General features: G+C 40.5%; 4 protein-coding genes, 1 long non-coding RNA gene and 2 pseudogenes across 14 annotated transcripts; 2 read left to right on the top strand and 5 right to left on the bottom strand.

Annotated features, from left to right (window-relative positions):
- Positions 1-24,605: 24,605 nt before the first annotated feature.
- LOC118676035 lies at positions 24,606-27,785 on the bottom strand (annotated as a pseudogene).
- On the bottom strand, positions 27,714-88,581 carry EFCAB7 (EF-hand calcium binding domain 7). Of its 6 annotated transcripts, none has more exons than XR_004974019.1 (15): positions 88,436-88,575; positions 86,374-86,564; positions 82,304-82,515; positions 81,603-81,689; positions 80,840-81,035; positions 79,797-79,918; positions 62,904-63,045; positions 58,544-58,653; positions 55,854-56,011; positions 55,078-55,211; positions 46,963-47,111; positions 36,577-36,786; positions 29,212-29,319; positions 28,144-28,283; positions 27,714-27,827 (listed from the first exon to the last, which is right to left on the bottom strand). XR_004974019.1 is itself a non-coding variant. In XM_036349288.1 (14 exons), the coding sequence occupies exons 2-14, from the start codon at positions 86,558-86,560 to the stop codon at positions 28,209-28,211; spliced, it is 1,890 nt and encodes a 629-aa protein (XP_036205181.1). In that variant the 5' UTR covers position 86,561; positions 88,436-88,581; the 3' UTR covers positions 28,011-28,208. The 6 variants fall into 6 exon arrangements, 4 of the variants coding, with proteins under 4 accessions (XP_036205181.1, XP_036205180.1, XP_036205182.1 ...); XR_004974020.1 differs by having other exon boundaries at positions 27,753-27,827; positions 28,134-28,283; XM_036349288.1 differs by lacking the exon at positions 27,714-27,827 and having other exon boundaries at positions 28,011-28,283; positions 86,374-86,561; positions 88,436-88,581.
- Positions 88,582-88,817: 236 nt separating this feature from the next.
- LOC118676034 (integrin subunit beta 3 binding protein) lies at positions 88,818-151,393 on the top strand. Of its 3 annotated transcripts, none has more exons than XR_004974021.1 (9): positions 88,818-88,945; positions 101,823-101,865; positions 112,995-113,130; positions 128,460-128,526; positions 134,659-134,737; positions 136,074-136,213; positions 137,623-137,682; positions 144,817-144,867; positions 151,057-151,393. XR_004974021.1 is itself a non-coding variant. In XM_036349294.1 (9 exons), the coding sequence occupies exons 1-8, from the start codon at positions 88,941-88,943 to the stop codon at positions 144,864-144,866; spliced, it is 534 nt and encodes a 177-aa protein (XP_036205187.1). In that variant the 5' UTR covers positions 88,818-88,940; the 3' UTR covers position 144,867; positions 151,057-151,393. The 3 variants fall into 3 exon arrangements, 2 of the variants coding, with proteins under 2 accessions (XP_036205187.1, XP_036205188.1); XM_036349294.1 differs by having other exon boundaries at positions 136,074-136,167; XM_036349295.1 differs by lacking the exon at positions 151,057-151,393 and having other exon boundaries at positions 144,817-144,871.
- Positions 151,394-151,545: 152 nt separating this feature from the next.
- Positions 151,546-198,237, bottom strand: ALG6 (ALG6 alpha-1,3-glucosyltransferase). 2 transcript variants are annotated; one of them, XM_036349292.1, is made up of 16 exons: positions 198,101-198,237; positions 196,292-196,557; positions 187,396-187,480; positions 183,964-184,053; positions 181,513-181,601; positions 178,395-178,477; positions 177,518-177,582; positions 174,686-174,871; positions 173,743-173,878; positions 171,534-171,619; positions 169,164-169,248; positions 165,862-165,932; positions 163,199-163,267; positions 162,898-163,096; positions 158,467-158,559; positions 151,546-151,582 (listed from the first exon to the last, which is right to left on the bottom strand). In XM_036349292.1, exons 2-16 carry the CDS (start codon positions 196,371-196,373, stop codon positions 151,577-151,579), a joined length of 1,425 nt encoding a protein of 474 aa, XP_036205185.1. In that variant the 5' UTR covers positions 196,374-196,557; positions 198,101-198,237; the 3' UTR covers positions 151,546-151,576. The 2 variants fall into 2 exon arrangements, with proteins under 2 accessions (XP_036205185.1, XP_036205184.1); XM_036349291.1 differs by lacking the exon at positions 151,546-151,582 and having other exon boundaries at positions 158,262-158,559.
- Positions 198,238-211,646: 13,409 nt separating this feature from the next.
- On the bottom strand, positions 211,647-212,053 carry LOC118675520 (annotated as a pseudogene).
- Positions 212,054-235,789: 23,736 nt separating this feature from the next.
- On the bottom strand, positions 235,790-238,326 carry FOXD3 (forkhead box D3). The gene has a single exon (XM_036353070.1). The coding sequence runs from the start codon at positions 237,866-237,868 to the stop codon at positions 236,417-236,419; it is 1,452 nt and encodes a 483-aa protein (XP_036208963.1). The 5' UTR covers positions 237,869-238,326; the 3' UTR covers positions 235,790-236,416.
- A 137-nt stretch (positions 238,327-238,463) lies between these two features.
- On the top strand, positions 238,464-240,826 carry LOC118677725. Of its 2 annotated transcripts, none has more exons than XR_004974484.1 (3): positions 238,464-238,596; positions 239,508-239,604; positions 240,220-240,826. It is a non-coding gene; the product is annotated as an uncharacterized LOC118677725 (long non-coding RNA). The 2 variants fall into 2 exon arrangements; XR_004974485.1 differs by lacking the exon at positions 238,464-238,596 and adding an exon at positions 239,075-239,301.
- Positions 240,827-244,241: the final 3,415 nt, after the last annotated feature.

Raw genomic sequence — 244,241 nt, 5'->3', positions numbered from 1 at the left:
GTAAATAATTTTCTGGAAACCAGTTCTGAGGGATAAAAGTGCAGCCTTAACTAGATTTTGACTCCTCGTTCTTTCATTCTCTCTCCAAATATTAGGGTATCGTGTTAAAAAAATAACTCTAAAGGTCTAATTATTCTTACTACTCTCCATGTCACTTTACTTCCATTGGTTAGGGTGGGTATACTAATAAGTAAGGTTTTACTGAATATAATGTTTCTAATCCTTGCTAAAGTGCAGGGGTCAGTTTTATGCTTACAAAACTGAGATTCAAAAAAAACACAAATGGCTTGTCAAGGCCATAGAGATAAGCACATGGAGGAGGCCAACTCACGTGGGTGTGGCTCCAAAACCAGGGCTCTTACCATGATTTGCCTGCCTGTCTCGCCAGGTTTGACAACCAGGACATAAATGTACTGGGAGGCCTTGATAAATGTGGGTACAAATATAAGGTAAGGCTGAGTATATTATCATCAAAACATGCCAGTTATTCACGTAACAGAGATTTGGTGAAGAGATCAAGGAGGATTGAGGTGGCCAGAAAGGATTCATGGTCGATAGAGAGTCAGGGAAGGAGACTGGTTTATTGAGTAGGGATCTTGAGTTCAGCATCCCCCTTGATTTGGCAAGAGTGATTGTCTCCTCTGCTTGGTGAAGTAGGAAAAAACGGACTTTCTCCTGCTAATTACAGGTGTGACCTGGGTGAGTTAGTTAATACCTGTAGGCATCCATTTCTTTACCATAAGTTGATATAAAACCTATCTTAGAGAATTGCTGTGAGACTCATTGGGGGTTTGTATGTCAGTAGTTTTTGATCATGGAGACACAGTAGAATCACCCAATACACTTTATGAACTATCCATTCTTCAGCTCCAGTCCAGACAGATCCAATCATTATCAGGTGATGTAAGTAAATCTCCTGGAATGGTATCTGACACATAGAGGCCCTCAAAAAATATTAGCTCTCCAACCCCAGCTCCAAAACTAGAACTTATCGTTAATCTGTGGATTTGATTATATTTATGCCCTTGTAATGGTTAACTGGTATCTCTTGATCAAGCAGAGAGGCTGACAGACACATGAATGCTGACTCTCAGAAATCAAGTGCTGATATACATGCTCAGTAGCTGTTTTGTCAATATAGAAAAATTTTTATATTGTCACCATAGATGACTTTCCGGACAAATAACATGAAAACTAAATCCTGGACTGCTGGTAAGGATTTCCAATACTTACACAAAAATTCGCAAAGCTTATAGAGTAGTATCATCTTGTGAATTAAGCTCTATAATCAACCCATTTTATAGGCTAGAGAATTGATAAAATGGTTAATGTAATTAAAGGTATCTAACTCTACAATATGAAAATATAACATAGAATCCCTGAGTCTTAGAAATACCTACTTCACAGAGTTGTATGAGTTAAATCACTACTGAACATAGAGCTCCTAACACAGTGCTAGTAAGTACTCAATAAACGGTAACTCATTATTATAGAGTGGTGGGCTCAGTCAGATCCCATGTTCTTTCTACTAGTACATTCTTCATTGTCTTCAGAATGAGGATGGCGTTGGGGAGCACATGAGACTTGGTTGGAAAGTTTGTAAGGAGGACATTCTGAGAAAAGGGAAGTGTGTGGAAGGCCGCCTGCTCTGTTTATCAGAATTCTGACTTAGGGGAGTGTTGAAGGCGGCGCCCCTAATTATTCCTTGACCTTTCCAAACAAGCCTGTGCATGTGCAGACCCCCGGGTGTTTACTGGAATCCTATGCTTAATCCCTGGATGCCCTTGCCTAGAGGACAATGTAAACACATGTGTCCTCCCAAGTTACTCACCCTACTGATTGTACCTAAATATAAAAATTCCAATAAAAGCCTAATGAGGCAGGCAATCGAGGCAGCCTGGTCACTTCAGTCAGGCCGTCCCTTAGCCTCTCTTTCACAGTGAACTGTGTCAGAGTAATCTGTTCAGCCGTCGTTCAGGGGCTCCTGGTCAGCTCTGGCAGGATGGGGCTTTTCATTTAAGAGGAATTGTTCCATACTTCTCTCACCTCAGAAGTTGTAACAATTAATTTTAACTACATAACAAACCACTCTTAAATTTAGTGGCTTAATACAAGCACCATGTACTATTATTGCTCATGATTTTAAAAGTTAACTGGGTGGTCTGCTGATTTGGGCAAGACTGCTGATCTTGGCTGGGCTCCTGTGGCAAGTGGTCCCCATGATCCTTGTCTCCTGGTAATCATGCTTTCCTTGCTGTGTAACACATTACCACAGACTTGGTGGCTTAAAATAACACCCTCTCATTATCACAGCTCTGTAGGTCAGAAGTCTGGGTGTGTTTGGCTGGATTGAGTGCTCAGGAATCAAGGTGTCAGCTAGGGTGGGCTCTGGGAAGCATCTGCTCCCAAGCTCATCCAGTTTGTTGGCAGGACTCATTTCTGTGCAGTTGTAGGTCAGAGGTCCTTGTTTCTTTGCTGGTTGTCAACCACAGTCCACTCTCTGCTCCCAGAAGCCACCTGCATCAAGTCCTCCTTATCTTGCAATCTCTGACTCCCTCTCCTGCCATCAGTCAGAGAAAACTCTTATGTAATTTGATTAGACATACCTGGAAATCTCCCTTTGCCATGCAATGTAATGACTGTGGGAGTGAGATCTACCTGTACCCAAAGCTGATTTCAGAGATTTCCAATTTGCAGTGTTGAGAAAAGCAGCAGAATGATTCCAGTTTTCTCGTGGATAACACTAATGCAGGAAAAGAAGCCATTGGACCTGAAGAGTCCATAGAAAGAGAAATGAGAATTCTTGACAGACCAACAATAACACAGGATGACTGTGTGCTCCAGAGACATTTGGTACCAAAGGGCCAGGTATTCTTTTTCTCCAATGCTTTGGTGCTATATGAACTAACTATCCTATATAATAAAAGGGTAATATGCAAATTGACCCTAACAGCAGAACAACTAGGAATGACTGGTCACTATGACACACACTTACCACCAGGGGACAGACGCTCAATGCAGGAGCTTCCCCCTGGTGGTCAGTGCGCTCCCACAGGGGGAGCTCTGCTCAGCCACAAGCCAGACTGATGGCTGCCAGCACAGCGGTGCTGGCAGCCTCTCCCACCTCCTCAGCAGCGCTAAGGATGTCTGACTGCAGCTTAGGCCTGCTCCCCGCTGGCAAGTGGACATCCCCCAAGGGCTCCTGGGATGCCAGAGGGATGTCTGACTGCCAGCTTAGGCCTGATCCCCCGGGGAGCGGGCCTAAGCCAGCAGGTGGACATCCCCCGAGGGGTCCCAGACTGCAAGAGGGCACAGGCTGGGCTGAGGGACCCTCCCCACCCGAGTGCACAAATTTTTGTGCACCGGGCCTCTAGTACCTAATAATAGCCACAGATGGGCTATCTCAGCCAAATGAAATAGAAATCAAGATGCATTCCAGCCCTGCTCGTGTGGCTCAGTGGGTGAGCGTAACCCATGCACCAAGAGGTCACCAGTTTGATTCCAGGTTAGGGTACATGCCTAGGTTTCCAGCTCAATCCCCAGTAGGGGGTGTGCAGAAGACAGCCGATTGATGTTTCCTTCATCGATGTTTCCCCCCCTCTCTCTAAAAATCAATAAAAACTTTTTTTTAAAAAAAGATGAATTCTAGAAAAATAAATGTTATTTCCCAAACACCTAACTGTGGTCTGAGATGTATATCCGCTCATAGAAATCTCTAAGCCTCTGCCAGCAGAGCAGAAGGGAGTTTGGAAAACATTAAGTTGTTATAAAAAAAAAAAAAAAAAAAAAGTAAATTGTCTTTCGTGAACAGTTAGATTATGGTGAGATGTGTAACCCTTTCATCTGTTATCTGATTAATATTTTTTCATGTTCATACAGTGTTATCTACTTTTATTAATTAATCCTAATGAAAATCCAAGATGCAGTCAAAGAGTTATCAGAAGATACTCTAACTCAAAATTACTTACAACATGGGCTTACCTAAATAGTATAACATGAATAAAAAAACAAAATTGTATATATAGTATTATCCTACTTGAGTATTTTATTTCTTTATGAAACACACACACACACACGCTAAGGACTAGAAGGAAATATATCAACATATATAAGAACCATCACCTTTGGTTTGTGAAACGGGGTAATTTTTATTTCCTTCTTTATGCTTTACCTGGATTTTTCATGTTTTCTATAGGGTATTTGTATTGTTCTATAAAATAAAAATACATTTTTAGTACTTCTTGTAATTGGTCATTCTAATTTCATTGAGTTATTCTTTATCCTATAGATGGTATTCATTCACATATTGATCCATTCACATTCACTCTACAATTAGGTGTTGAACTTCTGCAGAGCACCAGCTCTTTAAAGGGTATAAGGCAGCTGTGGGCAAACTACGGCCCGCGGGCCAGATCCGGCCCGTTTGAAATGAATAAAACTAAAAAAAAAGACCGTACCCTTTTATGTAATGATGTTTACTTTGAATTTATATTAGTTCACACAAACACTCCATCCATGCTTTTGTTCCGGCCCTCCGGTTCAGTTTAAGAACCCATTGTGGCCCTAGAGTCAAAAAGTTTGCCCACCCCTGGTATAAGGTGAACAAGTCAAAATGGTCTTTGGTCTCACAGAGCTTGCTATAGGTTGGAGGAGATGGATACTAAATAATCTAAATATAGAGGGAGGGGGTAATATGCAAATTAGCCAGGATGCCATAACAGTCACGACCACTCAGGAGGAGGCTGTGTGTGCAGGTGGGTGGCAGGGGACTGCTGCGCAGTGAGGCAAGCCACGGATGGTGCAGGCCCGCAGAGAGCAGGGCGGAGCAGGGCCTGCAGAGAACAGGGCCTGCCAGCTGGGGCCTGCCAGCAGTCCTGCCTCTGTGCGTGAGCTGCAGAGGAAACACCTTTTCTGACCGCTCATTGGCTAAGCTTCTGGTACACCACTCGCAGTGTTCTTGGTAACTTGCATAATAAGAATCCAAGAAGGTGATCTAAGGTTTTTCCACCTCACTCCTGGAGGAAAAAAAATGAAGGTCCACTGCTGGAGGGGCTAAGAAATGTCATATCCTGCCCTAGCTGGTTTGGCTCAGTGGATAGAGCCTCAGCATGCTGACTGCAGGGTCTGGGTTCAATTCTGGTCAAGGGCATGTACCTAGGTTGCAGGCTCCTCCCTGGCCGGGGCCCAAGTCAGAGCTCATGCAGGAGCCAACCAATCGAAGTGTCCCTCTCACATTGATGTTTCTCTCTGTCTTTCCCTCTCTTCCACACTCTAAAAATCAATGGAAAAATACCCTCAGGTGAGGAAAGAAAGAAAGGAGAAAGAAAGGAAGGAAGGAAGGAAGGAAGGAAGGAAGGAAGGAAGGAAGGAAGGAAGGAAGCAAGGAAAATGTCATATCCGATGAAAGAGACATCTTGAAAATGCCTAAAGAAAGTTGTCATTTTTTCGTGGTGAAGGGACGAGTCCGTGTTGATAAAAACACCTTGGCGGCTGCGGCAGCCAGCAGTGGCAGCAGCAGCAGGGTGATGGGGATGGTGCCTTCCCCTGATCAGCCTGGTTGCCTCCTGCAGAGGGAGGCCAGACTGCAGCTTAGGCCCGCTCCCCACGGGACATCAATAGGACATCCCCTGAGGGCTCCCAGATTGGAGAGGGTGCAGGTCGGGCTGAGGGACCCCTACACCTGTGCACGAATTTCATACACTGGGCATCTAGTAAGTCATAATTGTGATAGTGCTGCAAAGAAGTATAGGCACTATAGGAATGTAAACAGGAGGGTCTATCACTGGAGGGAGTCGGGGAAAATATTGTGGGGGAAGTGATGCCTAAGCTGAGGACTAGAAGGATGAGTAGTAGTTGGCCAGGTGAGGGAACATTAAGAGGGAAGGTTTGAAATAAGAAGGAAATTTAGTGTCATCAAAGATTTAAAAGGCAGCCAGTGTAACTGAAGCATGGAAACTGAGGGTAGAGTGGAAGGCCTGGTCACATCAGGTTTTCTAGACAGTGTAAAGCATTTTGATCTTGATCATAACAGCAATGGACAACCAAAAGTTTGGTTTTTAAAAAAATATATTTTATTGATTTTTTACAGAGAGGAAGGGAGAGAGATAGAGAGTTAGAAACATCGATGAGAGAGAAACATCAATCAGCTGCCTCTTGCACACCCCCTCCTGGGGATGTGCCCACAACCAAGGTACATGCCCTTGACTAGAATGGAACCTGGGACCCTTCAGTCCGCAGGCCAATGCTCCATCCACTGAGCCAAACCGGTTAGGGCAGGTTGTTTGTTTTTTTAATTGAAGTAAAAAATATGTAATATAAAAATTACACTTCAACCATTTTAAAGATATTCAATAGCATTAAGGACATTCACATTGTTGTGCAACCATTACAACTACTCATCTTCAGAACTTTTCCATCATCCCAAACTAAAACTCTGTACCCATGAAACACTAACCCTCCATTTCTCCCTCCCTCAGCCTTTAGTAACTACCATTATACTTTCTGTCTATGAGTTTGACTATTCTATTCTCATATATGTGGAATCAAATAATATTTGTCCTTTTGTGCCTGGCTTATTTCACTTAGCATAATGTCTTCAAGTTTCATACCTGTTGTAGCATGACTAAAGGGTTTTAAGCAGAGGAATACTGTGATCATAATAGCATTTTTAAGAGGTCAGTCTGGCTACTGTGTGACTAAATGAAAGGGGAAAAGTGGATGAAGTGAGCCAGATAGGCAGGTGGAAACTGAGTGTATTGTAGTAAGTTGATGTCAATGGAGATGGGTAGAAGTGAACAAACTCAAGAAATTTTCAGAAAGTAGAATCAGTAAGACTTGCTAAATATATATATATATATATATATATATATATATATATATATATATATATATATATATAGAAAAGATGTGTTTCCTAGCGACCCAGGACTGGGACTATGGTAAAAAGTGTGGGGGTGGAGGGTAGTACGCTAGTACACTGTGGTCCATGAATTTTGTTTTAGACATGTAAAGTTTGAGGTGCCTGGCATACATCCAAGAGGTGTTAGATATAGATGTCTAGAGCTTTGAAAAAAGACCTGGGCATAAGATGAATTTATAATCCAATAGCATGTAGATAGCATTTGAAAACATGAGAGTGAATGAGATCACCTAACAGGAGAATATAGAATACAGGGGAAAATATATATAATATAAAAATTCACCCCTAGCTGGTTTGGCTCAGTAGATAAAGTTTTGGCCTGCGGACTGAAGGGTCCCAGGTTTGATTCTGGTCAAGAGCACATGCCAGGGTTGTGGGCTCCATCCCCAGTAGCAGGTGTGCAGGAAGCAGCCAGTCAATGATTCTCATCATTGATGTTTCTATCTCTCTCCCTCTTCCTTTCTCTCTGAAATCAATAAAAATGTATTTTTTAAAAATTACACTTCAACCATTTAACCATGGTCAATACCAAGTTCTGAGAAACTCCAACATTTAAAATCCAGGAACTAGCCCTAGCTGGTTTGGCTCAGTGGATAGAGTGTTGGCCTGTGGACTGAAGGATCCCGGGTTCGATTCTGGTCAAGGGCACATGCCCAGGTTGCAGGTTCAATTCCCAGAGGGAGGTGTGCAGGAGACAACCAATCAATGATTCTCATCATTGATGTTTCACCTCTCCCCCCCTCTCCCTTCCTCTCTGAAATCAATAAAAATATATTTTTTAAAAATGATAATAAAAAAAAATAAAGTCCAGGAACTAGAGTATGGAAAAGTTAGGCTTTTCTACCTTTGAAAGATAATTTGTTTAGAAACATTAATCCAGCATGAAGAGATTTAGATGTGCCATCCAGCCTTTTGTAAACCGGACTTTATTAGGTTAAATTCACAGGCAAGAAAGATTTACCTCTTAAGCAGGTTATTACTATGCCATTTATGAGTCTTCCTTCAAGCAAATTTATCGAAAATTTTATCTAGGTCAAGGAACAAGCAGTTGGCAATTCTGTGAAAGTCTTGAATGATTCTTCTGCCTACATAAACCAATGTGTATGACTGCAAGGTAGATAAAATCCTGGCCAGATCAATATACAATAGTTGATCAAATGCCATTTCCAAACAGTGTTCATTAAAGACAACTCTACCTTCACCCTTCACAAATCATCTTTTGCATTCCAACTCTAACGATTTCAAGAAATGTTTTTACCATAGGATATCAAACTTTGATGACTGCAACAAATAACAAATGGCCATGTGAAATTTGTAATGAAAAAAAACATGTACGGAATTTATCCTGGAAACACTGGACAGTGAAGTGGATGATCTAGTGGCATGAGCCGCTAACAGCAATTACATGGCTCATAAAGAAACTGATTATCAAAATGAAAAATACTGAAAAGTAATTTATTAACAACATGCAGACAAAGCCTTACAAAGCCCTTATATGCCATATAATAAAAGTATATGTCACATTATTGTTAAAAACACAACTCTAGCCCTACCTGGTTTGGCTCAATGAAAAGAGTGTTAGCCTGTGAATTGAAGGGTCCTGGGTTCGATTCCGGTCAAGGGCATGCACCTCAATTGCAGGCTCAGTCCCTGGCCCTGGCTGGGGCCTGTGCGAAGGTAACCAATGCATGTGTCTTTCTCACATTGATGTTTCCCTCTCTGTGTCTCTCTCTCCCTTCCACTCTCTCTAAAAATCAATGGAAAAATACCCTCAGGTGAGGATTAACAACAACAACAACAACAAAACAACAACCACACAACTGTATTTGTGTACACTCAACTTCCTATCTGGTGGTATAAGTGATGGTGGAAGAATACATATTGAAAAATATTAAGATCATATTCAGTGTAGACCTAGAATAGTCACCCCAATCTTTCTCCCACCCAAGGGTTCTACTAGGCCTGAAAGACAGTCTCTGAGTTAAGAGAATTCTGAAGGAATGGGGAAGTTGCAGATAATCTCCTATAAGAATTCTCAATTGCTTATAGCTGGCAAATAACTGACTGATGATTCCATATGAACCCATGCACATTAATTCTGAACAAAACTGCAAACCTCATCTTGGTTCATTTGTTAAACCTAAATCATGGGTTCTTTGTGGCTGCAGATTTAGGTCATTATGTGAAATTTTTTTTATCTATTTATAATTTGTTGAAATGACCAGTTCCTACATATGGAAGCAACATGAAACCATATAACATCTATTCTATTTGTATTCATAAGTTATCCAGGAGCTTAAAACTTTTATTTTAGTGAAAGTTAATGGATATCTGGAGTCTGTCATTCTGAAATTAAGTTTGTTCCTGTGCCAAAATAATAATAGTTTCTGAACTCATGTTTCAGTGTCAAATGATTATTCATGAAGCTATATTTTAAAAGGATTGAAATATGATAAGTTGGGTTTTTTTTCTTAGAATTCATTTTTGGAACCTACTATAAAAGATATCAGTCTAAATTAATGTATATTTGATATGCAAATATTAATATTTTAGATGGCAAAAAGATAAGATTTTTAAAAATACAGATTATGAAGGACATCTTTAAAGAGATAATGAATGTCTTCTGTTATGTTATTTCATCAATGTTCTTGATTAAGGGATCAAGATGCTATGGTGCTAGCTCCCCAAAAGATATCCATGTCCTCAACCCTGGAACCTGAGAATGGTATTTTATATGGCAAAAAGGGACTTTGCAGGTATAATTAAGGATCTTGAGAAGGGAAAGTATCCTGGATTATTCACAAGTGTCCTTGTAAGAGGGAGGCAAAGGGAGATTTAACTACAGAAAAGGAGAGGACAGTATGACCAGAGGCAGGGATTGGAGTGATACAGCCACAAACCAAGGAGTGCCAGCAGCCACCCAGAGCTGGAAGAGGTGAGAAATGCATTCTCCTCTAGAATCTCTGGAGAGAGCACAACCTGGTGACACCTTGAAATTCATTTTTGGAATCTACTGAAAAGGGTATCAGTGATACTAATTTTGGACTTCTGACCCCCAGAACTGTGGTAAAAATATATTTAAACCATCAAGTGGTTTTAAGTCACCAAGTTTGTGGAATTTTTTGTTTGTGGCAACTAATTAGGAAACTAATATGGATGCTTTAATTTTATGAAGCGGTATGAGCCAGTCAACTCATAGCCTAATTTTCTACAGATCTAAACTGTGACTTCAGCTGGTCAGCAAGAGACAGAGTAACATAAAGAAGGCTATCCTAAGGTTTTACCAATGAAAACACAGAGGAAAGTATATCAGGCTTTGCAGTAAAAAATGGAATAAAGAAAATCATGGAGGTAAATATTTCCAAATTATTATTTTGCTTACCTTATTTGAATAAGTTAATTTTTTCTTGAGTTGTCTAGGAAACAGAGTTCTTTGTTTCATTCCCTATGTAGAACTAGATGCAACACACTATGGGTGTTCTGTATACTACTCTGAGCTTCTGAATACTCCCTATCAGAAGTAGCTTAGACTGGTGTTAGCAATTTTCTTCTTCATAAGTGAACTGTCTGTTTCTTTCTCTTGACATTATTAACTCTTGAAGCTTCTGTTACATATTTTTATTTATTTTGACGATATCTTTGAAATATTTATATTCATTGCTTTCACTTACCTTCCTTTCATCCATCTATTCTTCCATTCAAACTATCTATAAAATTCTCGCCAAGTACATAGTACGAGATACTTAGGGAGGCTCAGAGTACTTACCTAAGTACTCCCTGAACCTAAGGAATTTAAAATAGGAGTATCCTAATATGTATACAAATTAATATGATATAAGAAATGAAATATAAGCCACAAAAGTATTGTTTTTTAATCCTCATGCGAAGATATTTTTCCATTGATATTTAGAAGAGTGGAAGAGAGGAAAAGACAGAAAGAAACATCAATGTGAGAGAAACACATTGATTGGTTGCCTCTTGCATGTGCCCTGACCAGGGCCTGGGCCAGGGAGGAGCCCGCAACCGAGGTACGTGCCCTTGACTGGAACTGAACCTGGGACCCTTCAGTCTGCAGGCCGATGCTCTATCCACTGAGCCAAACCAGCTAGGGCAAAAAGTATTTATCTTTAAACCTATTAGAATAAAAAGGTCTAAAATCAGTAATCTAAGTTTTTACTTAACAAACTGGAAAAAGAGCAAAAAAACTGAAGACAAGCAGGGAAAAAAGTGAAGTAATAAAGATAATAGCATAAATCAATAAAATTGAAAACAAAAATTTTAAAAATTAATAACACTAAAAGTTGGTTCTTTGAAAAGAGCAATAAAATTGATAAACCTCTAGCAAGACTGAAAAAGAAAAAATATAGACATTTTACTAATATCAGGAATAAAAAAAGATGGGGGGATAATCACAAGAGATCCCAAAAACATTTTTTTTAAAACTCTATGCACATAAACTTGATAATTTAGATAAAATGAGCCCGTTCCTCAAAAACCACAAACCACCTCTCACCCAAGATGAAATAAACTGAATGACCCCCATTACTTTTAAGGAAATTGAATTAGTACTTAAAAACCTCCACACCCAGTTGTTTTCAATGGCAAATTCAATTATCTAAAGAAGAAATAACCACAATTTCACACAATCTCTTCCAGAAAACAAGAGGAGGAAACATTGCTGACTTATTTTATGAAACCAGCACTGTCCTGATACCCAAACCAGACAAAAGCATTACAAACAAAAGAAACTAAAGACCAATATCCCTTGTATACACAGTCACAAAAATGCTCAACAATGTACTAGTCAATTGAATCCACAATAATTAAAAAATAACATATTACAACCAAGTGGGTTTTATCCTGGGAATGAAAGGCTGGTTCAATACTTGAAAAACAATCAATGTAATACACCATATTAACTGTCTGAAAAAGAAAAACCATATGATGATGCAGAAAAAATATTTAACAGAATTCAACATCCATTCCTGATAAAAACTCTCAGCAAACTAGAAATAGAAGGAAACTATAAATAAACAAACAAACACCTTCAGTTAATATATTAATGGTGAAGGATTGAATGCTTTCCTCCCTAAGACTAGTAAAAAGTTAAGGATATCCACTTTTGCCATTTATATGCAACATAATTATGGCTATCTTAGCCAGTGCAATAAGGCAAGAAAAAAGAAAAAGCATACAGATTGGAAAGAAAGAAATGAAATTGTCCCTATTTGCAGGTGACATGTTTTTCTATGTAGAAAATCCCATGGACTCTACAAATGAAAAACTCCTAGGACTAATAAATGAGTTTAACAAGAGTCTCAGGATATAAGACCAATACATAAAAATCAATCATATTTTTATATACTAACACTGTACAACTGGAAACAGAAATTTAAAAAACAATCCAATTTTTAATAGCTCATAAAATATTTAGATATAAATATAGCCCTAGCCGGCATGGCTCAGTGGATAGAGCGTCAGCCTGCGGACTGAAGAGTCCCAGGTTCAGTTCTAGCCAAGGGCACATGCCTGGGTTGTGGGCTCGATCCCCAGTGGGGGAGAGGGGAGGGGCCGGGGGATGCAGGAGGCAGCCAATCAATGATTCTCACTCATCATTGATGTTTCTATCTCTCTCCTTCTCCCTTCCTCTCTGAAATCAATAAAGAAATATGTTTTTAAAAAAATAATAGATAAATAAATCTAATGATGGGTATACATGATTTATTGGCTAAAACTATAAAATGCTGATAAAGTAGAATAAAGCATAAATAAATGGAGAGAAATACCATACTCATGGATTGGAAGCATCAACACAATAAGCATATCAAATTCATCCAAATATATTTATGAATCAAAATTCCAGCAAGAGTTTTGGTGGATATAAACAAGCTAGTTCTAAAATTTACATGAAAAGGGAAAGAGAATAGAACAGCTAGGACGATTTTGATAAAGAACAAAAAACTGGAGGAAGCACATTACCTGATTACAAAACTGACTATATATAAAGCTACAATAATCAAGACAATATAGTATTTGTTAAGGGAAAGACACGTAGATCAATGGAACACAGTCCAGAAATATATGGGACTATATGGTCAGTTGACTCTCAACAAAGGCACAAGAGCAATTTAATATAGGACCATCTTTTCAGCAAATGGTGCTGAGATAATTGACATACATATTGAAAACAAAATACTCAACCTAAACTTTATAACTCATATGAAAATTAACTCATAAATGTTAATGTAATTTGGATATAAAGGTCCAAAGTAAAATGACTATAAAATTTTTAGAAGAAATTTCTGTGACCCGAGGTTAGGCAACAAATTCTGAGACTTGACACCAAACACAGGATCCATTAAAGGAAAAATTAATAAATTGGATGTCACCAAAATTAAAAACTTGTGCTCTCCATGTAATACAGTTCAGAGAATGAAAAGGCAAGCTGCAGACTACAGATTAGTAAAAAGTATTTGCAAATCACATGTATAACAAAAGATATATCCAGAATTTATAAACCCTCAAAACTCAACAGTAAGAAAGCAAACAACCCAATTTAAAATGTTGAAGAGATACCTCACTGATGAGGGTATCTACAGAGAGTAAAGAAGCCTCTGGAAAGTTGTCCATCATTAGCCCTTAGGGAAATGCAAATTAAAACCACTATGAGATATCACTGCACATCTATTAGACTGGCTAAAATTAAAAGTACTGACATACCAAGTGCTGATAATATCAACTGGAACTCTCATTCATTGTTGGTGGAAATGCACAATGGTATAGTCACTACAAAAAAACACTTTGGCAGTTTCATCAAATATATACTTTTATACCATACTAGAGGCCCAGTGTACAGTTTCATTCACCTGTGGGGTCCCTTCACCTGGCCTGCACCCTCTCACAATCCGGGACCCCTTGGGGGGATGTCGAAGAGCTGGTTTTGGCCCAATCCCCGAAGGCCAGGCCCAGGGACCCCACCAGTGCACAAATCTGTGCACCAGGCCTCTAGTACGCATATAAGATCTTTGGTTAATCTCTTCCCTCCCTCCCCTCTTTCCTCTGAGATTCATCAATCTGTTCCACGTTTCCATGCTTGTGGTTTCCACTCCTGCGTTGAGTGCCTGCCCCCTGGTGGTCAGTGCGTGTCATAGCTACCGGTTGGTTGCCAGTTGGCTGGTCGCTTAGGCTTTTATATATATTGATGACCCAGAAATATCACCTTTGGGTATCTACTCTAGAGAAGTGAAAACTTATGTTCACTTCAGAACTTATACATGAATGTTTAGAGCAGCTCTATTAATACTGCCAAAAACTAAAAACAACCTAACAGATGAATGAATAAACATATTCTGAAACCACCATATAATGAAATACTACTAAGCAATAAAAGGAACAAATTAGCCCTAACCAGTTTGGCTCAGTGGATAGAGCGTCGGCCTGCGGACTGAAGGGTCCCAGGTTCAATTCTGGTCAGGGGCATGTACCTTGGTTGTGGGCGCATCCTCAGTGGGGGGTGTGCAGGAGGCAGCTGATCGATGTTGCTCTCTCATCGATGTTTCTAGCTCTCTATCCCTCTCCCTTCCTTTCTGTGAAGAATCAATAAAATATATAGAAAAAAATAAAAGGAGCAAATTATTGATACATACAACTTGGAGGATTCTCAAGGCACTATAGTGACTGAAAAAAATCAATCTCAAAAGGATATATATTGTACCATCCCATTTCTATGACTCTCAAAAGAGAAAACCATAGCTATGGAAAACAGATTAGTGGAAGTGTGTGTGTGTGTGGGGGGGGGGGCAGGGAGGGAGGCACAGATGCAAGAGGACAAGGATGTGACTGTAAGAGATAGTATAAGGGAGTTTTTGGTGATGGAACTGTTCTATTTCCTGACTGCAGTGGTGTTTAAATGGGTCTATACATGTGTTAATACAACCATGCCCAAAATGAGGTCGAATTTGTGATAATTTTTAATATGAAATAAAAACATGACATTAGTTGATTCTAAAATAGAGCTCAAGAAGTGAAATAGTTTCTTCTGGATTGGGGAAAAGATTAAAGGCTTCATGAAGGATGAGGCATTTAAAAATGTATGTTACAGGTACTATGTGTAATACCTGTTCACAATCTATCTTTTCTGATAGACTATCTATAATGAGAGCAGGAACAATGTCTAGCTTGCTCATCTCTGTATAGCAGTAAGTGTAGTAGTGCTCTATACATATGTATACATATACATACATATACAGTATATATACTCAGTAAGTATATGATCAATTGCCCTATTGTCTATGATATTAATAGGCAGAAATACAATACAGCAAATTCTAGAAAAGTAAAAAACATGAGAACATGCCTTAAATTTCCTTTCCCCATTTTAAAATCCCTCTTATCCCTTTAAGATCAGTTAAAGTTGTAGTTTATCCCCTGATTCTTCCAGCCCATACTAATCTTTCCAACTTGTTTAAACTTGTTCTATCAAGCTTAAGTGTAGTACTTAATAGTACTTTAAACCCTATGAATCATCTCCTTTAATAGTTATTAAAAGGTGCCTCTTTTATATTTTAAATACATCATATTGCATGACTAAAAATGAATAACTACACCTCATTCATTCCTTCAAGCTTCTAAGAGAATCTAATCTCCCTACCTTTCCCCAAATTGGGCTGGCCTTCCCTTCCACTCTGTTCCCACACCCTCATCACTCTTTTATGCTTAATGAACAGTGTTTATTAACTTAAGACTTCATAATATTTCTTAACTAGAGGCCCGGTGCACAAATTCATGCACCAGTGGGGTCCCTCAGCCTGGCCTGCAAGATTAGGCTGAAACCAGCTCTCTGACACCCTCCAAGGGGTCCCGGATTGCGAGAGGGCACAGGCCAGGCCGAGGGAACCCCACCGGTGCACAATCAGGGCCGGAGAGGGACGCAGGAGGTTGGCCAACCAGGGAGGGACTGTGGGAGGGCTCCAGGGCATGTCTGGCCTATCTCACTCAGTTTCAATCTGCCAGATCCCAGCAGCAAGCTAACCTACTGGTCGGAATGTCTGCCCCCTGGTGGTCAGTGCACATCATAGCAAGCGGTTGAGTGGCCTTAGCATATCATTAGTATATTATGTTTTGATTGGTTGAACGGCCGACCAGACAACCGGACACTTAGCATATTAGGCTTTGATTATATAGGATAGGCTGATATGTAACTCATTTCCTCCGCCCTTTCTTTTCCTGAGGACAGAGATAGATATGTCTACTACTTCTCTGTTATAACTGATGCAATATGTAACAGGGACTTATTCACTATATGTCCCTATTGACCATTCACCAGCCGACTTGTCTCCTAAAATTGTTAGTGCTCTGCTAAGAAAATTCTTTCAAAGAAATTGAAATTTCTAAATCCAGAAATTTTTGCAACAGATGTTTAGAAAAGGCACAGAGAAATGTACTTTTTAGTAATTTTTGCATATTCATATCTGAAATTGCCAGAAAGCTTACAATGTTAGTATTCTGTAAATGGCACTATTGCATTTATATTATACTAGTGGTCCAGTGCACGGATTCATGCACATTGAAAGGAAAATAATTAGAAGAAATATTTTAATATTGCTATTTGCCCTTTCTCTGTAATGGACGCTGGTCGCCATCTGTGGGGTGATCGGCGGGGCAATCAGGCCCCACTCGCACCCACCTTGGCCTGGCACTGCCCTCTCACCTGCTCCACCATCCCTCCGCAGTCCCACTCTTGTTGGGGCCCATCGGGGCCAGCAGCGCCTCCACTGCCACCCGCTGCCAGCACCACGTCACCAATGCCTACCATGTTCCTCACCATCCCCTGGTGGTCAGCACATGTAATAGCGAGTGGTTAAACTCTGGGTCAAGGGGACAATTTGCATATTAGGCTTTTATTATATAGGATGTTGACATTAGCTTCCTTTATGATTGAGCTTACGCTGGACTTGAATTTAAGTTGGTTGACCTTTGTGTTAACTTGTAAGGAATAAAATTAAGAATGTGTATAAGCCCTGGCCAGTGTGGTTCAGTTGGTTGGAGAGTCCTCCTGTACAACAAAAGGTGGCAGGTTCAATTCCCGTTCAGGGCACATACCCAGGTTGCAGTTCTATCCTGGCCATGTGCAGGAGGCAACTGATGAATGTTTCTCTCTCACATTGGTGTTTCTCTCTCTTTCTCTCTCCCTTCCTCTCTCCAAAATTAAATTTTTTTAAAGGAATGTGTATAAAATGTTAGGTATTTATTGTGTCTGAAAGAAATTGAAAATATATATATATATATTTCAATTTGGGAGGAATGGAACGTTCATATATATCTTTAATAATGTAGTATGCAAAAAGTAGAGTACCTATTTTTTTAAAAAAAAAAAAACAACTTATTTTTATTTTAATCCTCACCCAAAGATATGTTTTATTGATTTTTTCAGAGAGAGAGAAAAAAACCTTGATGTGAGAAAGAAACACCGATTTTGTCTCCTGTATTGCAACCTGTAACCAAGGTATACGTCCTGACCAGGAATCGAACCCACAACCCCTTGGTGTACCAGAGGATGCTCCAACCAACTGAGCCACCTGGCCAAGGCTAGAGTACCTATTTTTAGCACCAATTCCTAGTTCCTGGCCCCTAAATTGTCACTTCACATGAATCTCACCTACTTTCTATAAATCAGTTCTACTATTTGCCTTATTTCCCCTCAAATAATTACATAGTTCTTTTTCCCCTAGGCTGTGTAGAAAGGTAAGCTTTATAATCCTCTGTAAAGCTAGCAGGGCTATTTCTATTAGGGGCAGAAATAGAATATTAGGGACTAGCTACAATTATAATATTCATCATGCTCTGTTAACTGTGATGGTTCCTTTCTGATTAGAGAAAGTACGTTCTAACCTGGCTGAGAGTTGTATACCCTGGGACATGGAAGCTAACATCGGAATGCAGCCATCCTCCTTTCCCGAGAACGGCCTATCATTATAGGAAGATGTATAACCTGGTAGCTGACTAATCGAATGCCGGAGTCACCCACCCTTTGCAACACACAGCCCTTATTGCTGGTAATCTGGTTCCAGAGGTGCCTAGGCACCCGCCCTCTGTTGACTGTAATCTGGTCCTGGAGCGCCTAGGGGCACCCTCCTTCTACAACCCCACCAGCCCGCATTACTTGTAACCTGTAATGATTACACCGTGCCTACTTTCCCATGCCTGTAATTCTTACTTTCCCATGTAATATTTGTCCTTCTACCCAATATAAGCCACTGGTTTATGGGGAGAGGCAGAGAAGATCTTTGTGGATGATCTTTTGCTCTCCCATACTGCTGGCATATTGGAATATTAGTAAATGCTCATATATGATTCAATCCTGTTTCTGCTTAATTGGCTAAAGTAGTGACAGGCAGCCCGGACCCCTCAATTACATTTCTATATGCTCTTGTGCTTATAATTTCATGATGAAGTTATCAAAGGTTCAGATATAACAGAAGTAAAAACAACAAATCACTGAAGTAGCAACTAGTAAAAATTTATTGTTCACTCACCAAAAATGGACTTTGCACTCAAACCAAAACATGGAGTGAGGCTCAAGGGCACCCTAATATATAAAAACCCAGGGTCCGTAACGACCGACCAAAGGCTCGACAGAACACCGGAAGTCAGTCCTGCAGTCAGTGCTGGGTTGCTGTGGTGACCCAGCAGTGACTGCCGAGGGAGCTGCGGATCATTTAGGGGGGATCAGGCAGGAAGGCAGAGAGGTTAGGGGTGATCAGGCAGGCAGGCAGAGGGATTAGGGACAATCAGGCAGGCAGGCAGAGGCAGTTAGGGGTGATCAGGCAGGCAGGTGAGTGGTTAGGAGCCAGTGGTCCCAGATTGGAGATGGTGCAGGCTGGGCTGAGGGAACCCCCCCCCCCCCGCATGAATTTCATGCACCGGGCCACTAGTATTGTTATAAAGCAGTTTATATAGTGAGAAAGCAGGGACTGTTTATTCTTCATAGTGGTTGGTTATATTAGAATTTTTAGTGGCTACTTCCTATCAACTTTGGGAAACAGTTCAAGTTTTGCTTATGACTTCCAGAGGCATAAGCAAAAAATGACCCAAGTCAAGGTAGTCTTGCAAATAAGCTACATTAAGGTTTATTTGTATGGACTAAACTGGTTTTGTCTGCTCAGGGAATTTTCAAGCCTAGTCTCTGTTTTTTAATTTTAACAAAGTGAAAGTCATATCACATGATCTCACCCATATGTGGAATATAATGATCAACATAATTTGATGAACAAGAATAGATTCAGAGACAAATGGCAGGGGAGGGGGGTTAGAGAGCAACCAAAGGACTTCTATGCATGCATATTAGCATAACCAATGGACACAGATACTGGGGTGGTGGGGGCTTGCCTAGGGTGGGAATGGCTGGGGGAAGGGAGGTCAAATGGGGAAAAAGGAGACATACTAATATGTAAAACTTTAGAGAATAAAAAAAAAGAAAAAAAGAAAGTCAATGCCCTTTTAAGAGAAGAAGACTTAGCATCCACTTACAAGTTAGAAATAATTTTTATATATTCTCTAATAAGAATGTGTGTACATGCCTGTGCATGGATATATCCATAGTATACAATATATTTCAACAAAGCCATCTTAAAAGTCACTGAAAAACTTAATGCAGTGCTGAGAAATATTATCTATCTGTCTCTCCCTCTCCTCCCTCCCTCCCTAATGAATAATAAAATAATATGCTCACCCTCTGGTGGCCAAAGTCAGAAATACATTTCCACTTTCCTGGATTATATTCAAAATAGGATTAGTGTGGTGTATTAAGTTTCTGCTTCATATTTAACCTACACCAAAAATAGACCTAAAAGGCCATTGGCTTAAAAAACAAAGCCAAGCAGGTCTACTACAATATCTAAAGGTACAGAAGTATGGTAAAGGGAAATCAACTAAATCATTAAATATAGTAATTTAAGAATTGCGTGTGATAGTATTTGATACTTAACACTAATTCAGTTTTGAAATAGAACTATAGAATTTTAAAGTAGGAAGGAATTACTTATCATGTAGTCTATTCCTCTCCCATTTAAAACTGCATGTTAGATAATTAGCTTAAAAATTAAATTTTTATTTCATTTTATTTTAGTTATTTTAACTTGTTAACTAATGACATAAAAAACAGTCTGCATAAATGGGATTAAATAGTAATGAGACCTTTTTAATGTTTCTATTTTTTTAAGTTTACAAACAGCCCTAAGAATTAAGAAAAATTCATGCCGCATATAAGTTTATTTTAAATTTCTGCCCACTTTATTCAACTGTCCAACAAATATTTATTGCATGTCCATATGGTTTCTTGGGCATATGCTGGAATTATAACTGTCCCTGCTCTCAGCCTAGTGAAGAGTACAGATAAATAGTAACTACAGGATAGAATAGTGAGTGTGACAACAAAGAGTAAGCACAAAGTGTTAGGGCCATCAAAGTAGTCTTGGTGGGCACAGTAATAGGGAAAGAATTCTTGGGAAAGGTGACATTTTCTGGGACCTGAAGCAAGAAGAGGGAAGTGGGAGGGAAAAATTATTCTATAGGCAAGAAGGAAACATTCCATCTGAAGGATCTGAGATGAGAGAGAATGTGGAAATTGGGAGAAGGTACAGAAGTATGACTGGAAAGAAGTCTGAAAAGGAAAGGTCACAGGTAGGAAGGAAATCTGAAGATAGAAAGATAGCAATGTCTAACATTGGAGAGAGGGTTTTAAGATATCCACTGGATTTGCTGACAAGGAAGTTATCGGGGTCTGTGGGGGAATAGCAGTAGTTGAATTAACTGGAGAGAATGGAAAGAAAGATGGACAAGAAAGTGGGCATGGCAAATGTGGACAAGAGATATAAGGACAGAGGGAGAAAGGGAGTGAGAGGTTTCTTAAAAATAAGAAGTCTATAATGTGTAAATACAACAGGAAAAAGCCAACATAGAGGGGGCGTTGGTAGGTAAGACTCACTCTTAGGGAGCTTTAATGCAAACACTAAGGAGACAGGTAGGGATAGGACCTAAGACACGGGAGAGGTTTGGAACACCTCGATATTTTTTTGGTAATGGTGGAATGTGGTCCCAGGCTGAGCACCGGCAGGGCCCTGGGGGAGGCACAGGTTCAAAGCTAAAGATACAGAGCAGGACATAGAGGCTACCAGTGAAGAGGCAGGCAATGCAGCAACAGCAGCAGCAGCAGCAGGAAGAAGGAACCCAAAAGGTCCCCTGATCCTTCCACAGCCACATGCCAGCGACCACACAGGCACAGACAGGAACTCCGGACCCAAGAGTTCCCTGGACAGGGCATGGAAAAGCCAAAGAGATCACACAGGGCACTTGCTGCAGCTGGCCCATTTACATTTCCTTTTAGGATTTTGTAGAATTCATTGAGTATTACTTTTTTAAAAAATATTTTGTTGATTTCAGAGAGGAAGGGGGGGAGAGAGATACAAACATCAATGATGAGAGAGAATCATCATTCAGCTGCCTCCTACACGCCCCACACTGGGGACCGAGCCCACAAACTGGGCACATGCCCTGACCGGGAATCAAACAGTGACCTCCTGGGTCACTGAGTCACACTGGCTGGGCGACTATTACTTTTTATTTTATTTTATTTTATTTTTAGGATTAAAGAGTAAATTTATTTTTTAATTGTCACAAATATAGAGCTCATTTTAATATTTTCTTAAGTTTTTGGTCACATTGCAAACAGTGTCTTTTATTTCCTTTTGAAAATCTTTTTAGGAATAGTTCCCCTTCCTTAAAAAAGATATTTGCTATGCTTTATGTCTTTCAAGAATCTGTAAATAGAAAAGAACATGATAAGAAAGTTAACTAGTGATTATTAGCTATTCTAAAGCTCAAATTGCCTCTTCACCAGATGCATAGCTTAGTCAGGCAAGAAGCCCTAGAATTTCCCTGATCATAAATATATTTATAAGAAATTGACCATTATTCATTACAAATTACATATTTGTAAAGAAAATATAAATAAAGCCTAAGCTAAAGAATATTAACCAAAACAACCTTAATGCTGTGAATAGCCATGTCTTTTTGCTTGCCTCACTGAATATCTGAGAGTATGCTTTTGGAGAAAGATGAAATCCCCCTCTAATTTAAGAGCTAATAAATTTTAGTCAAAGACTAGGACATAACTTACAGAACAGGTCATTTGATGTGGCATTTAACAAGTTAGTTACTTATACTGCACAATAAAATCTTATTAACAAAATCTTAATGCTTCAATCTTTATATTTTCTATTCAGGTTACTTTGGTGCTCGTTTATAATTAATTCTCTTTAGTTTAAACCTAAGAAGTGTATTATATACTTACTAGAGGCCCAGTGCACGAAATTCGTGCACGGGGGGGGGGGGGAGGAGTTCCCTCAGCCCAGCTTGCCCCTCTCACAGTCCAGGAGCCCTCAGTGGATGTCCTACTGATGGCCACAGTCTGTCAGCAGAGGCTCAGAGCAGGCATCCTGTGTGTGTGTGCGTGTGTGTGTGTGTGTGTCTGCTGGGGGCCTTCCCCCAGCCACACCATGGAGGCTTGGAGCAGGAGCCCCTCTCTGTTGATCTCTCAGGCTCCTGGCCTCCACTGCATATTAGTTGTACTCTCCCTTGAGCTATGGCCAGGATGGGAGTGCTGCTTGCAAGCCGGGCTTTCCTCCTCCAGGATCGCCATGGCGACGGGGGAGCAGGCCCAGCTTGGAGTTGCCCGCAGGCCGGGCTTTCCTGCTCCTGAATCAAGCGCAGCTGGGGGCTGCCTACAGGCCGTACTTTTCTACTTACCGATGGCCGGATCACCACAGTGACCCAGGGCCCAACAGCACTTTCCTGCTCTCCAATAATCATAGGGTAACGGCTGGGGGCGGGGCTTAGGCGGCACGGGGGTCCCGGCTGGGGGCTCAGGTGGCACATAGGGGTCCCGGCTGGGGGCTGGGCTTATTCCCCGCTGCCCAGGGCTGCACATGGGGCCTGGATGGCAGCTCGCACTGTCCCGCCCTGCCTGTAGTATAGGATAGAGGCCTGGTGCACAGGTGGGGGCCGGCTGGTTTGCCCTGAAGGGTGTCCTGGATCAGGATGGGGGTCCCGCTTGGGTGCCTAGCCAGCCTGGATGACAGGCTGATGGCTGTTTTTAGGCTGCCCACACCCCCTTTAGGGTGGGGGTCCCCACTGGGGTGCCTGGCCAGTCTGGATGAGGGGCTGAGGGCCGTTTTCAGGCTGGCGGGTGACTGAAGCTCCCAGCTTCTCCTTTTTTTCTTTTCTTTTTTTTTTTTTATTCTGGGATTTATTTACTTTCTATGGCTGTCACTGGAGCTGAGAGCCGGCTTTAGCTCTGAGGCCAGCTCCAGCTTGAGGCCTCAGCTGCTGAAAGCAGATATCTGGGCTTTGTTTAGCTTCTATAATTGGAACTCTGTCGCCATCACTGCTGCTCTAAGCTCTGAGCCCACTGCCGGCTGAAAGCAGGTTTCTGGAGCTTGTTTAGCTTCTATAATTGCAACATAGTTGCATCCAGAGCTCAGAGCTGGGTGGTGGCAGGTGGGGAACCTTGGCTTCCTCCATCACTGGAGCAAGCAAGCCTCCTGTTCGCTTCAGCTGCCTGGCTGCTGGCCGCCATCTTGGTTGGCAGTTAATTTGCATATCCTGCTGATTAGCCAGTGGGAAGCATTCAGGGGTATGGTCAATTTGCATGTTTCTCTTTTATTAGATAGTATTGATGTCTTTTAAAGACAATATGTTTCTATTAGGAGGAAATAAAAAAGCTAAAGAACTGGAAAATGTTGATCTGTCATTTTTTGAAGAAATTGAAGATCTGAAGTATAACTACAAAGAAGAAGTGAAAAAAATATTCTTTTAGAAGAGAAGTTAAAAAAACTTTCTGAACAATTTGCAGTTGAATTAACTAGTCCTGTTGCTGCTTCTGAACAGTTTGAAGATGAAGAGGGAAGTCCTGTCAATTTCCCCACTTATTAAGGGCCAGCTATAATTACAGTTTTTATTTAACTATTTACAAGTCTCTGACCTACATGATATCCTTTCCAATACCCTCTACCTTTACCTGAATTTGAAATTTTAGTAAATAAAGTTGTATGAAATTTTTAACACATTAGAAAAATATATATTTGAAGATTTTTAAAGTAAGTTATGACTATCAAGTAGGCAATGAGCTTTAGTGAACTTCTGTACATTCATAATGTTTTAAGTTTTTAAATATGAGAATAACAATTTTAACATTTAAAATTGAGGTTTTATATTCTTACCTATTTATATATGTGTCATGGTTCTTACATTTTATATGTATTTATAACTTGTATGTGTGTGTGTGTACAATATTGTTAAATGTCAAGCAAGATTAAATTAAACTCAGCTTAAAGTATTTAATTTTGAAAGTAAATGATCCAAAATTGTTGGTTTCATTGTTGTCTTTAAATTACTACTCAGTTATAGTGGACAGAATCCAACCCTTTGTACAAGCTGGGGAGCTTATTATTACTTACATTTTTAAATCCAGAGGTTAAAATTCATTTGCTGATTCTAAATAAGACTTTGACTAGATATTTCCAACTGGAAAATTCATTTCTTCAAATGTTAGAAGACTTATTTCTCCATTAGACACTGAACAATAAATAGGAACCTTGAGATATTTTCACCTTTTACACATGGCAGAATATTCAAGATTCAAATATAACAACAATAAAGCTGGTTTTTAATTACATTTCCAGTCCATTCATGGAGTTTGAGCCTACTAAATTTCTGATGATCTATTTTTGAAAAATGATTAAATAGACAGTATCAAAAGCATAGTCATGTTTGTTCAAGTTCATGTTAATAATAACCGGTTTTGAATTCATGTAAGTATCTGGAATTGGCCAGCATAAACCAAGATGATGGCGATGGACCTTGATTAAACAGCCATCATTGCAATGCCATACTATTCCTTAAATTTTACCCTCTCTGCAACCTTCAAACCAGGACAACAGATCACTGTGCTTCAAGGGAGGTAGATTTCTTATTTGAAATGCTCCATGTGGTATAAGAAGTTGTAACAGATGCTTCTTGCTTCCTAACCCATATGGGTTTCCATTAATATTTGTTCCTATTAGCTCCAGCGTCTGTTCTAAGAGGTCTGATAGTGGCACTGCAGTAATTTCCAAAAGACCAGAATCATCAGGATGAAGCTTCAGTACCAGGGCTATTTCAAATTCATAATTAACTACAAAGGAATGCCAGCAATACTGCTTGTTGTTTTTCTCCACTGGTACCCACCCAGGAATGTGTCCCTTTTCATCAGGCATCGGATTTCCATTTAATTGTTCAATTTCCTTCGCTGGTATCCAGCACTCTGGAACAGGTTTGAAGTCCTCCTCAACATTCCAAAAAAATTCTTTTGAGGGGGGAACCAAGATGGCGGCGTAAGGTATAAACCTGTGCGTACTGCCTCCCACAACAACACTGAAATTACAACTATAAGACAAAACAGCTATCATCCAGAACCATGGGAAAGCTGGCCAAGCGGAAGTTCTACAACTAGAAGGAAAGAAATAAGCACATTGAGACTGCAGAGGCGCCAAGAACAGAGGTACGAAGGCGCGCGCGAGGTGGGCTGCACCTGGATGCGCGGTTTTTTTCAATCGGAAGGGGAGACAAGCTCTCGAACGCACTGAGCTTGTTTAAGGTGAGATTCTGAGGTCCCAGACTCCTACAGGGAGAAACTGGACTGTCTTGCAGCAGGTTGGAAAGCGAGGGTGGCTTTCTCGCAGAGCTGCTCGCAGGGACCATTGTTGCCCTGGGGGTGCGGGACTCAGGAACGCAGAGATGCGGAGTCGGAGTCGCGGAGCCATGAGGAGTTGCAGAGCCACGGACGACAAACATTGCTGTTTGCTCCGCCCTGGTGATTCTCTGAGACCCTGCCCCACTCAATTTACATCCCCGCCCAAGCTGTGCCAGTGGTGCAAGGAACCACCTGCGTTTTTGCAGCCTATCCCAACAAACTACAGCTGTGTCAGAGAGCTCCAAAACTTCCAAATTCCAAACAAAGAGGAGAAATCTGTTGATATTGCTGTAGCTCCTGCTGGGTGGACCCACACAGTGGTTGACTTGGGAGATCCAGGAACCAGGGTACCCCTGGTCAGATACCAGATTTCAACTCCTCACATCCATAAGGGACACATTCAAGAAACAGACTCAGTGAGCACCAAAGCCCCACTGAAGCAAGTCCTGCTCCATAAGGGTGACTCCAGCACAGAAGTTCTTCCACTATAGACACAACGGGTCCTCGCAGTCAGCCAAAAATGTGGAGACAAAGAAACATGTCACAAATGAAAGAAATGGAGGAAAGCAAACTAATGGAGGACATAGAGTTCAAAACCACAGTTATAAGGTTACTCAAGAATCTTCTACGAACCTCTGAGGAACTTAGTGAGACCTCCAAGGAACTTAGTGAGGCCTTCAAGTATCTTAATGAGAATGCCAAAGAAATGGAAAAGGACCAGTCAGAAATTAAACATACACTGACTGAAATTAAAAATAAAATACAGAGATCCAACAGCAGACTAGAGGACCCCAAGAATCAAGTTAAAGATTTGAAATATAAAGAAGCAAAAAGCATTCATCTGGAAAAGCAAAACGAAAAAAGAATCCAAAAATATGAAGATAGTGTAAGGAGCTTCTGAGACAACTTCAAATGTACCAACATCTGAATTATCAGGGTGCCAGAGAAGAGAGAGAATAAGATACTGAAAGCATATTAGAAGAAATTATGACAGAAAACTTCCCCTACCTGATGAAAGAAATAGATTTACAAGTCCAGGAAGCGAAGAGAACCCCAAACAAGAAGAATCCAAAGAGGACCACACCAAGACACATCATAATTAAAATGCCAAGGGCTAAAGACAAAGAAAGAATCTTAAAAGCAGCAAGAGAAAAACAGTTAGTTACCTACAAGGGAATACCCATACGACTGTCAGCTGATTGATCAACAGAAACCATGCAGGCCAGAAAGGAGTGGCAAGAAATATTCAAAGTGATGAATAGCAAGAACCTACAACCAAGATTACTTTACCCAGCAAAGCTATCATTCAGAATTGAAAGTCAGATAAAGAGCTTCACAGACAAGAAAAAGCTTAAGGAATTCACCACCACCAAACCAGGAATATATGAAATGCTAAAGGATATTCTTTAAGAAGAGGAACAAGAAGAAAAAGGTAAAGATAAAAATTATGAACAACAAAGTGACAACAAATAAATACCTATCAACTAGTGAACCTAAACATTAAGTCAGAATAAACTGGTGAATATAATAGAAGCAGGGGCATAGAAAGGCAGTGGACTGACAATTCTTGGGGGGAACGATTGAGGTGGGGGGGCAGGAAGAGATTGGACAAAAATCTTACACCTATGGATGAGGACAATGGCAGGGGGTAAGGGCATGGGGTGGGATGGGAACCAGGTGGAGGGGAGATATGGGGGGAAAAAAGAGGGACATCTGTAATAATCTGAACAATAAAGATTTATTAATTTAAAAAAATTCTTTTGAGTTTTGTTTTGAATGTGGAAAATTTTTAAATCTTTTTTCAGCTAGTTTGTTAGGTTTTCTATCTAATCGAGCCCACAGATATGGCTGACCTTTGTAGGTAGTAACGTAACAACATGTTCTATCCACTTTTTCTGTTGGAATTGCACTATATATATCTGCATCTAATAATGCCTTGTGACTTACAGTTTCAGTTGCCAAAACTTTAAATGTCTGATGCTCCCTTTTGGTGGAGGACTCCTCTTACACCTCGGTCACAAACACGCAGGGCATTTTCCGCTGCACGGAGCCCAGGCGCCTCATGGTGGGCACAACTGCGCAATGTGAGTGGAAAGCGTGCCTCGGCTCAGCGACGGGTTCCTGCAGGCAGAGGAGGCAGCAATCGTGCTCACGCCACACATTCCTCACGCCCAGCGGCTGCGGCCATGACCACCTATACTGAGCGTCCAACTATTACTTTTTAAAAGCTCACCTATAATTTTAGTTTTATTTACTATTCATATATAAAATGTGCCCAGATTTACCATTAAATAAAGCCACACATTTAAAAGTTATTTATATTTTAATAATAAAGTATATAATATAGGAGGAAATGTAAATACATACAAATTAGATTATTTATGTATATTAGTTAAATTGAATAGCATTTAGTTGATCAACAGATACCATACTAAACCTGAAATAATTCTTCTTTGTCTGATAGTCTTGTGTAGAATTATTTCCTAGAAATGGTATTTAAGATTAAGATATAAGGGAATATACACAATTATATATCCATTCTTGTCGTTCATCCAGAGGCATTACATGTTGACAAACCTGCGTATAAAAATAGAGAGCATTTACTTTCCTTTTACATATTGATGTTTTGCGCTAATTTTTCAATAGGACATTTCTAGACTCTATGTAAAAAATATCCCTGTACTTATAAAATTCTATAATATTTATCCTTAGCAGGGACTTGCAGTCTATAATCTGATGTCTAACAGAATAAGACAGACTAAATTCTACTTGAAGAGAACTGGTGTTTGTGAAGGTATATAAAGAAGGATGGTGGAAAGGGGAGTAAATATCCTTTCCTCATTACCTACAACATTTTATAAAATCCTCACTGGGATAACTGAAAAAAATCTCCTTTATCCTGTTCTAGAATGTTCTAGGATTTCACAGAGAGTATGGAGAAAGAAAGGGTAAGAATAGAAAGCTTTTCCCTGTCTCCCTTCTTTAGTCTAGTTTCAGCATCTACTGATCTGTCCCTGCCTTTGAACTCCTGGCTAAATCAGAAACCCAGAGCTCTGCTAACACTGGAACCCAGCTGTTCCTGGTTTGACTTAGCTGGTTACCTAAAACTCAGAAGCATTTTCTCTTTCAGGTTACCTTGGAAAATCTAAATAATATATGTAAAAGTATTGTGGATTATCAAAATTCCTAATACTATTAATACTGCTTTGTGTTTGTATATGATGTTCAAAAGTGCTTTCATGTACATCATTTTATCTTTACGTTAACTTTATGAAGTACCTGGAGCTGGTGATATATTAATTTTACACTTAAATAGACTGGAACAGAGGGTAAGTGATTAGAACCAAGTCTCCTATCTCCTAATATAAGATGATACTAATACAAATACCAAACTTAAAATAACTCTCCACTTCATTTTATATATACATTTATTCATAGCATTATAGCAAAAAAAATTTTTCCAATTGACAAAACAGAAAGCTTTAGTTAGAAAACAATGCATTACCATTGCAGATTTGGGTGCCACTTCTACTGCAAATATGTTGAGTCCTCTGTTGTTTATGCAGTTTTTACTTAGTTCATTGTTGATGTGAATAATCACTTTATTATCTGACTATAAAAAAGATTTGATAAGTTGTTAGTTCTGTCTTTAATAAAGCAGATAAAGAAAACGGTAATTATAAGGCATTGTGTAAGTCTTGTGATAGAGGTATTCATAGGGTTCTACAGAAACATGGAAGACATTATAGAAATACAGAAACATTAGCTGAGACTGGGGTATCAAGGAAGACCTTATGGAAGAAATGATACTTGAGATAATAGATGATGGCCTCTAGGATGGATAGGAAGAAGAAACAGCAGAATGGAGCTGAGAAGTGAGAGAAATTCAAGTCAAAGTATTCCCCTGCTATAGAACTGCAATCACTCCCTAATGGCTATCGAGGAGTAGTGTAACAGACAACCCAGATTCACTTCTCAGTCCCTCTGCTACTTACCTGTGTGGCCTTTTGTAAATTAACATCCCTGTGCTTCAGTTTCCTTGTGTGTAAATGGGGATAGTATTCACCCCATTGAGTTGTTGTGAAAAGTAACTGTTAATATATGTTAAGTGCCTCATACACTGTGAACTCTAAACTATTATGACTTCATTTTAGTGAAGGAAGTTTAATTTTCCTTGAGGGAAAAGGATGTAGAGGGTTGAGAAATGATAAGTTATAGCAGAGCAGAGGAAGTGGGGTAAGGTAGTGACTCCCTTCTACCCTTGTAATCCCAATAAAACATAGAGGGCAGAAAGGAAAACATGATGGATTTTCAGAATCACCTTCCAAGGCTTTATGACCCATTTGAAGATTGCAATTTACTAGCTGGGGACTCTAGCTTATTTAATCAAATCCAAATGCCTTCACCTCTTTTTCAAGGTAACATATGGAGTGGGGCAAAAGTAGGGTTACCATTGTTTGTATGGAAAATAATAAAATAATCCTATCTAATAATAGACAAACATGGTAACTAACCGTACCTCTGACACACTTCCCATTAGCTAATCAGGGCGATATGCAAATTAACTGCCAACCAAGATGGCGGCCCTGAAGGGGGTGTGGCCAGCCTGAAAAGAGCCCTCAGCCCCTCACCCAGGCTGGCCAGGCACCCCAGCAGGGACCTCCCACCCTGAAGGGGGTGTGGCCAGCTTTCAAACAGCCCTCAGCCCCTCACCCAGGCTAACCATGCCCCCCAGCGGGGACCCTCACCCCATGGGGGTGTGGCCAGCCTGCAAACCACCACAGGTCCCTCGCCCAGGCCACCCCATGCCCCAAGGGAACCCTCACCCTGATCCGGGACATCCTTTAGGGCAAACCAGCCAGCCCCCACCCGTGCACCAGGCCTCTATCTATACTAATAAAAGGGTAATACGCTAATTAGACTGGGAGACCTTTCAGGAGACCTTTCAGACGTTCTTCTGGACAAAGCCATGGTGGCGGGGCCGAGGTAGAGGCGGTTAGAGGCCAAGAGAGGAGGGCAGTTGTAGGTGATCAGGCTGGTGGGGGGCAGGACATTGGGGGTAAGCAGACCAGCAGGGGGGCCAGTTGGGGGCAAGCAGACCATCAGTGGGGGTCAGTTGGAGGTTATCAGGATAGCGGGGGGGGCAGTTTGGAGTGAGCAGGCCAGCAGGGGGGCAGTTGGGGGCAAGCAGGCCAGTGGGGAGGGGAGGTGGGGGCGAGCAGGCCAGCAGGGGGGGAAGTTGGGGGTATCAGGCTGGTGGGGGGGCATTTGGGGGCCAGCAGGCTGGCAGCGGGGGGCAGTTGGGGACGAGCAGGCTGGCAGGCAGAGTGGTTAGGGGCAATCAGGCAGGCAGGCATGCAGGTGAGTGGTTAGGAGCCAGCAGTCCCAGATTGCGAGAGGGATGTCTGACTGCTGGTTTAGGCCCAATCCCTGTAAACCGGCAATAGAACATCCTTTGAGGGGTCCCAGATTGGAGAGGGTGCAGGCCAGGCTGAGGAACACGTCCTCCCCCATGCACGAATTTCATGCACTGGGCCACTAGTTAATAAATAATAATACAAAAAATAAACTGTGTTTTGCATACTCACAACTGTAACCTACCTTCGTCCTACCCCATATAATCTGGATCCATTCTATCAATGTATTTATCTTCCGAATACTCTTCCAAATAAAGTTCTCTGTTTCTGCAAAGCAGATAGTCTCACGCTTTCCGCAACACTTTATATTAACCCTTTCTCACATTTCTCCTTACACTGTTTCCCCTGCGTCTAAAGACTGCCTCTCTGCAAATCTAAATCCTAGTTATCTTTTAAATCCCACACCACCTGCTCAAATCCCACATCACAGTCCCCTTTTCTCCTCATCACAAATCCTTCCCAACTTCTATAGTCCAAACATCAATTATAAGAGATAAAAATACAGTAGACTATTGCACATAGCATTAGTACAGCATTACTTAACACTTAATTATTCTCAGATCTCTTTTAAGAGTATTAATTTTGTCTTTTCAACTAGACCATAAAATCCTTGAAAGCTGAGACCATTTTACACTTTCTAGTGGCCCTTACTTGACTAGGAGAGTTGGTTACATAATGTATACTACTCACATTGACTCAATACTCAGCCAAATCTTAAACCCTTTAAGAAATTTATGGCAGAAATAAAAATAATGAAAATATCACCCAGGAACTAAAAAAAATAAACCAACAGTTCTAAGAAAAGAAAAAAAAAGAAGAAAAGAAAACCCAGCCATATTGAGCAAGGGTTTATGAAAATTTATAATTTCTAGAAAACTGTGTCTTTGACTTTAAGAATGTATGCATATTTTCTCTTGACCTGCAATATCAATATTAGCAGGGAAGATGGCCAAAGCTAGAAATAACTGGTGTGATAAAAATAGGTTATGGACAGTGGAATATTCTTAATTTGGTAAAATGATAGTCTATAGGATTTCTGATATTGCAATGTTTGTGTAAAGAGTTAAGCAAAATTCATTGTCTGTATTGCTTCAAAACACGATATCTATTATTTAAAATAATTGTGTTTGAGTGAAGACTTTTATTAACAAACTAAGTAAATTATTTTGTAGCCAAATAATTCTCTATCTGTATAAATCTCCAAACATTTGCTTTAATAATACTTTAAGAGAAAAACAATTATCTCAAGCCTTTACACTATTTTTCAAGAACCTCCACTCCAATAGAATGTTCTTTTCCACATCCTCAGAAGATGCCAGGATTCTCCTCTCTTTGCATGCTGTTTCCCAGCCCTTTCCTTCCCCCACTCCCCCTCCCTCAATATTTTATAGTTTAACCTGGCCCACACTGTTCACCCAGCCCAGGGAATTCCATGAGACCCAGTCCCACCTAATTTGTGGGCCCATCCAAACTGTTTCCAGTGGCTTTTCCATGCAAACAGCCTGTCTTGACTCATGCTCTAAACTCTCCAAAAACCTCTCAAAGAAGCAGCATCTGGCCTTGGGGTGCCACAAACCTCTTGCTAAGTGGCCCCAGGTCTGGCACTTGCAGCAACCGGCCTTGGTTGGCAGCTTGACCTCTCATGACCACCTCCAAACTCAGCACAAGTAGCAATCATCTTCACACCACTTTGTAGCTCATGCCTGATGGCCCCGGGCAGCACACAGGTGGCGGTAGACCTTGGCCTGCACTTCCCAGGAGGCCCCAGAACCACCTCCACAAGAGGAAATACTCAAGAGGAAAATTCAGTGGGTATCAGAACCCTGCAGAAGTAAGTCCTGCTCTGTGGGTTGGGCCCCTGCAGAGATGATACTTCACTCTGGTTCCAACCAGTCCTTGCAGCCAGTCAAGGGTAAATCCCTCCAATTGATGGACCAACAGCAATCAAAGCTCAACTACAACAGGAGGGTATACCCAGGGGGCACACTTGGAGTGCCCAGCTCTGGTGATCAGGGAGGGAAGCTGTGCCCTAGATACTACTGAATACCTACTACATAAAGTCATTTTACCAAGCCTGAGAGACATACCAGCTCTATCTAATATGTAGAAGCCAACATAGGGAGGCTGCTAAAATGTGGAGACAAAGAAACATGCCCCAAATAAAATAACAGAACAAAACTCTAGAAAAAGAACTAAACAAAACAGACAAGGAATCTACCAGCTGCAGAATGCAAAACACTGGTTATAAGAATTCTCAATGAACTTAGGAGAAGAGTAGATGAACTAGTGAGAACATCAACAAAGAGATAGGAAACATAAAAATGGAACTAGATAACATAAAAAAAGAACCAGTCAGAAATGAATAATACATTAACTGAAATGAAGAATACATTACAGGGGATCAACAGTGGAGTACATAAAGCAGAGGATCAAGTCAGAGATTTGGAAGATAAGAAAGCAGAAAACACCCAATCAGAACAGAAACAAAGAATCCAAAAATAATGAGGATAGTATAAGGAGCCTCTGGGACAACTTCAAGCATACCAACATTCACATCATGAGGTACCAGAAGGAGAACAGAGAGAGCAAGGAATTGAAAACCTATGTGAAAAAATAATGACAAAAAACATCCCTTGCCTGGTGAAGGAAATAGACATATAAGTCCAGGAAACACAGAGTCTCAAAGAAGAAGAACCCAAAGAGGCCCACACCAATACACATAAATCAAAATGCAAAAAGTAAAAGACAAAGAGAGAATCTTAAAAGCAGCAAGAGAAAGGCAGTTAGTTGCCCACAAGGGAGCTCCTATAAGACTGTCAGCTAATTTCTCAACACAAACTTTGCAGGCCCAAAGGGATTGGTAAGAAATATTCAGTGATGAAAAGCAAGGACCTACAACCATAATTACTCTACCCAGCAAAACTATCATTCAGAATGGAAGGACAGGTAAAAAGCTTCCCAGACAAGAAAAAGCTAAAGGAGTTCAGCTTCACTAAACCAGTATCACAAGAAATGTTAAAAGGTCTTCTTTAAGGTTGGAGCAGGGGTTAGGGGAATAGATGAAAAAGGTGAAGGAATTAAGAAATACAAATAGATAGTTACAAACAGTCATGGGGATGTAAAGTATAGCATATGAAATATAGTCAATAATATTGCAATAACTATGTATGGTATCAGATGGGTACCAGATTTATCTGGGTGAAAACTTAATAAGTGATATGGTGACTAGTTATTGGGTTGTACACCTGAAACTAATGTAGTATTGTAGGTCAACTGCAATTGAAAAATTGAAAAATATTTAAAGTAAAAAAATATATATTAATAATAAAATGCTCAAAATTATTTAAAGTTAAAAAATATTAATAACAAAATTTTGAGTACATATGTAAAATGTACATGTATTTTAATTTATATACACATACTATTATTCTAATCTATTATTGATATTGTAAAACATACATAAAAAATACCACATGATCTCACTCATTTATGGATAATAAACACCATTATAAACTGATGAACAGAAATAGATACAGAGGCAGAGCAGCATCGAACAGATTGTCAAACTACAGCAGGAAGGCCGGGGAGGGTTTGGGGGTGGGGGGTGGGGGGGTAAGAGATCAACCAAAGGACTTGTATGCATGCATATAAGCATAACCAATGGACACAAGCCACTGGGGGGTAGGGGAGGCTGAGGGAATGTCAAGGGGGGAGGGGGGAAGGAGACATATGTATTACTCTTTGTAATACTTCAAGCAATAAAAATAAATAAATAAATAAAAAGACAAAAAAAAGAAACAAAACTTTATTCAGAGGCCCTCCCCCGCCCCCCCCCCCCCCCCCCCCCGCAAAAAAAGTCAATTGAAAAGGTTGACATCAAGATGAATTGAAAAGAAAACTGCTTCTGCTTTGTCCTTGCATCCATAATACGGGTAATACTTCCAAACCAAATACACTGTTTATATATAAGATAGATTATCTGGCTTCAAGAAGCTTGCTGAATATATTTTCCAACTTTCTGTAGTTGTTGCTATTAGTGGAGCTGACTCAATGTACAAAGTCATTTACTCTGGGTTTTGCATGGAAACAAGGTCACTGTCTCCATTACTTTGCTAAAATAACATTTTTGCTGTGATAGATGGACAAACCACCATGCTTAATTTTCCTTTTAAAATTCAGACAGATCCTCTGATCTCTGTCAGTCAGTTTTCTCATTTTGTAGTCTGTGTGATGCCTTAATAAAAGAGAGCTTTTATTTAAATACTAGAGGCCTGGTGCACGAAATTCATACATGGGTAGGGTTTCTAGGCCTGGCTGGCAATCAGGGCCAATCGGGGCCTTCTGGCTGCTGGCCAGGGCCTCCCTTCCCCAGCTGCTGGCCACTGGCCAGGGCCTTCCTTCGTCCGGCACCGCCCCCTGGTGGTCAGCACACGTCATAGAGAGCAATTGGTCTCCTAGTCGAACTCCTGTGGGGACAATTTGCATGATAATTTATATATAAACTAGAGGCCCAGGGCAATAAATTGTGTGGTACCCAGACTCGCTCCGGCGCGCCATCGTGGGAGAAACCCCAGACTCCCTCCGGAGCATCCACCGGCGGGACCCTAGACCTGCTGAGCCCGCCAGGGGTACCCCAAACCAGCCGCGCGTGCTGGCGGGACCCCAGACTCCACCGCTGCCGCCGCCATTGTGGGCCTCACGAGTTCATTTGTGCCTGACTGGTCCCCATTCCTCTCTCCCCAGTGTTGAGTGTCTGAGTCGTTGGCTGCTCTGAACTGTTTGGCTCTTTCCCTTAGTAACAGCTTTTACCTTCTGCTTCAATTCATCTCCCAGCTCACACCCTTCCCCCGCATGCCGCCTCCCCCCGCCGCCAGCCGCACGCACCCCCGACCCTCCCCCCGCGGCAGAAGCACCTCTGCTAGTCACCTGGGGACCTGCGCCATGCTCCCTGCCCCTGCCTGCCTGGCACCCATCCCCCATGCCCTCTTTGCCGTGCAGCCCAGCCAACCAACCACCTGCCTTGCTGCGATAGGAGCCTGTAGGCCGCGGGACCAAGAGGTGATCCATGCATCTCCTGGTGACCAGTCTTTGGTCGTTATGGCGTTATGGCCACAGGCTTTTTATAGATATAGAAGCCTAATATGCAAGTTGTCCCTGTAGGAATTCAACCAGGAGACCGGGAGTTTGACCGCTCGCTATGACATGTGCTGACTAGCAGGGGGCGGTGCAGAGTGAAGGAAGGCCCTGGCCAGCAGCTGGAAGGCCCCAATCGGCCCTGATCACTGGCCAGGCCTAGGGACCCTACCCATGCACGAATTTCATACACCAGGCCTCTAGTTATAAATATTATTAATGTAATGGGACATTTAATTACTGTGCAAAAATAAATTAAGAAAGAAGATGGAAAATATTAGTAAACACTGCAGTCATGAGAACCATTTCATAACTGATACCTTGTTTTCAATAACAGAAGTTATCCAGGTGTCACGCTTATGAGTATGTACAATAATATTTTCATAACCATCCATTACTTTGGCATCGCCTTTGTCAAGGACAGATTTGCAAATGGCCTTCTCAAGTTGCCCACTGCATGGCTCCATATGGACAGCTTTAATTCTTGGCTTGCATTTGTCTGCATAGATATCGATGACAAACGGGCATGCCTGATATAAAAGAAAAAGCAAACCTTATTTTAGCCTTCTGACAGAATTTAAATAAATTTATTATTAATATGTTTATCATATGATTTAAGAAGATACACTACACTTCCTAGCTTGTCCTTCTGATACGCTTTTAGAAGAAAAGTTTAGTACTTTAAATTTAGTGATAAAAAAACATAAAATTCTGATTTTGGGTTAGCATATTAATGGATAATATTCACAGAAAAGGAAAGAAAACTATAACCTCTAGCAAATCAGTAACACTTCCTTGAACCATTGTACCATGCTTCCATTTGTTTTAAAGCTAACTCGTGTAATATTACTTATTTAATACCCTTTTCTAACTTTAAGGGCATAGAAATAACTCATCAAAGGGCTCTAAAGGAATTATGTTTACAAATGAAACTTAAGAGGTGGATAAAGAGTACTGAAAAGAACTAAATGTATAAAAACAAACCAACAGTTCAAAGTTAGTGTAAAAGCACCTTTAAAATCCAAGGCCTAAAAATGTTTGGTGCTTTTGGAAATGGATTTTTCTAATGTTTACCTTTCCGTCTTTACCTCAGCCCACAAGTTGCCTTTGCCTCTCCATCCAACCCAATCTTCTGCCTCCCTATATTCCAGCTACTCTGATCTTTCAGGCTCTATAACAGTGATGGCGAACTTATGACACGCGTGTCAGAGGTGACACGTGAACTCATTTTTTTGGTTGATTTTTCTTTGTTAAATGGCATTTAAATATATAAAATAAATATCAAAAATATAAATCTTTGTTTTACTATGGTTGCAAATATCAAAAAATTTCTATATGTGACACAGCACCAGAGTTAAGTTAGGGTTTTTCAAAATGCTGACACGCCGAGCTAAAAAGGTTCGCCATCACTGCTCTATAACAATTGAAGCTCATTCCTAATGTTACAGCCTTAATACAGGGTGGGACAAAGTAGGTTTATAATTGTGAGCACACAAAACAAGAGTGTATCCTTGTATTATTATTTATTAATTACTAGCGGCCAGGTGCATGAAATTTGTGCACGGGGTGGGGGGGGGCGGGGCAGATCCCTCAGTCCGACCTGCACCCTCTCCAATCTGGGAGCCCTCAGGGGAGCCCTCTCCAATCTGGGAGCCCTGATGGCTTAGGCCCACTCCCCATGGTTCTCTGCTCTCTGTTGGGGTTGGCCGCTCCACGCCCACTGCCCAGAGGCTCTCCGTGGCTGGGGCAGAACGCTTGCCTTGTCACCACAGCGGCTACCCCCCCAGGACTGGGGGACTCTGGCGGGGCTGAGGGGATTGGGCATCGCCATCTTTGTGATGGAGTGACAGTCAATTTGCATATTACCCTTTTATTAGATAGGATTGTATTATTTTCCATATGAACAACTGCAAACCTACTTTTGCTCCCCCCCACTTCCCTATATGTAATGTTCTCTCTGCTTGGAAGATCCTTTCACATCTTTTTACATGGGTACCTCCTCTTTCTTCCTCAGGTTAAAGTTTAAGAGTTACCTCTGCAGAGAGAGCTGCTCTTATTTCCCAATCTCCTTCATTTCCCTCCTGTTATTTACTTTGACCTCTAGCTTATTTTTTTCAAACCACTTTTGAAATGATTTTTTTGTATTTAATTAATTATTCTCCTTGAGGAAAGAAATTTTGACTATTTTATTCATCATTGTATTCTCAATGCCTGTTTATTAGAGGTTTATCACATATAGGCATCCAAAAAATAATTATTCAATAAGTAAGTAAATTTATACATACTGATGGTCATCTTTTTATTTGGAGGACAAAAGATAAAAGCCTGAAGTTAGTTGAGCATTGATACACATTTTTACTAAAATTAAAAATATATATCTTAATGATTATGACCTTCACCAATAACAAATTTATCTTTTTTTGTTGTTGTTAATCTTCACCACCCGAGGATATTTTTTCCATTGATTTTTAGACTGAGTGGAAGGAAAACAGGGAGGGCAGGCGGGAGGGAGGGAGAAGGAGAGAGAGAGAGAGAGAGGGAAAGAGAGAGAGAAACATTGATGTGAGAGAGACACACAACTGGTTGCCTCCCACATGTGCCTGGACCAGGGCCAGGAATTGAATCTGCAACCCAAAAGGGTACATGCCCTTGACTGGAATCAAACCTGTGACCCTTTGGTGTGTGTGCCAATGCTCTAACCCCTGGGAAACATTAGCCAGGCAAACTTACCTTTTTTAAATAAAGACAATACAATTTTAAAATCATTGAATTAGAAGGCAGAAGACCTGGTTTGTAATATGCTTTTGCCATTTACTAGCTACATGACCTGGGGAAGTCAATTTCTATAACACTCAGTTTCTTCATTGAAAAAGTGGGATTAAATAGGATATATTCTGCCAAGGGTTGTTGCAACTACCTAATATGTGATTGAGTGGTGAAAATATTTCACAATGTAGAATTCTGAAACAGTATTATTTATAATAATTACAAAAATGATTGTGAAATTTTAAAGCTTTATTTTTTTTATTACTAACCAGATTCTGGTATTATTTTGCCATTTCCAAATCTTGGTTACCTGTTTTATTCCACCAAAAAGTGTCCATATTTAAAGATTCACAGAAAATAAAAATCTTAAAAGGTCTTTGTTGAAGATATGTTCTCTAAGATTTTAAAAATAAAATCATATATGCTTTAAAAAAAAGCTGCCCTATAACTATATTATTTTTTCCTGTTCCTGGGCTTAATCTTTTATTAACCTATTCTCTTTATTCTATTAAGTTAATATAGGAAGCATATAACAAGCCAGAAGACTCAAAGTAAAAGAAGTTCTGTAGCTACTAATATACTATATTACAGATATTATGGAAATACTTTAAAAGTACTATATGAGAAATACTATAAAAGCACTTTAGAAATACTATAAAAATACATTTAATATATTACTATACTATAAACGAAAAAGGGGCTATGAAGTAAACCTGACAAACTCAGGGGCCACATGGTAGGCCTGACAAGCTCAGTGACTAAAAGTAACCAGCCACACAAGATCACAAATTCTTGACTGGGCAGGTCATAGCAGGTAATCATGTTCTAGGCCTATAGCTCCCTTACATTACCTTAAGTGAGCTCTGTCCATTGTTCTTTTTTTTGGAGGGGGCATTTTTAAATTGAGATATTATTAACATATAACATTATATTAATAACATATAATATGTTATATTAAAATATAACATAAGTATATAACATTATGTTAACATGATATTAATTTCAGGTATACAACATACTGATTTTATATATGTGTAAATTGAAAAATGATCACCACAATAAGTCTAATAAACACCCATCATGACACATAGTTCCATTTGCAATAACACTGATGGAACTTGAGGGCATTATATGAGAGAAATAAGTCAGACTGAGAAATACAAATAAAGCATGATCTCATTTATATGTGAAATATTTAAAAAAACAACAACCTCATGGATACACAAAGAACAGATTCGTAGTTGCTGGAGGTGGGGGGGTGAAGGGTGAATGTAAAAATGGGTTGAAGGTGGTCAAAAGGTATAAACCTCCAGTTAAAGAATAAATGTCTTGGGGATGTAATATACAGCATGATTACTATAGTTAACAATACTATTTTGTGTGTTTGAAAGTTGGTAAGAGAGTAGATCTTAGAAGTTTTCATCACAAGAAAAAAACTGTAACAATGTGTTCATTGTTCTTATGCATCTAGGATAGCATACTTTTGAAATGTCAGAGTAATTTTCTTTTCTAGACCCCTCAAAGACAAAAACCACAGGAACCAGAGCATGATCCACAAAACTCTTCCTTGCTATCTTGTTCCCTAAATTCCATCACTATCTACTATAAATGTTAAAGATTAACTATCCTGTTCCCACCAATGTAAAAGATGTATGTGTCTCTCTGTTTTGCTTTTTATCCAATCCTAGAGATTTCCTGGCTTTGTTTTCTTCTGCACCTTTAATCTACCACCAAAGGATTTCATGTAACCCTCCTTATGACTTTTCCTTTTATTCTAATGTATAAAATAAGCTGCAAACTGCCATTCTCCAGAGCATTTTCTTAATCTGTTAAGATTTTGCTCCTGGGAATTTTTTCAAAATTTGGCTCCAATAAACTTTTATATGATTTTTCTATAGACTGGATGTTCTTTTGCTGAAAAAAACTAAACAGATTACTTTGACTAAAGTCCTTATATAAAACAACAACAACAACAATATAAAACAAATCTATGGAGAAGTTCAAGGATTCCAACCATAGATACACAAAATGTGGCCTGTGAAATTCTGAAAAGAACACTGAGTACCATCAGATTTTAATACACATGTGGCCCCAGAATGGCCATCTGGACACTAGATAAAATCCTCTATGAAACGGCTCATTCCAATAAAGATAAATAAGCTAGAATATTAAACACTAAGGAAACTTTCCTAGGATAATGAAGGATGTGGTTAGTCCATGCTTTATCTATCTTATATAATAAAAGGCTAATATGCAAACTGTCCCCTCAGGAGTTCAGCCGACCAGGAGTTCGACCACTTGCTATGACGTGCGCTGCCCATCAGGGGGTGGCGCAGAATGAAGGAAGGCCCTGGCCAGCACCTGGCAGTCGGGGGAAGGAAGGCCCCGATAGGCCCTAAAGGTGGGCCAGGCCTAGGGAACCAATCCGTGCATGAATTTTATGCACTGGGCCTCTAGTATATAAATAACCTGGAAAACTGTGGTACATGAACTGAGCATATATGCTCTAAAAGACTCTAAGCATTTCCAAACTGATTCTATATAGTAGGTTCTCCCTTTATGCTGTATGAATATGTGCTACTACTTAACAGTGTATTTATTTTCAGAATGGGTCAAAATATTTCCCTATTGAAAAGCCACAATCATCATCACTGCCTAGGACATTCCAAATTATTGGTTCTGTGATGAAGAACACATTTAACTGGAATAATAATTCATGAATTTTGATTATGTAAGGGTTTACTCCTTACACAAAAACATTTTTGTCTTTATCATTCCCAAACCTGTAGAAAAATAAAAAAGGCCATAAAATAACTGGAAAGGTACATTCTTTAAATATCCTAAAGGGAGGTTCTCTACAGAGCCTTTAGAAGCAGAGTCCATAGAATTAACCTAGAACTCTTGAACAAGCACATGATCATTAAGTAAGCAGCTTCTGCTCAAGATCATGGGAACATAAGTTGCACCCTTTACAGATTTAATAGTGTGCATGTCTGACTGTGACCTATCATGTTCTCCTTATTGGTAATAATAACCTGCCTAAATCTAGGTTTTAAGGAAAATGTGTTTGAGTTATGAGAAGTACAAACTGTAACACCATGAAACAATACACCTAGAGTTCCATTAAGGATAATTACATCTCTTGTGCAGGTAATGTGGAAATCAGACTATTTAATGCCAACCCTGAACCAAGATTAATTTTTGTGTACACCTATTAGCTAGGCCATCCCAAGAGTATGACTCTCCAACACCCTCAATGAGTTATGTTTCCTAACACGCCCAAAGAATAAAATTTTTCTGGAAAAAGATTCCGGAATATAGTGATCCTATTCATAGTAGTTACACCACTCCAGGTAGTCATAAAAAAAATTTTCCTTCATGTTGGTTGACAAAATAATTAATATAGTCTAAGTCCCATGGGTACAAAAACCAGCTTAAATTAACTCAAGCAGTCACAGATAATAAAAAAGACTTGATTTTCTCTTGATCAAACAGGGAGGGTCTGTACGAATGCTAATAGTACATGTTGTACCTGGATTAACACTACAAGTAAAACCATCTACAATTCACTAGAAGAGCTAACTATACCCTGGTGGATGTGTCTCAGTTGGTTGCCAGTGTGTGATACCATGCACCAGGAAGTCTTCTGTTGGATTCCCCGTCAGGGTACTTGCCCAATAGGGAGTGTGCAGAAGGCAGCTGATAGATATTTCTCTCTAATTGATGTTCCTATCTCTCTCTCCCTCTCCCTTCCTCTCTCTGAAATAAAAAAAAACATATTTTTCTTTTAAAAAAGAGCTAAGTATGAAATGTTATACCAAGAAGACTCCGGAGGTCCTTGGATCTTATCTTGGCCAAACTTGGAAAATCTAGGGTCATGATTCTGGAGTGCCCTCCAGTCCCTTCTTATAATACTCCTAGTTATACATTTTTGTGTCAGAGTTTAAATGTTGTCCAGTGTCTTAAAATGCTTCTGTATAGTATTGTCCCAACAGATGACTTAAAGACAAAAGCAGGATGAAATCATGATAAATGCACAAACTGTAAATCAGATCCCCACAGATGAAACGATTAAAAAAAAAATCAACAACAGTGGTTGGGGGAATCTTTGATAACTTCTTCCACAGCATTAGCTGGATGAAAATCAAAAGGGGAGGCTGGGATAAAAAAAAAAGTTCCTACAAACATATGAAAACAAAACAAAACACAATTATTGTGTTTTCATGGTAATGAATAGTCACCAGAACTGGTTTAAACCTGTTCAACTGATCTGCAACAAGTCATCTCAATGAACACAGTTTTGTAAGCCAACTGGTGTCAGCTCCTCACTTTTGAAAGTCAAGCAGTCAGAGACAGATTCATGTCAATAAATACACTGCCAAGTGCCAAACAATCAACAGTCTCACCTGAGTAACCATGCTTCCCCCAAATCCTATAATAAAATGAGAATTCTGCTCTGTGTGGAGAGAATGCAACTAACCACATAGCTCTCCCTTACAGTAAGCAATCAATTCTGTTTTGCCTTTTTATTTCACTTACTGAGGGGCGTCTCATCATCCTTTGAATTTCCACTGAATATATATTTTTACCTTTTGAATTTCCAATGATGTGAATATATTATCCTATCTAATAATAGAGAAACATGGTAATTAACCGTAACTTCGCTACCCTTCCCATTGGCTAATCAGTGAGATATGCAAATTAATCACCAGCCAAGATGGCGGTTAACCGCCAACAAAGATGGAGGCTAATTTGCATACTGCAGGCAGGGCAGGACAGCGCCATCCTGCCTGCCCCGCTGCCATCTGAGCCTGCTATTTGTGACCCCGGTGGCAGGCGGCCCGTATGGGAACAAACCCAGGGCTGGCGGCGGAACCCCAGCGTTCGGCCACCGGCCATGCCCACAAACGGCCCTCCAGCAGGGATCCCTGGACAGGTGCTAATGCAGCGATCTGTCACTGGCCATGCCCACAAACAGCCCTCTAGCAGGGATGCCCGGCCTACAGGTGCTAATGCACCGATCTGCCACTGGCCACGCCCACAAACGGCCCTCCAGGGGATCCCTGGATGACAGGTGCTAAAGCACTGATCTGCCACTGGCCACGCCCACAAATGGCCCCCAGGGGGGGGATCCCCGGCAGACAGGTGCTAATGCACCAATCTGTCACTGGCCACGCCCACAAATGGCCTTGGGGGGATACCCGGCCGACAGGTGCTAATGCACTGATCTTCCACGCCCAAAAACAGCCCTCCAGGGGGATCCCCGGCTGACTAGTGCTAATGCACCGATCAGTCACTAACCACACCCACAAACAGCCCGCCAGTGGGGATCCCCGGCCTACAGGTGCTAATGCACTTATCTGTCACTGGCTACGCCCACAAACGGCCCTGGGGGGGATCCCCGGCTGACCGGTGCTAATGCACCAATCTGTCACTGGCCACGCCCACAAACAGCCCTCCGCTGGGATCCCAGGCTGGCAGGTGCTAATGCACTGATTTGCCAAAACGCACACCCGGGCAGCCTTTGCCCTGCACGAACTATGCAGCCCGGAGAGGGGAGTGGGGCCACTGGGAGCAGGGCGGGAACTTCCCGGGGTTGGCGTCAGGCAGCTCAGAGCAGAGTGCACACTATCCCCGCTGGTAGCTGCTTGCTCATTCACTTACTCGCTCATTCATTCACTCATTCACTCACTCATTATTCACTCACTCAGCAAACCCTCTCAGGTCCATGGCACCAGGCCAGGCACTGAAGGTGAAGCAGGATAAGACAGAGCTATGTCCTCAAGATGTTAGTAATTCAGTAGGGTGAAGCAGGCACATGAATGAGGCAGTTGTATGCACAGATGCAGTGTACTGGGTTCTGTGAGGGCTGTAACTAACGCCGACTTTGTTCTCTTGATAAATTGGGGCCTCGGGAGCCAGGCTGCCCAAGCCTGTAGGCCTGTGCCTAGGCCAGGAGTGGCCGAGGTCCCGGAACATGACAGAGGGTGCAGGTCGGGCTGAGGGGTCTGGCCCCACTCCTCATCCTCACCCCCAAGTGCACAAATTTTTGTACACCGGGCTACTAGTATAGTAAATAAATGAATAAACTTTAAGTTTAAAAAGTTTTATCTCAAAAATCCTTTTTGCCTATGATTTCAAAGGTCCGTGACATCAGTAAATGCTATAAAATATTTTAAATTACTCAACTAATTTCTCTATTAAGTGAAAACATGTACAACAGATGAAATATTATTCACAGATTAGATTCTGATTTTGTAACATGGTTAAAATGTGGGGTTCAGTGAATGTTAAAGTAGGATATAAAAGTGACTGTAACTATTTACCTCCTAGCTACACTAATAAAAGAGTAACATGCAAATTGGTGTCACTCCACTATGCCCACCAGCCAATCAGAATGACTATGCAAATTAACCCAACAAAGATGGCGGTTAATTTGCATACACAGGCATGGAGCGAAGACTGAAGGCTCCAGCCGGAGTGAAGACTGAAGACTGAAGGCTGAAGAGGCTTGGCTTCTCCGCTGCAGCTGCAGCGAAGAAGCCAAGCCTTGCTGCGGCTGCAGCAGAGAAGCCAAGCCTCGCTGCAGCCAGAGGGGAGAACCCAAGCCTTGCTGTGGCCGGACCAAAGGCCTGGGTCCCGGGTGCTGGAGGAAAACTGGTGCCGGCAGCTAGGGGAAGGAAGGCCCCTTGCACGAATCGTGCAATAGGCCTCTAGTCTATAATAATAAAAACACAATATGCTAATTAGACCAGACATCCTCCCAGACAAAGCTGGAGCTGCAAGGGAAGCCCGGGTCCCAGTTACCTGCTGGCAGCCAGTAGGAAGCCCAGGTCCTAGGTGCCAGAGCTGGCAGCCAGGGGAAGGAAGGCCTACTCTTGCATAAATTTCATGCATCAGACCTCTAGTTATTAATAACAACAAAAAAGTATAGAAAACTTTTCAGAAAACAGGTTTATGAGGGATTTTGAATAATATCAAAACTAAGAATTAAACCAAAGTCTCAACACACTCAAATTCAAAATTTGTTGGTGCTAATGTTGCCCTAAGATGATTTATATATAGAAAGAACATAAACTATTTTTAATTTTAAGAATATAAACAAAACTAGTTATCTAATTTGTGGCCTGAAACTCTTAAATTTTTTATTTTAAACCTAACACAAAAATATAGAACTTAAGAAGTAAGACTTAGCCCTAGCTGGTTTGGCTCAGTGGATAGAGCATCCACCTGCAAACTGAAGGGTCTCAGGTTTGATTCCGGCCAATGGCACATGCCCCGACTGTGGGCTCGATCCCCAATAGGGGGTGTGCAGGAGGCAGTCGATCAGCGATTCTCTCTCATTATTGATGTTTCTATCTTTTTCTCCCTCTCCCCCTCTGAAATCAATAAAAAAAAATATATTAATAAAAAAAAAGAAGTAGGGCCTAATTTTTATTATTCCTTTGGATTATTACAAGTCTTATTCAACTTCTGTACCTATCATGTTAATAAATAATAATGATAGCTAACACATACACAGTGCTTTAAATAAGTGAAGCACTGCCAAAGAAGCAACCTTTGTCAAAAAATCAGAATTCCAGTTTTCATACAGACACATTCTCCTTATTCTGAGCCTTTATTCTGTTGGGACAAAGAGTTTCCCCATGGAAATGAGACTTTAGCAACTCAAATAGCCATTACCAATTAAGAAATATAATTTTTTTATTACAATCATATGTTCAAACTCCTTTGTTCCTGAATGTTTGTAGTAACTAAATTTCAGCTCAAAATAGGAATTTTCATAAACTAGCAAAATGGGCTGTTGCACCCAGGATTCATTCATATGCTAAAGTTCAAGAATTTCAGTGCCCAATTTAGAAGTCATGTATCGGGAAAATGTTCATGGGGCAAAATATTATGTACATTAAAACCACAATAAAATTTTCAGATTGCTTTACCTCTGTTAATTCCAGAGCTTTATTGTAGCCCATTGAGAGCAGAGTTACCCAAAGGTCACGAGGATCTCCTTCACGATCATTAGCTTCCATTAGATTCAGATCCATAAAGCCCTGTCTTGTTAGTTCATTCTTCTTTGTATCAAAATTCTCTGTCAAAACAACCAAAAGTTCTTCCTTATATGATATAAATTTCATACTTTTAATAAAAAGTCTATCTTTTGGTATTCATAAATGTTTATTTTAAAGGAGACCTTATGAATCCGTGAGCCATGTTTGAAAGTGGAATGACCCAAAACATGCTTGAGCCCTGGCGGGTAACTCAGTTGGTGAGCATTGTCCCACTATGCCAAGGTTGTGGGTTCGATCTCTGATCAGGACACATACAAGAATCAACCAGTGAATGCATAAATAAGTAGGACAACAGACTGATGTTTCTCTTTCTCTCCCGTCCTCTCGAAAGAAAAGAAGGAAGGAAGGAAGGAAGGGAGGGAGGGAGGGAGGGAGGAGACAACTGTTTAAAAAAAAAATGATTGAGTCTAATTTCCCATAATTCAGCATAACCATCACAATGCATGCTTTAGTTTTTAAACAAACTCTGAAGTTATAAATAATGCAAATATATTCCAAAATTAAAGGAAAGTGTAATATTGGGTAAATTCTAACCTGCCTGCTTATGTAGAGCAGATACTATTATATATTTCAAAAAAAATTAAAATGTTTCATATATATTTGCTACTTAAAATCAGCAGAACTTGAATGGATTTGATATAATAACTCCCAAACTACTGGTGTTTCAAAAAGGGAGGTGAGGATATGCCAGATTTAAGGAGACTGCTATATGCCTAATTACTCTAATTTTAAACGAATTGTCCCCTTAAAAAACTATTAGATAATAGGAAACACTTTGGAGTTCATGAATGTCCCAGACAAATATAAGTATGTCCATTTAAATACTATTTGCAAGCAAAACTAAATCCACCTAGAAGTACCTAAATATGTGTAATTCCTGAATTTATCTATAATATAGATAACAAACAGCTACTCATTATGGATTATATTCTGTTAACTGCCCTAGCAACAAGAAAGATTCCATTTTCCAACTCTTATCTGTAATATATCCAAGGCAAATGGGTACTCCTATTTGAGATATCCCTTTTGTATGCATTATAGTAAGAAAAGCATCAGAGACATGACTGTTTAAAAGTGGATGACTGAATAATAGTTTAAAATATTTAGAGTTTGGAAAATGACTCATACCTTTTACAAGAAAAAAAATAAATGAAGATCAAATTTGATCATAGAAATGGTAGCCACTAAAATGGAGGTTGGAGCTACTTATGCAGTAAAGCAAAATGAAAAATATTAATATTTGATTATAATCCAAAGAAATTATTGCTTTCAAAAATGTATCCAGATACTGTACTATAAAGACTATTAATAACTAATCTACTTTTAAAACTTAAAATTATCAATCCTCCATTAAATTTTAAAAAATGTATTAACATCCCCAACTTTAAGACTTACTTTAAAGCTACAATAATCAAGATAGTGTGATAATGGCAAAAAATTAAACACAATAATCAGTGGACTTCAGATCTCAGAAACAGAACCATACAAATATATGCAATGTTTGACAAAGGAGCAAAGTCAGTTCAATGGAGAAAGGATAGTCTTCTCAAAAAGTGGTGCTGAACCAACTGGACATCACCATGGAAAAATATATAATTCTAGACAAGGATCTTACATCTTTCACAAAAATGAATTAAAATGGACCATAGACCCAAAAGGGTCATAGTCTCAAAACACAAGTCTATAAAACTTCAAGATAACAGGAGAAAATCTGAGTGAACTTGTGTATATCTATGAGTTTTTAGCTACCAAAATGTATGATCCAAATGTATGATCCATGAAAAAAAATGGATAAGTGGAACTTCACTAAAATTAAAATCTTCTGCCCTGTGAAGGACACTATTAAGAGAATGAAAATACAAGCCACAGATTGGGAGAAATATACTTGTAAAACATATATCTGATAAAGACTTGTATCCAGCATATACTAAGAACTCAACAATAAGGAAACAAATATCTTAATTAAAAAATGGACAAAAAATCTGAACAGACACCTCACCAAAGAAAATATGCAGATGGCAAAGAAGCATATGAAAAGATACTCGATGTTATATTTCATTAAGGAACTGCAAAATAAAACAACAATGAAATACCGCTACACACATATTAGAATAGCTAAACACAAAAAGCTGACAATACCAAATGTTGTATGGTGCAACAGGATTCATTGCTGGCGGGAATGCAAATGGTAGTCACTTTGGAAGACAATTTGACAGTTCTTTCAAAGTTAAACCAGGTTTCCTATGCCATACAGCAATACCATTTCATTGCTATACCATTCGTTAACTGAAACGATTGAAATGAGTTGAAAATTATGTACATACAAAAATCTGCGCATTGATTATTTATAACAGCTATATTCATTATTGCCAAAAACTGGAAGAAATCACGATGTCCTTTACTAGGTGAATAAGCAAACTGTGGTACTTTCAAACAACAAAATATAATTCAGCAGTAAAAAGAAATGAACTATCAAGCCTTGATAAAGGAAACTAAATGTTTATTGCGAAGTGAAAGAGGACAGTCTGAAAAGGTTATGTATTGTATGATATTCTAACAAGACAATACTCTGGAAGAGGCAAAACTATAGAGACAGTAAAAATATCAGTGGTTGCCAAAAGTTTGGAGGGAGGAATAGGTAGATAAATAGGTACAGCATAGAGGATTTTTAGGGCAATGAAATGATTTTGTATGATTCTGTAATGCCAGATACATGAAATTATATATTTGTCACAATCCAAAGAATTGTACAATATAATCCTAATATAAACTATGGATTTTAGTTAATAATGATGTATCAGTATCAATTTTAACAAATGTACCATACTAATTAATACAACATGTTTATAATAGGGAGAACTGGTTGGGGGCGGGGGTGGGGGGGGAGGGAGAGAAAGGATACATGGGATTATCTATTTAATCTTTACTATAAACCTAAAACTTCTCTAAAAATAAAATCAAGGTACATTTAAGTCTAACAAGATTTTATTAAGATGACCTTACAGATAAATAATGTTTTCTTATTATCAAAGAAAATGATAAAATTAATATTATGTGTGATTAAAAATATAAACATTTCAGAACTTAAAAAGCCTTTTTTTTTTGTAGTATTATTAATGTTAGTAAAAGAGTCATTCCCTCCAAATCACTTTTTCAGTCAACCATTCTTGGGTATTTTTTATAGCATGGTGCTTAAGGTTCTGGAGTCTGACTGCCTAGGTTTGAAATTCAGCTGTGAAATTTTTTGCTGTCTAACCATGCTCAAGTGGCTTATCCTCTTTTATTCTGATTTCTTATTTGTAAAATGAGAATAATAGCACATATCTCAGAGAGTTGATATGTAGAAGTGCTTCTACCTAGTACATGATAAGTTCTCAAAAAATGTTAACTGTCAACTCTACCAATTTAATTAAATTATTAAACAAATTATATTTATCAACAACTTTATAGTAAGAAAATCCTATTTATGAATCACTCTTATGGACTATGCTCTAGTACAGGGTGGGCAACTCCTGGCATGCATGCCAAAAATGGCATGCCAGTAACTTTTGCTGGCACGCAAAACCCTCTCTTATCTTCCATTTACAATTTTTTTCTTAATATCGACTTTTTTATTTTTCAGATAAATTCAGTGTAGGTGCATCTTAGATAAATAAATAATTTTACATAACAAGTTATCTTAAAGACCATAGACATGGATTGACGAGAGAGGGGAAGAGCAATTTCAATGCCTCTGCCTTAACTCTCCCTGCCTTCCTAGATCCGACCAGTGTTTTGGTTTCATCCACATATGCTTGTGAATCTTTGTTCTCAGTGATGAATTTTGTTAAGTCTCGTAATAGGAGTAGCCTGATGGATGAAAGTAATAGCTCGTGCATATCTCTGAAGGTTACGAAATATAAACCTGAGGTAGGAGAGAAACTAAGATGGCGGCATAGATAAACACCGGGAAATTGCTGCCTCCCACAACAACTTCAAAAAAACAACATAAAGACAAAACGGACATCATCCAGAACTACAGGAAAGCTGGCTGAGTGGAAATTCGACAACTAGAAGGAAAGAAAAGCACACTGAGAGCCAGAGGAGGTGCGGAAGTAAAGTGCAGAGGTACGGAGGCTCAAGCGCTTGTGGAAAGGGGCTGGCACCTGAGGACGCGGCTGTCTTTTTGAATCGGGAGGGAGTCACAAGCTCCCGACTGCTCTGAACTCCAGTTCCGGGAAGTCTCTGGGGACCCAGGACTCATATGGGGAGAAACTGGACTGTCTGGCAGTGGGCAGAACTCGGAACTTGAGGTCGGCTTTCCCTCAGAGGTGCTTGCAGCAATTACCGGGACACTGAGACACGCGGCCCCTTAGGGCAGGGCTGAGGACCAGCCATAGCTGCTTGCTCCGCCCTTTGATTCCCTGAGACCTCACCCCACCCAGGCTGCAGCAGAGGCTTTTGCATATGAATTCCCCAGCCCTTTGCAACCTGAAAATTACCTAGCTGCAGCTGGGCCAGACAGACCCAGAACTTCCAAGAGAAGGCCCAAGGCCCCACAGCAGCTTGCATTGCTTTACAGCTGGGCCTCATTAGGGTACCTCCAAACTCCAAAAAAGGAAGGGGAATCTGCAGTTCTCTTCGTAGCTCCTCCTGTGTAACCTCAGGCAGAGGCTAAATTAGCACCTCCTTAGATCCAAGAGCCACTGTACCCAGTGGTCAGAGGGGGACCATCCAGATTACAACTCCTCAGATCCATAAGGGACACACTCAGGGTGCAGACTCAGTGAGCACCAAAACCCCACTGAAGCAAGTCTTGCCCCAGAAGGGTGTCTTCAGCACAGAAGTTCTCCCACTGCAGACACAGCTGATTCTCACTGCCAATTGGCCTGGAGGTCAATTCCTCCCAGTGATCCTACAACAATCAAGGCATAACTACAATAAGACTGTGCATAAAGCCCACAAGGGGGTACACCAAGAGTGTCCACCTCAGGTAACTGGGGAGGCTGAGCCACTGGGCCCTACAGGACACCTAGCACACAAAACCACTCTACCAACACAGGGAAGCATAAAAAATGCAGAGACAAAGAAACAGGTCACAAATGACAGAAATGGAGGAAAGCAAACGACTGGATATAGAGTTCAAGGCCACATTTATAAGGTTTTTCAAGAATTTTATGGAAACCGCCGATAAATTTATTGAGACCCTCGATAAATCTAGTGAGACTCTCGAGGATATGAAAAAGGACCAACTAGAAATTAAGCATACACTGACTGAAATAAAGAATAATATACAGAGATCCAACAGCAGACAAGAGGATCCCAAGAATCAAGTCAAAGATTTGAAATACGAAGAAACAAAAAAGACCCAACCGAAAAAGAAAAAAGATTCCAAAAATATGAAGATAGTGTAAGGAGTCTCTGGGACAACTTCAAGCGTACCAACATCAGAATTATAGGGGTACCAGAAGAAGAGAGAGGGCAAGATATTGAAAACCTATTTGAAGAAATAATTACAGAAAACTTCCCCTACCTGGTCAAAGAAATAGACTTACAAGTCCAGGAAGCGCAGAGAACCCCAAACAAAAGGAACCCAAAGAGGACCACACCAAGACACATCATAATTAAAATGCCAAGAGCAAAAGATAAAGAGAGAATCTTAAAAGCAGCAAGAGAAAGACAGTCAGTTACCTACAAGGGAGTACCCATACGACTGTCAGCTGATTTCTCAACAGAAACCATGCAAGCCAGAAGAGAGTGGCAAGAAATATTCAAAGTGATGAATGCCAAGAACCTACAACCAAGATTACTTTATCCAGCAAAGCTATCATTCAGAAGTGAAGGTCAGATAAAGAGCTTCACAGATAAGAAAACGCTAAAGGAGTTCATCACCACCAAACCAGCATTATATGAAATGCTAAACAGTATTAAGAAGAGGAAGAAGAAAAAGGAACTCTTACCATTTGTCACAGCATGGATGGAACTGGAAAGCGGATAAATACCACATGATCTCACTCATTTGTGGAATATAATGAACAACATAAACTGATGAACAAGGACTGATCCAGAGACGGAGAGGCATTGATTGGACTGTTAGGCCTTGGAGGGAAGGTAGGGGAGGGTGGGGGTAAGGGGGAAAGATCACCCAAAGGACTTATATGCAAGCATATAGGCCTAACCAATGGACACGGACAACGGGGGGGGGGGGGGCATGAGCGGGGGGGGGCGTAGAGGGTAACGTGGGGATAAGGACACATATGTAATATCTTAATCAATAAAAAATATATTAAAATATAAAAAAAAAAACCTGAGGTAAAATCTCTGTCATCAGTGATGCAGCAGCAAAAGTCCCACTGATAATATCAAACGGAGTCATAAAGTTTTCTGTTGGACTATCAGTGTACATGTATACATTAAAACATAAATGTATTTTTCATCATCACATACTGTGTTTTTGTCGCTCGAAAGAATTTTATTATTTCTTCAAGGTTCTTCACATATGTACACCTTAAGAGATATCAAGTAGGCGTAACATGTTCTCAAAAAATTAGGGTTGGCACGCAGAAGAATTTTGAGTCAGAGATTTTGCTGGTTTTGGCACACACTCACAAAAAGGTTGCCCACCCCTGCTCTAGTATAAACAATAAAAAATTAAAAGATTATATTATTAAAGTTACAAGATAATAGCATCATTCTAAAAATAATACACAAGTATATTATCAATCTTGTTAATCAAAATTTAATATTATAAATCAATATACATTTCTTATTATTGATTATACTATATAAACTCAGTTAAAGAGATATTTCTACCTTACTTGCTGTTTAGATAAATATTTTTCAGACTTCCATCTGGCTCACTGACTTTCAAGCTTAGATCATTTTAAGAACCAGAAGAGTAGGACATAGTACTGCCCCAATGATAGATATATGTCAATTAATCTGGTATTTGTTCCTCCTCAAACTTCTTGTTCTGACTATAGCTTTTTGCTTTCCCCCCTTGACCTTTCAGTCCTTGTCTTAAATATAAAGCCCCAACCAAATCCCACACTCCTCCTAAGTGACAATTGCTTTTACCTCATTCTCAATATATTTCTTTGGTATTTTTGGTTTCCATACTTCCATGGATACAATTTTATAATTTAACTCGAATATAAAAAACCCAAAGAATTCTTAATAGGTATAAACAACTTCCTGGAAACTTAATTTTTAGTAAAACTCTAGTTTACTAGATCTTTGCTGCCCTCTCCTGGGCACAGTTTGGGGCTCTTGACCACTGCAGTCCCATTGATATCAAGAGCTAGGGCAAAGTGTTTTTGTTTGTTTGTTTAAAATTTTTTAATGTATTTTTATTGATTTCAGAGATAAAGGGAGAAGGAGAGAGAGATAGAAACATCAATGATGAGAGGATAATTGATTGGCTGCCTCCTGTACACCCCCTACTAGGGATGGAGCCGGCAACCAGGCATGTGCCGTTGACTGGACTCGAACCGAGGACCCTTCAGTCCGCAGGCCGACACTCCACCCACTGAGCCAAACTGGCTAGGGCTAGGGCAAAGTTTTTTACACTCTAAGCACCAAAGAGCACAGGTTGAAAACAAAATTACAATTAAGTGTTATAATTCATATTTTCTTTGAGTACTATACCAACTATCAGTTTAAGTAAAATAAATGTTTACATTTTTATGATCTACAAACAATTGCTATAATAATATTCCATAGAGAAGTCTGACATTTTACTTCGTAAGAATGAGAGGGGACCTATATATTTCTTTACATAATCCATTAAGAAAAAGAAAAGTGCTGCTCAGCCGGTGTGGCTCAGTGGTTGAACATCAACCCATGAACTAACAGGTCACCAATTCGATTCCGGTCAGGGCACATGCCCGGGTTGCAGTTGATTGATGTCTTTGTCTCATCGATGTTTCTATCTGTCCCTCTCCCTTCTTCTCTCTCTAAAAAATCAATAAAAACATATTGTTTAAAAAAAAAAAGAAAAGTGCTTACCTCTGCAGACAGCCCAAGCATCTTCATCACATTTCTCACCACTTGTTCTCAATTCAAAAAAATTATATTCTTCAAGACTAAGAAGACCATTTCCATCTAAGTCAATTATTTCAAATATATCTGATAAAGTTGACCTAAAATTATAAAAATAGCCAATTATTTCTTGTCTCCAAGGCAACTTGACTGAAGCTCTATAAAATAACTTTCAAAAGGAAGTAATATCAAGTTATTGAACAGTTTTTGTGAACTATAAAGCTAATGTATCCAAATGTATATTTTCACTCAGTCTAGTATTGAATGAGATAAAGAAGCTTCTAAAGCAATCATTGTATCTTAACACATAGTAGGACCTCAATTAATAGTAGTTCCCTTCTTTTTTCCTTTCTCCAATCTTTCTTCTTCCTTTCTACCAGATGATGTTGTGTGTATCTAGGGCATGGGAAAACCACCTAAGTGCTTGGATTTCATGTTTGACAGTTATCTAAATTAACAGTGCAACTAGCAGGATCTAGTTTTAAGGCAGTGCCTACTGGAGGAGAAATTGAGATGTATGACTAAAGCTGACTTGCTAAATGTATGGAACCCAGAAATAAATGGCAATCCCAGACCTGTGAATGGAAGGTCACTTCCAGAAGCCTAGTGAAAGAGTTGAATTATTGAATTAGAATCATGGGGTGGGAGTGGCAGCTGCCCAAAGGAAAGGGTGGAAGACAGGCTATTAATATATATGTGTCCAGTCTAAATGTTAAGTTCTAACCTTCAGAAACAAGACTTACCTAAATTCATTTGTAAGAAACAATTCCCCTGTTTCATCCCTACACACCAGCTGGGCTTCTTCTGTTATTGGTTTTACTTCCTTCTTCAGCCTACAGCCAGTTGTGGAAGGAATTAACCAGTAAATTCCAGGTCCTAGTTCACCAGTCCATCCAAAAACCTGTTTTGAAAAGAATAATAATTTTTAAAACGACCATAAATCTTAATGACTTTTCATCTTCCTTCTGAAAAAGAAGCATTAGAAATAAATTTTGAAATCAATATTCACCAATTCTATTTTAGTTTTATCAATCTTTTACAGACTTCAAAATCTTTTTTCAATGGTAACTGTAGTATAAGACTATTATATATAATTTGATGTAGTTCTATCTTTTTAATGCTTAAAACTGTAACAGGTAAAAAATTATATAATTTCTAAATCTTTTCCAATCATGTTCAAAAATGATTGTGAAGCAAATATCTTCAACAGAAAGCAAAAACAGAGATCTTAGAATAATTTTTCCAGGGTACAGTTCCCTAATATGATTCAAATATAAATATATAATTTGTAACTCATATTTCAATAACACAAAACAAAAATTAAATATATTTAAAAGAGTAAACTATTTATATAAATTAGTCATGTTCATAAGAATCCAATTCTATAGACGAACACACTGGAATTTTTCTATTATGTAATATGAACTATAAAACAAGATGGCAGAATCCCATGTAAATCTACCTTATATAAAATTATTTTCCATCACAGGGTATTTATAATGAGTGCCAGGATATTTGTATAGGGAAATATTTTATTCTCTTGTTCTATAAAATAAAGCAAAATGGTATCTCTCTATGGAACTTCTAGGTACTTTCTGAAGCCCAATGGCTTCCTATAAAACCTAGGGGTTGTCTCTGTCAAACATATTAATTCTAAGACTGTTCTGTCAGCTATTTGCCCTTCAGTACAGAATAGCTCTAGGGATTTCTGTCTGGTATTATGTTCAAAACCTTTCAAAACCCAGGTATATTTTAGGTCATCCTGTGTATGTATATCCCAAATAAAATTGCTCATATGTATTCAAGGATCAGCCCTATTTCTGCCCTCATATATCAGGGGAACCATAATCATCTTAAAGTGACCATGCCCGCCCTGACCGGTTTGGCCCAGTAGATAGAGCGTCAGCCTGCAGACTGAAAGGTCCCAGGTTCAATTCCGGTCAAGGGCATGTACCTTGGTTGCGGGCACATCGCCAGTTGGAGGTGTGCAGGAGGCAGCTGGTCGATGTTTCTCTCTCATTGATGTTTCTAACTCTCTATCCCTCTCCCTTCCTCTCTGTAAAAAAATCAATAAAACATATTTTAAAAAAGTGACCATGTCCTATTTTAATGCAAGAAGCAACCTAATAAAACCAAGAGTCATTTTGAAGACTAAAGATTGACCAAAGCCATCCTTTGGAAGCCATAATCTTTTCGACTGGCCAGATATAGACTGATACCCAGGAGTGAAAAACAGTTCTTGCCACTTCTTAATATATGTTATCCCATGAAACTCCACATATAACCCTGAATTGTCACTGTGGATGGCAAATGGAAAGTCTTTCATGGGCACAAAATTCTTTTTAAAGAAAATTTGTGAAACTAAAACTAAAAATGAAAAGTCCTTTGTAAATATGACATATTACAGATAACCAGAAGCCCATATAGTAAAGGGGTAAATAGAAACTCATTCAAACTTTATTACAGGCTTGCTATGTACTAACATTTTTACACATGCAATCTCATAAGAAAGTAATTTTATCCAAAGCAAAAATGGGAAAAGCTATTGTTTTAGACAATGCTTTATCTTGAACTTAACTTTGTAGTCAGTTCTGAAGAGGAGTTTAGTCAAACATTAACTTCTGTCATTTTATTTGTTTCTTGCCTATAACTATTCTTGTCTGTAAGGAAGCCTACAATAAAGACTTTTATATAACATTCCATCAGGGAAATGTTTGTCTGTCGTTGGACCTATATAAAGATTAAATATGATATTGCAGTAAGCCCTTGAATAGTATTATTCCTGCTGTTGTGTAGCAGATGTATTTTGTAGTCCTCATAAAATAAATAGCCACATTTATGTATCTGCCTCACATTTTTGGCTTCTGAGTAAATATATAATTAGAAAAGATCAGAGCAACCCTATGAGCAACATATAAAATCATTTAAAAGCATTTCTTCAGATCAATCTATTTTTGAACCCTATAATATGAGTCAAGCCTGAGGATAGTAATCTTGACATTTTTCTTTTTTGCGGTAGAATGTAAGTAAAATAAACATCTAAAGCAAGTCTTTCCCAAATCTTGAATTACTTGCATTTAGGGGGAAACTGTCTACTGGTATCAAACCTTTTTTTGAGTCTAACAAAAAATGTTCTCATGTGTGGAAATGGGTATTTAGAGAAGAGGAAAGTGAAGTACAATGTCATACAACTGTTAAGTTATGAAGCTAAGACTACCAATCAAGCCTCAATTCTTAAATCTCAGCAAATAAGAAACAGTCCTTCATAATAAAACATATGTAATATTCATAGTGTTTAAGTACTGTATATGCCTTAATTGGAAGAAATATACAACAGTTAAAAAAAAATAAAATATAGAAAAACTACTATTGTCCCCAAACTTGAATTCATACTATATTTTTAAATTAAATATTAGAAAATAAATATGTATACTTCTCTAGTTTGTAGTTCAGTAAAACACATGAGCTGTAGGTTTGCTTGATTCTCACTTTCCTTAAGAATATACAAGGCAGTATCAACTGATAACCAAGGTGATGGTTTTCCTACAAATAAAAAACCCAAAATCTTAAAATAAGCAATCACTACTTACTCTTCCCATTTAAAGAAGAAGTTAGTGGTTTCTTTTCCCACTGGATTCTTTTTTAGAAATACACATTCTACTTTTATATGAAAACATAATTGCATTTGCAATAAGGCACATACTTATATACAGTGAGCTTGTTACAAACATTCTCCACATACACAATTTCTAAAAATCATAATTTTTCTTGAATTTATCAAAGAGCTAAGGTTGCAAGGCAACCAAGAAGCCTGAAATCCAAAGAAAAACAAAACCCTTTAGGGAGAGAAGGGATGCAAGTACTGGTTACCTGCGGGAAAACATAGTTGGAGGAAGAGATGTCAGACACCATCTATGTGTTAACAACTCCAAAATTTGTATTTCCAGCTAGAACCTTACCTCTCAACATTAGACCCGTATAAACAACTGCTATTTAACATTTGCACTTGGATTTCTATATCTAAAACTGACCTTCCTCAACCCCTTTTAAAAAACTGTCCATCTATACTCTTCTCAATCCCCATTAATAGTAATTCATTCCTTTCAGTTACTCAAGCCAGAAATCTTGGAGTCATCTTTAACTTTTTTCTTTTCTCATATATCACAACCAATACCCAGGAAACCCTATGGTTCAACCTTCAAAATATCTCCAGAATTTTTACTTCTGATCCTTTGTACATTCCATTTCAAAGCATAATCACTTACCTCCTAGAATTCTGCAATAGCATCCTAGCTGGTCTCTTTGCTTTCTCCTGGGCACCCTTCAGTCTCTTTTCAATATGACAATATGACTGATCTTGATAAAATACAAGTCGTATTATGTCCTGCCTCTACTCATAATCTTCTCATGGAGTTGGGAGTTGGAAAAATGTTGCTCTCACCCAAACTTAAGGAAAAGTGAATGAACTACAAAATCATAAATTTTCTTGAGCCCATTCAGAGCTGAGGTCACAGGGCCACCAATAGCCTCAAATCCAAGGAAAGACAGACCTTTCAAAGGAGAGAGGACATGCAAGCACTGGCTTATTTGTGATAAAAAACAGGAGGATGAAATGTCAGGCACCATACAAGTGGATAAAGACAGAGGGCAGAGCAATATTCTATATAATAAAGAGGTAATATGCAAATTGACCATCACTCCAACACACAAGATGGCCGCCCCCATATGGACACAGGATGGCTGCCACAAGATGGTCGGCAGGGGAGGGCAGTTGTGGGCGATCAGGCCAGCAGAGGAGGGCAGTTAGGGGTGACCAGGTCGGCAGAGGAGGGCAGTTGGGGGGACCAGGCCTGCATGGGAGGGCAGTTGGGCAAGACAAGGCCTGCAGGGGAGAGGAGTTGGAGGGGGATCAGGCCTGCAGTGAAGGATAGTTAGGGCAACCAGGCCTGCAGGGGAGGGCAGTTGGGGGTGACCAGGCCTGCAGGGGAGGGCAGTTAGGGGCAACCAGGCCTGCAGGGGAGGGCAGTTGGGGGGGACCAGGCCTGCAGGGGAGGACAGTTGGGAGGGACAAGGCTTGCAGGGGAGGGCAGTTGTGGGGGGGACCAGGCTTGCAGGGGAGGGCAGTTGGGGGGGGACCAGGCCTGCAGGGGAGGGCAGTTGGGGGTAACCAGGCCTGCAGGGGAAGGCAGTTAGGGGTGACCGGGCCAGCAGGGGAGGACAGTTAGGGGCAACCAGGCCTGCAGGGGAGGGCAGTTAGGGGCAATTGGGCTGTCAGGGGAGAAGTTAGGCATCGATCAGGCTGGCAGGGGAGTGGTTAGGGAGTGATCAGGCTGGCAGGCAGAAGCGGTTAGGGGCAATCAGGCAGGCAGGCAGACGAGCGGTTGGGAGCCAGCAGTCCTGGATTGTGAGAGGAATGTCCAACTGCCTTGAGGGGTCCCAGATTGGAGAGGGTGCAGGCTGGGCTGAGGGACACACACACCTGTACACGAATTTCGTGCACCGGGCCTCTGGTTTGAAGAAATAAAAGTGGAAAATTTTCTAAAAATTATACAAGACAACAAGCCATAAATCCAAGATACTCATAGAGCCTAAGCAGGATAAATACAAAAAAACAAACAAGCAAAAAGAAAAAAACCCAAATCAAGCAGTATCAAGAAAAGCAAAAATACCAAGCACACATTCAAACTGTTGAAAATAAAAGAAAAAGAAAATCTTGATAGCAGCCATGGGGAAAAATCCTCCTAGAGGTTCTTCATTTCCCTCAGATTAAAGGCTACATCCTCATTATGGTAAAAACCCTCTATCGGATTTTGTCCTTGTTCCTCATAGTTTCCTTACCTAATTCTAGACACTCTAGCCCCTTGCTCTTCTTCTAAACTATGCACACTCTCACCTCCTCCACTCTTCACACATCCTTCTCAACACCCTTACACCCACAAAGCATACCCCCTCGTCTTCTGTGGAAGACAGCAAAAATGGCTTTTCCTATCTGTATCTACAGCCCTTTGCAATGTGACTTTGCAGCTCCTTCATTAAGAGGTCAAGTCTATTTCTTCACTTATAAATCTGGACTTGTCTTATGACTTGCTGTGAGCAACAAGAAGAAACATGCCATTTCTGAGCCCAGGCATTGGGAGGCCCTATGGTGCTTCTGCTTTCTCTCAAAGATCCCTGTTACACCATGAGAACAAGTCCAGACTAGTTAACTAGATGATAAGAGAATATACGAGGCCCTGGCCGGTGTGTGGCTCAGTTGGTTGGGTTTTGTTCCATGTACCAAAAGGTTGCTGGTTCAATTCCCAGTCAGGGCATATCCCCAGGTTGCAGGTAAGGAGAGTTTGGGAGGTGGCCAATCGGTTTTGCTTTTGCATCAATGTTTCTTAATCCCCCTCGCCCTGCCTCTCTCTAAAAAAAAAATATTAAAAGAAAAAAAGAAAAAGATTAAATGAGGCAGAGTCAAACTGTCCCAACTGAGAGCCCATAGACCCCATACAGAGTAGAGAGCCCAGCCAAGATCAGTAATGCCAGACAGCAGCTAGCCAGCAGCAGACAACAGGTGCATACATGAGCCCTACAGAGAAAAGCCAAGCCTAACTCAGACCCAAAGAACTATCCAGGAGACAAACTCATGAGCAAACAAATGTTTAATTATTTTAAGCTACTGAGTTTTGGGATAGTTTGTTATGTAGCAGTTGACATAGTCTTTGCTCAAATATCAGCTTCTTAATGAAGCATACACTAACCACTCCATTTCAGTGGCAACCCATATTCCCTCAGCATTCACAATGCACCCTTTTCCCTATGTTTTTCTCATAGCACTTATCACCTTCTGACATACATGTCATTTACTATTGATTATGTTTATTATTTATTATTTCCCCCACTAGAATGTAAGCTCATAAGGGCAGGCATCTTTGTCTTTTTTGTATGCTCATGTATCCTAAGCACCTAAAATGCTACTAAGTATATGGATCCTCAATAAATATTTGAGAAATAAATGAATAAGGAAATCTTTTTTGTAAGAATATGGAGAATTAACAACTACACTGAATTTGCAGGCCTATCTTGACACGTTTATTTAAAAAATGACTATTGTAATTACTATTTAAAAGTATCAACTACCAAATGTTGTAAGTATCCTACAAGATATACAGTGAATCTACATTAGGAGGAAAAAAGAATGGGAATGGGGAAGAACCCTCTAGTTAGAAAATGTTTATATGTAAACATAATAAAAGAAAACATTGAAATTTAGAACAATCAACATTATAAGGGTTTCTAGGGAATTATTAAATGACATAATAACTACATTAGACACTTGGAAATTACTAATTTTTACTTAGCATTTGTGTACAAAAAAAAGAATATTAGCATGAATGCAATAATTATTAATAAGAATTGTCTAAATCATATGACATATGGCTTTGGAATTATTAAAAAATACTTGCAGTTCATATTGTCTTAAATTACATTTCTACAGAATTTCTCTTAACATATGAATTCTAAAATTTGGTAAGTGACAAAGCTAAGGATTAATTAGCAAATGAAAGGTTAATTCTATGTCATAAGATTTTAAAATGAATTAAAATAAAACATGCTTTAAACATATACAAAAAAGCAACTTACTTGCTTCGCAAAATATGGTAACAGTCAATGTATAAACTAACTCTTTCTTTAAATGTATGTAACCACATGTTTCTTAGGCAGATTATCTTCTTCACTAAATAAAACTATCACATACTTACATAAGTATTTTCAAAGAGGGTTAAAATATGTAAAAATTTTAAACTTGCCTTCAACTTGGCTCAGATTTAATGGTTTAATTGTTAAATAAACCATGGACCTCTGAGCTATTTGCATCCTGTATTGATGACTAATGATTTCACCATTTTCTTCTAAAAAAAAGCAACCTTTTGATTGTACACATTGCCACTCCTGAAATAAAGAAAAAAAAATTTTTTTCAAACTATGTTTACTAAATGTTGCCAGCATGCATAACAAGGAGGAGAAATCTGAGGAGGATATAAAAGAACTGTAAATAGAGCATTGACTTCCAGGAATTTGCAACTGTCATTAAGAGGTAAAAAACAGACATGACACAATTCAATTATAATTGATAGTAGTATATGGTTAGAACAAAAAAATAATTATATATGCAAAATAATATTATAATTGCAGTTCCTAAAATAGTGCCTGACACATTGTAGGTGCTCAATGTCTGATATGTGTGTGTGTGTGTGTGTGTGTGTGTGTGTGTGTGTGCATGCAGTAGGGGAGAGATGGAGGGAAGGAGTTCATCAATATAAACTGAGAGAGCAACTCATGAACTGTATCTTGAAAGGTCAGCCGAACTTGGATAATGACAAGTTAGGGAAAAAAACATAATGAAGAGAAGAAGTAAAAAAATATAAAGTTCATGAGAATGAGAGAAGTATTGAAACAAAATCCTATATAATAAAAAGCTACTATGCAAATCAACCAAACATCGGAATGACAGGTCACTATGATGCACACTGACCACAAGGGGGCAGATGCTCAATGCAGGAGCTGCCACCTGGTGGTCAGTGCACTCCCACAGGGGGAGCACTGCTCAGCCAGAAGCAGGGCTCATGGTTGGCGAGCACAGTGGTAGTGGCAGGAGCCTCTCCCGCCTCCATGGCAGTGCGAAGCTGGCAGTCAGACATCCCCTGAGGGCTCCTGGACTATGAGAGGGAACAGGCTTGGCTGAGGGACCACCCCACCCCTCCTAAAGTGCATAAATTTCATGAACCGAGCCTCTAGTAATAAATAAACATGCTGCAATAATAATGATTATAGTAGGAATGAAGAAGGACTGCCCTAACCGGTTTGGCTCAGTGGATAGAGCATCGGCCTGTGGACTGAAGAGTCCCTGGTTCGATTCCAGTCAAGGGCATGTACCTTGGTTGCGGGCACATCCCCAGTTGGGGGCTGTACAGGAGGCAGCTGATCGATGTTTCTCTCTCATTGATGTTTCTGACTCTCTATCCTTCTCCCTTCCTCTCTGTAAAAAATCAATAAAATATATATTTTTTTAAAATGTCAAAAGAAAGGACTGCTAAAACTGATCTGTTGAAAGAAAAAGTGAAAGGACTTTGTATTTAAAAGATAAAGTATGTGAAAATGAAAATAATTATTTCAACTCTACATACTAAAAGAAAATTCACTTAGTTTCAGAGCTATAGCAAAATACTGATAAATATCAGTTTTCAGAAAGAACATTCTATAAAATTGGCTCTACCATCTCTTGGTTTAGCCAAATCCCTTTTCCTAACCCAAATGAATATGTATATATGGGATCTCATAACTAGAATTATACACAACTTGAAGATGGCTCCTCATGTAGAAAGTAAAGGATTCTCAATTCAAGGTATAAGAAATTGTGTCATTACCATAGATCTGTGCAAAAATGCTTTTCACTTCATCATTAGTAGACTTGCTTAGCTATAATGTAGCACATATGTCTATTCTACTCCTAATGACTTCAAAAAATATTAATGAGATTTTGAAGTTACTTTACAAAGAATGATTCTGAAAAATTATCTTTAAGGATATTTAAATAATAAACTCAAGGCTTTAATAATATTAAGATAACTAGGTGTGTATTTGCTGTATAACAACAATATAAAAATATTACTAATCCATTATAGAAAGATTTATATGGCACTTAAAAGACACAACCCTGGTCGGGTGGCTCAGTTGGTTGAAGCATTGTCCCATACACCAAAAGGTTGTGGGCTTGATTCCTGGTCAGGGCACATACCTAGGTTGCAGGTTCAATCCTGGTTAGGGCATACAGGAGGCAATCAATCGATGTTTCTCTTTTATATTGATCTCTCTCTAAAAATCAATTTAAAAAAAAACACATATCTTCAAATGAGGACTATAAATAAATAAATAAATAATGCTAACCTTGTCTCTTGAAAAAAATTTTTGCTAAGCAATATTCAAAATTTCAATTTAACTGGTTCTATAATTACCCATTGAGTTGGTATACCATTACTTACTTAACAATTTTTAAAATATTGGACATGTAGGTCATTTTAAATTTCTCATCAGCACAGACGATGCTAAAATAAATACTATTTTATCTAAATTTTTTCTTCTAATAAATAATATCCTTCAGAAGAACTTCTAGACAAAAAGTATGTATATTTTTTAAGGCTAGTGATGTGTTTCCATATTGCTTTGTTAGAGTGATGCTAATTTTATGCCACTAATTGTGTATAATGTAATAATTTTGCCTTTACCATAATGTGATCAGTATTGTTATCATTTAAAAAGTTGGGTGGTATGATTAAAAATGGCGACAGAGTCAGTGGATGCTGCATGGACATGCTCCTAGGACCAAACTGGAATTACAACTAAAATACAAGAAAACTTCCTGAATAACCCATGGAAGACTCACTGGAGAGAACCCTGTTAACTGAGAACCGAAAGTGGAGATGGCATAGAGACTGGTAGGAGGGGCAGAAGTGTGAAAGGGCTGGCCAGGCTCCCACAGACAGCAACTGCAGTTCCTGAGAGATATCTCAGCTGTGGGGGGTTGCCCCTCAGAACTCTGGGGTCTAATTCCCAAGCTGTGCTCCCAGCAGAGAGCATCAGAACTGAGAAGGGTACCCACACAACATCTGGCTATGAAAAGCAATAGGGTTGTTATCTGCCAAGGAGAGACGGCTGGAATCTAGGCACCCTCTTAAAGGGCCATTGCACAAAATTCCCTGTGGAGCTACTCACCTTGTGCTCTGGCAGAGTGGACTGGAGCTGTGTGAGCAGAAGCCAGGACCAGGGGCTTTGGGGTTAGAGCTCAGAAGGCTTCCGGTGCTGAGTCATTCCCTCATGCTGTGGAGGTCATCTTTCTCACACAGACATTTGCTATATAAGTGGTTTGCCTTGGGGGAAGACAGTTGATCCACCCTATTGGAAAACACCTTAACCCAAGGTGCAGAGTTTCTGAAGCCCAATAAAAGACTGAGAATAACTATTAGGATCCAGGCAGAAGAAATTGCCCCACCTTGTTAAAAAACAAACAAACTCTTGCCACACCTGTGGACAATTGCCTGTGGGCAATTCAAGACAAAATCCTATCAGTCTGTTAGGCAGAGACATTCTCTAGAGGCTTTGAGTCTTTGCCTGATCTAATTAGACAAAAAACAGCATTTGACATTGTCCTGCACTAAAGATTGAGAGGCATAGCAGATCAGCCTAATACATAGTCACAAGCCCAAATAGGCAGCCAAAATGAGAAGACAAAGAAACAACCCCCAATGAAAGAACAAGAAAATTCTTCAGAAGAAGAGATAAATGAAATGGAGATAAGAAATTTACCTGATATAGAGTTCAGAATAATGATGGTAAAGATGATCAACAGCATAAGAAAAGATATAGTAACTATGAAAAAAAAAATAGACTCAGGATTTGGAAACAGATTCCCCTGACTCACTGTACTAGTACATCTGAAAATAAAGTTTTTCCTGAAAGAAAGAAAAAAAGAAAAGGAAACAGAAATAAAGAATGACATAGCACAAATAAAGAACACATTGGAAGGAATACACAGCAGATTAGGGGAAGCTGAGGATCAAATCAGGGTGGAAAAAAATCACTCATTCAGAGAACCAAAAAGAAAAAGAAAAAAAACAATTAAAAATCAGGAAGACAGCTTAAGAGAGCTGTGGGACAACATGAAACATAATATTCAAATAGCAGAAGAGGCAGAAAGGGAGAAAGGGATAAAGTGTTTGAAGAAATAGTGACAGAAAACTTTCCTAACCTGGTAAAGGAAAAACTCACACAAGTTCAGGAGGCACAGAGAACCCCAAGTAAGAAGAACCCAAACAGACCCACACCCAGACACATTATATATAATTAAAATGCCAAAAATTAAAGACAAAGAGAGAATCTTAAAGGCAGAAAGAGAAAAGCAAACTGTTACCTACAAAGGAGCTCCCATAAGGCTGACACCTGATTATTCATCAGAAACTCTACAGGCCAGAAGGGAATGGCATGAAGTGCTCAAGGTTATGGAAAGCAAGGATCTGAAACCAAGATTACTATACCCAGCAAGGTAAGGTTATCATTCAATATAGACAGTCAAATAGAGAGCTTCTCAGACAAAAAAAAAAAGGGGGGGGGGGCGCTAAAGGAGTACATCACCACCAAGCCAGCATTACAAGAAATGCTAAAGGGACTGCTGTAATGAGAAGAAATATAGAGAGAAACCTAGGCATACAGAATTAAAATGGCAATAAATAAGTACCTATCAATAATAACCTTAAATGTTAATGGACTAAATGCTCCAATCTAAAGACATAGGGTAGCTGAATGGATACAAGAACATGACCCAACTATATACTGTCTATAGGAGACCTGCCTCAGAACAAAAGACACACACTGGATGAGATTGGAGGGGTGGAAAAAAATTTTCCATACAAATGGAAAAGAAAAAAAAGCTGGAGTAGCAATACTCATATCTGACAAAATAGACTTCAAAATGAAGGCCATCACAAGAGACAACAAAGGCCACTACATAATACTAAAGGGATCAATCCAACAAGAGGATATAAACTTGGTAAACATACATGGACCCACCATAGGAGCACCTAAATATATTAAAAAAAAATTCTGAAGACTTTAAAGGAGAGATCGACAACAATCATAGTAGGGGACTTTAACACCTTGCTGACTTCACTGGATAGATTTCCAGACAAAAAATTAACAAGGAAACAGTGACTCTAAAGGACACCCTGGATCAGATGGATTTAATAGACATTCATAGAACATTTCACCCAAAACTGCAGAATATACATTCTTCTCAAGTGCACATGGATCATTCACAAAGATAGGCCGCATATTAGGACACAAAACAAGTCTCTATAAGTTCAAGAAGATTGAAATCATATCAAGCATCTTCTCAGATCACAGTGGAATGAAATTAGAAATCAACTACAGTAAAAACACCCAAATCATTCAAACACTTGGAGGCTAAATAGAATGAATGGGTTACCAATGAAATCAAGAAAGAAATCAAAAACTTCCTGGAAACAAGTGAAAATGAATACACAACAACCCAAAATCTCTGGGACACGGCAAAAGCAGTCCTGGGAGGAAAGTTCATAGCACTACAGGCCTACTTCAAACAAACAAAAAAGCCCTAACTGGTTTGGCTCAGTGGATAGAGCATCGGTCTGAGGACTGAAGGATCCCAGGTTCGATTCCAGTCAAGGGCATGTACCTTGGTTCCGGGCACATCTCTAGTAGCGGGTGTGCAGGAGGCAGCTGATCGATATTTCTAACTCTCTATCCCTCTCCCTTCCTCTCTGGAAAAAAAAAATCAATAAAATATATTTCTTTAAAAAAACAATAGAAATCAACAATAAACTATTCAACCCTACAACTTTAAGAGCTAGAAAGAGAAACACACACACACACACACACAAAACAAGAAACGCCCAGAGTAAGTAGAAGGGAGGAAATAATAAAGATTATAATAGAAATAAATGACATAGAGACTAAAAAAAACACACAAAAAATCAATGAAGCCAAGAGCTGGTTCTTTGAAAGGGTAAACAAGATTGATGAACCATTGCCAGACTCATCAAGAAACAAAGAGAGAGGACCCAAATAAATAAAATCAGAAATGAAAGCAGAGAAGTAACCACTAATACCACAGAAATATAAAGAATTGTAAGAAAATACTATGAACAACTATATAACAAGCTGGATGAAATGGACAAATTCCTAGAAAAATACAATCTCCCAAAACTGAATCAGGAAGAATCAGAGAATCTGAGTAAGCCAATAACAACTAATGAAATAGTAGCAGTAATCAAAAACTCTCAGCAAACAAAAGCCCAGGTCCAAACGGCTTCACAGGGGAGTTTTACAAAACATTCAAAGAAGAACTAACACCTATACTCCTCAAACTATTCCAAAAAATCGAAGAGGAAGGAACACTTTCAAGCTCTCTTTATGAGGCCAGCATTATCCTAATTCCAAAACAAGATAAAGACACTACAAAGAACGAGAATTACAGGCCAATATCCCTGATGAACATATATGCTAAAATACTCAACAAAATATTAGCAAATTGCATCCAGCAATATATTAAAAAGATCATAAGCAATGACCAAGTGGGATTTATTCTGGGAATACAAGGCTGGTACAATATTTGCAAATCAATAAATGTGACACATCACATAAACAAACTGAAAGACAAAAATCACATGATCGTATCAATATATGCAGAAAAAGCATTCGATAAAATCCAACACCCATTTTTGATAAAAACTCTCAGCAAAGTGGGAATAGAGGGAGCATATCTCAACATGATAAAGGCCATATATGACAAACCTACAGCCAACATCATACTCAACGGGCTAAACTAAAACCATTTCCACTAAGAACAGGAACAAGACAGGATATCTTCTTTCACTCTTATTCAACAGAGTACTGGAAGTCCTAACCATAGTGATCAGACACGAAGAAATAAAAGGTATCCAAATTGGAAAGGAGGAAATAAAACTCTCATTATTCATAGATGAGATGATATTGTACATAGAAAACTCTAAAAATTCCACCAAAAACTACTAGATTTAATAAATGAATTTGGCAAGGTAGCTGGATACAAAATCAATACCCAGAAATCAATGGCTTTTTTATACATCAATAATGAATTCTCAGAAAGAGAAACTACAAAAATAATCCCATTTACCATTGCAACAAAAAAATTAAGATATTTAGGAATAAACTTAACCAAGGAGGCAAAAGACCTGTACTCGGAAAACTACAGGACATTGAAAAAGGAGATAGAAGAAGATATAAACAAGTGGAAGAATATACCGTGTTCATGGATTGGTAGGATCAACATCATTAAAATGTCCATACTACAGATTCAATGCAATCCCTATTAAAATACCAACAGCATATTTCACAGAGCTAGAATAAATATTCCAAAAATTTATGTGGAACCAAAAAAGACAGCGAATAGCTACAGCAATCTTGAGAATGAAGAACAAAGTTGGAGGAATCACAACACCAGATATCAAATTATACTACAAAGCCACCATAATCAAAACAGCCTGGCACAAGAACAGGCATATATATCAATGGAACAGAACAGAGACCCCAAGCCATTACACTCTATTAATATTTGACAAAGGAGACAAGAGCATACAATGGGGTTAAGAGAGTCTCCTCAATAAATGGTGTTGGGAAAATTGGACAGGTACATGCAAAAAAATGAAACTAGCCCACCAATTTACACCATACACAAGAATAAACTCAAAATGGATAAAAGACTTAAATGTAAGTCGGGAAAATCCATAAAAATCCTTGAAAAACCCATAGGCAGCAAAATCTCAGACAGCTCTCATAGCAACATGTTTACAGATACATCTCCTAGGGCACAGGAAACTAAAGAGAGAATAAACAAATGGGACTACATCAAAATAAAAAGCTTCTGCACAGCAAAAGAAACCATCAACAACATGAAAAGAGATCCCACTGTATGGGAGAACATATTTGGCAATGATACACCTGATAAAGGGTTAATATCCAAAATATATAAGGGACTCTTACAACTTAACAAAAGGAAGACAATGCAATTAAAAACTGGGCAAAGAACCTAAACAGACACTTCAAAGTGAACATACAGACATATGAAAAAATGCTCAAAGTCACTGATCATCAGAGAGGTGCAAATTAAAATGACAACAAGGTATCACCTCACACCTGTCAGAATGGCTACCATCAACAAATCAACAAATTTCAAGTGCTGGTGAGGATGTGGAGAAAAGGGAACCCCAGTACACTGCTGGTGGGAATGTAGACTGTTGCAGCTATTATAGAAAACAGTATGGAGTTTCCTTAAAAATTTAAAAATGGAACTCTCATTTGACCTAGTGATCCCACTTTTAGAAATATATCCTAAGAAACCTGAAATACCAATCAGAAAGAATATATGCACCCCTATGTTCATAGCAGCACAATTTACAATAGCTAAGATCTGGAAACAGCCCAATTGCCCATCATTAGATGAGTGGATAAAAAGCTATAGTACATTTATACCAATAATTCAGCAGTAAAAACAGAAGAATTTCTTACCCTTTCAGACAGCATGGAGGGACCTGGAGAATATTATGCTAAGCAAAATAAGCCAGTCAGAGAAAGACAAGTATCACATGATCTCCCTCACATGTGGAATATATGTAACAAAATAAACTGATGAACAGAGTGGATCCAGAGACGTGGAAGCATGGAACTGAGTGTGGAATCTCAGAGGTAAGACGGGGTGGGTGGGAGGGTGGGAGGTAATTAACCAAAGACCTTGTATGCATACTAGAGGCCCAGTGCACAAAATTCGTGCACTGGGGAGCGGGGGTTCCCTCAGCCCAGCCTGCACCCTCTCGCAGTCCGGGAGCCCTCGGGGGATGTCCAATTGCTGTGGAGGTGGGAGAGGCTCTCACCACTGACACTTCGTTCACCAGCTGTGAGCCTGGCTTCTGGCTGAGCGGCGCTCCCCATGGGAGCGCACTGACCACCAGGGGGCAGCTCCTGCATTAAGCATCTGCTCCCTGGTGGTCAGTGCGCATCATAGCGACCGGTCGTTCCACCGTTCAGTCGATTTGCATACTAGCCTTTTATTATATAGGATATGCATAACCCATGGACGCAGACAGTGGGGTGGTGAAGGCAGCAGGTAGGGATGGTTTGGAGGGGGTCAATGGGGAGAAAAGGGGACATATGTAATACTTTCAACAATAAAGAATTATTAAAAAAAAATTTGGGTGGTAGTGGGGGATGATTTCTTAAGCAAGGTGTGAGTACATAAAATATTCATTATAGTATTCTGTATGTTTACATGTATTATAATGATTTTTTATTAATTTATATTAATGCAACAAAATGATAATAAAATGGTATTGTAATCACTTTTGCATTAATTTTAATTTCTCTGATTACTAGCAAGGCTAAACTTTTCTCCATGTGTTTATTACTTGTGTCTCCCTTGTGTGAACTGCCTATTCATCCCCTGTTCTCATAGCTCTATTGCAGACTTGATATTTTTCTTACATATTTTAATAAATTCTTTTGGCTATTTTATTTTTTTATTTTGGCTATTTTAGATCTTAACCTCCCATTGTAAGCTTTTATGCATGCATTTTCTCTATTTCCTTTTATTTTAGTTTTGGTTATTTTTCAACTTATGTAGGTTTTACATTTTCATATTCATATTTTCTTTGGAGATTTCTTCTTTATTTTTTAATTGACAGAGAAATATTTATTCAGGTTGCAAAAATTCTTCAGAAGGGCATTACATGGAGAGAGAGAGAGAGAGAGAATGAAAAAAGAAATTCCTTGCTGTATTGAAGCAGCAGCTCTTCCCTTTTGACATTTCATAAGGCATGAATGTGATAGCAACGGAAGCCCCAGAGACTGGCTGTTAGCTCACTGCAGGTGAAGGCGCTACGAGGAGCCTGGGGGTAGGGGTTGGGGTAGGGGGGTGCTGTGTCCCTGCCTCTGTCATCCTGGGCACACTCTCGTCTACAGTGTCTCTGGTTATCCGCCTTCCCTCCCAAGGTGAACTCACTAGTGACTAGGGACTCCAGCTTCCAGTTTACTCTCTTAAAATGCATGGTTGGCACCGGGCTGCCCTCGCAGAGCTGGGCACACTGGCATCCCTTGCTGACTAACAGGGTGAGTTTATTAGAAGCAGCAGGAACGGACACTGCCCCCTTGGCCTGGGTCTGGGGAGGCAGGGAGGACTGGGGGCCAGGCCGAGCTGAGTCAGAGCCTGGCTGCTCTGAGATGCGAGAGGCTCGGTTGGGCCTGGAGATTTCTTCTTAAACTGAATTTTACCATTATTGCTGAACTATTACTCAAGGTTTCAGTCAATAGTTAATCACATGCACTGTTGTACCTTTGGGGTATAAAAGATATGTGTACTTTTAATTCTGAGAAATTAAAATGTGACTTCAGTTACTGGGATTCATCTTCATAAGTATATTGCTCATGACAGAAATAAGTCTTTATATATGATATTGCAACAACATCCTTATGAAGCAATATGGGGTAGGTATAAATTAGTCATTTTAATAAACAGAGCAATTGAGATAACCAGAGGTTTATCGGTTTAGACTTTTATAAGGAGTTTGTAGAAATAATCAGGTCTAGAGTCTAAGACGTTTGGATCAATGCTTTTACTATTACCCATCTGGAAGGGTAAGGGGTACTAATTTAGAATTACAGAATATTAAAAGTAAAAGAAGACTAAAAAGCAATCCAATGTTGACTTCTCTTTTGATTAATGAAAATCTGAAAAATAAAGTGATATCCTTGAATTACAATTCTCATTAACTGCAAAATCAGAGCTGGAACCCAAGTCTCCTTACTTCTCCCCAAACTACAAGCTATACTCAAAATTCTGTTCTTTTTCACACTTAAATATCTGCCATGATTTTGTTAAAAGCTAGAATTTAAAGAAACTTCATGTTTATGAATTATTGTAATAAAGTATAAGGCATTATCATTAGAATTGTCCATATATAAAAGCATTAAGGTGAACATAAATTATTTACTTTTCTTATTTAAAAAATAAGATTTTAATAGCTGAAAAAAATTCTTAAATTTGTATTGCAATCATGGATATAGTAACCTCCCACCCCATTTTTTAAAAAATGCTTAAATAAAACTAAAGAAGAATGCACCTTGCCAGGTATCTAAGTAGTGAACATAATTTGTGGCATCTGAGAAACTCAAAGATGGAAAAATTTTTTCCTATGGTACTTCTGGGGGCAGTGGCATGAGCTGACAGGAATAGCCTGCCGGAAGCCGGTCCATCCTTGCTGCTTGACACAGTCGCTGCAGGAGAGAAACATCTGCACAGCATATGTTTCAAGGGACCTGGCGTATATAGCATACTGTTCTTAATATGTTTGCTATCCTTAGCGCTGTGTGTTTTAACCAAGGTCACCTCTCCGAGAAAGGTTGTTTCCCCAGGCAGGGATTTTTCCTTGAAGTTAGGGAGGGGATGAAACTCCTTAACTAAGTGCCAGGCGGGTAGTTAATCACTTTAACTACAAACAATCATGCTTAAGCTACATAATCTTTACTCCCTGGAATGGAGATAAGAAACGCCCTAACCTTTGTAATAGAAATTGACAGGATTAAAATCAACTGGTATAAATACAGATGTAACAAGACAATAAACGGCAGAACCTCTCTGGAGATCCAGACCAGAACTTGGCTGGAGATCCTGGCTAGAGATCCTGGCTAGGCTGCTGATCAACTGAACACTGTCTCTGTGTCCTTCCTTCTTTGCCGACTCCATCTACGCCTTTGGGAACCCCTGGACCTGCTGGGGTTGGACCCCGGCAATAGCCTTTATAAAATTTAGCTGGGAAGCGAGTTAAACATTTTTAGTAGAGGTCTTTCCTAACTTCCAGTTCTAGAAACAGTACAGGCAGAAAGGAATTTATAAGTTTCTTTGAAAAGACAGCCAACCTGTATACTATAATCCATGGTTACTAAGACTAGAAATTTTTAGGACAACAGCTATTATAAAATAGAAGTAAGACAAATGTCACATTATTTATATCACCCAAACTTCAAGTAATAATCAGATTATTTTGAATACTAAATAGCATTACTAGGAGAATTTGTAGCTTTCCTGTTTAAAAGGAAGCATTCAAATTCTTAAGATCTGCCAGAGTTTTTTCTATCAAAATTTCCTTTAAAACAAACAGACTTTCAAACAGACAAAGCTTTTTCTCTAGGGTCTAGACTAAAATGTAATGAATTGAAAGAAAAAAAGTACTGACAAAATGCTGGCTCATTCAAATAAATCAATTGGAAAGAGTTATAGATTAAGTTAAAAGTGAGTAGTGTGAGGAAAATGGAAAAGGTTTAGTTTTTTAAAAAATTTAGAATGATAGAATAAGAAATTCCATGTATAATGTAATTTTTGACAACATAAAAAATAGCTTGTAATTCTTATACAGGGCATAAGGTGGTGCTACATTCTACTATTTCAGGTAAATTCACATAAAAGAAAAAAGAACTGTTAATTCATTTGTCATATACAAATGTTACTTATTTTCATTCACAATGTATAAGAAAATGCTGAAAAGCACAAATTGAAAATAGTAAAGTTGAAAATTCTAGCTATCAAAAAATAAATATTAGTAAAGTTACATTTTTCTTAGAACACCTTAGGAACATAATTTGTTTTGACATAAAATTCTGTATTATTATTATTAAAACTTAAGGTGAGGTAGAATTATTATGCCATCAGCACTATCATCATTACTGTTATTTTTTATAAAGATACATCTATGTCACTTATTAGGAAGCTATTTCTTTTCATTAAGACGAGTAGGTAGTTACTGAACTTTTTGTTATTAAAGAATTATAAACTGTATATACTTGAAAACAAAGATAATTTTAGATGATTTATAAAGAGAACACTTGATATGGATTACCACTAACTGACAAGTAGAATTGATAAGCATTTTAAAAATATGAGAAACTTTCGTTAACAAAATTATTACTGGGAACCTTCACAAAAATTAAATTAGACAACCATTTCTAAATACAAAAAAAAATGTTTGTATTTACATTGTTTTATATAGATAGATAAATATATAACACTAGTGGCCTGGTGCACAAAATTCGTGTGTGTGTGGGGGTTCCCCTCAGCCCAGCCTGCACCCTCTCCAGTTGGACATCCCTCTCGCAATCTGGGACCACTGGCTCCTAACCGCTCACCTGCCTGCCTGCCTGATCGCCCCGAACTGCCCTCCCCTGCTGGCCTGATCTCGCCCCCAACTGCTCTCCCTTGCCAGCCTGATCTCGCCCCCAACTGCCCTCCCCTGCTGGCCTGATCTCGCCCCTAATGGCCCTCCCCTGCTGGCCTGATTTCGTGCCCAACTGCCATCCCCTGCCGGCCTGATCGCCCCTAACTGCCTCTGCCTCAGCCCCCACCACCATGGCTTTGTCCGGAAGGAAGTTGGACGTCCGGAACATGGCCAATTGACCTGGTCTAATTAGCATATTACCCTTTTATTAGTATAGATATTTTATACAACACACATATGCATACGTACATCCATACATATATGTAAAATATATATGTAGGTATAGTCTTAATTAGGAGTCTGGATATAGGAAGTTTTGCATCTCTAGAGCTTACCACTCATCATTTTGGGTTTTCTCTAATTCTAGTCATGACTGGCAATTGAAGCTATTCCTCTCTCAAAGAAATATTCCTGACACTCCTTGCACATTGTAAATCCTAAGCAAATGGATACACTAGAGGATTAAAAAAATAATAGTGATACAGTACCTATGTTTGGCCTATAGAAACTAATACATACATAGTTCCTATAAGGGTCTTATTTTCTTCCTATAACTCAGGTCCCTTATCAATTGTGTGGATTAATGGTTTAAAATCTGGTTTATATGTACCCCATTACAACAATTTTCTAATTTCTGAAAAGACCCTTCTTCTCCCAACTCCATACTTCTCCACTCCACTTGAAATCGAGGTACCCAAACTTGTTTAAAATAGATTTAAAGTATTTGAATAAATATGTGCCGGGAGCCGGTCCATGCTTGCTGTTTCAAGGGACCTGGCATATATGGCATACTGTTCTTAATATGTTTGCTCACCTTCTTGGCACTATGTGTTTTAACCGAGGTCTCTGAGAAAGGTTGTTTCCCAGGTAGGGATTTTCCCCTGAAGTTAGGGAGGGAATAAAACCTCTTAACTAAGTGCCAGGCGGGTAATTAATCACTTTAACTACGAACAATCATGCTTAAACTACATAATCTTTACTCCCTGGAATGGAGATAAGAAACACCCTAACCTTTGGAATAGAGATTGATAGGATTGGAATCAACTGGTATAAATACAGAGACAACAACACAGAACTTAGAAAACAGAACCAAGAAGACAGAACCTACACAGAACCTAGAGACAGAAGAACTTCGCTGGAGAGAACATGGCAAAAGATCCTGGACAGAAACTGGCCTCAGAACCTAGAGACAGAACCTAGCCAGAGAACATGGCAAAAGATCCTAGACAGAACCTGGCTGGAGAACCTAGTGAGGGAACATGGCTACAGAACCTGGCTGGAGAACCTAGCAAGAGAACATGGACACAGAACCTGGCTGGAGATCCTAACCAGAACTTTGCTGGAGATCCAGACCAGAACTTGGCTGGAGATTCTGGCTAGAGGAACCTGGCTAGGCTGCTGATCAACTGAACGCTGTGTCTCCGTGTCATTCCTTCTTCGCCGACTCCGTCCACACCTTTGGGGACCCCTGGACCTGCTGGGGTTGGACCCCAGCAAATATGATTTAACAATTATTTTAGCAACTTATTCTATCAATCTCAATTAAAACAAATTATACATTATACTCATAACCAAGTACTTCTCAGAGTTGTTATGAAACTCAAGAAATATATACGATTTACAAGATTTATGAAGTAGCTTCGAAGTAAAATGCAAACAAAGAACTGAATTCTGCTGAATAACAAAAGAATCATGGATTTTTTTAAAAATTATTTTAGCTCATCTAAGAAATATGAGAGAGTAAACAACATTGGTTTAAATGTTGACAATATGCTATCTTCTTTTATTCATTAAATCCTCCTAGTATCTTTTACCTAATTCCCAATTATCATCAGCACCATTCCTTGCTCTTAATGTCTTAGATGCAAAACTTAAGTAGTCTTTTGTTATACAGTCACTGTGGCTTACATACTAATTTTGGCATTGTCTATTAGCTCTGTCCCTCCCTTAGTATGTTCAGGTACTTCCCTAACTATCATGATAGGTCTAACTACCATTACTTTGTTTTACTTTTCTTCTCTTTCACTACTTTTCTAATTGAACTTATTGGGGTGACATTGGTTAATAAAATGATATAGGTCTCAGGTGTAAATTCTATAAAACAGCAACTGTATATTGTATTGTATTGTATGTTCACCATCCCAAGTCAAGTCTTCTAACTATCATTACTTTATATCTGAATAACTCTATCAGCTTCTCAGATAGTCTTCCTAAGGTGAGGTCTCTGTACACAGTATACAATAGAATAACTTTTCTTAAATTATACTTTTATTATGTTACTCCTTTATAAAGACCTACAGATGTTTCTTAGTTCTGTAATAATATTAACAATACTATTATTTATTAAAGTGAATACTATGTCCCTGGCACTGTGCTAAATGCTTTATATATGTTAGATGATTTAATATTTCAAAAAGGACACTATGTATAATTATCCCCAATTTATAGATTAGGAAACTGAGACTCAGAAAGATTGCTGACTAATTTGCCAAAGGTCACACAGTTATTAATTGAGAAAGCTAAGATTCAAGCAGCACTTACAATAGTGCTTGGAACAGAGTGGTCACTCAATAAATATTTGTTAAATAAATTAATGAATAAATGAAATACTATGCTATATTACATTGGTATATTAATAATCTAATGAAAAATTTCATTTTTTAAAATTCAAGACCCATATTTTGTAACTAAACAAAATAGCTGGCATACACTACCTTTCTAGTAAGTAATTGTTGAATAAAATTAAATTAAAGGAATTGTTTGATATGGGCCCAATTAATAAGCGCATGATATAGAGAAAAAGTTTTACTATGGCTTTAATATAATCCACATTAATATTTATTTATCTTTCTCTTCACACTAGCTAAACTTATATTTATTTATACCTTGAATCAGGTAAACCACAATTATTTAAATAAATTAATTTTATTAACATCTAATTTAGTTTCAAAATACAAAAAGCTTCTATTAGTGGAAAATAATATTGCTGGTACACAAAATATTGTATGTGAACATGTTGGACATACACACCAAATTGCTTAGGGTGTATAGCTTCCTAAACAGTCTGAACAAAATTCCTTGGAGATAATGTTTTAAAATTTTAATATAGAACAAATGTCACTGTCTAGCAATTTAAAGATATAAGGGACTTCAGAGTTCAATTACAAATACAGAGTTGTTATTTGAAACAAAAATGTAGCTCTTGAGAACAATCAGTTCAGTTTTCTAACAGCAGTTATAGTATGTGGTCATAACCATTTTTCCCCCTTTTACAGAGGTCTCTAGGTACACATTTTTAATGTATCCTAGCAGTTTCCAGTTAATGTTTTATATTTTTGTAGCTATTATTTTCTGTTGAAAGAAAACTGGTAAAGGTTGAATCTAGAAAGGGAAAACAAAGGAAGAAGATCAATATTAACACTCTACAAATATTGACTTAGCAAAGTGACTTTGTTGTCTTTCTCTCATAGGAATTGATATTAAATGAATGATTTATGTATAAGAAACACCTATGAAAAGTATTTGTTAAAACAAAAAAATTGCTTGGTAAAGTAATTAGATAATCTGTTCATCAAATTCAAAAATTAAAGAGTGAACATCTTTAAACCGAAGACCTTTTAATAATATTCTTATTCATAATTTTCACTTTAAAATATTAGAGCTGGTTTACAGGTAGAAATGCTGCAATCCTCAGAAAAGTCTCAAAAATTTATGTCACAAATTTTACTGGTTCCCTGTAGACACCAAATAGTTATTAATAAACTTTATGTCAATTTTTTTAGAAAAACTCTTATCTATTAATTTAAAATACTATACCTTTATTGAGTTTGGCTCAGTTAACTTTGAGTTTCGGTTACTATTAGCCTCCATGGTAATTGTGAAAGAAACAGATATTTTGAACTTTCTGCTTGTTGCCAGTAAAGAACTCCTGGAATCACCTGCAACAAGTAATAGTTATTTGGTCTCCCAATATTAAAAGCTGTCAATAGAAAGTTTGTTGTTAAATACAAAGTAGCATAAGCAGTCTATGTATTAATTTTGTATTCTTTGTTCTTCCTATTGAAATAAAGTCAGAAGTTTTATATTTATCAAACTGTAAAGGTCCCTAATTTATGGGCTACTAACAAGATTCTTTATTTCAATATGTCATCTTTTAGCTTGAATTTTAGTTTTAATAAAATATAATGAGCACAGTCAAATCAAGTTCCATTATAAAATTTTACTTCAATAGATTTTTACAGCTAAGAGAGTGTAAAAATGATAGCTGACAAAAGTTGGATTCTCATTTGTTTTATCACTAATAAGTGAAGATGAAGGAAAAATTTATCTGAATATAACCCTACATTCCTGATGAAAAAATTCTTAGTTCGTAGCAGCATTATTTACAATAGCCAAGATCTGAAATCAGCCCAAGTGCCCATCAGTAGATGAGTGGATAAGAAAGCTGTGCTACATTTACACAATGGAATACCACACAGCCTTAAAAGAAGGAACTCTTACCTTTTGCAACAGCATGAGGGACCTGGATAGTATTATGCTAAGTGAAATAAGCCAGTTAGAGAAAGACAAATACCATATGATCTCACTTATATGTGGAATGCAATGAACAAAATAAACTGGCCAACAAAATAGAACCAGAGGCATGGATACATGGAACAGATTGATAGCTGTCAGGGAGGGAACTGGATGAAAGAAGGTGAAGAGATTAGCCAAAGAACGTACTATATCCATAACCCATAGACACAGACAACAGTGAGGTGATGGCCAGAGAGAAGGGGGGCCAGGGAGCAGCTAAAGAGGAGGGGAAATGGGGACATCTGTAACAGTGTCAACAATTAAGTTTTAAAAAAAGTAAATACCTTTATTTGAGAATGTTTCCTGATCAGTTTTTCTTATGATTCTAGGCGATGGTTTTGGTACTGGTGATGGGTCCCTTTCAGGGAACCCTTCAATGTGGCTTCCAAACTGTTGACGTCTCAGTTTGCTGTCAACCTCCAGTTTTTCTAGAGTAGTCTTGAGGCACTGCTCATTGGTTATCATATATAATTTACAAAACTACAGGAAATAAGAAAGTAGTCCAGTTGCTAAAACAGTCAATCATACATTTGGGAGGAGAAAGCAAATGCACATTAGTAGGCAAGGAATAGACTGATAGATGGAATATGTTTCCTATTGAACGAGGGTACTCCTTTTATTTTCTTGAGTCAGACTGACCACCCTCAAGTGACCTAGTGAAATGCAACCATGATTCATTGAGGAAGGCATACTCTGGGTGAAAATAAAATGTTACACAAAGAGAGGTGGTTTATTATTATTTTTTTACAACACATGTAGACTTGCATTTGTTCTAAGTAATTTTATGATTCTTCCACCCCAGAAAAGCATATACCTGAGGAGTCTCTGTTTTTGCATGGGTACATTGTGTGAGTGTGCATGCATTTTAACTTGGTTATATTATTTTAATGTAGTCATCAGATTACAATTGTGGGAATGGAGAGGTTAAATTTCAAGTATAATCAGTACACAATATACAAGTATGTTATTGCCAACATTTTAAAAATGTGCTCTTTTAAAAACACTTCTACAGAGTAAGCAAATTTACATCAATGTGAACTTATGTACCTTGATGTAGTCAAATTTGCCATCAGCATTTACATCGGCCAAATTTATTACAGCATTTACTTCTTCTTGAGTCATCTTCTCACCTTTCTGAAAAAACAATATTTATTTCAAAACAACATGACTATTACTTTGCTATGCATGGGGAGAGTGGAAATTCATTTTAATCTTTTCTATAAGTTTGACTACATGGTTTCCTTATAAATCTCAGAATGAGTACTATGTCAAGTAAGAATAAAACATATAAAATTTCACAATTTTATAAAATTTTGTAAATGTGTGCTGAATTTCAATATACTAAATTTGAACAATGTGTAACATAGATCCAGTAATAACTATTAAAATTACAATGATGATACTTTCTTACATTGTACCAAGAAAGAGAATCAACTCTGAATCCCATTAATACTTTGTTTCTCTTTTATTTATCACATATGAATCACTGATTTACAGAGTTCTGAGCAGGAAAAGAATTGCATGGAAACACAAGGGGATTGCAAAGTGGGCTCAATTTTACACGTTATCTTGTATTTACAAAGCACCTTTCATCCAGAAAGATCCTTAGGTACTTTATAAACAACACATACATGATTCATTTCACCTGCCAATGAAATTGTTATTTTTAATGTGGACTTTGGTTGCCAAAAGCAGATTCCAAGTTTTTGCAAAATACTCATATTACAAAACTGTTTCACAGATCTTACCTTTGTTAGAAGTTTATAAAGGTCAGTGTGTAAAATAGAGCCATCATCATTTACATCTAATTGTTTAAATGATTTTAGCAGTTCTGCTTTTGAAGTAGGTTTTTCCTTTCTTAAAATTATACAAAAATCATCAAAATTCAGTTTGGCAGTTTGAGGAGTCCAATATTTATCAATAGTCTTTTGGGATGGATTTCTTCCTGCATGCTGAAGAGCTGCCCAATAAAACAAGAATTATTTTTAAAGTAACATTTGGAATTGGTACTTAAGTACATTTTTTCTTTAAATCATTATATACTAGAGGCCCGATGCATAAAATTCGTGCAAGGGTAGGCCTTCGCAGCCCTGACTGCCTTGGCCCTCGGAGCCCCGCTTCCCTGCCCACTGGTCATTCTGGAAGGTCATTCAGCTGTCTGGTCTAATTAGCATATTAGCTCTTTATTATATAGGATTACAATATTATATAAAAGTACACAAATACAAATATATTACCTTTGATTTTGCTAATATATAGTTGTATGTGAAATAGTTTATTCTTGTACTATTATTTATTAATTGCTGTATTATTTTCTATATGAATAACCTACTTTTGCTCCAACATATATATATAAATATATATGTATAAGTATATATATATCCAACTAAAGATTATTGATTTATTAATGCCAGAATTAAATAGATTTTTCCTATTCTGACAGGTTTTTCTCAACCTACATGGTTTAATTACCTTATTTATTTCATAACAGTGCTTGGAGAAAATAAAAGATTAAAAAACAACCATCTACTTGATTGTTTTGAGGACATAAGAATAACCATAAAATCATAAATTATTACTTTTTCTGGTTCAACAAATATCTTAATGGAATAAAGAAATAATTAGTTTGAAAACAGTACTGTCACCAAGGCATGATATCTAAAATGTTCATCATTGCTAGATATTATAATTTCAAGAACATCATGCCCCAAATGTCAAATATAGGCACAAAAAATATCTAGTTACAGCTATAGCCCTACTAAAAATCAAGAATGTCAACAAACTTAAGGGAAGACAATTGTAGAGCTACAATGGTCAAACCACTTTTTATTTTTATCCAAAACATTTGAAAATAATCCTATAGCCAGGCCAGTGTGGCTCAGTGCTTGAGTGTTGACTCATGCACCCAGAGGTCACTAGTTTGATTTCAAATCAGGGCACATGCCTGGGTTGCGGTCTTGATCCCAAGGAGGGGGCATATATATTTTTCATAGATAGATAGATAGATAGATAGATAGATAGATATAGAGATATAGATATAGATATAGAGATATAGATATAGATATAGACATAGATATAGATATAGATATAAAAAATAATAGAGACATCTGTGAGCCCATTATATTGAACTTCCACTGTGCACAGGCATAACAGTGTGATTTTTTTATTTTCCAGAGACACAAGCTCCTTGGCTCCTAAGTTTTATAATTTCAATAGAAAGTGCACACCTGAAGTGTAAAATTGCTACCTGTGGTCATGATGTATAGTTCATAACATATTAGAAGTCCATAGACCAAGAGAAATGTCCCCATCCTCCAGATTATACTAGTGCATCATTTCTAGACAAAACTTTGGCACAGGAATAGAAACAAGTTCATCATCTAGAGGTGCCTTTCAGAGCTACAAAAGGTGTAGCTGTAGTAATTGACATCTTCTGTTCACCTAGAAAGCCTTTGTGGAAATTTGTAACAGTGGAGATAATATAATTTTTTTTTTATTTCCACAGGTTTATTCTGGATGTAGACAAAAATACTGATTACCATGCTGACCTAGGAATAAAGAGCAGTATTTTGCCTAGTTTATAAATGGACAATTCCTTAATTCATCTATCAAGAAGATAAAGATAAATGTTTTAGTACTCCATCGCCAGCCAACCTTTACCCTTTAAAACAAGCACGTCAAACTCGCTGCCCACAGGCCACATGCGGCCCAATACGAACATTTATGCGGGCCAGCCAATATAATGACATGTAAGAAACGTTTTAATAAAAATTTTGTAACTTAAGTTTTACAATACCCGGTTATACATAATTATTAATAACAAACTACAACATTTGCTAATGACTGATTACTATAATCATGTTGCATTCATTTCCCTTACGCACCTTATGCGCAGGCGCACCATTTCTCTCCACTAATACTAGCAGCAAATATTTTAGCAAATTTTTAGACTAATTGCCATGTCATTAGTCTTGGACTGACTTGTTTGGTGTGCGCAACAGGAAATATTTGGCTTTCAGAGAACAAGAAAAATAGGTTTATTTGCATGGCGCTTATTAATTTTGTGCAGTTATTCAGTGTCTGGTAAGGTAATGTTCAAGAAAAAATGTTAATTTTTATTAAAATGTTCTATTATTTTATGTTAACGATTACTCGTTTATTTCAGCCTTTTGTATTCAGCATGTCTCCATTGAAATAAACCTACGTTCCTATGAAAATTGAAGCTTTTGTTTTTTTGCGGCCCACGTAAACTTGGCCCGTGTTAGCCTTTGAGTTTGACATGCTTGCTTTAAAAGCTGGGGATACACTCTAGCCGGTTTGGCTCAGTGGATAGAGCTTTAGCCTGTGGACTGAAGGGTCGCAGGTTTGATTCCAGACAAGGGCACATGCCTGGGTTGTGGGCTCGATCCTCAGTAGGAGGCCTGCAGGAGGCACTCTATCAATGATTCTCTCTCTTCATTGATGTTTCTCTCTCTCTCCCCCTCTCCCTTTCTCTCTGAAATCAATAAAAATATATTTAAATAAATAAATGCTGGGACTACAAGTAGGACCTCAGTGAAGTTATTTGAAGTCAAAAGCCCATGTAAAGAAATGGTATTTCACCCTAACCGGTTTGGCTCAGTGGATAGAGCGTCAGCCTGCGGACTGGAGGGTCCTGGGTTCGATTCCAGTCAAGGGCATGTGCCTTGGTTGCTGGCACATCCCCAGTGGGGGGTGAGCAGGAGGCAGCTGATTGATGTTTCTCTCATCCATGTTTCTAACTCTCTATCCCTCTCCCTTCCTCTCTGTAAAAAATCAATAAAATATATATATTTTTAAAAATTCAGTTATCTACACTAATAATAGACAAATATGTAAATTGGCCATACTTTCACAACACCCCAAGTCAATCAGGAGTATGCAAATTAACCCAACAAGGATGGCGGGCCTGTGGGCAGCGCGCACGTGCGCAGGCACCAAGTGGCCGGGGGTGGTGGTGGGGGGGGGGCGGGCATGGTGATGATGCGGGCATTCCGCACCGCCCCAGCTGCTCCGGGCCTCTGGCAGCGTGGGAAGGCAGAAGGGCAGCTCCAGGCCGGAGCAAAGGCAGAAAGGCGGCTCCGGCTGAAGCAAAAGCGGTGCCGGCAGCCAGGGGAAGGAAGACCCATTCTTGCACAAATCTTCGTGCATTGGGCCTCTAGTCTATATATATAAAAGCTGAAGCGACTGTTAGAACCGGACAACTGGCTGGTAGCTATGACGTGAACTGACCACCAGGGTTGCTATGACACGCACTGACCACCCTCAACGCAAGAGCTGCCCTCTATGGTCAGTGCACTCCCACAGCCAACCTCCTGCGGTCCCTCCCCCCGCCAGCCGGACCTGATCAGCCCCAATCGCCGGACAGGCCGAGGGACCCCACCCGTGCACAAATTTGTACACCAGGCCTCTAGTTTCCTAATACTTTTCTTTTATAGCTATTCACCCCATTGTTATATATCCTTTACATTTTCCTTAATATAGGTCAAATTCAGAGTAGCTATTCAGATGCCGAAAGTGTTTTAATTCTATTGTCAATCTTCCTGTACCAAAATGAGAATTTAAAAAAATTTGAAAGTAATTGACAGGTTTAAAAGTACAATTCTATCCTGCATAAACATTGAAAGTTTTATTTTGAAGATGCTACAATATGTAACTATATAAAATAGCATGATAGCATAATGTAGTAGTTCCATTGCTCAAACTAAAATTGGGATGATTTGACAACATAATTCTAATTCCAGTCTTTCTGATTTAATTAACTTTCAACAAATAAGGCAAAATACTTTTTATTTTTTACCTAAGTAAAGTTGGTCTTTAGAAATAATGTTTTCTAAGCTGCTTTTGAAAACAGTTAAGTAGGCAGCTCTACAGTTCATATAAAATATCTCCTCTTCAGTTAGTGGATATTTCTTTGTTCGAGGACTCTCGGAAAGCGATGATTTCTGACTGGAGAAGGCTGCATCACTTCCTGGACTGATGGCCATTCTACTAAAAAATAATTTTAAAAACTGGTTTAGTAAATGTTAATCCCCTAAAGTGCAAATGTCATCTTGCCTTTCAAATGAGAGCAGGAGGATCAAGACATTAGAGTTTTTAGTTGTGGAGGAAAAAAAGATGAACATTATATTATGCATAAGGTTGTATTATCTGGTAAACTAGAAAAGTTTCTGCTTTATTAATATATATGTATATACCAAAGAACAAAACCAAAACAAAGATGTAACAAATACAAAGAATCATAGGAAAGGAAAAACCTACATCTATTCTCTCAAAATAACAGGACAGTCAGTTAAGACTCTTCATAGGATTGTCATGAGGATTAAATACTAGTAAGTTAATATATGTGAAGCATCCAGAACAGTGCTTGGCACAAATTAAGTGCTAAAGAAGCTGTACAGAGAGTGAAACGCCATAGTAACAAGATCGTGGATGTAATGTGATTGGCAGTTGGCATCCATCTCCACAGCAGGATCAAGCAGGTCATTTCACTAACCTTTCAATAATGCAGCCCCACATTTTACATGACTGGTTTTTAAAAATCCCATTTATAGTGTTATGAGATTTTACTGTGTTCCATTACTAACAATAATGTTTTGGGTTTATATAACACCTCTGCTCATAAGAGCTTAAAAAACTGTCATACATCATGATGTATCCCTACTACAGTGGTCAGGTATTTTTAGTCCATTTTACAGATGAGAAAATTGAGGGGCAGAGTCACCAACTGAACAGTAGGTAGCCAAAGTCAGTAAATTTCAGTAACCGTTGCTTCTTTATTAATGTGCATGAAGGCTTCTTGTACAATAGTTACAATGAGGCACTAAATCGTGCTGGCCGTCTAACAGCTTCCAACATTATTTTACCCAGCTTTGACTTTAAAAAATACATTCCAGCCTAATAAATTGAATATTTCAAGTTCAACAATAAGACGACACAGGTAGGGTCCCCTTCAGGACTCATTGGATTCTTACTCAAGAGGCCTAAATCACTTGCACCTTCTTGAATTATATAGGTCTTTTACACTTGGGAAAGAAAGATAATAATCGCTTATCATGGATGAAGTACCCTATTTATAATACACAGACCGCCTGCCTGACACTTTCCTATTACACCAGATTTAGAAGGACCCCATAGGGATGTGGTGTCACAGTCTGGTTACTGCAAATTGGTATCACGATAATTAAGCATCAGAGTTTTAAACACATATGCGTCCACGCATCTCCTCCAAAAAAAATGGGAAAGAAAACCGTTCCAACGAGGAAGAGAGGACGTGCATTTTGCAGCAAGCAATTTTAAAATGTGATGGGTTTTATTTATTTATTTGGATTGTCTTCGAATACGTATTTTCCAAATAAGGTGCCTCCCTCCCGTGGAAATCCCCCGGCAGAAATGTTACAGAATTCTATTCTTTCCCTTTCTGTGAGGGGAGCCGAAACTAGGCTTAAATAAATATATAACTGGACCCCCTCAGGCTTGGAAACCTCCTTCATTTAAAACTCCAGCCCGAGCGCCAGGCAGGGGCCTAGAGAGCACATTGCAGCAAACGGCTCCATCAATAACCAGCCACACGGTAGCGAGAAAAATAAACGAACAAGCGCCTCGGGCTTTTCCAGGGCCGAGTGGAAACAGAGCGCCAGCCACACCGTCCCCACGCGGAGAAACATGTGCACACAGCTGATCCCGGGCAGCATCGCTGTCTCTCTGTATTTCTCAGAGCATGAGCCTGCATTTAAGCGTACATTTCAGGTCCCGCCGTGCACCCGGTGTTAGTATGACAGAGAAGGTAACGAAGCGGGTGAGAGGAAAGCTGAGCAGGAAGGGACACGACGCGCAGAGAGAGACCGCGGCTTGATCGCTACCTAATTGCAGTTTACAGACGAACGGGCGCAGCCAATTCTCTGCACGGATTCCACGATCCGCTCACCGAAGCCGGACGGACCTCGGCCTCTCTCTAATTACCATGGCAACTGAACCTCGCTGCCACCGGAAATCAGACGCAGCGCACCTCCCAAAAAGGTCCGGCTAGGAATCTAGGGATCGTTAATCCACAGTGGTCAGAGACGGTCCTGTTGCTCCGCCACCGGGGCTGGTATGGCCAGCATCGTGAGCGAGGGTCCTTCCTGGGCTGCACTGCAAGGGGCTGGATGCGGTCTCTGACCGACACCCCCTCCTCCTTTCCCCGCAGGAACTCGGATGCGTTGTCGCGGGTCTGTGTTTCCGGCGGGCTACATTGAGTGTGACACCTCGTCGACGCCGGCTCGCCCGCGCTTTTCAGGTTCCGCGTTTCCTCCGGGAGGTTCTGTCTGCGAGAAGGTTGCTCGCTTAGTTTGATCCAGCGGCAGTGGTCCTTCCCTCAGTGTGGAAATGCCGTAGGTATCTCCGTCCAGGCATTGCTGTTTGTCGGGCCCCTCTGCGCGCCTGGAGAGTTTGTTGTTTTTTAAAGTAACCTTTTGTGTTTTTCTGCTTTTCTGAGTATAAACTTGTCTCCTCCGCCGACAGTTCCTGGTGCTTACCCACTTGATACCCTCAACCCACCTCTGCCCACCTTGCAGCCGCAGTTAGGTGATAGTCTTGGTCCACGTTAATCCTGACTCTCCACGGCCTTTGACTGGGTTTATAGGCTGTGGGCGGTAGCCTGTGATGTATTTTAGTGCTTGAAGTAATTCCAGATATGGTCAACATACCAAGAATGGGATGGAGTCGATTGGAACACGCCAGATCATTTGACGATGCCCATGAGTGTGGTGAGTTCCCACAAACCTATAGGGCAACTCAGGAACTGGGTCTGGGGGACTCTTTCTGCCTCCCCACATGGGAGTCTGTGCTGTGAGATTCTTTCCCCTCCCCACGTGGAGTCTGTACTTGTTCTTCAATAAATTTCCACCTTTTCAATGCAACAAATAAGGAGAACTGGGTCTCAAGAGACCTGCATTCCAGCTATGACAGCAGGAAGCGTAGCCAATTCTGGCGTCAGTTTCTTTATTGCTGCTGTATAGAAACTTTTAAAAAGTTCAGGAAATAAGTTTTTCTTTGGGGTGGAGGGATTACTATCTAACACGTGAAATTTTCTGGCAGTCCTTGTCCCCAGGTTGACTTAGGTACCCCCTCCTGTGCATTTCTGAAGTAACTTACTTATTCCACTATTATTTTTATTTTTATTTTCTTATTTTTAGATTTGAGCCAAATGCAAAGCAACACAGAGGGGGAAATATTTGTATTAAATAAGAATTGGCATGAAAGTGGAAAGATGTAAAGAAATAATAATTTGGCTCAGTGGATAGAGCGTTGGCCTGCAGACCTAAGGGTCCTGGTTCAATTCTGGTCAAGGGCACGTACCTCGGTTGTAGGTTCCCCCTACCCCTTCCCTTAGTGCCCCAGGAGAGAACCAATCTCACATGGATGTTTATCTCTGTCTTTCCCTCTCTCTTCCAATCTCTCTAAAAACCAATGGAAAAATATCCTCGGGTGAGGATTAAAAAGAAAAGAAAAAAGAATAACCTGCATTTATTGAATCCTTGTGATCTGGTACAGTTTTAACAATCTACCTACATAATTCTCATTGAATCCTAAAAAGGGACTTTAGGAGGTACTGTTATCTATAATTTCCAGATAAAACAGGAGGTACTGTTATCTATAATTTCCAGATAAGAAAACTCAGCACTTAATATGGTGTCCTACACAATATCAATAAATGTGTTTCACTTATATCCTTTTTTAAAAAGTACATTTTTATTGATTTCAAAGAGGAATGGAGAGGGAAAGAGAGAAAGAAACAATGATGAGAATCATTGATTCGCTGCCTCCTGCACCCCCACACTGGGGATACAGCTCGAGGTGACCTCCTGGTTCATAGGTCTGTGCTCAACCATTGAGCCATGCCTGCCGGGCAATTAGATCCTTAAAAGTTAGGATTATAGCCGAAACTGGTTTGGCTCAGTGGACAGAGCGTCGGCTTGCGGACTGAAGGGTCCCAGGTTCGATTCCGGTCATGCCCTTGGTTGTGGGCACATCCCCAGTGGGGGGTGTGCAGGAGGCAGCTGATCGATGTTTCTCTCTCATCGATGTTTCTAACTGTCTATCTCTCTCCCTTCCTCTCTGTAAAAAATCAATAAAATATATTAAAAAAAAAGTTAGGATTATTGAAAAGGTTTTGCTTTCCCCAGGATTAAGCAAGAAGACTTGTCTTCCTATTGCTGCACTTTAAAAAAATCCAGTTAGCACTTTTGTGAACCTTCAAGGATAATGTAGCAAAAGTCCTACTAAATAGGAATACAATGGAAACTGGTGTGCATTTGCTTAGTAAGTGGTGATAACTATGACCCCGTTCTGTATAGATAGTGGGGAAGCAAAAAACTATTAAAAGTGGAACTTTTGTGTTTTTTTTTGTTTTTGTTTGTTTTTTTTATATTTTTATTAAAATTTTAAATAAAATTTTTTTTAATTAAATCTTTATTGTTCAGATTATTACATTTGTTCCTCTTTTTTTCCCCCCCATAACTCCCCTCCTCCCAGTTCCCGCCCCACCCTCCGCCCTCACTCCCCACCCACTGTCCTCATCCATAGGTGCACGATTTTTGTCCAGTCTCTTCCCGCATCTCCCACACCCCTTTCCCCCCCAGGAATAGTCAGTCCATTCCCTTTCTATGTCCCTGATTCTATTATAATCAACAGTTCATTCTGTTCATCAGATTATTTATTCACTTGATTCTTAGATTCACTTGTTGATAGATGCATATTTGTTGTTCATAATTTGTATCTTTACCTTTTTCTTCCTCTTCTTAAAGGATACCTTTCAGCATTTCATATAATCCTGGCTTGGTGGTGATGAACTCCTTTAGCTTTTCCTTATCTGTGAAGCTCTTTATCTGACCTTCAATTCTGAATGATAGCTTTGCTGGATAAAGTAATCTTGGTTGTAGGTTCTTGGTATTCATCACTTTGAATATTTCTTGCCACTCCCTTCTGGCCTGCAAAGTTTCTGTTGAGAAATCAGCTGACAGTCGTATGGGTATTCCCTTGTAGGTAACTGAGTTTCTTTCTCTTGCTGTTTTTAAGATTCTCTCTTTATCTTTTGCTCTTGGCATTTTAATGATGATGTGTCTTGGTGTGGTCCTCTTTGGATTCCTTTTGTTTGGGGTTCTCCGCGCTTCTTGGACCTGTAAGTCTATTTCTTTCACCAGGTGGGGGAAATTTTCTGTCATTATTTCTTCAAATAGGTTTTCAATATCTTGCTCTCTCTCTTCTTCTGGCACCCCTATAATTCGGATGTTGGTATGCTTGAAGTTGCCTCAGGCTCCTTGCACTATCTTCATATTTTTGTATTCTTTTTTCCTTTTGCTTTTCTGGGTGGGTGTTCTTTGCTTCCTCGTATTTCAAATCTTTGACTTGATTCTTGGGATCCTCTAGTCTGCTGTTGGGAGTCTGTATAATATTCTTTATTTCAGTCATTGTATGCTTAATTTCCAATTGGTCCTTTTTCATATCCTTGAGGGTCTCACTATATTTCTCGGAGGTTTCTAGAAGATTCTTGAGTAACCTTATAACCGTGGTTTTGAACTCTATATCCAGTAGTTTGCTTTCCTCCATTTCTGTCATTTTTTACCTGTTTCTTTGTCTCCACATTTTGGCTGCTTCCCTGTGTTGATAGAGTGGCTTTCTGTGCTAGGTGTCCTATAGGGCCCAATGGCTCAGCCTTCCTAATTACCTGAGTTGGACACTCTTGGTGCACCCCTTTTTGGGCTGTGTGCACAGTCTTATTGTAGTTAAGCCTTGATTGCTGTTGGTATCACTGGAATAATTGACCTCCAGACCAATTGACTGAGAGGACCAGTTGTGTCTACAATGGGAGAACTTCTGCGCTGGAGACACCCTTATGGGGCAGGACTTGCTTCAGTGGGGCTTTGACGCTCACTGAGTCTGCCCCCTAAGTGTGTCTCTTATGGGTGTGAAGCGTTATAATCTGGATGGTCTCACTCTGACCACTGTGTGTTGTAAATGTTTCCCTCCACGTCCCACGTGGTTCAGGGTTCAGGATCTGGAAGAGGAGCCGCACACAAATGAAGAGAAAAGACAAGAGATAATTTGAGAATATTGGGGGGCCAGGCGGGTAAGTCCAACTCAAGAGGAAGGACTTCCACCGCTGCTCAGGCTGCACCAACTATTTTAGAGTCAGAGATAAACAAAGTAGTGGTTACCATAGTTACACAGTTCTTGTGAATTTCACTTGTTTTGACCATAGTTACACTTCCTGCACTTCCCTCAGCCCATTAGCTTCCCAGATAAGATCTAGGGCGTGTTATAAGGTCAAGCCTAATTAAGCTAAGCGGGCTGTGCCCTCTAAGCTGGGACTTGTTTGTGACTTTGCCAACAAGTCAGTCCGAGGCTTAACCCTATATTGGTTTCCCACCACTGGGTACACTGTCTCTTGGATCTCCAAGGAGGTGCAAATTCAGCCACTGCCTGAGGCCACCCAGCAGGAGCTACAGAGAGATCTGCAGATTCTTCCTCTTTGTTTGGGGTTTGGCAGTGCCCAGATGAGGCTCAGCTGTGAAGCAATGCAGGCTGCTGACGAGCCTTAGTCCTTCTTTTGGAAGGACTGGGGTTCTCTGACCCAGCTACAGTTTGACAGGTTTTTAGGCAGAGAAAGGCCAGGCCTTTCGCATGCAAAAGCCTCTGCGCACAGCTTGGGTGGGGTTGTAAATTGGGTGGGGCGGGTTCTCAGGGAATCACCAGGGCGGAGCAAACCGCAATGGCTGCCAATCTGCTCTGGCTCAGAGAGGTCCCGGGGTCTGTGTTCCGCGGCCCCATGCAGGAATAATGAACGCTGCAAGCACCTCTGCGAGAAAGCCGCCCTCATGTTCTGGCCCGATGCCAGACAGTCCAGTTTCTCTCTGTATGAGTCTGGGTCCCCATATTCTCGCCCAGAATTGGAGTTCAGAGCAGTCAGGAGCTTGTATCTCCCTCCGATTGAAAAAGACAACTGCGTACCCAGCTGCCAGCCCTTTTCGTACGTGTCTCTGTACCTCCCCGCTTCCACACCTCTGCACCTCCTCCCGGGCTCAATGCACTTTTCTCTTTCCTTCTAGTTGTAGAATTTCCACTCAGCCAGCCTTCCTGTGGTTCTGGATGATACTAGTTTTGTCTTTTAGTTGTAGTTTTAATGTGGTTGTGCACGGCAGCAAGTTCGGGTGTTTACCTATGCCGCCATCTTGGTTGTCTCAATAAAATATATTTTTTAAAAAAAGGTTTATGAATGGCAAATAAGCATTTTGTTAGACATCAGGGAAATGAAAATTAAAACTATGTTGAACATCCAATAGAATATTGTATATACATTTTACATTTTAAGAATACTAGGCGAATATTGAATCTTTTTTTAAAATTCTTTTTTATCCTCACCCAAGGATATGCTTATTTTTTTACTATAAAGAAGGAGAGAAAGAGAAACATCAATGTGAGAGAGAAACATGGATCAGATATCTCCAATACATGGAACCTGCAACCTAGGTAATGTGCTCTGGCCAGGAATCAAACCCTCAACCTTTTGGTGTACAGGATGATGCTCCAACCAACTTAGCCACCTGGGCCAGGGCTGACTATTAAATCTTGGTGAGTAGGTTTGTTTCATAGAGGTATGGGTTAGCACTTATGAAAATAGTTCCTGTGTCTTCTAGGCTTGAGCAAATAAATGTATTGAGGATCATGGGAGCTAGGTTTTCACTGTTGGATAGAGAAATTTAACATATTTTGGTATGCTCTTGGTTCTAACCACAGAACACACCAGCTAAGAGACTATAGGTAAGACTGTTAATATGACATCCTTTAGGAACCTGCATTTAAATGACCTTAAATAGAATTTGGAGAGTCATAAAAATTAAAGGAATTAAATATATTTTTGGAGTTAAGACAGGTTTTAAATAAAAAATAATAAATCATTAATTGAACAACTTTATGCCAATCACTGTCAGGCCTTGGGGATATAATTGTGAACAGATACTGTACCTTTCTAGGAGTTTTAACTTTAGTAGGAGAGATATTTTAGCAGGCATTTTTAGAACTCATAACCTACCAGTTAACAGACAAGGTGCTAATAATATAAATATCTTAGTTAAGGAGGGAAGACAAACTAAATAAATAGATTATTCAACATAAATAAGTTTAGTGAGAGAGGCATGTACAAGTGCTTTAGGTATAGAGTGGAAGAATCCTTAGTGCAAACTAAATATCTTCAGGGAAAACTTAGAAATGATTGTGCTGGGCCAGCTGGTGTGGCTCAGTGGTTGAGTGTCAACTCAGGAACCAAGAGGTCACGGGTTCGAGTCCTGGTCAGGATACATACCCAAGTTTTGGGTTTGGTCCTCTGTGGAGGGCATGCTGGAGGCAGCCGATAGGTGGTGTTCCTCTCTCATAGATGTTTCTACCTGTCCATCTTTCTAAACAAAATTTCAAAAAAATTTTTTTTAAATAAATAAAATTTTTAATAAAGAAATGATTGTGCCAGAATCTAAAGGGAAGGGTAGCATCAATGTTAGTTTATTATTATTAATTTTTATGTTGTAAAATATAATACATATAAGAAATTATATAAAACTAGAGGCCTGGTGCATGAAATTCATGCATGTCCCTCAGCCTGGCCTGCACCCTCTCCAATCTAGAACCCCATAGGGATCGGGCCTAAACCGGCAGTTGGACAGCCCTCTTACAATCCAGGACTGCTGGCTCCTAACTGCTCACCTGCCTGCCTGCCTGATTGCCCCTAACCACTTCCCTGCTGGCCTGATTGATGCCTAACTGCTCCCCTGCTGGCCTGATCACCCCCAGCTGCCCTCTCCTGCAGGCCTGGTCGCCCCTAACTGCCCTCCCCTACAGGCCTGCTCGCACCCAACTGCCCTCCCCTGCCAGCCTGGTTGCCCCCAACTGCCCTCCCCTGCAGGCCTGGTTGCCCCCAAATGCCCTCCCCTGCCGACCTGGTTGCCCCCAACTGCCCTCCCCTGCCGGCCATCTTGTGGCAGCCCTCTTGTGGTGGCCATCTTGTGATGATGTCATGCAAGGGCGTGACACCACCTAGGCTTTTATTATATAGGATTCTGATATGTCTATTTGGCCCCTTTCAATAGACGCTTTTAAAGGACTTTATGTATGTATGTAGGTGTGATGATATACATTCTTATATATTTCTTGCAGAAGGTAACAGTAATGAATATTTTATTAATGTTCATTTTTGAGAGTACCCATTTAGGAATGAAATAATTTTATGGCATTTCTCATTTTATTCAACCCAAAGAAGATCTCATATTTGCCTGTTTATCTTCTGGGGTCATTATTCCCAAATATATCTTTTTTGCTTCTATAAGAATACGTTAGCCATTTTTTTTATTAATCTTTAATAAAGAAACTTTTGACACTATAAACATGTTGTCCAATAACTGGTTGCAGTGTTGACCAGTTTTGTCACAAAGAACAGAGGCTTCATTGTTATATAGGTTCTTTCACATGTGACCATATTTATACATGTAGTGGAGTGATGTTCCTACTCACCCATGCTGTGATAGTGAATTATCGTGTAATCATTATAAATGTTGAACACAAAAGAGCATAGGCTTGAATGAAAGGGAGAATGCATAGAGGATATAGAAGATTTTTCTCCCTTTGTAGTTCATTCCTATACATAGAATAGGGATAATCATTTTAGATATCTCAATTTACACCTGAGGAGTCACATGGGATGTGAATTTGGCCATTTCTGTTCATTAAAGGATTTCTAAGTTATCTCATAAGCATACTCCCATGAAGTAGCTGGCAATATTATCATCCTTATTATAGTGAGGAGTAAATGGAAACACATATCAAATCATATTTTTATTTTCCATTCAGAAATTTCCTACTAGTTTACAGGCCAATATTAAGTTTCTGAAGCTCAGTGAGTTTATGTGATTTGCCTGACCTTAGGGGAGGAATTTGGCAGAGCATCAAGGCTCCCTGAGTCTTATCTGCTTTCCTTATTTTATCTTCCTAATCCCCCTCAGCTCAGCTATTCAAAATTATATGTAATCTAATGTTTTAAAAGTCCTGTAAGATGCTGAGTTGCAGGCTCAATCCTCAGTAGGGGGTGCACTGGGGGCAGCGAATAAATGATTCTCTCTCATCATCGATGTTTCTCTCTCCCCCACTCTCTTCCTCTCTGAAATCAATAAAAATATTTTTTTTAAAAAATTAAAAGTCCTGTAAGAGAACCTCATATGATACCATTCTTAGTTCTTCATTAGGAATCAAATGATAGTTCACATTTTTTAGAATAATTTCTTTTGTGTTAAAATACACCTCATTTGAGTGGAATCACATACTATTTGTCCTTTTGTAATTGGCTTGTTCTACTGAGCATAATGTTTTCAAGGTTCATCCGTGTTGTAGCATGTGTCAAAATTTCCTTTTTTTTTTCTTATCCTTATCCAAGGATATGTTTTTATTGATTTTAGAGAGAGAGAGAGAAACATCTATCAGTTGCCTCCCGTACATACACTGACCAGAGATCAAATCACAACCTAGGTATATGCCCTGACCAGAATTGAACCCCCAATCTTTTGGTGTATGGGATAACACTTTAACCAATTGAGCCACCCAGCAAGGGCAGAATTTCCGTTTTAAGATTGAATAATATTCCATTGTGTGTATGTATATGTGCATGTGTGTATATACCATTTTGTTTATTCATTCATCTGTTGATGGGCATTTGCATTACTGGTACTTGTATTTTTTGGCTATTGTGAACAATACTGCTGTGAACAGGGGTGTACAAATATCTGTTCATGTCCCTGCTTTCAATTCTTTGGGGTATATACCAGAAATGGAATTGTTGAGTTAGATGATAATTCTATGTTTAATTTTTTGAGGAATTGCCCAAGTGTTTTCCATAGCAACTGTATGATTCTATAGTACCACTAGCAGTGCGCAAGAGTTCTACTTTCTCTGCATCCTGACCAACACTTATTATCTGTTGTTATTTTTATAGTAGCCATCCTAATAATTGTAAAGTGATATCTCGTTGTGGTTCTGATTTGCATTTCCTTAATATTAGTGCCGCTATTAATATTTGTGATGTTGGGCATCTTTTCATGTGTTTACTGGCCATTTGTGTAATTTTGGAGAGATGCCTATTTGAGTTCTTTGCCTATTTTTGAGTGCCCCATTTTTTTAAACCAAGGTAGTAACCACAAGAGCTGCTTATAACTTTACAGAACTACCAGAGATATATCACTTTTAATTGCTAACTAATACTGGTAGCAGGTGAGTGTTTACTTTAGGAAAATAGCCTATATATCTAATCAAGTGTTGTCTGTACTTCTTTTATAATATGTTTTATCCATCTCTTCCTCTCTGTTCCTATTAACATTATCCTAGTCTGCTTGACATCATCTCATGCTTTTATTACAGTTGAATCTGGATAAAAGAGTGGGTTCAAAACAAAACAAAACAGGTAAAAGCATATAGTAGGTGCTTAATTTAATAATTGGTATCTTGACAGTGAGCCCAGTTCTAATAGAGGGTAGTAAGAATAGATGGTCATAAATTCCTCTAGTAGGTTTGTTCTTCCTTATCTTTTCTTTAGTCCTTCCCCTTCAATTTAGCAAAGATTTATGATGCACAGAACCTAGATCTGAGTTCTCTCACTCGATCTGCGTGATAGTGGTCAACTCAACCTTACTGAATTAACTAAGTGATTTCTCCAATTTTCTCTATTAATTTTTTTATGATTCTTGTAAATATTTTCAGCTTTTGAGTATTGGATACCTGAATTATCTGAAAATTACATTTCCCACAATAAAATATGGTTCAGATTCTCACTAAACTGTTAAACTGGGAGGTAGCAATCTAATTCTGCTCACTTTCTTGCTTATTTTTACATATTTCCTTGGACTACTTAGATCAGTTTACCTAAACTAGAAGCCTTTAAAATCTGAACATTTAGTTTCATTCTCAAGGAATTTACCATCTACACTAATAAAAGAGAAAAATGGTAATTAGCCTTTTCATTGGCTAATCAGGGCTATATGCAATTAACTGCCAACTAAGATGGCGGCTAATTTGCATATGTAGGCACAATGCAGGGAGGTGAAAGGGAAAGCAGGAAGAAGCCCCCTGCCACTGACAGTGATTGGAAACCCAGGGGGGGAGCTAAGAGCTGGGGAGCAGGGCAAAGGCGGCCCTGGGGCCGCCTTTGCCCTGCCCCCAAGCCATGATCGGAGAATCAGGTGCCTTTGCCGCCCTGGCCAGTGATAGCAGGAAGTAGGGGTGGAGCCAGCGATGGGAGCTGGGCACGGTCGAAGCTGGCAGTCCCGGGAGCTAGGGGTCCCTTGCCTGGGCCTAAAGCAGAGCCCACGATTGCGGGGCCGCTGCTGCTGCGGGTCCCCACTGCCCCGGCCGGATGCCTAGGCCAGAGGCGTTAGGCCTGGGCAGGGGCAGAGCGGGAGATCGTGGGGAGCTGGGAGTCCCCTGCCCAGGCCTAATGCCTTGGCCAGAGGCATTAGGTCTGGGCAGGGGCAGAGCGGGAGATTGCGGGGAGCTGGGAGTCCCCTGCCCAGGCCTAATGCCTTGGCCAGAGGCATTAGGTCTGGGCAGGGGCAGAGCGGGAGATTGCGGGGAGCTGGGAGTCCCCTGCCCAGGCCTAATGCCTTGGCCAGAGGCGTTAGGCCTGGGCAGGGGCGGAGCCTGCAACCGCGGGGAGCTGGGGATCCCCTGCCCAGGCCTGACACCTCTGCCGGAGGCCTCAGGCCTGGTCAAGGGGCCGATCCGGTGATTGGTGATTGGAGGGTGATGAGGGTCAACTCCTCTGGCCGAGTCATCAGGCCTGGGCGGGGGGCTGGGGGTCCCTTGCCCAGGCCTGATGCCTGGGTCAGAGGCGTTAGGCTTGGGCGGGGGGTGGAGCAAGCGATCAGAGGGAGATGGGGGTCCCCAGCCCAGGCATGATTCCTGGGCCAGAGGCCTCAGGCCTGGGCGAGGGTCAGAGCCAGTGATGGGGGGAGATGGGGGTCCCCTGTCCAAGCCTGACACCTCTGGCGGAGGCGTCAGGCCTGGGCAAGGGGCCGATCAGGCGATCGGAGGGTGATGGGAGTCTACGCCTCTGGCCGAGGCATCAGGCCTGGGCAAGGGGCAGAGCCAGCAATCGGAGGGGTCTGGGGGTCCCCTGCCCAGGCCTGACGCCGGGGCCAGAGGTATCAGGCCTGGGCTGGGGGCAGAACCAGTGATGGGGAGAAATGAGGGTCCCCTGCCCAGGCCTGACGCCTCTTTCAGAGGCGTCAGGCCTGGGCAAGGGGCCGATCCTGCGATTGGAGGGTGATGGGGGTCAACGCCTGAGGGCTCCCAGTATGTGAGAGGGGGCAGGCTGGGCTGAGGGACACTCCCCCCCCACACACACACACCCAGTGCACGAATTTCGTGCACCGGGCCCCTAGTCAATAATAAAGCAAAATATTTTAAACAGTTAATAACAGGGTGGGGTTTTGTTTCCTTCTGAAGGGTAGTATTGCATCTTTTTTAAAAAATATATATATTTCTTTATTGACTTCAGAGAGGAAGGAAAAAGGAGAGAGAGATAAAAACATAAATGAGAATTATTGATCGGCTGCCTCCTGCACACCCCCTACTGGGGATCGAGCCTGTAACCCGGGCATGTGTCCTTGGCCAGAATCGAACCTGGGACCCTTCAGTCCTCAGGCCGACGCTCTATCCACTGAGTCAAACTGGGTAGGGCAGTATTGCATCTTAACAGGATTTGAAAATAAAGGATTAAAAAAAATGCTCTTCTGCATACTTTGTTTTTTATTTCTACTTTTGAAGTTTCATTAAATGCCAGAACGTCTTACACACCTGAGTAGGTGTCCCCCCAAAATGTATACACAGTTTTTTCTTATAGCTCAATTGATGCTTCTTTCTTTTCAGATTTAACCCATTGGAATGAATAATTATTCAAAGTGGGACAACCTGTATATTCCAAAACTAAATAAAAATACTTTTTTGGGGTTATCTGACATTTTTACTTGTTCTTACCTCTATTATTGCTTCATCGAGAATTTATATTATATTGATTTCAAATAGACTTTGAAAAGATAAAATTCTTTAAACCAGTTTAATTAATCTCAAGAAATAATGTTATGCAATAGGCTAATATAGATGTAATAGCAAATTTAAGTGAATCCTTTCTAGATAAAATTTTTGTATTTAATATTTAATGAACAGTAATTTCTGTAAATTGTCCATCCCTTTTATTTTTCTCACTCCTGTCACTTATTTGAAAATCAGTAGTCAGTCATTTATGAATAGTCATTTTTAGAATATATGTTTTTGTTTTCTATACTGCAACCTTTAGCCGTAATACAATCTTTTTTTCCTAATGCACAAATTCTCTAATATTTTAAATAACAATTTCTGTTTCTCAGGGATCAAGAAAATATTTATAACTCTGTATTTGTCACTGGGAAAACTAGTTTTAATTTATATTGACCTTTTTCTCCTTTGAGCATTTAGTCTGCATTCAATAAAATGTTGATGACTGCTCTTTAGAAGACAGCTGTATGAAATAAAGTATTATAAATATTCAGCTTTCCTTTCTAAGCATTGTCACCAACAGCTGGGCATCCAGTTTAGCAGAACAGATTTTGCACAGAGAGAGCCTGGCATGTTCCTGAATCAGTTTAGCGAAGGAGACGAAAAATAGTTTCATATGGATTGGGGACTTATAAAGACATAGAACATCTGTTCCTCAGTTAAGTCATAGTCTGGTAGCATTGAATCATGTTTAAAGCTACAAAAATGTGAAAAACTTGTTTCACCTTGCTCATACCTTTATGTTAATACCCAGTGCATTATTTGTGCAAATAATGTACTTTCAGTATCTCCATTGAAGGTATGTAAATTATTTTGCTCTTCTGTATAATTTTTATTAGTGTTATTTTAGAACACAAATAAGTAATTTTTACTAAGATTATTTTATAATATGACTAATGATTGAATTGTATGATAATGCATATATAAAACCACATATGCATAAAAGATCCATTTAAATATTTAATTATGATTCCATCTTGAAATATGCTATTTTAAAAAGTTTCATTGCTCTGAAAATTGCTTTCTTATGGTATTTTACTTTACTTGGAGAAGGTAACTTAAAATCTTTATATATATACTACTCTTAAATATTTGGTTACTAAAAGCACATCCAATCTAAGATTTCTTTAAATATTTTGTTTGCAGTGTTAAAAGATCACTGAAATTGGATGATCCGTTTGAAGCACATGTAAGTATTTACTTATGAATTTATAATTGCATAGTAAGATTGTGGTCTTAATTTTTTAACAGCTAATTTACCTTACTAAATATAAAATCATCAAAAAACATGGTAGCACAATTGTGATTGGTACATAATTTTCTGCATATAACACATTTCTGTAAATCTAATGTATGGAAGTTCCCGGCCAGCTTGAGGTTTCATTTAAGAGGCAAATTATTGAGAAATATTATGGAAATAATTTAGTAGAAATTAATTCACTATTTGTAGAAAAAATATTCTGCCACTTAAATGCACAAGAAACAATATGGGACAATGGTAATGTTTTAATCTACATTCTATAATCTATAATATCTGAAATAAAAACATTAACAGCATTTTTATATCAAAAATGTAATTACCTGTTTCAGCTACACTGGCATGATTAAACAATAAAATACTAACACTGTAATAAATTTCACCATGGTTGTCACAATAAAAATAAAATTGTACTGTTGCTATTACTTTTTGTAAATTTAGTCATAGCACATTCCCAATGCCAGCATATCATGACATATGTTAGTTTATTATCTTTTCATACCAATATGGATCTAGATACAAACACTAATACTGAGCTACTTATGGCCTCAGTAATCTTAAGTGCAAATAAATTGGTGAGAAAGTAAATTAAAACCAATAGCTAGTCAATAAATAGGCTGCTACAAAATCCCATAGGAGAATACCATTTCAAGAAATGGTTTTATATGGAATTCTTTTTTGGAAGACTCACTGGTATTTAACAGTTTACCATTTTTAAAAGTTCCTAAATGCTTTTTTAAAAAATTTAAACAAAGATGGCAAAATACTGCAGTGCCACTAAAAAAATCATTAGCAATGTAATTAGCAATTTAGAGTACCATTATCCAACTTGCTCTGTACAGAATGCAGCTGTGACTGTAATTCTGCATCTGTTTCTTTGGTCAAAATGGTATTTGGGTAGATGAGTAGTCCAGCTTGAAATGGAATACTGCTCTTTCCTGCCCCAAAACTGTTCTTTGGGAGATGGTGACATTATTCGAATGGAAAAGAATAGCCATTTAGGAATTTATCCTCTTTGTGAAGTACAGTTGTCGTCATGGCAGGTTTTCTGCCCTTTTCTTTCTTTCTTCCTTTCCTTCCTTTCTTCCTCTCTTTCTTTTCTTCCTTCCTCCCTTCCTTCCTCCCTCCCTCCCTCCCTCCCTCCCTCCCTCCCTCCCTCCCTCCCTCCCTCCCTCCCTCCTTCCTTCCTTCCTTCCTTCCTTCCTTCCTCCCTTCCTCCCTTCCTCCCTTCCTCCCTTCCTCCCTTCCTTCCTTCCTTTCTTTTCTCTTTCCAAATTACGATGTATCAAGGAAGCCAGTGCCACAGCTAATATCCTGTATTAGAAAAATACATTGTTTTCTTTGGCCCAATTTGTACCTTTAAACCAGCTGACTTAGCTTGGCCAGCACCTGCTACATACCAGTTTTCAGCATCCTCGCCTGGGCCTTCATCATTTCTCATCTGTTTCTGATATTTTCAGCTTTTGTACTCTACCTAATCATTTGTTAGCAACTCTATATTCACAGCTTAGGTCTGATAGCTTCTGTGCTGCTGCTAAGTCTAGTCTTCTCTCAGCTACATTTATCCTTCCATCTTCTCCAGAAACAACTCAACCCTGAAACAGCCAGGCTCCCAAGAATCTACCCACATGCCACTGATCCCATTGAGGCTGTCTTAGCCCATGCAAAGGAAAATCAGACATTCAAAAAGAAACACAGAGCTAGACTTCTAAGAGTACATATTGCTGTAAGCTACAGTGGGACTGGTAGTAATTTTTGGTCATTTTGCCTGACCAATACAATGCTGAAGGAAGAAGGGTTTGGTGTCCAAGGAGAGGAGATAGCCCTTATATGCCACTTGTTTGAAGTGGAACCTGTTTATCTTAATCTGCTATTTCCTCTGTCATAGATATTGGGAATTTTCATATGCCAGTGTTCCTATGGAGCTATAGATTAATGCTCCATGATGTCAGGGCAAGTCTACAAAAGTCATTTTTTTAATCATTCTCCTAGTATGGGAAGCAGAGGTATGGATCATCCCCTGTGACCTTTCTTTAATATATAAAATGTATACTGCAAGTACCAGTTCTTACTGAACCTTCCAAATTATTTGGGGATTGTGAGGAGTCCTGAAAGTTTCAATTTATCATCACCTATAGTATTTGGGCTGCTCAAGTTCTTGTTCTCTAAGCATTGTTTCTTGATAAACTTTCATGAGCAAAGATGAATTATTTATTACAAACTGCTGCCAATATCAGTCCAGATGATGTTATACGGACAACTGGCTACCTGGTTGTAGACCTAGCCAGCTTGACACAATCCCTTTCAGTCCATCTCATAGAAGGAATGAAAGGAGCAGATGCTACGAATGGGAAGGGGAGGAGCATATTTCCTGCTAAGACAAACTCAGTCAGCATGCTGCTAGAAATCTGGAATGGCAGTTTAGGTTTGGGCATAGATTATTACATTACTATTGGTAGGACACTTCTAAATCTGCTTATTCCCATGGCCTATACTTGTCTTATCTAAGACAGAGCTTCTGAGCATTAGGAACTTTTATAGCTTACATTCTGTAGATTTACTTCCTGATCTGCCTCAAATCTACTCCTCTCCCTCTCCCTCCTTCCCTCCCCTTCCCTTCTTCCTTGCTTTGTTTACCTTTTTATTATGAAATTTTTCAAACATATACAAAAGTAGGACAAATGATTTTATGAACTCCCATGCTGTTTCAATAATTAGTAGCATTTTGCCAATTTTGGGATATATATATATAAAAGAGCCAGGATTGTTACCACTGAAGGCTCGACCGGACCGGAAGTCAGTGCTGGGTGGCAACCCAGCACTGACTGGGGCCTCTGCAGACGCCCTGACCCAGCACTGACTGCCTAGGGGGCTGCGGATCAGGCCCGGAGAGAGGCCTGTAGAGGGAGAGTCAGGGTCTGATCCATAGCCTTAGTAGCAGCCGTTGATCAGAACTTGTTTCTCTCTCTCCTGGCCAAAAGCCGCCCTCCATTTCTCTCCTAGCCTCCACCAAGGCTGCTGATCAGCCCCGCCTTTCTGATCAGGCCCCATTGTAGCCCAGTGATGCTGACTGGCGTAGAAACTGACCAATCAGAACCAAATCTGGGTGAATGTAAGGAGCCAATGGCTGCCCAGAAGGCGGAGCTATTGACGCTGACTGGCATAGAAACTGACCAGTCAGAACCAAATCTGGGTCAACTGTGAGGAGCCAATGGCTGCCCAGGAGGCGGAGCTTTTGACGCTGACTGGCATAGAAACTGACCAATCAGAACCAAATTGGCCAGCAGAGGAGGGCAGTTGGGGGCAGATCAGACCTGCAGGGAGGGCAGTTGGGAGCAAGATCAGGCCGGCAAGGGAGGGCAGTTAGGGTGATCAGGCAGGCAGAGGCAGTTAGGGGTGATCAGGCAGGCAGAGGCATTTAGGGGCAATCAGGCTAGCAGGGGAGAGCAGTTGAGGGCTCGATCAGGCGGTAGGGTAGAGCAGTTAGGGGCGATCAGGCAGGCAGGCAGAGAGGTTAGGGGCAATCAGGCAAGGAGAGGGGTTAGGGGCGATCAGGCAGGCAGGTGGGGGTTAGGAACCAGCGGTACCAGATTGTGAGAAGGGTATCCAACCACCTGATTAGGCCCGATTCCAGTGGGCCTAAATTGGCAGTCAGACATCCCCCGAGAAGTCCCCGATTGGAGTGGGTGCAGGCTGGGCTGAGGGAAACCCCCCTTCTGTGCACTAATCTCGTGCACCGGGCCTCTAGTATATATATATATATATATATATATATATATATATATATATATATATATATACATATATATATATATATATATATACATATATACATACATACATATACACACACACACATATATATGTATACATATATATATACACACACACACACACACACACACACACTAGAGGCCCGGTGCATGAGATTTGTGCACTCATGGGGGAGTTGTCCCTCAGCCCGGCCTGCGCCCTTTAGCTGATATCCTACTGATGGCTTAGGGGAACGGGGAACGGGCCTAAGCTGCAGTCGGACATCCTTAACACTGCCTCAGAGGCGGAGAGGCTCCTGCCACCACTGCTGCGCTTGTCAGCCATCAGCCCAGCTTGTGGCTGAGGGACACTCCCCCTGTGGGAGTGCACTGACCACCAGGGGGCAGCTCCTGTGTTGAGCATTTGCCCCCTGGTGTCAGTGTGCATCATAGCGACCGGTCGTTCTGCTGTTCATTCGATTTGCATATTACCCTTTCATTATATAGGATTATTATATAGGATATATATATACACATACATATGTACAGTCATGCACCACATAATGAAATTTCTGTCAACGGTGGGTCTCATATACAATGTCCCATAAGATTGTAATGGAACTGAAAAGTTTTGTCACCTCGTGATGTAGCCGTCATAACATCATAGTGCAGTGCATTGCTCATGTGTTTGTGATGATTCTGATGTAAACAAACCTAGAACGCTGCCATTCTTATAAAATAATAACACATACAATTATGTACAGTACATAATTCTCTGTATAATAAAAGCCTAATATGCTAAGTGTCTGACCATTCGTAAGATGTGCACTGACCATCAGGGAGCAAACCCTCTGACCGGTAGGTTAGTTTGCTGCTGGGGTCCGACCGATCAGGACTGGGTGAGGGCCCTGGAGCCCTCCTGCGGCCCCTCCCTGGCCCCGATCATGCACCGGTGGGGTCCCTCTGCCTGGCCTGTGCCCTCTCACAATCTGGAACCCCTCGGGGGATGTCAGAGAGCCAGTTTTGGCCGAAAAACCACAGGTCAGGCCAAGGGACCCCACCAGTGCACAAATCTGTGCACCGGGCCTCTAGTACATAATAATAAATAACTATGTTACTGGTTTATATATTTTTTACTTTTACTGGTATTTTAGAGTTTTCTCTTTCTACTGGTAAAAGAAAAAAGTTTGCTATAAGAACTATGCCGTGTTATGCCAGCCACAGCTTCATACATCTCATGTTTACTTTGTCTCCTGATTGCATCATTTTTTCTTGCACTTGATTTAGTCTCATGTTGTTTTGAGCAATAACATGCTATATAGACTTGTAAATCCTAGGCATGTCATTTCATCAGAATATTCTTTAGTATGCATTTCTAGTAGATAATTACTTCTTTCATGACCATAGTGCCATTACACCTTGCAAAATTAATAGTAATTTCTTAATAATATCTTTCACCAAGGTAATCTTCCTATTTCCATGGTTGTTTCAAAATGTCCTTTTATAGTTGGCTTATTAAAAAGGATCCAAGCAAGGTTTATACATTGTAATGGTTCTTATATATTTTAAGTCTTTTTGAAACTTTTTAAATGTTACTCTTTTTCTTGTAATTTATTTTTTGAGAAAGACAGATATTTATTCTATAAGCATCTTCCAAATTCTGGTTTGGTTAATCAACCAAAATCTTGTGGTATCCTTTAAATGATTTCTCTATTCATATTTCCTATTTCCTATAGAAATTGTAGTTAGAGACAGAGGATTGATTAGATTCTGTTTCAAATGTTTGGTAAGAAGTGCCTCGTAGGTAATCTGTATAGTTCCTGTTACATCACCTCAAGAGGCCCAAAATGATCTTATTGATGTTCTCATTTTTTCTATTCTTCCCTTAAGTTCAGGGAGCATTCTTATGATCAGTGTTTTGAACTCTGCATCTGTTAGATCAGTGATGGCGAACCTTTTGAGCTTTGTGTGTCAGCATTTTGAAAAACCCTAACTTAACTCTGGTGTCGTGTCACATATAGAAATTTTTTGATATTTGCAACCATAGTAAAACAAAGATTTATATTTTTGATATTTATTTTATATATTTAAATGCCATTTAACAAAGAAAAATCAACCAAAAAAATGAGTTCGCATGTCACCTCTGACACGCGTGTCATAGGTTCGCCATCACTGTGTTAGATTGTTTGTCTCCATTTTGTTACATTCTTTTTTTAGAGTTTTGTTCTGTTCTTTCATTAGGGACATGTTTCTTTGTTTCCTCATTTTGGCAGCCTCCCTGTGTTTGTATCTATGTATTAGGTAGAGCTGCTATGTCTCCTGGTCTCCATAGAGTCATCTTATGTAGTAGATGTCCTGTATGCCCAATGGCACAGCCTCCCCAGTCACACAAGCTGGATACTTCAACTACGCAGCATCCCCTGTGGGCTGTATGCACCTTTCTGTTGTGGTTGAGCCTTGTTTGCTGTGGGCACATCAGTGAGAAGGATTTACCCCCAGGCTGATCAATTAGGAGTACTGGCCATGACCACTGTGGAGGATCTGCTTTGTAGAGACCAACTTCATGGAGCAGGACTCACTTTAGTGTGGCTCTGGTGCCCTCTGTGTTTGCCCCCTTTTTTTAAATATAAGAGTTTATTTGAGCCGAGACCGGTTTGGCTCAGTGGATAGAGCGTCGGCCTGCGGACTGAAAGGTCCCGGGTTCGATTCCGGTCAGGGGCATGTACCTGGGTTGCGGGCATATCCCCAGTGGGGGATGTGCAGGAGGCAGCTGGTCGATGTTTCTCTCTCATCGATGTTTCTAACTCTCTATCTCTCTCCCTTCCTCTCTGTAAAAAATCAATAAAATATATTTAAAAAAAAAAAAAGAGTTTATTTGAGCCAAACTGATGACACAAGCCATAGAACAAGGTCTCAAATGTTTCTGAGAAAAACAGTTTTGCAGTTTCTTTTATGCATTTGAAATTAAGGAGGGGATGTGAAGATTGGAGAAAGTGAGGTGGGGATTGGTTTATATGATAGTTAACAAGAGTATGTGTTCTTTTATTTTAGAGGGGAAGGGGGAGAGATAGAAAGAGAGAGAGAGAGAAACATCAATGATGAGAGGAAATCATTGATTGGCTGCCACCTGCACAACCCTTACTGGGGATCAAGCTTATAACCTGGGCATGTGCCCTTGACCATAATCGAACCCAGGACCCTTCAGTCCGCAGGCTGACACTATCCACTGAGCCAAACCAGCTAGGGCAAGTATGTGGTCTCTTGAGGATTAATACACCACTTGCATTTCAAAGGTGTGTTAACCTAGATCAGGGGTAGGGAACCTTTTTTCTGCTAAGGGCCACTTGGGTATTTATAACATCATTTGCTTAATATAAATTCATGTTGCTATGAAAAAAGCTCCTAGATTTATTGAATTTTGATAAATCTTGGCAGGGCCAGACCAAATGATTTCTTAGGTTTTATAGGGCCCACGGGGTGGACATTCCCCATCCCTGACTTAGGCGCACAAGAATAATGGGCAGGGCCTCCCTAAAACCTTCCAGTAAAGAACTTATAGGTCTGTTTTTTTACTACCCACCATGACTTGCCCAGTTAGGAATTTGATCAGATCATTCTGTGGGGTTACTTTTCATAGGACCCTTTTTTTCCTCCACGGTTGCCCCTTTTGGTCAGAAATCAGCCCGAAGGATGCATTGATGACCAACCTTTGGGTTGGATAGTGTGGTCTCACAGCAGTAGGAAGGCTCATTCCTAGGAAGTCTCAGTATTGACATTGTCTTGTTCACCACTGGGGATGGGGTAATTTCTGTAATCATGGGATCTGAATCAAGGCAGAATATTTCCCAAAAAAGGAAGGGCAGGTAAATGGAAGGCAGTAAGGTCTTATGGCCTTCATTGTGAAAATATACTCTTCTGAACTATCATGATTCGAGTTTTGCCTTCTCATCTTTCAGTATTTGGCATTAAGTATAACATTTGCATGAGCCATGAAAGAGGATTAACAGATATCATATACATGCTCAGTAATCGTAAACATTTGGACTACATAGGAAAACCCAAAGAACAAATATATCTATTATTATGACTAATATCATTAGCAGACAGGTAAAGACAAACAAAAAGATTCTGAGTTCAATATCAATCTGTACATATACAGGCCTTGCCAATGACTTGGGATAGCTGTCTGCCTTTGTGTCAGTGACTCCTCATCCTCAAAGAGTCTTTAATGTCCACAGACAGGCATAGATGTTCATTCACATTTAGGTTGGCGTGTGTCTTTTATTAGATGTCCTTTCCAATAAACAGTATCTCCAGGTAGCAGTCAGTGACCTTTAAAGTCTTCATCTCCTGATACAAAGCAAGGAGCCAGTGGGGCATAATGGGACCTTGCTTGTACCTAGCACCATATCCAGGTCCATGGGATGGTCCTGGTTGGGCTTCTTCAGATTACTGCCAGTTACCAAGTAAATGTTGATGCCAAACCTGTGGAGAATTTTTATAAGAGTTTATTTGAGCCAAACCGATGACTCATGCCAGGGAGCAAGATCTCAGATGCTCCCTGAGTCCATCCCTTGAGTGTGTTGCTTGTGGAGGTAGTTGGGTGATTATTTGGCATGGTCTGAAGCTGTCCACTGAGTGCGCTGGTTCTGGGGCCTCCTGGGAGGTGCAGGCCAAGGTCAGTCACTGAGTGTGCCCTGCCTGGGGCCACCTGGCATGAGCTACAAAGAGATCTGCAGAGAGCTGCTAGTTGTGCTAGACTTGGAAGTGCCCAGGAGAGCCAAGCCATGAACCAAGGCTGGGTGCCTAGTGTTGGGCCTAGGGCCTCTTAGCAAGAGCTCCCCAAGGCCAGATGCTGCTTGTTTGAAAGATTTTAAGAAAGTTTGCAACATGAGCCAAGACAAGTAGTTTGTATGGAGAAACCACTAGAAATAGCTTACAAACATCAGTCTTCTTAACTCTTCCTGTTGTGGGATACTAATCAGTAGGCCATGTCCTTCAACATTTGGGGGGTGGCAGAATGCAGTCTCAGATCAATTCTAAGGTCACTTTTAAGCATCTTTAAGGTTTAAAAGAGGATCTTGATACAACTTTCAGAGAGGGGAGACTTACAGAAGTAAAATTATGCCTTCGTGTATATCAGTAGGCAGATTTATAAAAATTATTTACTGAAGAATATTTAGTGGGATAGTATGTATTACTCTGTATATAATAATTGTAAACAGGTATTTTTCCTTTTAACCAACACAGATACTAAAAAGGAAAAAAGAGACACCTCAGTATTTTTAAGGTGAGAGAAGAAAAAAAATACACACACACGTGCACACACAGACTTATTTTATGAAAGCTAGAAAATTGTTTTCAAGGAGAAATGTATGATCTACAGTTACAATGTTTAGATATTTGGCAATTGGAAAAAATAATTTTTTGGTGAAAATAGGAAAACAGATTGACATAAATGTACATTAGGGTAGTGACTTTCATTTCTTGTACATACACAGTGAAATAGTTCTGGATAATAAATTCTTGGAAAAGTAGGGTAGGATTGGATAAATGTCATAGTTTATGACTGAATACATATAAACAGGTGAAAACGCAAGATGGAGAGGTAATAATAACCACCTGATAAAGAAACTTAAAACCCTTTCACCCTACAAAAAAGATTGTGTTAGAGTTATAACTTAATATTATAGTTTGATTTTTTAAAAAGATATTGGTTACACTTGTGGCTACTATGGGTACATAAAATAAAGAATGGAATGCTTTTGTTCCCTCAATAGAAAGTATTTATCATTTAAAATCTTAACTGTAAAATAAAGTTGATACTACAGATTTGGGAACTAATACCACGATTATTGAAAAATGTGATACAGCCACTATTTCTGCCATGGTGTCTTAAAAATAAAGAATAGTTGACAGTGGAGAATTATATAACTTTCAAGACAGCTACCAAGCTAAGTTCAATTCTATAGTGGCAACATCTCATGAGCCTTCAGACCTTTCCTTTATCCCCCAAGTCTACCCTATTATGTCTGTTTTACATCTAGATTTCAGGTCTTTCATAATTTTATTTTCATTTATCCAAGCCTCACCCTTTACTCTCACAAGAATTGTTCTTTGAGGTTACTGCAGCCCACTTTGATTTTCTCTCTCCCCTTAATTTCTTTAGCACACATACAACTTTACTATCTAAGGCCAGAACAGTTTATTCTCTTTCTTTGTATACATTAGTTAGCAAGTGCTGGGTGATTAGTAAGCATTATAGAAAACAAGTTCAAAGGGAATTAAGAAGAGCAAGCAATTAGTAATGTGGTAATGGTATTTGGAAGAAGTGGATCATGAATAGGGACCTAAGCGAAAGACTAAGTCCTAGGGAAGATAAGAACAAGAGGGCTAAGGCCCAAATGTACATAATCTAGATACTGGGACTACAGGTGCCATTTAATATTGGATGAATCAACTAAAGAATGAATGTGTAGAGTGGCTTGGCCAAATTTATTTGATTGTTCTTTTTTTTTTTCTATTGAATTTATTGGGGTGACATTGGTTAATAAAATTATATAGGTTTTGGTGTATAATTCTATGATACATCGTCTGCATATTGTTGGACTGTTCCTTTTAAGTCATTTATTCATCACACAGTTTTGAGCCCTAGGGTACAAACATGAAGAAATGATATTTATTTTCAAGAACTCAAATTTTAGTGGGGCAAACAGAAACGTAAAAATTTGCTAGCTCCAATAGGAAGTATGAGAACACAGAGGAGGGAGCTGCAGTGAGGATTTGTGTAAGATAGGCCAAATTCTCAAATACCTTAAATTCCATACTCAATTGTTTGAACATTATTTTGGTTATCAATAAGACAAGACACTGTGACAGAGCAACTGTGTGAAGGTTTAGGACATTACTGATCCTTCCTAGGATTTCCTTGTGGGATTTTTTACGACATCTGAGAGTTTCCCTGGCCTCGCCCCATTATTACTTCTGGTTCAACTGACAGCAAAAGTCAGGATATAATTGGGAGAGTCAGCTACCTCTATCTCTAGCTTGTTTGGAAATAGTATCTAGAAGATAATAAACTTTTAATGTTAAAATTTTATAAATAGCAAATTGAGATGCCTAGTTAGTGTGGAGACCTAATATATCTACATAACTTGAAAAATAGTGTGCACTTTGTAGGTAATAATTGACTATACCTAAAATCCAAAAGAAAGAATAAGAAAAAGTGTATTGGTTAAATTTTCTGAATTTTCAAAGATCTATAACTAAACATAAATATTTTTGTCCCAAATTAATGTTTATTTCCAGTCATTTGAGCCTTCAAGAATCACAAGGAAAAGAGGTTTTACAAATTATTCTCCATCAACTGGAACTTGTCGATTGAGCCCATATGCTTCTCCCACAAACTCTAAAGAACAAGAGCACAAAAATGGACCTACAAATGGTTAGTTAAACATTCTTTCCCACTTACTGTAATATTTTTCAGGTATTGGTTAAATCAAAATTTTGATTTAATAATACATGAATATTGCTGCAGCTGATTTTTTTCTTCTTAAAGAATTCAACATAGAAAAGGGTAGAATATAGGTATTACTTTGGACATAAATGTAAACTTTCTAGACACTTATTTTAAAATGCTGCTGCAGACTTTGTTCCCTTTCTATTCCATCCATTAAATAGAAATTATGGCCTGACTGCCTTCAGCTACTATCAATTATAATGGTTACAGATATGCCTCTTAACAAGCTATCCATCATGTGCATAAATTAAAGGGCACATAATTCAGGTACCGCTGCACTATACAGTTTAAGAATGATACTTCTAAATGTTATTTTTATACATGTTGTCCATTTAGTTTTATTCACATTTTGTGTATCTTTATGTAGTTGGCTTTATTTATTATATTTCATTGCCTTCTCTTTTTTTTTTTTTTTTTTTTTTTTACTATTTTAAATGAATTTGCAAAAGGTTTGTAGAATTTTCCATAAGAGAATAACCTAATTTAATATTAATTTTTTTATTTTAAAGTATTGTTAATTTACATTTAACCATACATAGTTTTTCTTCTTTGGTAGTTTATTGCTAAATGTTTATTTAAAAGATATAGAAATCTAGATTTCATAGGTTTAATTTTTAATACTGGAAAAGGTTATGAATCAGTGGCATGTCAAGTTTCTATAATATAAAATTTTAAGTAGGCTCAAATTTAATAAAATATATTTAAGATATGCTGTGATTAGCCTAATTCATATTTTATTGTTTCACATTTATTGAGTGCTAAGCATATACTAGAAGCTACACAGAAACAAAGAAGTCTTCTCATTTTACCTAATTTGTTGTAATGAAACCCATAATGAGATCTTAAACTTTTAAGTGACATTTATTTTACTTTAATCAAATGCTTTTTATCTTAAAACTATCACTGTTAGATTTGCTTTCACAAAAATATATGAAGATGTATACATTTTCTTCAAGTTCTATAGTTGTTTTTTATACACTTGATATAACTTATGTTTAAAAATAAAAATTAGTGCTTTAGAGATGGCACTTCTCTATAGTGAAATGTGAATAGATTTTAAGTGGATCTTTATTTAATTTCCATATTGAAATTAAATATGGACTTAAGGGAACATTCCTTTTGCCTATAAAAAGACTGGTCACATGATTCCAGTTGACATTTAAGTGGATAATTATCACAGATTATAGTACTAAGTAAGCTCTTTTTTTAAAAGTCATATAGCAAGGTTTCCTGGGGAGCTGGTAATATTCTATTTCTTAGTCTATCTTGTGGCTACACTGGTTCACTATAATTATTCATTAAAACTGTGTTTTATATACTCTTTGTTATATGTATCTCACAGAAGTCTCAAAGTAGGAGAATTCTGTCTAGGCTCTTATATCAGATTATGTCATCTTATACATATTTTAGAAATAAGAAAGCCTAACTCTTACGAAGTAAATTAAGTTCCAAATGAAGTCATAACTTCTATTAACAATCCTCACTTTTTAAATATTATACAAAACATAAAGTACAATTTTAATACACACTTTTATCTAACATTTTCAAGGACATTTGAGGTACTACTCACTTCCTATCATACTTGGGATATAATTCAAAACCTTATTATGACTTTTAAGGCCATACATCATCTAATACCTGAGCATATCACCTGCCTCATTCTCTACTAACCTTCCCAAGTTTACACTACTTTAGCTATTCTTTCTTGCTATTCGTTAATCATGCTGAGCCACTTTCCACCACAAGGTCATTGTACTTACAGTTCTCTCAGTCTGGAATACCCTTGTTCCAGGTATTGATATGTACGTTCTATATACATCTGAACCATGTTGTATGTCAACAGATGACTTAATATTAAATGTAAATCCATTTGTAGTTATGAAAAGAGGAAAAATCTGATTCTACGTCATCCCTCTACTTACTCTGCATGGGCCAAAAATGAGGTGACCGATTCCACCTCATACATTTAAGATATAAACACACATACTGTGCTGTGCCAACACAGCCAAGGGTTCGGTGAGCCTGATGGGGGGTGGCGAAGGATTAAAGAAAAGACAGACAAAGAGAATAAGCTGGGCCTAGGTCATTGATGGCGAACCTATGACACGTGTGTCAGAGGTGACACGCAAACTCATTTTTTTGGTTGATTTTTCTTTGTTAAATGGCATGTAAATATATAAAATAAATATCAAACATATAAGTCTTTGTTTTACTATGGTTGCAAATATCAAAAAATTTCTATATGTGACACGGCACCAGAGTTAAGTTAGGGTTTTTCAAAATGCTGACACGCCGAGCTCAAAAGGTTCACCATCACTGGTCTAGGTGGATCTCCTGTGCCTGGCTGAGGCCACAGAGAGAGATACAGACAGCAAGCTGAGCCTTTATTTTATAGCCAGAGGTAAACAAGGTAGTGGTCACCATAGTTACAATGTTCTTATGAGTTCATTGTTTTGGCAGCCCATTAGCTACCTAGGAAGGATCTAGGGAGCTTATAAGGTCAAGCTTAATTATGCTAAGAGGGCTGTGCCCTCTAAGCTGGGACTTGTTTGTGGCTTTGCCGACAGGTCAGTCCGAGGCTTAACCCTATAGCCGCTCCCTACAGCATACATATTCATTTATTTATCATTACATATATACATATGCATATGTATTATATATGTATGTGAGTGTCATTGTATTGCTGCCCTCTCTTCCCCCTTAGCAAATTTCTCCAAACTGTTTTGCTTTTCAGAGGAAAGGAAGAATGGTACATTTTTTCTCTCCTTTACTCCCAAGAATGCATCAGACTTACTTTTAGATAATTAAGGTAGAGGGATAAACAATAAATCTGTATAGTTAAAGTGAGTACTTATAAGTTACATAATAGATCTATAGAAGTCACCCATACTGCAACAGTGTAACATCACAGGGATATAAAGAGAATACGATCAAACAATGCAGAAAATTGATAGAGGAAGAAGCTCCAACCTATGTCAAATAGGAGTTCCACAAGGAGGAAGTAGAGAGAATGGGGCAGAACCAGTATTATAAGAGATAAGGACTATCTGTTTTTTTCTTTTTTCTTTTTAATGTTCTCTATTTTTATTTATTATATGGTAAAGATTGGTAGATCTAACCCATATAAAACAAAGGCTCTATGGAATTCTCAGTTTTTTATCTATCTTTATTGTTGAGAGTATTCAGATGTCCCCTTTTTTTTGCCCCTTGACCCCCCTCCTTTCTACTCCCGCTCCCTAACCAGGCTTTCACCACACTATTGTCTGTGTCCATCAGTTTTTCATAATTAAGGAAAAAAGGGAATTTTCAGATTAGGGTAGTATGCTTAGTCTGAGCAGGATGAACTAAAACAAATCCATACCTAATCATATCATGCTGAACTCTAGAGCATTAAAGACAAAGAGAAAAAATTTTTTTTAAATATATTTTATTGATTTTTTACAGAGAAGAAGGGAGAGGGATAGAGAGCCAGAAACATCGTTGAGAGAGAAACATCGATCAGCTGCCTCCTGCATACCCCCCACTGGGGATGTGCCCGCAACCAAGGCATATGCCCTTGACCGGAATCGAACCCGGGACCCTTGAGTCCGCAGGCCGACGCTCTATCCACTGAGCCAAACCGGTCAGGGCAAAGAGAAAATTTTAAAAGCAACCAGAGAAAAGACAAATTACCTACAAGGGAATGACAGACTGATAGTAGACTTCCCATCATTACAATAGGAAATGGAATAATAATACCAGCCTAAAATCACAGCTGATCTTTTTATTCAGGAAGTGAAGATGAAATAAAGGTATATTCAGATAAAGTCTAAGAATTACCATTAACAGATACTCTCTTGAAAGGATTACTGAAGAATGTACTCTATAAGAAGCAAACCAAACCTCAGGTAAAGGATGGAATGCAAAGCATACTGGTGAAAAATTAATTAGCAAACAAATTAGTAATTCTTAATTGTAAACTTAATGACTAAAATATGAATACAAATGTGCTGACTGTAAAGCAAAAGACAAACAATATGACCTGTGGTGAGTTAAAAACAAATAATATTTCATAATAGCACAGAAAATAGATGAGGGAGCAGAAAGGAATTAGTGATTTAAGGTCCTTGTAGTTTTCAGGGAGCAGTTGGAAAATCTGTAAATTGACTTTTTAATTGTGTTTTTGTTTGCTTCCTTATAAAGTGGGGAAATTGTCAGGATTATCACGAGAATTAAATTATTTAATACATAAAAGAATTTAGAATAGTGCCTGGCATATAGTAAGTTTCAATACATATTTTAGCTATTTTTATTAATATTATTATTTAGATTTTAAGACTTAGGACAATTAAATGTAAATGGAACAGAAAAAGAAAACAAAGCAAACATTAGCTTTTAAAAGAAGCTAATAGTTGGTATAAGAATATTAATAGACTAAAACAGACTTTAAGACAAAAAGGCTTTATTGAAGATAATAGGAATCTTTACATTATTAGAGAAAGAAAGATTCAATACCAGAAAATGCTGAACCTCTGCACGTAAAACAAAAACTCAAACAAGACAAAAAGACAGCCTTACAAGAAGAAATTTAAAATTCCCTAACCATAGTAGGAGATTTTTTTCCTCTCTTAAAAGCTGATAGAATGGATAAAAAGTTTGAACCCAACTAGCAATCTTGATCTAATATCAAACAAAGATAATACCCACATATAATAAAGCATATAGCCCTGGTTAGTGTGGCTCCTTGGTTAAAGTGTCACCTTCACATCAGAGGGTCTCAGGTTCAATTCCCTGTCAAGGGCACTTACCTGGGTTGCAGGTTCAGCCTCCGGCCAGGGTCCAGTGCATGCAGAAGGCAACCAATTGATGTGTCTCTCTCACATTGATGTTTCTCTTTCTCTCTTTCTCTCCCTTCCGACCTCACCCCCGCCCGCCCCTCCCCCACCCTCACCCTGCTTCTACTCTCTCTAAAAATCAATGGGGAAAATATCCTTGGCTGAGGATTAACAAAAAAATAAAACACACAGAACTTTTACAAAAACATAACTAGTTTGGAGTCACAAAGAAGTCTCATCGTACTAAAAATTGCTGTTACACAGATCACATTCTCTGATCAAAATTTCATGCCATTAGGAATCAATAATAAAAAGGCCGCCCTCTAAAAATTTTAGCACATGTGTTTGGAAACCAAAAAACTCGTAAATAATTTATTGACCAGAAAAATCAGCCCTAGCTGCTTTGGCTCACTGGATAGAGCATCAGCCTGCGGACTGAAGGGTCCCAGGTTGATTCCAGTCAAGGGCACAACCTGGGTTGCGGACTCGATCCCCAGTAGGGGGTGTGCAGGAGGCAGCTGATCAATGATTCTCATCATTGATGTTTCTATCTCTCCCTCTCCCTTCTTCTCTGAAATCAATAAAAGTGTATTTTTTTAAATATATTTTTATTGATTAAAATATTACATATGTGTCCTTGTCCCCACGTTACCCTCTAGCCCCCTCCCCCCCCCCCGCTCATGCCCTCACACCCCCCCCCCCCCGTTGTCCGTGTCCATTGGTTAGGCCTATATGCCTGCATGTAAGTCCTATGGTTGATCTTTCCCCCTTACCCCCACCCTCCCCTACCCTCCCTCCAAAGCCCGACAGTCCAATCAATGCCTCTCCGTCTCTGGATCAGTCCTTGTTCATCAGTTTATGTTGTTCATTATATTCCACAAATGAGTGAGATCATGTGCTATTTATCCGCTCTCCAGTTCCATCCATGCTGTGGCAAATGGTAAGAGTTCCTTTTTCTTCTTCCTCTTCTTAAAGAATACCTTTCAGCATTTCATATAATGCTGGTTTGGTGGTGATGAACTCCTTTAGCTTTTTCTTATCCGTGAAGCTCTTTCTCTGACCTTCTATTCTGAATGATAGCTTTGCTGGATAAAGTAATCTTGGTTGCAGGTTCATGCTATTCATCACTTTGAATATTTCTTGCCACTCCCTTCTGGCCTGCATGGTTTCTGTTGAGAAATCAGCTGACAGTCGTATGGGTACTCCCTTGTAGGTAACTGACTGTCTTTCTCTTGCTGCTTTTAAGATTCTCTCTTTGTCTTTTGCTCTTGGCATTTTAATTATGATGTGTCTTGGTGTGGTCCTCTTTGGATTCCTTTTGTTTGGGGTTCTCTGCGCTTACTGGACTTGGAAGTCTATTTCTTTCACCAGGTAGGGGAAGTTTTCTGTCATTATTTCTTCAAATAGGTTTTCAATATCTTGCCCTCTCTCTTCTTCTGGTACCCCTATAATTCAGATGTTGGTACGCTTGAAGTTGTCCCAGAGGCTCCTTACACTATCTTCATATTTTTGGAATCTCTTTTCTTTTTTCTTTTTCAGTTGGGTATTTTTTGTTTCTTTGTATTTCAAATCTTTGACTTGATTTTTGGGATCCTCTTGTCTGCTGTTGGATCTCCGTAGATTATTCTTTATTTCAGTCAGTGTATGCTTAATTTCTAGTTGGTCCTTTTTCATGTCCTCCATGGTCTCACTATACTTATTGAGGGACTCATTAAATTTATTGGCAGTTTCCATAAAATTCTTGAAAAACCTTATAAACGTGGCCTTGAACTCTATATCCAGTCGTTTGCTTTCCTCCATTTCTGCCATTTGTGACCTGTTTCTTTGTCTCCGCATTTTGGCTGCTTCCCTGTGTTGATAGAGTGGCTTTGTGTGCTAGGTGTCCTGTAGGGCCCAGTGGCTCAGCCTCCCCAGTTACCTGGGGTGGACACTCTTGGTGCACCCCCTCGTGGGCTTTGTGTACAGTCTTGTTGTAGCTATGCCTTGGTTGTTGTAGGATCACTGGGAGGAATTGACCTCCAGGGCAATTGGCAGCGAGAATCAGCTGTGTCTGCAGTGGGAGAACTTCTGTGCTGGAGACACCCTTCTGGGGCAAGACTTGCTTCAGTGGGGCTTTGGTGCTCACTGAGACTGCACCCTGAGTGTGTCCCTTATGGATCTGAGGAGTTGTGATCTGGATGGTTCCCCTCTGACCACTGGGTACAGTGGCTCTTGGATCTAAGGAGGTGCTAATTTAGCCTCTGCCTGAGGTTACACAGCAGGAACTACGAAGAGAACTGCAGATTCCTCTTCCATTTTTTTGGAGTTTGGAAGTGCCCTGATGATGCTCAGCTGTGCAGCAATGCAAGCCGCTGTGGGGCCTTGGGCCTTCTCTTGGAAGCTCTGGGTCTATCTGGCCCGACTGCGGTTAGGTAATTACAGGTTGCAAATGGCCGGGGCATTCATATGCAAAAGCCTCTGCCGCAGCCTGGGCGGGGCGGGGTCTCAAGAAATCAAAGGGCGGAGAAAGCAGCTATGGCGGAGCCTCAGCCCTGCCCTAAGGAGTCGGGAGTCCCAGTGTCCTGGCAATGGCTGCAAGCACCTCTGAGGGAAAGCCGCTCTCAAGCTCGCCCGCTGCCAGACAGTCCAGTATCTCCCCGTATGAGTCCTGGGTCCCCAGAGACTTCCCGGAACTGGATTTCAGAGCCGTCGGGAGCTTGTGTCTCCCTCCAGATTCAAAAAGACAGCCACGTCCTCAGGTGCCAGACCCTTTCCGCGTGCGAGCCCCCATACCTCTGCACTCCACCTCCGCAGCTCCTCCCGCTCGCAGTGTGCTTTTCTTTCTTTCTAGTTGTAGAATTTACACTCAGCCAGCCCTCCTGTAGTTCTGGATGATGTCCACCTTGTGTTTTTGATGCATTTATCGATTTTTGTGGGAAGCAGCAATTTCCCGGTGTTTATCTATGCCGCCATCTTAGTTTCTCAATAAAAGTGTATTTTTTAATAAAAGAAAAATCATAATGGAAAGTATAAAAAATTTAGACATTGAATGATAATGAAAACATGTCAATACTTAGAAAAAAATGTTATACCTAAATATTGCATTATGTCAAAACAGTTTTTTTGCTTATAATACATATATTTAAAAAGAAAGACTAATTGAAAAAAAGGAGCCAATCATTCAACTCAGAAAAGTAGAGAACAGTAGAACAAACCTGAAATAGTAGATGAAAGGAAATAATTCTAGTATATAAAAACCCTGGGTCCATCACATCTACAACGACTAGGAGGCTCAATCAACCGGAAGTCAGTCCTGCAGTCAGACTGCTATGGCTGCAGGCATGGTGACCCAGCACTGACTGCTGAGGGGGCTGTGAATCAGGCCCAGAGAGAGGCCTGAAGAGAGAAGCAGGGTCTGATCTGTAGCCTCTGTGGCAGCTGTTGATCAGCACTTGCCTCTCTCTTTAGCTCCGGGCTTGGTCAGCAGCCACGCCTCCATTTCTCTCCAGGCCTCCACCTTTCTGATCATGCCCCATTGATAGGCCCAGAGACGCTGACTGGCATAGAAACCGACCAATCAGAACCAAACCTGGGTGAAGTGTGAGGGGCCAATAGCTTTCTAGGAGGCAGAGCTTTTGACGCTGACTGACATAGGAACTAACCAATCAGAACTAAATTGGCTGGCAGAGGAGGGCAGTTTGGGGCAGATCAGGCCTGCGAAGGAGGGCAATTGGGGGTGATATCAGGCCGGCAGGGGAGGGCAGTTAGGGGTGATCAGGCTGGCAGGGAAGGGCGGTTGGGAGCAATCAGGCTGGCAGGGAAGGGCAGTTGGGGGTGACCAGGCTGGCAGGGGAGGATAGTTGGGGGCAACCAGGCTGGCAGGGGAGGGCAGTTGGGGGCAATCAGGCCGTCAGGGGAGCAGTTAGGTGTTAATCAGGCCGGCAGGGGAGCGGTTAGGGGTGATCAGGCTGGCAGGCAGAAGCAGTTAGGGGCAATCAGGCAGGCAAGCGGTTAGGAGCCAGCAGTCCCAGATTGTGAGAGGGATGTCCTGACTGCAGTGGACATCTGGCAGTCGGACATCCCCCCAGAGGGCCCAGATTGGAGAGGGTGCAGGCTGGGCTGAGAGACACCTCCCCCAGTGCATGAATTTCGTGCACTGGGCCTCTAGTGGTAGATATGAACAGAGATTATTAATAGAAAACAGGCAATAATAAAGAAAAGCAACAAAATTAAAAGAAGGTTTTTTGAAAAGACTGATCAAATAGTAGTCTCTGGCAAGACTGATTTTTTTAAGTGGAAGAAGGAACACATGATACAAATTTCAAAAGAGCTGATAAACTAATATCAGTTTAACTATATGATTAGCAATTTGAGATATGTGCGCCAAATGCTTCTTAATGTGGCCTACAATCTAATTTGGATGAAAGATTTTAAAACTTATCGTTCTGTTGCTTCTCAAATATTAATGTTTTAGCATATAAAATGCAATTCCAATATTCTCATTGATACCTTTCTATTCAATAATATACATAATATTTTAAAAATACTATATTTTCTTCTATGGGACTCAGTAAAGGTATTTTGAATTTAAAAAGTGCCATTTACATTGTTATTTTTCCATGAATTAATTCTCTAAAAGGTTCTTCACTCTCCACACTTGTTTACTAATATTAATTTGATTAACTAAAATAATAACAGGACTCCATTTGCCTTATTGCCTACAAACTCCAATTTGATCTGGCAAACTGTCTTAGAAAAAAGTTGCTAACTAGTAGTGACACCTTACACAAATAATTTGAATCTTTCTGGGTCAATCAAGGTTTTTCTCAAGTCATAACTTTTGATTTGGAATCAAATGATGCTATAAAGTATGTGTATCTATCTAGTAGCATCATGATACTAGCCTAAACCTGTTTGGACTTTAATCTATTAGTAAAAAAGCATAGCATTGTGGTTAGGAGCACAGCCTTTGTAGCCAGGTGGCGGGGTTTAGATCCTGACTGCCATCTACTAGCTTTAGGGACTTGGATAAATTATGTAACCATTCTGTGCCTCTATTTCCTCATCTGTAAAATGAGAATAAGAGTGACTGCCTTAGAGTTGTACAGATTGATTAGTTAATATACGTAACATTTAAAACAGTGCCTACTCCTAAAAATCCTATCTAATAAAAGAGAAACATGGTAATTAGCATACGACCGCTACCCTTCCCATTGGCTAATCAGGGCGATATGCAAATTAACTGCCAGCCAAAATGGCAGCCGGCAGCCAGGCAGCTTGAAACTAACATGAGGCTTGCTTGCTTCAGTGACGGAGGACTCCAACGTTCCCCGCCTGCCGCTGCAGGCCTCTGAGCTGCAACTCTAAGCAACTATGTTACAAATATAGAAGCTAAACAAAACCCCAGAAACCTGCTTTAGTCCTTCGGGCTTCAGCCAGCAGGATCGCAACATTGTTTCAAATACAGAAGGTAAACAAAGGCCAGAAACCTGCTTTCAGCAGCGGGGGCCTAAGAGCTGGAGCCAAGCCTCAAAGCTAAAGCTGGCCCAGAATAAAAAAAAGAAAAAAAGGAGCGGTTGGGAGCTTCAGTCACCCGCCAGCCTGATAACAGCCCTCAGCCCCTCACCCAGACTGGCCAGGCACCCCAGTGGGGACCCCCACCCTGAAGGGTGTGTGACCAGCTGCAAACAGCCACATCCCCTCATCCATGCTGTCCAGGCACCCCAGTGGGGACCCCCACCCTGATCCAGGACACCCTCAGGGCAAACCAGCCGGCCCCCACCCATGCACCAGGCCTCTATCCTATATAGTAAAAGGGTAATATGCCTCCCAGCACCGGGATCAGCGGAGCCGCAAGGCCTCCCGGCACCAGGACCAGTGTGATGGGGCAGCGCCCAAACCCCCTGATCGCCCTGCGGCTCTGTGTGTGATGGGGTGGGACCACAACCTCCCTATCCGCCCTGCTCTGTTTGTGACAGGGGAAGGCGCCCCAACCCCCTGATGAGCCCTGCTCTGTGCCTGTTAGGCGGGAGCTCCCCTACCCCCTGATCGCCCTGTGGCTCTGTGTGTGACAGGGGGCAGCGCCCCAACCCCCTGATCGGTCCTGCTCTGTGTGTGACGGGGTAGAGCCATAACCTCCCCATCAGCCCTGCCCTGAGTGTGAGAGTGGCGGCGCCCCAACCCCCTGATCCGCCCTGCTCTGTGGGTGATAGAGGGCGGCGCCCCAACCCCCACCCCACGGGCCCTGCTCTGTGTGTGATGGGGTAGAGCCATAACCTCCCCATCGGCCCTGCCCTGTGACAGTGGCGGCGCCCCAACCCCCTGATCTGCCCTGCTCTGTCTGTGACGGGGGGCGGTGCCCCACTCCCTTATCGGCCCTACTCTGTGCGTGACGGGTGGAGCTCCTCAACCACCTGATCGGCCCTGCTCTGTGCGTGACAGGGGGGAGCTCCTCAACCCCCTGATGGGCCCTGCTCTGTGCGTGACAGGGGGGAGCTCCCCAACCCCCCTGATTGGCCCTGCTCTGTGCATGACAGGGGGCAGCACCCCAACCCCCTGATTGGCCCTGCTCTGTGCGTGACAGGGGGTGGTGCCCCAACCCCCACCCCACGGGCCCTGCTCTGTGTGTGATGGGGTAGAGCCATAACCTCCCCATCGGCCCTGCCCTGTGACAGTGGCGGCGCCCCAACCCCCTGATCTGCCCTGCTCTGTCTGTGACAGGGGGCGGTGCCCCACTCCCTTATCGGCCCTACTCTGTGCGTGACGGGTGGAGCTCCTCAACCACCTGATCGGCCCTGCTCTGTGCGTGACAGGGGGGAGCTCCTCAACCCCCTGATGGGCCCTGCTCTGTGCGTGACAGGGTGGAGCTCCCCAACCCCCCTGATTGGCCCTGCTCTGTGCATGACAGGGGGCAGCACCCCAACCCCCTGATTGGCCCTGCTCTGTGCGTGACAGGGGGTGGTGCCCCAACCCCCCAATCGGCCCTACCCTGAGCGTGACTGAGGGTGGCATCGCAACCTCCAGATCTGCCCTGCTCTGTGCATGACATGGGGCGGTGCCCCAACTCCCCAGTCGGCCCTGCTCTGAGCCCAACCGGGGGCTGCACCTAGGGATTGGGCCTGCCCTCTGCCACCCGGGAGCAGGCCTAAGCCAGCAAGTCGTTATCTCCCGAGGGGTCCCAGACTGCGAGAGGGCACAGGCCGGGCTGAGGGACCCCCCCACCCCCCCCCGTCCCCCCGGAGTGCACAAATTTTTGTGCACCGGGCCTCTAGTATTATATATTAGCCATTATCATCATCATCATTGGTTGTATTTCTAAATGTTATGATCTGTTGAAAGCTATCTTCATTAGTTAGTGAAAAGGCTCCCTAGAGCCTTACTGGAAAGTCCAAATACAATTTTGAATGGAATCCAGATTTAGTGATGGCATGTTTATTACCAGTGTTTTGCAAAGTTACATTTAAAGGAAATCAAGTACACAGGTAATATACTGGTGATATAACTGTTTATTACCTAGCAAGAAAAAGACCATATAGAATCCACAGCTCTTTAGCATATGGTCATTGCTAACAGAATGGAATGAAATAAAGGAAAGTAATTATTAAGTAACTAGAAGACTCTTAATGACATTAGAGCAGTGGTTCTCAACGTCGGCTGCACATTAGAATCACCTGGGAATCTCTTTAAAATCCTAATTTCTGGGCCTCATCCTCCAGAAATTCTGTTTCTTCGTTACTAATGTTGTGGCCCTACCCCATAACAAAGAAACAGCCAACGTTGAGAACCACTGTAATGTATTAGAGTCTATTCAAGTCTTTGTGACATTAATACTCCTCCTATTTAACAATTGGAAATATATATAATAAACATAAGCCCTTCCATGACAAGATTAAGATTAATGCTGTTGATTACATTTTATAGGATGAGATTTGATTGATCCTCTTACAATAATAAAAATGTTTAGAAAGGTATTGAACAACTGGTGAAAACTTAAATAATGCATTCTTTTACTATTTCTCACCTAACATTACTGACTGGTGCTAAAATGTGAAAATTAATTACAAGTTAAAAGGACAGAATAATTTATTTATTTTTTTAAATATGTTTTTATTGAGGGTTGTTTGTGTGTGTGTGTGTGTGCTTTGTTTATTTTTCTTTTAGAAAGAGAGGAAAGGAAAGAGAGTGAGAGAGGGAGGGAGAGAGAGAAAAAAACAACAAAACATAGATGAGAGAAAGAAACATCCATTGGCTGCCTCCTGCACACCCCTTACTGGGGTTGGAGCCTGAAACTTGGACATGTGCCCTGACCAGGAATCCAACCAGTGACCATTTGGTGCATGGGATGATGCTCAACCAACTGAATCACACTGGCCAGGATTTTTTTAAAATTTGTACTTATTGATTTTAGAAAGACATTGGAAAGGAGAGCGAGAGCGAGAGCGAGAGCGAGAGAGAGAGAGAGAGAGAGAGAGAGAGAGAGAGAGAGAGAGAAACATCTATTTGTTGTTCTACTTATTTATGCATTCATTAGCTGATTCTTATATGTGTCCTGATCAGGGGTTGAACCCGCAACCTTGGTATATAGGAACAAAGCTCTAACCAACTGAGCTACCTGGCCAGGGCAAGAACAGATTAATTTTAATATTTAATTGGGGAGCTTTATTGAATGTAGACAGCACAGTACAAAATTCAGGAAATTAGTTAATATTAATTTTCTAAATAAAGTTTAATATGTATCATGGATTTTCACTTGATACAAGTGATTTTCTACAAAACATACATTTCCAGCTTAATTTTTTCTTTAGAGAGACAGATTTTAATAGACTTATTTCCTCAAAGTTTTCCAAAATCATAAATGTTACCTTTTTACCCTTCCATCTTTCATTAAATAAACTCTTAACCATATTAATTTATTCTGTTTGGAATTTAAGGATACAGACAAGTCATATAATGAAAAGTTAACAAAGGAGGTAATTAGTACTTTAGCAAAATTTCTAAATCATAAGTTTTATTTTTTGGCATTAAAGTCTATTTTGAAATGACAACTTAGTTACGATATAATTTTTTGAGAGAAAGCATACATTCAAAGTAACAAATGTGGAAATTATTATTAATCAGTTTCTGAATGACCTTACTCAATAAAATTATAAATACCAGAGCACAGAAAATATATTTTAAAACGTTTCCCCCTAGTAATAGGAGCAAGTAAGATTAATGAAATAAAAATTAAATGAAGAAAAAATATAAACCAGTACTGGAAAGTCTGTTCCAGACAATATATTTCTTAATATGTTAATAAATTACATTTGAAAATTTTTAAAAATTGCTTCACTTTATCTGTATATTTGATTTCATTGGGAAGTATTGGATCCTTCAACAGTGTTTGCCTACAGCTATACTGTTCAGTACATGTAGATATAGAGCATTTAGAATGTAGCTCATCTGAATTGAGATGTGCATAAGTGTAAAGTACACACCACATATCAAAGATTTAGTGTGAGAAAAAAATATTAATAATTACCTCTAATCATTTTATATTCTATGTTAAAATTATATTTTGGGTATATTGGGTTAAGTGGAATATTAAAATTTATTTCACCTATTTTTCCTTTTTAAAAATTTTTAGATTTTAAATTACATTAAGTGACACATTATATTTCTGTTGGCGAGTCAGATAGTTTTTCACCATACATTGTATCAAACAAATTTTTAGAAAAATAATGAAAACATTGAGTAAATAATAGTTCCTGTGCCAATTATTGAACAAATAGAACTATATAAAAATATGTAGTAGTGTGGGGGGGGGTGTCATCATTTATACATTTAGAAAATGATTTCACTCTTCTGTTTGTCCTTAGAAGTAAAGAGTTTGGATTATTCATTAATTTGCTTGTTTATTCATTCAATAAACATTTATCAAAGGCCACATATGTAAGACACTGAGAATATTTATGCTAATGTTTCCTCAAATACTTGTTATACATCAAGTATTTTTAAAATATGTAGTGTATATTGTACTATAAAGTACTATAGAACAAACAACTAAATGGTTAGCTCATTAAACAATCATTTACTTGACCTCTAATAAGTGTAAACATCATGTTATACTAGAGCTATGAAATCAAACATAATTTAACCCTGCACACATATGAAGGATAACTTAGTTTTTCTAGTTTTCTCTTCAATATACTAAGCCCCAGTGGACATTTTTTTCAAACAATTGTTTTTCTCTGTATAATGTCATCATGGATAAAAAATAGAATAATAAAAAATGAAAAACATAAAATAGTTATTGGGAAGTTATCCATAATAGTTAATTTTTTTCTCATAGCAAATTTCAGGATACTTTTTCTTTTCCTACTTTCTTTTGTCTACCGTTTTATTTAAAATTTGGTGATCAAAATTTTATTTAAAATTTGACAATTTTCCCCTTATGTTCTTCTTTTTATTGTACATGTATAGGAAAGAAAAAAAAATTGAATCATCTCAGTTTAACCCAGAGAAATAAATCTACGACAAAAGATGATGAGTAAGTTTATTTTTGAAATAATATACACGTCTTGAAAGAAAAGGATCATATTTGTTAGTGATAATTTAAGAGAAATTATTTCTTTGCAGACATTAATAAATAGTTATACCTGAGTTGAAGTATTCTTTCTTAAAGAAGTAAAATACTTTATTTGTGATGTGTTTTACAATGTTCATATGATGGTGATATGTGATACCTTAATTTTAATACTCATTGAGCCCAGTTTTCCCAGCCTATATATAAGAGACCAGCTTAAGGTAAAACTGAGGAACACACTCTTTTCAGATTTACATAAATCAGACTTATAGATTTATGTTGTCTGGGAACACAATGCCTACCAAATAGCTGGTTTAAGAGCTAAGAATACAGTGAAGCCAGCAGAGTAAGGGATCTAGAGGAACCTAGAAGGCAACATGCCAGCAACCAACCATACTCATATTGGACTGCCAATGGTGCCTTGGATGAAGTCATTATCTGCAGAAAGCTACTGCTTATGTATTTGGGAAAGAATATTTGTTCACTGAGGCTAGAAAAATTGAATTAAGAACAGGGATTAAATTTTCAAAGTAGTAGTTCATATGTTCAGCTCATTTACCCTTTTAGCTGTATCTTCTGTGTGCCACATAATATGGTGGGTGGATAGATATGAGAAAAATGAAGTTTCTACCCATTGTGAGATGATGGTTAATACTAGAGGCCTGATGCATGAAAATCGTGCAAGAGTAGGCCTTCACAGCCCCGGCTGCCTCAGCCCTCACGGCCCCAGCTGCCTTGTGGCCCCATCCCCCACCCACTGGTCATTCCGGAAGGTCATTCCACCGTCCAGTCTAATTAGCATATTAGCTCTTTATTATATAGGATACCTTCCTCATCTTAGAAATGGGTTGTGGGTAATGTTTCAAAATGTTTTTAAATCATTTAGTGGAACTCAGAATGAATTTTTCATATAAATAGTGTTGTAATTTGTAGTTATACCCCCAGGTCAGGGTCACAAGTCAATTTTTTTACATAATGTAGCTAAACTGCTTTAAAAAAACAGAAAGTGAGTGCCATTTAGAGTACAAAAGTGATGCAGGGAAGAAGTTCTCAAAGAAGTCCCCTTGTTTGGCATCTCCTACATTTATCATTGTACCCCTTTATTTGCTTTCCCTAGCCATGTTCCCCCCAACTCCAAATATTTCCATGTGCCCTATCCCAAAACATTTTTGTTGTAAATTACTAATCTTTCCTTACCCTAATTAAAGTTCCCATTTCCTCAGTGAAATCTATCTCAACTAGATATTATGAGAAAAGCATTTTTTAACTTACTATATTTAAAAATAAACAATATAGGTACAGAGTAAAAAAAACAACCTCAGGCGCAGCCAGTTTTGCCCAGTGGTTTAGCATCCACCCATGCACCAAGAGGTCACCGGTTTGATTCTTAGGACACATGTCTGGGTTGTAGGCTTGATGCCCAGTGGGGGGCGTGCAGGATGCAGCCGTTTGATGTTGATATTTCTCTCTCATTAATGTTTCTATCTCTCTCTCCCTCTCCCTTCTTACCTGTCTAGAAATCCATTTTTAAAAACCACTTGTATTTTTTTTTAAAATCTCAATTTGTACTAAAGGACATACAGTGAAAGCCGATGGCAATTAAGACTTTCTGAATCATATATAATCTTGTATTTGAAAGCAATTAACTGCTAAACCAAATGACTATCTAATACAATAGTATAAAGTATAACAAACTTAGAAGTGAGAAGAGGCAATGAAGGAGGAAATGTTTTTGGACAAGAGTGATACCATGTAAGCAAGCCACAATTACCTGCTGCTTTCCCCCTAAAACAGCTCCACTTAATCTAACTTTTTGTAGGTTTTTTTTCTTCTTTCTTTTTCTGAACCTAGCAATTTACTTACAGCTCACATTTTTTCAGAATAGCTCCTATGCACAGCTATTTGCTGAAAACTCTTGCAAGGAAGGTTGTGTTTGGCATGGTCTTGCTTAAGTAAGGACCCTGGGAAGAGATTTTCAGGTTTAATTTAACTGTATATCCAGTGCCAAGACTGAATTTCAACTCAGCTAGTTCCACAAGCCACATGTGAATTTCCTAAATATCCCAAGTTAGAAACTCCTCTGTTAAGGGGTCATGTCTGAGCTTAGTAGTTTCAAGCTGCCAACACAACCAGCCTCCTCACACTCTGATAGATATTCCTTTAATTCAGAAATCCACCGTGTTAGATAAATGATTGATTGTTGACATTGTTTCCCTTCTTTTTTGTTTACACAATTAGTAGATTGCCACTGTTTTTGCATTTTTTTATATTTTCGGCTTTTGTAACTTAACTAATTTTTTTAAAGCTTATTTGGTCTAATAAGTATTTTTTAGTACCTAATGTTTTACTGAGCTTTTATGAATGCCACTTGATGTAATTTTGTATCATTGCACCAAAACTGAAATAAATTTCAAGTTTTAAAGCAAAAAAAAAGAGAGAGAGAGAGAGAATAGGTCCTATATCAGTGAGCTTTCAAGTAGCAATTGGAAAGGAAGAAATAAAACTCTATTTGCAAAGGGCATGATCCTATATATAGGTCATCCCAAAGAATTCACAAGAAGATACTAGATATAATAAACTCAGCAAAATTACAGGGTATGAGATCAACACACAAAAGTCAGTTGTATTTCAGTGTATATGCAGAACAGTTTGAAAAAGAAATTAAAGAAGCAATTCCATTTATATAGCACCTAAGAGAATAAAATACCTAAGAATAAATGTAGCTAAAGAGATGAAAGACTTATACACTTGAAATTATAAAGCATTGCTGAGAGTAATTACAGAAGATCTAAACAAATGGAAAGACATTTTGTGTTCGTGGGTAGGAACATTTAATATCATTAAGATGTTATGCCCTGCCAGCGTGGCTCCGTGGTTGAGTGTCAAACTATGAACCAAGAGGTCATGGTACAATTCCTGGTCAGGGCACATGCCCAGGCTTGATCCCCAGGAGGGAGCATGCAGGAGCCAGCCAATCAATGATTCTCATCATTGATGTTTCTCTCTCTCTCTCTCTCTCTCCCTCCCCTTCCCTCTCTGAAATCAATAAAAATATTAAAAAAAAAATAGATGTTACTACCTCCACCCAATATGAATCTACAGATTTATTATAATCACTATCAAATTCCATCGTTTTTTCCAAAAATGGAAAAGCCTGTCCTCAAAGTCATATGAAACTATATGGGTAGAGATCAAAGACATTATGCTATGTGGCATAAGTCAGGTGGAGAAAGACAAATACTGTATGATATTACTTATACAGTAGGTCCTCGGGTTACATTGGAGATCTGTTCCTATGGCGCAACATAACATGATTTTTGCCGTAATTCGGAACCCACCTACATAAGCACCTATGTCACTGACATGGAGCACATACACAGCAGTAATGAAGTGAAACAGTAAAAAAAAAATCTAAAAGAAAGATAACAATTCCTGACCTTTACTTGTGGTAAATAAATAATAAAAAACATAAAGCACATATATGTACATACGTCAAAATGAAGGAACTTTTTTTTTTTATAAATAAATGGGAGATGGTGACGTAACCACGAAACGACATATGTCGAGTCCGACGTAACCCGAGGACTGTCTGTATGTAGAATCTTAAAAAAAATCACTCAAAAGGACAGAATAAAATATTGGTTGCCAGGGGATGGAGCATGGGGGATAGAGTAGATGTTGTCTAAGGGTCCGAAACTTGAGACAAATAACAAATAAGTCCTAAATGCATAGTGAATATAGGCAACAATATTTGTTAACATAATCTTCAAACGTGCTAAGTCTAGAGCTTAATTATTCCAATCACTAAGAAAAAATGATAATTATGTAACACTGGAGGCCCAGTGCACAAATTCGTGCACCAGTGGGGTCCATCAGCCTGGCCTGCGGGATCGGGCCAAAACCGGCTCTCTGACATCTCCTGAGGGGTCCCGGATTGCGAGAGGGCGCAGGTCAGGCCAAGGGACCCCACCGGTGCATGATTGGGGCCTGGGTGGGATGTGGGAGGTTGGCCAGCCGGGCCGTGGGAGGGCTCCAGAGCATGTCCAGCCCATCTTGCTCAGTCCCCATCGGCCAGACCCCAGCAGCAAGCTAACCTACCAGTCAGAGCATCTGTCCCCTGGTGGTCAGTGCACATCATAGTGACTGGTTGACTGTTCGACTGTCCGCCCCCTGGTGGTCAGTGCACGTCATAGCGAGCGGTTGAGCAGCTTTAGCATATCATTAGCTTATTACACTTTGATTGGTTGAACGGCTAACTGGACAACTGGACACTTAGCATATTAGGCTTTTATTGGATGATAGAGGTGCTAATTATCACTACAATGGCAATCTTATCTACATATATAAAAGCCTAAGTAACTGGTTGACCAACTGGTCGTCCAGTAGCTATGACATGCACTGACCACCAGGAGGCAGATGCTCAACGCAGGAGCTGCCTCCTGATGGCCAGTACACTCCCACTGTGAGAGCGCTGCTCAGCTATCAGGTGCCAGACGCTGGGCTCATGGCTGGCGAGCACAGCTGCGGTGGCCCAAGCCTATCCCGTGGAGACTCCCCCTGTGCACCCCTCCCCCATCCAGACTGGGACCCACATCGGGACTGACTGGGCATGAGCCCGCAGCCACTTCTTGGTCGTGGGCCTGCCAGTATTGCCCTAGGATGGGCGCAGAGACTGCAGCGGAGCGGCAGCGAGCCTACCGAGTGTTGGCAGCACTCCTCGCAGCAGGACTGGGATGAGCAGGAGCGGTGCAGTGCAGCTCCAGCCCAGGCTCAAGCTCCTCCCTGGCTGCCTGCCGCTTTGGCACTACTACATCCCTCAGGGGCTGTACGACTGCTGGTTTCAGTCGATACCCGCAGGCCAGGCCTAGGGACCCCCACCAGTTCACAAATCCTTGTACCTGGTCTCTAGTTAAAACATATAAATCTATCAAATTAACATGTTGTATACTTTAAATTTACACATGTCAAATATATTTCAATTAAAAAAAACTGTAAATGACCCCAAATTATAGCCTTCAAAATTATAGCCATGGATGATGTGCCCAAAATTATATATATGTAATGTTTTATAAAGAAAGGAAGTATGATATAAAGTTATAGAAATGTTTTAAAAACAAAACAAAACTAAGGATTGTTCCAGAATGTTAAAATGCTAACTAGAGATATGTTTGAGAAGTATGATTACAAGTGAAGTTTTTTTTGAGAGTGCCTTTGTATCTTTTTCACACTGGAATATATTAAAGCCATAAAACTTTTTTATTTTAAAAAAATCACCTTGTAACACTGATTCATAGGCTTAGATTTAGGTAAATAAGGAGATGATGGTCTATTCGTGTTCTCAAACTGGTATAGTGGAGAATGGAATAAGCCAACTACATCTTGTAGACGAAAAAGGGGCTCTGTAATAAGTCTGACTGAAAGTAACCTTACAGGTTGATCTGATCATAAATTCCTAACTGGGCAGGTCATAGTGGGTTATCATGCCCCAGGACTGTAACTTCTCTAGTAAAAGATTTTTAATCCAGCCCAGTCTACTATTTTTGTGTATCTAGGTTAACACACCTTTGAGCTGTGGAACAGTCCTCTTTTCCAGACCCCTTGAAAGTTTACCCACCCAAAAGGGAGCACATAATCTTGTTAACTATCCTATACTTTTCTCCCACCTTTATGTAATCTTTTTCATGTTCCCTCCTTAATTCCAAATGTGTAAAAGAAACAACAAAACTGTCATTCTCCGGGAGCATTTGAGATCAGGCTTCCCAACATATTGCCAGTGTGGCTCAAATAAACGCTTAATAAAAATTCTCTACAAGTTTAGACATTTCTTAGGTCTACAATCTTTTCTCCTACTCAGTGGGAATGAGGAATAGCAAAACTCTAAAAGACAGGATGGTTGATAATATAGATTGTCTTGTAAAGGAATGAAAGAATGGAGGAGAAGCATTTACATCTCTAACCACTTTGAAAAAATGTAAAGAAAATGAATAGGAAACTGAATGTAAAATCCTTTTTCAAAAAAGAATTAAAGCTCTGAAAATGACTTGTGTTTAAATGCTTGATCTTCTTGCTAAATACAATATTTTTCTTTATTCATAGATTAATGGTGTTGCTATCTAAAGTTGAGAAATCATCAGAGGAAATCATGGAAATAACGCAAAGTTTAAGTATCACTCAGGTTTGCGCTTTTTTTGGCATATTATATATTTTTTGATGCAATTGTAAATGGGATTGTTTTCTTAGTTTCCTTTTCTGATAGTTCATTATTGGTGTATAGAAATGCAATTGATTTTTGGATATTTACTTTATATTCTGCTACTTGACTGAATTCATTTCTCATTCCAGTAGTATTTTGGTGGAATCTTTAGGGTTCCCCACATACAGTATTATGTCCTCTGTGAATAATGACAGTTTACTTCTTCCTTCTTTTATTTCTTCTTCTTGTCTGACTGCTGTGGCTAGGATTTCCAGTACTATGTTGAATAGAGTGATGAAAGAGGACATCCCTGTCTTGTTCCCCATCTTAAGGGAAATGCTTTTAGTTTTTGCCCATTGAATATGATGTTGGCTGTTGGTTTGTCATGTTGCCTTTATTATGATGAGGTATGTGTTCCCTCTGTTCCCACTTTGTTGAGAGTTTTTATCATAAATGGATGCTAGATTTTATCAAATGCTTTTTTTTTACTCTATTGATATGATATGATCATGTGATTTTTATCCTTCATTTTGTTTATGTGATGTATCACATTTATTGATTTGTAGATATTGAACCAACCTTGCATCCCAGAAATAAATCCCATTTGATTATGGTGTATGCACTTTTTAATGTATTGCTGGATCCAGTTTACTAATGTTTTGTAGAGGATTTTATCTTCTATGTTCATCAGGAATAGTGGCCTATAATTTTCTTTCTTTGTAGTGTTTTGTTGTTGTTGTTGTTGGTTTGTTTTTTAACTTTTGATGGGAATACAGATTGGTGATGACTGCTTCGGTTTCACTAGTTGTAACCTGTCTATATAGATTCTCTAATTCCTCCTGTTTCAGTTTTGGAAAAGTGTATGTTTCTAGGAATTTTGCACTTAGTCCAGATTGTCCAATATATTGGCACATTTGGCATATACTATTTCATAATTCTATCCCATTTGAAAACAGAGAATAGGAGAAAAGCCCCAGATTGGAGAATCCCATTCAGGAAAGAGTTTGCAGGGGATATGTTTAATTTACTTTTCATGGCAGTTTCTTTTCTTTTATGAACATTAATAAACTATAACATTTTAGTAATACCTATCTTTTTCACATGTAAAAGTAAATTTGTAGATTATGTTTAGTCTTTTTAATTAATAAATTATTTTTATGCAAGCATTTTAAGACTCACAATAGTTGACCTACCAGAAAATTTCCTACCATAGAGTTTAAGTTTTTCAGATGAAGGAAATAATATTTTCATTAGAGTTGTCAGTAATACTATATTTGAATAGAACTTACTTAACTCATTTAAAATGACTTTCTTTTAGGCTTTGAAGGACAGTAGAAAGCTTCAGAATCTCATTGGCATCTCTTATGGACCATGTTTCTTAAAAAGAGAAATGAAGAAAACGAAAGAACTAAGTAAGAAGACTATGAGTTTACAATGGTGTCTCTCCATTCCTTGTTTGTAAGCTTAGATTAATATTTTCAACTTTAGCCATAAAGCCTATTTAGAGATAAGCCTATTAATTTTCCCAAATTTAAAAGACTTCTTTATTTTTTTTCCAACATTCTTTTTTTTTCATCTTTATTTTTGAAAGTATTACATATATATATATTCCCCTTTTACCCCTATTGGCCTCCTCTAGCCCACCCCCACCCCAGGCTTTCACCACCCTATTTTCTGTGTCCATAGGTTATACATATGTACATGCAAGTTCTTTGGTTGATCACCTCCCACCTACCCATCCTCTCCCACCTTCCATCTGAGATTCCACACTCTGGTCCATGCTTCCATGTCTCTGGATCCACTCCGTTCAGCAGTTTATTTTGTTAATTAGATTTCACATATGAGTGAGATCATGTGATACTTGACTTTCTCTGACTGGCTTATTGCACTTACGGTTCCTCCATGCTGTCTCAAAGGTTCTTCTTTTTTACCACTGCATAGTATTCCATGGTATAAATGTACCACAGCTTTTTTATCCGCTCATTGATAGACTTCTTTATATATATCACTGCTGGAAATGTGATAGAAATAGTATTTAAAGAATAAGAAGCCACATATCTTTTACCCCAGGATATGTTACTTCAGGGATTCCTCTTTAATGTAAAGGGAAAGAATGTCCCTTCAAAACTGTAATTGGAGTTTTTTTATGTGGTGCTCATTCTTTAAATATACAGACAGTCCTCTGGTTACGTGGGACTCTGTCGTTTTGTGGTAACGTCGCCATCTCCCATTTATTTATAAAAAAAAAAAAAAGTTCCGTCATTTCAACGTATGTACATATGTACTTTATGTTTTTTTTATTATTTATTTCCCACAAGTAAAGGTCAGGAATTGTTATCCTTTTTTAAAATTTTTTTACTGTTAGACTTCATTACTGCTGTGTATGTGCTCCATGTGAGGGACATAGGTGCTTATGAAGGTGGGTTCCGACTTACGGCGACAATCACATTACGTCGCGCCGTAGGAACGGATCTCCAACGTAACCCAAGAGCCTACTGTAGTATGATAAAGTACTGCATTTTTTTTTAAAATATATTTTATTGATTTTTTACAGAGAGGAAGGGAGAGAGATAGAGAGTTAGAAACATCGATGAGAGAGAAACATCGATCAGCTGCCTCCTGCACATCCCCCGCTGGGGATATGCCCGCAACCCAGGTACATGCCCTTGACCGGAATCGAACCTGGGACCTTTCAGTCTGCAGGCCGACGCTCTATCCACTGAGCCAAACCGGTTTCAGCAAGTACTGCATTTTGTGTTTGCTACCTATGCATATGTATCACTTTGAATTTTTTTTTCATGAAGTTTATTCCAACATGAGAAATTATTCATGTACCATGTTAATTCTTAACATTTTTTTCCTTCTAGTGACAAAAGTAATAAAACAAAAACTGTTTGAAAAGAAGAGTTCAGAACTTTCTAACAAAGGTAAAAAGTTGTATTTTAATTTATTATATAAAAATAATCCTTTCATCTCATTTTACCATTTAAAAACAATCATTATGAGTCTTTTAGTGTACTCTTAAAAGACCAGGAATCTTCTTTGAAAAATTTTATATTGCATTTAGCAGAAGACCAGGTCTGAAGAGCTCAACTTCACTGATGACTGAACTTTTTAAATATCTTTTGAAATATAAGTTTCAGTTTAAGATTTGTAGTTTTATTAAAAGTTCTGTTTTGAGAATCCAGATAAATGGGGCAACAATGCATTAATATATAGCAGGTTTTAATGGTGAATTAGAAGGAGACGCAAAGTATAAAGTTACTTTGTAACCAGTGTTCTGAAAACTTTCAGATCATTAATGATGTTGAATCTACTGTTAACTCTTATGCTTCTGAGCATTAACAGTATGAGTAATTAAATTAGCAGGTTTTAAGTTCCCATAACACATGCACATCCAACCTCAGTAAGCAAAATAATCATGGGCTGTTAAATATTAAAACCTTTTAACCAGCTTAAGAGGCATCATTTTAATATCACTGACATGAATGCCATTTAGCAATCTCTACTAAAAACTAGAGGTAGGCCTTGAAATGCGTGGGTAGGCCATGTTTTAATCTATCATTTTTGAGTACCAATGATGACTTTTGAGGACCAATAATTATTATGATTATTATCCTCACAGCAGCTCTGTAAGATAGCTGCTATTATTGCCATTACAGATAAGGAACAAGGTCACAGAAAATGTTAAGTAACCTGTCCAAACACTGCTACTTAAGTGTCAGCGAAAGGATTCCAACTAAAGACCAGTCTGATCTCAGAAAGTATGATCTTTTCATTATTCCATATTGCCTCTTCCTAAAACAAATCAAATCATTCAGTCATCCCAGCTTTCAGATTCAGACATGAAGCATAATTGAAACTGGTTCAGCCAATCTATTCTGTTAGACTGTTTTAGGATCTTTAACAGCTGGTGATGACTTTGCAGTGGAAAGCACTAGGATTCCCTGCTGGTGGGTTCCAGCTAAGTCACAGCAGGCCAGCAGAACCCCTCCTCCAGAACCCCTGTGGGAAGGGAGCTGAGCAGGCTTCCTGAGCTATTCAGTTGAGCAGCTAACTTCATTGTGATCCCAAGCATTTAAGAGCATGATGGTAGCCCTTTTCTTAAAAGGCTTGAGATTTCTTTTCTCCTGCCTGGCGAACTTGATATATGGGTTTCAGTGGTTTCATTCTCTCTAAACGTGACAAGTTTTAGAGAATTATAATAGGAAATTGGAACATTTATTATTTCCCAGTTAGAAGAAATCTTGACTCTATATATCCTATGCCAATTGTGTGATTTTCTTTTAAATCTGTGATTTCCTGGGACTAATTAGAATTAGGCTTTACATACTTGGCTTTAGCCAACAGTTTTGGAAAAATGAGGTAGGGCAAATTATAGAATAAATAAGTGAATTTTCACTGCTGATAATTAATGGAGAAAATTTTCCAAAAGAATTGTTTCCTTCCCTAAACATTTATTAAGACATTAAAGTTATTTCCATGTGTTAAACAATTCTTGCCTTTCAGTTATCCAGTATATACTGATTCTTTGTGTGTTTATGCATGATCGGTCTTAAATCTGTTTTCTAATATTTTAGGCATTAAAACTGATTTAGCCATTACCAAGTTTTCCCTAAGGACTAAGTATTTCTTCATGCATAGAGAGGATTGTATCATTAAATCGTGTTTTTAAATTTCTAATAAGCATTGATTTTTTTGTTGTGGTTTAAATGAAAATTGAGTTAGTATGTACATAACTTACATTATATTTTAATATATATTGTATATACTAGAATATATGTCATCTTCCATTTCAGTTTCTTGGCAAGAACTACACTAGCTCCTTATATTTCCTAAGGTATTCAAACCTTCAGTAACTCTTTAACTATTTTGAAGTAATGCCTGAAAAATAAGTCTGAAGTCTGTCTTTATAATTTGAGTTTGAAATATATTTTTAATTAATTTATTTTAGAGAGGAAGGCGGGGGAGAGAGAGAACATCTATTTGTGATTCTATTTACTTATGCATTTATTGGTTGATTCTTGTATGTGCCCTGACCAGGGATCAAACCCACAACCATGGCATATTGGGATGACGCTCTAACCAACTGAGCTAACTGGCCAGGGCTGAGCTATATGTTTTTACTGGGTGCTTTTCTTTTTTTCTCTTTATGTGGTTCCTAGTATTATGTGTATGCTAGAGGCCTAGTGCACAAAATCGGTGAATGGGTGTAGTCCCTAGGCATGGTCGGCAATCAAAGCGCTAGCATCTGGCATGGAAGGGCAGGTCCCAGTTGACCTCTGGGCCCCCAGGCCCCTGTGAGCCCCCTTACACCTGAGGCATGGTACCCGAGTCCCCACACAGAGATGGCGGTGAGCATGGCCGGACACTGCAGGCCAGGGCATACTGTGGGCCTCTGGGTCGCCCAGCAGCACCGCACAGAAGCTGGGTGGGCAGCATGCTCTCTCCCAGCCAGCCTCACCGACCAGCTCCTGCATAAACGCACGGGGAACCTGACCCGGCCCCTGTGGTCCTGGTGGCTGCTGCCCAGCTCACCTGGAAGAGGCCGCGTGGATGTGGGGCGGGCTCCTCGCGGGCTCCCAGCACCTGAGCACAGGGGCTTCCCCAGCACATGAGCCCTGGCATCCCAGGGGAAGGTAGCAAGGGGAGTGAGAACGAGCTTGGCGGATACCCTGCATTCTCACTGCACCTCCATCCCCATCACACCTGCCCCCAGGTAGCTGACAAGAAGTCGCAGTGCGTCACCAACACCTGTCACGTTCCACACCACCTCCTGGTGGTCAGCGCATGTCATAGCGAGCAGTCAAACTCCCAGGCTCCTGGTCAAATGACCACCCAAGGGGACAATTTGCATATTGGGCTTTTATTATATAGGATTTTTATTTTGGTGGCATATTCTGTTTTGTTTTATTTTTTGGTTAAAGTTGATGTGCAGCAAGACAAGCACATATATATGTGAATTTTATGCTAAGCTAATAACTTTAAACTCTTTCTATTCATACATTCATTTTAAGAGGACTTTGTTAGTTTTGTCCAATATCTCAAACTAGTTTGTTTATATGTTTCTTATTTGGAGACCTGGCCTTGAACATTTTATAGAAATTTCTACTTTTCTCTTTTGGTATGCTGTTACCTAGAATTGTCTGAATTTAAAAATGTTTTGTGTATCTTCATAATGTTGGAAAGTATATAGTTAGGAGATATATAATATAAAAATTGAGCCCTGTAATATGTGTTAGATTTCTTTTATTAGGTAATTATGAAATGAGAATGAACAAATACTTGTTTCATTATCAAAAGAATGTCCTTCAGCCCGGCCAGTGTTGCTCAGTGGTTGAGTGTCAGCCCATGAACCAGGAGATCACGGTTCTATTCTGGTCAGAGAACATGCCTGGGTTGTGGACTCGATCCCCAGTAGGGGATGTGCAGGAGGCAGCCGATCAATGATTTTCTTTCATCCTTAATGTTTCTATCTCTCTCTCCCTCTCCAGTTCTCTCGGAAATCAATAAAAATATATTTTAAAAAAAGAAGAGGAATGTCCTTCAGATTCTTATAAAATTTTCCTAGAATAGTTAAAGTAGACAATACCAGGAGAATTCCAAGACTAATGCTGTAGTGGACCCTTCAAATTGGTCCCTTAGTTGTATATTCTTTAAATTTCATTGCTGGCTTGTTTAGCATCAGTTGCAGTCTTTATTACACGCACAGGAGTATACTTGTAAAAATAACACTAATGTTTTAAATAAATAGACATCTGACACCGATTCTTAAAACTTTATATAACTTATTAAAAAAATTGAAAAGAGTACACTGAGATTTTTATAGTTTTTAAATCAGGGGATGCCTTGATTGAGTGTATAATATACTCTAGGTTTTTTTTATAGTTTGCTAACTACAAATTTCTTAAACAAAGGAAGGCTTCTTTTAAGTTACTTAGGAAGTAAGCCTAACTTCACTTTCCTTAATAATATTGGCTTTATTACTATTAGAAAAATAATGAAATGAAAAGTTCTTTTTCTATTACATTTGGATGTGAATTTTCATAATTATTTTTAATTTGTTATGCTGAACATTTAAAACATGACCATTCAATGGGTTGATAGAGACGGAATGTCACATTATCATCACATGGTAAGGCATAAAATTTACTTTACATAATCATCCTCAACTTAAAACAACTTGATACAAATATTCCTAAGTCAATAGATGGCATTATATAGTACTTAGTATTTTCATTTTTTCTGGAGATATTAGAAAATGCCATCATTGTTTGTCTGTGTCTACTACTTCCAGTAAACAAAATGTTTTTGAAAAGAATGTAAGCAAATTATAGAGCAGTTGCCAAGATATGAAATCTAGACACTTAACTTCAGTCCAAAACATATTTTATTATTTTTGAGAATAATTGTGTAGGTTGTAGTATGCATATTTTAAATGAAATGTTAACCATCTGAACTTTCTATTGTTCAAAAAAGTTGCTTGTTTCAGCTGTTTGTAATACAAAATATTTCAGCATTTCTATTGCTAGCCTTAAAAAGAAAAGCACAGACTATAATGTCTCTGTTTTCTTTAGCTAACTTAACTGTCTCTTACATTGTAAAATTCATCTTAGTTATAGGATTTTAAAGTTTTCAAATTTGTGGACTACAGGACAAATTTTAAACTTTTTCTGTTCTAAGAGTATAAAATAGTTTGATATTTCCTTTTCATTCTAACCACCCACTGAAGTATTTTTCAACTTAAAAATATGTTGTTCTTTTTCCCACACAGTCTTGAAAAAAGTATTCATTATATCAGCTAAATAATTTTACTCCTAAAAGGGTGTTTTTTTCTGTTATATCTTAACAATTAAAGAATATTCTTTTTCGAACAAATGCTTAGTTTTAAAAGCACTGAAGTTTAATGTTTAGACATTAAGAGTTTTAGGAGAAACAACAAAAATTTCCTTTGTGCTTCAACATTCTAAGTTTATCAGAAGATTTGTAGAAAATGGAGATATTAGTTTTGGTCACACAAATATCCATGAATGTACAATTGTAGTCCTCAGCTCTTTGTAAGGGTTCAGCTGTCATGTAAGCTGTACCTGGGTTATACCTTTCCTCGTAATAATGATAATGCCCTTTTTTACATTATTTAGCACTGTTTGGGGGATACGTTTCAACTGCTTACTTGATATTTGTCTAGGATTTAAGGAAAAACTGCTTTATTACTTTTCACAGCTTTTTAAGTAATTTTTTCCATAATTTAAATTTATTTATATTATACTAGAAGTATGATAGTTTTTATCTTTAAGTAATCATTTAAAAAAATTAAACCATAGACCTGAATTCATTTAATAGCAATTATGTGTTTAAGAGGTATAAATAACCTGCTACCAGACATTACAAATATCCAGGTGCTCTGTATGTGCTGATGACAACAAAATTGAAACGAAAGACTGTAATAATTCTGACTGGTTTTCTCTGCAGAAGATATTGATTATTTGTGTGTGGTGAGAGATTTGGAAAATTCAATTAAAGGAGTTGTGCAAAGGTTTCATAAATTTTCTTTCTACAGCGTGTACACAGACATTGTTGCGTATTAAATCAATGCAGCACTTCACAATATATTTTCTTTGAAACATAAAAATAAATAACATTTAAACAGTTCTGCTTACTACAGAAACAAATTTTATTTTCTGTGAAGCATTTAGTCATGTGCTATCACTGACTCATACACATTTGCCAGCTGTAACAAATTTTATAGACATTTTCTCCAGAGACATAGCTCACATACTATGAATTTTTAAATGAGCAAATGGTGAAGAAGGGATGTCAGCAATATAAAAATTGATCAGCTAAAAGATAAAAGCATAAGTAAAGAGATTTGTATGGTAGTCTTAATAGGTTTTATTAAATAAAAATACTATAAAAAGACAGTAATGAACAGACTGAAGACTAACTGTTCTTGAGATAGAGAAAAATTATTCTGGCACATTTATTAGAAATTGCTTTTATGTCACCTGACAGTTGAACTTTTTTCCCCCATTTTAACTTAGAGTAGTCAGAAAAGCTCCTCAAAAAAAAAGTTAGTTAAATTCTCTAAGTGGTTTATATATTTTAAACACATATGTAATAATAGATATTTATAGTGTTATATAGCTAATTATATAGTTTAAAGCAGAACTTGTGTAATAAGTAAATGTTAGGTGATTTTTTTCCTTCAGCTCAGACCTCACGTAGGAGGAAAGTAGTCATTTTAATTCATGCTATTCACAAATTGGGACTCCAGGCCTCTCTACTGCTTCTCTCTCAACCTGGGGTGCTCTTTCTTTCTTCTCCATCTAGTAAACTTCTGCTCATGCTTTAAGGCCAGTTTTAGGTGCCACATTCTCTGTGAGACTCTCCAAGCTAAATTGCTTCATCTTCTAGGCTTCTACAACACCTGTCTGAATGTTTATAAATGTATCACGTTACAGTGTTGTGTATTGTGATTGTGTGGTTACAGGGCTCTTTCTGGGCTCTTCTCCACAAACAAAAAAAAGCCATCTCTATATCGTAGCCCCGCAGCCTACTACAGAGCCCGGATAGAAGTCCACAGTGCCTGTTCAGTGAATGAATAAAAACAAGTGGGCACTCTAAGAATTTTTTAAAGGAATTACCAAAATATTTTCAAATACTTACAAATTGCTATCTCCTTAATGCCTCATTCACTCAACATTTATTGAATACCTACTATGAGCCAGGCACTCTTCTATACACTAATGAACAAGACAAGAATCATAGAAGCTAGCACAAAAGACAATTGTAATAAACCATAACCATACATTATAATAATAAATCTCTTGGCAGTTTTCATCCTAAATTTTTAAATATACATTCTGAAACAGAGTCAGGCAAATCAGTTGAAATGAGAATTTATAGCCCCAAAGCTGCTAATTATAATGTAAAATAAAACTTTATCTTTGGGCTCTTTATTTTAATTTCATTTTGATTCAGCATTTATTCTGCATCATATACTGTGACAACTTGCATTGAATTATTTTCTGGAAAAAAAAAATCTTTTTTCTTTCATACAGAGTTACGTCATCTTGACAGCTATGAATTCCTGAAGGCCATTTTAAATTGAGGTAATGCTTCACCTTTCTAATTAAGTATAATCTTGTTAAATTTCACTGCTTTGTTCAGATGGAAACATTTTATTGACAGCAAATTTGGTACTGTCTGTCTACAAAGAAAATAGGGCCATGTGCTTTGGAGCTTTAGTTGATTATATTTTATCTGTTCTGATAAACAGAAGGAGGGAAGTTTGACAAAATCTGTGAGTTAGAGACTGATTTTAAGAAAACACTGTTGATCTGACCAGGCTAAGTTTAATTCAGAGAGAGGATATCTAAGTAAATATAAAGAGGACACTTAATTGAGTACCTTTAGTAGAAATATCTAACTAGATACTGACAGGTGAGTTATAGGGCACATCTGTCTGAACAAGCTATAACAGGTCTATCAATTTGCAAATATGCTAAATTGATTAATTACATATTAATTAGTTGTTCCTTTTCTTTAAAACAGTTCCTGTGGATTCAGCAATACAAGTAAAATATGACATATTTCTAAATAGCTTATTATAACTTAGCCAGCTAGAAGCAACATGAGTCATGATGTGTTATTAGTGTTTACTATACCTGTAATTGAAGGTTCACATTAAGAACTACCATTATCCCAAACTTGGTGGCATCAATATTAATTTTCTTAGAAGCTAACCCGATGTTGCTGCTATCTCTTAGAAACAATGCAAAATGAAATAATTCTGTTCTATTCTGAAAATACATTTCTTTGGAAATGGTATCTCAAATAATTGGTATCAGCTTCCTGACAAACTAGCTTCTTCTTAAAATATCTGCAAAGCACTTTATATAGTAAATGTCACTTTCATTCATTAAATTGTTCATTCTGTTGTACACAACAAATAATAGCTTATAATAACAGCTAATATTTATTGAGCACTTTCAGTATATCAGTATAAGCTCTTCATAGATATCCCATTTAATCTTCACAATAACTTATATGAAGTAGATATAGTTATTGTCTTTATAGGTAAAGAAACTGAGAAACAAAGAAGTTAAGTATCTTGTTCCAGAATTACCTAAGAGACAGGCAGGATACTAACCTGTGTAGTTTGGTGTCAGTCAGTACTCTTGCCCACTGTACTGCAGTAATCTGTGAATGTCGGGTTTTACTACTGGTTAAAGGTTTTAGATCCTATTAATCAGTAAGGATATCATATGTGCACACATGCAAACATGTAGTTATTATAGGGTTAAATCTTTTATAAAATTTCTGATCCATGGAAATCCAACAGAAAACTATTAGATGGTGATCATAAATACATATTCACAGTTAACACATTGGACAAGTGAACAAACACATTTAGTGTGTGACAGTCTCATTAGTGACCTTCAGAGGAACTGAGAATAGCTTTGCGGTCATTGAATCTAGTAAAGATCATTACATATTAGGGGTGTTCTTCTGAGTCTTTAATTTGAGTAGTACTTTCAAAAAACTTGAAAGAATGAAGTTTGACCAACCAGGTAACTTCCTTTTCCGTGGGAAGCAACAAAGAGAAGTAACAGTGAAATGAAACTTGACTTACTTTTGAGGTATTTCCCTGGGTTCTTTTGACTGTGTTTTCTTTTCTCTTTGGGTACTTTCTTCATGATCTCATCCATTCCTTGACTATAGTTCTTACCTTAGTGTATATTATTTCCAAATCTATTTGTGATCCTCCTCCTGATATAAATCCACATCTCAGCTGCTATACATTGTCCCCCAAATATGCTGATTTCAACCTCAACTGTTCTTTATTCTACCTTCCTAGGGTTTGTGTTCATCTAATGTTAAGGCTCAAAATCTCAAAATTCTGTCTCTCTTTTTGTTCCCACATCCAAACTGCTGCCATGTCACATCACTTCCAAAAATGTTTACTTCTCTTCTCCATACCCACTACACTAGTTTATTTCTTCATTACCTATCCTCCAGATTATCATCATCCCCATTGTAACCTGCCTCTCTGCCCTTTGGTCCCTTTTCTATATAGCCTGTCTTACTGCTGGAAAAATTATGCTTTAGAAGATATTACTCTACCATAGTCACGTAAAATGCAAATTTAAAAACTCTCCCTGATCTGACCACAATGTGCCTTTCCAATTTGTCATTGTGCCTCAGTCATTCCATATTATTTGCCATTCTCCAGACACATTCCTCATTTCTTTACCATTGTTCTTGTCTCCTCTATTTGGCATACCTTTTCCCCCAGCATTGTCAAAATTTTGCCCATCTTTTTTTTTTAAAGGAGTGACTTTTTTAAAATATATTTTTATTGATTTCAGAGAGGAAGGGAAAGGGAGGAAGAGATAGAAATATCAATGATGAGAAAGAATCATTGATCAGCTGCCTCCTGCACACACCCCACTGGGTATCGAGCCCACAACCTGGGTATGTGCCCTGATCGGAACCTGGGACCCTTCAGTCCATAGGCTTAAACTCTATCCACTGAGCCAAACTGGTTAAGGCAAAATTTTGCCCATCTTTCAAAACCTGCTTATAACTCACCTTACAGGAGGCTTCCTCAGATTCCCCTCTTCTGTGTTCTCATTACTCTTTTGTGCATTTGTCATAGCTGCCCAACTGGCATGACTAAGGGAAGGCATTAAACTATCTGATTTTGTCCTATGCCTTGGAAACCTCTACCAGTGATCATATCCGTGGTGCCATTGTGGCCAACTTCTCTGTCTGCACATCAGCTTCTGCCCTCAGTCAGGGGAACCACCCCATACATATTCACTCCCAGAGCCTTTAAAAAGTGAAGCCTTGCCCGAGCCAATTTGGCTCAGTGTTAGAGCATTGGCCTGCGAACTGAAGAGTCCCAGGTTCCATTCCGGTCAAGGGCACATACCTTAGTTGCAGGCTCCTCCCCGGCCTGGGCCCTGGTTGGGGTAGGGGCAAGTATAGGAGGCAACCAATCAATGTGTTTCTCTCACATCGATATTTCTGTCTTTCCCCCTCTCTTCCACTCTCTCTAAAAATCAATGGAAAAATATCCTCAGGTAAAGATTTAAAAAAAAATGAAGTCTTATAAAATAATCCTATATAATAAAAGCCTAATATGCTAAGTGTTCGGTCATCCATTCAACCAATCAAAGCGTAATATGCTAATGATATGCTAAGGCCGCTCAATTGCTCGCTATGATGTGAACTGACCACCAGGGCGCGGATGCTCCAACCAGTAGGTTAGCTTGCTGCTGGGGTCCAGCAGATTGGGACTGAGACAGGCTGGACACTCCCTGGAGCCCTCCCGTGGTCCCTCCCCTGCCCGATCGTATACCAGTGAGGTCCCGCGGCCTGGCCTGCCCCCTCTTGCAATCCTGGACCCCTTAGGGGATGTTGGAGAGCCGGTTTCAGCCTAATCCCACAGGCCAGGCTGAGGAACCCTACTGGTGCATGAATTTGTGCACCGGGCCTCTAGTGAGATAATGTTGTAGGGGACACTGGGATGCTTTATCTAGAAATAATGTGGGTAAATCACTTCATTAACAGCAGTATGAGGCTTAGTATAAACAGCTCCATGTATAATGTCAACCTTGTGAAACCTAGTAATCAAGCTAAGAATATCAGATTTATGTTATTATACACATGAAATAATAATATATGGCAAGCTATGATAGTACTACAAGTTCAGACCCTTTGTCTTTTTAGGGTTCTGGGCAACAGCAAATTCACAATAGGATTGAGTCCAAAGAGGATTGAAGTATCAACTTGATTTTTGGAGGAATTGATAATCTCCAATATAAGAGGTTCTCTGGTAGAAGCTTGGGGTCACTGATATGGATTGTGCCTAAGGCAAAAGTGGGACCTCCCTTCTTCCACAGGAGTCTAAATCTGGAACTCTGTGTGCTCTCCTGAACCTGACAAGAAAGCTGGATCTTTGAAATAGACTCCCATGTCCATGTGCTTCTGCAACAGTGAAGACCACACATCTGCCTTATATGTTTTGTAGGAGGTAGAATGGGCTAGTCTCTTCAACATTAAATTAGGAACACCAAGACCCCTTGGACTTGAGACTGGACAGTAAAAGGAAAACAAAATAGCGGGGAAGAGTGTTGTATAGAGTAGTGGCATGTCCTATTAGTAGTAACATGTGGACCAGTGTTCTGGACTTTGACCATTTAAATGTGTCACTTTCATGGGGTATAGAAAGCAAAAGAGTTGACAGAAGTTCCTTCCTCTTCAGACTGAGAAGTATAAACATTCTTCTCCAAGTACCAAATGAAGAATAAGCAGTGGTATAGTAATAAACAACAGACAGATCCTCTCAGGGTGGTTTAATGAGGTCGCTTGTAAGGGTTCATGATTTTAAAGTCAGTTCTAGTTATTCCTTTCTACATTATGGCTGACAGAGGGCCAGCCAGACCCTAGTAATGGAAACTTTGCACTTTACTAGGAATTTGGCATTTGAAAAATAAAAAATTATTAATTTTAACAGGCTGTGTAAACATAGTAGGCAGAGAAAATGTGAACAAAAAGGCAGAAAAGCAGAATAATTGAACGGTAGAGTCCAGCCCCATCATTGACAGTTGTGACCGCCAGGCTACTGAGTTCAGACTTTATTCATTAGGCAGAAGCGGACCGGTGAAGGAGCAATCCAAAATGTGTCAGAAAGAATAACTGTATGAACAATGAATCCTGTCAAAATGCTGCTCATAAACTGCATCACTGGGTTGCTTTTTATTTGTGTTCTGAGATATTCCTCTCTAGAACAGTATGGCAGTGTAGAGATAACATAGTGCCACTCCCTACTCTTGTGCCACAACATACCTCACATTGATCAAAGCATTTATTTTTGCTGGATCCTGAATTTGGCCTCAGAATCTTTCTCAACACAATTTTCCTAGCAGCCATGGTCAGCTGATGAAACATCTTTACAGGCACTGGCATTGTCATAGAGAACAGGGTTTGGATTAAATGTCCAGCACCAGCTCTGTTACCTATTTAGCTGTGTGGCCTTAAACAAGAAACTTTCTTCCACTAAACTTGAATTATAAAATGGGACTGATAACATTTACCTGTGGTATGGTACAAAATAATTAGTGCCTCCCCCAGAGTAACTAATAAATGGGTCTTCCTTCCTTCTATAGTGTTACCATTAGTTCTGGTAACTGTGTATCAATAACATATAAGGATATTAAAGTGATTCAGTTTTCTATAGGAGTTCAAACCAGAGTTGGTGGAAGTTGTCTAATTGGCAACCGATCTTCTTATAGGATAAGAAGAATATATATAAGGAAGGTCAATGCGGGGGCGGGGGAGGGGGAGGAGACATATGTACTACTAACTGTAATACTTTTTTTTTTTTTTTAATATATTTTATTGATTCCTTACAGAGAGGAAGGGAGAGAGATAGAGAGTTAGAAACATCGATGAGAGAGAATCATCGATCAGCTGCCTCCCGCACATCTCCCACTGGGGATATGCCCGCAACCCAGGTACATGCCCTTGACCGGAATCGAACCTGGGACCTCTCAGTCCGCAGGCCGACGCTCTATCCACTGAGCCAAACCGGTTTCGGCAACTGTAATACTTTAAACAATAAAATAAAATTGGAAAAAATAAAAAGAAGAATATATATATAGACTCTCAAGAATAGCAGCCCATCATGCTTTACTTCATAACTACCAATGTAATCAAGGAAAGGGGTATTTCAGGAGTGAAATACCATAGGGTCCATGTGCCCTATGGGAATATATGCCATCAGTTGCCAAAGACAGCTTTCTTTAAAGGCTTCCTTTCACACAAGGTCATAAGGCCAAATAGACAAAAACTTCTACCACCACTAGGAGTCCCCAGAGGGACACACTGTGAATAGGAATGTCAGTAAATACTGTCTTTTGGGGGTGGGGGCAGCTGTTGGAGGAAACACCTGCTGCAAGGCCCTTAAGGCTTATAGACAAAAGGCATGTAAATTTTGGAGTTTTTGATAGGCCCTGTTGGAGTTTTAGAACACTCTCAGAAGTATGTCAAAATCCATATTCACATAAAGTGAGGAGTGCTATGTCAGAGTAGTCATATTGACAATTATTTCTGAAGGTGAATCTTGCTTAGAAGGCTCAAAAATAAGCAAATGAGAGATTACCAGTATCTAAAGTAGGTATGAAATCACATGATGAATGGGTGTTTAAATCATTTCGTATCTCATCTATGCGATGCATGTTAATTTGGAAGCTAATTCTTGATTAATAATAATCATCTTTTATATCCTGTAGGCATTCAGAAGAAGTGTATTCACTCTGAACACCAACTTCTGCATCTGCCTGATCATATTTAAAGGAACAGAAGAAATGTTTGTAATTAATCTGCCCAGTAAATACCAGATCACAGCACTAGGCAGGTGCATGTCTAGATAAAATTTCTTGCAGCTAATTTAAACTTTCTACACACACCAGTAGATAATCTCAATGTAAATAATACATTTCTTCTTGACCCTTTAATGAATAAGCCAACATGTAGACAAGTATCTTGACTTTTATTCTATATCATGTATGTTTCTGTAAACTTTTAGCATTTGTGGATAGATTTAATAAAGCATTTATGAAAATGGCACCTTTGGTAGAGCTGTATATTTTAAAACTCATTAAATCTAATGGTGAGTAGATTTAGGTACCAGTTGTTCCATTTAAGGACCAGATGTGTATTAATTAGATTCTTTTTAAAACTTTAAAAATTTATCCAGAAGTTTATTGTGTAGCTATTATCTCAAGGGTGAATTTTTATTATACTCTATAGTTATTTCTATTGTAGAGAAAAAATATTTTTAAATTTTTAAAATTTTCACACCTTTTTTATAAAATACCAGATGCATTTTCAATAGACATTTAAATATGAAGTTGTTTTTAAACTGAACTATACAAATCACTGAATTTAAAGAAGAGAATTTTCTTATGGGGCAGTATGTGATCCCCTCCAAATTATTTTGAAGCATTAATTCTGTTTCTCTATGGTGTTGTTTTATATCATCATGTTTGTGCTATCACAAAATAAAGGAGAATATGCCCTAACTGGTTTGGCTCAGTGGATAGAGAGTCAGCCTGCGGACTCAAGGGTCCCAGGTTCAATTCCAGTCAAGGGCATATACCTTGGTTGCGGGCACATCACCAGTGGGGAGTGTGCAGGAGGCAGCTGATTGATGTTTCTCTCTCATCGATGTTTCTGGCTCTTTATCCCTCTCCCTTCCTCTCTGTAAAAAATTATTAAAATATATTTTTAAAAAATAATTTAAAAAAATAAAGGAGAAGAGGAATCACAGAATATGTTATAACTTGATAACATGATTTCCCCATAGGAGGTAAATGTTACTCCTTGGTACTTGACCTAAGTCTTAACAAAATTTGTATAGGATATTACCATGTCATTTAATTCAGTGTATCATAAAAATAAAAATACTATTTGAACATCTTAAAATTTAACAAATTAAGGTTGAAAATAATTACCATTTAGAGAAATTTAAAATTCACCTCTTAAAATGAAAATAAGTTTTTTTAAAAATATTATTAATTTAAATGACAAACACTAAACAGTAGCCCGATTAAGCCTAATTGCCTTCTCTGATGTATTAGTACTATTTAAATAAGATTTTTGAGATAATCGGTCTGCTAAATATTAAGAATATTAAGAACACTTTGTGACACAGCCTTATAGAACATTACCTAAAATATACCAAAAAGGATCATTCCTTTGAGTTCTAGCATTGAAACCTTAGAATGTAAGCCAAAACATGTAAAGAAGCCTACTTTAGTAAGGAAATAAAGAGTTAAGAAATAGATTGGTTTCATATGTAATCCAAGTTATGTAGGTATGTGCTTAATGCTATTAAATCAGTTACTGTATATTTGACCTCTTGATATACTAAGCTTTTGCCTTTCAGAACAGCTGGGTCTGCTAAGAATCATTTCTCAGTTCTCTTCATTGTAGATCAGATGACTCTCGCTTTATCACCCTTGGAGGCCACATGAAGGACAAAGCAGAAAGATCCACACACAAAACTAATGTTTATATGGGGGTGGGGGGTGGATACACTTGGCCCTGATTTTCCAGTGAACATAACAGAAAAAAAGACCAATTGAGATTTGAAACCATTGTGTTACTCCAGCCATTATTTAGTTGCATCCTATCCATCTCTTACTCTGTCTCTATTGAACAGAGAGGCTCCTTGGGCTGCCTTGACTTTTGTGAATGTTTCACTCACTTAGTTGTGGTTCATCATTTGGACAGAATGCTACATCGGGGATTTTTCTCCCCTCCCTATGGCTCAAGGGAAAATGACTTCGTGTGCTTCATATTTGATACATGAACATACACCCTATTCTCTTCATTTTAAGAAGCAAAAAATTATTGGCAAAAGAGAAAACTGCATTTCTCAGAAACAGCCCTTCCCTCTAAAATGAAGTTGAAAATAACTTAGAAGGGTTTATTTTTGACAGGTATTATTAGTGAAGAAAGTGATAAATCTTTAATATTTTTATAAAACCTAAATGTTTTTGTATTAAAACATCCCTATAATCCTGGGTGTAGCTGACAGAATTGCCTATTTCTGTGATTTTAATTCATCACTGGACATTTTTGATATTTGGAACTTAAATCTCTCAAAGTACAAAGTTGACTCTTCTTCAAGTGGTTTCTAACAGAGATAAGAGACATTTGACTCAAGGTAATTGATATAAATCTCCATGAAAGCTACAATGTAATTCAGTAACATTAGATTAAATCCTCTGGAAAATATTTACAGAATTTACCTATAACATACCTTGAATATGGGTACATTCTATTTTACTATTTACATACTACTTTTATTTTCAAATAACATTTCTCTGTTCCAGTTATTCAGAAGTTAGAATTTCCTCATCATTGACTTAAATCAACACCCTGTGCTAACACAAGTACACTATTACAAAAAATAAAAAAATAAGACTACACAGCCAGCCAAGATGCTGTCATTTGGGCGCACTGCTTACAGATGGTGACCATGGACAGCGATGTTCCTGCTGATTCGGCAGTGACTCAAGGCTGCTTTTCTCTGCGGACTTGCCCTTTGAGTCTTTATGCACATTTACTTTGAGAAAGAAATACTTCTTGATTTTCGCTTTGTCTAAACCCACTCCCTTTATCAGACTGAGACACACATACATTCTTGCAACAGCCTATGGTTGTTAATGTCAAAAACCAGATTTTCGTTATGCTTGCATTGTTTTAAAATACACCACCACTTAGCTAATTTGCTTTCATGCTGTCTTAGGTAATAGATATATTCACTAAAAATGTATGTTGAGGGGAAACCAAGATGGCAGCATAGGTAAACACCGGAAATTGCTGCCTCCCACAACAAATTCAAAAATACAACTAAAAGACAAAACGGACATCATCCAGAACTACAGGAAGGCTGGCTGAGTGGAAATTCTACAACTAGAAGGAAAGAGAAAAGCACACTGAGACTCAGAGGAGGTGCGGAAGTGCAGAGGTACGGAGGCGCGGAAGTGCAGAGGTACAGAGGCACCTGCGGCAAGGGCTGGCAACTGAGGACGCGGCTGTCTTTTTGAATCGGGAGGGAGTCACAAGCCACTGACTGCTCTGAACTCCAGCTCCAGTGAGCCTCTGGGGACCCAGACTCATACAGGGAAAAACTGGACTGTCTGGCAGCGGGCAGAACTCGGAACTCAAGTGCGGCTTTCTCTCAAAGGTGCTTGCAGCGATTACTGGGACACTGAGACTCAGGGCCTCTTAAGGCAGGGCTGAGGATCAGCCATAGCTGCTTGCTCCGCCCTGTTGATTCCCTGAGACCCCCGCCCCACCCAAGCTTCGGCAGAGGCTTTTGCATATGAATGCCCTGGCCCTTTGCAATCTGAAAATTATCTAACAAACTGCAGCTGGGCCAGACAGACCCAGAACTTCCAAGAGAAGGCCCAAGGCCCCACAGCAGCTTGCATTGCTTCACAGCTGGGCCTCATTTGGGCACCTCCAAACCCCAAACAAGGAAGGGGAATCTGCAGATCTCTTCGTAGCTCCTGCTGGGTAGCCTCAGGCAGAGACTAAATTAGCACCTCCTTAGATCCAAGAGTCAGTGTACCCAGTGGTCAGGGCGGGACCATCCAATTACAACTCCTCAGATCCATAAGGGACACACTCAGGGGGCAGACTCAGTGAGCACCAAAGCCCCACTGAAGCAAGTCTTGCCCCATAAGGGTGTCTTCAGCATGGAAGTTTTCCCACTGTAGACACAGCTGATTCTCACAGCCAATAGGCCTGGAGGTCAATTCCTCTCAGTGATACCTACAACAATCAAGGCTTAACTACAACAAGACTGTGCACAAAGTGTACAAAGGGGTACACCAAGAGTGTCCTCCTCAGGTAATTGGGGAGGCTGAGCCACTGGGCCCTATAGGACACCTAGCACAGAAAGCCACTCTATCAACACAGGGAAGCATAAAAGGTGGAGACAAAGAAACAGGACACAAATGACAGAAATGGAGGAAAGCAAACGACTGGTTATAGAGTTCAAAACCACACTTTTAAGGTTTTTCAAGAACTTTCTAGAAACCGCCGATAAATTTAGTAAGACCCTCAAAAAGTCTGGTGAGACTGCTGATAAATGTAATGAGGCCCTCAAGAAATCTAGTGAGACCCTCGAGGTTATGAAAAAGGACCAACTAGAAATTAAGCATACACTGACTGAAATGGAGGATATTATACAGACTCCCAATAGCAGACTAGAGGATCGCAAGAATCAAGTCAACAATTTGAAATACGAAGAAGCAAAAACCACCCAACCGGAAAAGCAAAAAGCAAAAAGAATCCAAAAATACAAAGATAGTGTAAGGAGCCTCTGGGACAGCTTCAAGCGTACCAACATCCGAATTATAGGGGGTGCAAGAAGAAGAGAGAGAGCAAGATATTGAAAACCTATTTGAAGAAATAATGACAAAAGTTCCCCTACCTGATGAAAGAAATAGACTTGCAAGTCCAGGAAGCGCAGAGAACCCCAAACAAAAAGAACCCAAAGAGGACCACACCAAGACACATCATAATTAAAATGCCAAGAGCAAAAGACAAAGAGAGAATCTTAAAAGCAGCAAGAGAAAGACAGTCAGTTACCTACAAGGGAATACCCATACGACTGTCAGCTGATTTCTCAACAGAAACTTTGCAGGCCAGAAGGGAATGGCAAGAAATATTCAAAGTGATGAATAGCAAGAACCTACAACCAAGACTACTTTATCCAGAAAAGCTATCATTCAGAATTGAAGGTCAGATAAAGAGCTTCACGGATAAGAAAAAGCTAAAGGAGTTCATCACCACCAAACCAGTATTATATGAAATGCTGAAAGGTATCCTTTAAGAAGAGGAAGAAGAAAAAAAGGTAAAGATACAAATTATGAACAACAAATACACATCTATCAACAAGTGAATCTAAAAATCAAGTGAATAAATAATCTGATGAACAGAATGAACTGGTGATTATAATAGAATCAGGGGCATAGAAAGGGAATGGACTGACTATTCTTGGGGGGGAAAGGGGTGTGGGGGATGCGGGAAGAGACTGGACAAAAATCGTGTACCTATGGATGAGGACTGGGGGGGGAACCGGGTGGAGGGGAGCTATTGGGGGGGGGGGGGAACAACTGTAATAATCTGAACAATAAAGATTTAACTTAAAAAATAAATAAATAAAACATTAAAAAAATGTATGTTGATGGGCCCTGGCCAGTGTTGCTCAGTGGTTAGAATGTCGGCCCATGGACCAAAGGGTTGTGGGTTCAATTCCCAGTCAAGAGCATGTACCTGGGTTGCAGCTTCGATCCCCAGCTTCTGTCAGGGCTTGTGCAAGAGGCACCCAATTCCTCTCTCCTCCCCCTCCCTTTCACTCTCTGGAAAGCAATGGAAATGGAAAAATATCCTCAGGTGAGGATTAAAATATATTTTTTTGGATGGGATAGTGGTTTTATTTTTATCACAGATTAAAGAAAACACATCTTTACATGAGAAACTCCAACATGAATATAATACATTATTTTTACCAATGGAATACTAGAGTAAATATGGGCTTCTGCTAATATAAAGTGATACAGTAATAACAAGGCCAAGTTAACATGAAGCATGATAGAAGTCAATGCCTATGGTACTGGTAACCTTGAACCATCTATATATATATAAAAGCCTGAACGACCAGTTGACCAGTTGCTATGACATGCACTGACCACCAGGGGGCAGATACTCAACGCAGGAGCTGCCCCCTGGTATTCAGTGCACTCCCGCAGTGGGAGTGCCACTCAGCTGACTGGCCCGTCCTGGCGGCCCACCAGCCCGGCGGCAGCCACTCACTCCCTCAGTAGTCCTGCAGGTCCAATCTCTGGAGAATGGGCCAGGCACTGACGGACCAGCACTGCCAGCAGATCCTGACAGCACCGGCCTCCTGGAAGTTGGCCTCAGGCACAGGGGCTGCTTCCCCTCCCTAGATGCTCCGCACGGAAGAAAGGATATAAAAGCAGCTGCCAGGTGGCTCCTGACAACCGGTGCAAACGTTAGCAGGATGGATCCGGATCCCAGGCCAGCAAGGGCGTCCTACCACCCGCCTGGAGGGCCGATCGCCTCCCAGCCTTCCCCCATCCCATGGGGACCCCACCCGTGCATGAATTCATGCACTTGGCCTCTAGTGTTAAAATAAAAAATAACAGGATAAAATCCTGCATTAGGACGTTTAACATAAAGTGATCCTGAAAGCTTAGAACCTAGTGCTCATGAGAAATAAAAAGACTTCACTCAAACCACTTAGACTTAAATTCAGGAAAATTCATTGTTTAATTACACTAAAGTAAATCAACATTCTTGGCAATACATAACAGTTTAATCTTTCTGCCTTGTTAAAAAAAATTCAAATTTGCACATGTAAAGAATTAAATACACATTACTGGTATTCTAAAATGTAAAAACTGTGTTTTTTAAATATTTATTGATTTTAAAGAGAGGTGAAGGGGAAAAGAGAAACATCAACTTGTTCCACTTATTTATGCATTCACAAGTTGATTCTTATATGTGCCCTGACTGGGAATCGAACCCACAATCTTGGTATACTGGGATGACACTCTAGTCAACTGAGCTACCTGGCCAGGGCAAGAAAATTACATTTAAATACCAAAATTAGGAATTTCCTTTAAAAAAGAGGGGGAGGGGAGGGGCTAAATTCCTCCATTAAACTTGCTGTATTTGTAGATTTTTTACAAGACAACGAATTATAGAGTACATTTTCTAAATAAATACTGAAACGAAAGGCATTTTTTGTTTTCCCACTTAAATAACTGAATATTAACAAAATTCCAGTATGTCTTGGCCAGTGAATAGAAAATAAAAGCCTCAACTGGGCTTTGGTCCCCAAATACTTTTATTTGTGTAGAGAAAAATGACTTTTCATTGTTTCCTATAATTCCATAATACTCAAAGATGATCATTTTATTTATACGTAGCAAAAACTTCACAAAACTTTTTAGCACTGTTAACATTTCCACATTTGTCTGGAGATAGAGCTAGTCGGTTTTCTTCTGATTTCTTCCACTTTTGGAATCCCACATGATTATAATGTTAAAGTAAACCAAGAAGAACAGGAATTTCAAGCAGGACACGAAACACACCAAAACAGGAAATAAGTCCGGGAACTTCTGCGGAGGATCCAGCGTTACAGTCATTAACGTCAGAAGGACCATAGTGATTGCTGACATAAGAAACTGCAAGGAGAAAGACGTATTATGAAGGAATATAAAAGAAATTTTAAAGTAACACTAAATTTGCAGCTGTAAATCAGTAGAACTGAAGGGTTGGGTTCGGGGGTACAATCTCTTTATGGTGGATCTCAACCTAGAGTGCAAGTTAGGATCAGCTGAGGTTATATAACTCGGTGCCCACACCATACCCAAGACCAATTAAATCAGTTTCTGAGGTAGGCCTTAGTATTTTTTAAAGTTCTCCAAGTGATTCCGATGCGTAGGGAAAGTCTAAGAACCCCTGTCTTTGATTTCATACCACCAAGGCACTGAAGAAAGTTACCTGGAATATAATTGCCCGTCAGGGTTAAATTCACAGCATGCTCCATGACCCTAAGTCAGGGGTGGGCAAACTTTTTGACTCGAGGGCCACAATGGGTTCTTAAACTGGACCAGAGGGCCGGAACAAAAGCATGGATGGAGTGTTTGCGTGAACTAATATAAACTCAAAGTAAACATCATTACATAAAAGGGTACGGTCTTTTTTTTCAAAAGTTTTATTCATTTCAAGCGGGCCGTAGTTTGCCCACGGCTGCCCTAAGTCCTTAAGGATATAAAATTCTAAGCTAATCTAAGAACCCACTTATGGAAAAAGTTGTCCATGGCAAATGGAAAATTATATTTCATGTTCACTACACTTTCAATGAGCTAGTACTTAGTAAGCATGGTGGAGCATATGCAAGAAAATGTCCTCTGGTCTCAAAGAGTTTTCCATTTAATCAGGGGAAATGCATGAACTAGTTAAATAAAATCGCACGGTCACAGTTTAATAAATGCCAAAATGAAGAGTAAAAATAATGATTGCATTCATTATAATTACGTAGCAGTCAGCTTTCTGGAAACCGGTGCATTGTACAGAACTTCTGCAATGATGGAAATGTGCTATATCTGTGAACTTCAAACAAGTAGGGGCTAACCACATGTGACTGCTGAGCATTTGAAGTGTGCCTGCTGCAGGTGAGGAGCTAAATTCTTTATTGTATTTAATTTTGCTAAGTTTAGATTTCCACATGTGTCTAGTCTAGTGGCTACTGTACTGGACAGTTTAGCTCTAGAGACTATGAACTCCTTTAAGACAAGGACCAGCCAAATCTTATTTATTTTATCCCTACCTATAGTACATAAATACACAGAAGCTGCTTAAGTGATTGTAGAAAGCAAGCAGTAAGAAACCGTAGTCACTGACTTTCATGAAGGAGGTGGGACATAAACAGAACCCTAAGAGATGCTTTAATGGCTGTATTATGATGGGATGGGTAAGACCTGAATAGAGAGTAATGCAATGATCATTCCAGATGGAAGAGTGGGAAGGATGGGAGCCAAAAAGACTTACAAACAGGGTGCAAGTATCCTCCAAAGGGAAAATCCCTGAGTCAGTCGTGCAGGGAGTGAAAATTTCTGAATTGAAATCATCAAGTTGAACTTAAAAGCACACTGAGCACACCGTGCCTTTCCCTGCCCTTCTTCACCCCCACAGGTGTGCATCTCCTAAACGTTGAGACCCCATAAGACTTGCAGCCAGGGGAGCAATGGGCAATGGCCCCTCATCCTGGGCTGACCCCCTGAACCTTCTCCCAAGGCCCCTTTTCTCTGACTCGCCAGTGAGCTGACAGCAGCCCTACCTAGGCTCTCTCCTGTTGCTTCTCCTTTGTTTCATTGCTCCCAGGCTTAATAAATGTACTTTCTTTTTTTTTCTTTTCTTTTTTGTGATTTTATAAAATGTTTATTCTCTTAAATCCAATGCATTCACAGAATAAACGTACTTTCAAAATAAAAATAAATACGCTTAAGAAATGTGGGACTGACTAAAATGTCATGATATTTGAATCAGTATTAAAAGACATGCTAAAATTCCTCCCATTTTTAAACAAACTCCATCTATTACCCCCATTGTCTGCTCCTATTTACGGAAAAGTTTCCCAAAAGAACTTGCTGCATCCAATTCTTCCATTCATTAGTGAACCCACACCAGCTAGGCGTTCATCCCAATCACTCCAATGAAACTGCCCTGGTCAAAGATCCACGATAACCTCACTGTACGAAATCCAACGTTCAGTTCTTACTGCCTTATCTGATCCCTCAGCAGCACCTGAAATAGCACAGCATTCCCATATCCTTGAAACACTTGGCTTCCATGACACCATACTCTCCTAATTTCTTCCCGCTAGCTTATCCTTCTCATGGGGGATTAACTAGCCGGAAGAAATTAGGAGAGTATGGTGTCATGCTAGTTCCTTCTCGTGTCCCCTATCTCTATGAATTGTACTTGCCCAGGGCTCAGAACTTAGTCTTTTTAATCTATAATCACACCTTTGGTGCTCATTCAGTGACATAACTTTATTACTTTTATGCCAAAGACTCGGATTACGGTCTCCAGCCCAGACTTCTCCCCTAAACTCCAGATGCATATATCCAAGTGCTCCTTACTATCTCCACTTGGGTATCTATAAGCATCTAAATCTAAAATACATGTCAAAGCTATCTCCAATAAGAGTAATGGTTGACTTCTCATCAGAAAACATGGAGGCCACAAGGCACTGGGATGGATGACATTCAAGTTGCTAAAAGAAAAAGACAATTTTTCTAGCAAAAATGCCCTTCAAAAATTAAGGAGAAATTAACATAAAAGTTAGTATATTTAAAAATACTGAAATAGCCCAGCTCACGTGGCTCGGTGGCTGAGTGTCAACCTATGAATCAGGAGGTCACAGTTCGATTCCCAGTCAGGACACTTACCTGGGTTGTGGACTACATCTCCAGGAGGGGCTGTGCAGGAGGCAGCTGTTCAATGATTCTCTCTCATCATTGATGTTTCCCTCCCTCTCCCTTCCTCTCTAAAATCAATAAAAATATATTTAATGAAAAAAAAAGAAGGTACAAATTCCCCAAATCTGGAGTGAGAAAAGGACATCACTGCTTACCATACCTAAAAATAAAAACCAAAACCAGAAAAAGACATCACAGGAAAAGAAAACTACAGATCAATATCCCTTATGAACACAGGAGCAAAGTCTTCTATAAAATACTGATGAACCCAAACCAGTGGTATATAAAAAGGATTGTACACCAGTGTGGCTAGGTTGGAGCATCGTCCCATACACCAAAAGGTGGTGGGTTTGATTCCTGGTCAGGGCACATATCCAGTTTGCAGGTTTGATCCCCAGTCCGGGTGCATGCGAGAGGGAACCAATCTATGTTTCTCTCTCACATCATTGTTTCTCTTAATCTTTATGTCTCTCTCTTTTTTTCTCTCTCCCTTCCTTTCTCTATAAAAAAAAAAAAAAAAAAATTAATTTTTTTTTTAAAGGATTGTACATTATGAGTTAGTGGGACTTATCCCAAGAATGTAAGGCTAGTTCAATGTAATGTATCACAAAAATCAATGTAATGTATCACATTAATAGAATAAAGGGGGGAAATCACATGACCAAATCATTAGATATATGAAAAGCATATGACAAAATCAATAACTTTTCATGATAAAAACACTCAACTAGGAACAGAAGAATTTCCAAGAACTTCCTAACCAAATAAAGGCCATTTATAAGCTAACATCCTAATTAATGCAGGAAGACTAAATGCTTTCCCCCTAAAATCACGAAGAAGAGATGTCTACTCTTGCCATTGTATTCAACACTGTACCAGAAATTCTAGTTAGGGTAATTTATAGGCAAGGAAATTAAAAGGCATCCAGATTGGAAAGGAAGAGAGTAAAACCATCATGATTTGCAGATGGCATATTCTTGTATATAGAAAATCATAAGAAATCCACTAAACATTTATAGCACAGAATACAAGTTCATTATTAAAAAAAGTAAATTGTATTTGTATACAGTAACAATGAACATTATGAAAATGAAATTAAGAAAATTATATTTACAAGGCATCATGAAGAATAAAATATTTAGAAATAAATTTAACAAGACATGTAAAACTTGTACACTGAAAACTATAGAACATTGTTGAAGGAAATTAAAGAATATCTAAATAAATGGAAGCACACCCTATGTCCATGGGTTTGGATGGCAAAAATCTTAAGATGGTAATGCTCCACAAATTAATAGATAGATTCAAAGCAATCCCTCTCAAAATCTCAGCTGGGCTTTTAGAGAAATTAATGAACTGATCCTAAAAATAATATGGAAATAGAAGAGGAACACAGAAAGCTAAAACAATCTTGAAAAAGAAGAACAAAGTTGGAGGGCCCATGTGTTCAATTTTAAAACTACAAAGCTGTAGTAAATGAGACAGTGTGGTACCGGCATAAGCTAAGAACCATTCCGTAAAAACCCAACAACTTACCAAACGCTGGATAACTCTGGGAAGAAATGTAAAACATGGAAGGTATTTCCTAACAGAAACGGAAAAGGATTTCAACTGCAGTTCTTCTTCTGAAGTCTTTTCAAATATTGAAAAGGACGTTGCACAAGCTATAAAAAATGCCACCACTGTCACAACTGTGGGCATTAGGAGGTCATCCTTCAGTAGGAGAGGTAGCATACTATAAGGGAAAATAGAAACCATAAATCACTTTGTAAAAACATTTTAAATGAGTTTATAAGAACTATACTGAGAATATTATATGGAAACTGGTTTGACTCACCTAAATGTCGACACAAGTAAAAACCAAGTAGACATAAAGGGAATTTCATTCAAAACTAAGCAGACAGGTCTAAAATGATAAAGAAAAAAAAATAATTTAATCTTATAGAATATAATTTCAACTCTTGTAAAAAATATGGAGAGATTTTATGTCTTATTTTCAGGGTAGCTAAAAAACCAAAAACTTTAAAACAGCCATCAAGGTCTTCATATGGACTACTGATTCATTTTTTTTTATAACCATCAATCCAAATTAAATGTGTCTAAATACAGAGAAGGTGTCAATTCCTCATAACTGGAAAAGTGATTCCAGAATTCAGTCCACCGATGGAATATTTATCATACAAAAGTAGTTTTAAAAAAAGAATCAGATAAACCAATCTAAACAGAGAAAGAGAGCTGCTTCATATATTTCATATTTGGTAAATATGAAATGAATTCCCAGAATAGTGGTTTCCATATTTCTTATGACCTTCCATGTTACATATTACTCAGCTAAAAACTAGTTGTAATAGGATCATCTGCCACTGAAGACAGGACAACAGAGGCAAAGAAGAACTATAAAGGGAAACAAGTGTATGATTGTAGAATAAAAGAAACGAGGGTGGGGGGAACAGTAGGAATAGGCTACATGAAAAGAGCAATAGTATAGGAACAGGAAGTGTAATGCCAAGAAATGGAGCCACTGACTTTACCAAAGAGTGGTTTAAGGTCATAAGTGCGAACTCTGTGACCTCCTTACCACCAACCTCAGACCCATTACCTCTGGATCCAACTGTGGCAATAATGCTCAAGAAGAAGGGGCCTGGCCGGCGTGGCTCAGTGGTTGAGCATCAACCTATGAACCAGGAGTTCATGGTTCGATTCCCAGTCAGGGCACATGCCAGGTTGTGGCCCAATCCCCAGTAGGGGGTATGCAGGAGGCAGCCAATCAAAGATTCTCTCTCATCATTGGTGTTTCTATCTCTCTCTCCCCCTCCCCCTTCCTCTCTCTGAAATCAATAAAAACATACTAAAAAAAAGGGGGTGGGGGGTGCTGTCCAGAAGACCTGAGTCCTAGTCTCACCTCTGCCACCAACTCACTGTATGTCCTTGAAAAAATGGTTAATTTAACTTTTTTTCTTATGTGTAATTGAAATAATAGTATCTTGTATTGTTAAGTAGTTGAAAATACTCTTACAAGTATTATCTAGTATTCGGGGCCCAAGAGCTAATCTGAATGGTCAGATTACGGATCACTGAATGAGCTGCCTTTCTATGGGGTAGAAATTCTAGGGAGAATCTATGTTTGAAAGTAAATACCTCTCCCTAGTTCTTGGCACTTGAGATTTGTGTGTAGGGTCAGCCTAGCCCAGCCGTGGGCAAACTACGGCCCGCGGGCCGTATCCGGCCTGTTTAAAATGAATAAAACTAAAAAAAAAAGACCGTACCCTTTTATGTAATGATGTTTACTTTGAATTTATATTAGTTCACACAAACACTCCATCCATGCTTTTGCTCCGGCCCTCCGGTCCAGTTTAAGAACCCATTGTGGCCCTCGAGTCAAAAAGTTTGCCCACCCCTGGCCCTAGCCTCATATAATAGTGGTAGCTCAGGTTTAGACTTTGGAGGATGAAATCAAGCTGATTTGAGACTGTTTTGTTCAAAGCAAAGAAGCCTTCCACATAGGCCAGCCCAGCTTACTATAAAGCTATGCACTGAGGTTTTAGTGCAAAGCTCCGCTTCCCACTTGCCATTGATCACTCTGTACATATCTTCCACAGGAACCTATGAACAGGGTGAAGGGTAGAGTGGTTGTGGGTTGGGATTCAAGTATTCCAATGTGTTCTAGGCAAATACTATTTTAATTTGGGATAATATAGCCTTAACTGTCACCCAATTTCTCTGAAGATCAGGGGGGAAAAATTAATGCTCCTAATACAAAGTAGTCTGGTTAGAGATTGCCAATAGGGCCTAACCAAAGGTTTTGACAAAGGAAGTAGAAAAGAGGCAACATAAGAAAGCCCCTAAAGAGGGGAATGGAGAGAACAAGGCTTTGAATAGGTATGAAAATGAACAAGGCAAAGATGACAAAGAGACTCCAGTCTTTGGAAGACATTCTTTATTGGCATACAGAATATATATAGGAAGAAATAAGTCCGTCGTTAATAATTCTATGAAATATTCTCAGTTTAAAATATAAAGAAGTAAAACTGAAAAAAGTATGATTTCATGAAATAACTTTATGCAACTATATAACATTTGCATAGTTGTGTTTTATACTTATGTAATTATATGTAACACATTGATTTATATATTATAAATGCACTAGAGGCCCAGTGCACAAGATTCATGCACTGGGGGAGGAGAGGTCCCTCAGCCCGGCCTGTGCCCTCTCACAGTCCAGGACCCCTGGCTCCTTACCGCCCGCCTGCAGTGGAGGCGAGAGAGACTCCCGCCACTACCGCTGTGCTCGCTAGCTGTGAGCTTGGCTTCTGGCTGAGCGGCGCTCCCCATGTGGGAGCACACTGACCACCAGGGGGCAGCCCCTGCATTGAGCGTCTGCCCCTTGGTGGTCAGTGTGCGTCATAGTGACTGGCCATTCCGCTGTTCGGCCGATTTGCATATTATGCTTTTATTATATAGGATAATAATTAATTAAATACTTGAAACATTTTTACTTACAATGATACTAAGAGAATGGACTTTTCATGTACTTGGAAAGAAAATAAAAAGAATGATAGTGCACAGGTAACCTTCAAGAAAAAAAAGAAGGGAAATGAAATATAACAGCTTACAAAATATAACTGCAATTTAATTATGAATTTGAATAAAAATCATTTCAGGTAAAACTTTAAAGTTTAATGTGGCTTCTATCTAGAAGGAAAATATATACATAGCACTAAATGCATAATATTTCATTCAAATATATAGTCAACATATTTTTTAGAAAACTAATTATAACACTATACTTAACCATATAAAGTAAGTTCATTGAGACTCAGTTATTAATAAAACTACTAAACACTTCAGATACAACAATCATGCTCTATTTCAGTGTTTTTAAAACATGCATTTCAATAAAATATATTAAGTATTTCATAATAATTTCATTCATATATATATGATTTCATTCATATGTGGAATATAAGACAAAAAGAACAAATGAACTAACAAAACAAAAACAAACATAGATTCAGACAACAGAATGGTGGTTACCAGCGGGAAAGGGGGATGGAGGAGGGGGAACTGGGTAAAGGGAGTCAGATACATGGGAATTGAAGGAAACTAGACTTTGCGTGGTGAGCACACTATAGTGTACACAAATGTTGAATTATAATGTACACCTGAAAATTATATAATGTTATTAACCAACGGCACCACAATCGATTTAATTTTAAAATAAAATGTGCTTTTCAATAAAAATAAATGTTTTATAAAGTAATCATTTGCTATTTGGGATTTTAAATAAAAAAAATTACATAGACCCATTTTCAGAAGTTTATATTCTGAATATCAGACATCAGTATACATCCAAATGTAGTTATTCAAGTAAAAAATGTGGGTCGCTACCTTGTACATGCTACGCATCCAATCCATCAGCAAATCCTTTGTACACCACCTCCTAAATACAATACCCACCCACTTCTCTCCTTCCCTCTGCTGACGCTGATAGACGAGTGGTCTGAGCCACCATCTTTCTCCTGGACTACTGCAATACGTCCTAATTGGTGACACTCATGCCTCCTTCCAATCCATTCTCCAGTCAGCCACCATGCCCGTTTATGTCAACTTCCTTATTTAAATTCCTCCCATTGCTTCCCTCCTGCGTCATGTGGGTCCTGCCTTCCTCTTCCACTCTACCGCTGTCTTCCTCCCTCACTTCACACTAGCACTTCACACCTGTGCCTTTAAGCCTGAAACGTGCCAACGTGTTCCTGCCTTAGGGAAAAAGTTGCTTTCATCAAGTCAGAGCCCAGATCTTCTTGTGATTGGCTCTTTCTGGTCGAACACTCAGTCCTAGGCTCAATGTCACTTCCCTAGAACGACCTTCCCATACTCAAGTAATGCCCCCTAACCAAGCCCATCCGCAGTCTTTTCACATACCACTGTTTTCTTCATAGTCCTCACTACTCCCACATACTTTCTTGTTAACTGATTTATTTTGTTTATTGTAGTTCTTCTGCCAGAATTAAGAGAGCAGGGATGCTCGCTGTCATTCCCTCACATGCCAGTACCTTGAAAAGGCCTGGACACATTAGCGAGCACTCAGTAAGTACTACTTGAATGAATTAAATATAAGTCATTTTGCTGCTATAAATACATTAGTATTCATATCATCCATTACCTCAATTACAGACTTATATGGAGAATTGACTTGAAAATAATTCAATCTTCATGGAAAGGAAAACACTTTAAAAGAAATTAAAATGAGAAATATTTTTAAAGCTCTTAGAAGTATTCAGTAAGAATTCAAAACATTACCAACAAAAATAACAAAAGTCATGAATATAAGTCTCTTTCTGTTGTTTTTTAAACACAGTGGCTTGTATTAAAACAGAATAAAATTAGGAAACTCAGAGAGAGAAAATGTTTTTTCTGGCTTATAATCCCTGAAAGTAATCATCTCTAGCACTGCCACAGTTACTCAAACTCTGAAATTGCATTCCATTATCTTTGAAATATACCTTTATTTAGCATGCTATTTCCTAGAGAAATAGCCTCATCTGATATAAACTTGCAAATATTTCAAGTTAGGCCTATTGAAGACATCGGAGCATCACTAACCATATCCCTCTGTTCTAAAAGTCCTACAGAATATTAACCGTAGATGACTCAGTGTGCTCAGAGTTCATTCACAGAATCAAACAACAGAAAACGTCAATAAAAAGGTAATCAAAAGAGAAGAAGAACATGAAACTATCTTTTTTCCATGGTGGTACTGATAGGCACTTTTGAAGTATTTCAGCAGTATGCTATGTTATGGCTTGTTTTTTAGAATGCAATGTAAGTACGTGGCAGTCCCAGAATCGAAACCCTAATTCCTAAAATGTTGTGCCCTTCTAAAGTCCACTGACTTACTGTTTTCATAAACCAAATTTTCTGGACATATTAAAAGATACTTTTAAATGTCATTTTATAGGCCCAGGCACACAGGAACAAAATTGTAAAAGTGCCGCAGAAATAGTAAACCCACTCAGAGAAACCCTAAACTGCAGGAAATAGAACCAATGCACCTTCAAACTGACACAAGTCATCTTTCTACAACAGAAATCTGTCCCCTCCCCTGCTTAGAAATCGTTTTCTGGCTCCTCTTGCACACAAATCCAACTCCAACTTATTCAACCTGACATTCAAGCCCTTATACAATTTGATCCTTTTTGATTCTGCTCTCTGACTATATCCTCTACACACATACACACACACACACACACACACACACACACACATTTCAATGTTCAATAGCTGTTCCCAGAGCATTCCCTATCGTTTCTCATCTCTCTATACCTTCAAGCTCTTCCTCCTGTCTTGAATTCTCTTCTGCTATATAACCTCCTATCCCAAATCTTGCCCAGCTTTCAAACTTTGTCTCCAATCCCACTTGCTCTAAGAGGCTGTCTAACATCTGCCCCCAAGTAATAGCTCCTGTTCCCGCACAGTCATAGCACCTAATCTGTACCAAATAGAACTTAATACCATCTGCTCTATCACATAATTATTTAAGCATATGTCTATCACCACTGTTTTCTTGTTTGGATTCCCTCACTGACTAATACAAAGCAGAACTTAAATAACTGTTGAATTAAACTGGAAATTTAATTAGTGCCAAAAAGAATACCTAAGTATGTCAGACACTCAATAAATGTTCATCAAATAAATGAATGTTCCAACCCAATAAAGCCTCCTGTTCAGAGCAAATAATTATCTCTATTTTTAAAAGATTATTTACAGCAAGAATTAAGTATCTAAAGTAAGAAGAAACTTACCAGAGTATATCTGAATCCTTTGGGAGAGGGCTGAAGTATTAATTTTATACATGCAGGAAGCAGGCTCAAAAATGTAAAACAAAAACTAAAAAATGAATAAAAATAAAATACTTGTTATCTTTGTAAAGGCCTATAGCTAAAACAAATACTTTTTTAAATATAAGGATCACATTACTTATCAACTTAAATTGACTTCAAATTAAAGTTTATTTTTACTTTTTAAATTTAAGACTAAATAAAATTTAAATAAAATCCACACCTTGAAATATGTACGCTCTTCAACATATACATAATTATATAATATAGAACAAAACATTATAGTAGTAAGTGCTGCTTATGTTATTTTACTATTTAGTCTCATTTATAGAAAAGAAAGTTAGCTAAATATTCATTATCAAAGACTCAAAATAAGAAAACATAACCAAGTAAAAAGAGACAATGCTCTATTTGTAACAGAAACATTGATAAAATGTACTGTAAGAGAATCTCTCAGGCCCTCAATTCACAAAGTTGATTATCTGATTTTCAAGCACCTGGTAAATAAAATAAAAAAACAAGCCAGAAGCTGCTAGAGCTTCTAGTGATGGCTGGTGGGCAGGGGAGAACTCCATAAGCAGAGCCATCTGGAGCCATGTGGTACCACGGCACACAGCCCCGAAAGCCCTGACACAGGATTATAACTCATACAGTAACTGATTTTCCCACTTAGGGTGGCTTTGTGGTGTGTCAGCTTGGCTCCGAAGAACTACAATCCCTCGTTACACGGGCTATAAGGGATATTCATGAAAGGACTGGATGGGAGAGGGAGGCAGCACACACACTGCTTTGCCCCGTTATTCAAACACTAGTCTTGGCGCTGCTGGGAAGAGATTTTGCAGAACTAACAAAAGTCCCTAATCAGTTGATTTTAAGTTAATCGATAGGAAGATAGTCTTGAGTGCGCCTGACTCAATCAGTTAGAAGCCCTTTACCAGTAAAAGGGCTTAGGCCTTCCCTAAACTCAGAGATTCTCAACAGCAGCTGGGTCTGAATCGCTCTTCCTTCCCTTTAACCCTTTGCGGTCGTATTAAATTTGGACATGGGTGTCGTACTGGTCGGAATTAATTTCCATTGAAAGAGCAGTGATACATAACATGCAAGATTATGAAGGATAAACAAGGTTTATTAATTCTTTTTTGAACATTAGATGTATGTTTAGACAATAATGTGTTTCAATAACATGTTTTTATGTAAAAATTATATTTTATATTTCTCCATTGTGTGGTATCTTTGAAAGCAGTCTCCAATATGCAGTCCTGGTTTTCGACTATATGTATCGCAAAAATAATTAGTTTGGTGTCTTCCGCCCCTAATCTTTCTGTTCGAACATACAGAGCAATCTTTACTTTTCACACCTTCACAGTGCCGCAATATATGCAGTTTCCCATTAAGCCTTTCATCTTTATCTGAGGCCGATGGTCTTCCTGCCAAAATAAAACTCTTCATCGTTACTTTCAGATTCGCAGTACACTTCTTTCGGTAACTTTCTTTTTGCCATTTTGGAGTATTATTTCGAAATATCTTAACAGGCGAGAATGCCTAATTACAGTTAAACGTAATTTGTAAAGCTTTATTTGAAATTCTGCGAAGTATCTCCGAAGCTTGTCGATTTCTTCACTCTCAAAAGGCAACTGACTCGCCACGGTATTTTGCATGGCGAGTGTGGAACGGCCACGTTTGTTTATATTGAGTTTCGATATCTCCAATTTGTCGGGGCAATGTTTTGGTTAGTGACAAGGTCGCTTAGACACTTAAGAGCTTTCAGAGAAATTATGAACTGATACATGAATGAATAGAGTTAAGATTCGTACAGTTCCTTGCTGTGGTGGCTGAGAGCAGACATACGACCGGAACGGTAAAAAAGCTTTGGTGGCTGAGAGTAGACAAACGACCGCAAAGGGTTAAATATTCCTTCCTGAATGCCTGTGGATTTCCAGTTTGCTTAGCCAGCCCTCACAATTGTATAAGCCAATTCCTCATAGCAAATTCACACACACACACTCACACACACACTGATCCCCTCCTCATTCTTTAGTTGAACCCTGACTGATACATCACTGAAAATCACAACTCTTCCAACATATGTTCAATCATGGTGAGCATACTCACCAATTAAGGAGGAGAAAAGTAGGTAACAATCCAGGAAGATTTTCACATAAAATATATCAAATAGAAGAGTTTTGTTGTACAGAGGGACAGATTAATGTTACGTGGAAAATCCACTAACAAAGACCAGCTCATTCCCTAATGATGCCAGATAAATGAGATATTACCATAATACTTTTAGAGGAAAGCATACAAAACACTATATACAAACTTTGTGACTCTTACCTGATTTTTATCTGGGTGTGACGTGGCAAAATATTCTTGATCTTCAGAAAGACACTTAGGCTACACCAAATATTGGCTACTTTATCCTTAAAAGAGATTTGTTAGTTTTACATTCTGATCTAATTGAAAGAAATACCAAACTCCACAAAGTACAGTCCATAACTTCTAAATAAACTTGTGAGATGTAAAGCTTTTGTTCACAATTTTATAAGTTGATTAAACTCTCTAATGCATATGTACACACACAGATAAGCATTTTTCACTTTTTTGCAATGGGAGTTTATCTAAATCACTACCCAACCCTAATCTAGACATTCCCAAGAAATACTTCATATTTTTCTAAGAACAGCACACTATCCCTAAATAAGGAAGTTATTCATCTTTGAAAATGTTTCTAGAATATTTTTGTTTTCCTAGTGTGTAGAACACATATTATGTGACCTGTTTTATCACACATCTGAAATTATCTAATATAACTTCCTAGCTACTAGCAATGACAAGAGTTAATTGCTAATAAGTCAAAAAGTTTAAAGGCATTAGCAGTTGTGCTAGGATCACTTTCAAAATTAAATTTATAACTACAGCTCTCTGTTCGTGAAACCCATCCTCTACACAGCTGCTTGACTCACAGCTGTGTAGGCAAAACATCCAGAAAGTAACTACCACTGACAGCTGTACCAGCCTTCTTCCCTCCGTAAGATAAAAAAAAAATGCTCTTCAGATTCTGAGAGCAACAAGGGAATGGGGGCGACCTGCAACACCACCAAACATATTAATATCCATTTTTATGTTTACCATGCTAAATGCCATCTCTTAAACAGAAGGCAAAGCAAATAACCAGGCAGCTTACAAGGAGAATCAAACTTTTCTTTTTTTAAATCCTACCCGAAGATATTTTTCCCCCATTGCTTTTTCAGAGAGAGGAGAAGGGAGGGAGGGAGGGAGGGAGGGAGGGAGGGAGGGAGGGAGGGAGGGAGGGAGGGAGGGAGGGAGAGAGAGGGAGAGAGAAATTGATGTACATCAATTGGTTGCCTCCCGCATGCACCCCAACCAAGGCTGGGGATCAAACCTGCAACCCAGGTATGTGCCCTTGACCAGGAATCAAACCCACAACCCTTCGATGTGCAGGCCAATGCTCTAACCACTGAACACACTAGCCAGGGCTCAAACTTTTCTTTATATACTAGTAAGTGTTCAGGTTAGAAAAACATAAAGAAGATAGGAGCACAATTTTCAAAGTTCGACTCACAGCTCTGCCACACACTACCTACGTGACCTCAGTTTTCTGATCTGTAAAGTGGGTATAATAGACACCTCAGAACTATTGTAGAGATCAAAAAAATCATGTGAGGTATCTGGCACCTAATAAGTGGTGATAATAATAGTGACTGTTTATGATTATCAGTATCAGCAGCAGGGTCTCCATCAACATACAAGTCGCACATTCTTGTTCCTTCACAAAACCAAATTCTCTTAGTCTCAAAATGCTGGGTCCATCTCCTTACAGATCAAATCTATATATTAGAAATTTACATATATATATATATATATATATACATATATATATAATATGCTTTTCTAATTCTTTTTAAAAGAAATGTTTTTTCAAAAGCAAATTATCTATAAATATGTTGTTTCTGTCTAACTTTATTAAAAGGGCCTTTTGTTTCAGAAAAATGGTTTAATTTAATTACTAAATCTAAATCATCAAATTACCCATGTAATTAAAGTTTAACAAGAGTGATTAAGCTAGCATTAAATGAAATGAAAGAGTCTCATTAGAAATTACTGTGGGTGAAGGTTGTATTTATATATCTCATAAGGAATTAGGAGATCTTTCTGAAGCAAACATGATTATTAGTTTAAAAAGTAATTTCCTAAGACTAAAAAGAGAAAATAAACCAAAGAAATTACAGAGCTCTTAACTCTGTAGCTGCAACTTCTCATGCTGTCTTCATTCTGGACCCCTTTCATTAGAAAAATGTGTAATTGGATTATGGATCTCATGATGGCATAGATATTAGCAATGCATGTAATGTACTAGAACATGCCAGCTGAGCTAGAGGTTTACACTGAATTAAATAATTGGCAAGGAATGATGGTGAGAAGAGAGCAGCTGAAGTTACTATTCCCTGAGGGTCTTCTACAGGAAATCCCAGCGGTCACAGGGGAGGTGGCAGAAAGCCGTGAGAGGAGAGTGTACACGTGCCTCAAATAATCCACGATCCACTGGGAAGAGCCTCCTTAGAACCTGCAGGGTTTGCTCCTTTTCTGTAACAAACGGCAGCCAGCAGAGAACGAAGGAAGCCACAACAGTGCACGCCAGCTTAACTAACAGCACAAACCTGGAACAAAAGCAAAGGCAACCTGTGAGCCAAGAAGTTAATACTTCTGAGAAAAGCTGAACCACGCTAGATATAATAAATGCAAGTGTATAGTAATGGTAAATCCATGCCACTGACATAGGTTTAAGATGGGAGTCTACTCAAATCAGGGTTAAGAAATTCAAAACCATTACGATGGGCACTTCTCCGCCCTGCAGGTGTGGCTCAGTTGATGGAGCGTTGTCCCATTCACCAAGAGGTTGCAGGTTCCATTCCCAATCAGGGCACATGCCTGGGTTTCAGGCTCAATCCCCGGTAGGGAGAGTGCAGGAGGAAGCCGATTGATGTTTCTCTCTCATTGATGTTTCTATCTCTTTCTCTCTCCCTTCCTCTCTCTGAAATCAATAAAATCATTTTTTAAAAAAGATCTGCACTTCTCTAACAAAAAAAAACTATCACCATCCTAATTAACATTTAACTTAGATGTCATTCCTATGTAGCCATGAAGACAAATGTCAAATCAGGGTTATATTTCTAATAACTATGTAATCTAACATGCTCTTAAATGGATGAAATCCTACAGCAATCCTCTAACAAACCAACCCACATCACCTACAGGAAATGTACATTGATCAAAATATTTTTCTAGTTAGGAAGATTTAAAGTAAATGTAGAACATGACACTCTCTCTTCCTACTCTCCCCATAGTCAACACATTAGTAAGAAATCACCGAAAGGCCAGGTGAAAGGCCACCTTCCTCGGGGTAAGCAGGCCACATACATTCTCGGGAGTACTTTGTAAAATGTTGGTGTTTAGAAGCCACTCACCCTTTTCCTTTGAGGCCTTTTTTAAAACACTTGCCAAGCAGAAAACAAAAAAAGGGCAAGGAATGGTAAAGTTCCATCTGTTTGTAATTTATAGCTAAACAAAATGCCAGTGATCCTAGCAGGTCCCAGTGACAAGATACTCCAAGAACACCCCACAGAGCAAAGCCAAGACTCACAGAATTATATCTGTCCCTGTGTCAAGGAAATTATCTCAGTAATTAAAAGAGGTAGATCTTGCACTTTATAGAGTGTATTTCTTACACAATTTAAAAATAAGAGATATGAAAGCTAATTTAAATAGAAATTGAAGTTATTGGATGTATACAAACATTTGAAATTATAAATAATGGCCTCAAATATATAAAATCTAGTGTTAAACACAGCACCTGATTTGTTTAGCTTTAAAAGAACTCTAAATAGTTAACACATAGCTTTGTTTCTGCTAGACTATTTCAGTTATTATAAAATGATGCTTCAAAAGTTAAAAAAAACATAAAATTTACTGATATCACTATACTTCTCTATAAATATGCATCAGCATAAATATAAATGCTTGATTATAAACAAATAACAGTTATATTAAAACAACATCACCATTAAATTTTCAGTCCAAAATAGTGAGCTAGGCACTCATGTTTACCTCCTCTCCTTCCCTAAACCCCCTTAAGACGGAGAATTTTTTTAAAGTATAAACTCACAGCCATGAAGAGAACAGGAAGTTGGGCTACAGGAGATCAAGATTTCAACACATTTCTAGAAGCCAGAAAGAAGACAGAAAAGTGGTAACAAATAAAATAGGATGAATGAAGCCATAGCCTAGAGGAAGCTTAGGCAAGCAAGGAGCCAGTCTACCCTGCAAGCCCCTGGAGAACTCTGGAAACACCAAGTGAGTGAGAGGGCTTGAGCAATATGTTGAAAAGAAAACAAGAGGATTAACCGAAAATCCCTAGATGGAGAAATCAAATCCCACCTCACTCCTGTGCAGATATTGTCTGGCAGCCAAACCATTTACCACCCCAGGCAACAGAAGAAGGAATATTTCTCCAAAAAAAATGGAACAAACCTTCTGGGACAGCTAGTGGAGAAATTAACACTACAGTACAAAGCCCTCCACACCCTGAAATTTAATGATCCTACAATGTACTGACCAGCTCCCTGCCTACTTAACCTACCGTGGATCAAATAAATAAAGAGCTCACATGTAGCTTTTTCTTCTCTCTTACCCTTAAACTAGAATACTCTTGGATCAAATAGACATGGAAGAAAAACCTAAGACCAAAACGAAAAGGGGGAAAAAATGACCCTGGAAGAATGGAAATAATTAAGAAAATAGTAAGGAAAAAATTAAGGAGTGAATTGAAATTTAAGATATGCTTAACAAAACAAATGAAACGTAATAGAGGTGTTAGAGATAATCTTCCAAACCATAAAGACAAAGAGATGCTCAAGATGGAGATGAAAGACCTAACATCTAACCAGCTCAAGAATGAAGTGAGAAAATTATCAAAGAAATACTATAAGAGAATTTCCCAGAACTGAAGAACATGAGTCTTCAAGATGAATGACCCATAGAGTGTCCAAAACAACTGTCAAAATACATATGCCTAAGCAATCACTGTGAAATTTCAGAGCCCCCAAAATAAAAAATAGTAAGAGCAGCAGCAGCAGTAATGTCAGATAATAATAGCAACAAATATTTATACAATACTTAATACTTCCCAAGTACTGCTTTAAATGCTTTATAAATATTAATTCACTTCATTCTCAAAAGGTTTACAAAGTAAGGGTTATTCTTAAGCCCACTTTACAAATCAGGAAAGTAAAGTACATAGTGGTTAAAAATGTGTCACTATAAACTGACATAATCCCAAAAGCTTCAAGTTTGATTCAAATCACAGAGAAGATACCACTACATGTTTGCCAGAATGTGAAAATAACAAGGAATGACAATAGATGAAGATGAGCACCTAGAACTTTGACACAGTGCTAATGGAAGTGTTAACTGGTGTACCATGCTTAAAAACCAGTTGGGAATATCTAAAATTACGCATGTGCATACCCTGTAACTTAGCAATTCCACTCATAAAAAAATATATTTACATGTGTACAGAGACATTTATAAGAGTAATCATAGCAGCAAATTCATCACAGCCAAAACCTGGAAGCAATCCAAATGTCAATCAGTAATAGAATTATGTGTATTCTTGCAATGGAATATTATAATGCAATGTAATTGAACAAATTACAGCTACATACAACTACAAGAATAACTCTCACAAACAAAATGTTGAACCTAAAACACCAAACACAAAGGAATACCTAGTGTGTTGTCCCTCATATATAAAGTTCAAAGCGGGGGAGGGGATAGCAGTATTAGCACTTAGCTATCTCTGGGAAAGAAGGAGGAAGAAGTACTCAGGAGGCATACAAGTGTAGTTTTGGCCCCTCCACCCCAATCGGGGGCGGAGGGGCTGGCCAGCCAACCACCCATGGCCCCTCCCCCCAGACAGCTGCGGCCTCTCCCCTGCCCCTCCCCGACCCCGACCCCTGGCTGGCCCAGCCCCCAGTCAGCCCCCCAACCCCGATCATGGGCAGGGCCAAACAGCCAACCTCCCACATCCCGCCCTCCTAATAGCCCGGCCCTGATTGGCCCCCATTGGGATGGGCCAGCCAGACCCCACCCATGCATGTTCGTGCACTGGGCCTCTAGTAGTTTATATAAGCAAGTACCCTAGCAAATAAGATATTACTGAATGATAACATTATACACATTGAGTCTAGATTTCCTAATAGGCATGCATCTAGCTTCATTTCTAAATTAGTAAAGGATACTGAAAATGTCCATAGTCAATAAGAATAAGGCCTGGATACAGCAATATGCATAATGCATTAGCAACCTGTAAAGACAGATATTATGAATTAAGAGAGTAATCTGTTACTTGAATCAAACAGGGTAAAAGTGTAGTTTCACTTAACACAGTAGCAAATTTCCCCCTCTTACCTCCAGTTATCAAAAAATTGCATTTTTATAAAACAACTCTTTAAACACTATAGTTTTCATGGAGGTGATATTTCATGGATAGGATGCCTCAGTAAAAAGGAAATCACTAGAAGGTGTTAGTCAGAGAAAGCACGTTTAGATACACAGGTCAGAGAAGTTAATCTAATGATTAATCTATATAAAATCACCAAAAAGAGTATTTGTTGACTGTGATTGTGAGACTACATAGCAACTTTTCAAAATACCTTTCAGTTTAGTCATCCTCACAAGTTTTTAACATAAAAGCAACTCATAATTCTGAATATCCAACCCTTTTAAGACAAAGAAAAATAAATACTGTACATTAAGTTCTTCAACAGTACAATAGAGCTATCAAAAAGCCTATTTTTTTTCTTGCACTACACTAAACACAGTGTCCAGAATAAGATAAATGATAGAAATTCAGATTGACCAGCTAAGCAATAAACTCAACATGCTGCATGATTCAGTAGTATATAACTTCTAAAATTCAACGCATCTTATTACTATAGTTGGGCATTAAAATAATTAAAGTAAATTGATGTTTTCTAAGTGAAAATTAATTGACAGAAATAGACTATTCCCTATTAGTATCTATTCCCAAAAGCATGGCTTCCTTAAGCTTCATACTCAATAGTAAAGCTAATAAAATATTTCAGAGATGAGATGTCAGGTTGCTTTAAAACTTACCTTTTTCTTAGTTGACATTTCTTTTAAACAACAACAGTACAAAACCACTGCAGGTATGTAAATCAGCAAATCAGCAATTAACACTAAAAAAAGAGACACAAGCAAATTTTAATTGTGAGACCATCAGGAGCTATAATGATGTATTTATCGTCTCCCTCCCTCCATCCGTAAGTGTGAATTCTATTAACCCACAGTTCCTACCCACTCTGCACAAGTCCCTCACATGTGAGCCCTTTCCATTCCCTTTACCTTTGCCATTTTTTTCTTTAATTCCTCACCTGAGGAGAGAGAAACATCAATCAGCTACCTCTCCTATGCCCCAATTGGGACTGAACCCACAACTTAGGTATGTGCCCTGACCAGGAATCGAACCAAGACCTTTTGGTGTATGAGACAACACTCCAATCAACTGAGCAGGGCCTGACCACACTGACCAGGGCCTCTGCCAAATTTCAATTAATACGGTACTACACTCTTTTAATTTTCTCTAAAATATTCACACATTGAATCAATTAGGTGTATCCAAAATAAATTCTCTCTTGGCTCTGACTTGAACTTAAAAATTAAGAATACTCAATGCCCTAGCCCCATGGTTGGCAAACCGCGGCTAGCGAGCCACGTGCGGCTCTTTGGCCCCTTGAGTGTGGCTCTTCCACAAAATACCACATGCAGGCGCGCACGTACAGTGCAATTGAAACTTCGTGGCCCATGCGCAGAAGTCAGTATTTTGTGGAAGAGCCACACTCAAGGGGCCAAAGAGCCGCATGTGGCTCGCGAGCCACGGTTTGCCAACCACTGCCCTAGCCAGTTTGGCTCAGTGGATAGAGTGTCAGCCTGCGGACTGAAGGGTCCCGGGTTTAATTCCCCTCAAGGGCACCTGCCTGGGTTGTGGGCTAGATCCCCAGTAGGGGGCATGCAGGAGGCAGCCAATCAATGTCTCCCTCTCATCATTGATGTTTCTATCTCTCCCTCCCCCTTCCTCTCTGAAATCAATAAAGTATATATTTTTTAAAAAATTAAGAATACTCAAAGCAAGCAGAAACAACCTTGTTTTTTTGTTTTGTTTTGTTTTGTTTTACTATCTGTATACTCCAAATTTTCTCCTGTGAAGAATACCTCAAATGTGGCAATCAATGCATAGGAGAATCTTTTTAGAATATTATTTAAAAATACATTAACTTGCCGAAACCGGTTTGGCTCAGTGGATAGAGCGTCGGCCTGCAGACTGAAAGGTCCCAGGTTCGATTCCGGTCAAGGGCATGTGCCTGGGTTGCGGGCACATCCCCGGTGGGGGATGTGCAGGAGGCGGCTGGTCATCTCATCGATGTTTCTGACTCTCTATCTCTCTCCCTTCCTCTCTGTAAAAAATCAATAAAATATATTTAAAAAAAAAAAAAATACATTAACTTCAGCCCTAGAGTAGTCGGTTTGGCTCAGTGGATAGAGTGTCGGCCTGTGGACTGAAGGGTCCCTGGTTCGATTCCACTCAAAGGCATGTACCTTGGTTGCAGGTTCCCCGGCCCTGGTCAGGGTGCATGCAAGGGGCAACCAATCAATGTGTCTCTGTCACATTGATGTTTCTCTCTGTCTCTTCCTTTCCCTTCCACTCTCTCTAAAAATCAATGGAAAAATATCCTCAGGTGAGGATTAATTAAAAAGAAAAATACATAAACCTTTACTAATTCATGCATATAAAGAACTTGAGAGCCCCAGGTGAAAAAGAAACTAAAAAAAATTTTTAACATAAAGCAACTCATAATTCTGAATATCCAATCCTTTTAGAACAAAGAAAAACAAATACTGTACATTAAGTTCTTCAACAGTACAACACAGCCATCCAAAAAGCCTATTTTTTCTGGACACTAAATACAGTGTCCAGAATAAGGTAAATGACAGAAAACTGTCAGTGTTATATGTGTGTAATCTATTTTCTGCTCCAGATGCCACGTTTAAGATGACACGGACAGACTGAAACATATTCCAAGTAGCACAACCAGAGGCCTCAAGACCGTAATCGCATTCAGCAAACAGGTCATCTAAGAAATAACTAAAGGATCTGAGGATGTCAAACCTCCTCAGGGAAAAGGTGACTTCAAATGTCTTTAGGGTATTAAGTATATACTGGTAGGTTAGCTTGCCGCTGGGGTCCGGATGATCAGAACTGAGCGATGGGCCGGATACGCCCTGGAGCCCTCCCATGGTCCCTCCCTGGCTGGCCAACCTCCCATGTCCCTCTCTGGCCTTGATTGTGCACTGGTGGGGTCCATCTGCCTGGCCTGCGCCATCTCGCAATCCAGGACCCCTAGGGGGACATCGGAGAGCCGGTTTTGGCTCAAAGCGCTCAACAGGAGCTGCCCCCTGATGGTCAGTGCGCTCCCACAGGGGGAGCGCTGCTTAGCGAGAAGAGGGGCTCATGGTTGGTGAGTGCAGCAGCAATGGCAGGAACCTCTCCTGCCTCCGCAGCAGCACTAAGGATGTCCAGGGAGCGGGCCTAAGCCATCAGTCAGACATCCCCCAAGGGCTCCTGGACTGCGAGAGGACGCAGGCCGGGCTGAGGGACCCCCTGCCCGAGTGCACGAATTTCATGCACTGGGCTTCTAGTTAAAGTATAAATCGTGTAAAGCTTTTAGAACAGCACACAATAAATGCTCAACAAACATCTGTCGAGTGGATTAATTTAGCAACAATGGACAGCAAAACAATGAATGAGATATGACTGTAAAGTTTACTTTAAGAAAAAGTCTAAATGGTTTTGGAATTAGGATATTAACGCAACAACCTAAACAACTAAAACTTCAATTTATAGTTATCAGACCTAAAGTGAGCTATTAATCTCACTTACCTGTGCCTCAGTTTCTTCACCTTAAAATAAGTATAATAGAATTTACCTCATTGGGTATTCAAATTATTAAGTAGAATAATCAATGTAAAGCTCCCAGAATTATTCCTTTCTACGCTTTTCTCTTTTAGCTCACAAATATATTTTGAAATCTACATATATATGCATATGTGTAGTTGTACAATTTTAAAAGTAAGTAGGAATAATAACAGAACCTTTGACCAGTTCAAAAAATGTTTGAAAGTCAAATTTTGCACTCAATACCTATTGTTCTTTTACCTGTTGCACGCATGAAGAGCTTGTGTGCCTGACTCTCATATCCACGTGAGGTATGGAGAGCAATCCAATCTGGATTTATAACCTTTGCCCTGCAAATCAAAGCATATATATATGCACTTCATTCCCCATCATTTTTAGCAATAAGGATATCTGAGGACATATGAATCTATTTTGAGAAGTGGCCACTGCTCTTATAAAGTGATCAAGTCAAGGTGATACGTGAGTCTTTTTATTTAATCATGTGAAATGGACTTAAGCTAAAAAACAGAGTCTGCCTTGCTTATCTCCCAATGAAACCTTGTAACATGGGTAAGAACCCTACCTTGGCAATTCTTCCAGTGTAAAAACAATCTGATGTGTGACATTTCACTTATTAAGCACATCTATAATAATAAAAGTATAATATGCTAATTAGACTGGACAGCCGAACGACCTTCCGAACTCATTCCGGACATCATTCCAGACGAAGCCGCGGCAGTGGGGGCCGAGGCAGAGGCGGTTGGGGTGATCAGGCTGGCAGGCAAGCAGTTAGGGGTGATCAGGCTGGCATGTGAGTGGTTAGGGGTGATCAGGCAGGCAGGCGAGTGGTTAGGGGTGAAAAGGCAGGCAGAAGAGTAGTTAGGGGTGGTTAGGCAGGCAGGAGAATGGTTAGGGGTGATCAGGCAGTCAGGTGAGCAGTTAGGGGTGATCAGGCAAGCAGGCAAGTGGTTAGGGGCAATCAGACAGGCAGGCAGAGTGGTTAGGGGTGATCAAGCAGGTAGGCAAGTGGTTAGGGGCGACCAGGCAGGGAGGCGAGTGGTTAGGAGCAATGAGGCAGGCAGGCAGAGTGGTTAGGGCGATCAGGCAGGAAAGCAGGTGAGCAATTAGGAGCCAGAGGTCCCAGATTGCGAAAGGGATGTCCCCCGAGGGGTCCCGGATTGTGAGAGGGTGCAGGCCAGGCTGAGGGACCTCTCCCTTTCCCCCTCCCCTGCACAAATTTTGTGCACCAGGTCTCTAATATTTTATAAAGAACAATATGCTAGTATTGACCAGAGGCTCATCCTATATAATAAAAGGCTAATATGCAAATTGACAGAATGGTGGAATGACTGGTCGCTATGACACGCACTGACCACCAAGGGGCAGACACTCAATGCAGGAGCTGCCCCTGGTGGTCACTGCACTCCCACAGGGGGATCACTGCTCGGCCAGAAGCCGGGCTCACATCTGGCGAGCACAGCAACGGTGGCGGGAGCCTCTCCTGCCTCCATGACAGCACTAAGGATGTCCGACTGATGGCATTCCCCATCAGTTGGACATCCCCTGAGGGCTCCCAGACTGTGAGAGGGCACAGGCTGGGCTGAAGGACTCCCCCCAACCCCAAGTGCATGAATTTCGTGCACCGGGCTTCTAGTGTTTTATAATTTATAATCTTTTCAGTTATCATAACAATCAGCTATAATAAATATCTATTAATCACAAATCAATGCATAAAACTAAACATAATGGCCCTGACCGGTTTGGCTCAGCGGATAGAGCATCGGCCTGTGGACTCAGGGGTCCCAGGTTCGATTCCGGTCAAGGGCATGTACCTTGGTTGCGGGCACGTCCCCAGTGGGGGGCATGCAGGAGGCAGCTGGTCGATGTTTCTCTCTCATTGATGTTTCTGGCTCTCTATCCCTCTCCCCTCCTCTCTGTAAAAAATCAATAAAAAAATATATTAAAAAAAAAAAAAAAAATAAACATAATGGTTAAAGATAAATTAAGTTTCAATTATATTACATTACCCTGAACACTGCAAAAATATAACTGATTATCATGTAGTTTTGGAACTTGTTTTTAATCCAGGAAACTAATTTTTACAAAACAGGAAATAGTGAAACAATTAATTTGAAATTTGGAAGATACTGTGAAATTCCTCAAATTTCTGCTGACACACTTCAAGTGTGAAATGGAACAGCACTACAGAGTAGAACTGGGTCTCCACCAAACCGAAGTTCCTAATCTTCAACAAACCACTCCATTTCTGTAAAAGAAGGAATTCCAATCCTGATCTTAAATCACAAGTGAAACACTACAGTAATTCTAGTTTCTAACTTGACAGATTAGTCAGAATACCATATTTTTCATATACTTCAGGCCATTCCAGAAAAAAAGCTTTCCTATGTACAACTCACCATATTAGACATATTTCTCAGTTGTCCATGCACAATTGGTAACAACTCCACTTCAAAACAAAGCTAATTTTCACCTTTCTTTCTAGCCTGTCCTCCAAAGGAATTATAAAAATGTTCAAAGTGATAGTTAACTTTCTTACAACCCAACTATAAAGAAAGGTATAGTGCTTTCTTTACAAACATAATACAATAGTAGCTACAATCTCTCCTCTATTCAACAAAGCCAGATCCTACTGTTTCTACTAAGTCTGCTAAGGACATAAATATTTAGTTACATTAAGGAAGAAAAACTTACACATATGCACATAAAAGACTATGATAAGCTGTAAGAGGTGGATAATCCAATCCCCAATATAGTAAATTGTTATCAGTGCTGTTAAAATACCTAAAAAAAAATAAAAAGAAAAAGCATCAATTAATCAATATTCAGAACATAGATTATATTTAACATCTTGTCTCATTTAATTTAATTAAAATGAAAAGATATGTCAGATAAGTTAAAACATTTTTATCTAAACTTTCTTGTCTTTTACCCTTCTAAAAATTTTTGTGAACTTACAAAGTTATTGAGTAGCGTGACTAAATAATTTATTGTCTAAACCAACACACTCTTGAAAGTGAAAGAATAAGCTATTCATATTAAGCAAGAACAACAGATGCAAACCAAGACTGTCCTAGACAAACCAAAACTTAGTATCACTCACTATTAGTAGACTTAATCGATGACTAACACTTGTATAAAAGAAAATACGCAACAACAAAAAATACAAATTGCTTCTTAGAGTCTAACAAATTAAAGAAACAATATAAAATCACAACCTTAAAAAGTAATAAATGAATATCAAAGAACACATACAGATGTGGTTTATGGGAAGAGAAATACTTCATGAAACAGAAAACTTTGAAAATAAATCAAGATGTAACTGGAGCCTATGTTTTGCAAGATTCTATAAATTAAGGAAGAAAACTAGATCTAGCATTCATAAACCAATAGGCTCCTTCAATTGGCCAGAATGGGAAGAAACTATATACAATTACTATGACTCAAGAAATGAAAATGAAATTTACATAAAACAGGTTTCTGTTATATCCTTTATAACAAGGCAGCTTCTTCTACCCAACTTATTTTCTCAATCATAAGAATTTACAAACATGGAGACCAAACTATATAACTCACAAACAACCATCATTCATAAGCCTGTTTCAAATGGGTAACAATTTCTCAGCATCACAATCTTTTACTTTGGGATTTTAAACAAATTTAAGTTAGCATTCATCATGATCCCAAGCCTGTTAATGTTGTTCATTCTCTCAATGTCAGTCACATAAAATGTAGGTTTGAATGGAGTGACCTGGGATAATAAAACAGTCAAAGTGTGCCAGACAGCCAAGAGATGTGGGTAAAGTACTATCGAGTGGTACTGACTGGGGGTGGGTGTCCACTCCAGCAGCAACATCCCCGTGAAAAATCCTGGATCTGGGCTGGGACCTGAAGCAAAAAGGCAGTGAATCCAAGAATTTCCACGTTAGTTGGAGCCACTGTTGACAGCTTGAATCTGGGACACTAGGCCAGCCAACAGTGGGGACCAGAGGACCTACTTCTCTAAACAGGGTTAACTGAAGACAGGCACAATAACACAATTGTGCTATTTCCAAATTCATGTCACTACAGGGCATATTAACATAAAGTTTTATTATATCTATCTCATAAAGTTGTCAAAGGACTGAGTTAAACATGTAAAGCTGTTAGGTCACTACCTGACACAAAGTGAGTGCAAAACAGTTCTAATTGATTATTAGCCCAAAACTATTGGATGGCCCGGCTGATGTGGTTCAGTGGTTGAGCATCAGCCTATGAACCAGGAGGTCACAGTACGATTCCTGGTCAGAGCACATGCCCGGGTTTCGGGCTGGATCCCCAGTGGGGGGTGTGCAGATGGCAACCAATCGACAATTCTCTCTCATCACTGAATCTCCCTCTTCCTCTCCCTTTCTCTCTGAAATCAAGCAATCAATATATTTATTTACTTAAAAAAACTATTAGATGGACAGAGCAATGGAAAACCATCAAGAATTTAAGAGTCACATTTTGACAACCACAGTTTGATTTGGTTTTCAGCTTCTTCGAAGTCAAAAGCTATTTTTCATTTACTTAAACCTTGAGATCCACTGGAAATAGGTAAAAGAGGTACTATAAGCATACAAAGATATATACTAATAGTATACACTGAGTGGCCAGATTATTATGACCACCCCATCAGTACAATGAAGTGAATTAGTTATGCAAATAATAATAATAATAATAATAATAAAACCTTGAGTATTTTCTTAGGAAGTTTTCAATATTCAGTATTTTTGGAAGTGTCAATGAAGTACTGATGGGGTGGTCATAATAATCTGGCCACTCAGTGTATATGATTAATAGTAAAAATGATTAACAGATATACTCTAACTGGTTGGACTAGAAAGAAAGAAAGAAAGATAGCATTAACAATGGTGCTCCCTAATCTTATGGAAATGTATAAATAAGAAAAGAGAAATTCATGGAAAAGAAACTTAAAGTGTTTTTAAGTACCCTGTTTTACTATGTGTGGCTCAGTGGAGCATTGTCCAGTAAAACAGAAGGAATTCCCCATAAGGGCACATGTCCAGGTTGAGGGTTCGGATCACTGGTTGGGGCCTGGGTGGGAGGCAGCTGATCAGTGTTTCTCTCCAACACTGACGTTTCTCTCCCCCTCTCCCTCTCTCTCTCCCCTCTCTTCTCCTTCTCTTTCTCTCTCTCTTCTCTCTCTCTCTCTCATCAATAAAATGAATAAAATTTAATAATTTTTTCAAACAACGTGCTCAGGCTAGGTGGACTCTTCCCCTAGTCCAGTGGTCGGCAAACTGCGGCTCGCGAGCCACATGCGGCTCTTTGGCCCCTTGAGTCTGGCTCTTCCAAAGCCTTAGGAGTATCCTAATTAAGTTAATAACAATGTACCTACCTATATAGTGTAAGTTTAAAAAATTTGGCTCTCAAAAGAAATTTCAATCGTTGTACTGTTGATATTTGGCTCTGTTGACTAATGAGTTTGCCAACCACTGCCAGGTAAAGCATGCCTGCTCAGAGCCAGGTGTTTCTTTTTACTAATGATTGCTTTCAGGGTGGGAAAGATTTTGCTCCTCAAAAAAAAGAGAGGTAAAAAGGAGGTACTGCTATAAAGTAACAATGCCCAGGCTGTCATCTACTGACCAGGGTGTGAAAATCAACGTGCCAAGAAAAAAGAACAGGGAAAAAAAGAAAATGCCCGAGTCCTATCACTGAGCCACTTCAACAACCCTGCAAAGACCTACTTCTTGAGATAATTATTCTCTTATATGTTCCTAACAAAAACTTCGCAAGACCTCCTCCAGAGGAAATATTTTTAGCCCATAAACTAACACAGTTTATGTTTAGAGGAGCTTCTAAGACAAAGACTGCTCTATCATCAAAGTTCTAGCTCAGTACCCATATTCATTCTGGTAACTGAGTACAGAGTATGATATTTCAAAATGGGCCTACAGTAAGCAAGGTAATATATGTGACATCAGTATATAGGAAGATGAGGATGCTCAAACTAAAATATATATATATATATATATATATATATATATATATATATATATGCATGATTTTCCTTTTAAATATCTTCAAAGAATCTAATTTAAATATCTTTAAATAATATAATCAAGTTAAAATTGCCCATACCATTGTTTGATTGGTAAATTAAAAGTGATTTCTTGCCAGTGTCTCTGAGCTTCATAATCACCAAACATAGGGGGTTTTCCAGCACCTAAGATGAAAAGTAAAAAGAGCAAAACAACAATATACTTTAGTACATCAGAGATTTTTATTTCCTTATGAAAGATTTCTAAATTATAGAGGCAGTGTAGGTGGAGGAAAAGAACACAAGTTACCAAAAGAGTCAGCCAGATGAGGTCTGAATCCTAGCACTGCTAGCACACTGAGTGACTGTGCGACCGCAGGCAAATCCTTAACCTCCCTAACCTCTGCATACAGGATCAACACTACCTACCTAGAGGGCCATTGGAATAAAGAAGACAACAGATAGAAAATGCTCCAGATAGTACCTGGCACACAGTAAACATTCAATAAATATTGTTAACATTAGCTACTAATGTTAATTAGTTATTAATTAGCTCATAATACTAATTATAATATATCCAAGTTTATTTTTATTTCATGAGACTATCACATACTGTCCAATAAGTAACATTAAATAATAATAATAATAAATATCTGTATTTGAAAAGGGTTTTTAAAAACTAAATATAAATAACAAGGGTAAGTATAGAACCAAGAACAGACACAGATTACAAAGACATTAGTTAGGTCAAAGCTTTGCTGTCAAATGAGTTACACAGAAACTGGTGCTTTATAGCTTGTTTTTTAATTTCAAAATTGCAAATAGAGTGATAGTGGATCTTTAATAACTAACAATTGATAGTGCCTACCACATGCCAATACAATAGTGAACTAAGTTATCACCCCCACTTTACAGCTGGAAAAACAGCGGTGATGAAACAGCAGCAATGGTCACCCAGGTATTCAGTAGCACAGTCTGGATCTGAACTCAGGAAGACTGGCTCCATAATCCAGGCTCTTAGCTCCTACTCTGCTAAGTAGGTTATTAACCTTAAATCATTTAAAATGACATAAAGAGCCTAGCCAGCATGGCTCAGTGGTTTAGCATCGACCTATGAACCAGGAGGTCATGGTTGGATATGCCCGGGTTGTAGGCTCGATCCCAGTGTGGGGCATGCAGGAGGCAGCCAATCAATAATTCTCTCTCATCATTGATGTTTCTCTCTCTCTCTCCCTCTCCCTTCCTCTCTGAAATCAATAAAAAAAATAAAAATAACAATAAAATAACATATAGTTCCACTTAGTAAACAGTAAACACCCACAATTTAACTAGCAGTTGACCATAAAATTGTGACAAGGCCCAAAGAGATATAGTCTAGTCATAGGTTTTTTTAAATCAGCAAGTGAAAATCAAATACAGTCATTAATCCCTAAGGAAGGTGTGCCTTGTTGGGGAATGATATATTACTGCTCTCTGAAATCCAACCCAGATTTTGTCCAGCTTTGAAACACTACATTAAGTAGAATTTTCTGCATCTAATGGCTATATTATACCAATACTCTTTAAATGCTAGTATCTCTATCCAAGGAGAGATTCCACTATGAGATAATCATGGGAAAGGCAGATTAACATCTCCAAAGCATATGCTTTGAGTGACTGTCACAAGGACCTGCAGTACATAGACACATGTACGTACACACACGCGCGCGCGCACACACACGTGCGCACGCCTCTGTCTCTCAGAAAGTACTGTATCTTGTCCATTTTTGTATTCTCAAAAGATCTCAGTTTCTGCCCTAGCTGGTTTGGCTCAGTGGACAGAGCGTTGGCCTGCAGGCTAAAAGGTCCTAGGTTCGATTCCAATCAAGGGCACGTAACCTCAGTTGCAGACAGGACCCAGGTGGAAGGCAACCCATCGCATCAATGTTTCTCTCTCTTTCCCTCCCTTCCACTCTCTCTAAAAAATCAATGGAAAAATATCCTCCGGTGAGGATTGATTTTAAAAAAATAAGATTTCAGTTCCTGCTCTAGCTGGTTTGGCTCAGTGGATAGAGCATTGGCCTTCGGACTGAAGGGTCCCAGGTTCGATTCCAGTCAATGGCACATGCCTGAGTTGCAGGCTCGATCCCCAGTAGGGGGCATACAGAAGGCAGCCGATCAATGATTCTCTCTCATCATTGATGTTTCTATCTCTCTCTCCCGCTCTCCTTTCCTCTCTGAAATCAATAAAAATATATTTATTTTAAAAAAAGATTTCAGTTCCTGATTTTCCACTTACTCGATGTGCAACATTAAGCAATTTGTGATGGCAGACCAATTAATCATGCCTCGGCTACTTTGCCCATATATTGGTTCTTGACCAAAAACACCTTTAAGCTACTGTCTGACACTGAAATTCTAAGCCTGTTCGTGCTGCCTACCCCCTACTCATACATCAACTTATATCCAACCTTCAAAAATCATCTTAAGTTCCAAATTCTCCATGAACTCTTCCCTTATAAATTAAAAACATATTGATCATTAATTATTGCCTTCTCAATACTTACATTTTCAGTATCATATGACTATACTATTTCCTAATTGCTACCCAAATAAGAATTTTAATTTGTATGATTTTCTAGAGTTCAAAGGAAATATACTGGTAGGCAGATAGTACATACTTTCATTACAAACTGCCTTGCCCTAACCGGTTTGGCTCAGTGGATAGAGCGTCGGCCTGCGGACTGAAGGGTCCCAGGTTCGATTCCTGTGAAGGGCATGTACCTTGGTTGCGGGCACATCCCCAGTGGGGGGTGTGCAGGAGGCAGCTGATCGATGTTTCTCTCTCATCAATGTTTCTAACTCTCTATCCCTCTCCCTTTCTCTCTGTAAAAAATCAATAAATATATTTTTTTAAAAAAACTGCCTCAATCAACTGAGGAGGAAAATAAAGTACACCTTTTTAAAGGGTAAAATAATTCCCCATTGAATTAATTTTTTGCTGGTGTATTTTATAGAAGTGAGTGTGTTCTCCTGTTTTTCAGAAATACAGCCATTGTCTATAGGGGAAAAGAGTTGATTTTTTTGTTTGTTTTGTTTTTATTTGCTTATTTGTGGTCCACCGGGATAGTAAAAGTCAGAGAGAATCTAAAGGAATTTCTTATACCTGAAAAAAATCCGGCTTTCTAGATTTTCTGAAATTGCTCTAGTCTAGACTGTGGTCAATGTGGAAGAATTTATTACCATTCTCTAATAAATAGAAGAATGGATAATGACTCTCTTTAGGGTTGAGAAACAAGTTTCTATCCAGAGTCTGACCTACTTCAATAAATTCATCTGACACTGGCTCTGAAATTAGTACTTAAGTTTTTAAAACGGCTAAAGTGCCCTTAAAGCAACCCAGGAGGACAACCCAACTGTACCTATGGGAGCTTCACTTGGGAAGGGCAAAAAGGATTCCTTCCATTGTGATTACTTCCACAAATTCATTTACATGAGATTCAGAATTACATAAAGAAAACACACTAATGTATATTACAAAGCTTCAATTTTATCTCATTCTTAGGAAAATGGGCTTAAGCACCACTTAAATATTCATTTTATAAACTGCTGAATCACTCAAAATAATTTTAGAATTAAAACAAAACACACAAGTAGTTTCTTTAAAAACAATACATACTACTTGCCTTTACATTGAAATTTTAAACATTCCAAGAGAAGAAAATTTGGCTAAAATTTTCCAGAATAAAATCCCCTTTTATATGTTCGTGGTGAGTAAAAAGAAACATTACAAATAGTAAGAAATAAGCTGAGAAAAACTAACCAACTAAACAGAGCACAGACATACTTCAACAATAATTAATATTTTGCAAACAAAATGATTCTTTATAACTTGCTCTTTCTAAACAGCCAATGGAGCTTTGGAAAAAAGATTATTAAAATTGGTTCAAGTGCTGCTATTTGTTCTAAAGACATTGGTAACATTTTAGATCAAAGTGTAGAGGAACTGTAAAACTCTACAAACAATACTAAAATCAGAATTTGTCTCCTCTTCAAGATTTGTTCAAAATCAACAAGCAAAAATAAATAAAAGCAACAAGCAATATTTATTCAATATGTTTGGGTCTATAAAAACTAATTATATAAGCAGCACTTATGTAAAGGGTATATTGTAAATATGTAAGGGGTATACATTTTTTAAAAACACTTAAATTACAATGTACATAAGAGTTTCCCTACCCAATACGTACATTTCCAAAAAAGAAGTATAAACTAATACTAAGCTTCTCCATTCCTGTGTTTCCTAATTACAGTCTGAAAACATGATAAACAATAAGCAAACTAAAATAAGCATGTTAAAAACAAATTATAGCCCCCCCAAAAGTATTGTATTTAATAAAGGGGAAAAAAATCTTAGTACGATCACAGATGTCATACTTATTCATTAATTCTCCCAGCCTCCCATGATACAGAAGTTATTCACATGTGAATGCTAAAGGGACTGATTAGGCGCGAGCCTATGGCAGGCACAAGCGACCGGGATCAGCGGGAACAGCAGGTAGGAGCTGCAGGTGGTGTTGGACTGTGGGCTTCAGCCCAATCCCTGCAGGGCACCCAGAGGGACCCCACCCGTGCACGAATTCATGCACTGGGCCTCTAGTATTCTTTATAATAAAGGGGAGAATCACCACCTACAAATATTCTAATGTGTAAGAACACTACTTTTCTTATATAGTATTCGAAAAGTAATCTTGTTCTACTGACTTTCTTGTGGGACAATTTAAGAGCATAGATGCTAAAATCTAGCAATATACCTTTTAAAAAAATAAGGTTATATTAATTTCCCCCACTATCCAAAGGTAGAGCATTCCTATGAAAACTTTCATAAGCTGAAATGGTTTAAAGCAATGCGTATCTATTCCCCTTTCCAAAAGTTAATGTTACCCCACTTTCCTTCTATAAAAGACCTACATTAGTATGGTAAACACCTTTTTTGGTAAAAGCAAAAATCTTCAGATTTCTTTCAGATAGCGAATACAGGTGCTAATGTGCAAATAGCGTTATTCTAGGAATGCAAGGTTGGTTCAATGCTAGACAGAACAAAAACATACTCAATCATGAATGGAAAGCACCCATTAAAATTAGGAACAAGATAAAGATGCCTGAATCACTACTCTATTCAATACTGTAATAAGGTCTTAACAATAAAAAAATAAGATATTAAAAATATTAAGTAGTAGAAAGTAAGAAATAAAACTGTCATTAGTTCCAGATCATTTGAGTTTTTTTACATAGAAAGATCCTTCAGATAAATTATTAGAATAATAAGAGTTTAGAAATCTGCCAAACATAAGAAGTCAACCACATATTATACTCCAACAACAAGCATTTAGAAAAGCAACTTTTAAAAAGATAGTATCTGCAATGGTGAGGAAAAAAATATATATGATACCTAGGAACACATCTAAGAAAGGGTATGCAAGACATTTATTTATTCATCTGTTTATTTATTTGATTTTTATAGAGAGAGGAGAAGGGTGAGGGAGAAAGACAGAAAGACACATTGACTTTTTGTTTCACTTATTTATGCATTCACTGGTTGCTTCTTCTATGTGCCCTGACCGGAGACTGAACCTATAACCTTGCCATGCAGGGACGAGGCTCTAACAAACTGAGCTATCCGGCCAGGGCCAGGATGTATAAGACTCTTACAAAAAAATTATAAAATTTTATTATTGAAAAGCATTAAAGAAGACTTAAATAAATGGAGAAACATACCATCTTAATGAATTAGAAGCCCCACTATGCTAATGATTGCCAAATCCCCCCTACATTAAACGAAAGTATTGAAGAATGTAATTCCAGTCAAAATCCCAACAGGGTTTTTCACTGGATTTGACAATCTAATTTTTAAAAAAATATATATGTGTATATTAGCTTTCTATTGCTGTATAACCATTAATACAAACTTAGCAGCTTAAAACAATATTCTTTTATAATTTCACAGTTCTGTAGGTCAGATGTCTGTGTGGACTTAACTCAGTTCTCTGCTCAGGGTCTCACAAGACCAAAATAATGCATCAACCAGTCTGGACTCTTATCTGAAGGGCAGGGAAAGAATCCACTTCCAAGCTCATTCAGGCTCTCAGCGTCATTCAAGTCCTTTCAGTTACGGGTATGAAGTTCCCTTGCTGGCTGCCAGCTGGAGGCTCCTCTCTGCAAGTTAGAGGCCCCTCGTATTCCTTTTCACGTGACTCTCTCCACTATCAAACCAGCAAGCGTCTAGTCCTTATGCTTCCAGTCTCTCTAGAGTTCCTTTCTGCCACTAGCTGGAGAAAGTTCTCGGCTTTTAAGGGCTGGTGTGATTACACTGTGCATGCCTAGATAATCCAATGCAGTCTCCCTATCATAAAGGCTACTATGTCATGTAAAAAACATAATCCCTCCCAAGTGAGAACTCAGCACGTCCACAAGTTCTGGGGATTAGGGCAGGATATCTTGGAAGAAAGGGGGCATTTTTAGGAAATCTGCCTATTATAATAAGAAAGAGCAAAGCCCAGGACATTTAAGACCCTCCTAAAGCAGAACTACCAGGAGGGAGGACAGGCCTCACAACATATCAAGACTTAATGTAAAATTACAATAAGAAGACACCGCAGTATTGAAACAACCAATGGACCAAAATGGAGAAACAGACCCCATGCATATATGAAAAACTAATACAGGACTGGTCATGCAGATGAGTGGGAAGGGATAGGCTAGTCCATGCATGAGTTGGAACAACTGATTGTACATATGGAAAAAATTTTTAAACATTATACACAAAATTCAATTCTAAGGAGGTAAATAAGGAAGATAAATCTTAAAACTTTTTGTTTGTTTTTTAATATATTTTTATTGATTTCAGAGAGGAAGGGAGAGGCTCAAGAGAAACATCAATGATGAGAGAGAATCATTCATCGGCTGCCTCCTGCACGCCCCACACTGGGGATCGAGCCCGCAACCCGGGCATGTGACGTGACCTGGAATGGAACTGTGACCTCCTGGTACATAGGTCGACACTCAACCACTGAGCCACACTGGCCAGGCAAATCTTAAAACTTTTAGAAGAAAATTTTAGGAAAATATCTTTGTGATCTTCCTAGGAGTAGGGAAGGATTTCTTAAAGATACAAAAAAAGTAAAGCACAGATCACTCAGTCTCTCTCTAATTCTCCCTTCCTCTCTGAAATCAATAAAAAAATATTTTTTTTTAAAAAAAAAAAAGCACAAATCATAAAGGAAAAAGACTGATAAATTTCATTACCTTAAATCAAAAACTCCTGTACAGCAAAGGTAATATAGTCAATAATATTGTAACAACTATGTATGATGTCAGGTGGGTACTACAGTTATCAGGAAAATCACTTTGTAAGTTATATAAATGTCTAACCACTATACTGTCCACCTGAAACTAATACAATATTGAATGTCAACTGTAATTGGAACATTTAAAAGTAAATAAATAGAAATTTCATTGAAAACCTAAAAAAAAATAAAAAACTTCTGTTCATCAAAAGACATCTTAAAGTGTGAAAACATAAGCCATAAACTAAAAGATATTTGCAACTTGTACAAAGGTTAGCTTCCAGAATATAAAAACACATAAGGAAAAAAAACAACAAAAATATAGACTATATACAAGAATAAAATCTAATAGAAATGTACAGATGATATAAGCAAATATCACAGAAAACACAAAAGGCTAATAAACACAAAAATATACTCAATCTTTCAGAAATGAATTAAATTCAAATTAAATACATTTAGCAATGAAGGAAATTCAAATTAAAACTACAATAAATATCATTTCATACACTGTAGCCTAGCAAACATTCAAAAATTTAATGCTACCAAATGTGAAAGATGTGAAGTCACTGGAATCCTTCCACTTGGAAATTGCCTCAATATCAGAAAGGCGTAGAATGGATGACCTAGATCAAATTTGCTCTGGGAATTGGCATAAATATTTTCTAGTTCATCCTTTGCCCTTGCTTTGCTCTACATCTAAGGTTAGGTGTGAGCTTAGAGAGAAACAAGACAAAAAGGACCTGCCTATTTTGGTTCTAGCCAAGAAAACAGGAGTCCTGCAACTGGCCCAGACTAGTTCACTGGAAAGCTGCACTGGAGTATGAAGTTTGGAGTCTAACTCTGTGACCAGCTGAAGATGGATTTATGCGTTCTTGTGCCCCAGCACAAATTCCACCTCTCAAAATTCACCTTTATTTACATGACTAAAATGTGCCCAAATCCAACTCATCCTTCAAATCTGAACTCAAACGTCATCTCCAAGAAGTCTTCTCTAATGCATCCTGATCATCCACCTCTGTTACCTTTGTACCTCACACAGACTTCTACGTTATAATTATCATGTTGTATTGTGACCACTTATCTACAAAAATGTGGGCCCTGTGAGTATTGGATATTCATCCTGTATTTCTAGAACTTAGCAAAGTGCCTGGAACATGAGAAGTGCTAAATAAATACTCACAGGGTTAAATTTAATCCCATCTCAATCGCCTGGTCCACACTCCATCAATTCTCCCTCCCTTTCTCTCACATCACTCTCAATCTTCTTCTCCACTCATCTCTTCCTTTCAATCTAATAACATGCCTTCTCTACCCTAAAACAAATGAACAAACAATAAAAACCTCCATAGATAAAAGCCCCCTTGAAGTAATAGCTCATTTCTGTCTTCAAAGTCTAGTACATCAAAGTTTCTCATTTTGTCATCTCCCCAGTTAGAATACATTTTTGTTTTCTCAGGTCACAAAGGCCATGCCTCTATTTAGCTCTTATATAAATTCTTTTTATTAGAATTACATGATTAAATGTATTTTCTTGACCACACCAATAAAACCTGAAATTCTTCTCTATCCCATTCCGGAAAACTATAAACTATCACCAAAAATCAAATAAACAAACGAAAACTCTTCAAAGGAATATTTATCAATTTTTTAAACAGTAAAAATGTGTTACCTGAATAAGAATTAAGAGATACTGTCCACCGTACTGTTAGTCCTATTAAGACCACAGTTGTCATCAAGTACCATTTCTCCATGTTTCTTCAAATGTAGGGAGGGAAAAAACGGGACCAGTGCCAGAATACTTTTAACAGCTGTCAGTCACTTCTCTTCTTGATCAGAGAATGTTATCAATTCCTTGGAATTAGGAGTTGGAGAGGATTTTAAGTGATGCTTCGTTTCCAAACAAATACTGATTTTTTATGTCTATGAAGAAGTAGCCTGAAGGGGAGGAAAAAAGGATACCAAGATTTAGCTGAGCACAGTACTTGTACTAGTAACAATGAACTCATTAAACCAAATAGGAAGATGAAGAATTGGGTGGTGGGGGTGGGGGCATGAAGGATAGGGGGTAGTTCTAAGTTCCTTATTCCTTAGCCCTCTAATTAGGAAATATACCTCAAAAGGTAGCTCTCCCTGTTAAATGGGACTCAATACATCTAAAGATAAAGTAAGGATCTGCCTTTACAAGCAAATATTTCTGAGTGAAAAAAACAACAAAAGAGACATGTTGATAGAACATTCAGTTCTGTCTAGAGCAGCGGTTCTCAACCTGTGGGTCGCGACCCCTTTGGGGGTCGAAAGACCCTTTCACAGGGGTTGCCTAAGACCATCGGAAAACACATATATAATTACATATTGTTTTTGTGATGAATCACTATGCTTTAATTGTGTTCAATTGTAACAATGAAATTGGGGGTCACCACAGCATGAGGAACTGTATTAACTGAGCCTGGGAGCCGCCTCAGGGCATGAGGAAGGTTGAGAACCATTGGGCTAGGCGATGATGTTGGGTAGTTTAGGGTATTAAATGTATTTTCAACTTACAATATTTTCAACTTAACTTAGGATGGGTTCAACAATGAATGTAATCTCATCCCATAGGGGGAGGTCCTATATTTTTTTAATATATTTTTATTGATTTCAGAAAGGAAGGTAGATGGAGAGAAACATCGGTGATGAGAATCTTTGATCAGCTGTCTCCTGCACGCCCCCAACTGGGGATTGAGCCCGGGCATGTGCCCTTGACCAGAATCGAACCCGGGACCTTTCAGTCAATAACCCCACGCTCTATCCACTGAGCCAAACCGGCTAGGACAGTCCTATATTTGCAGAATGGCGATCTTCACGTGTAAAATGGGGAGGTCCCTAGTTTTCCTGAGCCCTTAATGGTTAAAGATGTTATGTGAAACTCTTCTCCTTGAAGAGTAAAAGGGGTCCTTTATTACTTGCAAAATACAGTAACTTTCTAAACCATCCACTGGGCCAGGAAGTTGCCACGCTGGCGGCTGAGTTTTCGGTCCTGCTTTGCACTAAGAGCGCGTCTGGACTTACGAAAAGCCGGCCGTCCACTTCCCAAGGAAGAATTTGTTCCTTTCAGTCTGCAAGGTCCTTCCCCCAAGGTGCACACAACACCCAGGGAGTTCTGCTATCGCGGGTGAGCACGTCTTGCAAAAGGGACCCCTCCTGACGTCCCCCCGTCTTTCTCCAGCGGGCCAGGCTCTCAGTACCACAGGAGCAGGGGGCCACGCCGCTCTAGCCAAGGGGTCCCACCACTGTCACCGCGTCCACACCCACCCACCCCCACGCCCCAGCGCGCCTGCAGGCTAGGCTGCGAGGCCTGGAAGCCCCCTTCTCAGTGAACAGGACCTGGGAGCCGGGCCGCCAGCTGCGCGCAGCTCCGTGCTGGCTCGCGGCGCGGCGCGAGTCCCCAGCCCCTCCCCACCCAGCCGGATGGTGCAGAAGCCCTGGATCCCCGCCTTACCCCGCCGCCCTCCGCAGTTGAGATTCGCGCGTGCAGCGGGTTCCTAGAAGGCGCCTGCGCGCTCGCCCCCGCGGCAGGGTGCCCCTCCGGCTTCCGCCTCGGCCGGCTCGCCCCGCCCGTGCGCCCGGCGCGGGAGCGAGCCCGTCCAGCGCGAGGGGCGGGGCGGGGGGGGGAAGGCGCGCAACGGAGGCGGGGCTAGGAGGCGGGGCTAGGAGGCGGGGCTAGGAGGCGGGGCTAGGAGACGTGGCACGCGCGGGAGGAACCCGAGAGGCCTGCGGCCCCGGATTACGCAGGGGGCAGGTGGAAAGCCCCTTGCTCTTCTTTCCTGGGATCAGGGCCAAGGCCTGAGCTGCTGCTTAGTCCACACATTCCTGCCAGGGGCGCGTCCTGGCTCGCTTCGCGGAGTGGAGAGCCCTTGGCTGGTTATCTCCGGCCAGTAGGTCTTCCTCTGGGCCTGTGTCCCCAAGAAATCAAAAGGCCACGCTGCTTCACGGTCTTCAAGCTAGACCTGCCTGCGAAGAAGAATGTGTTAAGGCTAGGAAGGCACTTCATCTAAGAAACGTTACTCAACGTCCGACCATTTTCGAGAGCCGGTGGGTTATGCAGAAGAACAGCCCTGCCTTCCAGTAGCCACTACACGTTCCCCATCAGGCGGCCTGGATCACCTTTTCCTGAACTGCCAAAAATAACTACATCCCCTCCTCTGTTCGGAGAGTGCTCTCATTCCTCCCTTCTGAATCTGGCCATTCTGTATGAGCCCACCCCTCTCACTTGGAATCCACAAGTATCAGCAAATGTCTGGCTATGGCTCTGTACTATGCAGGTCCGAACAACTTTCTGGATCTTGGTTTCTTCATCCGTGAAATGAGTGAGTGGGGCTGGGTAAACTTCCTGATCTAAAATTGTATTCTATATTTAAAAGACCATCAGCACTGAAAATATGTATAAAAATGACCAAGTCCCTGCCCTAAAATATTTAATTCTTATCGGGAAGACATTTTCATAAAAGGATAGAAAGCAACAGAAGGGAGCACATGCTAAATGCAGATTATTGTATTTGCATTAAGCACTATCGGAGTTCAGAAAAGACGGTTCACTGTAAACTAAAAACTATCAGGAAATGCTCTCACTGGAGGAGTCGGCTGAGCTTTGAAGGAAAGCCTGGGCTTACATACGCCAAGAGGATGGGAATGGGACTATAGACAAAGAAAATTGGGATTTTGCTATCCTTTGTGGTAGGGAGTCCTGGAACCAATTCCCTGTGTATACCAAGGGATAACTACGTTGTGGAGGAGTCAGAAGTTATGTGCAGATTTTCAACTGTGGGGGGTTAGGTGCCCCTACCTCCAAAGTTGTTTAAAAGTCAACTCTATAGAATGTTCAGGTTTATTTAACCGTGGAATCCTATCCCCACATCCCAACCTTACCTCCCACTTTCAATTCTACAGACTGGTCCATGAAACCCTGTTGGTAATGCTGGTTTGAAACATTGTGTAATTTCCCTAAGAAATACAGCAAATAAATGTCAGAACTATGATTGAACACAGATTTTAGCCATGTGGTAGGCAGTTAGCCAGATATGCAGAGCAAGGATGATAGGACAGCTACAGAAGGTCACCAGGGTGCCTAGCAACAGACAATTGTAGGGTGGGATCTCATCCCCAGGGTGACCGCTCCTCACTTAGAGATAATGTGGAGGCCTCAGTTGTATTTCAGCTCTAGGCCCAGAACAGCAGCAAAAACAGACGGCACCCGCCACAGCTGTGTGGACTAATGATCTCCTGCCCTGGTGTGAACCCATGAATCAGTGGAGACCCAGACCCTGAAAGGACCCACTGGGAAAACTACTGAATATTCTATTGAGATCTTCCCCTGGAACCTCCCCTAAAGTCTCCACCCTTAAAACCCTTAGGATTGAGAACCCAGCCTGCTCTCCTTCCCAGAAGCACACCATTCCCTTCCCCCTCCCCGTTCCCAACACACTCCCCCCCCCCCCCATGTCACCTTTACCTTCCTCATTTCTAAGCTCCGAAGGTTCTTCTTTGCCTCTATAACTTGTTTTCTTCTTCTATGAATTACTTCTTCAACCTCTGTGATTTTCTAAATAAATGTTCTCTTATAGTTTGAGTCTTGGCTCTGAATTCCTTCCTTAGCCAGGACTCAAATACCCAGGTTGCTGAACCCAGGTCCAGGCTATCCCACCAGTCTAACTTCCCTCCGTCCCCAACAGTTACTTTCATTCATTTTTATGTCTATGTGAAACTCAGAAGTGCAGAAATTGCACAAAAGACAAAACACTGACATAACGGTCGTTAGTATGACTGTGAATTTTGAAAATTAAGTTAATTATACAACAAAATTAAATGGAAAAACAAATCTGTAAAAATCAGTAATAAAATGAAACAAAAGAACTTAAGTGTATATACAGTTGGTGGCTCACTACACAAAGAATAACTGTTCCAAGTGACTTTAAAACAGTAATTTGATGGTAGAATCCTGATAGGAAAAAATGATGTCAGCCTGGCCAAGTAGCTCCATTGGGGAGCATCATCCCCATACGCCAAAGTTGTGGTTTTGATCCCAGTCAGAGCAAATACAAGAATTAACCAATGAAATATAAATAAGTAGAACAACAAATGGATGTTTCTGTCTCAAAAAAAAAATCAGTAAATTTTTTTTAAAAATTTAAGTTTTCAAAAAAAGATTTGTTAAAAAATAAACAAAATAATGGTTAGAATCATGTTGTTGATATTAGGATTAGTGCTGTTCTAAGACTACTGTATGTGTAAAGTGGGATAAAGAAAATGAAGATTTATGTGATATTCAAATTTTATCATCCCTGGTTTTTTGATACCAAGATTCTTGCTATGGGAAAAAATGAGTTAAAGGTTTAAGATAGAAAGAAATTAAGTGTCAGTATGAACTTATGATTTATTTTATTGAATTATTGAAAGGAAAGAAGTGGGGAGGACAAAAGTGGATGGAGGGAGAGAGAGAGGAAGGGGGGAAGGGAGAAAAGGAAGGAATAGAAAGAGAACAATTTCCTAGCTCTTTTTACTGAGAGAACTAAAAGCAAAGACCAACTTAATAACAATGAGCATCCTTCGCACACAGATTGTGGTTTTGAAATACTATTCCTATTAAAAGAAACCAGGCATCCTGGTAGAAATAGCTAATTAGTTTGGAAAAGAAAATAAATCTGTAATATTTTGATATACCAGATATCAAGGAAACCTAAAGACTACTAGGGTCAATGTCAAGAAAGAAGGCCCAGGAGCGCCCTGGCTGGTTGCTCAGTGGTTAGAGCATCGACCCGGGCACCAAATGGTTCCAAGTTTGATTCCTGGTAAAGGGCATGTACCTAGGTTGCAGGTTTGATCCCCAACCCTGGTCAGGGCGTGTGGGGGAGGCAACCATTTGATGTGTCTCTCTCACGTTGATTTCTCTCTCTCTCTCTCTCTCTCTCTCTCTCTCTCTCTCTCTCTCTCTCTCTCCCTCTCTCTCTCTCTCTTTCTCCCCCTCCTCCTTCCCTTCCACTTTCTCTAAAAATCAATGTGGAAAAATATCCTCAGATGAAGATTTTTTTAAAAAGGGGGAGGGGCTTGCCCTAGCTGGTTTGGCTCAGTGGATAGAGCGTCAGCCTGCGGACTGAAGGGTCCCAGGTTTGATTCCAGCCAAGGGCACATGCCTGGGTTTCGGGCTTTATCCCCAGTGGAGGATGTGCAGGAGGCAGCCAATCAATGAGTCTCTCTCATCATTGTTGTTTCCATCTCTCTTTCCCTCTCCCTTCCTCTCTGAAATCAATGAAGATATTTAAAAAATAAAAATATAAAAGGGGGAAGGGCTCAAAAAGAAAGAAATTTTAAGAAAGAACAGGAGCCAAAACCGGTTTGGCTCAGTGGATAGAGCGTCGGCCTGCGGACTGAAGGGTCCCAGGTTCGATTCCGGTCAAGGGCATGTACCTGGTTGCGCGCACATCCCCAGTAGGAGATGTGCAGGAGGCGGCTGATCGATGTTTCTCTCTCATCGATGTTTCTAACTCTCTATCCCTCTCCCTTCCTCTCTGTAAAAAATCAATAAAATATATTAAAAAAATCAATAAAATATATTAAAAAAAAAAAAAGAAAGAACAGGAAAAAAAAGGGGGGGGGGGACTCAGGAGCCAACAAAGAGATTCCCGCTGGCCATAGATGGGACACATTGAGCATCAGTAAGCATAATAACTACAATGGGTTGAAACACATCAAATGTGAATTGCTTGTTGAATTGTCTCTTGAATTCTTTGTGAGCTCACAGTGATACTTTAGAAAAAAGAAAAAGGAGTAAAAACCACTCATTATTTTGAAATCTGGTAAATAAAGAAAAAGAATCAAGCGGTTATTTTGCCTTTGTTATATAAATTATTCCACCGTGTAGCCAAATATAGTTGATATGGGAAAGTTTCTCTCTACAGAGCAGCTACCCTTCCCAATCCTCCTCACCCTTCCTCTTTCCCTTACCTTTCCTGTCCCTCTCCTTTACAGACACACACAAACACAAATACGTGCTGGTCTGAGCACACATGCAGTCCCCCTTATTTCAAAGCACCAATAGCCTTATAGATGAGACAGATTGCTTTTGGGACTTCAGCAGGTAACCTCATATTTAAATGGGACCAAAGTGAAATCAACTGCGCTGTTATCTGCTGTTATCTAAACTGCATTGTTATCTGCTGTGAATAGAGGGATTTAAATTTCTTTATTGCTTAAAGGAAGCTAATCAAGTTACAAATTACCTATGGGTATATTCATTTATTTAACAAATATTTATTGAATAAACACCCTGCTCTTAAGGAGTTTATAGACCAATATTATATATAGTCCAGGAGAATATAAATCATTGTTATTTTTACTGTTAGTTTCAGGTGCCACTTGGAATTATTTTTCTACAAATACAGATTTTTAAAACATATATATGTATATGATCTATATATATAAAAGGCTAATATGCTAAGTGTCTAACCATCTGACTGGTTGCTATGATGCATACTGACCACCAGGGGGCAGACGTTCAATGCAGGAGCTGCTGAGCTGCAGTAACTTGGCAGCAGTGGTTCTTGGGTGACGCACCCCGAAACCAGAAAGGAGGGAGCCCGAATCTTTGTGGGATCTGGTGATTCCACCTTTGACTGTGGGTTATGTTGTTGCTGGGGCACTGTTGGCCCGAATCTGGTTTACTGCACACTTGCGTTTGCGTTCCATACCCTGTACAGCAGCAACTTTGCAGAGTGCCCTCTCGCACTCCAGGACCCCAGGGGAGCAGATGTTGGAGAACCAGTTTCAACCCGATCCCCACAGGCCAGGCCGAGGGACCCCACCTGCCGGAGGGACCCCGCTCATTCCGCAGATGCCCTTTGAGCCATGGTGACACCCCAGGTGAGGCCGGCTGGGGAGGTACCGTGGGAGGTTGGCTCCAGGGCGTATCTGGCCCTCTCCCCAGTCCCGCCCCACCAGCCACCTTCTAATTAATTTCCTTTCAATGTGCACGAATCCATGCACCAGGTCACTAGTATACATATAAAAATAATTTTGTTTATATGGACCATAAAAGAAATAATACATGTTCCTGCCACATAGTTCAAACAGTGTTATTGTAACAGAATCTAGGAAACAATTCTAAGAACATATATTCATACTTTTATATCTTTATTTCTAGATGCAAATAAGACAGGAAATCTATATAATAAAAGCCTAAGCGACCATTAAGGTGGAATGACTAGAATGACCGGTCGCTATGATGCACACTGACCACCAGGGGGCAGACGCTCAATGCAGGAGCTGCCCCCTGGTGGGTCAGTGCACTCCCAAGGGGGAATGCCGCTCAGCCAGAAGCCAGGCTCACGGCTGGTGAGCGCAGCAGCAGTGGCAGGAGTCTCTCCTGCATCCATGGCAGCACTAAGAAAGGAGCAGCGAGCTGAGCGGTAAGGAGCAGGCAGGCAGTAAGGAGCGAGGGGTCCCAGACTGCGAGAGGGATGTCCAACTGCCGGCTTAGGCCGAATCCCCACGGGGAGTGGGCCTATGCTGGCAGGCAGACATCCACTGAGGGGTCCCAGACTCCGAGAGGGTGCAAGCCAGGCTAAGGGACCTCTCCTTAGTGCAGAATTTTGTGCACTGGGCCTCTAGTCTATATATATCCTATCTAATAAAAGAGAAACATGGTAATTAGCCATACATCTGCTACCCTTCCCATTGGCTAATCAGGGCGATATGCAAATTAACTGCCAGCCAAGATGATAGCCGGCAGCCAGGCAGCTTGAAGCGAACATGAGGCTTGCTTGCTTCAGTGACAGAGGACTCCAACGTTCCCCGCCTGCTGCTGCCAGCCTCTGAGCTTGCAAGTTTGAAACATTGTTACAAATATAGAAGCTAAACAAAACCCCAGAAAACTGCTTTCAGCCAGCCAGGATCTCAGAGCTGGAGTTGAAACAGTGTTTCAATTATAGAACACAAACAAACCAGATACCTGCTTTCAGCAGCTGAGGCCTCAGAGCTGGAGCCAAGCCTCAGAGCTAAAGCTAGCCCAGAATAAAGAAAAAAAGGAGCGGTTGGGAGCTTCAGTCACCCGCCAGCCTGAAAACAGCCCTCAGCCCCTCACCCAGACTGGCCAGGCACCCCATTGGGGACCCCCACCCTGAAGGGTGTGTGACCAGCTGCAAACAGCCATCATTCCCTCATCCAGGCTGGCCAGGCACCCCAGTGGGGACCCCCACCCTGATCCAGGACACCCTTCAGGGCAAACCAGCCAGCCCCCACCCATGTACCTGGCCCCTATCCTATATAGTAAAAGGGTAATATGCCTCCCAGCACCGGGATCAGCGGACCGAGAGGACTGCCTGCACCAGGATCAGTGTGACAGGGGGCAGCGCCCAAACCCCCTGATCGCCCTGCGGCTCTATGTGTGACAGGGGGCAGGGCCACAACCTCCCTATCTGCCCTGCTCTGTTCATGACAGGGGAAGGTGCCCCAATCCCCTGATAAGCCCTGCTCTGTGCCTGATAGGGGGGAGCTCCCCAACCCCCTGATCACCCTGCGGCTCTGTGTGTGACAGGGTGCAGGCGCCCCAACCCCCCTGATCGGCCCTGCTCTGTGTGTGACAGGGTGCGGCGGCCCAACCCCCCCTCCCCCCCCCCACACACACACAGGCCCTGCTCTGTGTGTGATGGGGTAGAGCCATAACCTCCCCACCGGCCCTGCCCTGAATGTGACAGTGGCGGCTCCCCAACCCCCTTATCGGCCCTGCTCTGTGGGTGATAGAGGGCGACGCCCCAACCGCCCCCCACGGGCCCTGCTCTGCGTGTGACGGGGTAGAGCCATAACCTCCCCATCGGCCCTGCCCTGAGTGTGACAGGGTACGGAGCCACAACCCCCTGATCCGCCCTGCTCTGTGAGTGACAGGGGGCGGCGCCCCGACCCCCCTATCGGCCCTACTCTCTATGTGACAGGGGTGGCACCACCTCAACCCCCTGATTGGCCCTGCTCTGTGAGTGACGGGGCAGTGCCCCAACCGCCCCCCATGGGCCCTGCTCTGTGTGTGACGGGGTAGAGCCATAACCTCCCCATTGGCCCTGCATTGAGTGTGACAGTGGCAGCGCCCCAACCCCTGATCCGCCCTGCTCTGTGTGTGACAGGGGGCGGTGCCCCAACTCCCCTATCGGCCCTACTCTGTGAGTGACAGGGGGGAGCTCCTCAACCCCCTGATTGGCCCTGCTCTGTGCGTGACAGGGGGTGGCGCCGCAACCTCCCCATCGACCCTGCCTTGAGTGTGACAGGGGGCGGTGCCCCAACCCCCCAATCGGCCTTACCCTGAGCGTGACTGAGGGTGGCATCACAACCTCCCGATCCGACCTGCTCTGTGCATGACAGGGGGCAGTGCCCGAACTCCCCAATCGGCCCTGCTCTGAGCCCAACCAGGGGCTGCACTTAGGGACTGGGCCTGCCCTCTGCCACCTGGGAGCAGGCCTAAGCCAGCAGGTCGTTATCTCCCGAGGGGTCCCAGACTGCGAGAGGGCACAGGCTGGGCTGAGGGACCCCCCCTCCCCCCGAGTGCACAAATTTTTGTGCACCGGGCCTCTAGTATATATATAAAAGCCTAAGCAACTGAATGATTGACTGACCTAACGACCAGTCAACTGGTCACTATGATGCACACTGACCACCAGGGGGCAGATGCTCAATGCAGGAGCTGCCCCCTAGTGGTCAGTGCGCTCCCACAGTGGGAGCGCCACTCAGCCAGAAGCCAGGTTCATAGCTGGCAAGCACAGCTGTGGCAGCGCGAGCCTCTCCCACCTCCACAGCAGCGCTACAACGGGCAGCGGCAGGCGCAGTGGGGCCAGGATGAGTGGGAGTAGCGCCCAGCCCCGGCTCAGGCTCCTCCCCAGCCGCTTGCCGCTTCACGCACTGCTACATCCCTTGCTCCCCCAAGGGGTCCCGGATTACTAGAGGGCGCAGGCCAGGCTGAGGGACCCCACCGGTGCACAAATCCATGCACTGGGCCTCTAGTATATCTATAAAAGTCCACAGATATAATTTGGTATGGAAGTCTAAGTTTTATAAAATCATACGAATTTAAAACTCTTGTTTTTAAAAGTTATTAAAACATAGGATGGCCTAGCTGGTATGGTTCAGTGGTTGAGGATCATGGTTTGATTCCCGGTCAAGGCACATGCCCTGTAGAGGGTGTGCAGGAGGCAGCTGATCAATGATTCTCTCTCATCATTGATGTTTCTCTCTCTCTCTCCTTCTCCCTTCCTCTCTGAAATTAATAAAAATATATTGAAGTATATATAGCAGGTGTCCTCAAACTACGGCCCGCGGGCCACTTGCAAATACAAATATTGTATTTGTTCCCGTTTTGTTTTTTTACTTCAAAATAAGATATGTGCAGTGTGCATAGGAATTTTTTCATAGTTTTTTTTAAACTATAGTCCAGCCCTCCAATGTTCTGAGGGACAGTGAACTGGCCCCCTGTTTAAAAAGTTTGAGGACCCCTGATATATAGGATGGTGCTTATTTCTTTACTGATAAAAAAGGGTTCTTTAATGTGCCAATGTAATGTATTCATTGGTTCATGGTCCCCAAATCTCCAAGGAGTATAACAAATCTACATGTCTCTCAGCCCAGGATTTTGAATTTAAACTTAAATGTGTGATATATAACTTAGCCCAACATATTTTGGAGAATTACAAACATCTATAATTTCCAATAAATGAGTAACACTACTGGGTCAGTATTTAAGTAGATTTGTAAATGTGATAATACAAATGCTACTTTATTACTTTCGCTCCAGTATCTTTCACGACTGAGCGGATTGTCACACTCTATTATGTGACACACAGATCCACTGGCTAGAGCTATCATAGTACTTGTCTAAAACGGTCTTTGAAAATGAAAATTTGGGCTAACTATAAAGGAGGCAACCTGCCAGTAAGAACTATTCAAACCAAAAAGTCTCCCCAAGGAAAATGATAAGAACTCCATTTTAAAATCATATCAATGAAAATGGTAGGAGGTTCCAAGCTGTAAATTTTACAGTAAATACATCAAGATTTAAAGTCAGACTCTTAAATAAATTTTTATTTATAGTAAAGAATGAAAGTTCATACCAAAGAATCCGGCTAAGTGACAAAGCCTTTTTTCCTACTTGTTTTTTGCTTTTGCTCACCCATTTTTTTTTTTAAAGATTGCCAACTAAAAAAGAGCACTGAGGGGGTGGAACACAAAATAAAAAAATATGTCTTATCACCATTTTTTTACAGTGAGTTTGGGGGATTGGTTTTAATGAGAAAGGGGACGGCAGCTATTGTCAATAGTAATATTCCGCCTCTAGGGAACATAGATTTAAAAATCTAAATGAGATACCACATGTGCCCAATAGTAGGAGCTACTACATATCACCTGAATGATTCTCATAAAATGAAGGAAAGACCCTCAGCGCTTTGATGGTGTGAAGAAAAATAATCCTTCCTGGATATGCAGTGAAGACAGGCATGGGAAAAAAACTCCATCTATAAAAAGTTATTTTCTGTAATTGATGGAGTTAGTTTTCTGGAATAAGAGCTGAACTGAACAGAACCAAACTGTTGAATCCACGGTAGTCAGTGAAGCAGGAGGCATAACCTGAAGGTGCCCTTTCTCCTCCGGGATTCCTTTCAGGATCTGGAAAAGTGGGTGAGGGAAAGGACGGCATCTTCTCCCTTCAAATAAGGCACCCTCATCGGCAACCCAGGAATGTACGATGAGAAGAAAAACGACAACGTTTTTTTCCAACACCCATACCCAAAGCTATAGTGGAGTGTCATTGTGTTTACTTTTCAAAGGCTGGAGGGCTTGTTCTTTGTAATTGTTCTGGGGAAAGATTGGAACTACGTATAGCTTTACCCTCGGTATACATTTGGGCTGATAGTGGGTGGGGCCAGAGAGTGCTAAATCCTATTCACATAAATGAAAGGGGCTGGGAAAGTAAAGTGTGAGCAGTCATTCTCCAGAATAGACCCCGGAGAAATGCAAGGACAATTTATCAGGTTCCCTGCATTTTCCTCTCCAGAGAATTCTATGGGACATTGTGGTTTAAGTGAAGTGCAGGAAAGCTGGTACCTAGCTACATTAAGCCCTCGTGGGATTGCTTGGTTAGCTCTCTGCCGGAAGCTTTCCGTCTGTATATGCTAGTTCCTCTCTTCCCAAATGAATTCTCCCTAGAGGCACCAGGGAACGCTTTCTCTAGGGGCTCCCTTTTCTAATTTTTACCTCTTGCCTTTTGTAAAATACTCAGGTCCTTTAAGCCATTTCACAGTGTGAGATTGAATTACATTGTGAGTTGTGTGGGGGTTTTTTTCTGGTCCTTCTTTGGTGTTCCTAATTGAATGGCAACCCCCAAGTAGAGATTTTCTCGAGTTCTGAGATCTATGGGCGTCCACATCAAATTTTGAAAAAAAAATACCTCGGATTCTTAATAGAGTTCTCTACTTTCTCAGCATGCCTCTCTTACATGTAATTAATAAAGTTTTGGTAGTTGTTTAAATAGATTAAATGTCACACTTTAAATTGAAAGAGAAGGGTCTGCCTAACTGGCCTATTTTTCATCTGTGATTTAGAAAAAGGCGAGATTAGCATGGATATTGCATTTTCAAGGACCTCACCACTATTAAATAGACTGTTAAGTGCATTTTATGGCTGAAGAGTCTGTTCCCGGTTCAGTCTACAAGACGTGCTAAGTTCATCTCTACCTGCTACATTGAACATTCACTGACTAAAACACTTTCTGTGGATGTAATACCTATGCTCTGTATCTTTTAAGTACATAACTCTAAATATTTTAGGACTAGTAAAACGTAACTCAATCAAAGTCCCAAAAATATCTGTTGTCCCTCAAGATGTATTTATTCAATGGTATACTCCCTCTGTTCCATTAGCACCTGCATATCACAAGGTGACCAGATGCTGAAAAATAACATAAGCACTCATAAAATGAGATTGCAAGTCTTATTTAAACCAAAAAGGGCAACAATAGCTGGTTTCGAGGCTCTGAAAGGAGTGGTTTATAGGCTTATGTTTTAATAAACAGAACAGATATTTTATCATTTATTCTCATTGCAATTTAGGCCAACTTTAGCATTTGTTGTTGTTTTTGAAGGAATTTCTGCCTGTTTACCTTTTTATGTAGGTGACTTTTTTTAACACAAAAGAAAATGTCAATAAATGAACATGAGATAAATTTATACTCATATAAATTCAGAAATTATTTTTCTGCATCTCTCTTTCATTGTAGTTTATAATCTATTGTGCTGTGCTAGCAAACCCAAAAGAAGTAAGTCTGTTAAAGGAGAATTCTGTTAGTAGCACTACTTACATGGTTTTGCTCATTTGGCATGCCAGAACTTTGATTTTAATTGTTTGGTAGACCATCTAATCCAGATCCATGCACGGTTTGCTTTTTTTCTAAAAACATAGAACTGTATTTTTACTTTTTTTGTTAATCCTCACCCTAGGATATTTTTACATTGTTTTATTTTATTTTTTTTTATATTTTATTGATTTTTCACAGAGAGGAAGGGAGAGAGATAGAGAGCTAGAAACATCGATGAGAGAGAAACATCGATCAGCTGCCTCCTGCACATCCCCCACTGGGGATGTGCCCGCAACCCAGGCACATGCCCTTGACCGGAATCGAACCCGGGACCCTTGAGTCCGCAGGCCGACGCTCTATCCACTGAGCCAAACCGGTTTCAGCTACATTGTTTTATTTTTTGTTTATTTGTGTGTGTGTGTTTTTTTAAGAAAGAGTAGAAAAGGGCCGGCCAGTGGGGGTGGGGAGGGGGGAGGGGAGAGGGAGAGAGAGAGAGAGAGAGAGAGAGAGAAGCATCCATGTGAGAGAGATACATTGATTGGTTGCCTCCCACACATGCCCCGCCTGGGGCTGGGGCTGGAACCTGCAACCCAGGTACACGCCCTTGAACGGATATCAAACCTACAAACCTTCAGTGTGCGGGCCGATGATCTAACCACTGAACACACAGACCAGGGCCATGGCTGGTTTTAATTAAAAGGATTCTTTTCTTTTTTATTGAACTTTAGAGAGAGGGGAAGGGAAAGGGAGAGACAGAGAAACATTGAGCAACCAGGGCATGTGCCCTGACCAGGAATGGAACTGGCAACCTTTTGGTGCACCTGATGATGCGCAAGCAACTGAGCCACACTGGTCTGAGCTAAAAGAATTGTTTCATTCAGAACTATCTGTACCAAAAAGATCCCCTTAAGTGGGGGTAAAAGACGATCTTTTCTGAGGGTTCTCAATAGCTCAGACATGCATCCTAAGTATTTAAGCCTTTTCAACTTTAACTTTCCGTGAGGAAATTCTACTAACCACTCTAAATTTAGAAGAAAATTTTCATTTGGTTCTTTTTCCTTCCTGCCACAAATGATATAGACCTTACCATTCTGCCTAGTTGGCATTACTATAATCATCCTTCTATACTCTCATTCCACTTTGCTAATACCTCCCATAGCTAATACCTCATCGAATTCATTCCTCCTCGTGTTGTAGTTAGTTATACTCATACTGGCCTGCAACTAGATGTTAAACTTCTTAAGAGGAGAGTGTATGTCTTATTCTTTTCTATATCCTTTACAATTTTCACCACAGTATTTTGAACCAGTGGGTTTACAATAAACATTTCCTGAATTAATTTAAAAATTCATTAACCAGTCAGTTATAATGAAGACTATATTGGTTAAAGAAAGACTAAGAAGAGCTGCTGGAGAACTGCTCAATTCCCAGTGGGACCAACAAAAATAATTTTAATAAATTTGACAGTATATTTGATTTTTTAAAATGTCCCAAAAGGAAAAATCTTCCAGACTCATTTGAACTCTTTATTTCAGACCATGCAACAATGTCTTTTATTATGTATGGGTTTTTCAAAATTATTCCTCAATCTGTCTATATACAGGCAAAAATAAGTGTACTGCTTAACATATTGCGTAGAGAAAGGAAAATTATCCTTAGAACATGCTTAACCAAGAGTCCGCTTTATTTGCTGACCTCCAAGAATATGAAGATAAATATGACAGACAGACTGTCCCTATGGGAGCCTTCATTCACCACCATTTGATAACTCCTCTTCAGGCCCAGATCAGCAGCACATTTCTTGCCAACAATCATTAAATGTTCAAAAAGACTTTCATCATCATCTTCTGCTACAGAAATCTGGGATATATGCTTCACCAGAAAGTGTGTTGGCGCTTGAGGGGAAATGTCATAGAAAGCATGGCACTGGTCGTCCCCAAAAGTGATTTTTGCTGGGATGTCCTTGAGAATGATCTTCCTGAAGATTGGGTCAATGCCAGGCCAGGTAGCCTAAGCCTTGGCGATCTCATCTGCCACCGAGCTCCCCCTCCTGCACAGCCACCAGCTGAACATTTTATAAAGCAATTTTGACTAAGTTATTTGTGACTTGATCAATTATGTATTCTACAAATACACGAAGGCTAGGTTTCTTTCTTCTTCTTTTTTTTTTTAATGGTGCACTGAGACTAGATAAACTTGATCGTTCAAACTCCCATTTTACTTTCCTCAGAATTGCCTGAATTCTTCCTATAGTCTTTTCTTTACTTGGTTGGGATGTAACCTTTACAGTTCTTAACTACAAGAGCAGTAAGGCTACAAAATTGTCAAGTTCTCTTGACCCCAAATCAGGAATAAGCTTTGTTTGCAAAAGGTTACTGTGGCTTTAAGCCACTACTGTGGATTTAAGAGCACAAAACTGGAAGTCGGTGGTTCTAATCCTGATGCCACTACTAGGTACTGATTGTGTTACTTTACCTAAGACACTTTATCTTTCTGACCTCGGTTTTCTTACTTAGGAAACTGGAGGGTTTTGTACTAGATAATCTCCAAAGTTCCACCAATTCTTAAAGTCCTATAAATGTATTACAAATAACATTAATACTTATTTTTTAACTAAGTAGCCTTTTATTGGAAAAAGTAACGTGTGCATGTGGTAGATTTAAAATGGACACAGCTCTGGCCAGGTATCTCAGTTGATTAGAGTGTCCTCCCCATATGCCAAGGTTGTGGATTCAATCCTGGGTCAGGGCACATACAAGAATCAACCACTGCATGCATAAGTATGTGGAATAATAAATCATTGTTTCTCTCTCTACATCTCTCTCCCTTCTTCCCTTCCTCTCTCCCTCCCTCCCTCTCTCTCTCTCTCTTACTCTCACTCTCTTTCCCTTTCTCTCCCTAAAATTAATAAAAACAAAAATTTTTAATATAAAATAAAATGGCCACAAATTTTTTGCAGCTTCTCTCAGTAAGAGGCGGAGCCTTTCCTCAGTCCTTGGATCTGAGCTGGCCCTGGGACTTTCTTTAAGTAATGAATGTGGCCCAAGTGCTGTTGTATGAGTTTCTCTAGAGTCTGGGCCTCAGAAGGCCTTGCAGCTTCAGCTCTTGTTTTCTTTGAATACAGACATCATATCCGAAAGCTGAAGCTGCCCTACCTGGTTTGGCTCAGTGGATAGAACATCAACCCATGTACTAAAGGGTCCTGAGTTTGATTCCAGTCAACAGCACATGCCTTGGTTGCAGACTGGATTCCGGGCCCTGGTTGGGGCTGGTTCTGGTTGGGGCACATGCAGGAGACAACCAATCGATGTTTCTTTCACATTGATATTTTTCTTTCTCTCTCTGTCTTTCCTCCTCTCTTCCACTCTCTAAAAATCAAAGGAAAAATATCCTCAGGTGAGGATTAACAACATAAAGAAGCTGAAGCTATGCTGGAGACAAATGGGTCAGATGACAGCCAACATCAGCAGCCAGACCCTGAGTCCATCTTAGATCATTCCTGTCTTACCCAGTCACTGGATGACTGTGACTGAGAGAAGACCCAGAGAACTGCCTGGCTGAGCCCAACCCTAATTGTCCCACATGTAAGACATCTTCACTCAAATACCCCCAGCTTTTACACCTCAGCACAACCCTCGAATGCTTTCGTTAACTACGAGTTAACCCATCTACAAAACACATGAGACTGGAACGTGATATGTTTTCTAGCCTCTCTTGCAGCTAGAAGTGGTCGTTGCATCCATGCTGTGGTCAATGACATGTGGGGGGAGGGAGGGGGAAAGCAGCTGGTAGGTCACCTGGGAAAGAGTGCTTTTCTGAAAGAAGGGATAAATGCAGCATGTTCTGTACTTTTAACCCTTACCTCTCTTCCTGCATTCGATATGAAAGTGAGACCTGGAACTCTGATGGCCATCTTGAAACCATAGATAATGTATTCGTTTTCCATTGCCACATTACCACAAACTTAGTGATTTATGAAACAAATTTATTACATTAGAGTTCTTGAGGTCAGAACTTTCCCAGCTTTGAAAGGCTGCCTGCATCCCTTGGCTCATGGCCCCTTCCTCCATCTTCAAAACCAGCAGCATAACATCTTCACATCTCTCTGTTTCTCCGACCTCTGCTTGTCAATGCATTTCCTTCCCTGCCTCCCTCATGTAAGGACTCTGTGACTACGTGATAAATCAGGGTCACCTGGATACATCAGGGCCATCTTTCCATCTCAAGATCCTCAACTAAATCGTGTCTACAAAATCCCCTTTGCCATGTGAAATAATATATTCATAGGTTCTGAGTATGTGGATGTGGACCTCTTTGCGGGGGAGGGGGACCTTTATTTTTTTCTACTGAAAGTAATATGCATAATGGCCCAAAGCTGATAATGGTGAAACAGAAGGATGGGAAAAGCCGAGATTGTAGATGACATCATAGATTCACAGTACCAGCCCTGGGTTGCCTGCCTACCTGTCAATAATTAAATACCTTCATTGCTTAAGTCACCATTAGTCAGGTTTTTTTTTTTTTAATATATTTTATTGTTTTTTTACAGAGAGGAAGGGAGAGAGATAGAGAGTAAGAAACATCAATGAGAGAGAAACATCGATCAGCTGCCTTCTGCACATCTCCTACTGGGATGTACCCGCAACCGAGGTACATGCCCTTGACCGGAATCGAACCTGGGACCCTTCAATCCGCAGGACAACGCTCTATCCACTGAGCCAAACCGGTTTCGGCCATTAGTCAGGCTTTCATTTCCTTGCAGCTGAACACATTCTAACTGGTCCATTGCTTTCACTGGGCAAGATTTAGCATGTTGGGTTGAGACTGTGTTTGGAGAAGTGCTTTGCATGCTTTGGTCATGTTGTATTCCCTGTAAGCACCATACTGTTTTACCTTTGAGCCATTATTTTTTCCTTCCTAAATTCTTTTTCCTTTCTACCCTCTCTCACACATACCAATCCTTATGCCACCCACTTTCACCTGGCTAATTCGTATTCATCATTTCCATCTCTACTTAGCTGTCTCCTCCTGCCTGTCCAGAAGTCTTTCCTCACTTACTTCTGCTTACCACGATTCTGATTAGCTAGACTGCCTTGGTCTGTTTGAGAGCCTGACCCTTCCAATCATATTGTCCTTTTCCATCTATAGAGCTCACCTGTGGCTGGACCCAGATGCTAAGGGACATCATCAGGAATCAGTTTCCCTCCATCCCTCAGGTCTGTTTTTCTTTCTCGTGGCTTTATTTCTGGGCAGATTCTTCCCACATGGAACGAGAAAGTCACCAGTAGCTTCACGCTTACCTTTTACCAACTTGGCAACCCAAATGGAAAGAGAGTATCTCTCACATTAGGTCCAGAAAAAGACCTGGCCTGACTCTCATTGGCCCTAAATTGGGCCAAGCCTGGGCCACATACCAATTTGTGGAACACAGACATGGGGTCAGCCCCACGAGAATCATGAGAACTGAGAATGAGGGAGGGGAACTTTCACAAAGGAAATGGGAGGTTTTGCTACTAGAAAATGCACAAATAGACACTGGGCAGGCAAAAACGACCGAAGACCACTAGAGAAGGTGATGCATGTGTTCTTTTCTTGAGCACTTACTATGTTCCAGGCACCAGGCTAAGCCGTTTTTATTCATTCAAAAAACAGCCACTGAGCACTTATTACTAGCCTGGCATGAGAGCAAAAAAAGATGACATGGCTCTTGTTCCAAGCTACTTAAAATTTGGAGGGAGTTTACAAGTACGATCTCATTTAATGCTCTCAACAGCCATATTAGGTGTTTATTTTATTTAACCTAATAGATTAGAAAATAAAATGGCCGGTAGCATAGACTGCTTAAGCAACTTGTTCAAAGGCACATTGTAGTGTCAGCGCTGAAAGTCAAGGTTAATCTGAGAGGTCTAGTTATAATCTAATGCATACCTTGCAAATGTGGATGACAGATAAAGTGAAAGGGGACAGCATTGGCTCTAGTGTCCTGCAGGGCCAGGGCTATTGTAGGGAATGCTGAGGACCCAGACAAGATACTACAATTAAGTTAAAATGAATATCAAGGGCAGGTAGAGAGATATGTATGTGAAAGAAGACAAACTACTGTAACTTGCAGAAATTAAGGGGAATTTGGAGATCAATTATATATTTAATTTCAGTTTTAGCATAAATGCATTCTCATCTGCCCATCCTTCTCCTTTCCTCACCCCCTGTAGTCATTAAATTCTAGAACCCAAAAGCTGGAAGCTAATTTAGAGAGCAGTAGTCAAAACCTGTTCATACGCATAGAACAGACAGCAGAAACTCAGAGGGAAGGTGGGGGAGAGTGAGTGGGTGGGAAGTGGTCAACCAAAGAACTTGTATGCATATTGTGAAGGCCTGGGGTGGAGGGGGCGGGCTAGAAGAGGTCAATGCGGGGAAGAGAAGGGCATATGCAATATTTTTCACAATAAAGATTAAAAAACAAAAAACCCCACCTCTTCATAATCCAGATATCAGCCAAGATCTCCCTGCTTCATAAGACCTAGTAAAATTGACTCAAACTCCCACTCCACCTCCTGTGGAAAATCCAACGCCCTTCCCAACGTCTCTGAAAAGACCTAGGGGCTTATTTCCCCATGGCAGTTGCTTCTGATTCCAACTACTTTGTCTTTTAAGCTCTTGGTCTCTGCTCTATATTGCTGCTTCCCCTTCATCCCAGCCTTGTCATTGATCCAAACATGTAACTCAATTATACAGATTAAATATATTCATCTCCTACACCTCATTCTATATGGAGGAGAAAACCGAGGCATGGAGAGGTGTAAAGACTTGCCCCAAGTCACTCAGTTGATGAGGGGCAGGGCTGGGCCAAGAAGTCAGGTCTTTTTTCTATGTCACCACTCTGTTCAGTCATCAGGTACCTTTGTGTAGGGAGTGATGGGGTAAGAAAACTTGGGTGACTGTGCCTGCCCATTCTTTGGCAAATGAACACAACTCTAAGCGCTTTCCTCAGTTTTTTGGTACTCATTAATTAATAATCTTTCTCAGTCTGGTCAGATTGTTATAACAAAATACCACAGGCTGTAGCTTAAACAGAAATGTATTTCCTCATAATACTGGAGGCCAGAAGTCCCAGATCAAGGTCCAGCAGGGTGTGTTCCTGGGGAGAAGTTTCTTCCTGGCTTGTAGATGGCCACCTTCCGTGTCCTCAGATGGCCTTTCCTCCATGCATCAGGTGGGGGTTATGAATTTCTGTTGAATCACTGTCAATCTCTTCTTATAAGGTCACCGGTCCTATTGGATTAGTGCCCTACCCTATGACCTCACTTAACTTATCTCCTAAAGACCCTGTCTCCAAGTAGTCAGTTTGGGGGACAGAGGTAGGACTTTAACATATGAATTTTGGGGAGACATAATTCAGTCCATAACACAATCCTATTAAAAATTAGGGTAGGGGGAAAAAAAACAAAATAAGAATAAAATAACTATAAAGATAGGGTAGGGGAAAAGTTAGGGTGGGGAAACAATGTGTTATCTCAGGAAACATTTTCATCTGCCTTCCCAACCTTTAGTGAAGTCCTAATTCTGAAAAAAATGAACTATGGATAAACTCTTAAGTTAGAAAGGCAAAAACTTGCAAATCACCTAACGTTTTTTTATTCATTTATTGATCTTTTTAAGAACAAGAGAGTAAGGGAGAGGGAGACAAGAGAGAGAAGAGAGCAAAATGTTGATTTGTTGTTCCACTTATTTATGCATTCATTGATTGCCTCTTGTATGTGCCCTGATCGGGGATCAAATCCGAAACTTAGCATATCAGGATGGTGTCCTAACCCAGTGGTCGGCAAACTCATTAGTCAACAGAGCCAAATATCAACAGTACAACGATTGAAATTTCTTTTGAAAGCCAAATTTTTTAAACTTAAACTATATAGGTAGGTACATTGTTATTAACTTAATTAGGGTACTCCTAAGCTGGCCTTTGCTAAAAACGTCCTCAATCTGATTGAGGTACGTTCGCTGAAGTCGACCCCTTCCAACTCGCCCATCCACACTCGTCTTGTATACTTGTTTCATCTATCTCCTTTCGTTCATCCTCTTTATATGTCCAAACCATCTCAACATACCTTTCTCAATTCTCGACACTACATCTTTCACTCCACAACATTCCCTAAAATTAACTTAATAAACTTTACTTAAAGTTTTAAGTCAACTTCGCACTGTATGTGTGCGCCCGCACGTGGTATTTTGTGGAAGAGCCATACTCAAGGGGCCAAAGAGCCAAACCGGTTTGGCTCAGTGGATAGAGCGTCAGCCTGCAGACTCAAGGGTCCCGGGTTCGATTCTGGTCAAGGGCATGTGCCCTGGTTTCGGGCACATCCCCAGTGGGGGGCATGCAGGAGGCAGCTGATTGATCTCTCTCATTGATGTTCCTAACTCTCTATCCCTCTCCCTTCTTCTCTGTAAAACATCAATAAAATATATTAAAAACAAAAAGGGGGGCCAAAGAGCTGCATGTGGCTCATGAGCCACGGTTTGCTGACCACTGCCCTAACCAACTGAGCTACCAAGCCAGAGCCACCTAACAATTCTTGAATGCCTTCTACGTGCCAGGAACTTTTATAAGCCCTTCACATGTATTAACTAATTTTATCCTCACCACCACCTTATTAAGTGAGAACTTCTTCAATTCCCATTTTGCAGATGAAAAAGTGGAACGGGTCCAATATCACACAGCTAGTAAGGGGCAAGGCTAGGCTTCTGATAGACTGGCTTCTGAGCCTGTGCTCTTCACTACCACTCCTTATTGCTTATACTTATTACAGTGATTTTCAATTTCCTGTGGTAAATAAAGTGTTACCAAAACCCCAGTTCGGGTGCTTGAAACTTTGAACAGCCAAATTCCACATGTCAGCATTTGGAGTAGGGAAGGTTTATTGATCGAGAAGGCACCAATGGAGAAGATGGGAGACCTAGTGGTGCCGCAAATCTATCTTGCTCACTGGGCTAGGTTAAGAGTTTTTAAGGGGCTGGGGAGACAGGCATGCAGAAGTGCTAGTGGGGCACGTTTCACTGGGAGGAACTTGGCCATTTATGGGAAAGGGGTGTCAACACTAGAACTTCCTGGACAATAGACCCTTGGGCTTCTGAAAGTTTGCCGTCCCAGTTATGCCCTGGTTCTTTGGTTCCATTGCAGGGGGTTGTAGGGGGGTGTGATTTTGGTTCCTGGGCAACCAAAGGCCGAACTTCTCTCCTCTGAGCATGCTTTGGCTGCAGGGTTCGTGGTCCTGGTCTGCTGTCCCTGCAAAGCAACTCAGTACTTTGTCACATAGGAGAGGGCCATTTTGAGCTGGTTCTGTGGTTACAATGGTTATACAAAGACAATTAGAAAATAATATGTCTGAATTACTTTTATATAGCTTATTCATGTAAAGTGCTTAGAACAATTTTAAATTAAAAAACAAAACAGAAATAGAAGCAATAGAAAATTACAGCTAATTTAATTCAAGTCAGTAAGGCACAAATAAAGCATCCCTCCTAAAAAATGTGGGGAGTTCCAGCTATCTACTATGTCATCTATAATCAGAACACTGAAATGTTGCCAAACCTCACCTTTATTAGTAGAATACTGAATTAGAGTCCTCAACATACCCTAATAATAATTTCTTTTTTAAATACCAAGTATAACTAGAAACAGAGGAACCCCAAGTAGGTTGAGTAATGTCCTAGTTTACCGGGGACTGTCCCTCTCTTCCAGAATATTTGTATCTTCTCTAGAACCAGAAACAGCTGTACTCATCTAAACATGATCTTTGTTTTGTTTTGTTTTGCCCTGTCTTTGGCTTTGATGCTCAAAAGCCAACAATGTAACTTATTTTGTTTCTTATGATCTCTCTTTCTTGAGACAGTGGATGACAAATCCTGGTTTGAATGGGAGAGAGGGGTGGGATTAATAAAATAAAAAAAAGAGAGAGAGAGAAAGACGGCATTGAAGAACCCAAAAAATTTCACAGAAAGCACAATTCTCCTCTGCTTTCAAATCCCCAAATCTATCCAGAGGGGTATTTATCCCAACTCTGGGAATCAGCCTGGCTAAGGGCAGGCCCCAGATACCCTCATCATCTTCTTCCTGGTTTCTTTTCATTCCCTCTGCCAGAACCTAGGAAATTTTACATAATTTGGGCAGGTGAGACTCTGTATCTCTTGTTCCAAAATCAACTGTTAAATGACATCAACTTTCCCCCAAATACTTAGGCTTTTGATAGGCAAAGAGCCCAGTGTTTCTTTCAAAAAGCTTCCCTTCCTAAAGTAATCTTTTTGCCATGAACTTCATAATGTCTCTTTTAAAAAAATCAAAAACTAAGCAGAGACTTTATTTCTCTATGATTTCTGCTATCCCAAATATAATAGCTAATATTCATTATCCTATATAATAAAAGCCTAATATGCTAAGTGTCCGACCATTCGATCATTTGACCACTCACTGTGACACGCACTGACCACCAGGGAGCAGATGCTCTGACTAGTAGGTTAGCTTGCTGCTGGGGTCCAGCTGATTGGGACTGGGCCAGACAGGCTGGGCACGCCCTGGAGCCCTCCCTCGGTCCCTCCTCAGCCCCAATTGTGCACCTGTGGGGGTTCCTCGGCCTGGCATGAGCCCTCTCACAATCCGGGACCCCTCAGGGGATGTCAGAGAGCTGGTTTTGGCCCGATCCCCACAGGCCAGGCTGCGGGAACCCACCAGTGCACGAATCAGTGCACCAGGCCTCTAGTATTTTATAATAATGGTACCTCGTGGTGTTTTGGTGAGAATTAAATGAGTTAATAGGTGTTAACTGCCTAACACAAGTTAATACTTTACAAGTACAGGTGTTTGCTGGCCAAGCACTGTTTTAACCACTTTACATGTATTTCCACAACAACTTCATGAGGTGGGTACTATTATCATCCTCTTGTTAGAGATGAAGACACTAAGAAACAGTAAGGTTACACAGGTCACATAGGCAATAAGTGGGAGGGCTGGGTTTCAAGCCCCGGTGTTCAGGCTCCAGACCCTGCTCACCATGCACTGCTTCTACTTCTCTGAGAGGAAATCAAGGAGTTGCAGGAAATTCCAAGGAAAAAAATCAAAGGTTGGCATTTCAAAAGATTACTGCAACACTAGACTTTGAAACGCATCAGAGAAGTAAAATAAACTGACGGATAGAGCAAAGGATGGATAGCTGGACCAATTATGTGATAAAACAGGTAGCTATATGTATAAAAGCCTAAGCGACCGGAATGGCAGGATGACCAGAATGATTGGAACAACCAGTTGCTATGATGCGCACTGACCACCGGGGGGCAGATGCTCAGCACAGGAGCTGTGCCCTGGTGATCAGTGCACTCCCACAGAAGGAGCGCTGCTCAGCCAGAAGCTGGGCTCACGGCTAGTAAGTGCAGTGGCGGTGGTGGGAGCCTCTCCCGCCTCTGCGGCAGTGCTAAGGAGCAGGAGCCCAGCAATAAGGAGAGAGCAGGTGGTTGGTTAGGAGCGAGGGGTCCCAGATTGCGAGAGGGATGTCTGACTGCAGGGATTGGGCCTAAACCAGCAGTCGAACATCCCCCAAGGGGTCCCAGATTCCGAGAGGGCACAGGCCGGGCTGAGGGACACCCGCCCCCCACCCCCACCCCCCGCCCATGCATGAATTTCGTGCACTGGGCCCCTAGTATTAAAATATTAATGGTAGAATGATGAGTATATAAATGTTTGTTGCAAAATTCTTTCAACTTTTCTGTATGAAATTTTCTTTGTCATTTTATTTGTTATTTAAAATTTTTATCATTGACACTAATACAGATGTCTCTCATTACCCCCTGCCCCCTTGCCCACTTCTACCCAGTCCCTCCCCCTCTTGGCCCTCATCACACTATTGTCTTTATCCATGGGCTAAGCATATATGTTCTTTTTTTTTAATCTTTATTGTTGAAAGTATTATATATGTTCCCTTTTTTCCCCCTTTGACCTCCTCTAGCCCACCCCAGACCTTCATCACCCTTTGTCTGTGTCCTGTCTGAAATTTTACTAATAAAATGTTAAACACTCTCCCTCAAATATTACAGTAACATATTTACACCCTAAGAAGAGCCCTTTGGGTGATTCTGTAATTTCGTCTTAAAAAAAAAAAAAAATCTGCCCTATTCAGCACCCATTACATATGACAGCACACATTTAATTGTTAAATTGTGTAGGATAGGCAAAGTACTATGGGACTCTTAAGTAAGAATGATCCCAGTGGATTGGCCTAAAATCCTCCTGGAAGAAGCTTAAAAGTATCCCCAAGGAATGTCACTGTGAGTCTCATTCCTGCAGATTATAGCAAGTAGAGAAAAAGGGAGAAAAAAGACTGAATTACTAAATTCAGAGCACAGTAGAAAGCCTCCGTGCTCATAATCAGGGAATCAACATTTTTAAGGAGGGAAATTAAGAGCTGAATTTGCAAATTATTTGCAAATATTTAGACTGTATCCTTGAATGGTTAGTATTAATACAATAATACAAAAAGCTAACATTTTCTGACTTCTTATTCTATACCCAAGACTACTATAGACACTTTACATTTATTAACTCATTTAATCCTCTCACCAGCTCTACGAGGGTAGGTACTATTATTGTCCCCATTTTACAGATTAGGTAGCTAAAACAAAGAGTTTAAGTAACTGGCACAAAGTAACATAGCTGCTAAGGGACAAAGCCAGAACTTGAAATTAGGCTATCTCATTTCCACTCCTGTGCTCATAACCACTCCCTTACCTTATTGTCTCTTGTTAGGCTTGTAAGTAGTTTAATTCATAAGCCTTTTCTTTCCCTTCTGCATTTAGAACCAATTGAGAAGCAGAGACAAGACCTATTAGCTCTATTTCTAATGAAAGCTAAAATAAATAACGTACAACCAAGTGGACTTGCTAATAGTTGCTGAATTAGTCAAACTTACCTACCAGTCACAGGCAGCAAAAAGCAGTTGCCAATGTCAACCACAGTACAGAGCACATTCTAAGGCCATGGCATGGCAGCGGCTGAAAATCAATGCAACCGCTCTGCAAGTAGGCAGCTCCAAGACTTGCAAAAGTGTCTGATGCACAAATGCCCTCCCCGTTCCCTCTACAAACTCACCAATCAGATAAACCATCCTCCCTCCCTCAGGGGAGGAAGGAGTAGTAGAGAAAGACTCACATGTCCTCTAATGAAAATTTCTCCCCATGGAAACAAGTTGGGTAGGAAATAAGTATTTTCCCACCTAGCACTTCTTAGTTATTAAATTCAGCTGTATAAGAAGAGAAACTAATGAGTACATGTCGAATAAGACTCCCTCCACGTTCTGCGTGGAATAGGGTTCGGTATCTGAAAGAGGAGCCGCACAACAAATGAGAGGAAAAGACACGAGATAATTTTGCAATATTGGGGGACCAGGCGGGCAAGTCCCGAAGGACTTTCACCACTGCTCAGGCTGCTCCAATCTTTTATTGATCTGGAGTAGCCCTTAGGGTAAGGAGGTTTCAATGACACACAGATCAGCAAACAATTTCCAGAAATAGACAAAGTATCTGATTAGCTCATCAATAGATTTCCGGGAGTAGGCAGAGTATCTGATTAACAATAATCAACAAGGATCTACATAAGTATCTAAGGAATTAAGGGAACTAAGGTGGGGATGCTTCAACTATTATTACCTAAATTAACTGGGTGGTGCACAGTTCTGACCTTTGCTAGAACTTCAAAGGTTACTACCTTTTGGGGGGTCTCTGTCTAAACTCAGCTAGTGAAGACAATGAATGGACTCCGACAAGTACACACAAACACACAGATAAACACACACAAATAATGCGAAGGCTTCCCGGGAAGTATATATAATATTTGAAACTGGCATACCCCTAGGAGGGCCTGGAGGGTAGAAATCTAAGAGGAAGAACATCTCTCAAAGTAGTATCTGATAGAGATAATGCACTTTAAGTGCTAAACACCTTTCCTGACCCATGGTAAGTGGTCAATTAATCTTCTTAGCTCCTATCATTATTACTGATGTGATTGTTGTTCTGTTTTCAGCTACAATTCGCTTTTGGTGTGAAAACTCAGAAAGTAACAATTTAAATGAATTCCTGGCCAAGTTTGTCCAGCAGACAGAAACATTTTACATTTTATAACACCATGAATTTTTGCAAAGCACTTTAACATATATTATTTCATTTCAAGAACAACCTTGGTAAGGCAGAATTCACAATGGAAACTGCATTTTGTGCAGCTGTTAGATTCTAAAGTAACGTATAAGCCCTGGTTGGTTTGGTTCAGTGGATAGAGTGTTGGCCTGGGGACTGAAGGGTTCCGGGTTCGATTCCAGTCAAGGGCACATGCCTGGGTTGTAGGCTCAATCCCCAGTAGGGGCATGCAGGAGGCAGCCGATAAATGAGTCTGATCATTGATGCTTCAATCTCTCTTTCCCTCTCCCTTCTTCTCTGAAATCAATAAAAATATATTTAAAAAATAAAGTAACATATAAGGTAAAAAACTCAAATAATAAAAATTAGTCACAAAATCCCTTAAATTTGCCCTTTCAATATACATATGATCTTTTCCTTAATCTAACAGCTGTTTTTTTCTCCATTGTTGGAACAGGTCGAGGCCTCTTTGGTTGAGCTCTCGATGTAATTGTTGGCTTGCACTTAGGCACCATGTTGTACAAAAAAATAAGGGTGATATGTTTAAACACTGAGATCCAATACCTTTTTCTTTCTTTCTTTTTTTAAAACTGATTTTAAAGAATTCTAAATTTAGATGGGAAAGCAAAGAGCTATGAATTAACTACTTACAAGCCTAAGGGAGTGGTTAAGAGCACAGGAGTGAAAATGAGATTGCCTAATTTCAAATTCTGGCGACCTCCCAAACATGCTTCAACCAGGATCAAACCCGCAACCTAGGTGCCCTGACCAGGAATTGAAGCCACAACCTCTTGGTGCAAGAGATGATGCTCCAGCCAACTGAGCCACAATGGCCAGGGCTCATCCCATTTTCTATAGCAAGATGTTCACACTGTAAAAGGCATAAAGGAACTGCGACTAACTGTGGAAAATCTAACTTCATACCAACCTTACTTCATTTCCCTGTGTCTTGTGGCCATTGAATAGAACGAATAGAACTCAGGGCATAAATGGTCATTCATTTCTCTCTCTCTCTCTCTCTCTCTCTCTCTCTCTCTCTCTCTCTCGTTTGGTTTAATGTGAGTAAACTAAACAGAGATTTAATGTCTCCACTAGATTATCATGATCTGAGGTTTACAGTTTCTAGTGACTCAGCCACTTGTCACCAGGCAGCAAACCCCAATAGGCTGACTTCATTCCCATCCTCTTTTAACTGCCGGGGTCCTGCCCCAGCGGTCCAGGGGTTCCCAAAGGTGTGGACGGAGTCGGCGAAGAATGTTTTACACAGAGACAGCATTCAGAACTCTCTAGCTTTCCTTAGTCTCCGTGGATCTCCCCTGTGCCTGGCTGAGGCCACAGAGATCCCAAGGCAAGCTGAGCCTTTATTTTATAGTGAGAGGTAGTGGTTACCAAAGTTACACTGTTCTTGTGAGTTGCACTTGTTTACACCATGGTTATACTTCCTGCACTTCCTCAGCCCATTAGCTTCCCAGATAAGATCTAGGGAGTGTTATAAGGTCAAGCCTAATTATGCTAAGAGGACTGTGCCCTCTAAGCTGGGAATTGTTTGTGACTTTGCCCACAGGTCAGTCCAAGGCTTAACCCTATATCAGCTCCCTACATTTAACTATACAACATCACATCCTCCCATTAAGCTGATAGTATAAGCGAGGTGGTCTTCACAAGTTCAGAATGATGCATTTGCCTAATCAGATCCAATCCGGGCAGGTAGCAACTTCTAGTGAAATCTTAGTGTAGATCTAGAAAAATGTAAGTAGTCCACCTCGACCAGAGCTCAGCAAAGACATAAGGCACATGTCCTTGTTCTTGTGAAAGTGCTATCATATCTTTAATGACTATTGTCAAGATCTCTCATCCCTAAGACTGAAAAATGCCCTGGAAGTGAAAAAATGATTTACCAAGTGGCACTACAGAGTAAATTGTTTCACATTTGTTAAGTTCTGAGAACACAAAAATGATACCTAGCTCAAACAGATGGAAGGAGCAGTGGTCTCAGCAACTTCATTTTTAAATATGAAATGTGACAACTATTGGTATATATCAGAGGAAAAAAATAAAGGTAGCTTCATGAAAATATGACTGCTATAAAATCAGCAAAACTGTAAAGCAATAATGGTCACCATTTTTGAGTACTCCAAATACATTATCATTAGTAAGCCTTCTATTACATTCCCCATTTTATAATGAAGAAGACTGAGATTCGGAGAGACCAAATAACTTTGATCAAGTTCACAGTTAAGAAATGGCAGAAAAAAAAAAAAAGAAAGAAAGAAAAGAAATGGCAGAAGAAGAAAAAAAAGAAATGGCAGAAAGAAGATTTGACCCTAGGATGATCAGATCCAAAGCCCATGCTCTTTCCAGAATATCATTCTAGTCTCAAATTATAAACCCTCTCTAGCAAAGAAATCATTTTTGAAAACACAGTAAGTTTTCAGCTTTTGTAACAATAAAGTTTTTTCTCACACTCCATCTCACTTACGTAAGAATATTTTAAAGCAACAGATAAATAAATGCAATCCACTCAGTATGTATATTGAATATACTGTACTAGAGCAATGGTCCCCAAAGTGGAGGATGGATTGGTTCACTAACAGTCTCCCGTGGGGCTTCTTCAAGTTACCCACGGAGCCCCATGGGTGGGGGTGGAGGAGGGGGTGAGTCAGTCTCCTACCATGAACTGTAATATAAACTAGCAATATCAGAGTAAAGGAGTCATCAAAGTGCTGGCGGTCTGAATGACAGATATCTTGGAAGAGTAGAGATCTTAAATCAAGACAAAGGTAAAAATTAAGGCTTTAAAAATCTCTAAATTTTTAAAGTTACTCAAAAAGATCTGCTGGCTGAAATTTTGAAATGATAGTTATAATACTATAATTCCTCTCTGTCCTCTTTTTCTCTCAGCTAAATTTTAATTTAATATATTTTATTGATTTTTTACAGAGAGGAAGGGAGAGAGATAGAGAGCCAGAAACATCGATGAGAGAGAAACACCGATCAGCCGCCTCCTGCACATCCCCCACTGGGGATGTGCCCGCAACCCAGGTACATGCCCTTGACCGGAATCGAACCCGGGACCCCTCAGTCCGCAGGCCGACGCTCTATCCACTGAGCCAAACTGGTTTCGGCATCTCTCAGCTAAATTTTTAGTAGTGGTTTTTATGTGGGCAAATATAGAGTCCATCAGATATTTCCAAGTTCAATGTCAAGATTAGGACTAGGAATTAGTCTTGTCTTTTAATCCAATCTATTAACTCTTGCACTCAATTTGCCCCAGCAACAAGAGCAACTTTATCATACAGTCATCATTCCTGATGTATGTGGAAAAGTGATGCTGTTGAAATACCATCAATAAAGCAGATGCTTCCCAGTGGTTGTGATTAATTTGGGCTGCTCTTGATACCACCTTGCTCTTGTAACCAACATTTACATTGGCAAGTTGGTAGAATCTGAAAGATGGTTGACTGGTCTGATCTGTAACAATGGCAGAGAAGCTAACTGGGCTACACAAAAGACTAAATCAATAGGGACAACACAAACTAGATATAAATTTGCACACACACAAAAAAAAGTAAAAAATTAAAAATACAGAGCCCTGCTCTAACAAATGGCCCTGATAGGCCAAGGTTGCAGGTTTGATCCCCAGTTGGAACAGATAACCAATGAATGCATAAAAAGTGAAACAGCAAACTGATGTTTCTTTCTCTCTCTTTCCTCCCTTCCACTCTCTCTAAAAATCAATAAATAAAAATAAGAAAAATACATGATGTGTATATACTAAAGAGCTTAACTATCTTAATCTCAATTGGAGGGCAGTGCCTAAATAATCTGGATTCCCTTCTTTTTTCTTCTTCTCTATATGAAACAGTAGAATCTGCATGAATATTTCCCAGGGAAGACATCTAAGTTCCTAATTTCATATGGTGAATGATTTGGATGATTGACAGAGAAGAGGTAACTTTTATGTCAATGATTACAGCAATGAAAGATGAATTAAATGATTCGTTTAACTTCTTGAAAATGCATTTTTCTGGTTAAAAAAAAAAAGAAAAAAGAACATGAGATTCTAACCACCATTCCACAGGACTTTTACCACCAGTATAGCCTGAACCCAGCCCTAGGGGATGGCTCTCCAAGTGGGTATCAGAGCAAGGCCCATCGACTGTCCTGGAAAATGTTGACTTAATACAGAATCATGATCCTTTTTAAAAGCTTTAACTTTTGCTCAGTTTTCCCCACCAACAGTAGTTGCTGTTTTTTTCTAAAGAACCAAACAATTTGATTGTGTTTTGTTGTTGTTGTTGTTTTTTAGAGAGAGACAAACATCTATTTGTTGTTCAGCTTATTTATGCATTCATTGATTGCTTCTTGTATGTGCCCTGACTGGGGATCGAACTCACAATTTTGGTGTATCGGGATGATGCTCTAACCAACTCAGCTACCTAGCCAGGGCCCCACCACCAGTAGTTTTAATGTAGAAGCCAAACCACAGTGAATTCTTTGTGTTTCTAGATAAAGAAACTCAACACCTGATAATATGATCATCTTTAAAATCTAAGCAAATGACTCCTAAGTTCTCTATACTTTGCTAAGGAAAGAAAAGGGTCCTATAAAAGAAAGGCTGAAAAAAAAAAAAAAAAAAAAAGGCTGCCCTCAGTGTAATGGATCATTTTGTGAGGAAGTGACTCCTCTTCTACTGAAAAAATGGAAGCAGAAGCTGGCTGAAGAAGGTACTCTAAAGGGTTTTCTCCAATAGGTGAGAGGTGCAACTTATTGCTGATATTTTTGTTTAGGAGAAGGAGTTTTCAACTAATTTCACAATGGCAGAGAAAACATTCCAGAAAATCCCATTATATTATGAACGTTGATGTGCCTTATACTTTTTAGATTTCTAATAAATGCTTGCCTTCCTTCCTTCCTTCCTTCCTTCCTTCCTTCCTTTCCTTCTTTCCTTCCTTCCTTCTCTCTCTCTCTCTCTCTCTCTCTCTCTCTCTCTCTCTCTGAATTTTTGTGGGTTTATTTGAACCCAAACTGACAATTGCTGGGAAGCAAGATCTCAAATGCTCCTTCCTAAGAGAGAAAGAGAGAGGGAGAGAGAGAGAGAGACTTAATAAATGCTTTTAAAACGGAGTTTATAAAAGCATTTATTATAGCCCTAGCTGGTTTGGCTCAGTGGATAGAGCCTTGACCAGTGGACTGAAGGGTCTTGGGTTGAATTCTGGTCAAGGGCATGAACTTCGATTGCAGGCCGATCCCTGGCAGGTAGGGACAGGCAACCAGTTGATGTATCTCACATCGATGTTTCTCTATCTCTCCCTCCTCCTTCCACTCTCTCTGAAAATCAATGGAGAAAATATCCTCGAGTGAGGATTAACAATAACAACAACAAAAGTATTTATTATAAGGAAAGGGACTAAAGCCCCTTCCGTGTGGCTCAGTGGTTGAGCGAGGACTCATGAATCAAGAGGTCAGAGCACACGCCTGGATTTTAGACTGATCCCCAGTAGGGGGCGTGCAGGAGGCAGCCAATCAACGATTTTCTCTAATCATTGATGTTTCTCTCTCCCTCTCCCTTCCTCTCTGAAATCAATGTTTTTTTTTGTTTTTGTTTTTTAAGAAAGGGACTGAAGAAAAGGAATGGAAAGAAAACAGACCTGAAACTCTTGACAAAGACGATTTACACAATTAACAGCCTTCAAGATTCCTCATCCCCACTCCCAGGGTTCTACTTTGTAATTTATTAGGCAAATAATTTTGATCATCCCCTTTGTGCACAGCAAGGAGGAGCAACTAACCTGAGCTGGGAAGCTCAGGAAGGCTTCCTGGAGGAGGTGCTGCCTCCCAAGTGGAGTTTTTTAGCGAAGAGAGAATTCAGGGTTTAGGATTGCTCTGGCGCAGACAGCAAAGCTCCCCGCTATCCCAGGCGCTCTCCCCTGGCGGAAAAGAGTAAACAGCAAAATGTGTTGTCGACCTTTTGGAGAAAACGGAGTCTTGCTTACCATCTGTGGAGAGGAGAGTGGAAGGGAGGACGGGAGGAAAAGCATCAAAGCTCCCCTCTTCAGTAAGACTTGCACTGCCAGCAGCTCTTGTTGCCGGATCCCAGGAGGAAGCATTACAAATGCCGAGACCGCCGAAGAGGGAGCGGTGTGGGCGGGCGTGGCCTAGAGGACACCTTCCCGCGTCTAGGCGGCCGGGCGAACGGGCCGGGTTGGGGGCACTCCTAACCATCCGCCACCTTGGTCGGGTCTCCAAAGTCCTCACAACCCTCTGAAGACTCGTCAGGGACGTGGCCTAACTAGTGTAGTAAACTCGTCCTGGGCCCCGGAGATCGCAGCTTCATAACGTGGGGACTGGTTTCGTGTCCCAGCTTCCCTAGACAAGTGGGGTGCAGCTGCATCGGGCTGGAGGAGCGTCCCCCGCGCCCAGCTGCCCCCTCCCCCGCAGTGGGTGCCTTTTAGGGATGGGCTTCCTCCCTAATTAATTCAAATTCTCTTTGAATTTGAATGGCCAGTGGTTCTCAACCTTCCTAATGCCGCGACCCTTTAATACAGTTCCTCATGTTGTGGTGACCCCCCAACCATAAAATTATTTTCGTTGCTACTTCATAACTGTCATTTTGCTACTGTTATGAATCGTAATGTAAATATCTGATATGCAGGATGTATTTTCATTGTTACAAATTGAACATAATTAAAGCACAGTGATTAATCACAAAAACAATATGTAATTATATATGTGTTTTCCCATGGTCTTAGGCGACCCCTGTGAAAGGGTGGTTGGAGCCCCAAAGGGGTCGCGACCCACAGGTTGAGAACCCTGCTCTAGCGGAGGGTCTGGAGTCTCCTAGGCGGAGCCCTGGTGGCTTGTGCTACTGCGAACCCGGTGTGGGAGGGGCTGGCAAGGGGTGGCCCGTGGGGACCGACCTGAGACGCCCCACGGCTGGGGGGCGCAAGGGGGAGGGTGACCTGCAGGGCGAGGGAAGCTTGGGGCCTGGAGTTCCCGCCTTCTTTCTTCCCCTCCCAAATCACGATGCCAGAAGGGAATCCAGCCATGGGTCCCAGCAGAACCGCCCCGCGCTGGGCCAGCGGCGCGGTCCCAGTGAGAGCCCGGGCCGCGGGACCGCCCAGGGGCTGGGTCTTCGCCCTTCCCGGGGCTGAGTCCCTTTTGGCCCAGAGAGCCTCTATTTGTATTTTTCCTTCTCTTTTCCACTCTTCCCAATAGTCTCTGCCCCACTGTTCTTTTTTTTCTCTTTCCCCAAGTGGGACATCCTTCCTGGGCAGAGAACAATTTTTCTTGAATATTTCCATAGTTCACACCAGGGCTTCTGAGTGACCTTGGGAAAGTCTTGGAACCTTCTGGGTCTATGTAAAAAGAAAAAAGAAAAAAAAGAGGGGAGGAAGGGTATTCTCTAGGTCTGTTTTGCTGAAGATGCCGCCAAAATTCAGCCCCAGAGGACTCAGACAAGGGAATGAAGGTGTTTCCTCTCCCTCTCCACCTTGCCCATAATGGGACAGAGCAGTGTGCATAAGCCCAAAATCATCCGGAAAAGAAGGGCTGAGTTTTATATTAAAATGAGGGAGGGGACTAATTTAATTCTTATTTTGAAAAATAAGATGATAATGCTTTCTTACGACTCCTTGACTATTTTGCAGCACTCCAAATTTTGTTCTGTGCACCAGCCCTCCTTGGCTGGTTTTGACCCTGGAAGCAAAGAATGGCTTGTACATTCCTACCAGGGCACAGGGAGGGGTTGGTGACGGTTAAGAAAGAAGTTGGCTCTGGGTGTAATTGTGCCAACTGTTGGACGGAGGCAACGGGAGGGTGGTCTTTTCTGTGGGTTTGGGATCTGGTTACCTTTAATTCTCCCCCAGGCCACCTCTTGCGCTAATGGGAGTCTATCAACGGAGGACTCAGGTTTCTTCACTTGCTTGATAGAGGAAGCAAAGGGGCAAACAGCAAAGCAGACAGCTCAGCCAGAAAGAAATGCATGAGGTCTCTGGAGCTGGGGTGCAGGCTCATGGTGGGTGGCACCGCAGGCCTAGGGCAGGGCGTGGTCGAAGGTCTCAAGACCAGGAGGAGAGTTTTAAACCTCCCTCTGACCAGCCTCTTCTGCTCCATCCTTTCCCGAGGCAGGAGGCTAGAATAAGTCCTGCGACCTCTTAGAAAAACATGCTTTTCACGCCTAAAATTGAATTGTTCAAAACCAAGCCAATCACTGCAGGTGTTTGAACAGAGTTGTTTCTCTGCCCAGAAACCATAAAAACAAAAACAAAAATCTCAAGTGCCCTTACCTCTTACCATTTTATAAAATATTTCCCACTGATATCGACTCGCCTAATTCTGCAAGCCCAAACCGCAAGCAGACTCCTCATTATCATTGTAGAGGCAAGGAAATGGAGAGAAAGAAACCAAGCATTGTGTCCAAGGTCACAGTCAGGAAATGCCCAATCCCTGATCTGGACCCCCTGTGCAAGGCCTCTTTGATTCCACTGCTTCCTGTCATTCCCTCCCATGAAATAGGCACACAGAGACTCATGGCACAGCCTGGAAACTCTGAGAATGCCTTTCCAACCTCCTCACCAACCTCCTAGCCCCCAGGGAGGAGGAGTCCACTCACTAGTTAATGCTGCAGTTTGCCACCATCACAGATACAGGTGGGGATGGTCCGATGGACGCCTGGCTCTGGATCTAGCTTTTTTTCAGATCACAAGGAGCCCACGTTAAAATGACCCCACCCCCAAACACACACACACCAACAGTTCGTGTTCCCCTTACTGCCAAGGCTCTTCCTATAAACCACGTAAAATAAATAACCTCAAATATAACTCTTAATTGCTTCCAAGTCAGTGTTTCCTCATCACTAAATCTTATTGCTTCCCAATCTTTAGGACGAACCCCCTTCGGGAGTCTGTCCCTTCTAGGAGACAGGCCAAGGAAAACAGCTTCTTTGATATTTGACCTGGGTGGCCCAGGCCCGGAAGATGAGCAAGGGTGTCAGCGTGCTCCGAGTCTGAGAGGCCTCGGAGGGCTGAGGCTGGACCCTCGGAGACAAATGGGGAAGTTTTCCGTCTGCTCGTCTCCCCCTACAGGCCACGTGCGCCATTGCAGCGAGAGCCCAGTACAGCCCATGCATGCATTTTGCTTGTTCGCATTTTCTTGGACCTCGGGATCCACTCTCCATTCCCCAAGGAGCTGCGTGCGGGGGGGCCCCACTCAGGGACTCCGCCCTGGGATGCTCTAAGGATCTTAGACCTCGGAACTGGATTGACTTTCTAGAAATAAGTGTCGGAGGGAGTGCAAACCCGTGTGTAGCCGAACGCTAAACTCTTCCCCATAAAAATCAACCCGCTTCCCCCTTTTGTTACAAATAAACCTCACTATGTGGAATAAAAAGCGGTGTCAGTAGTGTTGCCTTTAAATCTCAATTTAAGAGGGAATTGTAGTGCCTTTCGTCGCTGGTGCGCAGGTTCGGTCACATCAAATATGAGTTTCAAGCCCTCCCCCACCCAATGCTAGCGTTCATTAGATGTATTTGCATTTTCCCTTCCGTTCTAAACCTTTGCGGTTTACCAAGCTTAAAACAAAAAGAGCTTTTCAGAGGGGTCTCCCAGACATCCGCCAGGACTTTAAACAGGCACTGCCGGTTTGGGGGGTTGGATCTGAGTCTCCTACCCTCCAAGAAATAAAGGAAGGGGGGGACCATCTCTAAGCTAGTTCAAGGTTAAGAGGCTGGAAGTTGTCAGCGGTTCTCTCCTTTACACCCCACCGCCAAGGCATCGCTGGAAAAAGCCATTCGGATCTTAAGCGGCGGCTTGTGGCTGAGTGTCAAGCTGCGGGCGCAGGCTCGGCCGGTATTGCTGCTATGCGCGGAAATATGAGCGAGTAATTTTATAAGTAACAAAGGATCAGGGGTGGAATGAGGCCCCTGTTATCCAATGTCATTTAGAAGCCTTGGATCAGCAGCTTCTTGAGGCTAAAAGTGAATGCAAGAAGCCCTGCCTTTCCCTTTTCCCAGGAGTGTCAGCTATATTTAGAAATAACCTCTATGTGTTTGCACAAATCATGTACCATTTGCTGTTTGTGTAAAAACCGATTAGCCAGACACAACTGTGAAACAACTTGTTACTTTTATAGCTGCAACACACAAACAGATTTAGATCCGTTTAGTTTTCCTTGTAAAAGGAGATTAGAAGGGACCCGCCCGGAGACCGTGTGGTCCATAATCTCTTCTCCTCGAAGGTTACCGTGGCTCCGCGGCGGTTATCTGGTTCTTGTTTGTCAAGTTGAACTATTTCACTCCCGGCAGCCTGTTTTATTTTAGGACCCTGATCCAGAAGGAATGTTTACTGAGACACAATAATGTTTACCATTGACCAGGAAAACAGATTCGGTATTTGTAAGGGTCTTTCAACGCGGCTCCGTCCACGCCGTCCGCAGAGAAACAAGGCTCGGATCTGAAGCCCCGAGGCATCTCTGCGACCAGGAGGCAAGGTGGGCGCCAGCGGCAGGGATCGTGGCCGTGTTCTGCAAACAGGAGGAACCTGGGGCTGAGCTGACAAAACCGCTACCCGCTCCAGCTTTGAAAAGAGATTTCGCATAAGTAATTGTAACACCTAAATTAATTACAAAATAATTAGAATTGATGCCGTTTGAGGATATGGTAGTGGTGGTGGGAACCGGCCTCCCGAGACTAGATGTTACATTTGTACCTTAATACTTTTAAGGTTGCAACAGCAGAAATGCACATTAAAATAATCTAGGAGGGGGAAAAAAATCTAGGACATCTTCACATTCCTGCCCTATGATCTCAAATTTCACACTAAGTATACGCATTTTTTTTTAAGAAAAAAAATAAAGGGGGGGTGAGGGGGTGATGTGCACCTGTTTTTAAAAGGATATTAAGGCCACACTATTCCTTGGCCTTCAGAAAAACTGCGGGTTGGAGGGTGGGGAGACATCCAAAGAAACCGTTCAGAAATTTAAATTATGTTGTGGATTGCCATAGAAAAGAGGTATCTTATTTGAAAACATTATTTAAGAATAAAACTATGTATTACCTATCAGGTTAATAAAATAAAATTCCACTGCAAAATTCAAAATGCCATAATATACACTTAAAAAAATCAACTGGGTTTATTTACCACTTCCACTTGAGCCATGAAAATAAGAAATTTCAAAAACTAAAGATTTAAATACTAAAATGAGGGCTATGTCTGGAATTTATATTCGTTTGAGAGGATAATACTAATGACCAAGATCTGCATTTCAGAAATTTTCATTGTGCAAAATATGTTGGTATTTTTTAATTAAAAAAAGATTTAATTGTTGAGACTAAGGTTTGTTTTTCTTTTTCTTTCTTTTTTTTTTTTTAAAGTAGCAGGTTATTTTATCTACGGACATTTCTGGTCATTTAGATTTAATGGATTGATATGAACAAGATCATGCCCCACATCCGGGTTTTATGTAAAAACTAAAATAAAAATATTACTATGATTTAAATTAGCATATTCTTTTCCTTGTTCAATTAAACTTTTCTTACAAGAAATTATGAATTAGCAAACTCCTCGAATTTCTGGTAAAGATGAAATACAAATATTTTAAAATCTTGTCATTTACTTCAGATACCTAAATGAAACACTAGGCTGAGCGTTTTAAAAATTTATTTACAAAGTTGTGTACAACACGATGGAATAACATTTAGAATACCATATATATTCATTCATATATAAACAGACTTTTATAATAGAATGACACTTCTTGCCTTTTGAAAATTCTTTTACATTTAAAATCTCCCAACGTCTCTATACATTTTTCTCACATAAAACTGTGGAGAGTGAACCTTCAAAAAAAATGAAAGTTCAGAGCTCTAAATCTACTGAATTTGTTTTTTTTTCTTAAAAAAATAAAAACCCCAAAAGGAAAGTCAGTAATTTTTATACAAATATGTACAAAGAATTTCCCCTCCCTTCCCCACGGTACTGAGAGCAGATGCCGTCAGGGAACATTTTTGGAAAATTGAAGTTTTCGGTTTTACCTGTATGGAAAGCTATTCCCGGCGGGCGCGCGCAGAGTTTGGTCCGCCAGCCTAGGTGTGCATATGAGGGTGGAGGCTGCGGAGGTCGGCGCTGAGGGGTCGGGGGCAGGAAATGGAGGAAAGGCAGAGTCTGGGATTGGGCACGGGGGCCGGGACCAGGGCGGGGCGCCCAGCCTGGAAGTGCAGCCGCGGCCCGGGCCCACCGCGGGGCCCTGCGTCCCGGCGACCTCGCGTCCCTATTGCGCTGGCCACTTGGCTTGCGCGGCGGCGGCGGCAGCGGCGGCGGCCGAGGCTGCGGGCTGCAGGAATTGTCCAGAGAGCGGCACGCTCAGGATGGGCGCGATGGTGGCCGTCGTCCGGCTCAGCGATAGGGGCTGGTGCGTGGCCATGAGCGCGGCAGATTGCACTGTTCCAGGCGGCCGCAGGAAGGACTGCGCAGCGCCCCCGCCGCCACCGCCTCCCGTGCCCCCAGTTACCCCGGCACCCCCAGCGCCCGTCGCCGAACCCCCGGGCGCCGCGGGGCCCCCGCCGATGATGTTCTCAATGCTGAACGACGGCCGTGCGCTCGGCTCGGACTTGATGAGCGAAGCGGTGGTGCCCGCGGCGCCGGCCGTGCCCGCGGCGGCCGCGGCCGCGCCCAGGCTGTTGAGCTGCAGCTGCAGGCTGGGGCCAAGCTGCGAGCCGAAGGCGGCCGCTTTGCGGCCCAGCTCGCCCGAGGGCAGTAGCGGCACGGCGGGTGGCAGCACGGGGGCCACCGGCGGCAGCGCGTACGGGTATTGGAGCGCCGCGGCTGCGGCCGCCGCCGCCGCAGCAGCCGGGTGCGAGTAGGCGCCCGCCGCGGCGGCCGGGTGCAGGCCGTAGGGGCGGCCGTAGGGCCCCGCGGCGCCCGCCGCCGCCGCCAGGCTGTAGGCGCCAAAGCTCTGCATCATGAGAGCAGTCTGCTCGCGCAGGTGCTCCTGCTGGTGGCGCTTGAAGCGTTTCCGGCGCCGCAGGAAGCTGCCGTTGTCGAACATGTCCTCGGACTGCGGGTCCAGGGTCCAGTAGTTGCCCTTGCCCGGGTTGCCCGGCTCGCGGGGGATCTTGACGAAGCAGTCGTTGAGCGAGAGGTTGTGGCGGATGCTGTTCTGCCAGGCGGGGAACTTCTCCCGGTAGTAGGGGAAGCGGTTGCTGATGAACTCGCAGATGCCGCTCAGGGTCAGCTTCTTCTGCGGGCTCTGCAGGATGGCCATGGTGATGAGCGCGATGTAGGAGTAGGGCGGCTTCACCAGGCTGTTCTTGGGCTTGCTCGGGGTCAAGCCGCCCGCCGCTCCGCTGCCCGAGCCGGGCCCGCCGCCGTTCCCGCCGCCCTCCTCGCTGCCAATGCCGCCCTTGCAGCCGTCGGCCTCGGACGCGCCCGCCTCGCCCCCGGCCCCGGCCCCGGCCCCGGCTCCAGCCGCCTCCTTGGGCAATGCCAGGGGCTGCTGGTGCGGCGGCTGAGGCTGCCCCTGGTGGGGTGCCGCCGGCGTCACCTCGTCCGCCTCGTCCAGGCGCAGCTCGGGCGGCCCCGCAGGGCTGTCGCAGCCGGCGTCGCTGTCCTTCTCTTCCAGCCCGTCGTCGCCCTCGCCCACCACATCTATGTCCACGTCCTCGGCCGTCAGCACCGTCTGGCCGGACATGTCGCTGGCGCTGCCGCCGCCGGAGAGGGTCATCCCTCCTCGGGGTGGGTGGCGGCTGCGGGAAAGAAGCGGCGGGCGATGGGGGCCGTCAGGAGCTGCCGCCGAGCTCAGGGGAAGGGGATTTGGGCGCCCCCCGAAAGATGGGGTCCTGGGGGAGAGAGGAGGGAGCGTTTGTGGCTCGGGGCCCTCCCGGCTCGGCTCACACCCGGCGGCCCGGCATCGCGCGGCGAAGGCGCTGCCGTCCGGCCCCGGTGGCCGCACTCTGCAAACTCCCGCTGTCCCCGGCGCTCGGTACTAGGCGCCCCGGCCCCGGCGGCTTTTCCACGCCGCGCCCCCTCACTTCGCCGGCCTTCTTCGGCCTCTGGGCCGGGGGTGGGGTGCAGGAGCTGTGCCGGCGGGCGCGGGACGCCGGGCTCCGAGCAGCTCGGGAGGGCGCAGACTGGGGCAACGAGGGGAGGGGGTGCAGGGACACCGAAGCCCCCGTAGTCGAAAGTCGCGTTTTAAGGACTGGCCTGATAGATTACTTTCTACTTAAAGATCCAGCGGGAGGCGGGGCCACGTGACCACGTGTGACGTCAGGGCCACGGCTGAGCCGGCCAAACTCAAGTTGGTTCAGGGGAATTGTCAACAAAGGGACGAGGGACGCGCAACTCCCGCCGTGCGGTGCGCCAGCATCCCGCGGGCACCGAGGGCGCCCCGGCCTGCCCGGAGACCTCAGCCCAGGCTGCAGCCCGGCGCGGGGGGCGCGGGAGCCAGCGGGTGTGAGTGAGGGAGAGTGGGTGTGAGCGAGTGAGGGCGTGGGCCTGGGAGCGTCGGTGGGACGTGGTGGCTCTTTCTGCCCTGCCCTCCCCGCCCCCTTCCCCTTCCCCCTTCCCCCTCCCCCCCTTATAGCGGCACTCCTTGACAGGGACTGGGAAGCATAGAACAAGATTCCCACCCCTCCCTTTTAAAAGAAAAACTTAGAAGTCTGTTTTGTTTTTATTCTTTTTTGCTTTAAAGAGTAAGGGCTGCGCACTCGGCTCCGTTTTGCAAATTAGACTTCAGACCCCTCCTCCTGTCTCAGGGCTTATTCAGTGGAAACATCTACCCAGGGGACGCTCTCCCCTCCTCCCCTCCCCAAAACCCTGGCTACCGGCTTGTCTTTCCCGTCTCGTTGTTGGCATGTTCATATATATATATATATATATATATATATATATATATATATATATATATATATATATATATATTTTTTTTTTTCCCGCGTCCAGACGGCCTCAGCTGGGGTTCCCGAAGGTCAGAAAACGGCTATTGATTAATCTATTAGAATAGTTGCCGAGTGAAATAAAAACGACGTAAAATAACAGGGAACCTATAAATAAAGAAGCCATAACTAGCTGCTCCCGAGTTGTTAAACAACTTAGCATGTGGGGGGAAAAAATCGGAAATGAAGTGCCGGGAAGGAGCTGGGATTGGCAGCGGCCTGGGTAAGTTGAGTGGGGCTGGGGAGAGACTTTGGGCCTTTAGATTAGATGCCGCGTCCGGGCTGGGACGGCACTAGACGGCCCGGGAGCCGGTGGTGTGACTTCCCCGCTGGCTGGGCCCAGCCTCCTGGGAGCGGGGGTGGCCTGGGGCTTGACGGCGGGCTAGGCTCTCAGTTGCTGCTAACTAACGCGGATTCTTTCCTCTTAAGACCTTCCAAGATGTAACTTCCTCGGCAGTCGGCAACAGGACAGGCGGAGGATGCGCACCGTGCACGCGAGTGTCCCTGGCAAGGAAAGACAGTGATGGTAGGAGAACTGGGGCGTTGCTTGGGGCGCGTGGACCTTGCACTTCCGAATAGTGCTTCTGAGCGGTGAATCCGCGACGCGCCACCTCTGCCCTCCTGCATTTTTAGGCCGTCTCATAGCTTGCGGGGTGTGGCGGCTCCTGGAAACCAACCCAGCCTGTCCGCTAAGGCCGGAGAGGGGAATGCCGGCCTCATCAGAGCTAAGAGCAAAAGGGGAGGAGGTCCGAGGACAAATAATTAGTGACATATTTACAGGACACACTAGGAAACCGATTAAATTCCTGGTGGACAGTGGTATTCTGATTCCCTCAATCTGTCTCGCTCACCGATGACCCCCTCTCTTTCCTTGGCCTAGACACCCACCCCACCCCAGTCGGGAAACTTACTTCATTATTGGCAGTTTATCACACAGATTGACTCTCATCTCCATTCGATAATTTCCTGGATTAGTAACACTAACCCATTGGCTCCCCACTTCGCAGGACTTCCCAGGTTGGGGCTGGGGGGAAGTGGGGGCGTTGCTCCATCCAAGTTTTCCTGTACCTGAATGACCCCCCCCCCCCCCCCCCCCCGTTGCACCTGACTCTAAAATGCTTCTCTTGCGTTGACTTCCCAGCTGCACAGCTTTGTGGCCCGCAGGCTTTCGAACCGTTTACAATGCCTTCTGAACAGCCTCCCGCGAAACCGGCCAGAGTGTGAGCTGGCTGCCCACTACCCACAGATACAGAGGTCGTGGCTGCAACTGTCCGAGTAACTCAAACACCACAACAGGAAGCTCGGAAGGACAAAAAAGAAAACCGAAATTTACAAATTCAGAAATTCCTTTTCATCGGCGGCGGTACCCAGCCCCAGTGGTTGGCTGGGGCCGCCGCAGCGCAAGCCACCGTGCGCCTAGGAGGTTGGGCCGGCGTGAACCAGTGCACGTGTGTGTGTGTGCGCGCACGGGAGGGTGGCGGCTTCGGGGGCCGCCCTCCGCAGTCTTCTGGAGGTAGCGTCTCAATGAGCCTAATTTGGATTCCGCTGTCCCGCCCGGGCTGGCTCGCAGGATTCCCTGGGCGATGCTGGTCGCTGCCTCTCACCTCCCCGGCCAAGACCGAGACGGAACCGTCCATTCCCCGGTGCCTCTTTGTAACCTCCCTGGGGGAAAGCGGGGGCTGAACAACTCCCAGCCGCCAGTTCCATTTGTTGCGCTTTTTTCCTTCGACACAATAAAAGTCAAATTAATTGATTCATACCATTAATTACGGTGCGTAGCGTGAAAAGCAACGCTTCCCCTCGGTTAGAGATCTATTGTGCTAATCTCTTGTTCAATCAGTGTTACCATCTGATGCTGGGTCTGGCCCTTACAGAAACTTTTCGACTCGATTAGCTAAATGATGAGACGTGCAGGACCGCCGGGCTGCAGCCTCTACGTCTGGCGCCTGCACCGGCCCATCCGCTTAATATCGATTGCTTTCCCGCTGCCACTCTGGGCTGGGAAACCGGCCGCGGCTTCCCTCCTTCGGGGAGGACAGTAGCAGCCAGCCCGCAACCTCCGGGGAGGAAAGGAGGCGAAGGGAAGGTGGAAAGAAGGCGGAAGGGCCTGGGCGGGAGCCTGACATTGAGCAAGGTCCTGCCCTAGGCCGACTACATTCCAGGCTCAGTAAATCCTGTTTGCTAAATAATTGCATTTTGCAGCTAAATGCCCACAAGTCGTCAGTTTCCGCCAAACTTGGGGTAAAGTGAGATGAAAGAAGCGAGACCGATACAGAGAGAAAGTGACATAATAGTGGGAGAAGAAAAATGTGATAGAGGGAATGGAAATATTGGGGAGGGGGTGAAATGCCGATAAATATTTTCTGAGTTGTAGAGGGTTACTGGGAGAGAGAGCAAGAGGAGTGCACACACATACTCTGGGAGTGACTACTTGGGCCGCAAGCACACTTCCCAGGAGGGATTTAAAGAAGATGGAAGCGAGCTGTCTCACCTGTTCAAATGTTTGAAACGGCTCAGCCAAAGGAGAAAGGCATGAGGTTTCTCTTGGGGCGGGCAGAGTCCATGGTATCCAGCTGGGTGGTGGCCACCCGGTCGGGGGCCGTCGGGGACGGGGTTGGCGATGGTGGTGGAGGGGGCCAGGGTTCTAGCTACAAGAAACACGAAACGTGAAGTCCGGATCGATTGGAAGGAAATTGAGACACCTCGGGGGAGGGGAGATTTTGTGTGCGTTCTCCGGGATGAAATGGAGAGGGGAGAAGTGGAACAATTTATGGCGCTGAAGGGGAAATTAATTGTAACCCTGTTTGGATTCGTAAGTGGTCAACACAAAGGAGGGGCACGGCCAGAGTGCTGGAGGCGGGAATGGCCCACCTAACGCTCGCCAGGAGGGAGGAAACTCAGGCGTCCCCTTCCTCCTCCTCGAGGTCAGAGACTATGCCAATGGCTTGTATAAATCGTTGGACGAAAGTGAGATGGAATCATGCCCTCACACGGCTGCGCTTTTCTTAGAATCCGGGAGATGGGACCAGGTTCTGCGCACCGAGGGGCGCGTCCGCCACCGAGAGGAGCCACCCTCTAGAGCAGAGGAAACAAGACGTGGGTGGAGCCCATTTGGAATGTACCCCGCTTCCTGTCCCCCCCAAAACCGAAGTCGGCTCCTTCTTGACAATCTTCATAGGTTTGTTTAGCTACGATCAGCGTCTGCCTGGGTGGCCGCCACCGAGGGAGGTGGGAAGGGCTGAGCTGATACCCAGGTCCCCAACCCACCCAGATTATTTCTATTTTCACGTCAGTGGGATTTTCAGCTCACTCCCCACCAGCTTTGTATACCTCTCCAGATCTCTTCGGGGTGGGGGAGAAAAGACTAATTTAATGTTCTTGTTTAGATTTGCATCTCAAAACTTCATTTATTTTCAAGGTGTCTGCCACTCAGGGCCCCTGCCAAGAAGTTCCTGTGAATGGCCAGAGACCAAAGGGAAAGGAGGAGAGAGAGGAGAGAGGATGGGTTTGAATTTATTTATATTGGAAATGTATAAACATCCATTCTGTAAAAGGCAACACGTTTAATTAACGATGAGAGAGCAGTTAGGGGCAGAAAGCTAGTAAAATTGTGTGATAAATTTATGGTATTGTTAGCGTGCTTTTAATTATGGCTATTATGTTAATTATTTCACATTAGCATGGAGTTATCAGCAGCATGTCAGATTTAATCAAAACGAGCCTTTCTCTAGAAAATTGTTCTTTTCATCCTCGAGGAGAAAGGTCTCAGGCAAGATTGGGGCTTAAAAATGACTTGGCATTGAAAGCTCGCATCTTTCCGACACGGTTTGGTGCGAGGCGGCGCGGCCCGGCTGTCCGCTGGGTCCCTCCAGGCTACGGGCTGCCCGCGGAGGAGCGGAGGGTTGGGTTTTTAGGAATTCACCATTTTCACCCCCTTCCGAGCCGACACTTCATCATATGGGATCACTCTGTCAAACAATATGATGCTGCTCATTTTTATCTGTCCCGCATCACAAAACCCCCTTTCAGCCCGGGGAGGAGCAACAAAAGCCTCCAAGTGGCTTGCGGGCCGCTGTCCGCCACGGCTTCTCCCGCGCGCCACGGGGGCAAGAAGGGACGCGGGAAGCGGGCGGCGGGCGCGTCCCGCCCCTCGCCCCTCCGCCCCCTTCCCCCCCACCCCCACCCCCCCGCCGCCGCCGGCGGAGGGAACGCGGCCTGCAGGGCCCGCGCGCCCGGGTGCCGGGTCCTCGGGTGTGGCCCGGGCGGGACCCGCCTCTCCCAGGCCCGCGCCCATCCTCGGCTTCTCCTTGGGCGCAGTGCGAAAGCGCCTTTCCCTCACCGCTGGTAACTCGCCCACCCAGGCCACATCGATTTCTTAATCTCTGCCGATCGATTTATTGGGAGCAAACAAATAGCCCATTTTGGAAACGTTTCAATTGTGGGCTTGATGGTTGGGACGCTGCCGCGGGAGGGCGCGCAGGGCCGAGGGGCGCGCGCGGGAAGGGGCTTGTGGGAAAGTGGGGAGAGCAGAGGCCGAGCGCCGCTCGCCACGGGAGCCTCGTGTGTGCGCGCATGGACGGCGGGCCACGGGCCCCCCCGCACTCCGATCTCGGGCGACGCCGGGGCCTCCCTGCAGGTTGGGCTCCCTCTGCGTCCAGCCCTTACACCTTGTCACGTCCAGGCAAGTTCGCCCGCGTTTCTGATTCCTTTGTAAAGTTCCCCCTCGGCCACCGAGCGACCCTGAGTCCCGTCTCCAGGACCCGCTCAGGTGGAGGCCTCTCGGGCGCTGGCCAGCTCGGGCCCACCTCGTTGGTCTTCCAGCCCAGGCCCGCGGATGCTGCTGCCTCCTCGCCCCTGGGCCACAGGGGCGGGCAGCGGCCTTTCTGCACCAGATCCCTCAGGCCCCGCCCTTCCCGGGACCTGGCTGTGGACCTGCCAGCTGTTGCCTTATTTTTAGCGCCATTCCATTTGAGCGGTTATATTTAACTTGATACACTCCTCCTCCCTGGACGCTCGGACATCGAATTCTCCACATCGCAGCTCGGGCTGGTCCGCCTTGCCTAGGGGCAGTTCCCCAGGGGCAGGTTGGAAAATCCCTGCTTAAGAAGCTTGGACGTGTCCCGAGCTTGGCTGGGAAGGGAGAGGTCGAGAGGTCCAGTCCTA

The sequence above is a fragment of the Myotis myotis genome, unplaced genomic scaffold, assembly GCF_014108235.1.
Source record: "Myotis myotis isolate mMyoMyo1 unplaced genomic scaffold, mMyoMyo1.p scaffold_m19_p_2, whole genome shotgun sequence".
Lineage (NCBI taxonomy): Eukaryota > Metazoa > Chordata > Mammalia > Chiroptera > Vespertilionidae > Myotis > Myotis myotis.
This window is presented reverse-complemented; position numbering and strand designations above follow the sequence as displayed.

Coding starts and splice junctions, on each gene's coding strand:
- FOXD3 (XM_036353070.1), bottom strand. CDS start 237,868: ATGACCCTCTCCGGCGGCGGCAGCGCCAGCGACATGTCCGGCCAGACG.
- LOC118676034 (XM_036349294.1), top strand. Junction 101,866..112,994: donor ATGATCCGTTTGAAGCACAT/GTAAGTATTTAC, acceptor GTTTATTTCCAG/TCATTTGAGCCTTCAAGAAT. Junction 137,683..144,816: donor TTCAGAACTTTCTAACAAAG/GTAAAAAGTTGT, acceptor TCTTTCATACAG/AGTTACGTCATCTTGACAGC.
- EFCAB7 (XM_036349288.1), bottom strand. CDS start 86,560: ATGGCCATCAGTCCAGGAAGTGATGCAGCCTTCTCCAGTCAGAAATCA. Junction 81,690..82,303: donor TTTATAAACTTCTAACAAAG/GTAAGATCTGTG, acceptor TTGTTTTTTCAG/AAAGGTGAGAAGATGACTCA. Junction 58,654..62,903: donor AAATCTGAGCCAAGTTGAAG/GCAAGTTTAAAA, acceptor TTTTATTTGTAG/GAAAACCATCACCTTGGTTA.
- ALG6 (XM_036349291.1), bottom strand. CDS start 196,373: ATGGAGAAATGGTACTTGATGACAACTGTGGTCTTAATAGGACTAACA. Junction 187,481..196,291: donor ATCTCTTAATTCTTATTCAG/GTAACACATTTT, acceptor TTTTCATCTTAG/GTGCTGGAAAACCCCCTATG. Junction 163,268..165,861: donor TCCATTCTCTTAGTATCATT/GTAAGTAAAAAT, acceptor TTATCATTTTAG/ACCTGTCTGCTTAGTTTTGA.